The sequence below is a fragment of the Embiotoca jacksoni genome, unplaced genomic scaffold (assembly GCF_022577435.1).
Source record: "Embiotoca jacksoni isolate LCO1_2020_lvr unplaced genomic scaffold, fEmbJac1.0.p SCAF_10, whole genome shotgun sequence".
Classification (NCBI taxonomy): Eukaryota; Metazoa; Chordata; class Actinopteri; family Embiotocidae; genus Embiotoca; species Embiotoca jacksoni.
The window spans coordinates 6,509,221-6,790,957 of NW_027185230.1; the positions used below are offsets into that span (position 1 = coordinate 6,509,221).

Here is a 281,737-nt window from a genome sequence, read left to right on the forward strand (position 1 = left end):
CCACGTCCACACTGGCCAGTAGGTTTTTCTATAATTACATGATCTGACCAAGGATATTAGCTAAATGTCTCCAGGAAATAGTCAAAAGATGGTGAAACACTTCAGGGAAAATGTGCACAGCAGAGTGAGATGAGTAAATGGATGTTTTAAACTGGTGTTAATATAAAACTGAAAGACTGTAGCTTCTTTTTGCCAGCAGGCAAGCTGTGAGACACAATATTCAGACGCTACAATTATCATAATGATGTCACCTGACTGGTACTGGAACCAGCACTAACGTAGCAGAAGTTAAAACTGCAAAGCTAAAGCATATTTTTCATATATTTCTCCTCTGGACCAGTGACGAATGACTGCTGCAGTAGATCTGTGTGAGGAAAGCACAAAGAATTCAAAACACGCAGGTCAGATCTCTGTTCAAACGTATTCACATAGTTTAATTTATTCCAATTACATCAGCTGATTACTCAGCCTATTAAATGGCTAAACGTGCTACAGGGGCATGTAGCTCTTAGTGATTGCTAGTCATCACAGTATGTACCTTCATTACCTGGTGGATTTGAATGTTATCCGACACAAAAGAAATAAGTGCATTAGTCTTTTCTCTGAAGAAGAAAGGAGCCGCCTGATACCATTGTTTCACATAATAATTATCTCTGCAGCTCAGCAAATAGGTTTTGTGTTTCCTCTGATGTTTCCTCAAATGTGGTGAAAATAGAAGTGTAATGAGGGGTATACAATAAAACATCTTTGCATTTCAGAGGCATATGGAGTTTCTCTGCTTCAGTGACCCAGCTCCTGATGATATGTATATGTAATTCTGTGTAATTTAACTCTGTGCCCACATTTTAATTGAAAATCTGTATTATTATGGCATCATTAACAGTTGCACTTGTCTCCTCTTTCTGAAAAATGGATTTGACTCGCATCTTTTCAGGTTCTGGAAAAGGGCGTGTGATACTGACTAAGTTTAGATGCAGAATAATTGAATGACCTTTGTTCGTGATGTAGTTTGACATTTTTCACTGAAGATGCAGTAAAATAGCAACCACGGCAGTCAGTTGACTGGAGGCCACGCTCAGAGATTCAAGAGTAAAATATGATCTACTCTCTTCATTCTTTATCTTGCCATTGCCCTTTCTAAATCCCTTTTATCCTTTATTCATTAAACCCATCTCAGCCTGGACTGGGGCAAATATAACCCACTTAGACAATTATCAGACACACTTCAAATACACGCGGCACAGTTGTACTGAGCGGAGTTTGCATGTTCTCTCTGTGCCTGCATTGGTTCTCTCCGGGAACTGCGGCTTACTCCCATCATCCGCAAACATGCACCTCAAGTTAATTGGTGGTTCTACAAATTGCACTTAGGTGTGATTGAGCGTGAATGGTCTTTGTTTCCACCTGTCTATATGTGTTGGCCCTGTGATAGACTGGCGACCTGTCCAGGGCGTACCCTGCCTTCGCCCAAAGTAAGCTGGGATAGGCTCCAGCCCTCCCCCCGTGACTCTGTTCAGGATAAAGCGGGTATAGATAATGGATGGATGGATGGATGGATGGATGGATGGACACTTCAAAGAAGAATGCTCTCTCTTAGATTATGCTCTGATAGTTGTGTGATGATTTTACATGTTGTCTAGACTGATGTGCTTACTAGCACATTAGTACTGCATTTTACTGCTGGTTGAACAGGTTACAGCCAATAAAATTCAACATTGAGAATACCACAACAGTTCAATATATTTTTTTATATTTTCCACCAGCAGAAAAATCCCAGTATTCAGTGAGTAACAGGTACAAAATTGAGGCCACAATGAAGAATCTTGTGCTCAATGAGTAAGAGACACTTGGAGTGATTTTGAAGTATAATAAATGTACTTGTCTCAATCACCAGGCCAGAGACAGGAATGAAAAACTTCAGCAAAAACTGTCATTTTTACTTCAGCATAATCAAAACTATAAATTGGAGCGCAAATAACAGTCTTATAAAAATGAGTCAGTCAACACTGATGTTGTTGAACCTGTTAGAAAAATTTCCAACTGCCACTCTACCACATTTGATGCGACAGTACAACAAATGCTGCATCCATTTTGGTCTGAGTATCAATAGACCCCTTTCTCACTGAGTGTGCCACACTTGGCAATCTTTGAAAAAAGTTGCCAGATGTGTTTTTATAACAGATACTATCCAGTCCCGGCACAGGGACCTTCAGGGTGGAAGGGGTTGCCTATAAGTCACCGAGTTTATGTTTTGTAGCACGTTAATTAGAAATGTGTGATGACAAGATCTTTCAACAGAGATCCTACATCATTGTCTAATCTGTAGGTCCTGTCCTCTCAGTCTGCCCTGTGTCAACAAGACAAAGAGTTAAGACTAAGAGATACATTTAAATTTCGGCCTGAGGGAGAGGCCAGATGAAAAGTCACCAAGGAATTGTCATTCATCCTGAGTGGTATACAGATACCTGTACAGGCAATCCATCAAGCAGTAATACATTTTACACTCAAAATTACAAGCGTCTACTCAATGCCGGGGAAAATTCAGGGGATCACCAAAATCAGTGGGATTTGTCATCTGGGACAAATCCTGCTACATGCTGTCAGACAATTTGTCCTCTAGCAGCATGAACAAGAACTACTCTTATTATTGCATGTAGGATTCAAATCCCTGACGTTTTGTTTACTTGAATGCGCCAGACTGCATGCACAATGCACAGAAAATGCGGTGTTGGTGGTTTGTAGAGTATCGATTAAGGCTCACATTTGTTTTTGCCCCAGGGCTCCAAAAGACCGATGGTTCTAACTAAATCATACTTCATTATAATGCTCATCCACTGGTATAATGGGACTTTAAAAAGACATGGGACTAACCTGCCCCATGGCTTTACTATTAACAGTAAAACCATGTTAATTACAACAAATACCCTTTCAATCCCTTAATGGGAAACATTTCCACACTCTAGCGATTAGCTATATATTTCACCTTCTCACCTTGCTCACAGCCTATTTCATGTACTCAATCTAAATTTGCATTTATTCAAATAAATATTCCAAAACTGCATGATTTATTGAAGTCAAAAAAATTGCTACCATCTCTTACGCCATTGGTTGATTTATTCTCAAAGGTTATGAAGGAAGAAGGCATGCTGGGAAATGTAAGGAAAGGACCCAAAGAAAAAAATGCACCAGTGCCAATCACAATTAAGTTACACTTCAGCAAATACTCACCAAGGAAGATTGATTTACGTTATTTTGCACAAAAGTTACTGAAAAAACACCACCATAAAACTGATGTTGTTGCATAGTGTTAGAGTAGATGCAGCCAAAGAATAAGACAGGATCTGCTGTTGTCGCAATTATATTTTCAAAATTGGATGTTGAAAAATACAATTATGGCAAAACGTGTTTGCACAGTACTTATTTGAATACTGCTGCAGCACTCCTGCTGACGACTGCAATCTGCCAATGTCTAGTTGACTAGTTGTACCTTTGGAACCAACTGGCACCAGAGCCACCAAAACACCAGAAGTGGAGTTGCTGCTGCTGATTAGGCTTGGGTTAACTCTTAGATTAGGACACATATTGCCCAGGTAAAAAGCACACAACTTGCCAGCAGAAGTGCAAATGCAACAGTTATAAAAAAAAAAATAATAATAAAAAAAGCCCTCCTCCTGTTTTGGAAAAAGTAAAATAATTTGAATTCCTGTCTGTGTAACATTTTGGATCACATTAAATCCAAGCTACCAGTTTAAAACGGGATTCCATCCAAAGCACGTTATACTCAATTAATATCGACACATTTTTAATGTATTAATAATAGAGCAACACTGACAATTTTTTTTTTTTTTTTTTTTTTTTTTTTTTTTTTAAGTCTTATCCCTAAACGAAAACCGAAAACTCCTAAATTACGCACGACGCGCGTCATGCATTCTGTGTAGTCTAAGTGGGCAGAGAGGCGCTGAACTCCCCTCCTCCCTCCTCCCTTCTCCCTTTCCCCGAATGCTTTGGGCCAAATACTCATCCACTCTCACTGTGTGCGTCAACGAGCGGTCTCTTCTCCTGCTCGGGACAAAACCGCACGCAGCTGCTTGCATTTCCCAGCGCTCGAGACAGCACGCTCAGGAGCGGACCTTGCGCGTCTTGCTGCTCGGATATTTACCTCAGATGGACTTGATATAGGCCGAGAATACACAATTTGTTTCTCCCGATTTTGTGGAAAAAAAAAACACAAAAAAACTTGTAACTCCTTAACGTCCCTTCCGCCACCGGTTTTAATGTGTTTTATGTGTTTGCGCTCAACAGTGAGGTAGACTTACTCGGGCACATTTTTTTTCCACAGGGTCGGCGTGAGATTTATCCCGTGGATGCGGCTGTCGGGGTCGATGTCCGAGCCCTGCAGGATCAGCCTGTCATAGGGTATCATGATTTCTCTGCTCCTTCACAAGTGGATGAGGAATATTTCTCCTGAGATGCTGCTGCTGCTGCTGGTGCCGATATTGTGTGCTTTACCTCTGACCGGAGCGGCTCCTTCTCTGTCGACCGAGCAGCTGGACACGGGGGTGGTAAGTTTTCCATCTTATTTTTTTGTATTTATTTGTTTTACAAGGGGGTCGGAAGTTTTACTACATTAGCGGGTAAGGGGGTGCGTGTGAAGTTGTAATACCCCCCGTGGACATAGAATATGGCGCACTGTTTTTTTATCTAACAACTGAAAACGGGCACTTTACCCTACTTTTTGGATGTCGGAGGAAAATGCCATCCACTACATTTGATCTGCATGTTAACACCTCGCAGTCCACTGCCCCGGGGGAGCTTCGCGTTGCAAGCTGAGGGAGATGGGGGGGGGGGGGAAATGGTGGCGGTTCTCCAAAAGAGGGATCAAGGTCCCTGTAATGGTTTTCAATAAATAAATGTAAATATATTTGCCTTAGCGCAATATCGACCTCCTCCACAGCATGCTGACATAGTATCCTGCACTGATGAATGGCAAAAGAGGTGGGGGGGCTCACTTCCCAACAACCAAAGCCATAAGACATCATTTCTTTTCCTCAATCATACCTCTATAAAATACTATTCATATGTCATCTGATGCCAAGTTTGAGCAATTGCTGGGTTCAAATAAGGTTGTTTAAAATTAGATGTGATGGAGCAGCAGACCCTGTAGAACAAAATTAAGACAGGTAATTTTTGACAACTAAAACCACAAAATATGAACCTTTAACGGCTGTGAGCTATGGATTTTAGTACTTTTTAGTAGTCTCAAGTTGTGTTTAATGATCGCTCGGATGAAATTAAGCTAATTAACGATTGTATGAATATTATTCCCAGTTTGTTTTGTGTATGGATGCTTTATGATGTTAAAAACACCCTATTCCTTCCAATGAATTGTATCTGAGCAAATTAAAGCTGTTACATAACATCATCAGTATACTTCCACTTTATGTTTGCTGGTTAATGAGCAGAGAACCTGCAGATAAAACAAGGATCTGTTAATTAGTAACTCTAGAGACAACACCCTAATTGATAGTTTGCATTCAAATCAACATAACCGTCTCATTAGGTTGCAGTATTTATTGTTATCTCCACATAACTAATATAATATCATAGTAATCAGTCTTTAGTTTCCCTCCTCAAGGCACTGATGGATTCATGTTCCACTGCTATCCATCCAGCTGGTGCCTCCTTGCTTCTGTCTCTGTCATTGGCTGCCTTGTTTGTCTTGTTATTCTGGGAGGTACAGAAGATTGAGGATGAAGCCTTTTATCAAAGATATTGCAGAGGTATTTCTAGAGCTCGACCTGCTTCACATACTCCCAGTGGATGTGTGCTGGTTCGAGACAAGCATTCGTCTCCTCGGTCATAGAGACACAGACCCCCAGACATGAATGGTGCCTCACTTCCACAGAGTTGAGGGATACTTTGTGTTGGACTTTACTGCACAGAGGGTAGAATTTAGGCCTATAAAGCTGTCACATAATAGTTGGCACGTGTAGATTATAAATATATAATGCAGTTTGTCACCAAGAAAAGTGCTTTAATGTGTTTTGTAGAAATTTAACCTGTTGGTCTGTTGGATGTGGATGATCTATTGTTTGGTAGGTAGTCCTAAAAGCTGTCTTGATACTGTATCACATCCCTTGTCAAGTTACTGTATGTTTGAGTTTGTGAGCGAACATTTGGCCTCAGAGTAATGTGAGCATCAGTGGACTTATATTTCTCATCACACATGCTCAGAATTCACAGAGAAACTATCTGGCCTCAGTATTTACTACACGTCGAAGTCCTCTCATCACGCATGTGTTTACATTGGCTCTCCACCACTTCATGCCGTACGACTGGTTTGCATGAGCGCCTGTACTGGGAGCAGCTGCCCACGTCTTTTTTTGGGGGGGAAGCTACAAACCAAAACATGGGGGCTGAAAGCTGCACAGAGCTGAATGCTTTTTTGACAGTGAGCTTGGCAGCTCAAGGAAGCCTTTCTTATTATTAGAAATCAATTGATTTACTGGTAATATACAAAATATTCTATGTCACAGGGTTGAATCTAGCGGAAGTTTGAAAAATTACAGAATTTTAAATAGAATCTGGGTTTATTCAAAAATAATGTCACTTTTAAACTGAATTTAATCGGGTTTAATTTTGATGGTGAGATACCTTTTGGTCTTAAACTCAAGCTTGGGGATGTCGAAGCATCTTTGAAGTGAGGCTGCATTTATTAATTTCATTATTCATTTATCCACTAATTATTTCTTCTTCTCAGAAAGGTTTTTTTGTCCATAAAGTCTCAGGTGACATCTTCAAATATCTTACTTTTTTCCAACCAACATCCCAAATATTCCATTTACATCATATCAAACAGAGATAAAAAAAAAAAAAAAAGGAAAATACACACACAAGAGAAGAGTTTTGCTTGAAAAGATGACTGATGATTTACTCTCAATTGGAACATTGATTAATGGACCTATCCTTTCAGCTCTGGATGTTCGACTCAGCAGTCACAGCATATGATATAAGGCTGATAACTGGTCCTCTGAACAAAGGCAGAGACAGATTTTTCCGCGGTCGTTAGTTTGCTGCGAGAGGGGTTTAGTTTGATCACTGGCAGGCAGACGGACAGTTGAGCGGCCCATCTCCCCTGTGACTGTCTGATTGACTTTTAAATAAGATTTCTCCTGCACTGATGACATTGCTCTCAGCTGCTTAGAACAGGTGGATAATTGGTTGTCGCTGGGTTTCAATGGCTTCTCCCATCTCAGCCCAGTTGTGTTCATAACTGCAATACGTTCGGGACTCGCTCCACGAAAACAACCATCTGCCCACAGAGCCGCGTCCTCATCTCCAGCTCGGCTGCTCCACAGTCCTATTACACTTCAGAGCCACCCCTCGACTTTCAGTCGAGCAAGAGCGCTGAACGTAGCCGTCTCTCTGTGTAACTACTGTACACAGTGACCGTAATTATCTGCACCACAAACTTAAGCGCAGCTCTGAGGCATCCGATTTCCAGCTTTGCTGTTATCTAGCACAGTACATCACTGCAGAGCTCAAGTTTGCTATTTCAGCATTTAAGGAAACGACTACACAAGAGCTATGATATAATATGCACCATGTTTTTCCATCATAGTGTCATTTTACTCCTGATGGCTGTTTTCTGTTTCAGTACAGAAATGACTGAGTTCCTTAGGGAACCATTCACCTTCAGAAAGACTACTGTACTTGCTGTAGCAGCTGCCTTAAGATAGAGTGAGGTAACCAGACAAACTGCCAATAAAAGTACCTTAATTACTGTTTGATCTTGAAGAAACACACTCAGTCTCTTTCAATGCTAAGGATTTAATTCATGTCATTTCTCCTGTACGCATGTTGTAAGAAATAATTAAGTGTGTACCGAGTGCCTGATGGGACCGCCACTCCCTGCCAGCCTGCTTCTAACTCTCATTTTGCTACATAATTTTCTTCAATGAGAATACCATCTGGTCTCGTGTCCACTGAGTAGGAAAAAAAGAAAAAAAATAGGAAAGAACCTCCTGCACCCCACCCTCCTCCACCTGCTTCTACTACGCCTCCCTCTGCTTCCCCCTCACTGCTGTTGGACCTCTTAATACTGAATTCTCATCGCCTGCCCGGCTCCACCGCCGACGCCACCACTCCTCATTAGCTCTTTCTTTGCCTTTCATGAGTGCCTATTTCACAAGTATCATATTCGGTACTGTCATTCTTTTAGGCTCCTTCCTGCAATTTTCTTCCTCTATCCCATAGAGGAGGCTTTTTTTTACTAGCAGCACATTGTGGTTCTTCTGATTACACGTAGAGGCCCAGAGATAGAAGGGACTCGGAGAAAAAACTGGATGCAAATCACAGTCAAGGGAAAGGACGATGGAAGGATTTCTGCACTGAAATGAGTGATCAAGCACACATAATGGTCAAGAAAGGAAAGCACAGATGAACTGAAAAGGAAGAAGATATTTCTCAACTATATCAGTGAGATGATTCAAGGAGAAAATTCACTTCTGTACTATATTTTTAGGTGACTGTCTTAAACAGTTCAGTGTTTCTCACGCGCAGACTTACTTGGCCGGGCCGCTCAAGTATATTTGGCGACCCATTTCAACATTTCTTACTGATTTATTTCTAACCTGTTTGAGAGAACGATGCTATTGACATGATCGATTAACAAGGGGACAACCTCCCCTCGCTCTCCTTTACCTGTGTCTTCTCCGCACCATGTCAGTGCAGAAGAGTTTAAGCGCCGCCCTTCATGAAACACAGAGATCAGAGGACAGAAACACAGCAGAGACTCTCACACTGAGCTGAAAAGAAACGGGTGCTCCTAGATTAGGTAAATAACACAAATACAATATTTTTAGCTGGACTGAAAAAGCAGGGCCAAAGCTATAAAGTTAGTGTCTGTCAGTGAGTGAGAAATCAAAGTTACACCACTGGATGGATGAATGCTGCGACTTCTGTTTCAAATTAAAAGCCCTCCAGTTTCACACAGTGTAGCTATGTACCTAGACGTGTTTTCTTCAGGAGAGGCAGGGGGTTCAAAAGGCAAACACAACTTTTCCTTTTCAAAATGATTCCTTATATCACGCTTTATTTGACACTTTTCTAACTATTTTGGCCACACAGAAGTTGCGTGCACTGCAGCAGGCATTTAGGGAATATCTGTGTTCTAAACTAAGCTGCATGAGTCCCTGTAAATACATTAGTCATCCACCACCACAAGTAAATTCTTAACCTATGGGAAACACTGCAGTTGTAACAGCGTAATGCTGGACAATCTAATACTTCTAAAGACTATTGTTCAGCATAATATTCCCTTATTTGCAGGTGACAGTGGGGATAGACAGGAAATCTGGGAATGATTTGCAGCTACGATCCAGCCAGCTATCGAACCTGGGACTCACTGCTCAGGGGATTTGCAGCCATGTGGCACGCACCCTAACCACTTGGCTATCGGGACGCCCTTATTGGATACTTTTAGCACCACTGTTCCACCTCATGCTGTGTGACCTTTGTGTCTGTAGCACTGTATCACAGGGCTTATATCCAGGACAAGGGCACTTTTTTTCCCCACTGACATGAAGTGGAAGATTACCACTCAGTAGGATAGAATATATCATCGTGTGATGACTGACAGAAAGCACTTGAGACAGTTCAGATGGAATATATAGCATTTTCTCAGCTTGTGGGGAGGAGGGCGACACCGTGGCGGAGGGTTACACTATGGAAATCAACCCAGTCCTTCAGTTTTCTCCCATCCGTCATCGCTGCCTTGCTTAGTGTAAAAAGATCTCCTGGGACTTTCAAGTGTCTGAGGAGACCGTCAGAGTTTATAACATCCTTAGAGCCCTGATTCAGCAAGGATCTTAAGGGCCCTGACACTTTATTGGCTGCCACTCTGGCATGGTGGTGTGGGAGTAAAAGCGTGGCAGCTGCAACACTTCTGCATGATGCTTCCAGTCAGTGACAACGTTGAAAAAGTCAGATTAATTCATGGTTGAAGTTTCAGATTAATAACAGGTGAGCTTGTTGATTATGGCGGTGATAGATTGCTGGTCTTGTATTGTCAGGATGGTAAATCTCTGTCTATTCCTGAGGTCCTAAATCTGAATGACCTGCATGGGGCTGCTTCCACAAAAATACCCTTTGACCATGGCGCTGATTTAACAAATCTGATTTTACATAGATGTCTAAATTAATATTTTACTCACAGCTGTCTTGACTCTATGGTGAACTAATTTGCCACATACTCTGAGATTTTCTTTCCAGGCTAAAGACCATGGCTGACCATGCAACCACATGAAAACATTTGGCTCCTTTCACTCTGGCAGAAAACGGAAGAATTCAACAGTTACAAAGACATTTTACTGGGAAAATTCAGCTAAGAGTGCAGCAATACAATAAAAAATAAAAAAAATTAAAAAAAAACAACAACACTGTGCAGGCTTATAAAAAAGCGGATATACCTTAAAATAAGTAAGTTTGTATTTTTGTGAAACTGTCTAACTTAAATTAAGACTGCTAGCACTACTGACCACTCTAAAAATGTCTTTTTAACACTAGGCTTTAGTGCTGTGGGGAAGTGTTTTCATGTGTTGCAGTTGCATTTCAGAGTTACGGGCAAAGAAAATAGCTCATTCTTTCTCTGCTGTGTGACTTCATGTAATAGTACAATGATTGCACTGGTTTGTGGCACAATACCACTGTGACTCAGGAATTCTACGCTGCCTGTTGTCAGTTTATTTCCTCTATATTTCAAAGTAAAAGTGTGGAAATCTAAAATGTCCATCTGTAGTCTCACCACAGTATCCCCTCTATTTTTTTTTTTTTTGACTTTACAGTAGTGATGGATTTAATATTGTGGGTAAGTGAGTGCTGTTTTGTACAACAGAGCTGCACGCGATAGTCTTTTTCCATTGGCGAGAACTGACTTCATTACTTGTGCAGGCCCACTCCAGGGCTCCCCATATAGAAAACCTCAAATCAACTCCATGTGGACAGTTCTATTTTAACTCGAGCAGATCCCCGCTCTCCCTCCTTGTCTTTGACCAGATCAAGGTTTTTGGTTGCCGTTGTTATTCAAAGGGCCGACTAGATCTTGTAATTACAGTGGTTTCTGGTGTTGTGCCATCTCGAATACCGAAGCCTAAAATAATCTATAGCCTCGCCAGCTGAACTGCCAATAGACGGCTTTAATAGCACGATCAAGAAAACCCTGAAAGCAACAACAAAGCTCCTCAGAAATCGCCTGCAGAAATTGGCAGAATTATAATAAATGTGGTTTTGTGTGTGTGAGCAGTTTCTTCTTGTTTGTGAGTTGCTATAAAATGTGGGTATGCATGATTGCTTGTGTGTGTTGGTCACTGCCACACGAGTGATCTCAGTTTGTCTCTACAAAGCAGTTGTCATTTCTTAACAAGTGGAGCAGATGATTGAAAAAGAAAAAGAAAAACTAAAGGGAGTGGATGATTGCCTTTCATCTTTGGAGTCAACTTCACAATCCCATATCTCTAAAGGTCCAAGTGAAATGAGGAGAATTACAGGAGCGGGAGGGGGACCAAGGAAGATTGAGTGGGTGGCAGAGATGAGCTGTGTCTCCATCCAACTATCACTAGCAATTAGACCTACTTTCTCTAGTCCGGTGTTGATACTCAACTTCCTATCAAGTGACTTTAATGAGCTTTTTAACAGTCTGTGTAATATCAAGTGGCACTCGTGACTGTGTGAAGAGCAGTTTATTTGACTGAATTTGGACTGGCCTTAATTTTGCATTTAGGTTACTGTTAAGAGTAGCGCCCGGCTCTTCAAGGCTCTCGTTTAAAAATAGAGTCAAACATGTATTGAGCACACACATGCAGGCATGTACACGTTCTCTCTGTGTGTATTTTCACTACTGTAGACATGCCAGTTGCCCACATTCCTCAGCTAAAGCTAGAGAGCCATCTCTGCAAGGATCACTATAGTAACGTGTAGCTGCTATTTCATGGCTTTATGAAGCGTGTACAAGGGCAGTCCATAAATACATCCTCATGTATGTGCTCCCTCTTACAGCTTTGAACCTCACAAGGCAGTAAGAAAGATGCATTCAATCTCATACAGTTACACTAAGTAAACACATTGGTAGATTCAACGCTGCTTTATTATGTATGCTATGCCTGCTTTCTAAGTGGCTTTGATTGACATTTTCCATATCCGTAAAGGTCACGGAGATTAAAAACGAATTACATGTGACATTGATTAGCTGAGGATTGACAGAAAAACTGCTATGCTATGGTGAATGACCTTTTGTTGTTTGAGATTTCTCAAAAAGGATGCAATAAAAAAAAAAAAGAGCAGCAACACAAGTTGCATCCACAGTTTTTAACCGACACGTCTCCAACTCTGCCTGTACCGTGACTGACGCTAATATAATTTCCATCGGATAATACATGACGGACACATTTGTTTGAGCACAAATTTCCCAAAGAAAAATGGATTTTTAAATACTTACAAGAGCTGGCATTTACAATCAGAAATCTACACAAATGGACAGGGACAGACACATAGGCAGACATACTGCAGGTTAACATGCAGAAACAAACAACTTGAACATTGACTGTGATAGTTAAGAATCATACAGTATGTTCGATGATGTATTTGTGTGTAACTTTAAGTCCTTCTCTTTTATCCGAGCGACCGAGCGACACTGAACGAGCTTTATTCAGTCCTTGTGTCTGTTGGGCTTTGGCTCGGGGCTGGGCTACATTACCGCCCACAGAGAGAAGAACTTCAAAGACGGCTTGGGGGCTTTTTTCCCCCCTCAATACAGCCAATGAAACTTTTGCCTATTAAATTAAGCTCAAGTTACAAGGGCTTGCTCTAATTGGCTGCATCCGTTTGTTAATCTTTAATCTCTTGCTGACATCTTTAAGCCCTCTTTCTTCTTTGCGAGCCTTTCAGTTTTATTATCTCTCAACTACCCCATTCAGTCACCAAAATCACAATCAATCTGTCCAAGATGTATGTCCTGCCACGACATAAAAGGTCTGATAACTAAACTTATAAAATTATAACTTGTAACAGAGGAATTGTTGAATGTTGAAAGACAAATATTTGCGTGACGTTGTACTTTCTTTTCTGTGTCTCGGTTGGATTTGATATTGGCCTCATCAGCGAGGACATCTCCTCTGTTTCCTGCCATGATGCGCAGGCTAATTTGTGCATTGCACAGCCTTGTACCATAATAATTTAGGTCTGCCATTGAAACAATTTCTTACTGATATGCACTCATGATGAAAAAATACAGAGTTTGTAGGACTTGAATCTGCACGGAGATGTACTGTTGCATCTTTCTGGCACAGATTCAACACATTGTTGCCCTCGGCTAACAAGATCTTCTGACAAGCGAGCGATTATTCGTTTCAGCCAACATGTTGACACACTCCCTGAAAAAATATGTTTCAAATCATCAAGTAAGCCATTGTTTGCATCATTTCTAAACAAAGCTATGCCTTTTTTTTTTATAATTTTACATATGAGACTAAAGGGTCATTAGCAGCAGCAATACTTTTTCTGTGTATGCATTACCAGGAGGGCTTCTAACAGACATAAGAAAAACTGATAAATCAGGTTTGGTGGGGAAATGTGAGCATGAACAGTTTGCTTATAAAACTGTGCTTGATAAATGAGTACCGACTAATGCAGACGATCAAATGGCACCCAATTATCAGCTCTCGTGACATCGCTACTATCTACGAGGTAGTCGATTCCTTATCGTTCCATGACAAATCTGAATTCCTTTGCTACATTAACACAAATGCTTTTTGTTTTAAAACTGATTACTTTCGCTACATTTACGGAGCAGTAAATCTCATCAGTGTCAGTGAACCACAGCATTCACTCTACGTAGCGCCTACTTGGGCAGCCCGCAGATAAAATCACTCGGTTTCAACTTGGGTGAATCTTGAAGGCCTAATTAAAATTTCTGGCCACACACCTGTCTGAGTTGTGTGCGCTGCAGTATAGGGACGCTTCTCTGTGTGCAGCCGGCTGGCTAGCATCTACTGATAGCATGTGAGGCATTTAGGGACCATCTGTTGGTTATAGCTATAGAAAACAGCCTGGGTTACACGATCCCCCTCTAAAGCGCATGAAAACAAAATGTGTAATGTCATTTTCTTTTTCTTAAAAGTAATTTTATGAAATTGCCATCAACAAAAACTGTTGTTCAGGAGTAGATATTAAAGTCAATGTATTGTACTGATACTGAACATTTTTGAATGATTTCATTGGTCCATGAACATTTCTTGGTCCAACTTCTTTCCTCTCTTCTTTCTTTTCCGACTTTCTGTTTTACTTTGTCCTCTGAGCAACTGTTTTTCTTCTTCCTCTCTTTGGTCTCCCGCTTTTTGTTTGCTTCTTTTTCCTAGCTCTCGCTCGCTCGCTCTCGCTCGCTCTCTCGCTGTCTCTCATTTCCTCTTTGTATTCCCTCCTTGTGTTTCTCTGTATTCTCTCCTCATGTTTGTACCCCTTTCTCCCGACATCTCTGTCTCTTCACCTTCCATGTTTCTCCCTCCAAGAACAGACAGTTGAGTCTCAGCTTTCTGTACAACCAGCTGTTCCTAAACCGGGGATTAAATGATTCACTTACAGTCACATTTTAATCCTCGTTGTCACGCTCTCACACATACAAACATGCAAATTAGGACAGATTTTCCTCCCCAAGTGTCTGGGAAATGACATTCACACCTCCAGCTGAATGGAATCTGAGTGTCAAAATTAGCACATCCATCAGAAATGGACTGCATTCTTTCAACAGGTCAGACTTGTGTCCCATTATGAGCACATTGTGTCTGCGGCAGAGCAAAATACTTCGAGGTGAAGTGATTGATTGTTTCAGCAGCGTGGCGCCTGTGCCATCTGCTTGCAAAATAGTGTGTTGGAGACTGACAGACTCTCATTGTTTGTCACCTTTTCCACCATTTTCTAACGTTTCTGTGCACTGCATCCGAAAAGTATTCACAGCGCTTCACTTTTTCCACATTTTGTTATGTTACAACCTTATTCCAAAATGGATTAAATTCATTTTTTTCCTCAAAATTCTACACACAATACCCCATAATGACAAAGTGAAAAAAGTTTGTTTAAAATTTTTGCAAATCTATTAAAAATAAAGAACGAAAATATAACACGTACATAAGTATTCACAGCCTTCTCTCAATACTTTGTTGAAGCACCTGCTGTTGGCAGCAATTGCAGCCTCAAGTCTTTTTGAGTATGATGCTACAAGCTTGGCACACCTATTTTTGGGCAGTTTCTCCCATTCATGTTTTATGACTGAAGAGCTAAAGACGTAGAGGCATAAACCTAAGAACCCAACAATGAGACATTTGGTGGAAGAAACCCTGCAAAGGAACTCTAACTTACCCACACCACAACTCTACTCATTTTAATTTAATGATCCTTTGGTTGCTAAACTCGTGCTATTTTAGCGATAAACAAAAAGAAAACCAGACTGTTTTGGTCACTAAAAAACACAGGATGTGTTAATTCCTACTAATCTGTTGATTATTTTTTTCTTTGGTGTCCTCAAAGGGATGTAAGAGCTTATAATATACAGCATTCTTTTTGTACACCTACTTATAGAGGCTTTGTCACAGCTTTTTAGCAGAGGTGGTGCTGCTTGCCATATCCATTGAGGATCCCCTGGAAATATTATATAATACAGGCACAAATAGTGCTATATATATCAAGTGGGACAGAATAATTTGAGGTAAACAAAGAAAGTCATGGATGTAGGTGCATTCAACAACATAAGGCTTATTTTTTTAACTTTTTTTTTTTTACTTTCACTGATTAATTCCCCGATTTTTAAAAGGAGCGAGTGATTAAAGCCGGACTCTGGTGGATTTAATGTTCCCACACATCCAAAAGTTTATTTTCTTCCTCCTGCAGGAAGACATTGATCACTTCTGATTACAGCTAAAATCGCCCTATTGTGAAAAAGAACTCGAAATGTGTGTCTGGTAAAAGAAAGTGAAGAGAAAAATGGGGAGATAATACAAATGAGCTACACATATGTGACAGTTTAGCCTGATTGCCAGCAGACTATTCATACACAAAAGTAATTAACTGACACCTTTTAATGTGACTACTATTATACAAACTACACTCACCTGCCCACTTCACTAAGTACACCTGTTCAACTGCTCTAATATCTAATCCGCCAATCATTTTGCAGAAACTAGATGGATTTAGGCATGTAGACATGGTCAAGAAGATATGCTGAAGTTCAAACTAAGCATTACAATGAGGTTTCTCTGTGTACATAAGTCTCAGGACGAGTCTCAGGACGAGTCTCAAATTCTGCTGCAACAATCAGATACTCAGGTCAGAATTTGGCATAAACAACATGAAAGCGTGGATCCATCCTTCCTTGTATTACCAAGTCAGGCTGCTGTTGGTAGTGTAATATTGTGCGGGATGTTTTCTTGGCACCGTGTGGTCCCCTTCGTACCAACTAAGCAACGGCCACTACTTTCAGCAGGATAGCGAACCATGTCACAAAGCTCATATCATATCAGCCGGGTTCCTTGAACATGTACTCAAATGGCCTCCACAGTCACCATATCTCAAACCCGTAGAGCACTTTCAGGATGTGGTGGAGCAGGAGATTCACATCATGAAGGTGAGGCCTATATATCTATAGTAACAGCGTGATGCTATCGTGTCAGTATGGACTAAAATCTCTGACCATCATGTTGTTGAATCCGTGCCGTGAAGAATCAAAGTAGTTCTGAAAGCAAAAGGAGGTCTAAAGACTACTAGCAAGGTGTGCCTAATAAAGTGGCCAGTGAGTAGCTCCATTAGTCATTTTGACAGAAAGAAAGATACAATTTTCTATTGGCAAAATGATTACACAACAATTACAAAACATAATTTCAGTAAATGACTGAAACTCAAGGCAAAAGTGCTTCAGCAAAAACTATCCAGCTGTCTAACAAATGGTGGGAGTTGTAACATTTTATGAAAATGGGTCACTCCGTTTGTGGGGCAAGCGTGCTGAGAAGTAAATGTAAGTTCAGACACTGAAACTTTTTTTTGAGGCAGCATTAAGAGTTCAGCACTCTGGTCTGCCGTTTTTAAAATGAGATTTTGGTCACCAAAACACTACTCACAACTACTCGACTCATGATTGCCTCTGATTAAATTTCAGTGTTGCTGCCTGTTGAGCCGAGTGCAGCTATTAATACAAAATGCTCTCTCAAAATAAAATTGGCAATTCTCCATCTGCTTTCTTTCGTGCAGCAAAACAAAGCACAAATTCAGCATTCCTTTTGTTACACTAATGAAATAAACTCATTATACTCTTATCCAAATTGATAAATACCTACCTTAATCCAAACATTGAATAATAAAACTATTGAAGTCATTACAGGCCAGGTTTAGATTCTATTTGTTTAAGTGTCCAGGTAAATCAGAGGAAAATTTAGTCCTTGTGAGTTGCTTATGTATAAGCCCCACCTGGAGCATTTTAAACACGCTGTTAACCCTGAACATACATATTCATGGAAACATATAGAGGAGGAGAGCGAGGTCATACTCGGTTCAAAGCAGTGTGAGGACAGGTAAGTGAGGAAAATGCATTAAAGCAGGGGGATGATTCCTTGCTCTGGATTAATGCGCACTCTTTTTTTTTTTACCGCCTGGCAATCCAGCCTCAATTTTCTGTTTGATTAAACGTGTCATTCAGGCTGCATGTCACCCCCAATTTCCCTCTCTTTCTATCCCCTCTATATTTTCCCTCTTTGATCTTATCTGTTCACACAAATAAGACTAAATCCTGTATTTCTTAAGTCAATTGTGTTTACACTCAGGGTATGCCTTTGGAATGGTTTCAGGAGCTTCTCAGTCACACACACTTACGCAAGCTTTCATTCCTCCATCCTACATCATCCCAGTGTAATACTTTAGGTAAACCGTATAAGCTGGTGATATCAAATGGGAAGCGGTTACAACTGCTTTGAATAATGATAGCATCTTTGTGCATGCTGCGAACGCCCATGGATGTTCTGATGAAATTCAGTTGAAAGACACGTCCTCATCGGAGAGCAACGGAGGCAGCAAAGGACAGCTTGATGTGAGACATTTTGATCTGTGTAAGATGTGTTTATTGGCTTATGTCTTTTAGATTTGATTTTCTTGAGCAGAATTGAAAAATATTAAGATCTCTGTGTAGTCAAAGCTATTTCTTAATTAAAAATAATTTTGGGGTCTTTTTGTTTGGTTTTTGTCTCATCGTTATCTGCACCTCGAGCTCTTTCCTCCTAGATGTCGATTCAAACTAGACTCTATTGGTCAGTAGAGAAGTTTGAAGTGGATATAAGAATATTTTTATTATTATGTGGTCTTAGACTTTTAGAAAATAATTTATAGCACCAGTTACGGTTAAAGTTTAAAAAAATGTTAATACAAATATTTAGCACCTATAATTATCAAAATGTATTTCTCTCCATGTGAAGTTACTGACCATGTCTGTTAGTAATGTTGCAAAATGAGCAAGTAATGTAACTTCTTAGTTTTAACATTCTGATTGCAGGGATCAGATATTACAATAGTGGATCAAAAAGTTCTAAGACGAGCAGCACTGTGACGTGCATGGATCATAACATTTATGAGTGAGTACTCAAGTTTCCTCGCTTGATTAACAACAGCACCTGAGTTACACATTTTTGTGACCACATCGGCCATTTCTTAATGGAGTTGTGCAGAGGGTGCATGCGTGTCAAATTGTGTCAAACTCTGGAAATTGGCAATGAAGGCCCATGAAATGCTTTCGAAAGCCTATTCTGAGGCTTTTTGAGCTGCCATTTTCGATTGAAGATGGGCAGGAAGTCACTGTCCAAGACTGAAGAAGGCACATCAGGTCAGGAGGGCAACCAGCTTGGTTTTCTTTGACATTATCTGGGTTGTGCGCCATGCAGGGTAAGACTGTCAACACCAAGTTCAATTCTGACATTGAGGCATCTGAAGGAAAACAATTATCGCAAACCACCTGAACTGTAGTGTGAATAACAATGTGCCTGCTTACACATTGAAAAATTTAATTTCTTCCTGAAAAAACACAATTATGTTTCCCCACCCTCCCTAATCACTGGATTTGGCTCTCTGTGACTTCCTTCTGTTCTCTAAAATTCTTGACAGAAAATCTGATGTATGCTCTCTGCTCAAGTTTTAGATCCATGCTACCATTGAACATGTGACTGGACTCGTCACAAAAACGTGTGTAATTCAGGTGCTGATGTTGATCAAGCAACATAACTTGGAGGACCTACTCACAAAGGTTAAAGGTTGTCGCTTCACTTTCCAGGAGCCGTCTCTAAAAACCCTCATACGACAGATATTTGCTGAATACTAGCATATCAATTAAAATAATGGTCCATAATATCTGAATCATGCAGCTGTCGGCTAGTTTCTGAGGTGAATCAAGCCATTTTGGAGGAATTTCTATTCCGTTTTGTACAACTTGTCTGTGTGTGGTTGTGTTCCGTTTTTGCAGTACATCTCTTTTTGCCATTATTCTTTGAGTAGTTTTAAACTCCAATGGTTACACACAGCAGAATCTGTCAGTCAAGCTCTCTGCCTCGAATTCAGTTGGTTGTGACTTGAGGCTGCAATCACCTCCCAAACCGACTCTTTACTGTTCCTAAAGAGGTGAAACTATGTAGATAGTTAAACTCACAATTTGAAGTCCTCTAAGATGTATAATGTGTAAAATGGTAACATTTTCACATCATAGTGCTCAAAATTAAACTTTTTATACTGCCTGAGGAAGACTGGCACATTTGCTACATCAGTGGCTCCAGGCTCTTTACAGCCCATTTTACACAGCCTGTTTACAGCCGGATTGTTGTGCCGATATTCCACCCCGGTGTTCTGTTTATGTGGTACAAACACAGAATGGCTTGGGGCATTGTTGTTTCGGCATTAAGCTGGCAGCGGAGGACCACACAACGCACCATGCTATCCCTTTGTAAAAGGTAGAGCCAGCATGGTGGGTGCAGACATTTGATGCTGTTGTTTTACACGTCATATTGGTCAGCAACTGCAATCACACATTGGTGCAGCATTATGCCGGTGTTGTAAAATAGAAAAGCTGGAGTAGTGAGGGGTCTTCTTTACAGCAGTATTAGGAGATCTCTGGTAGTTTTGCTCGAAAATACAAGTCATAAGCCCATTTTACACAGTCTTCACATTTTGTCAGCAGCGGTCAGAGCACCCAAGAGGCGAGAGGAAGCTTCATCCTTATTTGGCATTAATCAATTGACTTACATCATGGTATATCAAAACTTTTAATGCTACAGTGTTCACTTTTCAAATAAATTCACAATACTCTCCCATCCTCATAGAACCGAACCTTTTAAAAAGTTCAAGAGGTTGGCCACAGATCTGACCTTGTCTTCAAGGTAATAAGGAACAATGTAAACACTATAATGGACTGTGCTACTTTGTGCCCCTCAGACAGTCAGCGAGGTTGTAGGGTTAAACGTCTCCCGGTGACTCATTTCCTGTTAGAGAGGCTGAAGATGAAGGAACTCAGCAGCTGTTCATCAGGGCTACACAGAGAGGTATTGTTGGATGGAGGAGGTCACATGCACTGATGCTAAACTGATTCTGCTCTGAGAGATGTTGCTGTGGTGACACCACAGTCACAGAGCTCATTATGTGTGTCTGTGCCGGCCTTACAATACAGGATCAAATTAGGATGTGATGTCACAGGTCCAACATGGGAAATAATTACATTATGAGCAGAGTTATAAGCAGAGCGTGAGACAAGATACTGCAGTAGTCTGGTGGTGGAATATTGTAGAAACGTTTATGACGGTACAGTTAATTTTTAGACTAAGCAGTGATCCTTTTTGAAACCTGCAGTATTTCTTTGTGTAGGTCAAAGTTCAACAACAGTGACCTTTGACCGGTTAGTCTGCCAGAGAAAGTTGGAAGTCACACTAAAACAGACAACTTGTTTTTCAGTTCAGCAGCCATAAGGGTTTTAAATTAAAGTGAATGAAAGATGCGGCATGTTTGCTGAGGCTGGCACAGGTGTGAAAACGCCTTTGAGCTAGAGCTGGGTTTAAAATTTCGCAGTACTGGCAGTGATACCTTGACTTTGATACCGCTTCCTGAACAATACTAATTTTATAAAATATATTTTATAAAATTCAAGGTTGCTAATCAATCAAGGTTGATTTCTGTCGCTACGGTTAACAGATGTTCCCTAAACCCCTCACATGCAAGTTATCATCTTTCCAATGTTCCCTAAATGCGTCACATAGAATCTATGGCTCGACGCTACACTTTACTATTGTTGCCTAAGCACTGAGTCTACAGATCTAGACTCAGCAGACCATGTATGTAGCAGAGGAGCATGCTATCAGTAGATCCTGAATATCTGGCTGCACACATCGAATAATCCAGCTATACGCAAGTCCAACAAGTGTGTGGCCAAAAATGTGTTTAAAAAGAGTGAAATAAGGCATTTTTATGCAATATTTAACCAAGCTGAAACAGAGTGATTTTATATATGTGGGCGGGTTGCCCAAGAGAAGGCTGCGTATGGCGAACGCTGTACTGGCTTATTGACGCTGGCGAGAGTTGCTCTTGTGTAAATGGAGCAAAAGTTATTTGTTTTAAAATGAAAACATGTTACTGTGGATTTGGCCAGGGTATCGAAATTTGGTTCCAAATGCCAAAGCATTTTTTAATAGTAAATAGTACTGAAGAAATTCAGTCGGTCCCATAAAAGTATTGAACTTTGGTACCCAGCTCTACTGAGAGCTACCCAACTAAGCAGGGACATTTTAAAACACTGAAGAACTATAATGTGCATCAACCCATGTGTTTCCAGGTCATTGTCATAAAGATCTCCATACACACAGATATGCCTGAACAGTCACAATTTACAAGGCTAAATCACTTCTGCTTCCTCTCTTGGATTAGCACACCAACTGCACACCACAGGCAAAATCTGGTAAGGAGTGAGACAAGACAGCTTGTTTACTTTGCAGAGGCTCAGCTTGTTAAACCTCCTGTTCAGTCCCCTCCTGCTTTTCACGATCACCTACACGACTGAACTCACAATTTAGATGTTCCTGTGTATATACTTCCATTTTAACATCTATCAACAACAGAGATAGTTATGAATGGAAATGGAAATGCTCAGTTTTGATGTGAGGAAGAAAGGCGGCTTAATGTTGGAAAAGCCTGAAAGAGAGACAACAACAAAAAGATGCCTTTTTCTACTGAGCCAGCTTTTGTGGAGACCTGGGTCTCATAACAGGAAGTTGTTGTAGCCCTCCATTCCTTCCAGCTGGGAGGAGGGAGTGAGACACTTTTCATCCACAAAACACATGAAAGCAAAGTCACATGTGACCTAACAGATAAATATCTTTCCCGTAAAAAATCACTCACTTGTCCTCTCCCATCTTTCTTCAAACTCACTCACCCTCACACACTGCCTTCTTGTCTCGACCCCCTACTGTTTCAAACGCTACCCCAATAACTGATGCATCAGCAATGCTTCAATTCTGCGTCAACATTAATCAAGGTCTCCTACACAAGAAGCGTAATTTTCTATTTCAACAGTATCTTTTCCTTTGCTTGAACAAGCAGCTCGATTGCAGGAGGACAATGAGCAGTTGTCTCATTTTGTTTTCTCCGTTCACACCCAGTTAATTAGGCAACGGCTGTGTCATTTGGTGTCAGACAGCGCAGACTCTCATGTCCAACAAGCTCTCTGAGTAAATACTATAAATATGCCATGATAACCTATCGATACCACACTATAAATGACATAATGATGTGCAGAAAGACGTTGGCTTTGAGTTTGATAATTAGTGCTCTGCAAGTACTGTTTGTGGACCCAACTCTCTTCATGTCTGTGATTTTTTTTTTTTTACTATTTCATGAATCTGTTGCTTCGTTTCTCTAGACTTCACTTTATTGAAAGATTACAGGGACCAGGTTCAGAAATACTGAGATAAATTACCTTTCACACCCAGATACAGTAGCATAGACTGGGTGGATGTCAGACCTTCTAATACTGCAGGGCTCAATTATGTGTGCCATTGTGAGAGAGTAGAAAGGCAGAATGAGTGTGTGCAGTGAGAGTCATGTCCAGGAAGAACTATTGTTTCAATGTAGATTTAAATAAAAAGCTTGAATGTGTGTTTGTGCAACGTGCCCGCATGCACTCTTTGGGTTAATACCCACGTGTGTGCTTGCATACTTGTGTTAATGAGCTTTATCTTGCAGAGAACTGTGATCTAGTGGAGTAAAACTATGTCATCAACTATTGTAAATATACTTCTCGTCTGAATGTATGTGTGCGAGCTTGTGTTTGTAGAAGTGTTTGTGGAAATATCATTTTCATTCTGTTGGAGACAGTTTTTCCTCCCCACTGTTGCTAAATTATGCTGACATGGGGATTTTTAGGTGTCTCTCTATATACTGCAAGATATTAATGACATAATTTAGCATTACATAAATAAAACTAAATTGAAATTGAACTGAATATACTGCACAATTTCTGTCCATACATTATAGCAAGGGTCCAGCATGGGTTTCAAACTACCTGCTCGACATGGTTCTCCAAAGTTAAAAATGTATATTTACATCAATCCAGATTACAAGTTTAATTTGTTTTTAATCATTTTACTTTGGACTTAAAGTTTGGTCCTAAGTGGCAGAAATAGGTGAAGTTCTATTTTGTTAAGAATATAAGGGGGGTAGGCTCCAGTTCCCATGTAAACCTGTTCAGGATAAAGAGAGTATAGAGCATGGATGGATGGATATATAACAGGTATCAATACTCTTTGTATGTGTGTGCACATATATATACATATATAAACATTGAAACAATCCTTCTTAAAAGAATTGACCAACTAGTTGCCTCGGTTTTAGGATTCCCTCACCAAATGTGGTGTTCAGGTGATTTGAGTCTGACACCAGTAATATTGTGATACAGCACATTTCCTAGAAAGACAGTCAAGAAACAGTTAAATATTTATAAGAAATTAAGTTTTGTCAAATCTAGAGAAAGACACACGCAAGATGGTAGTACTTCATCAGATTAATACAAAAATCCCGGGAATGAAATCCAAAAAGACCCGGGGCATGTCTCAAAAGCAAGTTGCAGGCATTGATCAAGTGGTGGTCGTGCCACTTTTCACAAATAATTGTTGCTGGCAAGCTGCAGATAAATGTATGATGAGTAGTGTGCTTGTTTTAATTAGTGGAACTTTTCTAAATTAAAGTTATGTACAAATGTTTTGAAGCAGTCTGTTGATGTCCAACATGACTATTTATAACCAGAGATATCAAAAACAGAATAGCTACCTTGGTGTAAACAGTAAAATGTCTGACAGCTGACAGATTTCTATTGTCCCACAGTGTATATGATCTTATTATCCAACCAGCGGACCGAAGGTATAACTTAAAGAACACACAGTCAAGAGATTTGTTAAAAAAGGATACCACGCAGAGGAACAATGACAGCTCTTGCAGTAGGTGGTGCATCAGACAAATTTGGTTTAGGAAGCTGGCTAATTGTCCCACTGTGAAGTGCATGAGTGCAGGGTGTCTTCCATGAAGTATACAGGGATAAAAGTCATCTCATTGACAGTGATGAAGTGTTGTTTGGATTGATTACATACTGTGCTGCTGCTGGTATTGAAATGATACAGCTAAAGTGGAAAGTCATTTTTCACAGCACTGGAGGAACAAAAGTGGCATATTTCACACATCAAAGAGTTGATGAAAGTAATCCAGAATAAAGATTTAGTAATTCTCTCTAACGCTAGATGTTAAAACTAAAACAACTAAACAAGGAACAAGTTAAAGGACCATTTAGATCACAGTGAGAAGCTGATTGAGAAAATGCTTTCAGGGCCTTGAGGGTGGAAATGTGTGATTTTGTGTGTTGTATTGCTGTGCTGAGATTTAGTTGTTACCAAGTTACCAACATGCTAATTGGTGAGCTTTAGCTATGTTTTGTTACCTGTGGATAAAGCTCAGGTATTTCTCCTGTTTCCAGCCTATGTGCTAAAAGCAAGGGACTCTTAACCCTTTTTCATGTGAGCTACTTTGTCAAAATGAAAGTGTCTGACAGCTACTCATGTTTAGTAACATTTATTCACACAGCTGAGCTCCACCCAAACCACCTTAATAAGCTTATTTGATGTGTGTGGGCGGCCTGCACAAGTAAATCTTGAGAACCCTGTCTAAAGTAAGCTTCATAATTACCATACAGACATGAGAGTATTATCAGTATTCTCATGCAACTCAAGAAAACAAATGTACCTTCCACCACACATTTTGAATTGTCATAAAAGAACCATAAAAACTTTAAAAAGTGTTTGTTTAGTTAGCAGCAGTGTTCCAGATATTGAAGGGAAAATATAGGTGAAGAAGCCTTTGAAGCGCCAAAAAGTTGATATGACATTATTATTACACTTTAGCAAAAACAAAGTCAATATATGAATATTTGAATTACTGCACATACAGGACAGCACTGAAAGCAAAGTGACGTCCTCAAATTTTGTCCGGAACATTTTTCATTGTTTTTATTTGGGAAGGTTTGAACACACCAATCAAAGTGAATGATAACATAGTAGGACTGGGCAGGTCGTTTGAGCAGCAAATGATCTAAGTGATATGGACCCCCTGGGCCTGAGCTGGGACACGGGGTCAAGCCCCCACGTCAGCAAGAATTTGCCTTGCTGAAGTCACTGAATACCAGCTTCAGTGCCGCAGCTAAGTTTGGTTTGTTTTTGAATGTGGGACTTGGTGCAGTTGTTTTAATTAAGTGCTGCCACTATTATCACAAATCTGATAAGAAATTAACAGTACAACTAATAATAATTGTATTTTATTTGTTTTTGTGTATATAGTTTGTGTGTGTGTGTGTGTATTTATTAATTGCTCTTGATTTTTTTCTAAAATAATTATTTGTATCTATCTTATTTTATTGTATACATATTTGTATTTATTATTATTATTATTATTATTATTATTATTATTATTATTATTATTATTATTATTGTGTGCACCTTTTTGTGTTTCTATGCTGCTGTGATGACTAAATTTCCCCACTGGGAATAATAAAGTCTAACTCTAGTCTAAGTCTAATCATTATGGAATTTCAGACAGGAAGAGGATACAAAGTCGTGACTGTGTGTTTGTTAAACCTGGACTTGATTGTGATGTTTACTGATCTTTATAGAAGTCCATCTCTTTTTTCATTTTGTTAAATTAACACTATTCAACACATCTTTTTATGAATCCATATAATTAGTTTAATAAAGAACATGCCAGATAACTTTCCCTAAGTGGTGCAGCTCTGTGCTTTTGTGTAAATGTTTACTTGAAGATCAGTATGTTTTGACTCATTTTGATTTCTTATCAGAGACCGTCCTGTTGTTGCTGATTATGTAAGAAGATGGTGCTTTATTCAATGAGACACTAATTACCAATTGGAGTTAATATGGAGTCCAATTTATTCATTGCTCTTATTTTTTTCTAAAATAATTCATTTTATTTATCTTATTTTATTGTATACGTATTTGTAAAAAAAAAAAAATGTCTTGTTGGTGTGCACCTTTTTGTGTTTCTATGCTGCTGTGATGACTAAATTTCCTCACTGTGGGATTAATAAAGTCAAAGTCGAAGTCTAATTACAATCTAGGCACATGGCAACCAGACAGGGAGGTAGACTTTAAATTATACATTTATTTAAAAAGAACTTAATCTCTGGTAGTTTTCTTAAAATGATCATAAAGTCTCAAATTACTTATATTTGTCCACCATCTTTCTTGCAAATGCTCTTATTTTCCTGAGTATAAAACTATAACGACAGTGAAATAAAAACAATTCTGTTGCTTGAAGCAGCTGGTTGACCTCCACAGGATGTTCTCAACTTCTCCTTTTCAGAACTGGCATTAATAAAAAAAAAAATTAAAAAAAAGGAAGCGCCCACATTCTTATTTTATGCACAACACAACAGACCATCGCTGCAAATGTTCAGGTGAATGAATAAATTACAACGGTATCATCAAAGGCTTTGAAAAAGGTTTTTCATTTGGGATACAGTACAGCAGTACAAGACTGTAACACACCTTTTTTTGTGTTTGTGTCTATGCTTAACTACAGTATGTAACTAAATGATGTATTAAAGAAGAGACAGTTGTCTGTCTGTCCTCTTGTGTTAATCAGAGACTTGGAAAGGATGGATGTTTTCAACATGCCAAATTCTCTGTTTTTCTGCCACACTGCACTCATTTGTTTCTCATCTTTATTTCAAGGGGTGAAGAAGCATCATTATTTGAGATAAATTCAAAATATGTAAACTGCGATATGTCTCCCTACTTTATTTGCACTGCTGTATTTTTAGAGCTGTTGTCTTGTCTGTTGTCGTGAGAGTAAACTAAGTTCATCGTCCTACTCGATTTTTTGTTTATCTATTTAAAGTTGGGGGACTTCAGTGCAGCCTTAATTTACACCATGCGTTACCTACTCATGGTAACATTCCTGTATATAATTTAGCAATTTTCAGCATGTTACTGAACTGGTTTGAAGATTTTACTGTTGCAGATTGCAGATAACAAGAAACGTGTTTTTCTTGACACTTCAAAGGCTAAAGAAAACACAGTCAGTAATAAAAGAAAATTAGTGTGCCAAATAGGCTTGAAGAGATTTTTGGACTGCTTTCTGCTCTTAGTTTTGTTTTTCAAGATTTTTGTTGAGGTGTCTCAACGCCTGCAGCAATATTTTTTTATTTTTCCCAGCTGTGTCTCGCGCCCTCATTTTCTTTTCACATTTACTATGCAGTCTGTCTACAGTATGCTTAATTTTATTGTTTTTTTTTAATGTGAATACACTAAATACTGAAACCATGCTTGGAATCAGATCGTAATATGGATTTGGGACAAACTAACCATTTACAACAGACATGTTATTTGTCTAAAAGCCATTATCATCAACTTTCAACTTTCTCCTCAGGATACAGTAAGTTTAGCTAACCTGGAAAGTGATTTAAAATATGTTCAGTTGTTTGAACTCACGTTTTTTGCCCTTTCTGACACCTTTTTTGGATTAATAATGAGTACAATTTGACTGACTAACTGGAAAATGAACAGTGGTATCACCAACAAGACAATGTACATAGGGTGTTAATGGATGTACCACAGAAAAACTGTTAAAAATCACTGTTAAAAAATAAATGAGTAACTCTTTTACAAGGTGAATGGTAAAAATACTAAAAGTGTGGTTAGGTTTACATTACAAAAATTACAGGACCTTTGTAGTCACGGTTACATTAACTCGTCTGAACCCCACAACCCCACAAGGCATGTTTTCTTTAAAAAAAAAAAAAGTCAAACTGTTTTGCCAACCCATCCATCCGACCTCCTCCCTACATGGCCCTGACTGCCTCTTAGCTAAAGGTTTTTGTCACTTAAATGTAAACATGTTATTTTGGGGGGTTTACAATGTAGTGACTCGTGCCGCCTCACATGACGGCTAGAGATCATGTAATAATACAAAGTAACTACAGCTCGTAATAAGCTGCTAGACCTACAAGATTACTTTTGAAATTTCATCTTGAAATTCTCCAAGGAAATTGTTGTTGTTTGTCATCCTCTGTGATGCTGCAGAGGGGCAGTTGAATTCCCCTGTAAATTTTTCCCAATTCCTCTGTGCAGAGGTCGAAGCCAAGGATGAGGAGGTAAATGATCAGGTAGCAGAGTGCTTCACTAAACCCAAGTCATTCCGTTAATGGGATTTTCCCAGTGTTGTCAGTACAGAAGGGATGCATCGCTATCGATCTGTGTCACTCACCTCTGATGAGTGCTGATCAAAAACCTATTTAAAACCTGACATCTCTTATTGGCCGTGTGATCATGAGGATGAGGAGGAGGCTGTAGTGGGGTGACGGAGACAAATGAAGGGACAAGGGACCAAAAGAGAAGATAAAGAAACTCCTTAGTGGTGAAAAAGAAAGAGAGAAGCAGCATTTGAGTTGCAGCTCAGATATTTCCATCAGATGGATGTTTGAAAACCAATCAATGCAGTCTGCTGGGCTGCTTTGATTGGCAGCAACTTCCCTGATCTCAAATGTAAAAGGCGTTGCAGTGTTGTCAGTTACTGTATATACACATGGATTCTAATTTTCAGCCTATAGGCATGGCAGTACGTATACTACATGTGTCAATCAAAGTGTGGGGATATAAAATATTTAAATAGATCATCACAACCATCACAATCCAATGTCCAATGTATAGTTTCAGCTACAGTAGAGAGAAGAAAATGGCAAGAATGGTGATGGTGGCTGACAAAGAGGATCAGCTTGCTTCTAATCAGACTACTTCAACTGCTCCAACTGTCTACCTCTATATTCAAGAATTATTCTCACAGACGTGTACATGCACACAGAGGAACATATACACCGGCACATACTGTGACGTAACACCTTAGGTATGCTACTTTAACACACAACTTGAACATACATACAGTATGTGCTCAGAGACGCAGTATCCACAGACAGTAAACATGAACAGGTGCCCAACCTTCTCGGAAGCTCTGGAGTCATTAAAATGTCTGGAATGAACTCCGTTGAACTCTGCGTCTACTGTTTCCCCTCCAGGACTGGCTGAGCAAGTTTGGCTACCTCCCTCCCCCTGACCCGGTGACTGGCCAGCTTCAGACCAAGGAGGCCCTGACCAAGGCCATCAAAGCCATGCAGAAGTTTGGAGGGCTGGAGGAGACTGGAGTCTTCGGTATATGGCTGAATTTGTCATAGAGTGGAGGCAAAATACACTGAAAAGCCAACGATATAATGCAATCCAATCACGCAAAGCACCAACTACAAGTGTTTTCCTTCTCCTTCTCCTTCTCCTTCTCCTTCTCCTTCTCCCTCTCCCTCTTCCTCTTCCTCTCCTTCTCCAGACCAAGCCACCCTGAGCCTCATGAAAACACCCAGATGTTCTCTGCCAGATGTGTCTGAGGCTGAAGGGACATCGGGGCGCAGGAAACGAAGCCCGACTCCTCAGAACAAATGGAATAAGAGACATCTGTCTTGGAGGTGGGGAACAAAATATGATGTCTACTATGCTGATACCAATTTAATAATATAGTACACATATTAATACAGGGTCTGAATAATAATTGCAGTAGGTGACATGATTTACTACTACTATATATAACGGGAGAATTGTGTGAAAATACTCATCCACAGAAAAAAGATCATGGTCATATAATTTTGGTACAACAGCTTGTCCAGTTTTCAATTTGTGTATAACCAAAATGTGTAATGAGTGTCATTTTTAGCATTAAACTTGGATATTCAGCGCCTGCCATGGAGTCACTCTTAAGGCTGAGGGTGTTACAAATAGGGTCAAGTTAGCATTATGCTAAAGTCAGGATTAATGGTTATATACTGTCAGCTGATTACTGACTATGTAAATGACAATCATCTGTTTGACTTAAAAGTTTGTATTTCAGCTAAATGTATTTTTTTTTCTCAAATGGAGATCAGTGCTGCAGTTCTGTACCGATTCAGTCCAGTATATCACATCAGTACAGTTCGTCAGCATTCCCACCATTTCCCAACCCATCTGTGCATCCTTTGATAGATTAGATCACAGCACTCTTCCTCCAGCCGGATATCATCTGCTCTCTAGATCAATTCAAGCTCAAAGAGAGGGCATTTCATAAAAGTAGCATTCTGATTAGAGAAACCTTTAAAATAAACCATCAGCAAACAAGTTTGTCCTCTCAGAAGATGTGCGGAGCTTCCTCAGGATTCCTCATTAATTTTTTTAAATGAAGCGTTTCCTCAGTGTTGCAGCAAGGTACAGAAAGTTCATGAAAAGATTTGATGTACATTCATTAAAACCCACCAACAGAACATTAAGAAGTCTAACCATGCAGCTAGAATATAATTAAAGGAATATGCCACTAAAATTCGATGTTACATCAATCAAAACTCTCCTCCATCTTAAAAGTCTTTCTTAATTAGAGTGGATTCAAATGATGACCCAGAGACACAGCAAATATAAACTGTAAAAACCAACAAACTCGTGTAAATTTAACTTCTGAAAAGCTAAATTAACTCATACCCATCTCGCCTCGACATGCGGAAGTTTATGCCGCAGTAGTGCTTTGCAAAGTTTCTGGAGTTGTCTTAAATTGTGATGCTCTTTTTGCAGTAAATGATTACTGCATGATTTTGTAGTAAATCATGAAAAGCATTGACTCCAACATGTCTAAACATACCTTTCTCTGCAAGAAGCCACATCCGACCTTTTCAGAGTAACCTTTGAAGTGATGAGTGTGTGATTCGGCACGGGTAGTGTTGGAGAAATGATTTGTTGTTATATTGTAAATAACATTAAACCTTATGACGGTACCAGCTACAAGCCAAACCACAGCCACAGTGGTCGCCCAGTTGTCTACTGCAGTGTCACCACATACGAGCTACTGGTGGGAACAGGAACTAGAAATGTTGTTTCACTACACTGAGGACAACAGAAACACTTCAAAGAGCTCAAATTGACCTCCCGTCATGGTCTTAATAAATGAGCTCCGTGCTATCCTTCCTGCTCATCCTACACATTACTTCCTGCTACCTGCCCCCTGACCAGTTTGTATTAGACCTGCCATCTTCATGTTTGACGACCAATCATTAGTAGATATACTACATTAAAACCTATGCGTATTCATTAGGGACGGCTATTAGGGGTGTTCCATATCACATCATTCACAATAATACGGGTATCATTTTTAATAAGATAACAAAAAAACAAAAAAAAATCATATGACAATGGCCATATTCTGACCTGCTGATGCAACGACGCCATACTCTTGTGCAACGTAACCGTAGGAGACATGTTCGCAGCTTCTCCAGCAACAAGCCTGGCTGGAAACTTCTGTACACTACAGGTTTTCAGCTCAGTGTGAAAGTTGAATCGATGATCGCGCCATTTCTCCTCTCCCCTCTTTGTGCGCTTCACAAAGGGCGGCTCCGCTCGCGCTCGACACACACAGAGCAAATTAGAAGCTTAGGTGAACGATTCACATCGTTCCGTTACTCCGAGTGAAATACAAGTGCAACAGAAGCCCCATTAATGGACAACCGTTGACCTCAAGTTCCAGAAAATCAGGCCAAAAACTTCTTCTAATCTGACAACAGTGGCGAGGAGGTAATTAGAAGCTCTGCTGCTGATCATGGTAGTCGCCCTGGCAGAGCAGCAGCTCTCCTGCCGATACATCTACGACCTCCCAGTGCTCTATACAGAGTCTGAGTCTTACCAACTTACAGTTGTTGTTTACAAACTAAAGAACGAAGAGATAATTATTTTTTTTTCTAAGATTTGAACACAAACTGCTGCTGTATGTTGACATATAAAACTCTGATGTTGTTGAAATTGCATAATAAATCATAATAACAAAAAAAGACTAATATGAATTCAAATATGTTTCAGCATTTTGTCAGATCATCAGGAATATCGTTATCGCAAAAATACCCAGACATATCGTGATATTATTCATATCGCCCAACCCTAATGGGCATTATAAGCAAAAATACTCAATAATATTTGCTGGGAACTAAACGGCTATTATTCAAAAACACACACAACCGTTCGCCGCCGCCGCCCACACACACACACACACACACAGAGAGAGAGAGAGAGAGAGAGAGAGAGAGAGAGAGAGAGAGAGAGAGAGAGAGAGAGAGAGAGCGAAAGAGACTCAACAAACACCATCATACTAAAAAAAAAAAAAAAAAAAAAAAAAAAAAGCTATCATCTGTGAGAGGCTCAACACATCAAACATCAAACTTACTTCATCTGGTGACAAAGTTAGCAACTGATTGTTGATCTGTGGATGGACAGTCTGCTCAGTGCTTTGCCATAGCTTTGGTAGACTTAAGATTTGCTAGATTTAGTTGAATAAACTATTTGAACTTTTATTTTTTAATAACTATTCAAAAATTATGATTCATCCTTAGTGTTTATAAAGAGCAAAAACAGTGATATATATATATATATATATTTATTTTTTGCCCTTTCATTAAATAATTTTGTCAGGTGAGAAACCATAGCAAAGTGTCAGACCGCGGAGGAGGCAGCGAAGCATATGGTTTAGACTGTGCTGATTTCTACACGCCATCAGGGCTGATTCAAAATCGAGCCGCTATAAGCTGTTGTGTGGGCCACTGTGTGTGTGCAGAATATAAAACACGCACATGAACTGAGAAATAAGGAAAGTCAACACACACACACACACACACACACACACACACACACACACACACACACACACACACACACACACACAAGTTATTTATTCAAATACTCACAGGTATGTATTCATTGCCTCCCTCCTGGTGGGCTTCAACTTTCTTTTTCTTCTTTGTACTGCTGCCAATCATCCACCGTGCTCCTGTCAGCTCACAGCTCTCTGAAATAAGACAGCCTTGTCTTCAGTCCAGTGAAACACCTTGGTATTCACAGCACTCACATTTGTAGAACAGTGCGCGGGAAAAGTTGTGGATTATGTGCTGGCTTCAGATCCAGGGAGATTTTCATATGGAACAGATTTTCAGTAAAGCACCATAACAAAGCATTGATATTCTGCATAGACTGGCCTTCGCTGTCATTCTCTGGGTGTGCTTTTCTCCTTCTGTTTTCGGAGGATGTTGTGCCACTTGTACTGCTCGGTTCACAAACGTAATGTTTCATGGTATCTTTGCTTCATTAGATGAAATGGGAGAACAACAGGGTGGACAGAATGGATAATGTGCAAAACAGCTAATGAGTCAGAAGTAATCCGACAACCATATTAAATGTTCGTATGACAATCCATCATCCATCAGTAAGATGAAAGGAAAATATAACTATTTACATCTCTGCAATGTACATATCGTGTCAATATATCAATGTTCATCATTTCATTGTGCAGCCAGAAAGTCACTGCACACAAACAAGATTGTTTTAGCTATGATGTATTTATTAAATGTACGGAGCAGAACACGCATCGTGCTCCCCACACAGAGGACAAAATAATAGTCCATTTGGATTCATGTTTTTATACTTTTGACACTTTATTTATCAGTCGAACAAGAAATCTAATACGGAATGCACAAGTCTCATTTATGGCAATTAGGAGGAGTTTCCTACATATTCTGTTTCAAGAGGGCAGGATGAAAAGTGACGTTATTTACATTGAAAACCTTCAAAGAATAATTGTCATTATTTGTAAATATATAGAAGTGAGATCTGTGGGGCTTCAAACAACAAGGAAGTGAAACCAATTTAAAAAAATAAAAAACAGGAGTTAAATAAATTGATAATGGTGTCATGTTGAAATGCTTATAAAGCTATAAAGGTTCTTCTGTCGGCTGCTCATTATCAGCAGCACATGGTATTTCCCACCATTAAAACACTTGGGTGCAGCATCCACAGGGTTTTTTCACAGCCACTATCATTTCATTATAAGCTTTGTTTTATTTTTGGTTATTATTATTTCTATGATAGATGGCGCATTTTCCAATAAACATTGTAATGATAAGAATTATGTAAAAATGATCCGTTTTTAGTCAAATAACTGTCCACCACCCTCATCGCTACCACAGCAGCTACTTTAAGCCCTCTAGAAACTGATGGAAAACCCAGAAGGACCCGACTCAGTATGATCATTATTAATAGAAAGTACAGAACGCTGACATTAATTAGATTTATAATGAGCCAACTCTCGTGAAAAGCACATAATTAGATTATTGTACTCATGTGAAGACTGCAATGCAACAGTTCACAGAGCTCAGTAACTTGCCAGTGTTGTGTGTTATAGGAACAGTACGGCAGACTTTTTGTTGGTATCAACAACAAATGTTAAGTAATTGCACTTGTGTTATTATCATAGCTTCACAGTAGATCTTTTACTGTTGTTGGTGATACACTTGGAGTAAAAAATATGGATTTACATTGTATATAATATGGTAACTGTAACTCTGTAAGAAGTACCGCAGTGCAAATATGTGCAAGTGTTAGCTGCTTCATAAAGTTATCATTGAGGTAAACAACAAGCACAAAGTCTCTTTGTTTCCCACTGTTAGTCCAACATAAAGTATAACACATCCTTCTGGGTGTTCAAACCGCTCAAGGTAACTGCAAAGAAATGAAATGCTTGAACAGAACTACACAGACAGAGACTCCCAGCAGCGTTTAAAATGTGACCGACATCAGTCTCTAATTTGGCGAAGGTCTGTACCATACAGTACTTAATTAAAATTTGACATTCACTTACAGCAAGAAGTAAAGGCTCACCCACTCATTCCTGATTTAGCTCACCTTGGCACAGTTGAAGACATCTGACTGATTGGCACTTCACACTCTCCTCTGCTTGTTCGCATGGACGACAGTCACATCATTATGTTCTGAAAATACAAAGAGTACATGGTGAGTGTAAGAGATTTCACAGAAAGGGGGGGAAAAAAAAGGCACAATGGGCTAGGCTGAGCAGCTATTAATTTTATAGACTCAAGTAAGGTATTTTTCCACAACAGAAATAAGTAAATGATTTTTATGATGTTGTCCAAGAGTCTCTTGCTGAAGCTGAACCCTTCATACCAATTTAACTCCTGCGTACCTTTTTTTCTCTCGCACACACGCCGATACACCACGCTGCACTGCAAGCATGTTACAGACATTAACAGCCGAGTTGTGCAATAGCTCTCTGTTAGCCCATTATCTCATATTGTTAGCCCATTATCGCAGCAGAAAGCCTGGCAGTCATTTGCAGCCGACTGATAACTCAAACAGATAGGTGTAGCGAGCTGAGCAGGGAGGAGGATGAGAATAGCGCAGAAGAAAGGAAGAAGAGATTGCATCTTTTCTCCCTACATCTATTAAATCTAAAACAGTGGTGTGGTTTTATTGACTAACTGCTAGAGTGCAAAATCACCAGTTCTCATCTTTCTCTAGACTTGCATCTTTCTAATCAAGTAAATGAACTGAGTGCAAGAACGAGCAGTGCAGGAGCCTTTATACGCACTTAATGACTATGAAAAACAGATGAAGGTCCACAGTGGCATCATCCTCTTTACATACTGCAGTGTATCATCACTGTATTTACACCTCCTGAATGTGAAAGCCATTGTTTTGTGGGACCTGCGCTTCGAACCCAGTGGGGCCTATTTACAAAAGTCGAGCAGTGTTTAAAGTTGAAGGTGGTTGGTAATGAGATTATTTAGGGTAGCCATTGCCATAACTCAGCAGCAGGGGTCCATCAAAGTACTAACAACAGCCATAGTTCACAGTGAGTGGTGAGGAATGCCACAGCTGTAAGTAAAGGCTCCAGTAGGTTACAGTCCTAGAAGTAGCCGTGGGAGTGTAAAATGTAATAACACAAAGCTGTTAGCAGTAATGGCCAGGCATACCACAGCACGACAAATAGTTTTTCATTCTCTTTCTCCCTTGGCAACATATTTAGATACATATTGTAGAGTACCAGGTGGTGAACTTGCACCAGTTCAATCAGTATTTGCACAGTCAAAATTTGATATTGTGACCTGCATGTGGAGCTCTTGAACGCTTCTATGGAAAATTAAAAATGGCCCGGTCGAGTGTTTCACTGAGAAGTTCATCACCTGGTACTCTCCAATCTCATATATAAATAAGTGCTACAGTAACCTCTCAGTGAAAAGCTCGACCGGGTCATTTAGAATTTTCCGTAAAAGCGTTCAAGACCTCCACCCCTCGTGTGTGTGTGTGTGTGTGTGTGTGTGTGTGTGTGTGTGTGTGTGTGTGTGTGTGTGTGTGTGTGTGTGTGTGTATACATATATATACACGCACACACACACACACACACACAAACATGAGGGGTGCCTCTATTGTTGGTCAATCACAAATCCATCGAGTCTGTATCACAAAGCAATCCTGCCACAAAGAAGTGTTTATTGACATAATAGTAATTCCAGGGTATTGAAGTGCTCAGCATTCATCTCCCTGTTGCCACTTGAGGCCCCGAACCTGTGAAATTGCCTGGTAGAACCTTAAGAATACCTATAATGTTGTTATCTTATTAGAGACCCGATATGTTTTTCTCCAGATTTCACATCGCTGTCGCAGGAGTTGGTTACTGTAAGAGACTGGGTAGACAGAGGAGCGGGAGATGCAGACTGAAAAGGAGAGAGAACGATTTTTGGAGAGAGGGGAAACTCATGCAGAGCCTTTTAATTTAGCTTCTTTCATCTTCAGCCTGAATGACATGACACGTGTGTGTGTGTGCCTATATGTGTGCGCATGCGTGCGTGTGTGCGCGCGTAGCGCGAGCAGTTTCTGGATAATACCCAGCATGAGTCTGTGTCTCTGTCTGTGAAATACTTCCATGTATGAGAGTTGTGTTTCAGCACGTGTTGCTTCATGTGTGCATCTACGAACGCATGGGAGCCTATGAATCACAGTTAGCAATATGAGCTTTCAATTTGCAGGGTAGTCAGCTTATGTCTACGGAGGGTGGTGGAGCGCAAGAGGTGAATATTAGGTGTGTGTGTGTGTGTGTGTGTGTGTGTGTGTGTGTGTGTGTGTGTGTGTGTGTGTGTGTGTGTGTACCCGTGTGTTTGCGTGCATGTGTACCTTTTCGCGTCAACTTTTGATATCAGCTCACGTCTCCATGGAGCAGCAAAGCCACAGGAGGCAAGAGCCTGCTGAGAGGCTGTAGGCGGGGGGGGGGGGGGAAGCAAAAGAGTCTTAGAGGTTTCTTCATCTGTTTCTCTCCCTCCCTCTGCATCTTGCCATCCCTCTCTTCTTATCCCTCTGCCTCTTCATCTGAATCATCACCCTGCGTCCACGTGTGGAAAGGTCGATAAGAAGTTACGCGGAAATTAAGTCAAACAGGTGAAATGTAATAGGAACGCGTGTGTTTGCACGCAAACGCGTCTTTCTGCATCAGCTTTAATTGGCGAACGTGCAGCGTGCAGGCGGACACACACACACACACACACACATACCTGCACATAAACTTAGTTTGCTATGACTCATTCCTCAAATGAAGGTAGAACTTGTGCCATGGATTTAAGTAGGTCAAGAAAATGAAGTCGACCTTAATCAGCCTTCTGTCCGTCCAACTAATTTCAAAGTCTCTTTAATCAGTTTTCCCGAATATTTGTTGCAGTAAGCAAGACGAGTTTCTTCTGGTCCTCTCACCCCATCATTAGCCGCTTTTCCTCTGCAGGGACTTAATGACCCGTAACCTGGAGCTTCTCATAACCAGAGCCTTGTGAGAACCTGTAAGACAAAGTGCTCGGTTCTGCTTTGCTTTTCCACCATACTTTATAAACTGGCCAGGATTGGATGTACATCACTGAAAAGGCAACACGCTTTAAATGGACGGTACATCACAAATTGTTCACTGCCCTGGGTTTCATTTCTCAGTGTATGTGCAGGCTGCCCTTACCATCTGGCAGAAGTAGTTTGGGCTCCCTGCAGCCTGATAATGTGTCCTCCTCTGGAAGGATTTTGGGAACACACTTTTCAGCGTCTATTTTCAGGAAATGTAAATGTCATTATTTGGGCCAAAGTTACTGATAATACAGAGATTAAGGGAGCAATAAAAAATAAATTCTAATGACTACCATTTATCATTAAAAGCATTATGACAACTTCATCATAATGTGCTAAGTTTTTACAACAACCAACTGCAGCCATAACCAACTTCTCAAACATTTTGAATTTTAGGCCTCTGTGCCGCCCCCATTGTTTGCGGGTGGTCCGTCCGTCCGTCCCATTCATGCGAAATAAATATCTCAAGAACACCATGTAGGAATTTGTTTCAAATTTGGCACAAACATTCATTTGGACTTAAAGATGAATTGATCAGATGTTGGTGGCCAAACATCAGAGGTCACGGCTACTGTGACTTCAAAAAACTAAATTGTGGCTATAATTCAGAAATTATTGTGCAAATTATGAAAAAAAATTTCACACAAATGTCTAAAAGAATAAAATAATGAAGGGATGGCATTTTATATTCAAAACATCTACTTAACTGACATCATGACATGCACCATTGTGATTGTGACCATATTTCACATTCGTTCAGATGCCGAATTGGTGACACTCATCTTTGGTATCTACCTTGTAATTGCGGGGATTGTATTGATCCTCCGTGTGTGAAGCATCCACGTTTATAATATTTAGTTTCTTTGCAGCAACAACTATATTTAAATAAAGCTTGTGTTTTATTAGAATCAGCTTCACGGGCCAAATTCCCTCCAAGTATTTACTACAAAAATGATGAGTTCGGACAGATATGGATGTAAACTGCAACTTGTTAAGTTGGTGGAGTCATACAACCATGAAGTAGTAATTCTAGTTTTCAACCTCAAATTTTCAACTCCATTACTGCCCATGTCTCACTGACATTAAGAGGGCAGTCTCTCACTCCCTCACTTTTATACTGCCTTCTAAGTCTGTAACAGAAGCTACCATTTAAAAAGCTTTTGTAATGAGGAGCATTTTTGGTTGGTGAGGAAAAGGAGACATCAGATGCTCTGTCAGAGATAGAAATGTGTCTGTGATCACAGATCCCATCGAGTGTTGTAGCCCAGAGAAACGCTGAAACTTAAGGAACTCGTCCTTGTCACGGAGAACAGAGCGTCTGATTCTGACTAAAGTTAGAACTGTAGAAGATAAAGCCATGGGGAGAGTTGTCAGACATATTTCTTCAAGAGGAGAGTTGCTGTGTTTCTGCTTGTTACTCTATCATTTGCTCACTCTCCCTCATATAATGCCTCTGTTTTCTAACTAATTGAACCTGTATTTGTTACTCCTTCATTGTGTACTCCCTGTCTACATCATCCTGTTCATTATCTCCTTTTCTGGTCTGAAGATTGGCCATGCACGGTGTGTACTTTTCTACCTACTATAATTAAGAAAAAGAAGATTAGCAGTGTATTTTTAAGTTGTTTAATGCCGTCTGAAGTTTAGTCTTCGAGCACACAGAACAGATGTTGAAATCAGTAATAACGATGTTGTCATGTACGATGAGTAGCGCACTATCCCTAACTTTCGTTATATTGGATAAATATTTTTTTTGTGTGTGTTTTTTAGCAATGCTCGAGGTCTTACAACTAGTATAACAATGAATTAACGTTTGAAATCATCACTATGAACCCTTGATCTACCTCGGCCACAAGCAGAGCTCTCAGGCTGGTAAAAGGGCAGAAAAAACAATAACATTGTTATTCCTGATTTCAACATCTGTTCTGCGTGCTCGAAGACTAAACTTCAGATAGCATTAAACAACTTCTTCTTCTTTAAAAGAAGAAAAAACAATTAAGAACTGTAGAAGCTTCAGTGAGAGGAATGAGTCACCAGTGTTCAACAAGAAGACCTTCATCACAAAGCATTTGAGTATGAGCTGAAACAAATGTCAAACAGATGGTTTGTTTGACAGATACTTGGCTTTTAAAATGCCAAATTCAACAAAAGAAGAAATGGGAATGACAAGAAGACTTTTCATGAAAATTGTTTCAAGTGACAGAACCTCACTCTCTGAACCTTTTAGTGACCTAAATGTTTACCGTGATTGGCACAGTTGAAGTTTGACTGTTCTGTAACTTGATGGGCTTGTCTAAACCGATCATACATAATGAGGCTCCTGTTGTAGAGCTAGATTTGTGTGAGCACCTTAAAGGAGAGAGGTGGCCAAGTGTTACAACTATTACACTGTTTGAAAGGAAAATTACATTCATGAATATTTCAGTCCTGGTCGATTGGGTGACACCTTTGATAACTGTTAACAAAAAGTCCAGTCTAGAGAGATAACGTAGCTACTTTCTCCAAAACACATTCAAAGAGCAACTACCGACTTTCTGATATCAACAAATTTATGCCAGAGAAATGTATGTGGATTAGAAAACCCACCAAATACAAAAAAAAGTGTGGTATCCCTCGAGGGAGAATTAATTTATAAACCAGTTTATCCAGGATTTCATGTAAAATCACAGCTCAGCTAAACTTCAGCACTTCCTATAAGCTCACCTTTAACTTCCCCTACATAGTTTACACACCTTGTTGCATACTCACCCACAAATATATATATATTTTTTTTTTTTTTTTTACAGTTGTACATATGATTACCAAACCTTACCGATATCAGTTTTAGAGTTTTGCAAAGCCAGGAGTCTTTCTTCTGAAAATCAAAGCCCGTCTTACTGTGCTTGTCAGGGAGAGGAGCTCTGGGTTGCACTTCTAGCTTGATCAGGAGCAGACCTAATAGTCAGCATCCTTGCTGCATTTGGTAGATAGAGGTAGGGTGCATTCAAAAAATGCTGATATTTTGATCAGATTTTCATCAGTTTGGGGCTGAAGTCCATTGAAAGCTTAACTTTGGGCTATTATTTCCCTTTTTGTAGAGTCAGGTAACGAATGTAATTTGTCATCAACTCGAGTGACGTTCACCGGTTTCCGTCCCCTGCACTGCTCCGCTGCATGTCTGTGTGAATGGGACACAGATCCACCCTTCATGAAACACAGAGAGCACACAGGAGCAACAGCACAGAAAGTAGCGCGACCTTCAGTGACAGACAAATAATAAGGGACTCTCACACTGAGCTGAAATGAAATGCATTCACAGGAATTAAATAAATAAATAAATAGTAGTTACTGGATGTAACTCCAGTTCTATGAGTATATGCGTATTTGGTTTCTTTCAGTGGGGGTCAGAAGGGACAATGGTAGAAGAAACACTGAATTACATCTTCTTTTCTCTCTACTTTTACTGCACACAAAAAATAATCTCTCACAATACATCACTTTGGTCATTTTAACTGTTTCCCAGCAGGTTGAAAGCTCGTTGGAGTGGTAAGATGAGGCAGCTCTCACTGATACTCTGTCAGTATCACTCACTGATTAAATTTCCTTGAGCAGCCTGCAAAGGCCAAATTGCTTCTTGTATTTAGACAAAGTGGTCTTGTGGGGAGAACGAAGGGGAGTGCCTCAAGGCAAAGACTGATGGGTGGAAGGAAGAGAAAGGGGATGAGAGACAATGACAATGGAGAAGAGGAGATTTGAAAAGCGGGGCGGTAGATACATTTCGCCTGAGTTCTGAGTGGTTTTCTGTTTATTTGTGTCCTGTTTCTACTGTAGTAGTCACAAAAAAACAGCTTGAGAGATGTTAAGATGATGCAAAGAACAACTAAACTAAAGAAGGAAGAGCGGCAATAGAAAAGACAGTAAAAACTTGTTTTGGAAAGCTGATGCCGGAATATCTCTGAATGCGCGATATAACTTATTATCAGTACGAGTGAGCTACAGGAGCACCTGAGCATGAAATACAAAAAACGATGGAATCACAGAAAATATGCAGAGGAATTCTCTGCACATGGCTCTCCCAGTGGCAGACTCTGCGTAGTTGACCTTTATGCTTTTGTGCTTTTATGCAATTCAGAGCTACCTCAGTTATGCTCTTCTCCTGCCTGTGTCGACTGAATAACAACTCCCGTTTCCTTTTGATACTTCTTCAGCATGCCCTCTGACACCTTCTTATCCTTTCTCTGTCTGTGGTCCCTACGTTAATTTAGTTTTTATTGTACTTGTGCAATGACAGCAGAAATAATTAATAAAATCACCTCGCATCGGTCCAAGCTATTTCCGTTTTTCAGACAGCTGTAATGCTGCTTGAAGTGGCCGTTGGTCTGTCACAGAAAAATAGGACCCTTCATGTTATTCTCTGATGTGTCACTTACACACTTGATATACTCTTCTTCTCTGGTATCCCAGATTTTACTTCTCGTACTTCTCCGGCTTTCATTGTCATTTTCTTATCCTCTTGTTTCTTATCTATTATAATCTTTTCTTTCTCTTGTCTTCACTTTTACTTTGTTCTTCTGTTAAGTCTCCCATCCACTTTCCCCATCAATCAATTAATCTCTTTTCCATGCCCTCCTCCTCCTCCTCCTCCCCCTCCTCCTCCTCCTCCTCCTCCCTCCCTCCTTCCGTTCTTTCTACTTCTTGGTTTTAATATATTCCCTCCCTCCCTCTCAGAGTGAGGACCTTCCCTAAGGATTCGGCCTTACTGGGCAGGGACACTGTTCGAGCCCTGATGTACTACGCCTTGAAGGTCTGGAGCGACATCGCGCCGCTCAACTTCCACGAGGTGGCCGGCAATGACGCAGACATTCAGATCGACTTCACTAAAGCCGACCACAACGACGGGTACCCCTTTGACGGCCCGGGGGGAACGGTGGCTCACGCATTTTTCCCCGGAGAGCGGTTCACAGCTGGAGACACACACTTTGATGACGACGAGGCCTGGACCTTCAGATCTCCAGGTGAGGAAAGTTGTCATCTGTGACAGTAAACTGCAGTATTTATTTTACAACTATTGAAACCCATTTACATGCACAGAATAAAACACACAATTTCCCAAATCAAAATTATCTTGTTTTGCCATAACTGACTGCTTGAGATTGAACAGATTCATTCATTGCTTTTAGTTTTTTCAGAGGCTTTATTTATTAGTTTTAGCTCATTAGTTTTAGCTAATAATTGAAATTGCTATCTCTCAGATATACGTGTCAAAAATCAATTGCTTTTGTCGATTGATTTAATGGGTTTTAACATTTTATATATATATTTCAGCTTTTTTGCTTGCTGACCAACTCAATTTCATTCACTACCATCTGCAATACGTGGTGTCAACGAGGGGTCGGTCTTAATTTTCAAAGTCATTAAATCATAGAAGATCACATACTTTTTGCAACTATCGTCTTGATTCATTTTCCCTTGTTTTTGCTGGCATCTGGTAGTAATGAGTTACTCAAAATAGTTGCAAAATATAAAAAAAAACAGATTACAGAATATAAAAAAATAAATGAAAATAAGGCGTAGTGCAAACTCTGCCAGTTAAAACTACCATATCATCAGTCTACCACAGCAATGCGCAGTCATTTGAGACTAAAGCACCAAGCAAACAGCCACAGATCAACAACCAATGACTAACTTTGTCACCGGCCAAAGTAACTTTGATGTTCAACATGCAGAGCAAAAAACAGCCCTCATCTCAAAGATGAAGCTAAAAACATGCAGATGTTTTTATTAAAAGGCCCATCCCCAGTGTCAACGTGGTACAACTGACAGATTGATGGAAGTTTAATGTCATTGTAAATTTCCTAGAGATTCACATCACACCCTTTTGTTATTCTATTTGGCCCTCGTGTCCTCTGCCACTGTACTGAGGTGAATGCAAAAGTGTCACTTATCAGTTAACTATTGGCTACATGTCAGGTTTCAGTTGGATTTATTTATTTTGTAATCATGATTTAGATTACCTTCCTCTTAAGTCATGTATCATCAACCTGAGTTACATTCATCATCACCTGTTTTACTGTATCATTATTTGGTCTGGTGATACCGTCATCAGCATACAGACTGTGATTAGCTGGTGAAACACATTCGAGTTTGTCTGAGCTTTGAGCTGTGTGGACTAATAGACTGCTGTATGCAATGTTCTCATGAATGATCTGGCCAAATTTCTTTCATCAAACAGTTTTCAAAGAGCTTGATTACCCGCCGAGAGAGATCTACGAGTTTGAAATGAGGACGCGGTGACAGCGGCTCTAAATGGAATTCAATCAGCTTTGCCAATCAAAAATAGATGAGCTTATATTAGAGATATCCGTCATTCTTAGATGGCACTGGAAAACACAAGGCATGGTTTTGGTCTCAAAACTGCTTTAATCCACTGATTTATTACTTCACTCATTCACACGTTCACACTAAAATACACAGAATATCACTCCCTGCAGACATCATCATTCACCCGGCTCCTCATTGCACTTCTGCTGAACTGTGCGTGTCCTTGTTGTCTTATGAATAAGTCTAAATTCCTCTGGCACAAATTACATTTTTGTGGCACAACAGGACCATTTTTCAAAAAGTGGCCAATTGGTCAAGTTCTCGAAAGCTCGGCGGTCTTGTCACTTTGCATCATCCTCATTTTGCCATCCGCTGTACTTTGCATTTTCTTTAAAAAAAAAAAAAAAATATAGAGAAGGTGGTTGGCAAGTGGGAAAGGGCGGAGGAGCATTACAGGTCCACTCATCCGGATGTAATAAGCGGATGGAGTCCACTGAATGCATCATCAGGCAGGGACTGTCTCAGTACGGTCACATGAATGACAGCATAAATCATTAACTCTCCTTTTCTCTGACTTGCTTTCTTTATTCTTCTTTTCATCTGGATGACTGAGCTTAAAATGACCTTCCTTTCTCCTCTGCTCAGTGCCTCCATTTGTCCCTTCCTTTTGAAAGATGGACGGACAGTAGAGAGTGGTAATATAGATGATGTGATTTTACATTTTAAAATTGGTATTAGAAAATAAAGAAATTCCTTCTGATATTTCGAATTATATCTACTGCTTGCAGGTAATTGATGTTAGTGGTTCGCCTTTGTTTCTATAGAATTGGAAATAACACCTAAGCAGGGAAAGAGTAATTGTTACTGTCATGCTGTATATACCACCATCTGCTAAAAAGTCCCCAGGGCCAATAGATGAAGGAGTGCCAAAAGTTTGTGATGTGTAAGGATGCCATTACTCCTCTAATTCCAAGTGACACCTTTTCCCTTCCAGTAGCAACATAATTACACCACTTGGCAGCCAATACCTATTTCTAACTCTTTCTCACCTCAACAATCCCAAATAGAGTATTTCCTGGGTTAAAGATGAATTCATGACAAAATCTGACAGGGATACCTCTTCCAAAGCTGGAAGCAGAAAAGAGAGAAATCTGTAAGCAAGCAGCATTTCATGAAGCAGCTGCACTGACAATATGAGTGATTTTCCCGCACAGAGATAATGACAGTCGGCCTTAACACCGTGTTCTTTTCAGGGTTAAGTGTTTCTAGTGCAATGCACTGCATGGAAAAGCTTAGCTACACTACATGAACATGACGCACCAAGACCTGATTATGCTTCATTATGAAAAAGTGTCCCTTGGCTGGCTATGGTCTGGGTGAATTGAGGGAACAAACATCAAACAAGTGTTGAAGCAAACTATCAGTTATGTACTATGGCTTGTGTTTGAGGAATTTTGTCACATAAATATTAAGTATGGGAATATATAGCTGAAATAATCTTGTATTTCCTAAACAAGGTACTCAGAACATTTTATATTACTGTTTATAGATATATTCACAAGGAAGACCAGCTTCCAATGCCAACTCTAGCTTTTGATGGATAGCTATCCCGTTAAGGGTGTCATGGTCATTGACATTTTGTTCAGGTTTTTCATAAATATTAAAGACCTGCCTTTTGCCGCTGAATGATTTATGTGCTTATCACCTACAATAAATTGAGGAGAAATTCTAACGTTACAGCAGACAACTAATATTATGCCAGTTTAAAAGTTCTGTGTAATTTTGGACATCATTGAGGGTGAACTGTTTAACTGACTTCTCTCTAACTTTATGCCAACACACACGTCTTTTTTTTTTGGAAGATTAGTAGCAATGTTTTGAGGTGCTTCTGGCATATTCTGATACAATTTCACATTTCAAAAATAGCATATGTTTGTAAATGCCAGACAGCACTGTACTGTAGTTTGACATTTCTTTCAGTGTGGGAATGTTGTGGATCTCTAAAAGAGAGTTGTTTGGAAAAAAAACTGTTTTTTGACAGCTGTATCACATATTATGGAGAATCTGGGTCATATCTGGGTTTCCTCTATGTGGTAGTTAATCTTTTACCCCACAGATTAGACAATCACAATGTTTATGGAATAACAACCTTCATTAGTGAGAATGTGGCAAAAAACAAAGAGAACTATTTTGTTCATCTGAAAATCACAAACCTATCACAGCTCTGCGGTCAGAAATTGTTTTACTGTTTTCTTTAACACAGACACTTAATGCCTGGTTAACATACTTTCATTCTATGAACCGTTATTTACAATAAAAAGTTTATAGAAATACCCAGAGCCCTGTGGTGCATTTTGACCTGAGCCCCAAAGGGTGGAGGCGGTATCGGGTGTTTTTGTGCTGTCTAACCCAGCTGGTGAGTCTGTGATAGGGGCCAGGACCTGCGTGGATCTCCCTCCTTTGTTTTGTGCCATCAGGGCTGCGAACCATATGTTACAGGACAGCAGCTCAATCTGTCCCACTTAGACCGCCCACCAGGCTGCCGCAGAGGCAGAAGAAGCAGACGATGTGGCGGTGAAGCCTGAGCACGTGTTCGAATGAGTGTACGGAGTGACGGCAGGACCGACAACAGCTGGGTAAATGTAGCTCTGGTTAATGGGAGCAGGGCAGCGAAGGAGACAGAGGACAGGGCTGTGATCTCGTCTATGTGACTAATTTATTTCTCACAGTTTGAATACATCATAGTGCTTTTCAAAAAATAGTCATCCAGATTCTAACAACCACTAATTGTATTCACAGGAAAGTTATTGCCCTTAATATGTTTTAGGAGCTAATTTTGAGGATGATGTTGATTTTGCAGGCCATGAATAATTCAGTGAGACTTAAGAAGGATTGCAGCCACTGTGTTAGTACAGTCAAATGGCCTTCAGTGTGGGAGAGAGTAAAAATACGGTTGGATCCTGTGAACCATCGTAACTTGTTAGATGTTCAAGGATACTGCTTTCCTCCGCTGTGATGAATTCCCTCAAGGGTGAAATTCGCATCTAGTGCGTCAAACTTTTTCATCTGTAAAGCAAGCAGTCTGCTATTTTTAACTGGTAAATTTTCTAAACAGAAAACTCTCCTCAAATGTCTTTAATCAGCTCCCCGCAAAAAAGCCACAGACGTGGTAAAAATTCCCTCTTCTTCTGTGGTGTTGGAGTTGAACTCACCTCACCTTAAAGATTAATTCAGCTGTTGAGTTTGCCTGCTCTACCACACTGATTGAGGCTGCCTGGCTGACGCTCTGAGGGAGAGGGGAAAAAAGTTAATTAAACAGCTCTAAATTTCTTCACGTCACACTCTGCTAGTCTCCCCATGCTGCTATCTCACATTCTCCTCCTTCAACGTCATCAGCCTGTCTCTGAGGCATAGCTGATGTCTGTATCACTGCTTTTACATATCCATCTGCTTGTAAGACAACAGAAAGCTCTGCCTAACGCAAAGCTATCGGATTCATAAACTGTTGTTCTTAGCAGCTTTTTCAGAACGGGAATCCCAGGAGAAGGTCTAAACTTGTTAGGTCAGCCCAGAAGGTAAAAAGTGAGTGTTGGTGCTTCAGCAGATTGTAGAGCTATATAATTGTCTTTGGAAAAATGAACTTTATCAGACAAATCCATAGCTAAGTAATTGCCTTCGCTAATTCCCTCCTCCCATCTCCCGGTGCATTGTTCTCAGCGGGACCCTAAATCTGAGTCCGCCAAGGCCGCCTCCTAATGTGTGTGATGATGCTGAATAGTGGAAATTAAGCAGCACAATTCATAGACCAGTTCACCCCTGCTGTTTAGATTGATGGTTCTGGCTCCATTAGGAGTCGCAAGAGGTGGGATTGAATAAGTGTAGGTCTGGAAGTGCTGTTTTTACTTTGACAGGCAGCAGATTGTTTCTATTAATTACCACTCAACCAGCAATCTGCTTCTGCAAACTGATTACCCTGACTAAAACAAAAGCACCATTAAGCAGGTGAATGCTTGATGACATTCAATGTTTTCTTTGTGCGTGTGTGTGCGTGTGCGTGTGCGTGTGCGCGTGCGCGTGTGTGTGTGTGTGTGTGTGTGTGTTCCTGTGGTGGGAACATATGTGTGTGTACTGTTTAGGTCTTTGTGTGAATGTGTTCATCTGGGAGAAACAAAAAAAACATCTATAAAAATCAATGGCAGTTGCGCACTGACTATTGCGCACTTTAAAGTTACTACATCATCATACATATAAACTTATCAGTTAGACTTGTACAGTCCTGATTTTTTTTTTTACCGTTTTTAAGAGTTATCATATTGGGGCACTGTTTGCTCCAATGATTGCTAGACTAGTTTAGTTTAATTTATTTACTTGTATATTTTGATATGTTTTTGTTTTTTTTATGACATTATAGAGATATCAAGATACGAGAGTGGAGCAACAGAGATGCCCGTCTGTAAATGACCAGGGAGCATTGTGGTTATATACGATAGAAGCAATCCAACCATGAGCCTTGAGGACACCCATGTGTTTTGATTTTTCATATGCAAAGATTTATGCAACTGCAAAAAAATAATTGTAAACTTTGGTTATAGACCTTTGTTGAGGAATCTTGGCAAGGACCTAAATGTTGCTTTTTTTTTTTATCATGGACTTTAACACACTTTTACTGTCTTGTATGGCTTCTTTCTCCTACACACATTCTCACTGTTGTGCAACAGTTTCACTTTAAATCTTGAATCTTTCAGAATCAAGGTCTTCCAACTGAAAATTACAAAATAAAATAAGTGTGAGTGTGCAGGATTTTTGTATTCTTCTTAGGGAGTGTATGAAAATATTTACACTATATCTGTATGAAATCTGCCCCCAGAAATGCCACTTTTTGAGGCCTAAAACCTAATTATTGACAGGATTATTTTTTGATGGACCACCAGAAAACTAATAAGAGGAAGTGACTTTAGCAAGTTAGAGCCTTTTTGGAGCCAACCCTTAGTGGCCTTAAGGGGTATTGCAGTTTAAGGCACTTCCGCATCGGCCTCATTTTTCAGACCGGGAAGCTACGTTCACAAGCACAGGGTACTGCCCCTAGGCATGTTTCTTGAACGTTGGCTAATCAGAACAAAGTGAGCTTTTGGGAGGGGGAGGGTGGGGAGGGTGCTTAAGACAGAGGATTATATATAAATCCTATATAAAGGCCAGTATGACATAAATAAATAGTCTTCTAAACTGTGAATTATGCAAGACTACTTTAGTGGAGTCCCACAATAAATTTAATAAAACCTGTAAATTAAAATAATAAGTCTCCTTTAAGGTCATGGGACAGGATAGAAAAATAAATTCTCTGTCCCTCTGTTTTTTGTGAAGAAGGAGAAGGGAAAGATGTGTGAGAAAGTGCAGTGAACAGCCTCTAAAATAAGAGGGAACATGGCAGAGTTATAGATATATAGTGGTGAATGGTATTTTATAGTTACTGTACGTTACATCATGCGATCACAGGTTACTTCCATAGAATGCATTACTGAAAGGGAAATTTGTTTTTAAACCCACTGTTTACATCACATTTTGTCTCGTCTATGCCCCAGTTTTTCCACCACATTTCCAGACTGATGCTGTCTTTTACAGAGCAGAGAATAACCAATTATTCAGATACAATACAGAATGGAAAACAAAGAGAAAAAAAAAAAAAAGCAAACAAAACTGCACTACAAATCAAATAATAGCAACACGATCAGAATCCAAAAAGTTAGAACACGTACGTGAAGCAGATTGGCAAAGAGAAAGAGTTCTGCGAAAAACGTTATCCACTGAAGTAACACAATGCACTTATTTTTACTATTTACACTTTTTCTGAAAATCAAGTAAACATGACATGGACTGAAATTAAAGGGTTCCCCCAAAACTAAACACATCAAATCACAATGTAATAAAAATGTATCTATTTATGATTAAATAGACTTTTACTTTGTGAGAATGTAGTCTTTGTGGCAAATTGTAGCACACATTGTTTACAACAGGAAAACACAAGTGAGGATACGACTGACTGTCCATCATTGTCTACTGAGTTTAGATTAAATATGTGGCACAATACAGCCACTGGGTTACTTGTGGTCACTATATTTGAATAACTGGAACAGCGGACGGCTCTGTTAGGGCTCACTGAGCATGCAGGAGATCAGGAAGGGATTGTGCTCTTTTGGGATGCACATGGTTGCCATAGAAAGACAAATATTAAACATAATTTTAAGTGCCAGTATTCTTACTTAAAAGTCCATATTGGGAATTGGAACCATTTTTCTTGATAAAAAAAAAAAACGAAATGATTTTGATTTAAAAAAAAAAAAAAAGAGACTTTATAAATGCATATCCATGTTTGCGACCTAAATAAAATGAAAAAAACAACAACAACTGCAACACATAATAATGACGAGTGCAAAACACTAAGTAAACAACCAGAGATGGTGTAATAGTTGAACACAGCACTGCAAGGGTTCTCATCGGATGTAAAGACAACCTGCTTCCATCTCTGGCATTTCATCCAGGCACTGGAGAACAGAGTGGTTACATCACACTGGTGCACTTGTTTCCTTACTCAACTTTTCTTATCTGAAGCACCGGAGCGTCTATATAAACCAGCAGAATATCTTAACCGTGTAAGATCTGACACGATAGACAGTGGCTCCACGGCAGGTTCAGCTTTTCAACTGAAATGTTGTAAGTGCAACATGGAGGGGTATCTGTATTTATTCACCATATGTTCGTTTGTAAGTTGTGAACCTGAATAGAAAGCTATTGAGCCAATTATAAAGCGCTGTGTGTGTGATCAGGAATTGGTGGAAGGACTGAATGGAAGAAAAGAAAAAAGAAGAAAAGTTTCAAACAGTACTTAATAGAAGACTCTATAGTTATCATAACAACAATAATGCAGCTGCAATTATAGTCAACTACACAACAGAATAGGAATATGCATAAATATATTGCAGAGCAGTAAGAACAAGTTGTTGTTTTTTTCGTTTTGTGTAAAGAACTACAGAGGCAAAAATACATCTGATCATTGATAAACATAACTTTCAACAACATGACAAAAATAATCGCAAGACAGAGTAATATGTTCCCGGCAATAACTCCTTTGTGTGATGTTATCTCACAAATATGTGTTTGCTGAAAATGAAAAGGAAACCATCAGCAGACAAAAGTTAAATAGGGTTCCCAACTGGAAAGAAGTGCAACTTTAAAAGTGTGTGGGATTTAGTGGCATCGAGTGGTGAGGCTGCAGACTGCAACCACCAGAACACCCTCATCCTGCCCCTTCAAGTGTGGAAGAAAAATGCAAAAGTCCCTCTCTGAAGCTAGTGTTTGACCTTTCAGGGCGACTGTAGAAACATGGCATGCTCCGTGAAAGAGGACCTGCTCTATATGTAGATATGAAGGGCTCCTTCTGAGGTAACAAATAAACAACTCGTCTTATTTTCAGGTGATTACACACTAATGCAATTATAATTAAGAATATTTCATGATCATAATTAAAAATTATTCCATGATCATAATTAAGAATATTTAGGGGAAATTATTGGCAGAATTGCTGAACTATTTTGCTGTTGCTGAACACTTAACCTTGAAGTAACTGATTGAAGAAAATATCAGCAGTAGAGCATTTTACACAGGGACAAGAGCTGCTGTTTTAAATTGTTTGCAGGGAAGCGCATGCCTTGATGAGGGGGCGCTGGACAGGAGAGGAGCAGCTTCATGGATGGGAGGGTTTCAATGATGTGGATGAGAGAGATTGGTAATGAAGTTGGATGCAAGCTTCAGGGACCTGGACTATAGCAGATATTTTTTGAGAATAGGCGCTGATGTCTGGCTACTTAGATATTTGTTTCTTCTGTTTTGCTCTTGTGCGGCCCGAACCAGAGAGTAGCATGTTGTTGTCCTGGTGGACTGAATGTTGGCTGGGAGTCACAACAGCCACTGACAGGCTGAATTTCCTCAGCTGTTGCATGAAGCGCATCCCCTGCTTAGAGTTAAAAATGGAACCCCAAAGGAACGTTGCACTTCCTTGTAGACTTGAACCATTTGAATTTTTGAGTTTTGTCACGACATTGTGTTTTTCCCTGTTGTATTGATTCAGTCTGTTTAAAGTTGTAATGTTGGAAATGTTGGCAATCTCAGTATTGACACAGCATGAGACAGCCACACCGGCTCTATATTTTAACATGGTGATAAAATAAATGTTCAGTGGAGAAAAGTCATTAAATAAATTAAAAGAGGTTACACACAAAATAACTCTTTGGTGAAGATTGGTGGTAAATACATAATATTTTTATAAAATAATGTTGTAATAAAGGTGGCAAGTGGGAAGATTATAAAACTACATGTCACAAATTACACAACAATAGCAATATGGTTTTACTAAATTAACAAATCTTTTCTGCTCAGTTTGCCCTCAAAATGCCCTTCTCACACAAAATCAGTAAATATTATCATGTTGATCAGATAAACCTTCCTGTATGGATATATAAATGAAGCACGTTTAATATAAATTTATAAAAGGATTGGAAGTTAACATCAATATATTTACAAGTGACTTCCTATTTACATTAATTGCTTTTGAATGGACAGTGTTATGGATATTTCCCGACAATCCTTTACTAACCAAGACATTTCTTAAGTTTTAAGGTACAACCTGACTTAGGAAATCACAAGTTTGAAACTAGCAGAGTTACTAAATAGCAGGGATTAGATTTGAGTAGCAGGTGTAATTGAGAAAGTATTAACTGCAGATTCAAGGTCCACAAACTCTACATTTGTACCGGCTCTCTGTATCTGCCAAAATTACTCCAGATAAATGCTCACTGTGTCATTGAAAAATATGCCTGCCCTCTAGGCAAACTTCAGGGTGCCGAGGAAGAGGTGTGTTGTCATGAGATAGCCAGACAGAAGTCTTTCATAGGTTTTCTTGACCTAGTTCAAAGCAACCAAGTCCTGTGATCCTGTTTTTTGAGGACTGAAGAAATAGCAGTCAGGAGAGTTTTAGAGGTCTGGTGGATGAAGCTCTTAATCTCCATTCTCAGCACCGTGCAATGAAAGCGTTTGGGCTGATAAAAAGCTACTTAATGGGTCACTGGTGAATGTGGGAGAACAAAGATCGAACCCTGAAGAATTCAACAGTCTTTAGAGCAACACAAAAGTCTGCTCTGTCTCTGTATCTCTCTCTGCCTTCCTAAATGAATCTGGTTCATCCACACAATTCTCTCCGCTCCGACTTTGTCCGCAGGCATGACGTCTATTCTGTCAGCTTCACATGGACCATAAATATGAAGACATGGTACAGAGCCTGCTGAGTCCCTGTTCTCTCTCATTCTATCCTTCCTTTTGTTCACCTGCACCATGTGCTCCTGTAGATTAGAGTTGGTATTTGCCTCCTGGATACCCCAGGTGAATACTGTAAGCCCGAGTGCATGTCCCAAGCTGAGGCCAACCTAAGGTTAACCGAATGCAGACTCGAGCTTTGCCACCAAGGAACTCTGAGCTAGCGCGGCTTGATATGCTAGCTCTCCATATTTTTGCAAATCTAAATCTCCAAGCCCCAGGTTTTGTCTTGCATCACAGAGTCAGACAAGGAGTTTGTCGGAAGCTTTTTCTTTTCATGTTTCAGCAGAACATGGAGGGAAGGTGCTTTAATAGCCCGCGGGCTCTTAAGGTGTCTTTCCACACTCCGATTTTGATTGGCGGCTCAGGGACTCAGGCGGTATTACCATAGTTATCTCACTACACCACAGGCCTAACCGTACTCAAAGCTTCCTGAGCTGTCTGTCATGCCTCTTAATTTGCACCATAAGCAGATGTGAAGAAAAATACCGGAACAGGGTCAATTTAGGACAGACTTGTAGCAGAAAGGTCAGGTTGGTGACGGTCACAGGGGATATTTTCAAAGCCATTTACCAAAAAGTCGTTCACGCCACCTTAACACACAAACCTCGCGTATGACTGAAAGAGACCTCAACACGTTTGACCAATCAAACCAGACTATTGGTCACAGGGGGGAAAAAAAAAGTAATTTGACATAACTAATTTACAAATGCTCCATGCAGCCCGAGAACCAGTTCCATACATATAACTGCAAGCCATGAAATTACTCACGACCTTGTATCATTCTGCATGACAGATGTAGTGCAGCAACTATAGTTAATTTTTCATTTTACCAAAGCTGCCCATGATTTTCTTGATTAATTTATCAGCTGTTTTGACTACAAAATCTTAGAAAATGCCAAACAATGCCTGTTTCGTCATATGTCTTGTTTAATCCAACCAACAGTCCAAAACTCTAAACTATTCAACATAAATAAAAAAAATATTCCATTTACGGAGACACAAAACAACAACAATAAAGAGGCAAATCCTCATGCTGGAGAAGCTTGAACTAGCAAACGCTTGACCTTTTTACTTGAAAACTATTTAAATAGTTTATCATTATTTCAGTTATCTAATGAATTACTTGACTAATTGTTTCAGCTCCATAAAGGTGCTTGTCAGATAATAGACTAAAGATTAAATTGACAGTATGGAGAGTCCACTGCTAAGACTTATCATGAAATTAAAAAGTAAACACAAACATCCTACTCTGTACAACTGTCTGTCTTTGAGATCAATAGTAGCAGTAAACTGGGCTACAGCTCAATTGTTTTTATAACTACACACTAAATATACAGTAGTGACTAATAAACATAGTAACAATTTTGCGCAGTATTACTTGTCTTCTGTGAAATATCCTTTGGTCTTTGGATTGCATTTGTACAGTGTTGATTTTCCTTTTATATTATGTCTTTCTTTCTCTATAAGGTTTTCCACCATGATGTAGTTTGTTGAGTTTTATTTTGTTCATCTTTCTCTGTAATTTTTTTTCAGACTCTCACGGGATGGATCTGTTTGCGGTTGCCGTGCATGAGTTCGGTCATGCCATCGGCCTGGTCCACACCTCAGCCATGGAGTCCATCATGAGACCGTACTACCAGGGTCCCGTGGGAGACCCTCTGAAATATGATCTACCCTACGAGGACAAAGTCCGCGTCTGGCAGCTCTACGGTACGACGCGACATGTGTTCATCTTACCTTGTGTGTTTTGTAGGTGAAAGAGAGACAAGAGGGAAAAGTAATTTAGTTGCATTTATATATATATATATATATATATATATATATATATTTATATATATATATAAATAAAAAATTCTGTGTTTGATTACTACTGGGGAAGAGGCAGGTGTAAAATGACACAAGGCGGCCGTTTAAATAAGGGCACCTTAGCAACTGGTTAAATTTGGTGTTTACTTCATGCATCATAAAAAGCAAGGCAGACTCAAAGGTGTTTCTGCCCCTTCTTCATCTCTGATCAATGCTGTGAAGTCTCCTACCCACACGTGCCTGCAGAGAATCGTTCTCTACTGGTCATGACTCATGACCTGCCACCGCAATCAAGTATGGCATTATGGCAGTGGTGGCAACACCCGTTTGTCGGTGACAGCTCAGGAGACTGAAGATACAGCAGCCCCTTCATGCAGGAGGCAGCAATAGATGAGCTCTTTTGAGAAAGGTTATTGATCCAATGAAAACATGGATGGAGTTAATTGAACCTCGTTATTGCATGCGACTCCATCATACCATGGCCTGATATCGGAAGTGGCAGAGTGAGAAGAGAGAAAGAGAATAATGGACATGAATAAGCGAATGGAGTGCAGGAATAAATTATGAGGGACTGTGATTTGAATTCAAATGAACCCCACACAAGTGAAATGAAGTGAAATGAGTGAACACGGCAATAAAAACAGACAAAAACAAAACGTGGGAAAATGGGAAAATTGCAATAAAACAAATTATCGGAAATACAATAAATAACTATGAATCACCAGAACGTTATTATATGTGTTATATCTTCTGCATGTAGGGGTGAGAGACTCAGTGTCCCACACAAATCAACCAAGCAACCCCTCTCAGACAGCTGAGCCTCCTGTCCTGCTGGACCTTCCTGAAAACAGATCTACTGTTCTGTAAGTACAAGATTTCAAGATATTCATGATATTTCACATGCAAGAAAAATATATCTGCAGTTACCGTACTGCAGTTCATAAAAATTCACTACAGCTTTTTCTTTGATTCTTTAGTCACTATCTGGACGACACTTTTGCCTCTAACAAATACAGTGGCCTTGCATCACCATTGTTGGAATTTAGTCGAGTGAAAGCAAACGTTATCCAACCTTTATTCAGTCTGGAAATACTATTCAACATAGCCCTGTCTGCACAGTGAAGGCCAGAGGAGTGCCAATATGAGTCAGATGGTGAACATACAACTCGGGACATAATCTATTGAAACATGTGCTGCTCTTTGATTATTTTTTTTTTATGGTTTGAGTTGCAAAGGTGAGCAAGCATGTACTTAAACCTCTGCAAAAGGAAGTAAACCTTTTAAAGTAAACTATGTTTCTGCTTTTTAAAGCTAAAATCCATAACTACGCATGTTTACATCATTATTAAAATGTAGCTATATTTAAATTAGGGTGATAAATTAATCTACATATATGGGCTTCCTACAAGTGGTATTTATTGCATCTGTAGCTGTATTGGATCTCATTATACATATTTCTGTATTTCAGATTTTGTTTTTGTACATTATCATAATTACATTGTGACTGTTTTTTAAATGTTACTTTTCTCAACTTCCACTGAGACACCGCATAATTAATCCATGCAGGAATACTAAGCACTTATTGTAAAAAGAGGTTTTTTTTGGAGCTTGATAGGAAGTCATGAGGTACCAACAAAGCAAATTAGCCAAGAGACTGAGAGTGAGCTTGGGAGCCAGCCCATCTAATTAAGTAATTCCCTAAAGAAAGTTGGGCAGCCTATAGCTTTGTCAGGTTATCAAGCATAATTAGGCAAAACTTTGTCCGTTTATGTATTTTGAGTGTACATTCACACGCACATACACCCAAACCACCAAGCTCTAACCTTAAAATAGCCCCTGACAGATCCAAAGGCAAAAAAATATATAAAAATACTTCTACAATTCCAGCTGGTTTCAGAAAGCACACACATGTGTGCGCGCACACACACACAAATATAAACAGCAAGGGAGCATTGAAAAGGATGTCAAAGCTCAACAGGCACTGGTGGAATATTTAACCACCTTTGCTCCCCCCACTTCTACCCGGCTTCATTAATTATTTCCCACTCCCTTCTTCAGGTCATGATGTGTGAAAAAGCTAGATTAGCCCTGACAAGGGCACCAATACTGACCACTAGGCAGCAGTGTAGTGTTAATAGAGCTCTGAATAGAGACCTTTGTTGGTAATATAAGGCCTGGCGGGCTCCCACTCTCAGCCCCGAGGTGCTAATGGCTCCATCATTGGCAGGCCGGCCACATCACTGCTTTTAATCACTTAAAAACCTCGGGGATAAAATGCACCCAGGGATGTTTTCATGTCAGGCTATCCGATAGCCTCTACTCTTTAGTTTTTCCTGGTGTAACTGATTCATGCGCAGGTAAGATGACAGGAATAGTATGAGCAAAATATTAGCACGTAAAGAAGATTTTGAAAAGGATCAGCACATATGTAACTACAAACATTAGATAATTGAGGTAAAACTTTTCCAAATGTCCTTTTAGATAATAAATGAATGCCCAGAAATAACTGGTGGTTAAAGATTTAAAAGTGTTGTAAATGTCCAGTTTTACATAAGAGGCTCTTATTTTGCCTCCTCTAACAATGTTTTCTCCTCCCACTTTCTTCACATCTCTCTCAGGCTGGCACGAGATACCCCAGACAGATGCACCAGTCACTTTGATGCAGTGGCCCAGATACGAGGGGAGGCCTTCTTTTTCAAAGGTACAACGGCACAAAGGGAGAAAGACAGACGCGGAGCCACAGAGCTGTGTGGGAAAAATAACAAGAAATTAGCTAAATGAGCACAAGTGGAGAAAGAGCTAAATTAAAGAGAGACCGAGAAAAAAAAAAAAAAAAAAAAAGAGGATGGGAAGGAGAGCGAGGCTGCAGACACCCGACGCAGCCCGTGGAGCCCCGCTGAGAGACTGCAGTCCAAAAATTACATCAGGCTTTCATGTTTGCCCCTCTGGAGGAATGACCCCCACCCTCCCACTGACAATGGAAACAAGAAACAGACTCACATACTTTCAGTGGAGAAGTGTCAGTAAAGTGTGCTGAACTTTAACTGACATTTCCATGGACCTTTGTTAATCGCTTTCACTTGAATCAACTGACAGGACATTAAAAGTTTGAAGACCTTCTCAGCAGTAATTTGGTCTTTTGAAAGCCGTTATTGCCGACACTCGGAATTATCAAGATGCATCATTTGCTTCCTGTTCAATGATCCGTCATTTTTGGGCTTACACATTTTTCCAAACAATGTGAACCCTCATTTAAAGTTAACTTTGTAACCGTTTCTGGGATGTTACCACTGAGGCCATCACAATTGTGAATTTTAGTTCACAATTAATTGTCAGACAAAGAATTACGAGTAATAATTTAATTGTCTTTCTATGTTTCTTTTACCATTAGAGTATAAGCTTAAACACAGTGTATTGATACACATATATCTTAAGAAAGAGAAGGGCTATGTATTGTTTGTGCTTTTTGGCTAAAAAACTAAATCCATGATGTCAATATATACTCATAGAAATGCAGTCGGTCGAACAGTAGAACCGCAGTGCTTCAAGATAAACAGGTGGTGTAGAAGTCTCAAACCACTGCAGAAGAAATGCTATTGAGAGCTAATGAAATGCAAAATGATTGCGGTGAGCTCAAATAACCACAATCGGGCAATTATTTAATAATTGTAACAGGTCTAGCTACCACATTAGTAAACTCAGGTTCAGGAAGACCCACTGTTGAAGACAAGATTTGCGCTTTTTGAATAAGGCAGATAATTAGTCAATAACAGCAGTTAAACCTGATTTAGGCCTCTATGGAGAGACAACAGTCAAAGAGTCAAACATCCTAACTAACCTTGAAAACTAGCGCTACCATTAACAATCATACAAATCTCTACACAAACACTTTGATAGTAACAATCTTCACACTCATTTACAAATGTACATGACCGCGACCACGATGACATATAGGTCGACATCCAGAACGGCGCTGGTACTAACTCCAAACTGGTCTGTTCCTCAAAGGGAAGTACTTCTGGCGACTAACAAGAGAGAAGCACCTGGTGTCTCTGCGTCCAGCTCAGATCCATCGCTTCTGGAGGGGCCTCCCAACCAATCTGGACAGCGTGGATGCCGTGTACGAGAGACCCGGGGACCACAAAATAGTCTTCTTTAAAGGTACGGTATCAAAACAAAAGGCATTTTCAATACAGTAGTTGACTCATGAAATGAGTCTTGAGATCTACTAAAAAAAAATGTGTCTGGTTTAGTGGTGACACAATCACAATATAATTATATGTTTGATATGACATTTGATAACAAATCAAATCAAAATGTGTGACTCAACCACACTTTAAAGAAGCAAATGAAAACTTGATGCCACATGAATCACATTAGATAAAACAAAATATATAAAATAACATTCCTATGTTCTGCATTGGTAGCATTGGAAAACTAAGTATAAATATTTTCTTTTTATTTCAATTAAGTTTCCTTTACATACCCAATATACAATAGCCTGCTTTGTGTTATTCATAAAACTGTAGAACATAAAAGGTAGTTGTTATCTGTGTGTCCACCGTGTTTAGGTCAAAAATACTGGGTATTCAAGGACAACATCGTGGAGGAGGGTTACCCCCGTCCAATCAGTGACTTTGGCCTACCCTTGGAGGGTGTGGATGCAGCCTTTGTTTGGTTACACAACGACAAAACCTACTTCTTCAAGGACAACCACTACTGGCGCTACGACGACCACCTGAGACGTATGGACCTGGGCTACCCTAAAGACAGCACCCTTTGGAAAGGGCTGCTGCCGAACCTGGATGACGCCATGAGGTGGTCTGATGGTGAGTAACGTTGGCAAATGTAATGCTTCCTTTGTTTTTAGGCTCTGGCTGCTCCTCATAGGTTGAGCACCAGACAACTCAAAAGGAAAGTTCTTTGAAATACTGTGACTGGCATAGACTTTATATAAAAGTGGACGTAGCTTCCTGGTCTGAAAAATGAAAGCTCGTTATTCCCGTCATGTTTTCCTGAAAAACTGAAACATGTTCCTGGAATTTACTTTTCACATTCTGAGACAAATCGCCCTTCACCACTACACTTACTGTTAGTTGCCGAGGTCAAATCCTTCATGATTTTATTATGAGCCCAGAAAAACCAACTAAAGAAATTTTACAAAAGTCTCCAGCTTCATTACCACGTGATACTGTTTCTCAAAGGCTGGATTGTAGCTGTTCTTTTATTCTAATTATTGCTTATGAAGCATTCAGATGTAATTAAGCTTATCGCATATTAAAATTGGAACCCAAATTGAATTTATTAATAAGTTTAAATCAACTTCTGTCTTTCATAGATAAGACATTTCACATGAGAATATCTATTCAAACTTAAGATTGTTAAATGTTCACGCAATGCATTTTTTCCTGACCATTGACCTCCATTTCATTTGAGTTTGTCTAATTTTGGCAGTCTCTGATTACATCCATGATTTTTTTGGCATAGCTGCAGTATTTAGATTCGAGGAAAATTTGCATTTTTCATGTGTGAATAGAGGTTGTTGTTTTGGGGTTTTTTTTATGGTTATTTTGACATAGCACGCACAGGGTTTTCTGCCAAAATTCTGCTCCACATTTGCAGAGTCAAACATATTCAAACCTTGGAGCTGGGCCAGTGTAATCATACTGTGCAGCCCCACTGTACCAGCTGAGTGTCAAGGTCACAACGCCTGCTTCCATGAAAGCATCAGTCAACTGATCACATGCATGCTAATGAGAGTTGTGAAGTGGATTAACTGTATTTGTTTGAGGAAGCGGCAACACTTCTTCTCTTTTGGGTTTGTGTGTATCGGGCATGATGCTCAAGGTTGTTTTCGATTTTGAAAATATCCCCCAAAAACCAGCCACTTCCTTCTACATTTTGGGTCATTCTCAGTGGTAGCCAGGATGTACCAAACCCTCCCTGCAGCACATGTGAATACAAAGAAGTTATTTCCCCGTCAGGTGTTCAGGGGTCTGTGTTCTCCCTTCTGAGCTTGTCGACTCAGAGGTCTGCGAGCTCTTTGATGAGCGTACCCGTGTGTGTGTGTGTGTGTGTGTGTGAGAGAGAGAGAGAGAGAGAGAGAGAGAGAGAGAGAGAGAGAGAGAGAAGAGGCCAGTCATACTGTTTTCAGTCAGCTCCACCCCCGGCCATTATCACCAATGAGCCTGGAAGGGTAAACTCAGAAACCTACACGCACAAATGCACATTGACAGACCATGGGTCCTGGGAACTAGAGCCACATCAAAGCCTGTTCTCTGTTTGTCTCACCAGCTCTGGATGAATAGGGAAGAGAAAAGAGAGAGATGACAGCAAGTAGGAAAGAGGAGATGGGATGACATCTTGTCATGAAAATAGAATAGAAAGGACGGGTGTGTGAAAAGTGGGTGGGATCCAGAAAAGAGAAGATATGAGGACACCTGAGGACAAAGATATTAAAGACCATGGAAGAAAAGGAGATGACTTGACACAGAGGACAGATCAAAAATCATACAGAAACAGGGAAAGGCAGTAAAACCATAGAGAATGGTTGCTGTGGGGGGAAAAAAGTACATTAGTGCAGCTGTAATGATGATAATAATCGCAGCTGCTGACATCAGTATGGCACCCAGGAATAGTTTAGCCTTTTAGTCATGGTTTAAAAAGAAAATGGAAAAGGATTTGAAAAATGTATTTAGTAGGCATGAATATTATCTTAAACAGATACGGGATCCGTTCAGGTACCAGTTGGCATTTTAATTGTAGCAGTGTCACATCAATAGAGTAATAGGAATCAACAGGAAACAAATCAGACCATTGAGTGAAGAGGTTGAGACAGACGTCTGTGTTACTGCAGTTCATAGTCTACCTGTAAAGAATGAGGTTGGTGATATTTGACACGTATGTGTTTGTACACAAATCCCATTAAAAGGCAAAACAACAATGAAATGTGACAACTACAAAGTATTGTCCGTGTAGCCACAGTCTGACAATCCTTATTCCTTTTGGCCACAGGGCTCCAGTATTATTAACTATAAAAAAAACAATAAAAAAAAAAAAAAAAAAAAAAACATAACCAGCTGAGCTGAACCATTGTATGGTATGTTCCTTCATTTCTTCCCGCACTGCAGTTTAATTTGGCACAATTGTATGGTCTTGGTACCGAACAGCCAACTATTGTGTATTAATCTGCATCTAAAAATAGTCCTGAATAAATGCACTATTTACTCCTGTTTGAGAAATGTTAACTGAAAATTACAGTGTCCATTTGTTTTGAAGAAATTACTGAAGCTGTTGCATTAACGCGTTACGTTTCTGGCCCTGGAATTCATGTAATAATGAATATAACAATTAAAATTTGTACGAGACCTATACAAAACTCACAAGCTTCTAGAACTTATTATGCCAAGTGAAACACAAACAAAAAGAGCCCAATGTCACCATGAACTTCATTTGTTCATCGAGGCCAACCTGTCCTCATCCCAGGGCAACAAATGCAGATAAGCACAAGGTGCCTAAAGTTTAGGCAACAAAAGCACATGGTTTGGTTTAGGAAGATATCATGGTTTGTGCTCAAATAAATAAGCCTCTGACATTCTTAACATTACGTAATATAGGTCACCTAAGTTACGTTAGGTATGTTACATACATTACATAAGTTTACTTGACTACGACCTGACTTCCCTCTCTGAATCGGTTGGTCATAAAGCCATCACCAAAGGAGTGTTTCTCTGACGCCAGCAGCTTTGACAGAGCGCCAGTAGTTGATGCCTTGCTAATGAGAACGGAATGGGACGGCGCATGACTCATCTTCAGTCAAAGAATGTGAAGAAAAACTGGAGTTTATTAATCAGAACTGGGTGATCTGAAATGTATTCACCAACTTTTGACAGCTCTATGATTTTTCCCCTCAAAGGAAAAGAAAGAACAAGTTGAAGAAGACAAAGTGGCATTCAACCCTATACAGTGCGAGCCTGGTCTTCCTATAATGCTGACAGATGGCTAAAGAGAGTGACTTTGCGAGTGTGTTTTCTCTTGTATCTTTGTTAGGATTGAAATTAGTTTCAGACTTAAGAGAGGAAGGACATGTTTGGAAAAGACGACATTAAAGTCAGTCCTCCCACTGCAAATGGCTTCAGAGAGCTGCTAAAAGGCTGGAACTTGGTCTGACTGTTAGGGTGAGGCTGAGGGGAAATGCACTGTGTCCCTGATGGCAGTTCACTATAAAGCCTTCCTTTATTTGTATTCCACCATGCCACAGCACGGCTTGAATATATTCTGATTGTGCACAGGAAATGGGCGACTAGAGGCCGTGAGTCCTTTACGCACTTAATAAGAAAACTTACTTAACGTACATTTATAAGGCCCCCTAATTGTTCTTATTACTCAATATAAATACCAAAAACGCCAACAAAAACAGGGTTTTTAACGACAATTATACCAAATAGAAACTAGTCTACGGCCGAGGGACAGAGCGCGTGTGTGACGGTTATATTCGAGTGATATCCAAAGGAAACTGGATAACACGTGAAGACATTTCACCTCCGAAAAGGCTTTTTCAGTTCACTGATGAAGCCTTTCAGATAAGAGGTGAAACATCTTCAAAAACATGAAGCAAGCCCAGTTGCCTTTGGATAGTACTTGGATATACTCTGGCCTGGATGACCGAGAATCTTCACAGACACACAACAAAGAGGCATTTTCATCAGAAGCACACAGTGCCAATTTCCATTAGGTATGTTGGTCATTTTAATTAACTTAAGTGCCCTGTGGTGAAAGGACAGGCACAGTAACGGGTGTATCAGTAACAATCAAGTGACACAAGCCAATTATTGTGTCAAGAATGCCCATAAGGCATTGCTTTGTTCTGTGCTGGCAAGCAGACACAAACAGATCCAACCAAATTACCTAAATCTAGTTTAGATGCAACGCAGGTCAATTTTAGCTACAGCTTCTATTTAATTATTCTTCAAACAGTACTTAAATACAAAAGTATTAAAGTCAATGTAACAAAAGCAATATCACTGAGAAGAATATGTTCATGTAAATGTGCCTGCCTTGCACTATGGCCTCACACTGTGTAGCTGAGGAGTCCGGTTTAAGGATTGTTCGCTGATGCTTCTTCTGTTGCTCAATTATCCTCTTACTTCCAGTGTGGCGGCTCACTCTTGTAGCCATCGCAAGAAAAAAAATTGTGGCTACAACGCAACCATTACATACAAATATTCCACCTTAAATTGGTTGCAGATTAAGTTTGTGAAAATGACAATGTAGACAGTGAATTAAGATGGACGATTACAATGCCGGACTCCCACCGTGATGACTGTTAGCCATCGGCAATAGATGGCCAAACCCCATTTCGCATTATTTATCATGAGTTATCAGCCACTGCCAGCAAAATACTTGTGACAACACATGGTGACGTGTCACACTGGTGCATGACAAATTAGCTAATTCTCGTGTTCTGTCAGTAGACGGGTTCTCTTTACCGTGCGCAAAACCCTGTCTCAACAAAACGACATGAATCTATTACTAAATCATTTCCCCCCCGTTAATAGGTCACTGTGACTTATTGTAATTAAACATCTTTTCATACTTTTTGTATCAAAATATTTGAAAAAAAAATGTTAATTAGCAACATGTCCTTAATATGGTAATATCACATCATTAGCGTTTCCTTCCAAACGTATCTTCCGTTGCAAATTAGCCGTTTACAAATCTCATTTCTAGGAGACGAGGTTGCTGCCAGGGTTCATGCTATTTTCTGAACTGATCTCCTCTCCCAAAGTCACCAGTCTCAAATTGCAGCTGTTATACCAAATGAGAATATATGATTTTCTATGATGGATGTAAGGCCACACACACCTACCGAAAAGCATATTTTGTAATCCCACTCGGTTTCAAATTATTCCCACTGTGTCTCGAACAGGTGCTCCGTGGAGTAAGGTAATAACAATGTGAAACTGCTAAAACATAAACAATTTGCACCAGGGTTCACTGATTCATGAAATGAAGGCCTTCGATGCTTTATGCGTTATGTCCTTGTTGTGTATTCCAGATGAGAGCAAAGTCAATTCTAAGCCTTCTGTGCGTAATGAAGTCTCTACAGTAGTCTGCCCCTGTATTCTCTTGTGTGTTGTACACTCACACATGCAGACACTAATTCTGTCCCTCCGCCGTCTGTCTCCGAAGGCTCGTCCTACTTCTTCAAGGGGAAGGAGTACTGGCGGGTGCCGGGCAGTGACATGGAGGTGGAGGCAGATTACCCCCGCCTCATCGCTAAGGACTGGCTGCTTTGCACCGAGATGCAGTCGGACTCTCCGGACACGGAGACCAAAAACACGGAGACGAGAGTCAACGTGCACCGTCACCCCGACCACGCGGAGAACGGATACGAGGTGTGCTCCTGCACCTCGGACACCGCCTCGCCTTTAGGCGCCCGCCTCTCCCCGTCTCCCGTCTGGCTGCTGCCACCTCTGTGGACGCTCTTGCTGGCCCTCCGCTCTGAACTGCTATGATGCTGAACCGAGGGACAAAGCTTTATACTGCTGGAGGGCCAGGCAACAAACCAACAACTGGAAAATGTTGTTATTATTATATAATTTCACACATTTTTGATCAAATTTTGCCGTTATTTATTTTACATGTCATTTTGTGGGCACTGCCAACAACGATAGTCATTCTTATAGGCACAAACCCACTTACAATGCTTTACAAAGTTTTGTATTGAACGATCGAGTCGCCACATCTCTGCAAGTTAAGATGGTACTCAATAAAAGGGCTGGGTGTTGGTAAAAAAAAAAAAAAAAAGAAGAAAATTCAGACACCTCGATTTCAATGCTGGTTTCTTAACCATGCTTTTTTTCAATGCCAGTTTTATAAATTCCTAACCTGGCTCCGCCAGACTATTGCTCACAGCTTCCACTTTCTTTGCTGCGATTATAGCCCTTAACCCTGTTTGCATTCAGGTTTACTCAGCCATTCTGAAGAGTGGACCAATTAGTGACCAGAGTCGGTCGTTAAGTGCAAAAACGTTGAAGTCAGGCATTTTCCAAATGTAGTCACAGTGTTGTTAAGTTTTTTGCGCTTACGGTAAAGGATGCTCCAATAGTTTCAAAATTAACTCAAGAGCTACGACCACTGGATGCAACTACTGAATACAATTTACGATAGAGTCCACATAGCCATGCAGTTAATTTGGTCTGGTAACGTTCGGTTAAAAAAACAAAATCAATTTTAACAAAAAGGAAATTACATTACGCTACAAATCAATAACTTTCATGTAGTTCAGAGAGGGAGAACATAACTCTTGATTATTTTCTGAATCTACAATTTACAGATCTACCCCCGAACGCCTCGCATACAGGCTATTAGTAGATGCTGGCTCGTCGGCTCTGCACGGAGAGTACTCCAACTTCTGCACTCGGGCACATATGAGGAAACATTGTATTGACTCACTGACGCTGAAGAGATATACTCCTGCCTAAACGTAACAAAAAACATGCGATTTAAAAAACAAAACAAAAAAAAAACAGTTTTGGTGTGGCTGTAACTAAAGTATCCAAATAATCAGCCTAAGCAATTCGGTTGGTGCCATAAAAGTATCAAAAGGTTTGTTACCCAGCCTCACCAAACAGAAATGTATTATTTGTCTTGATGTACATCAGGTTTGAAGCAGCAAAGCTTCGCACACACGAGTAAAACTTATTCTGAGATGCAGGGAGGTGCGAAGGTGAATGAAATGCCAAGACACACTTTATAGAAACGACAGCAGCTGCTTTATTAAAAGGTGATTCCACCCAACTACTTTCCTCAATTGGTAGTCATGTAGATGGTTCCATTTTTATCACCCCAATACACTGAAGATGAATGGGATGTCACTTCTCCTTTGAAAAACTCAGCTGTCGTGTATCTTTGCAAAGATAATGTCAGCGTTACTCCGAATAACTGAATAACCCACACGGGGGTAATTTCCTCTTTTAAACATAGTGCTTTGAAAATAGTTTGCAACAAGGTCTGTAAATTATTCAAGACTGTTGAATTTTTAAATTAATGCAAAGTAATTTCCTACGCAGTGTGCAAAGCGTCCAGCACCACTTTCCATTCATCTCTGTTGTACCGAATGTCTCAGAAACTGGAGAAATAAAAGCTAAACTACCAACATGGCAGGACAGCACCAAAGTTAAATGAGGTATTTTTTTATTTTTTTATTTGGGGAACTAACCTTTTAATAAACTCCACAATCCACACAAATCCATGCGCTAAGTGCTCATGATGAGCACTCATCATGAGCACTTAGTCTGGAGGCTCCTACTCTCCCTGTGAGAGCATGGCAGAAGCATGGATGAGTAGGTGGGTGGAGCGCTTTCTTCGACTAAATCCGTTGACTCTGAAGTGAGGAGCTGCTGCTCATGCTCACCTCCGGGTTGTAAGCATTCCTCACACTTGGTTCAGTTGTGTCTGCATTCAGGTTCATATCCGTGTTTATTTTGCATTGCTTTGATCAGGTCACAGAGTCTTTTTGTGGCTGATGATTTCCTCGATCGCCCCCGAGCTCCAACATCGCAGCCCCCCCCCCCCCTGAATTATTTTCTTGCTGTAAAGATATATTTACCAATAGACAGATATATTTGAGTTGAAAGGTTCTGCAGTTATTGCATCACCAAGTGGACTGTGTATATTTTCAGCTGTTTTCTAATGTAAAATATTTTTGTAGAAAAATAAAAGGAATTCAATGGCTTCATAGGCTAATTACAGTCACGTGAATTTGTCTGTAACAGATTATTTTGAGTCCTCTGTCTTGTGGCTGTGTGGGTTGAGTGTGTAATTATTTAGTGTTATTGAAAGAGAGCCCAGGCTTGAAAACAGATGACAGCTTGGAGACACGAACTGGGAGCTGCTCTCCAGCTGATGTTCTTAAGCATGTTTTCTCTTGTAATGGTCACTGCTGTTCATCAGGAGTGTGCCTCACACATGTCAATCACACTCACTCTGGGTGGATTTATGAAGAGATCTGCTGGCAGAGGATTATACGGTGTACCCATGTTTCTACAGGAAAGAGTATCAGAGGAAAAAATGTCACCTATTCCAAAAATATTCACCGGCTCAGATACTTCTAACTCCGGGATCAAAGTCAACAGGATGTCAGGCCTGTCAAACCTTGACAGGAACACACGCGCACACACAAACAAACACAATGAGGACCAGACGTTGGTTGGCTACAACCTCAGTTATATCACATAGTACAGTAATATCCTGATCGCGCACAGGCACAAAAATGTGCATTTCTATGACGGCCTTTGTGTTTGTGTGGCCGTTTTCCTGCCCAAAAGCTACGAATGCAACCCCATCGAAAGAATGCAGACCCACAACTTCATTCTGTTTTGAGGTAAATTAAAGTTTAAGAGTTTAGAAAGTCACTCTCTTGCTATTTCTGCCAACCGCAGCATTTTCCCCTCCCTCTTCTTTACACACTCCAGTGGTATTAATTAACTGGTATGGCTCAGCAGCCGCCAGGAGAGCACCTGCAAACACAGGGCAAAATGCAGCAGTGATGGGTCACTTTCTGTGTGTCTGCTTGCCAAGATAACCATTAAAGGAACAATTGGATGTGTTTGATTTAGTTACATTGCAATGATGTTATTGAAAACAAAAACATTATATTTTTACATCATCCATGGAGCAACTATTACAATTGACACGTGGCACTTTATCTGCTGGAGTCTCCAGGCCAGGCAGAACCAATCAATAACATGCGTAACGAAAATATTCAAGACTGGAGGAGCTGCTTGCGAAGCTGAGAAGTGTCAGTGGATGCAAGCGCACAGTAAAAAGTGGAACAAATGGAGAGAGGGTGACACATTAGCCGATACGCAGGCTGGAAACAGGCACGCAGAAAAACTGGCAGCCAGAAACCAAAATCACCAACATGAACAGAAAAAGACCCAACAGGTGTAGAGATAGGCAAGCAAATGAAATCCAACTCCAGAGAGACAATGGCAGAGATGTGGAAGCTATTTAGCAGTAAGCATATAATCCACAGTTTCCACCCAGTAGCTGTTCATACAATCGGTTCAAAAACAGTTCTGTTTTGAACCATTTGGGCCTCATTTGAAGAGTTTTAGGCATCATTTCACAATCATTCAGGCCAGATTATGTAACCATTTGATTTAGAGGTGAAACCTGAAACATAACTATGGCAACTGTGTAGGTAAAAAAAATTTAAGCCAGAATTTTGTCTGATAATCGTTATTAATTTTACAATTTTCTTTCGTTTTCTCTTCCTAATTCAAATTTGAACATGATGCCGGAGGGGGGGGAGGGGTTCAGCTAGTTCATTTGGTTTAGAGATAATAATTTCACGTATGATATGTAATTTTCATACACTACGATACTGATGCAAAACTCATACTATAATTGTACATAGGGAAGCATAATTGATGTTTTCCCAGAACTTAATTCATGTCCAGGTAACCATCATTTTGCCATGCTAATTCCTGCATCACCGCTGATGGCCCGTATGAGGGTACTAACAATTATGACATCAAAATTCATAACCCACAACAACTTTATACAAAAGCTCAAAACACTATGGCACACAATAATTTGTGACAAATAAACAAATGTGTGGCACCACTACCAGCACATTTATAAAATTACACTGCTGAACAGCCATGCTGGGTCCACGAGAGGCTCCGTCGCTACAGTACATTAAAAAAAAACAGAAAAGAAAGAGGATAAAGAAAGAGAAACGAGAGATGCACGAGAATAACTTGTGATCAAGAGATGAGCTGTATCTACCGTTTAGAAGTTTTTAGCTTTTAAAAACCAATCTGCTCTCAACCACCAGAGTATATATTGTAAAATTGTTGGGCCACTGTTGTTACCAGTAGTGGTAACGTCAGTAAAGTCAAAGGGTGAAACATCGCTTAAAAAGGCTTTTTTTTTTCTTTTTTTCGAGGCATTACCATATGGCCAGTGGATTGAAAATACAAACGTAATAACAACACATGTATACACGGCAGTGGTCCCGCAGCAGACACTCGAGAAGGACGTGTTCAGAGCAATGATTAAAAACAGTGGATCCAAGGTACGTCTTGTGTAGTTAGGAAACAAAAGTTTCCTGCACTCGGGTACAGTACGTCACGATGACGTCGAGGGTTGTTACCTTATGATGCCACGAGAGGGAGTCAGATGTATGTAGCGCTGAAAGAAAGGCTGGACAGAAACATCTAACAGTGTCTGTGTATTTTTACAGAATATCAAGTCAAAAGAGGAAAAAAAACCTATAATTCACAACAAATCTATTCAAGTGCGCAGCTTATACATTATGTTGTTAAAATCTTATTAGGTTCTATGTAGTCCCGACAATAGAATAAGATGCAACAAACTATACAAAGGCGCAATCATGCATAAAAACATACCACTCGGCGCTGTTTGAACATCTGACCGCTCGTGTTTCCTGCTCCGCATGGCTTCTTTTCTAGCGATGCTGCCGCCTTCCCAGGTGTCCGTTGAGGAAAATATTACAGATAGTAACGACTGATAATAAGGCCCAAGTTGTAAGCGATGAGAATTGTGCTTTAAAAATGGTCATTTCTAAGAAAAAGCCCCGGTGGTGATCACTATGACAAAACCACACATCAAACAGATGCTAGCTGTCAGACAAGATGCGACTAGAGAACGGCATGGAGAGGTCAATCACCTTCCTACCACTTTGATTCGTCAGTCAGACAAGGGGGGGGACACGTGCGCTCTGCGCCGATGGGCGTTCTGCAACAAACTGTTGCTCAAGCTCCAGCGTGGCGATCCCCGCTCAGGAACATAACGTGTGCGTGTAGTTTTGTGGCTTTGAGGACGGTCCTCCATAAGACCGGGAGGTGGCGGTCATGAGCGAGAGGAGCAGCTGTTGTCGTGGCTGTCCGTTTTTGCCCGTTCGCCTCGTCCTCATGCACACATCAGAGAGACTGGAGCAGGAAAACCGAAGCTGGCACGGGAGGAGAGGGGGTGGGGGTGGGGGGCAGAATCCCCAACACGCACCTCTAAACACCTGACAAGGAACAACATTTGAGTCTTTAGCAAGGTTGCAAGGTAATGGGATGTCGGGGTAGCATCCCAAAAATTCCAAAGATATTACACAGAAAGTTGTGAAGGATAAAAAAAAAAAAAAAACCTTCATGAATTATTAATCCTAATATCTAAACTCCTTCACATCCTCTGCCAGCGTGACTAAATGATGTGCATTACAAATATGTAAATATATTTAAATATGCGAGACACTGCTGGCCGACCATGGAGCCTTTTCTTAAACCAGAAATGACACCCGAAAGGCCTTCGCACCTTTTATCAGCGGCGGAGTTCCCGTAGGCCGGGCAGAGCCAATCAGCCAGTCTGAAAGCAACCAAACTGAGGGTGAAATATTTGCTGCTAGAGCAATTTCCCGTAAAACCTCCAATGGGTAGTGTGATGGTTTGAGAGGATGTGGTGAGGTGTTAACCCATTATGACCTAAGGCGCTCTCTAAAGAACAAAAAAAAAAAAACATGGCAAAGACGAAAGTCACAGCTGAAAAACGACAGCAAACCTGAGCGTTTTCAGAAAACACATTTTCATTGGTCACTACAACCATTATGTCTCAGCTTCTGTAGCTGATAGGAGCATTTGAGACCTAAAACCTTTGCTCCAATAGTTTTTTTTTTTTTTTAAATCAATAAAAAAAAAAAGAATAACTGCCAAAGAGTAAGTAGCGGTGTAAAAGAACAGTGATCATCGTACTGGAACAGGTGTCAACAGATTGTTTGTCAAAGCATCTTTATTACCATCATGATTATCGTCATTATTATTATTAGTACTACTCTTTTAATAAGCTATTTCTCTTTGTTACTTCTTGTATTAAGCTCTTCTAACTCTGGCAGCTGAGGAATACCCGCAGCGTTCATGTCTTTCACCGTAACGGGTGTTCACTTCCTGCTGGTCAGAGTTATGCTCCTGCTTTGTTCCATATATAAATGTGTCTCTGTCAGAAGCTCGCAAACCACATCTCCTCCTGGATTTGCTTTTATGGCAATTATCAACCAAAACTGAAAAATAAAACTTGTTAATGTAGATTTTAAAATTATGACTCATGAAATTATGTTTAAAACCACCGAAAACACACATAACCTTGGTGACATAATTCCACTTGTTTCCAGGGAGTTTAAATCTCCCTGATTTTAAGAAGCTTCTGGATGTTTTGAAGCTGAATGTGCAACACGCATACTGAACAAGATGATTAACTTTTACCTCCCTGTACGTTTTAATGCTCTTGGTATTAATATGCAGAAAAGGTGTTGTCCTGGCATATCGCCACCTGTTGTTTGTGCTCTGCTGCCCTCTGCTGGTAGTATAACGTTCACGTTTAAATGAGTTGTCAGCCCAGGGGTAAAGTCAGTTGTTAATCCAAGTCACTTAAAATAAAGAAATGCAGAACAACATGATGCGTGGGGTTGATGTCAACAGCATATTCCACATGTAATGATTAAGTCTTGGCGTTCCCTCAGACTCCTCCTGAGACGACTGGAGCCGTGCTGGCAGCAGAAGTATCTGCAGGGGGTCTCGGCTGTGAATTCCTCAGGCGTCTCATTAAGTATTCCTGTGGGCTTCAGTTCAAAGGCTGTAACTAAGGTCTGTCCCCTCCCCCCCTCTCCCCCCGTGTCCTCCTTAAATCCTGTGTCTGTTTTCATAAAATCTGCAGATATTAAGAGTTTCTGACCAGACAAAAAGTTATATTATTATAAATCCAGGCGTCTCAGAACATTTGCCACTAAATCATCTTTGTTTACATGTCTAAAAAAAAAACCGTCGAGGGACATCTCTCTTGGTTATTGTCTTTGAACAACCTTTACCGTTTTATCTTCAGCTGCCCCTTCCAGCCAAAAGACTTTTCTTTTCTGGTGGGCGTCTTCCTCATCTTTCATGCCCTTCTCCTCTGGCCATCACTTTTACTCGCCCTTTTCCTTTCTTTTGCACGCTTTGATTTCTTCCTGCTCTAATTTTTCAGCTTAATAATTTCATTAATTTCTCTTTTTCCGCACCCTCCACCAATTCCTTTTCAATTTCCTTTAATTTGTGACGCTTTACACGCTAAAAGTTGACAGGAAAAATGTTCCCTGCCTCTTTAAAGTTGAAGGTGTCCTTGATCAGACCTTTACAGCATGCAGACAGCTTACAGTTCAACAGGAAATATCCTGGGAAACCTCCGCATACTGTGCAAACAAATGTTATTTATTTGCCTGAGGATTGGAGAGCACAGACTTAAAATTTAGCAGGAACTCAATACATTTAAACACGTCTTTAAGCTCAGCAATAATGGAGTATTTTGTCAGCCACTGCATTACAGTCCTTCTATATTATAGCTAATCTAGAAAAGAACATTATGTATGGTTAAAGCTGCTTCACAAAGAGTACTTTGCCTTATTAGATTAGATGCAGAAAAGCCCATTTTCCAAACTGCATGTGTCAGGAGGCTCAGCAGAGCAGGGAATTATTGTCTGCAAGAAACACCGTTTGTCCTAAACAGCTTTTTTAAAAAAAACCCACTATATTTGGTCTTTTTCAACAAAAAAAAATTGGATCCACTAAAATGTTAAAGCACGAAAAAAAAAATTACATTTCTGCGGCATCTCCCCGGAGGGTTTTTTTTTTGTTGCTCTATACCTTCTGCCGTTAGATTTACATCAGGAGACATACTTGTTCAGGTCACGTCTCACTTTCTACTTAAAGAAAATCTCGTGTTTGCTCCAACGTGTTATCATGCAGAAAACTTCATCTCCTGCCAAGTTTCTTCAGACTGGGAGTCGTCCGTTCAATCAATATTTAGCTTGTACAAAATTTGCATTCCATAAATGTCATCTCCACTCCACTTTTTTTTCTTTTTTTTTTTTTTTCACTCGTGCAGCCACACACGGGCACGTTCCCGTCGCCGTGCGTCATGGTCGGCAACTGTGCAGACGCCGTCGCCGTGTCCACAGCGAGAACACGCTGGACCCATTTCCCTTTTTGGTTTCATCTGACCCGAGACTGCCGCCAACACTCCTCAGGCTCCTGTTCATGTTATCTGGCAAAGTTTAACCCTGCGGTTTTGTGCCGAGGTCGCTCGCAACCGACTGCGCAGCCACTGAAACAAACAGCTTCCACGGGTAATCCCTCACCCGTCGCTTTTCCAAAGCGAGGCGACTCAAATAACGAATTATGTGCGCCGTCTTTTATGGAGGACGGCTGCTGCGTCTTCATGTCCAGGTAGTATCACTGCAGCTGCAAATGTGAAACGGCTTGATCCTTATGTGGCCTCTCCTATCTTAAAAAAAAAAAAAAAAAAAAAAAAAAAAAAAAAAAAGGTCTAACAATCTGTAAAATGCACATCGGCTGCGCAGGCTTTCTCGCATATATGATTATAGCCCTTAAAAAATAAGATGTATACTCTGATGAGCAGACAATATTTTTCTTTGAAAGGAACCAGAATCATGTAAGAAATTATTTAAAAAAAAAATATATATATATAGGCTACACACACACACACACACACACACACACACACAATACACAACAGCAGCTGGGCACTGGCTCATTGGGAAGTCAGATTTACACAATAAACAACGTAGATAAAACAGCAACCCTGTGATTTACTCGCAAAGCAGGCAGGGATCTGATAGCAAGCCAACACAAAGTAAACACACAAACATTGCACAATATGAACTCTGCACCGGCAGTCAAAGACGCTAAATTACAAAATATCTTAAAATGACAAAAGCATCAACCACTGACGTAGTTAAGAGAATCTACCAACTGGCCCCAGAGTCAAAACAACAGCATTTAGTTCAGATGTCACTCATCTCAAGAAGCAGTTGTTAATTAGTTTGTAAAACTCAACAAATTGACATTAAAAACACAATGAAAACACGTGTACGGCAGGACTAAAATTACTAAAATTGTTGGAGCAACTTTCCTGAGAATCCGGGAAGCTGTTAACCAACAACTCCTTTTAAACGCAGGCTGAAAACATGTTGGTCCTCTATGCAAAACAGTTTACTCTCTCCTTCTTGCATTCAGTTTATTTCTTGTATTTTTTATTTGCAACAGAAGTGCCATACAACACCTGTACTGTTCTCTCTGTGTGTTTTACTCCTGAAGTGTTAACATAGATAAACAGCAAGCCAAACTCCTTTTGGAGAGCCAGGATTGTGAGCGTTCTTGCTCCTTTTTAATGTCTTCATACGAATTAAATCATCTCGACATCGTCGAATCAGAGTGAGACTAGAAAAGAAAATGCAAAAAAAAAAAAGCATCTTCATTAACTGCAATATTGACAGCGGCTAAATATAAACAGCCTATGTTCACATTTACCTCAAAATCCCAAAACAGGTCACCACTCTTAATCGCTCCACACACGAAGAACATAAAACACTTACAGCCGTTGCTTTCTGAGGAACACAGACGAAGGATTAATGTGGATTAGACACGGGATGCCGCACGGCTCCGATCATGCCCTCTGCAGTTTGCAGCTCTCAACTTCCTACTTCCTGCTTCTCACTTCCTGCTTCATTACAGGCAAAAGCGCCACACCCATTTAAGCATGGAACAATAAAACACATCTCAAAAGTTAACTTAAACATTTCTTCAACATATAAAGATATTGAGGGCAGAGCAACACCCGAAAGCTGTAAACTGAAGAGCCATTGGATATGTGCAGCTCAGCGCTCGAGTTATTAAGCCCCTTTTCCGACGAGCTGGCATTACCTGGTTGGCACCAGCGGAGGCCTCTACTTTTATAAAACCACAAACTTTAAAACTGAGGCGCCACAATCTCTGGAAGCCTGTAAATAAACTTGACCGTACCTTGTTACCGATGTCTCCACGCTCCTCGTTCCTCCTCTCCAGCTTTACAAACGTTTGCTCGGTGCGCTCTTACTGTTCGCAGAAGTACTCGCGCACCACGTACAGGAAACACGCGCGTTCGTAGTCGATTCCGAGCCGCTGAGATTTGCTCTTTTTGGTCTCCTTATGAATGAACCCGACAGCATCCTTCTTCACTCATTCGTAAATTTTACAGGCAGACATCCCGACAGTTGCTCTGGCGTGGTCATTTTCTACCCCGTTCCGCCGGTTTGGGTCACGTTACTTTACCTTTGACCCAGAGCTTAACTTCATGTACGGCCGGACTGAACGTTGGCAAACTAACATCCAATATTAAGCATTGACTAAAATCAAAATGAATGGAACCCAAAAAAACTAACAAACTCAACTTCTTCTTTTTTTTATTATTTATTTATTTATTTATTTTTGTTGATATTGCAGCGTCGACATGCAGGTTCTCCGTCGTCCACCAGGAGGTGCTGCAGCATCCTGCGCATCCCTATATCCCATATTAGATCATGACAAAGCACGTTGCAATTAGCCTGTATTTGAAATGACCTGCTTAATCACATTTGTGTCAGTGATTGCCGGTGTGGTCACAATTAATAGTTGCTCTAAGGTTGTACTTTGGGGCCCATATGTAAGCCTATGTAGTCGGCTATATCTGAACTGGCTTTTTAATTATACATGAGATCAAATACCCTGAGTTTCTACTGAATATGATACAATTCTGAAATATTTGAAACATTAAAAATATATTTCTCTATATATAATTTCTCTCTACTTATCTGCATCACATTCCTTCTGTGTCTTCCTTATGTTCTTGCTACTGCAGTGATGCTAAATGTCCCTCCCAACTTTCATTGTATTTCAGCTTTTAAAAAAAACATTTGGGAAAACTTTGAATAGGCATTGTGGATATTATTGATTACCAGGACAAATTTTGTCAAATTTGTAGGAGGCAAGACCAAATAAAAATCAATATATCTTCACTAAAAGTATTCCAGCCTTACTGTCGGATGAACATTAATATTGTACAGCAATTTGACTTTTTACAGAGTGATCCAGTAGGTGGCAATATTAGCAAATAAGAGCTTTGGTTAAACTTCTAAGCGGTTTCTACCATTTTTTTTTTTTCTTATTTGTGAGTTAGTGGTGGCAGTGAGTGTAAAGCCGTAGGGAAGTTTAGTATATTTTAACATGTAGGCTACTGTTCACTGAATATATCTGAGGAATCATTTACCATCAGAATAACTTTGCTCTGATGTTGCACCGCAGCTTCATGATTCACTTCATGACTCTTTGTCCAATAAATAAATGATAACCCTCGATCATTTATCAGATGGGTTATCAGTTATCTGTGGCAGCTGCCGTGGTGCTTGCATTGTTTATGACCTCACCTTTTCCAGACAAACACAAACACGTCTTTCCCTGGAAATGAAGCCCTTTTCTCGGGAGTCCCCCCGTCCCCACACTTTGAAGGAGGACTGAGGACTATTTTCCCCCGACCCACTCACTCACATTTCCACCACATCCAAGTGGTGCAGCGAACAAACAGCCTTGTCTGTGAACTGCCACCACCAGGATCATGCATCTTCCAGCTGCAACTTAGACTAACTTGCAGAAACTGCTGAAACCACAAGATTTCCTGTGCCATAAGATTTTTTTTTTTTTTTTTTTTTTTTTACTGCAGCAGAAGTGATGCATTAGAAAAACAAATGTAATGCAGGAGAAGTGTCCCTGATTACAATCTACACTACAGCCATGTGGTTTTCACTTTTGCTTTCCTGGCCTGCAGTTCACACTGCTGTTGTTTTTCATTGCAAATCACTGGATATAACCGTTACTGCAGTTACTTACATTTCCAATGTAAAATCCTTGATAACAGTTCATTTACATTCCAAATACAACACTGTTAATCCTGATGAATTATCATTAGCGGAGCACGTGTTTATTTTCTATAAAAACCTGACTCTGTAGCATAGTTGCAGAGGTGACACATGCCGCAGGCAGGAACACACCGAATTCCATCTTCAAGCCTGAAGTTGATTTAAGCAGAGGAGAAATGTTTCAACATGCCTTGAGTTGGAGCAGAGAGGTGTTGTGGAACCGCTCTGTCAAATCTGGAGAGAAGACAGTCATTCTGTTCGTGTAAATAATATCCCAGCACTGTGCAGTGTGTATTATCCTCCGACTCAGTTTGCGAGTCAGTTAGTGAATCTGTGCCCTCTAAAGCTCTTGAAACACAGGTTCAATATCCTGTCAAGCTCTGCTTCTCAAATTGAGCTCGGACGGCAGACCTCACGTCCTTTAATGTGACATGAACATTTAAGGAAAGTTTCATACGTCGTTTGGCTCGTGAGACGATACAAACAAATGTACAACACTGTAATTTTTCTTATCTCTTTGACTTTTCTGCTAATTATGGTGCTTGGTTGGTTGAATTGCTCTCAACATGAGAGAGTATCACAGGGGTTAAAGAGAGTGGCAAACATTTTAGCAAGTGTGATTAAAAAAACGCCCCAGTCTGGTCCTTGTGTGTTTACGGCTCCATCCTTTACACCAAATTAAAACATTCATGGTGTCTTGTGCATCACACTGACACATCTCCATGAAAAAAAAGTCACTTTTTTCTTCTTTTTTTTTTAATCTTTGTTTGGTATCTGTATTATCTGTATTACCATTTAAAACTGCTGGCTCCTTTGGAGAGCCTGCACTCCTCCTTTGAGACTTCAAGTATCGTGAGGCCATTTGGCTGGATTAGCAGCCATTGTCCAGGCGAGAACTGCAATTACCTCTTATCTCTCGATTTGTCCTCAATATACATTCAGAAGCTGCAGGGAAGGAGGCCTGCTTTCCCCCCCCACACCTGCCACCCCGAACACTTTGAAATTTGTCCCTCATCTTGGACAGCAGGAGAAAAGCGGGGGATGAACATTTCATGCTTTTCATGTCTACAGAGTGCTGGTATATGTATAGTAGGTGACAAACTACTTGTTTCATCAAGGTAGGTAGGTAGGTAGGTAGGTAGGTAGGTAGTTACTTTATTAATCCCCAAGGGGAAATCTTTTCGCTACAGCAGGCATTTATAGATACAGGAAAGCAATAAAATAACAGTACAAAAATATTAAATATGAAAATGCACAGTATATACAGTACAGTATATATGTATATAATATTTAAACAAACAAGAAACACAGACAACAGTGTTATTGTTGTGAGATTGATTTGGCCAGAGGTGAGTTACTGTACAGTCTTATTGCAGTGGGCAGGAATGATCTCCTGTATCAGGAATGATCTCCTGTATCAGGAATGATCTCCTGTATCTGTCCTTGTGACAGCGGAGATCAAATCTCTGATAAATTATCTACAGAACAGCAGCCATTGGTTTGACTGTTTGAGTCCCCAAAACTGCGTAATGTGTGTGTGAGGTTACAAGAAAAAAAACCTACACCAAATACATTTACATTTATATTCTCACCTTCCCCCTCAGTCCTCTCTGACTGCAACCCCTTGTCTGTTTAGACCACACCTCCTCTTGGATCACCAACTAAGTTCAACACCTGGACCTTTCAAGGACTGAAGTACCTAATTTTCCATTTAAAAAGCACCATTGTCTCCAAAGTTGTCAGTACCCACAAGACCACAGGGACATGCACCACATCTCTGGTCAACTCAATCTAACTGGATCGAACTGCAGTAGGAGCCATCACAAGCAGCGGAGCTGTTCATGCTAAGAGAGGTAATGTGTTGTTTAATTGTCCTGATTTTTGACTACTTTCTAACATAAATTTCCTCAATTGCACGATTAAATTGTCATCACTATTTTACTGCCTTGAAGAGGACTAACAAAATAAGGATGCGCAAAGACATCCAGAGTGTATATCTCTCGAACGAAACGTTCGAAGTGGAACAACTGTTCAGAGATGTGAGGTTTTGTGAGATTACATTTTCCCTATTTTTCACACAGACAATATCCCGGTTATATGTTCAATAACTACAGCTGCGCAACTGTTTTCACGTGTATTTGTCTCCACAGATCATAAGCTGAATCTCGGCATGTACCATCCTGCCATACCAGCATCCTCCCAGCAGGCCTTCATCGGGATGACCCTGGAGAAGGACGACCTCTGGAAGTCCTTCTACAGCATCGGAACAGAGATGATTGTAACAAAACACGGGAGGTAACGAAGCCGGCACGGTTAGACAGCAACTGAATTAAATCTTCCACTTTTCAGGGTATTCTCCGTAAACACCAGAAGTGCTTTGTATCAGTTACAAGAAATTGTCTAAAGTTGCAGAGACATCAAACCTGTTGCACCTAATTGTGTTACAACAGGGGTGGGCAATTATTTTTTTCCACGGGGCCACATGAGAAACAGAAAATATTGTGGAGGGCCAGGCCAAAAGGCTGAACTCAATTCTGCATAATAAGCACTGCGGCTTTAGTCCATGCAAGAGGTAAAATTAGAAAATATGTTTATTTTGTAATTTCCAATCAACCTCACACGGGCCAGTCAGAATCAACCAAAGGGCCACATGTGGCCCGCGGGGCCACACAATGCCCAGGTCTGTGTTACAAGAATCCCAGACGTTTGATTCCTCCGTTTGACTTCAGACTTTTTTATTTTGTTTTAGGAGAATGTTTCCACAATGCAGTATCGTTCTATCAGGACTCCAACCTTTTGCCAACTACATCATCATGGTGGACATGGTTTCTGTGGACGACTTCAAGTACAAGGTACAGTCACGTATACAGTATGCTCTGCTGTACATTTATTGTTTCATTGTTTTTTTCACATTCTGTTTTGTTCAGACACAAAAAGAGGAAGAAGAAGTAGGGATTAGCAGCAGCACCATGCAGTATGAAAAAGGCAGCCGTCTGTAGCCAGACACCGGTCTGCCGATCAGCCGTTCACTGCTGCATATCAAAGCCTTTCATTGCTTTCTGTTTCTGCACTCTGGAGGCCCAATCAATTAGCATCGTGAACGAGGAGCAGTCAGACATCCCATATTCAACCGCCCTTTATTCAACCGCCCTGTACTCAACTGCTCTGTCTTCAACCGCCCTGTATTCAACCAGTCCTATATTCAACAGCCCCCCACCCCCGCATCATTTGCACTGCCCCATTTGGTCACAGACATTGCTTTTAGCACACACACTTGAAAACATTGTAGGACATAACAAAGTAATGTAGGAGAGCTTTGAGAGATGTGGCAGTGAATTTGTAGAAACTGATTTTTTTTATTTTTATTTTTTAAATGATTTTTCCTTCAGTGAAGGTGTCCAGAAAAATGTACATTGTAACACGTCGAGAAGAATAGTCAATAAACCCACCACACACACACGCACACGCACACACACACACACACACACACACACACACACACACACACACACACACACACACACAGCAAAGAGACAATGCTTAATCAAGAAGAGCTCCGGTTAAACAAACAGATCCTGAGATCTCACACCTGGTAATCTCTTACCTCCGCTTCCCTCTTCCTCTCCCCTTTCCTCTCCCCTCCCCCTCGTTTCTCTGTAGTGGAAAAACAAGCAGTGGGAGATCGGAGGAAAGGCAGAGCCCCAGCCCCAGTATCGGGCACACACGCACCCCGACTCCCCGGCGACAGGAAGTCACTGGATGAAGCAGGCGTGCTCTTTCCCCAAGCTGAAGCTCACCAACAACGCTTTGGATCAGCAAAGCCATGTGAAATACCACTTCTCAAAAAGAAGGAAAACAAACAAAAAAAAGAACATGAAATTATGTCACATTCACTTTATTTGACTTTTGATGACCTGGCTCTTTTTACCTGACAGCTGATCCTGCACTCCATGCATCGCTACTCCCCGAGGTTTTACGTGATCCAGACAGACAATCTATGTATGGTCTATTGGAGCTCCGTTCAGACCTTCTCCTTCCCCGAGACGGTCTTCACTGCAGTCACTGCTTACCAGAATCCAAAGGTTTGCATTTTCACAAAAGTCAAAACATCCAACTCCAATCATTTTTGAATATAGCGCTGTCTAACAAAACATTAAAGCAACAAAGATGCTTGTTTTTTTTTTAAACATAACATTGCACTAATCTGTCTTTTCCTGCCTTTTTTTTTTTTTTTTAAGGTTACCCAATTGAAAATTGACTCCAACCCCTTTGCTAAAGGATTCAGGGAGGGAGGCAGCCATGCTCACAGTAAAAGGTGAGGATTTATACCTTCTTGCTAAGGATTGAATTTGTTGCACGGTGGTCAGCACATCAGAAAGTACTTTGCCAATATCTGTGTTGTTTTTTTCTATTGTTTTAGGTCCATATAAATATACTGTGAAAAAGAAAATCTGAATAACATGGAATATGCCAAAAACAATTTATTTAAATGTTATATTTTTTTTTTAGGTATGGTTTAAAGAAAAGCACTCCTGGAAAGAGGCCTAGAAAGAAAAAGAATAATGTCTCCGACAGTTCTCCAGGTAATTTCACTTACACAGCTTGTATGAAGTCACAGTAAGCCAGCAGAAGAAAAAAAAAAAACTTGCAGTATAACAAAAGTGTATCTCCTCATGTCTTGACCCTCCTATGAGAGCCTATTCAACATTGTATTTCCCTCTCAGGCCTGCAGAGGATGCCCTTCGCCTCTCAGTCGGTGCAGGCAGAGAATAATCAGCCCTCCACGCAGCAGCAGCAGCCATTAAAGTGGGGTCAGCCTTCAGCCTGGGGTGAGGAGGGGCAGTCATTTGAAAATACCTATGCTGAGGCCGTGGAGCCGTCCCAGTACGACTACAACTACAACGGCGAGGAGCAGATGGTGCCTGCGTCTGCGACATATCAACCTTTCAGGTCTGATGAGCAATATCCAGGACGGGTTTAAATCGAATGGGACGATGGGAAAATAATAACATTAATGTGACCTTTAAAAAAAAAAGAAAAAAAAAAATATTCTTGTTTTGATGAGGAAGGCAATGATGTTCCATAAACCTTGTTTTTCTTTTCCGGATCTGTGGATTATGCTAGATTCCCGTTTCCTTCCAGTGACATAGATAGAGCACAGACCCTCCATTAACCTCTACCTCATGTCTTTTCCACAGACCAACAACATCGCTACTACCACAACAACCAGCACCAACACCACCACTACCACCACTACTACCACTACCACCACTACCAGCACTACCACCACCACTACCACCACTGCCACCACTACCACCACTACCACCACCACCAGAGCAACATGGGAGACTGGGCCGAGTACTCAAGCTTTCCACTCTCCTGCTGGTGAACTTCGACCCCTTTCAAATGGACATCGCTGACGAGCTGCCTGTCAGTCAAATAAGATAAGTTGCATTGCGTCATAATTAATATTTGTATGAAATGTGTAAATTGGTGCTGAGACGTTGAAAAAAATACATCACAATAGATAAAGATGTAAACCTGGGTGACATTCAGCTATATTTCTTGACATGAATGCTGATCTGATTCATGTTGGGATGGGCTGTTGCTTTATAAATGTGTAAAAAAAATTCATTTGAATCTATAACCGGTTTACTAGTGTCTGCAGCTTTATTCAGGACAATGGGCTTCGTGCTAAATGAGAATGCTATCATATTGATGTTTAGTAAATATATGTTCACCATCTTAGTTTGCCAACATTTGCCAATTAGCGCTAAAACACAAAGGTATTTGATCATTAAAATAATTAGAAAATTTAAGCAATTTGGTCGGATGGTGGCAACAGATGGAAGAGTTCAGGGGAAGTTGAATGTGTATCAAATTCCATAGCAATTTCTCCAATAGTTGTTGAGATCTTTCACTCAGAGCCATTAATGGTAACCTCATGTTGCTGCTGGTGGAGCTACTGTATGTGAAGGACGACCTGAACAAAGTCAACAGGATTCATCTTCTGGGGACCACGAATGTCCGTATGAAGTTTCAGGATAATCCATTTTACAGTTGTTGAGCTATTTCAATGTGGGCAAAAGTGGCGGACCCAACAAACGACCCACATCCCCACCCATAAAGACATTTTTGCTCACATGACTAGAAAAGTGATGGACAATCAATACATACTGACCTGGGCGTAACCATAGTTACCGCCATCAACACGTATGACCCTCTGTCCTCCTGCACATTTCTAAATGAGTCAAAACAAGACAATGTCACCAAAAAAACAACGTTCCACCGTGACAGCACAGTAATGCGTTGCTGTTGTTTTTTTTGGTTGTTTTTTTTTTTTTTTACAACCGACTGACAATTCAGCTATTAAATGTCATAAGATCAATAAATACGTCTTCATCAGCTGAAGTCATGTGCAGCATTACACAACGACAGTGTACTTAGAAAGGGTAAGAAGGAGCGAGAACAATGGAGCAGTGAGACTCTTGTCCTGGAGTGGTGCGCCTGACCTGGTAAAGCGATGACAGACAGCTCGTGTGGAATTACCATCGTTGTCTGGCATGTTTCCCCCCAGCAGAAGGCAGGAACGTCTGCGCTGTAAATGTTTTACAAGAGACAGAGGGAGAGAGGTAGAGAGAGAGAGAGAGGGAAGCCATATCTGGGACATTTAAAAAAGCTTCAGGGAGCGGACAGTGCAGAGGAATTTTCTAGAGCACACAAACTGACGTGTTTTGTGCAATACATTTTTTTTTTTTTTTTTTTTTTTTTTTAAATGACATCACAGTCGGAAACGTACACAGAGGCATAAAATGGTATCAAACCTGGAGCAGATACGGGTTCGGTCGCCTATTCATTGACATCCGACGTTGTTCGCTGTGAACTGTGACATCGTGCTCACAGGATACGGATGTTTGAACCTCCCGGATCATCCACGAGGATCATTCTGGCTTGCTTACCCCCCCCCCCCCCCCCCCCCCCCCCCCCCCCTCCAGGTACAAGTAATCTTAAATCCTGGAGGTGACCTGACCGTGCCAGTAACAGTGCTTATTCATCTGTTGGTTAAAAACGGTTAACTTTTTAAAGTTGGCAGCATCCAAACGAATGGGAAGTGATAACGTCAGACTCCCATCTTCATTTTCATAACTCCAGTGAGTATTATGATGAACCCGATAAGTCTAATTTGAATTTTTGTTTGCGTTTATTAAAACGCGTCGCTTTTGGTGGTTGAGATACAGTCAGCGTCCAATCAAAACACAGGAAACTTGGCACGCCGACGTGTCCGTATTTTAATGTATAATGGTCAACCATTTTTTTTTTGATTCATTTTGAGGAAATTCCATTCACCCCTGAGAGATTAAAAACGATTTTTTTTGTGTGTGTGTGTGTACCTTGATTATTAATTATTATATTAATGGGCATAGGGGGGACCTTTATCGACCTTTACCTTTTCTTATAATCCGCTACGTCATTGCGGTGAGGTGAATCTTTGGTTTTGACTTGTTTGTCTTGACCGCAGCAGCAGCAGCAGCAGCAGCAGCTCATGTTCGATGTGGAAATAATTGTTTGTTTTTCTTCACCATTTGAACCTTCGGCTGTTTTCTGTGTAATTTCACTGACGTCAGTTTTTAAGCTCACGTATCAGTTATTGTTGTACCGTTCATGCTGTATCTTGTGGGGTGTTTTTTTTTTCAGGACAGTCCAGGCTGTCCAGATTTTTCATTATTTCATTTGATAATACTTAGATTTTTTTTTTTTTTTTATGTTAAGAAAAACTACTTCTGTTTATAATTGCGTCGAGGAAATTGTCTGTCAGTAAAAGAAGGAAACGTGTGTGGGACCGCAGCAGCAGCTCGTGTTCGATGTGGAAATAATTGTTTGTTTTTTCTTCACCATTTGAACCTTCGGCTGTTTTGTGTGTAATTTCACTGACTTCAGTTTTTCAGCTCATGTATCAGTTATTGTTGTACCGTTCATGCTGTATCTTGTGGGGGTGGGTTTTTTTTCCAGGATAGTCCAGACTATCCAAAATTTTTCATCATTTAATTTGATAATACTTAGATTTTTTTTTTTTTTTTATTATTATGTTAAGAAAAACTACTTGTTTATAATTACGTCGAGGAAATTGTCTACAATCTGGCAATATCTAAACCGTATTTTGTGGTTCAGATCTTGCGATGAATACTAATATTCATCCGAGAAGAACGGGTGGGAATTTGGACACAATTTGGGTTTGTTTTTTTAAAGCGTAATAAACAAGCAAAAATGAACACAACAGCAAATTCCTTTCATTGTACGTTCAGCCCAGTTTCTCTATAAGTGACTTGTTTCTCTGCTGTCTCACAGAACTGTAAGAACAGCGTCGTTTTAATAAGATCAACGGGTCCGCCTCTAAAGCAGGGGGTGGGCAACCTTTTTGGCTCAAGGGTCGCACTGACTTTCAAAATGTGACGGCACCAGATGCGTACGTATCAAACATAAACATTAAAAAAAAAAGGCATTACAGTGTTAATACTTACATTCACTTTCAGTGGGAACGGTGTTGTTGATCACCCTTCTTTGCCGGCGCGTCGAAGCCTGGCATTGTTGGTTTTTTTTTTTTGTCGTGGCGATTCTTCAGAACAGAAAGCGGGATCCGTCGGGGTGCTTTGTTGGTGTTCGTCACACTAAAAGTCTGTTCGCACGCGTACGTAGCCGCCAAACAACGCCAGCGTCCCTCCTCTGCGCGCCGTCTTCGGGACGTTTGGAAATTTTGGCCGCGCTTCATGAAGCACAAAACTCATCCAGTTTAAGAGAGTTGAACTTCTCCTTTAAGACGGCGTCACGCTGGAGATCAATCGGTTCCAACTGCAACTCCCGTGGCGCCGTTTCAGGACGCCGGCTGAAGGGACACGACGCCGGCTGAAGGGACACGACGCCGGCTGAAGGGACACGACGCCGGCTGAAGGGACACGACGCCGGCTGAAGGGACACGACGCCGGCTGAAGGGACAAGACGCCGGCTGAAGGGACTTGTCAATTTTTCCAAAATCGGAGAACCGATGGCAGAACTCTCCGTGCAGGTCGTCCAGTGATTTCCTGTATTTTTTTCCCCCACATGTCGAGGGGCGTCTTTCAGCGTCGCCGGCGTGGGGGAAACAAGCGAATGATTTGTTTGACATTTGCTTCTGAGGATAAAGCCGGCTCGGTTTTGAAGGCTCTTGACGTTCGTGTACATTTTCACGCACCGACCGGTCTTTCCCCCCCGTCGACTTCCCGTTCGGCTCGTCCCCCGCGCGTCGGCACGTCCACGGCAAAAGACGAATCACAAAGCCGATCCGTGTCACTCGGCTCGGGAACATCGTCGGCTTTCTCAAGTGGCTCCGAAAACGAGATCATCTCCCGTTTTGAGCTCCCCGACGCTCGTCGACGTACTTTCCCCAAACTTAACCCGGCGGACGTCGGGAGCGGCGAAGCAAGTCCCGGTGATCGGCGTCCGTTTCTTCGAGAAACTCAACAAACCCCCGACGACGTCGGGCGAGCGTCCTCCGAGGCAGCCGGAGCCTCTCGGCGAGGGATTCCACGGCCAAAAACTCCTCCCGTTATCTCCAAAAAATTGTCATGAATCCCTCTGATAAAAATGAAAAGCCGAGCGGTGTCCTTTATGTCGCCGCTTTCGTCCGGTGCCGAGGAACATAACGGAAATGACTCCGCTTTTTTTTTTTGTTTGTTTAGCTCGCCGGCTGAGTCTTCGTCACCGTCCCGCGTGATAAGCTCATTTTTTTTTCCAACTTTGTTGTATAATTATGATATGATTTGATTTGGGCAATTCTGTACCGATCTTCGGCGGGCCGGATTAAAAAAGACCAAACGGGCCGGGTGTGGCCCGCGGGCCGTAGTTTGCCCACCCCCCCGCTCTAAAGGCAATGACGCGGTAGGAGAATAAGGCCGTGCTGTTCCGCGCCAACGGTTTCCGTTGACCGCCGACGGGTACCGAGGAGTCGCGGCTCGCTCGTACGCGATCGGTTGCCACTCGCGTATTCATATTTCGGGGGGGGGGGGGGGGGGGGGGGGGGGGGGCGCTACAGAATGTCATCCCTGCCGCCCGCTTTGAAAAGTGCTGAACAAACCCGGGACGTGTCCCTCTGAAACGTTGCCCTTGAAAAGTTTTCCATTCCCCATCTGCCGGGTCAGCTGACTTTCTTTTATTAGCATGTCATTAAAATTCATTAATTGGCTTCCTTTCTCCTGGGCGCAGGCAGAATCAAAACTGGAACTGTCAAAAAAAAAAAAAAAAAAAAAAAAAATGAGAGCGAGAGCCAACCGTCCCGTGCTCCAGATACACGAGCCGGCGAATGCCGAGCCGCCGCAAAACACCCGCCCCGCCCGCCCGCCGACACGACACCACAAAGAGCGAGTTAAAGAAGTAGACGTAAATTTTATTTACTCGTTCTGTACATAAAGGGTCAATACCAGCACAGGTGTTAACCATGGGAAATATTAACACATGTAAATGGTATAAGAAAATAAAAAGGCACAATTTTCAATTCTTAAGTAAAAGACAGGCTTTCCTAGAATATGAGAAGAGAGCACAGTAATACTGTTAATGCCATTACAAAATAACTCTGAAGCATGAGAGAGAAACAAAAACAAAAACAAAAAAAAAAGCAAGTTCACCTCAAGAAAGGGAAATAATCAGGGTGTATTGCTTAATTAGTAGATTTCATTAAGCTCGACATGGAAAAAAAAAAAAAAGCCCATCGTGGTTTGTTCGCGCAGACCACCGGGGCGGGAATCGGAAATGAGAGAAACCTTTTTATCTAAATGAGGAAATAAATGACGTGAAAGCAGCATTGGGCCAGGTTCAACCATCTCCCTGGCCAAGAGGTCATGCACAGAGGCAACCAGCAGGCATTTTCCCTTTTGTAAAATGTCACCTTGGGTACTTTTTTTGTTTCATACCGTCGCTCATTTTTAAACAAAAACAAAAACAAAAACAAACAAACAAAAAAAAGGCTCGATTTCAAGAAGCGGACTACAAACTGACCGGGAAAAAAAAAAAAGGGAAAATATAAGGGGGAGGGACTGGGGGGGGGAGGACTAAAAAGCTGCTGAGCAATGATTTAAACAGAACGTCTAAAAGGAGAGACCGGGGGGGGGGGGGGGGGGTTCGTTTAGGTTTACAGCGGGAATTTCGGCTTCTGCGCCGTTTGCGCGACGGCTTCGTCCTACTGATCCAACACAGCTGGCTGCAGCACGACGTGAACAAGTATCGCTTCCACGGCTTTAATGGGAGTCTCTTCGCACGAGGACTCGTTGTGCTCGGACAGAATATTTCAATGACTAAAGCTGGTTAAAAAAAAAAAAAAATAAAAAAATAAAAATCCTACACGGATCACGTTGAAAACACAAGGTTGGAGATGGGGATCGCACGCGCTGACAGTAAGATGTATCCTCACTCTGAAAAGGCATTAATGGGATCTCATTGGCTTGCCGAGACGCCCCCCCCCCCCCCCGACCCGACACCACTAACGGGCGGGAAGGCTTCGGTCCTCGCGCCTCCGTTGCCGCGGGACACCCGAGTTAAGTCTTGGGGAGTCAGGACGCTTGTGGGGAAGTGCTGGCCGGAGCTACCGCCGTTGCTATTTTGACTGTTACAGGAGACCCGTTGGGGAAGCGTGGCGCTCCTCGGCAGAAAAGTTGAAATATCTCTTTTAGTATTCGGTGCTGTTTGCACTAAAAAAAAAAAAAAAAAAAAAAACTAAAAAAAAAACCTGCTAATCTCTACGCAAGTTCAGAATAATGAGAGTAAAGAGGTACACGCAGAGGTACGCCTCGAACGTGCGCGTCCCAAAGGGAAAAAAAATAAAAATAAATCAAAATAAATTGTTGATCATCTGGCACAAATAAGAAAACGAAGAAATCACATATGGCCGTGTCATGTCTTATCAACACAAGATAAATAAGTCTCATCGGCCAAGCCGGGTTGGAGAATGGATGGGATAACGGGATAATGGGATGTACTGCGTCAGGTTACATCTTCAATCCTCTACAGACCCATTTCTTCCGTTTACTCCTGACCACATAAAAAAAAAAAAAAAAAAAATCAACCCTAAGCACTCATGGCCACTAAGTATGCGCACGTGTGTGTGCTTGTGTAATGGTTAAGGTATAACAGTGACTTGATTGTTTGGGTGAAATAACATTAGACTGGCTGGTTAGCTCCTCATTGCTTCAGTGCTCTCCCGAGTCCGTAGGGATATTGCTTTTCCCTATTTCACACAAGTATCCGCACGTCGACGACACAAACACGCACCAACATTTTCAAAAGTCCCCAAGACTTCGAACATAACAAACATTCGGAGAAATCAAATCGAAAAGAAACAAACAAACAAACAAAAAAAAACAAACAAAAAAAAAACAAGACACGTGATGTAATATGGGAAATATCCAATGTGAACACACATACAGACACATGCACTGATACACACACACACACACACACACACACAAACACGCTTCGACACGCTCACACCGATGCCCAGCGATCTGGAAATGAACAGGACACTTAATGCGAGGAGAGGAAAAAAACCACTGCCCAGCCTGGGACCAAGATGTGGTAAAGGGACGTGGGAGAAGTGGGGTCAGGTTGTTTTTTTTTTAGTTTGGAACTGATGTCCAGAAGCTGTAAACAGTCAGAAAGCCTTGCAAAACGGTTGGCAACATCAGGAGGGGTTGCTATCGTGGTACAGCCCCAAGCAAGCAAAGCACATCACCGTGACGCTGGCGGAGGAAGGTGGAGGCGGCCAGCGAGATTCAGGTACACGTCGAGATTTGGCGAGAGGCTCCGGTCAGCCTCTTTAGGGTCAGTCACTCTCGTCCGGATTCTGGGGGTCTATGATTTTGACGTGGGTGAATGGGAAGAGCCCCCTTCGTCCGTTCACCTCCCCCTCCCACTGACCGCTGATGTTCATCCGCGTAACCTTGACGATGTCTCCAACCTGAGGAAAGGAGGACAGGAGGCGGCGTTACAGGGAGGACGTGCGCAGCACCGCAAACTGAAAGCATTTCAAAAACCGAACACAAGAATCGCGCACGGCGGGGCTTTCGGCGCGACGGGGACCACGACGAGGACTCGCTTTTGCACGCGTTACACAAACCTGCGGTGCAAATAACGATCCGAGCTGGGAACGTGTTTTCAACTTCAGTCGCGGGTTCAGTTCCCCCCCCCCCCTAAACGCGTGCGGGTTATCTGGCTTTTCTAAAAGAGACGAGAGGGGCCGCGTCATCTCGAAGGTGCTTAAACGTTCGGGTCAATTCACGCACACCTCCGAACACGACGTGCAAATGAAACTTTGTGCTGAACCGACAAGGAGAGCGCAGCAATTGTGCCAACGAGCTGCAGTCTCATTTGAATCACGAGTCGTACTCGGAGCTGTTGTAAAGGTTATACTTTAATACGGTTCGATGGAAGTTGCTTTCTTAAATGTGGAAGCACTATAAATGTGAGCAGGACACACACACTTCTGTATGCACTATACAGGATGCACTCAGGCTACAAGAGCTCTTCTGTCGCAGGCAGATAAATAGAAACTTCCACGTCGTCAGGGCACCAAATCTCTTTTCACATGTAGCTTTTATTTTTGTATTTTTTTTTTTTTTTTTGCACGCACGCACGCACGCATGACTTCAACCGAGCCGAAACACTGCACGGTTGAGTGTTATTCAAAAAGTACCGCCGCCGGCAATACTGGTTCCTGCGCAACACTTTTACGGATCCAACTTTACAAAAATCCATTTTAACAAAAAGAAAATGACGTTACAAATTCGGGTACAAATCTTTTGAGCTCATGTCTAGAAGGGGAGAGTGTAACATTGGTTGTTTTCCGTAGCAGCAATTACAGTTGACACCTTAAATACAAGCTTACCGCCAGATACTGCAATTTATCAATGTTTCTCACATGCCTGACGTGTAGATTATCAGTGGAAGATTTACCAAAGTGGACACAGTGATTATTATTATTATTATTATTATCATCGAGAGAGAGGCTGCGTACTGTAAACGTTGTTCCTCTCTGATATTCATGAGCTTTGAAGAAAGACACTTTTCATTGCCTGAGGAAAAAGCAAAATGCCTACGACACAGTGCTGATGTTTATTTTAAAACCGGTTCCAAAAATCGCGCTAACAATACACCTGCGAGGTTACACAACATGCAGACTGAGTTATTAATACACATTTTAAAAAAAAAATAAAAAAATTTAAAAAAAAAAAACGACTGTCAGGTCTCCCACACGTTTTACACTGTGGTTCAGACAGATGACGGCGGCGCACGGGGCTGTCGCTCAGATGGTTTGTGACACTGAACGTGACCCCAATCCGTTGCAGCCGTATGTTCTTTATCGGGATTAGAAGGGAAAACGTCTCCCGTCATCGCAACCGTGATTGAAAATTCAGCGCGAGGGCAAATAATTTGTAGCGTTGACGTGAAAGAGGCTTCAAGGGCATCCAGCCCGAGACATTATCTGTAACAATAATCCCCGATGGCACTCTGGAAAAGCTTCGGTGAAATCCGTCTGTCAAAAGAATTAATACATTTTTTTTTTTTTTTTTTTTTAAAACGTGCATGGAGTCGGCCTGTTTGAAAGAATCATGATGAAGTGAAGGTAGATTACGATCATTCAAATTCGTCCCGACAAGTTTTTACCTTATCAATTTTCATAAAGCCTAAATGTTAAATTGTATCTTGCTATATTTCAGGGATTAAAAGGCGTAAATCTTTGTTCAGAAGAACCTTTTTAAAATCCTTCAGTGTTCAGTAGTTGAAAGCCTACTTTTTAAACTTTGCCCTTTCGCACACTTTATAGGTGGACAGACAACTTTTAGTATATGAAATTTACTGTTACCATTAAAAAAACAAACCTGTTTGATCACTTAAAAGAGAGAATGAATGAACAATGTGATTATCACAATCCAGCAAAAATAGAAAAAAAAAAAAAAATAGCCTAACTATGAAACCCTGCCTGTCCTGAAGTGAATAAATAACGACTGAAAGCTTCTGCTTCTTGAACCTTAAGAGCCACGGCGCAAAACTGAAGGGTTTTTACTGGAAGCCATGACTTCTTCTGAGCCAAAGGCCGACAGATAGACGACAAACGATGACACAAGATCAGGTATGCGCTTTCGGTCCAAAGCAGGTTTTAGATCAGTAAATCAAAAACACCAAAAGTAGCAGCTGTTCAGTAGCTAAAACGTTGTGAATTTGGCTCCAATAAAACACACAGTATGAAGAGCAAAGCGTTGACAAAACAACATGGAGCTGCAGGGTTATGGCACTCGTCAGGATTGGCAAGTGGAGAAGGCCTTGCCAACAGGTTACTGATTATCATCATCATCATCATCACATGCAGAAATACAACTCGTCAGTAAAAATATCATGGAAATGCAGATTATTTTTAGAAACTACGTTCAATAACAATTCTATACCTGTAGGGAAAAACAAGAATCAATCTAATCGCCACTAAGGACAAGCCGAAAGGCTTGAAGATAAATGTTTTATGAAAAAAAAAAAAAAAAAAAAAGTAGAATTGTTACCGATAGAAAATAGAGGCAGGAATAATGAACAGATTAAGACCGGTTCCTCGGGAAGGGATTTCCTCAATACTCCTGTTTCAGGCTTATTGAGAAGAAGTGCAAAATAAAAGGCAGCCCTGAAGAGCAGCAATTATACCTGCGCCGCTATCCAGTGCATGTGCATTACAGGTGTTTCCATTCGCCATTCGGAAAAAAAAATTGGCATTTAAAAAGACAATTACGTCTTCATTTCTTAACTTGCAGCCAATAGAAAATGAATATACTCTCAAAAGAACAAGTTTAATAAATCGAAATCAAACACGTGCAGCACCGATTTATCCAAACTCCTTGACCTCTTGAAGTTCTGCCCGTCTCTCGGGCGGAACAGATCCGGCCTCGCTTTTACCAGCGAGGACCGAAGAACAGACAAGCTCGTGTTGACGGCGAGTCCTCGAATCCAGCACGCCAGAAACATCCGACGGCGGAAATTGATGTGAAACACGGCAGCAGGAAGCGAGTCTAAAGTTTGAAATGCGTAAAATCAAGACGTGCCGGACACGCACACACCGTCCGCCCTGACAGCTGAGTGTGCTGGGTCGGCACGGTCGACAAACGGGACGACACGTCCGGTGAGTCCTACAGTACATTCGCACAGAGCATGCAAATATAAATCATAAAAAGAGTGAAATTCTAAATGGACAACAATTAAAAAAAAACAATCCCTTTAAATCTGCTTCATATTTGACTTGTTGGTGAAAAATGTTGCTGAAAATGACCTGATCTCTCACACACTTGATTACATGAACACATGTTCATTTACACTTTGCATAATGCTCAGGAGAACAAAGGGTATTTTTTTTTTTGTGTGCTATTTTTCACTAAAGATAAATGGCGATTCTATAATAACTGGGTTTGATAAAAGTCAACACCGATTCGGCGCAAATTCTATTTAAAACGGTTCCGCTGTAGATCTCAGACCAGCTTGGAGCGTCGCTGGTAAACAGGGGAACAAAAAAAAAAGAAGCTTTTATTAACCCGCAACTAATAACTTGCGCCAACACTAGATTAAGCTGTTTAAAACAAGTTCACATGGCAGCAACCGCATGGAGCAGTTCATGTGAAATATTAAGAGTGAAAATTGTTTTGGGAATCAAAGCTGTAATGAAATGATTAAGATTCTTATGGCTCTTTTTTTTATTTTATTTTTTTTTTTAACAGGGAGACAATGCGTGTCTACACAACATATATTTAACTTGCACTGGAGACGCCAGTCGAGGGTTAATCTCTTTAATCTCTGGTCACCGAGTGTCTCCCGTCTGTAAACTGGAGCTCCGTACACTTCAGTGAAACACCGTCAAATTACACGGCGTAGCATGAAGTACCGAATAAAGTCGCGCTTCGATTGGCCGTTCGCACGCACTCCCTCTTTCCCCGCTTTGCCTTCCCCTCCGTCTCGTCTCGTCCCGTCCCGTCCCGTCTCGTCCTCTCTTGCATCTTGTCGAACGGCTTGAATGAACGCTCGCTTCTTATTTGTGTCGAGTGAAAGCTCCCTCGGCTAAAACTGTGGACAGAGGAGGGGTGATGGCGGGCAGCGAAGGGTGCAAACACCGGCCGGCCGATGTGTCTTTGTTGACCCGATTCACTGCCGCTTGGAATGACGTACTGGGCTTTTGGTTTTTTTTTTTTTTTTTTTCTGGAGGTGACTCTTGCTAGCTGTCAATTGTTTAAAAACAACAAAAAAAAAAAAGGAGACAAGAGAGAAGAGAGCAGAGAAAGCTGCCTGACCTTTGGCGCGAGTACGATTCACAGGGGTTTGCTCATGTTCCAGATTTACACTCGTTTCTATGCGCGAGTCACAGCGACCGAGTGCATCTCTGTATCCGTCTATAGCGGCCTAGTTTACTTCCTACATACGCTGACGAACGCTGGTGTCAGCGAATGGCGGCAGAGCCGAGACGCTTTCCATCCCCCCCCCCCCCCCCCCCCTCTCTCGCCCTCGGGGGGGAGGAGGGGGGGGATAACTACAGCTCAATCTGCAGACTCTTTTGGAGCACCGCTATATATATTTCTGCAGCGCACGCTGAGCATTACGTCGCATGTTTCGACATGTCGCCACAGCCAGAGCGGATCTGTATGAGGAACAGTGCCCCGCGGGCCAAATGCTGCGCAGCCGCGGAGAGCAGCGGGGGCCGCCGTCAGAGCTGCTGCCGTGAGCGGGAGGGCGTCGGGCAGAACGTCGGGTAGAACTGGGGCACACCGATCGCTCATCGGTGGGAAAGTGAGTCAGCGCACCGTGGACAGTCTCACCGGAGTCCCCCCACCCCCCACCACCCACCCCCACCCTCAATTTCCCACCAGCCAAGGTGTAATTTTGCATCATCATTCCAAGAAAAAAAAAAAAAAAAAAACTCAAACAGACGTACTACACAGATCTGTCACGCCTCCTCCCTCGCTTTAACGGGACGTCTCGTCCAATCGAAAGCCGGACAATTAGGGTCTCAGCTGCCGGACGCGCCGGCAACAGACGTGTTCGTTTTCGGTCGATACGGACAACGATCATCGCGCGGCCGGACGCCAGTGACGAGAGACACAAGTTGACCGCAGGTGAAACGCTTACAGATAATGTCGGATTTCTTCTGACAGAAAAATAGATTAAATTTTTTTTTTTTTTTTTTTTTTTAAATACACTTCTGTCTTCTGGTTATGCATCTTTTTATGTGACCACACAAACAGCAGCAGCAGCAGCAGCAGCGTGGTATTGTTGGGAGGACTGTGAAGAAACTTTCACACATTGAACCAGTAAAACTGCTGATGTAACTGTGGTCAGCGCTGGAGATTTCCCCTGTACTCCTGACAAGATACTTAGTAATGCAATTTCGACTTTAACATGCGGCGGAGCAATTACAGGAAATGGTGCAGTGACATAAATATTCTGCGTCTGGTGTGAAACTTACCATTTCGTTTGCTCTTTCAACTACATGATGTGCGTTTTTAAAAAGGGGTTGTCTGAGGTTGAGACATTTTCAAAAGTAAATGTTTGCCACACTATTTAATTCATGTGATTGATTAGCTTAGTCCCTGCAAAAGCCTAATGAACAAATTCCTTGTTCATTCAAATATATATATATATATATATAAATTGACATTGGAAATTATAAAAACATAAGCTGGACTCAAGCATCTTCTGTAAAAGAACACAGCTGAACATCTTATTTGAACCACACTGGGAGAAACGTTGAGTCAAAAGATGAGGCATTGCAGCTTTAAGCCGAGTAGCCTACGCCTTGTTGTTTCACGTACTTGGCATGGAGATTTACTGCATGATGTTGCATTGCAAATCAAAAGAAGGGCTGCAGCGAGGCATTGGTTATGTGACAAACTAAGTTGGGATTCTTTCATGACCTGAAGTTTGAAAATGTTCATGAAGACCAAAGTGTTTAACTGCAATATTTGATCTCTTAACAAGATCAGCAGCAGATTAAAGCATCATTTTAAGTCAGCAGATGAAGGCTGAAAGGAGCAAGGAAGAGAGAAGGGGGAAAAAAAAAAAAAAGGACACGGATAAAACAGGGGAGAGAAAATGGAAATTGATTTTTACAATACCTCTAGAGCCAGTGCTGTTTTGTCGTAGGCGCAGGGCACTCGTTTCTGGATGGCCTTCGCCATGACTGGGCCGTTCTGCATGGACGGTAGAGGAGGGATAACCGCGCCCGGTGTGCCGGGGGGCAACGGAGAGGGTGTCTGGGGCTGGGCGTAGGCGTGGACGAGGGCGTGGGAGGGCTCGGGGATCCCGTAGCTGTTGGAGTTGCGCGATCCGTGAGAAGGCTGGCCGGGGTGGGGGGAAGGTCGTACCAATTTCTCCACGTAGGGCACGGGGATCATCCCGATGCGTCCTTCTTTACTCTTGGCGCTCCACCACTGCTCCTCTGGCTTCTCCAGGATGATGAGGATCTCCCCCCTCTTGAAAGGAAGGTCCTCGGCGTCGCTGCCAGTGAAGTCATATAGAGTCCGCACATACTCCAGGTTCTCCTCTTGGACAATCGTCGGCTGGATGGGAGTGCCGACTGTGCTCGGATATCTTGGCAGAGGAAGTAGACAATTTGGTTACTGTCAGGTGGATAATATTGGAGCTGCAAAGATGAATCAATTCCTTTATAGGCAGAAAATGTATCAACTATTATGAGAGTTCATTTATTGTTTGGGTCATTTTTTGAAGGGAAAGTGCTCAACTTCGGTGTAAACAGCTTTTTTAAAATGTGAATATTTTCTGATTCCTAACGGAAACGGGATATCTTTTGGTTGTGGCGTGTTGGTCGGGACGAAACAAGAAATGTTATAGACTTCACCATCGGCTTAAAGTAACACTTGGGCGTCATTTTCAACATTTTCTGAAACTTTAAAGACCAAACTTCTTACTGGTTAGTTGAGAAATGGTCTTCAATTCAATCATTACTTGCAGCCTAGATTCTATATAAAAAAAAAAAGACCTCAGAAATTGCGCCACTAATAAAATCAGAGAGAAATGTCCCTCAAGCATTTTGATGTGCCTTGCCAAGGAATGTTGCATGTTCATTTTTACAACTATGCTGCACACAAGTAGGTGGAAATAAAACATAATATTAAAAAACAAAAAAACAAATCAGGGATTGAGGTACTACTTATGGTTATTTTTTATATTAATAAAGGTGTCTGTCATTTTCTCGATTAATCAATTGGCTGTTGGGTCTTTGTAATATCAGAAAAAGGTGAAACGTGTCAACCAGTGTTTCCCAAAGCTTAATATGCAGCCTAATATGTCGTATTTCATCCAGACCAACAGTCCTCAACTAAATATATTCAGTTTATGGTCGTGGAGAACTAAAAGAAGCAGAAAATATTCACATTTAAGAAGATGGTATCAGACAATCTTTGCATTTTTACATAAAAAAAAAAAAATTTGACTCGAGGAATAATTGATCATCAAAACAGCTGACGATTCATTCAAAAATCAGTGCCGAAGTCACACAATGAACGATCAGGTGAGGCTGTTAAACTAAAAAAACAACAACAACAACAGTGTTGGCTGCTGTTTATTTATCCAACCCCGGTGGCTTGGTACACAACAGACCTCCATTCACAACAGTAAACCGACTGTCGGACGACAATACCAGAGGCGCTCCGATGAAAACAAGTGACCTGAAAGTGGGTTAAGTTGCGTTTAAAAATAGCCCCCCCCGTCCCAACAGGAGGTGGACCTACCTGGGGGCTGGCTCTATCAGCGTGGTCGTGTCCAGGTAGTGGATTTTGTAGAACTCCAGGAGAGCCGGGAGGTGCTCGAACTCCTGGTCGCCGATCTTAAACCTCTTGCTGGGCAAAGAGTTGATGATATAATGGGACACTTTGGAGTTTTCCGACACCGACAGCACGTAGTCGCCGGGACAGGTCGACGAGTCTCGAACAAGAAACATGCCGTGTCTCTGTCCCTGTAACCTATTCTGCGCCTCTTGTCGCGACACGGGTCCAAAATACCAGGCGGACCGATCGGACGAGTCAAACCGAGCAGTTGACATCTCTGTTCACAACAACAACAACAACAAATAAGTTAATAGAAGTCTACAAGCACGAAATGGAGACGAGATAATAAGTTAAAAAAAAAATAAAATAAAAATAAAACGTGTGAGAGAGGTCGGTCAATCACAGCAACTGGTAGGACTCGGGGTGATATGCGGGGCACTCGTCGCCCTGTGAGGGGGGGGGGGGGGGTTTCTGCACACACAAAAAAAGCTGCAGGCTCCCGAGGACGTGATTTAAAAACAACAACAACAACCTGACGGGTTCAGAGACAAGCAGCTACCGACTTGATCCGACTTTGGAGCATAATGTGGTTCCGGTGTTCAGCAGTCAAGTCAAAAAGGGGGGGCTGAGCAGGCGGTCAAAACCTCTCCAGAGAAAATAAAACCTACGACAGGCAAACATCGACGGAAGTCGAAGCAGCGAGTGATCAATGAAGCTTCCCCTTTCCGAGAAAACACCCAGCTTCTCTCGTAATAATTGATCTCCTCCCGAGTCAAGTGTTCAAGTTACGAGAACGGAAAAGGTGGCCTCACTTTTTTTTTTTTTTTTTTTTTTTTTTACACCTGATAAATCCTCATGCCTGCGAAAGGTCGCCGGTAGCCTCGGGTGGAGAGCGCGCGTTAAACGCCCCGGTGTACCTCTCCTTTATTCTTACGCACGTCACGGAAATGCGTTTTTGAATCTCCCGTCTCGACTCGCGGAGTCGACTCTTGAGGCAACACGGCGGAAAAAATGGCGGCGGCCCCGCAACACGTCTTCACACAAAAAAAGGATTTCACAGCCGCGGCTCGTCTCCTGCGCGTGCATTTCAGGAACTGAAAGCGTGTGCTGGAGCTCTCGCGTGCATATTTCCTCTCCCCCCGACCGCTCACGAGGGATCCCCCGGCTTAACCAACTCTATATTTTATACTTTTCCCCTTTTATTTCTGCTCGTCCCCCCCTTCACCCGAAGCCGCCAGAAGTGCGAGTCCGAGACCGAAAAAAATGGCGACGGGAGGGCAGGTCCCGCTTTCTGTGTGCACGTCACTGACGCCCGGAGGTGGTGGTGGTGGTGGGGGGGGGGAGGAGGGAGGAGGGAAGAGGGTGGGCGGGTGACGATGACACGGACAGCCCCCCCCACCCCCATCCTCCTCCTCCTCCTCCTCCTCCTCCTCCTCCTCCCACCACCTCCGTGTCACTCATGTTTCCGTGATACAGCTGGAGAGCATCATGACAAACGACAAAAAAAAAAGAAAAAGTGTGGATGCCATTATCACAGGGCAACATACAGCGAGACCAAACGCAGTGCAGGCCTATTCGTAACAGCGGCACTGCTCAAGTTTGTCTCCGCTTCTCTATTATTCGCAGCTGTCCAATTTCATTTCTTCTTTAAAGCAACTGGGGGACGTTTTTTTTTTTGTTTTTTTTTAAACACATCTTCATATTGCATAACTCAAGAATATTACAAAATCAGCTCTCGCACATCTAATCAGCTCTCGTACATCTCGTATGTATATGGAGGCAAGTTGCTGCCACAGCAGAAACATAGAAAAGCGAGACCAGTATCATGTTATGATGTCAAAAGTTTATTGTTATAACAATGTTTTTTGTTTTTTTTTACATTAGAACAAGACGTTTTCACTTACACGATATATAACTTATCACTTTATAACAATAAACTTTTGTTGTTATAACAGCTTACTATTTACAAGTTATAACAACAACAACAAAAAATGTCCTGTTATAATGTGATGAGTTGGTCTTAGGAAAAAGGGGAAATGTCCCTCCAGCTGACCAGTGAGAAATGATGCGATGTCACTTTCCTCCTCATGATATTTTAGACATAACGTTCGTTGTAATGCGTACAGGCTTGACGTGGTAAACTATTGTCTGTAATAACAAGAAATGAAACGACAGCGAGTGCAGTTGTTTGGCCTTTCAGCAACGCTCACGTACACCACCAGGTGGAGCCGACCGCGAATCACTGGTCGAAAACAACGCATCGTATTTTACAAGGTAGCTAAAATAGCTCTTAAGTAAACACGGTTGGGGTAAAAAAGTCCAACATTTGCATTTGAGATGAAGTTACGTAGAAATATTAAGTGGCATAACATTAAATAAGTATAGTCTAAGTACGACAAAACCCTTTTTACGTACAGCTCGATGTTTAGATATATGATTCTGAACATGCAGTCATGTCTGACAACCCTGATGTGTTTCCTGAGAACAACGCCTGTCCTGTTTAACAGGAACACTTTTCAATGAGCATCTACTGTATTTAAGACAGGATTGTCTTTGTAGCTTACTTCATCTCACGGGTTTAGAATAGTAATTTGTAGTAGCCTGATACCGTTCACAGTATATTTGTTCAGTCAACAGCTATTTGAAGGTGCCAGTAAAAAACTTGTACATATTTCCCTATTTTCATTTCCTGTTGTTCTTCAACTTCCCCTCCATTCAATCTCACAATAAGTAGTATCTGGCACAGAGATGTGATACACTGATTTTTGCCAATGACACCAAATGCTGAAAGGGAGACAGTGAATTTGAAATGCAGGAGGCATGGCCTCCAAAGAATCCCTATAATAAAACGTAACACAAACAAAACAACGCGTTCACAAAAACAAGCCGAGTGCGACGAGCCACCCGGTGGAGTCGCACAACTTCTGCTCAGTGATTAAAGTCAAATATATAAAGAGGTAGCTGTGTTCCTGTGGTGACTGAGGTTTCAGTGACCGTGTCTCATGAGGCTACAGCTGGCACAGAGCAGCTCTCATCGCTGCGACACTGCCTGAATGTTAATAGATTTGCACCCACTGGGTCTTAACGGCTAAAGCCTGCCAATTCCCACATCGCCACAAAGATGCAGTGATGCAACAAGTTGGAGGGGGTGGGGGGGGGGAAACAACACACATTTAACCTCCTCAGAAATATACGAAAATATGCTGATGTCCTGTGCAGGACTTTGACTTGAACCTGGTGTCTACCTGTGTTATAACCATCTATTTTAATTTAGTTACTACAAAGTGACACCGGCCATTCATGAAGATGGACGTTTTGTAGGAGCTCATGATTTTAACATCTAGATAATTGCGGTTTTGTCGCCGTCATGAGTCGGAGTCGTGACATACCCACAGTATGTGTGACCTGCCGTCAAACTACACCCGACTGAATAGATGCTCACTGGAAACTTCTTTCAAAACACCACCACCTAGTGGGTGCATGAAAGTGACCATTTTTGCTTTTCATCCAAGCACAGGTTTTACACTCTCTTTCCATTGCAGACTGGTAGCGCTGTTGCAGGGAGATGAGATGTTAAACACCTTGACAGATACGTGAGGTGTAAAGAACAACTGCAGCCTCGAGCCTGAGCACAAATGCAGAGGGTACGTTGACAACTCCTGCCAGGGAATAAAAGGGTATCTTGCTGACTCCGACAGACACATTTAGGAGGAAAAACAAATGCCTGCCTGAGCTCACGCTCAGGATTAGTTTTCGTATCATTACCTCCCGGCTGTCACTTCTGTATTAATAATTTGCCTTATGGGCTGCAGCCACACGAGGCTCAAATTACCAACACAAAATACTGATAAAACCATTATCTTTGTCAGGAACATTACATCAGTGGTGAAGATTTTTCCATTTGCACAGTTATCAACTATTTTTTTTACAACAGTTCTTATTGTACCTTATTGAGAAACCTCCTTTACATGTTATTCAGTATTTTTTTTTCAAAGGGAACACTGAATTCATTGAAAATGAAAGGAGAGCTTTTTTTTTTTTTTTAACGTATTACCATTACAGGTTGTTTCCGACCACACCTTGGCATCAGAGTGCTCTGTGCATCTAGTGGAGGCTCGGTGATATGGATTTGTAGGATGTGTGGGAGCTGAGCATTGAACTGAGGTGCTGAGTGCTCATTTTAAGGCTGCTGGTTCAGCCATCCCCTTAATCTATTGTTGTGGAGACTGATGGTAACGTCTTTGTGATATGGCTGGAAAAGTGTAAATGTGTTTTCAGAGCAGTGCGAGTACCGTGTAGATGACTATGGTCGGCATTGAGCGGTGCTCTTTTTGGTTACTCTGATGTACTGCAGAGGTTTCATAAGCAGTGAAAGATCATTACCTTCCATCTCTCAATCTGCTTGACTCCAATATCAACACGTCTTTGAAAAGTTGCTCGACAAAAACAGCTCTACACTGTTTCTAGTGAATGAGTATTAGTTTACCAGATTACAACATAACTATTTGATTACGAATTGATATGTCTAAGCCTCGCTAACTCGGGTTCATGCTGGGAACTGTCTACCTTGCCTGGCTGCGTGCAGTTCTTAACTTGCCCCGCGTTGTTGCACAATTACAAACTGGGTTTGGATTCGTGTTATGAAACTAGACCAAGTGCTTTTAAATTTGTTGACCTTTGCACAACTGCGTACTGTCCCATTTCAAAGTGTTTTAATGAAGAAGCTGTAGAGCACAGTTTCATTTCTGAGGGAAGTTCCCCACTGTATGTTAATATGATAGCTGGTGATATATTTATTTCAGGACACCGTTCAATCTTAATCCTGTTTTAGACATAATGGTTTTGTTTATGACGCAAACATGCTCTGTCAAACTTTGTGTACGTGTTGCAATGAGATTATTTTTATTTAATTCACTTTTATTTCTGGCTTTTTGCAGAATAATAACAACAACAACAAGTTGTGTGCGAAGTAGGCTTCTCCTATGCAAATATATTGTAATTATGTTATTTATAACATTTATCTCAACAGAAATTTCAAAAGAACATTCATCTACTTCACAGTTCAGTTTGTTGTGTCTTCCTGTTCACTGGTTATAAAACAACCACTTCCTCTTAGTTATAGCTAAATTTAAATATTTTATTTGTTACACGTGTCATTGTAGCATGCTCTGAAGGATGTGTGGGTTCAGAGGTGTCAAACCAGGCTATCAACACGCCGCACTCAATTTTGTTTTGGCCACCAAGTGTCTTCACACATCTTTAGTGGCGAGTTAGCAGGAGTTTTCATTTTTGTGCAGTATTTGTAGAAGCCGACAAAGCCTCTTCAAAAAAAGAAAGAATACAGAGGACGTAACATGAGTCAGAAAACAATGAATCTTAAATATGAAAGTTCTGGGCACTCCAGGTACGTTTCAATTCTGGAACATGACAGAACTGGAGGATAACGGCTTCCTGGTAGCTTCACGTTTGAGTCTTCTCAAATCTCTGGCAGTTAATTCGGGCCTTTTTTTCTCAACACGTGTCTTGCGACGCTGTTGACTATTTGCAACAAAACGTTAGATGGTTCTGTGATCACGCCCCGATATCTTAGCACTTTCAAGAGCGCCGCGTCCCTCTGAAAGACTTCTTAAAATTTCTGACTTCTCAGAGTGTTAAATTTCTTTTTTGGCCCATTTTGCCTGAGGAAAAGAAGCTGCCTAATAATTATGCACACCTTGATATAGGGTGTTGATCTCCTTAGGCCACACCCTCCCTCATTACACAAATACACATCACCTGATGTGCTTAAATCCAATAGGCATTCAACTTTATACAGCTTGAAGTTGTATAAATATGCATAGAAATGATGATATGGTCAAAATATTCACTTGCCTAATAATTGTGCACACAGTGTATGACATAAGTGTGAAATATGGACACAATCTCCTCCTCTGTTCCTGAGTGATAGTGCTGAATAATGGCCTAAAAAGTAAAAGGAAAAAAAAAAAACACAAAACATTCTTATGTCACGGTGATATAAAATGTAATTCCGTTCTATTAGATATTTATGTGAAACTTTAGTTTATGACTTCCTAAGTTATGGCCACATCCATTTGTGATGTCAGTGACCTTTGACCCCCAAATTAAAATCAGCTCATCCTTGAGTCCTCAGTGGTATGGCACTTAAACTGTAATAAACAAACTCATATTTTGCATTGGTATATGTACGCGGAAAATGGCACGAACACAATTATTGAAGGCAGGGAAACCCGTTACTTATTTTGTGTCATATTCTGGTTTATAAATACACAGCTTGGCATGCATTAAATGATAAAGTGTGCACACCTTTTGCTTGCAAAAAAAATAAATGCACTCTGTGATGAGGCGCCCTTTCAGCCTGGGAAGACAAAAACACGAGAACAGAGCTATTTTGCTTCAGGGCTATTTATTCGTTTTGTGTTAATCTTGTATTTACACTGCAGATACAGTTAACACTTGGCCAGTTGAAGCTCGACACGGCTCCATACCGCATTGACCGATACAAAAAGTGCCTGAGAAAAGCTCTCCTGTTTTGGTTTTTGAAAGTGATTTTTAAATTTGCTTTGTTTTGTTTTTGCACTGAAAAACACATGGAGTTTTTCTGCTGGTGTACTATTTAATACAAACATTCTACCATTGCAAACGTGCAGCGAAAACTAGATACTACCTTATAAAAGTTTAAATGTCCTAAAATGCAATGTTTGATAAAAAATATAAATGAACAAATGTACCACTTCCAGAACAATGGTAGAATTGTGTTCTTCTTATTGTGAGCACATTTTTAAAGCTCGTATGTCTATAGCCCTTTATTTGTTTCATTTTTCCAATATTACCTGTGCTTCATGAGTAAATTGCTTTACTTACGGACCTTTTTATTATTTTGACATGTCATAGTAGCAAATGTAGATTAATGACGGCTGTATTCCAATTCAGGGAGGTCCTGCTGCTGTGCATGCTGCTTCACTGTCACACTTAATGGAAGTGAGCCATCGTTAATGTTATTAACTCCACCTGTGCTTTTCCTGCGGTGAAAAGTCAAAATGTCGTTTGGAGTCATCTTTCAAACATCAAATTATGGATCATGAATACTTCAAATTGATATCCCTCAATGAGAACCCGACTACATTCAGTCATTTTTCGTAGGAACCATTAAAAGCCTCACGCCGTGGCGGTTTTGATCCTGTCACTGCGCTGTCCTTTTGAAGCGGTCTCTCTGCACAGCGCGGGTCCTCCTCTGTCTCTCTGCGATGGTGGAGCTGAGGCTCTGCTTGAGGGCTGGGAGGACGAACCCACACTGAGAGGGTCCAGACCTGGGAAAGGATATCAGGATTTAGCCAGTCTGGCTCTTTGACAGAAAAAGAAAAAAAAAAAAATATATACTCCGTCTTGGGTTACAAAAGGCAGTTTGGGGTAGTACGCAACCACCTTTTGTGAAAAGTAGTATTATAGAGGTTTGATCAGTCTGTTGCCCACATCAATGAAAGGTACAGGCAAAGGAACAGAGCACCTGTTTCACACAGAAAAGGGAGACAGATTTACATACGTGTTTTCTCGAAATGACTGAAGACCCAGTTTTGGAAATGTCTTTTCTTCTAAAGATTTCCTGAAACGTACAAAAAGATACAACTCATTATAACATTGTAGTTTAAAAAAAAAAAGAAGAAAAAAAAAAAAAAAAAGACGCGTCTGTTGTTGATGATGAAAGATAATGTCACTTTACCGAGGTCCGTCAACAAGGTAGGCCTTGGTCAGAATGTAGTTTTCTGGGGTGATTTTCTTGCTCAAAACAATATCTTTCAGCAGTGCCTTGACATGAATGATCTGGATGACACAGAGTTCACGTAAATATTGTTAATATTCACATTCCACCGCACTGGACTGTAAATGTATTTAGACTGACACTGTTCAACGACGGGTACGTACTTCCTGAGACTGTAAACTGTTGGCATTGTAGAGCTGCCGGATGATGACCTCACACTCCTGCAGGGTGGGAGGGCGCGGTGGACGGGAGGGATTGCTGTGAATTCGTAGAGGCTGCAACGAAGTAATGAGGCGCCCCTTCGTCTCCGCGCCGGCGTCCTGCCCGGCTGGGCCCGGGGTTTCACCGAGCTCTCCGAGGCTTGTCCACGGCAGTCGATGAGATAATGTCGATTAAAGGCAACATACAACCTGTTCAAGGCAGTTTTGCTTGTACACACCTGGCTGCTACATCGACGGGTCGGAAACACGAGCCAGTTCAATTTGCTGGCTTTGTTTGTAAGGCCAGACCACATTTATAATGTCTTGTATTGACAGAATCCGGCGAGTACGTGCTGATCAACCTGAACCATAAACAGCTGTATAAAAAAGGTTATGAGCAAAAAAGATTTGAATAATATAATTTTGGATGTTCTTTGCATCTCTGTGTGATTCATTGTTTCACAAGCTGGCTGCAGGCAACTGCACAGCAGGAAAATAAAGTACGGCCTTTGCATAAACAAACAGTAGTTAACAGCCCGGACATGAAGAGGCAGTGGCTCATTATTAAACAAATTTAACTTGGTACTTGAAAGCTTAGAAATCCTTTGGAATTCCTGCATATATATGACTTAAAACATCATACATTCTTTTATACAAGCCGTAAAAGTAGATAAAAAAAAAAAAAAAAAAAAAAATTAAACAAAAAAGACAAAAATATAACATGAGCCGTGGAGGAAAATGACCCCAGTATTACTTGCATATCTATGAGTGGCAAAAATATGTGAACCTCAAAAATTAGCAGTAAATTTGAAGGTGAATTTATAATCGGGGTTTTTTTCAGTTCAGGGGATGATGATGAGCTACAAGTAGGCGCCTTGTTTTTTTGTTTTAAATAATAAACAGAAATCTATCAAAGTACGAGTTTCGTAGCACACATTTGCGCGTGTCATGGCATGGAAAAAAAAGGAGATTTCTGATGACGTCTGAAAAAGAGTTGTTGGTTCTTATCAGGCTGGAAGAGGTTATAAAACCATCTCTAAAGCATTTTGACTCCACCAGTCCACAGTCAGATAAGACTGTGTACAAATAGAGCAAATGAAAGAGCATCACCCTCATCCCAAGTGGGTGGAACGACCGAGATCGCTCCAAGAGCGAGGAGTGTGAGAGTATGTGAGGGGCCTCTCTCATATCGGCTGATGTTAATGTTCACGTGTCCGCCATCGGGACGAGACTGAAAAACAACAGTGCGTATCGCAGGGTTTACAAGGAGGAAAATACTGCTCTCCAAAAAACATCGCTGCCCCATCTGCAGTTTTCCAAAGATCACATGGAAGAGCCAGAGGATTATTGGAAAAATGTTTTGTGGACAGATGAGAAAAATTGTAAAATTTTTAAAGAAGTTTTTAAAGTTTTAGTGTCTTAAATGAGAAGCATCACGTTTAGAGAAAGAAACACACTGCATGATAACCTTATCCAATCTTTGAAACACGGTGATAGTAGTATCATGGTTTGGACCTGTTTTGCTGAATGTGGGACAGGGCGGCTCGCTATCATGGATGGAAAGAATGAATTTTGAATTATACCAATAGATTCGAAAGGAAAATGTCAACATTGAATCTCAAGAGAAAGTGGGTCATGCATCAAGGAGTCATTCTACCAAAGAATGGGTCAGGAAAGAATAAAGTTATTGTTTTGGAACGACCAAGTCACATCCTGACCTCAATCTAAAAGAAATGCAGAGGGTTTCCAAGCGGGCAGTTCATGTTGAGTTGAAGCTGTTCTGTCCGGAGGAATGCGCTAAAATTCCTCCGAGCGGATGTCCAGGACTGATTAACAGTTACTGTAAATGTTTAGTTGTAGTTCAGAGGTATTTTGTATGTTTTTGTCTCATTTGTTTATTTGGGTTCTCATTATTTACTTTCAAGTCTTGTGTAAAAATCTGATGATGTTTGAAGTCCTATTTATACAAAGATATAGAAAATTCAAAAGAGTTCACAAACTTTCAACCACCACTGTCCGCAAAGTATAACGTGAGAAGAAACACAAACCATGAATCCCAGTAGCTACAACACGGGACTGAAGACTGGAACCTTCAAACAACTGACACACACCATTTACTGCCTTTTGCCTCTTGATGAAATGGTGTAACTGTGGTATACGACTGTCTCTGCCTCTTTTGTCATCATATTCATGCTGGTACTAGTACTTAAAAAAATAAATAAATAAATAAATAATAATAATAATAATTCTAGTGTGTGCATATCTCCTGAAAAAAAAACCCACAAAAGCCATTCTGAAAATAAAGTCACTCTCCATCAGCATTGAAGTAGACATTGCAGGTAGGTCAAATACTGATGTAAAAAAAAAATAGAAATTCACCTAAGAGCCTGGTCCTGGAGGGGTCGAGTGTCCTGCAGCGGCTCCTCCAGGTAGAGTCCAACATGGGCTTCCCTGCCCTGAGTGGGTGGTCTGACGTCTCGTCGACTGTGTGTTAGTGCTAAAACAAAGACGATAGAATTCGTCAGCTGCTGTGCTCTAAATGTTATCTGGCACAACGAGATTCACGCAAATTAAAACCTCATCAGTCTAGCATGAGATATTAAGAACAATAACCTCCATACAATTAAGAACGAGGTCTGGGAGACATCGTAATTACACACAGTTGGATAACACTACAACGGACGGCAATTTTGCCTTCCATTTATACTCGGGTTTGATTGTATTGGGCCGTTGCTGGTAATCTTGCGAGTCAATCAACAGGACTCGTTTTTGGTACCGCGGTTAAAGGATTTTAGATCTCAGTACATTTAATATCTCAACAGAAACATGAGAGATTTGATCTATATCGGTCACGTCCACTTTAATCATCCCAATCCTGCGAGAACACTGGCTGTGCACAGCAGAGCACACTGACAACAATAATAAATCAGGATTACATCTTACCTTTTCTGCTCGACTTGGGACGCTCCATGATCAGTTTATACTGCAAATCTGCAACATCAATGACAAAGAGAGGTTGAGACTACGATACGCCGCGGGGATGCACGGCCCCGGCAAACAGCACCTGCGCGGGTGAGGGGGCTCTGCTGGTGCAAAGACAGATGACTGGGGCCTCCAGGAGGTGGGTGGTGAATGAGATGCCGTTATATGGATCAGCACAAGGCCGGTTCTCCAAAAGTGACACCGGATCTCTGTCAACCTCCCGCTGAGAAACCCATCAAAACCCCGGAGTTGCTATGCGACCACCATACCCAGATTGAATGTCTCTCTTGTGAGCACCTGATCGGGAGACGGGCGGGTCCTGGTCATTGAACATGGATTCATTACACAAAGAGTTAAAGAGTCGTCCACACCTCGAAGAATGATATCAATTCTTTGGTTGGACTGTTTTCCCTGCCGGCCCATGAAGATATGTTACTACTGTGGAGTTTCCCACTGGGAATATTTATCTATTTATCAGTCGACAATGAAACAATCTCAGAGTGGCCAGATCAGAGCATTATTGAAAAGTATGTTAAAACGAGCCCTCTTTTGATCTTTTAATTAAAAAAATCCGTGTTCCTGTTTAATTTGATCAGCCTCAATTTTTTTTTTCATTTCTATCTACCTCCATCCCGTAAAGCACTTGAAATAGCACTTTTCACAGAAGTAAATATAAAGTTTACCCACTTTTTAAAGATCAGCACGAGTTAGCACCATTTTTTAAAAATATTTGTTCCTTTTCATGTCATTTATTATGAGGTAAGACATTCAAGTGAACCCCTTCAAACAATGGTGACAGTAATCACTAGTGATTATGAATACTTTCTGTTGCCTTATTGTCTAATATTAATGTTCCACCTCACGCTGGTGCCTTCACCTTTATTCTTCCGTCTCAGATACTCTATCTCTGCGTGGAGCTTCTCCAGAGTCTGCTTGTGCTGCTGCTGCAGGAACTGGATGTTCCTCTCCATCGAGGCGACGCGGTGGTCCGTGCCGCCGGGACAGGGCGCCCCCCCCGCCGCCGCCCGTGCTCCTCTCTCGGCTGACGGGACAGCCGGCAGCGGCTGCCGTTGGCTCGTCACCAAACGTCGCGGTGCGCAAGGCTTCCCGAGGACCCCAACTCTGGTCCAGTGAGGCAAATGGCGCACCGGTGGGAGGTTGTTACTCGACATCGCTTCGGTTCACTCGACCGACGCACCTTCTTTGATCGCCCCGCTGCGTCTCCTTTTCCCCATTATATTCTAGCGTGAACAAGTCAACCTCATGCCAGCCCATGGTCGCCCTACATTGTTGAACTCGTCAGCTCAACCGTGTTGCTTGTAAACAGCTCTCGTGAGGCCCACCTTGTTATTTTTGAACTCATTTGTCATGCGCTCCGCTCGTACACAACGTTACCCTGACAACCGCCAGCGAGCGTTTAAACCCTCGTTACTTTCAAGCGAGCTGCGCGTAAAGCACCGCCTCCTCGGTTTGCATTGGCGGACCCAAACGCCAACCAAAAGCAGTATTTGAATATCAGCGTTTTGATTGGTGGATGTCGCTGGGGGCGGTACCCCGGCTTCAAAACACTGTCTGACGTTCCGATTTAAAGGCAACGTTATTTGTTATTAATCAGAGGGCTGCTTTAAACTACTTTAAATACTCTCATTATTGGATAGAATATAACGTGTTTTTTATACGTGTTTGATACTCACAATTAAAGGGGGCACTGAAATGAATGACAACCATTGCCTTTATGGAATATGAGTGAATACTAAAGAGAAATAAAACAAAACGGTGTATTTATGAAAACTACCCGGTGTTATGTGAAGTCAGTGTGACTTGTGTCGAAATCACGCCCAAACACTGATATTTTTTTCAATAGACTTAATGTGAAGTCACTAATATTCATTTTAATTGGTCTTTGCAGTTGGTTTAAGAAGTCAAATGCAGAAGAGCTCTACTGGCTTTGCCAGCCTCCTTTGTACAAGATCTAATAGCTACGGGCACTAACAAGAATAGTAGTTGTTAAACTGTGGTCTGGGGCAAGTTGAGCATCGCAAGGTTGAAGACTAAATAGATTCAACTCCTGAATACGATGACACAATTTGTCAGTTCAAAGGAGCACGTAAAGCTCCAGCTCAAGTACAACTAGAATTAACTTCTCACGTTTGTATGCCTCCAACTACCAGACAGGTCTGCTCAGATTCATATAATATATATGTAGTGAACACTGCAGGAATTTGGCCAATAAAGCTGTAGCCGTGACAGCAGACAATGCTTCGAATATTGATGATGTTGCAAAGAAGCTACGAATTCTAAAACGTGAAGGCTTCACACGCAAGATCTATGAAATCAGTTCAGTTTCAGTATCTGACCAAATGTAAAATATAGTCACAATCTCCCCTTCAGTTCCTTAAATTGTGGCCAGAAAAGGGCATTTTGCACAACATTATGATGTCACAGAGAACGTCTCCGGCCTTTGACCTTTTGGATATAAAATATCACAGTGACCTTTGACCTTTAAATTCTAACGAGTCCAAGTGAGTGTTCAGAGTAAAGTCGTTCACACAAGGCCTCTCGCCACAGCTTTAGGCAATGCGGAGGCACGACGGAACTTGAACTTCCATAACTGAGGTGACACAGCAGCTTGAAACAAAACCACCTTTCCTTTCTCTTTATTCATGATGCAGCTCCCAAAACAGTAACGGTTACATCACACGGGGGGGGACACTGAGATGGCGTGTCTGTTATGGATATGACAACATTAAAATGCTTTTGCAACAGTAAAAGACAATATGGAAGGTCAAGCAGAAGGCCTAGTCTTTGGAAATGTATAGAAGGTATGGTACTGTTCTCTCCATGCCTGCAGTGTCATATATACAATAACGACAATAACTTAATTTACAATATTTACAGGTAATACAGAATTAAGTCAAATGAAAACATCCTGCTGTGTTCTTGGCAATCATACAAACAGAAGAATGTAATTCAGAGACAGATTACCTATAGTTGGATTGCATTTAGCCGAATCTTCATGAAGGTTCCACTTAATTTCATTTTTGTGTGATACTTCGAAGAGCAGCTCGTCGCCGGGCTCTACTTCCTACATCAATCTTCCATTTAGTACCCGCGTGCTCCTTAATCATTGTAACTTCGGCACAAATTGTCTTCGAGGTGCTTTGGACTTTAATCATCACCAGGATGGCCGATAACAATGATTGTAAGGAACAATAAAAAAGTGACACATGCATCTGTTTTAGAAAAGTGAGAGGTCATAACTTACTGCTACCCGTTACTTTTGAGACATCACTATCATACGGTGACTGAACAGAGCAGCATGTGTAGAGACAGAGCGCCTTGTGGATGAAGTCATGTTAGGAATGTACACGCAAACACGCTCGCAGAATGCTCTCGGTAAAGTCATAAAGAACATTTCGGAGAAACTTGTCTGACAAAAGACAAAAGGCAACAAAGCAAATACACACATTGTATATTTCGGTAAATCTTTCCTCTGTTCTGTTGACGGTGCTACTGTACTGGCTTTATCGTAAACTATCTTCCGCTGTGACCACACATCAGTTCCTTATTATAAAGTGTGCACTTATTCACCATCATATTTAAAAAGCTGAGGAGATGACACCTTCTGGAATCTAAAGTAGTACTGGGCCTGGAAGTGGGTTACACCAGAGAGGAGCCCTTCATTTTTTTGTTGTGGATGTTTCAGTCTCGTACGTAAAACCTTGAGTCAACCACATCCAGATAAGTCAACCGGAGTCAAAACCAGACAATTTACGTCAGAGTTGCATCACTGCATCTGTACCAGGTAAATCCCACTGCCCACTCACAGCTCAAGCAGCACCACTTCACACATGCATTTGCATGCACACCCACAAACTCCTGTTTGACAGCAAGGTTCAAGAGATTTTTCTTGGGTGACGTATGGCCAAGATCAATATCAACAATACACACACATTTCAGGTAAAATACACAACAAGCACTCCAAATCAACACAATCGTCACCCACGGACTACTCTGAAATGAAGCACAAAACAATCATCGCAAAACTGTTTTCCTTTTCTACGGTTTCATAGCTTATAGCGTCTCTTTGTCAACATTCTCACATCTAACATACACCACCTTTTGACAGTAACTGTAACACAACTAAAACGCCACTAAAAGTATGTAAGGAGAACTCACTAAATAAGCACATCTGTTTCTCTATCTACAAAAGCTGCATGCGTTTAAGCATGTTCGACTCACCATCTTTCTATACAGTACTTCAACAGTGCAAAATAAACATTCAGACCTCAGCCCAGAGTTCAGCCTAAATGTTAGTCAGCCAACATTCAGTCTAATATTAATTCTCTTTCTGTCCTGACAGCCCTACATTCAAATTGGATCATACCTGCTGAACACCGACATGATTGATAAGATCGAATATAAAACAACAGACGGTGGAATCTTGTGAGGGAATTACCAGCAACAGCAGCACCGAAGCTTCTGTCTACCTGAAGAAAACCTCCCAGGTTATTGCAGCATTTTTAACATGATTGTGGTCAAAAGATGCAAACAGACACTTTCAGTCCATCTTGGATTAAAAGCTATTCAGTACGAGTGTTTTCTGCACCCATTTCCCTGCCTGTTGCTTCAATACCGGTCACCATTAAGAAAACTCATCAAATGAACTCACCCCCCCCCCCCCCCCGACTCATTACAAGGAAATGATTTTTGATATTAAGCAGAATCAGTAAAGTGTCAAATGTTGTTTCTTTCCTAAATCAGTATCGTTACATACAGTGAATCTAAAATAAAGCAAAACACAAAAGCAAAAAAAACCCAAAAATGTTTAGGTCATTTTGGCAAGAATTTTGTCATAATGTTTGTGTGCACTTTTGGTCACCAACTGTAGCAATGCTATACGCTGTATACTTCCTGTCAGCAAACAAGTAACAATTAGATAAAAACCCAGGAAAAAACAACAACAACCCAGGAAAAGCAAATAAAGGTTGTAGGACAGACATATAATGAGAAGGATACTTGACCATTCCCTGTCTTTATCAGCACATGTCCTTACGTAGGCGTGCAGCAGATTCAGCACTTTCCCTCCAGGAGGTGATCTTGGTACAAGATCAAGTTTTGTCTCTAGAGTTTTCTATGGCAAAGTTGTAGCGTGAATATTTGTCGATTCTAAAAAGCTGAGATGTGTTCATATTTAGATGAGCTCTATGTGGGTATGTGACTACTTGGCAATATTCGCTCCTGCATGTGTGAATGCCACCTGAGGGGATCCTTCCTCTTTCTTAGCATTTTCAGGGCCAGGAGCAAAATCCTTGTCCTGTCCAACACTGGTCCAGGTCTAGAGTTGGGGGGAAGTCCCCATCCAGAACTGATGAATCGAAGAGTTTCAGAGAAAACAGAAGCCTTGTGGTTTTCTTGAGAAAACTAAAGCGTTACTGAAAACCACGAGACGGTGCTGGTTTGGGTTCGTTAGCAATGTGTAGGTTGCGAATGACTGACATCGTGTCCCCACTCCAAGAAATGGTCCAGGACTGTCAAACACAGAGCCCTGACTGCAAAGCTGTGAGGCGGCGCTCGATGCACTCCTTACCTGCAGACACAGAGTGGAAGGGGGAAAAAAAAAAAAGGCAGTGGGTGCTTCAGCGTAACAACTCACTGAGTTTTCTGGTCCAGTCTGAAGACGTGCAGCCTACTCATGTTGTGTGTGTTGTGTGGCTTCCTGGACAACCTTTTATATCAAATTCAACATCACAGAATAGATGGAACAATTAAAATTCAGTTTGACACCTATGCTCAACGCCAATTGCTTTCTAAAATACAATCATACGAATGAGATCTTGGGCTCCACGGACATTCCCAGACCAGGCGTTGCTACGTGGTGGTGCCGAGTTGACTTTCTGGAAGAACAGAGCTGACAGAGATACTTACATTTGCTAACACTGAGGAGGTCATCCTGTTCAGTGAGCAGCAGAGACAGGCCCTCCATCAGCAGGAGAGCTTTGTGGTAGCGCAGGACCGATGCTTCCCCCTGGTGGAACATCTCATCCAGTGCAGCAGTCTGAACCTGAGGAGGCATCAGGATGCTCAAGTTAATGTAGGTTTGATTTTGGCCCTGATTAATAGATCAATAATAATGCATAATAAAGACCAACAGGTGGATCAGTTGGATCACATGGGAAGAGCTGGAAAACTTTGTTGTTTGGGCTAACTTGCTCAATCTGTTGCCACTGCGGATCAAACCCGGATAAACAGTAGGAAATGGATGGACGGATGATGAATAATAGTGCTCCAGTAAACTGTCATGCTGTTATCCAAAGCCTTTTCTGTGCTTTCTATGTTTGTTACTCTATCCTCAGTGTGCAGTTATACATAACATACTTATTACCTAACAGTTGAAAGCGTTTAAAAATCACTTTATTCATCATCAAGTGTTCTCGGCAGCTTCACAATACTCCTGTTTTTACAATAATCAGAGGAAAAAGTGCTCGGCAAATTTCTTGAAAAAGACAAAAAGCATTGAAGTTCGTATCAAATAGTAAATTACATTTGTTTTAAAATGTACAAGATGACACTGTGTCATCCTGCTGATCCGTAACACTCCTCTCCTTCTCCGTCTCGCTTGTCTTTTGACTTACCATCTGCACAGTGTGGCTGAACAGCAGCCGCTCAGCTGTGATGGAGGTGATTCGGTCCATCAGACGGTGTTTCCTGCTGAAGAAATGTTCCAGACGAGTGTTGAGAGCACGGCAGGAGGCCACGCTGGACTTATACAGCTCATTCAGCCTTCTCACCACTGTATATGAACAAAAAAAAAATAAAAATAACAAAAGAATTATTAATATTTTCTGAGAAAGCCACTCCACACCCTGTTTCAATGAAAAATGTTTCCATGATATACACATTTTAACACCTTAAAACGACTCCCCTGCTTACAGGATGAAAAGGATCATACCTTGTTTGACAGTAGCGGACGGGTAGAGTTTGCCCTGTTTGACTCGCTCCATGGCTGTGTGCAAGGCAGTGGACAGGAGTTCTGCAGTCTTCAGGTAGAGAACCAGCTGTTCTGCATGACTGACAGGACAATAGACACATGGAAAAATGAAACATGACACAAACACAAATGAAAATGTGCAAGACAGACACCGTGTGCATCAGAGCAGTCACCAACAAGAAAACACTGGATGCAACTACTTGCTGGTAGTCAGGACTGTGCAAGGTGGAGTGCAGACTCTCTCTTTGTCACTCAAACCACACTTTTCACTTTCAAAAAAAATGTTGACCATCATCAAACCTATCTGCAGTTTGTGTTCCCAAACACTGCAGTTAAAAAGGCCCGACATCTCATCCTCTACAGCGGATTCTGCCCGAGGCTGTTTTCCAACAGTGTCTTTAGTTGAGACACTTCAACTACACACTGTTCTTTTCCTCTCACAGTCAACACCCTCTTGAGACGTGCTAAATATTTTTCATTTCAAGATTATGTTCCAATGAACTCCTGGCTGATGCACACAACAGAAGGACTCTCTGCTGCATACAAACACAGAGACTGTCAGAGTGTTCTTGTTCGTTCTGCAGCTGAGATGCCCTAAAGCTAACAATTACTCTGCCATATGAAGCTGCATACATTTCCATTAAAACATTTCAGCCATAACTTGTGAGCAGGTTCTCCAGATCGGCTAAGTACAATGTGAACGTCTGACTGGACAAACCTGTTTTCTAATTTTCTTAATTCAAAAAACAAACTTGGGAAACTGTTAAGCTATCGATTGCTTTTCCTTTTTAACCCTCTGGAGTCATGCTTACCTGCGACTTTAGGATATAGCCTAAAATAAACACCTATATAGGTTTTTAAGGTTAAAAAAATGTATTCCAAATTACGTTATTATTATTATTATTATTATTATTATTATATGTATCATGTGGCATTACAACAGCACACAATTAAATAGTCCGTGGCTATTTGTGGCCCCAGTAAAAAGAAGAAAGTGGCCAAGACCCAGATGGTTAATCACCCAACAAGATGCGATGGCTGAAATAATCTTCTGTCCAAACTGGATTAACAGTTACATTGACATCAACAGAGACACGCGTCAGTGATACGGTCTTACCTCCACTCTCGGCTCAGCGAGCTTATCTGATCTGCCACCAGGCTCTGCTTCTGAGGGAAGGAGGGATGAGAAATGTCCCCCTGCTCCGCTGCCACCATGGCACCGCGGGAACCGGCCACCTCCATCAGGCAGCGGGCGAAATCCAACGTGAAACGCAGGCTCTGCACCGTGTCCGTGTGTTCCTGCTGAACTCCGACACAGGCAGGGAGGAAGACGGACGGAGAAAGAGGGGGAGGGTTTAGTGACAGAGCTTTAAACACTGACGGCAGACTTCGCATTTCGTCTGCGTCGGTGAAAGGAACACAAGCAATAAAAGGAGAAAGGTCAGTCAATGCATTTTATTATTCCATTTTCGGATTCTGCCTACAGTGACTTGAGTTCAAGAAATTTCCGAGTCCCACTTTCTATTTTTCTCCACATATATTCTCTATAAAACTCCTGACTGAAGTCCGTAACAGAAGAAGTCACTGCTGCATTCAAACAAACAAGGACTCCTTCCTTGCTGCTTTCCAAGCCTCGTGGGAAATCAACTTCTCACCTCCATCAGCGTTTCCTCAGGCAGCTCCGGAGCCTCAAAGGTTACAAGACCGCCCATATTGGCTGTGATAGGATCCGTGAAACTGTAGCGGGGACTGGAAGGGGCCTCGAAGCCATCCATATACGTGCCTGGCTGGGGGTAGCGGTTGGTGAAGGAGCCTGCAGGACTCACTGAGGTGAAAGAGCCTGCGAGAAAGAGACAGAACATATGAGAAATGCCAGAAAGTAAAAAATGTTGTCCAATAAACAGAAAAATCAACCTGAAAAACTGCGGATAAATAGACTGACCAAACAATGTGGACTGAAAGTGTACGGCTTCTCGCTGTTATTTGTGCTTCTTGATTGCTCATAAATACTAAATAAATAAATTGCCAATTACCAACTGGAAAACTGTACTATTACTTCCAATATTTAATGATATACCTCCACAAAAAGGTTTAATTTAAACCTTGGCCGGTAGAAAATAACACATAACAAAGTGTTATTTTCTACTGGCCAAGGTTTAAATTACCTCCCTAATATTTCATTTAATTTCCACATCATGGAAAAATAAAAACTTCTGTTCTGTTGTATGATGTGCGAATAACGCTGCTGTCTACTACCTGCAGAAGGGATGTGGACACTAATTACTTAGTGTCAGGATCTTCATGTGCTACCTGAATATTTCCTTTGTCTGGAGGTATGAGGTGGGGTGCTGCCACTGGGAGGAGAGCCCACAGTGAAGACCACCTGTGCAGGGCTGCTGCAGCCGGGTGCAAAGACTCCCCCACCACAGGGGGGCCCTGAAAGACAGAAAAGGGGGAAAAAAAAAATTTGAAATCCAATAAAATACATAAACTGTTTGACATTACAGCCTCTAACTGACAGCAATAGACCACAAGCAAGAGATCTCTTCTTTTCCTGTAATTTCTAGGCATTAGATCAAAATTAACTGCTGACTAGTTGTCTAATGCAGCAATTCATTACAATTCCAACTCAGCACAAATCTTTGCTTTGTATCAAATCCTGAAGTAAACCTGCCACATGTTAGAATAAGCCACACAAACAAAGAGAAATCCCAAACTATAAATATGCCCTGTGTTAATCCGACAGAGCATACCTTTTATGTCTATGGCTTTTTCAGAGGTCAGGTTCTCTGTGCTGCCTCTGTCACCAGCAGGTCCACATGGTCCAAACGCAGCCATCAGCAGCATGTCAGACAGACGACCGGCACTCTGAGACCTGCAAGGGAACAAAAGTCCTTGGTTAATATACATTTTTACTGGTTTTCCATTTCCCTTATTTGTTGACTTACTTATTCCCTTCTAACTACAATTAATAGTCCTTCTATGCACTCCTCTAAATGCATAATCCCCAGCATGACATTTCCTCTACATACATTACAAGAATAATTAAAGGAGCTATCCAGTTGATACAATGTAATGCAATTTATTTATTGCAAAAAAAAACAACCTTCATATCGAAACAATAAAAGGTGCAAGGCATTAAAAAAACAAAACAATAATCTAACCTTCCAAAGGCCTTTGTATCATCATTCAGTCTGTGGCTACAGTGTGAAGGATGGGTGACAGGTGTGGGTGCTTGTTGTCCCAAATCTCTGAGCTCCGCTGGGGCAGTCCTGCTGCAAGGGGAGCCGATGACTAAACCCTGCTGTGTCAGCAAGGCCACAAGGTTCGGAGAGCTGGGGGGGTTAGGGAATTCAAACGGAGGGATGGCCTGGAGAGAGAGAGACCAGAAAGGTACACAAGGTTAGTTTAAACTGCCTGGTAGTTCTTTGTCCTGTGTATTAATCGCACATATTCCTCTCTCTCTGACACACACACAAACACACACACACACATATATACACACAGCGACTCACCCTGGAAGGCGAGCCAAGGATTGTAGGAAGGGGGCTACGCTGCATCAGCTCACTCAGTCTGGGGGAAGAGTGTAGGGGGCGGACAGTCATCAGCCCAGCTGACGGAGCAACCACGGGGTCAGAGTGCTGCTTCCTTATCTTCTGCCGGCCGCCACCACTGGCGCACTCCAGCAGACAGGGGGCACTGTGGAGCCGTGTGCCGAGTCCCGTGGTCAGCGGGTGTTGCTGAGAAATCAGCCTGGTTTCAATGTGCTGCAGAGCTGCACAGTAAAGTGGGACAGCAGGAGGTCAGAATAATTCTGCTTTTAGACAGCAGGAGGTAGAGAAAAAAGAAGTGTCACGGACCAGAAAACAACAAAGTTACCAAAAGAGAGCAAAGATTGAAAAGTCCGGCCTAACTACCCTGCTGGGACAGGAGGACTGTGCAAACAGGAGGCACAGACCTGATGAAAGCAGCTGAGGGTGACAGGACAGTATGTGGGCAATTCATTTTCTCAACCCGTAACTTTTAAAAACTACTGACCAAGTAGACTCAAGACAAACCTTCTTTTTACTCTGTCTGCAGTTCAGTTTTCAGGGAACAACCAATCAAGAGCCACTGTTTAATTACTGGATAATAAATTGCTCAGTTTGATACATTTTTGATTAATTTACCATTTGGCCTACAATAATATGACTACTCTTCATCACATGTACCCAGAGCCCCAAAGTGTTAAAATGCTTGATTTTTCCAAACAACAGCCCAAAACCCAAAGATGTTCAATTTACAATTATTTAGAAACACCGAAAATCAGTGAGCCACCACAGACAGTATGAGTGCTTGGTATGTCTGCTTCATAATAATGATTAATCAGTGGAATCAGTCAATCTTTTAATCAGTGGGGTCACTACATAATCTAAAACTTCAGAAAGTCAGTCAAGTTTTGTATTTTTTTCTTGACTTTGCTCAAATTCTTTCTTCTCAATACTGAATAATCCCCCCTCTTTGTTCTGCTAAAAATCAATTCGATAAAAAAAACCTGAAATAGAAAAACACCTGTTAGGTTGACCTGCTCACAACTCGTGGTCATAATTTGTAATCGGGTGTTACAAATAGACTTTGCTTAATTTTAATGGGTCACAAGCTGAAAGGTTGGGAACACCCGTACTGGTCCATTACTTTCAACCCTTCACTGTAGCTGCACTACAATAAAGTCAACAACCAGGCCATTCGTCATTGTTCTTGCAACAGTGAAAGCAATGATGTGCATCTGTCAAAAGTAGTTTACAAAGAGCAGACTGGCCTCTAAACTACCTTGAGGGGAGATCTGGAAAGGTCTGGCACCTCCCAGGGAGAGTCTGCGGGTGGTGGTGACAGCTCCCTGCCCGTAGGGTGGCGAGGGCCCGGTCCGAGCAAAGCCCAGCGGGCTTCCACTGCTGCAGCGGCGCACCGGCGTCGACAGCCTGTTAATGTGAAGTGCATGAGTCACTGCAGTTTAATCAAGAAGTTTGAATGTGAAAATTCACTTTTGCAGCACAGGGACTTGTGTGTATGCATGTCTTTGTGGATGCACACCGTGGTGAGCCATCCGGTTTGGTCGAGTGGAGGTTCTGCTCAATGCGCTGGTAATTCTGGACCTGAGTGGGGACTGGGATAGGCAATGACTGACCGTGGTTTCCATAGTTACTTCCCGAGAAATCACTGGGCCTGACAATGACAGTGAGAAGAACAGAGAGAGCCAAGGGAGCTGTTAGATGAGAGACATGCAAGTTTAATACTCTCCAGAGGATCGAGTTCACCAATCACTTTGAAGATGAGATAATCTCTGACAAAACAACGCAATACAAACTATACATTGTGCTTAAAGATTAACATGAAATAACTAAAGACTATGCTGAATTTTTAATGCACCTTGAATCAAAAAATTTCAGAACTTGTTTCAAATATATATCTTTAAACTTCTGAGATATACTCAAACTTGAACATTGGGACTATTGAGCTCCCTACATACAATGTATTCAAAGCCCTTTAATATAGTGATTATGATAATGAGACCGTGTATGAGTAAGGTAATTTGTGCCTGAACTCGCTCTGCTGTGTTTGACTCTAAAGTACAACATTAAATAATATACCAGAGGGAGAGTGTCTGCTTCCTTTTTTTTTCCAAATAACCCTTTCCATATGTCATATCTGAGCCGAAGAGCACCACATATATAAACTAAACGTTCAGCTGTCTGCCGTTACCTGACAGGACTTGGAGATCCACTGTAGGAAGGTGAGTGTGGTGGTGTTTTGGCTTGGCTACACAGACCAGCAGAAGCCAAAAGAGAGCTAATAAAAGCAGAGAGAAGAAACAGGGGGACGCACCATTACAACTTTATTAATGCGTTATCTTACAGAAGGAATACACTGTATAATCTCACTTTTAATGCAAATGTAATTACTGACATAATGTGTCTGTCTTTATCAGCAGCACTCTGTAAACACTGTCACACTGCATTTGATTAACATAACAGAATAGCTGCCAGTCAATGATTAACTGGTCCTTGCTTCTTACCCGCTGTTCATCAGGCTGTCCTGCAGCACTTTACTCTCAGATGTCAGCTCTGCCGCTGGAAAAACAGAAATGTCACAATTACAGCAAAATCAAAGATAATTAAGAAGGACACTTCCCAATTAGTATCTATTATGACATGAATAATAAACATTCAGAACAAAGACTCAAAAGAATTGATCTCCAGATGGAGCAGGGTTACAGCTTATTAAATGCTGTAGAAGCAACATAAGAGCCAGTCTATGAAATTACAGTGTAAAAAATGACTTCAAATACACCAAAAGGATTATTCTATAGAACTGGCGCTGAGGCTTGGACAATGTACAGCTCCATCTAATGTTCAGGGACTCCATAAAAAAAAAACAGTTTTCCTACTGGTGAAATGAGCCGGCACCATGACAAAGTCATCTGTGTCACAGGAGGAGGAGTTCTTGCTGCTGCCGCCACCTCCAGATGAGTCCTTGAGGAGAAAACCAGCGGCCTCCTGGGTAGGGGAGGCCAGAGCTTTGGCACGCAAATGCTGCACCTCAGCCAGAGACTGCTGCAGAGATGGGAGACAGACATATGTAAACAGATGAAGTAGGCACGGAAAAAAAAAAAAAAAAAAGAAGCAGAAAACAGAAAGCAGTGAGGGAAAGGTCAAACAAAAACACAGAAATAACAGAGAAAGAATAAACACAAACCGGCGGTGAGGCAAGGTGAGATGTGGAGGAGCTGCTACAGGAGCTGGCTGATGCAGAGCTGGGCAAACAGGTCATGGTCACAGTCGGAGTTGCTGTAAAAAAAAAAAAATGCAACACAGTTGTTGGACAACTCGGGAATAAAAAAAAAACTAAACAAAGGTGCATTAAGGTGTCATAAGTCTGTATTAATTTACTTTTCATCATATTCACTCGCACAAGGTGGCTGATTGTACCACAACACCTGGTCCCATAATGAGTCACCTTGCATTACTTAGAGGGTTACATTTTAATTGTTTATAGAAATGTCAAATACTAAACAAAAGCGCTGCTAAGAAGTGCATTATTTGTTCCGACTTACTCTTTTTTATGGATGAGCTGGCCTCCAGGAAAGGATGACAGAAGAACTCATCTACCAACAACACAGGAGGACAAAGAATTAACAGAAGGTATTGGAACAGAGAGCATTCGTACAGTTCATAATCCTTTTCTCTGTGGGTCTTATTTCTTTATGCAACACTTCTTTATTTAACTGAAACACTACAGTCACAGAAATATCTATTGTGTGGGTGAAGTGATAATTAACAAAATGCTGTCACAAATATATCTGAATTATCAGTTCAAGCCTGTATCAATGCCACAAAGTCAGAGGTTTCATGAGATTTGCTGTCAGAAGCTCACTGACCAAAGTCCATGCGGTCCTTGTGGCTGCGCTGCAGCAGACCGAGCAGCAGGTGCCTCAGATGGCTTGAAGTCTCTCTGGGGATGCTGTAAACAAATAATAAAAAAAATTAAATACTAAATTAAAAGGCCGAATAATGGAACAGTTACAACAGATACAGCAACACTTTTAGCTTCACCTCATGCATTTACTTGAACTAAACTTTTTTGTGGTGATTTATTTGTATTCGCAACAGAAAAATCGAATTAATGACTGTACTGAACTATATATCTGCAGAACTAATGTATTTTCAAACATGATGGGGTCTTTAAGCGGAATCTGTGAAAGAGGTTTACTTTCATTTTGAAATTCTAATGTAAAAATGGATCCAATCAGAGATTCTCATTCCTATAACTAACATCTAAAAAACAATTGCAGGAAATAAGGGCAAACTTTGCAATGTTTTTACTCTCATTTGTTAATCATATCAAACAATGTAACCTCTTACTTGGGGCTGAGATTCTTATTTTTTTCATAGAACAGCCGGAGGTCCTGGGGACTGCTGGCCTAAAGATGGAGGTCACAGAAATAATGATTAAAAATGTCTGTATATGGACGCATGTGTTTGTCCACACACAACCATTACAAGATCTCAATCAATTGTTACATACATTTTTTATGGTAGTCTGTGTTGCCATTTAACTGTTAACGGCACACGGAAGCAAATGATTAGGCTACTGAGGTCATTTTAAAAATGCTGGGAGACCAGTTTAGATACGAGTGCTTGGAAAAACATTTCATGACTATTTTAAGTGTAAATACTGCACGTGTTTTCAGTGATTTTAATCACATTCAAATATGTGCGTCAGTTTTAGTATCTGGTGCAATCAAGTGAATGTAAACCACATACGGCATCTTCATATCGGAGTAGTTTGGTTTAAGAGCAGTTAGAACAGTGAAGAGGAACCTAACAGAGAGAAAGTAGTGCAGTACTGTAGCTGCCAGAGACAGAGAATGAAATGTATTTGCCAAGTTAAAGTTCTTGTGGTTTTGACCTTGCTGCTACAAAACATTCATGAAGGTCAAGGAAGTTCACAGTTTCATAGCAAATAACAAAAAGACATTTCTCATCAACTTGCTCATTCTTGTATAAGAACTTCAGAAAAAAAAAAACCTCTGATGTGAAGGAGTGTTCACATACAGTACTGTCCAAATGTTTTAGGCACTTTAAATGTCAGAAACATCTGCTTGGACCCAGATCCATTCTGCAGCATCACAACGATACAGCCAGAGTCCTAAAAAACTATGTTTGGCAAAAAGAAGAACAAGAAGTCCTGATACAGATGGTTTTGACCCCCTGTGACAATTTCTCCAAGATGCTTGGAACAACTCACCTCATAACTAGCTTGAAATACTGTGAGCAAGTGTACCTAGATAGCTGGTGCTCTTTTAAAAGAAATACTGATTTGATTTATATATTTTGTTCAGTTTACTGCACCTTGTAGGAAGATAACAAAAACTATTAAAGCCTCACTTCAACTGTACTGCCTGAAAACCCCTGCATGCTCTACAATAAATCATTCCTGTTATTTTAATGTGGTGTATTTACCTGAAAAGGAGCTTTCCCAGTCAGGCACTGAAACACAATGGTTCCTATGCTCCACAAGTCAGCCTTGGCATCATAGTTTTGGGACATGATTACTTCAGGAGCCTAGTGAGGAAAAACATTGAGATCCTTTTCAGTGCAACAACTCTTTAAAAGATAATTATAATGAACTATTTTCAGATTATCTCTTTTAGAGATTGTGGGAAAAAAAAAAACTAGAGCTCTGTTGTTTTATATAAATAAAGACAAGAGATTAAATTGAGGCCTCATTGACTCGTGTAGTCCAATGCCAATGGTCAAAAAAGTTTTTTTTTTTTTTTTTTAAATGACACTCTCTCAGGAATGAATACACATTCCTAGTTTTCAACTGAGAATAAAAAAAACAACAACCTGTATTTGCCCCTAATGGACTGTAATAACCTTTGGCGCGAGTAAAAACACAGAAGTCACACAATCTGCATTAGCTTGGGTTTATCTATTAGCTGAGACATTTAAGAATGCTGGCATCTATTTTCCCTTTATCCATAAAATCTTATGAAATGCCTTTACCATGTACATAGGGGACCCGCAGAGGGTTGCCGCCATCATGTTGTTCTGAAGGTACCTGGCAAAGCCAAAGTCCGCTGTGGCGAGAGAAAGTGAGGGAGGATGAGGAAGAGAAAAAAAAAAGACAGATGAGTGAATATTTGCTGCAGTTTTATCTTCATACACATAATGTGCACATTGCGAGGACAGCAAACAACTGATTAAATAAGAGAATGAACAAAAAATAAAACTTCCCAAAGAGAAACTGCAGATGGTGGCAAAAAGAAAAAAATCTATAGTGCTCTGAAAAATAAATTTTTGTCTGCAGCATGTTCCCGGCTGAACGGTCTGTTTAATTTCAAAACCAATAAAAACCTGTGCATTATAATACTCCAGCAATAACGGCTGTGAGAGATCGTCCTGTGCTTACAGGTGGGATGACAATTCAGCATTATCACACTGGAGTTCAGTCACTGTGGAGTTATAACTTCATAAAGAAAAAAACACCTCAACCAATAAGGATTGTAAAGTCAGAACATGTATTAGTCATAATACTCAGCTGATTCTCCTCATTACAATACTCATTATATTAAACCTAAAAACATAAACTCTAAATGTTATGCAATATCCTGGAGCACACGGCCTGTTCAACAAGTAAACAAATAGTTTTCAATAATCCCTGCATCTACGTAATGTGTGTACAGGCGCTTGGTGTGGGTGACTGAATTGGTTTTTCATAGAGCCGCGAGGATTATAACATTCTGCTGGGACTGTCACAAGCCTCAGACTTCACTCCCACTGCACAACCAGGCTCCCGAGAGGAAAAAAAAATTAATAGGCTTAAGGATTAGCTGAGTTTCCAAACAGCTGAACAACAACCCACACTCATAACTTCATTATGGTGATTACTTATTGTGGCCCGACATCATCTTTTGGGTCAATCTCAAAACGGATGAGACACATTCTGCATATCGTTTCTCTTTCGTGCTATTTTTTTTTTTTTGTAAAGTGAGGCACACTAGCAACACTGCTCAGGGGAAACCAGAAACTCTACTTCTAATCAAATTAATTTCCTCTAACAAATTTAGTCTTATAATCTCAGGATAATCAATTACCTCGGGGAAATCATTACAAGGTCCTGTTGCAATAAAAGGCTCTGTAAAAAGGTTTATTACGTTGTAGGATTTTCCACACGAGGCTTAATGAGATTCAATTAGTTTTTGCTGGTTAAAGAGATTCTAGTGCTTTCCTATAACATCCCAGTGTGCATCCACAAGCTCTGGAGCTTTTGCTCTTATTCTTATTATCTATTTATACTTGGTTATGCATATCAAATCATTTCATCCCACAGGGTTAGACCAAGCAAATCTGTATCTGACTCTTCCACCATTAGACCTACCAATCTTGATGCAGGTGTTGTTGGAGTGTGACTTGCGTCCCGGTGGGTTGGAGAGCAGAATGTTCTGGGGTTTGAGGTCCCTGTGGATTATTCCTTTGGTCTGTAGGACCCTCATGGCCCCTGCAATCTGCTGCAGGAAAACCCGAATGGTGTCCTCGCTCAGTGTGCCTTTGGCTGCACAGAAACAAAAGGTACACATATTCAAAGGTTGATAAACTACAAGTTACCTTTGGTGTACTGGATATAATGATTCTTAAATGATACAGTGCATGTGAAGTTAAGTACTTATTCAGAACACAACATCGTGGGGTAGTAGACTGAATGACCCTCTTTTCTTGATTCTGAAATCTATGCAAATAAGAGCAGTTGTACGAACAAATCTTTGCATCAGAATATGTTTAAATGTTGTTTGTTTTTTTTTTGTTTTTTTTTTAAGAGTCTGACTATCCGGTAGATACAAGTTTGAATCTACGGCCATAATTAATCAGTAAATGGCCAGTAGCTGATGTGAAACCGTGCCAACACTGAATGCCTATTTGGAGCCCTGCAATGTATGAGATGAGGCAAAGCTCGATCAAATTGTCAACACTATGATTTTCCAAGTCTGCTAACAAAAGCATATGTGCTCCAGGGGTGCCTCACGGTGTGCATATATGGTAAGTTTCACGTTTTATATGCACGATGAGTAAAGACAGAAGTAGAGGTTCTTCTGTGGTTCTATTCTTCTTCAGGTCAAAGTCCATTTTAAGCCTCTAGAAAGTTTCTCCAAAGTTTCTGAAAGAGTTACTAAAGGACCAAATCGGTTTTCTGCCTTCAGGGTTCCAGATAAAAAGCTCCTTCCTGTGGTTATACGAGAAGCCTAAAAAAAAAACTGAGTTGTGACCTGAATGGCTGTTTTGAGGTGCAACAGACCTGAAAAACAACTGGCGGTTCAGAAACATCATTCTAGGGTTGTTGTTGTTTTTGTGTTTTATTGGTTGCTTTTAGTATTTTCAATCACTAATTAGAGCTCATTACTATGTTGGATATGAGTTCATTGTAAATGTATGTACACCAGCGAAGCACCACATGGTTTGATTCTGGATAGCATCACTTAGCATTCTTTGAGCTGCAAACTCCTGCAGCATATAACATAAATAAAATAAATAAAAGGAGCTCTGAATCATAAAGGTTTGAAAAGACTGTACGTTTTTCAAACAATGGTCAGAACAAGGTTTTATTTTATTCATCGCGAGCCAAATGCTCTTCCGGCTGACTGCCAAGACTACTTCTTCCCTTTGTAAAGCTCTTATTTTCATTGAAAACAAATGAAGGTATCTTTTAGAAGTGGTGTACTTTAAAAGGCATCGATCCAAACTGAAGTACATGGTTGCTCTGCTGTTCACGTTTCTTTCTAAAAACGTGAAATCTGATTTTAACTTTGAAAATTAATAAGCAAACGGCTCCAACTGGCCCTCCTTCCTACGACACACTCTTCTCTGGTCAGTTCATCACAGTGAATAAAACAATAATTAAAACATTTGGATACTGCCGATTAAATGGGATTCCTTCTTCTTCTGCAAACAGACATCTAAAATATTTCAAATGTCTTGTGTTCGCCTCCTTTATAATCGTGGCTTTTTAGAAAACAGGGAGGCATTCATGACTGTTTTAAACTGGGCATTGTTGTCATCAAGCAGCAAAGATGGCATTTCACCATCAACTCTATGGATTTTTCTACTAAGAAGCACCTGGAGTAGCAGGAAATGAATTGTTGCACTTACAGTGTAGGTAGTCAGCCAGATCGCCACCATTGCAGTACTGAGATTAAAAAGAGAGACAGGACAAGAGAGAGGGAGAGATGAAAAGGAATAACATTAGGAAACATGGAGGGCTGGTGTGCAACACTGACATCAGTCCGTCTCTGTAGCAGCTAGAAAGCAGAGAAGATCAGACGAGTGGTTTGCTGAAGAGTGATGCGTTTACAGATGTATAGCCTTGTTCCCTTTCCCAGCATTAATATGAATGAACCCAGGGAGGGGCGGGCTGTGACAGGTGAGGCTCTGAAGAGCAGTCTCACAAGTCATTTCCTTTTCCTACACACGGAGATACGCATTAAAAAAAAAAGATCATGGGATCTGCTTGTTAACCATCAACTATCATTTTGACTGGCATATTATATTGTCAACGTGTGGGAGATATAGGCCTAAAATAATATCAGAACCTTTTATTGTTTCTGCGATAAAGATAAATTCTTGAGAATACATGGCAAAAAAAAAAAAAGGAAAAATATTTTATTATAAAATTCGAGAACATTCAGTTGCAACGAAAGATCATTTATGATTCCTTGTTTTGATATAACTCCTCTACTTGCTTTGCGTAGGTTACACACATTTAACATATGTCATACTGTTACATCATAATGTCAACAAGGCAGAATATTTCCAGAATTATTTTTTTTTAATCAATTCTCTGAGCACACTTCTTTTTTTAAATTTTTTTTTTTATTGATGGCCCATATTTTTTGTTGGGGATTTTACATTATTTCTGCCTGGTTTTATTTGCCTCAGTCCTGTACTTGTTTAAAATCCTGGAAATAATAATGTAAAGTAATTTAACCTTTGAAAAGTGGTGTATAAATAATGTTTACTATTATTATCACAATATAACTTAATAATATATATATTTTAAAAAAATGCCAATATTATTGTGAACAACACAAAATTACACACTCCTGCTTCAGAGCACTTTGAAACTCTCGATAGATAATACTAAGAGATTTCCTTGCAGTTCTCAGACCATGATCTGTGGATGTCAACACTATATTTGTGATCTGAAGACTCTGGTCATTTCTGCATGTTGCCGAGCTCACCTCTACGTCTGCTTGCCACAAACCACGGTACAACAGCCATTTTAGCGTGCTAACTTTTGTGTTGGAGATGAGTCGGAGCAAGATTTTTCTGCTTTGCTGGCGAATGTGTTGCTTTATGATACACATGACCAGACCACATAGCTGGGACAAAAAAAAAAAAACAATATATGATACATTTCAAAAGTACTGTCATGGGAAATTATGTTGTCAGAAAAAGAAGAGCGAGCATGACACCTTGCATAATATGCACAGAACACAATTTTGAGCACTTGAACTGGTCAGAGAAATGAACTAACCCATACTTTCACTCATGTTGAACATTACCCGGAGACAAAAACAAACAACAACCCCCCCCCCCCCAAAAAAAAAAAAACGCAACTAATTTAAACCAAAAAGTAGAGAAAAGATTTGCCAACAGGATTTTCTCTGTGACTCTTCCTTCGGTAAAAAGTACCAAGCCACAGTTAAAAAAAAAAAAAGCAGCTGGTGGTTGACTGCCTGCTGTTTACCCCCTTGATGCCTTAGGACACAGCTAATTATAGCAGGAACCCTGTCAGAGTGGAAACAATACAGCGTTGAACAAATAAAGCCAAATATCACAGCGAGCTTACCTCCATTACCAGGTACACTGAGCTGGCAGTTTCCTAAAGGAGAGCAGAGATAAGAGTGGGAGTAAACAAACACAAGTCAGTGACAGACAAAGGAAGGAACAGGTGGTCCTCGCACACACTGGTCATGTTCAAGCAAAGTAAACTAGTGATTTGGATTGCAGAAATATCCAAGAGCTTTAAGGGATGCAGGAAAAAAATTTGAAACTTAGAACACTGGGCTTGAAACAGTCGGAGTCTATTGAGAGAAAGACGCAGAGATGTGGGTGCAAAAAGAGAGGAAGGGCACTATGCAACACAAGATAGCACAGCTTTGCACAGTTAAAAATATTAGAATGAACTCAAGACTCCTGCAACACTTTTTTTTGTGTGTGTTAAATTAGATGAAAGCGAATGAAACAGTATAACTGCTGTCAGTAAGAAACCAAGACAATAATTAGGGAAACCGAGGGTTGGCTCTGCTGTCAGCAGCTTCATCAACACAATGAGTGAATCATTGAGAGAACAAGTGAGAGAAAGTGAGAAGCACTCAACAGCCTAAAAGTTTCACTCGAGCTCTCACAATAACACCAACAAACAAATACAAAATGTATTTATTTACAAAAAAACTAAGATAAATGTGATATATTGTGCATTTGAAGACTTTAGAGCTGCAGAAACTCCTCTAACATCTAATGAGTGCTTTCATTCACTAGACACGGTCCCAAAAGTTTGGGAAAAACAACACAGCCGACTTGTGAAAGTGCTCTTATCACATGACAACAGATGACTGCTGTCTCTCACTCTCTCTCTCTCTCTCCGACCTCAGCTCAGTATCTCGGTGAATCCACCAGTCAGAGGCCAGACTGTTTTCAATAGTTCAGCTGAGTCAGCCTGTCTGACGCCGGTTGTGTTTGGCTTCACTGAAGATCAACTGCAGCCAGTTAGTTTCAGGCAGAGTGCCGAAACACTCTGGTCTCCACAGGCTGGCTCATAGTGCAGCACCACACTGCTGTTAAATGAAAGGGTTGGTGTTGTGTTGAAGCTTTTTGTAAAATTAAGAAATTCACTTTGCTGCGACAGGCTATTTCCTGGTTTATACGGCAAAGTTTCCTCAGTGAAGGTTGTTTCGTCTATACTTGCGAAATTTTAAACATCACGATTTAAAAACCGCTCGCAGCCAAATCACAGCAGAGCAAACAAATCCTGAGTTGTAAATAAACCTAAACCGGCAATCAGATAAAATGTGAAGAGAAGTAAAGACTTGTTGCTGGGGTCTAGTGTTTGGTTTGGTGTCACTATCTTTCTGGCCTAATTAGAAAGGTGGATGGTAAGAGCATCTGCGCTGTGTGCTGCCGTGCCACAACAAACCTGTAACCTTAGAGCCTTGCTTGAATTACCATCAGTGCCCAGAGAGAAGGCTGCTAAGCATGTTTTCTGTTGCACAATGACTAAGTTGTCTGACAAAAAAAACAGATAAGTAGAGAGGAAGAAAGGTCAACTCAAATCAATGATGAAACCTATAATGTCTAAATTCATCCAGACTTGATAAGCAGTTTTAATTTGTATCGAGATGACAGGAAAATGTGATCCCATCACAATTCTCAATCATGAGTTTTGATATAATATTTTTTTTAAAACACGTTGTTTTTCCCACTTTTATGTCACAAACAAATCTTTTTAAGAAAAAAAATAAACACTTCCTCCAGACAGGGTTCTCCAAAAGCAAAACTTCCCTTTTCAGCCACATTGCAGTCTCGTCACATTGGCATAAATTGTTCATTATGTGTGTGTGTGTTTGTTTTTTTTAACCAGATGGCAGAGTGTTAATCATGGACCAAACAGACAAAAGAAACACCTGGTGAGTGGAGATAAGAGTTTGTGTGGGGACGTGATGTCTCAGCTCTTCAGCAGGTGTTGCCACGGTTCGCTTCAGACTGGTAACTAGGCTACAAGCGAGACCACTGCTGTGACTGTAGGTTCATGTTTGTCACCTTGCAATGCGACACCTGACAGCGAGGGCTGACTTTTACATCTGCACATGCACAGGTTGAGGAGAAGCATAACATCTAGTCTGGGCACCTGGTTAGTGCCTGGAAAGGGTGGATAGTTCAGACACTACATCTCCCAGAAGGCCTTAATCACAGAGGCCGGTGACTGCAGACAGAATGTAAACAGGAAATGATGACTGAGCTCAACGGGACACAAAGAGAGCAGGCACTCAAACTTTACATGGATTTGCTGCTCATGTAAGAAAGAAAAAAAATATGCCTGAACAGAATGAAAGCAAAACTGTTTTTTTATTTTTTATTTTTTTTTGGGGGGGGGGGGGGGGGGGGGAACAAACAGATGTAGAAAAGCCTCATTTAACAAGTGGCGAAAACAAAACTGTTCAAACTGCATGGGATGAGACAGAAGTGGGTCATGTGGATCAGACACGCTCCATAACCTAGTTTACAAGCACAGACTAACGTGAAAACCGGGACGATCAGAGGGACGACAATAATGTATGCACACAGAAGCTTCAACACCTAATACATATGCCATTTATGATTCTGGTATTACATACCTGAAAGTCCAGTAATGCAACAATGTTCTCATGTTTGAGTTCCTGCGGAGATGGCAGAGAAAATTGCAATTAGGATGTTACAAACTTTATTTTCCAGCTATAAAGTGATGTTGAAATGGACATGTGCAGGCTGTCGTCTGCAGGAAACTTTAGAACGTTTACTTTCACTTTGACAACTTCATGCTCAGCGAGATCATCATTGCTCATATTTCACTGCAGAATCTCACTCTCTAGGTTCCAGATACTGAATATTCACAAGAGCACCACCAGTGAAGTAATCCGAGAGGTTGAGAGGTTAAGATGACAAATTCAATTTGAGAAAATACAGCCATTGTCATATGTACGACTGGCTGGAAAGATGAGTTTTTGTCCCAGTTATCTTCCTCAATACCTCGAATGTTGCTGCATACTCTGTGTGCTCCTTATAGCAACCTTACCTTCAGTATTTTGATCTCTTTCCCCAACAATGTCTGAGACTTGGCCAGATTCTTCTTGTTTATGCATTTTACTGCCACCTCCCAGTCATGTTTCTGGAAAGACGAGAAGGACATGTTTAAAAAAAACAACTTGGTAAATAAAGATCTACTCTAGCCCAAATGACAGTGGCATGACATGCGGCAATTTTTTTCAACATGTCACATATATTTGTCAAAATTACGGCTTCCATTATATTTACAAGAGAGCATTTAAGGTGGCAGACTAAAGCTGATATTTCATTGGGGGGGGGGGGGGGGGGGGGTTTGTTTGAATGCTAATGAAGTTTGGTAGTGATTAACCAACAGCTTGCTGACACCGTAAACAGCCGGGAGGGTCTGGGTGTTGAGGTACTTTTTTTTAATAGCAGCCACAGGCTCTTATAAAAGCACTCGAGGCAGTGTCCTTGTCAGTGAGTGTAATGTTTTAACTGTGTATTGCGATATGGATTCAGATACAATTACCCTCCAATGTGGATGAAATACAAATCCGTGTGCCATTTTACTAATGAAGCACCAAAAAGATACTGGAGGGCTACATTTTTTTTTCCCCCCCGCTGGTGGCCCGACAGTCTCTACCGATGTCAAAAGAACACACTACTACGTGCCATCAAATTTGCAACGTGCCTTTTTATTTGATATGCTTCCGTCCCGAGTACAGTACAAGGTCTATGAACGGCCTCAGTAGATTTCCAAATGGAAACAATACGTGTCAACCGGCCTCTATTTAAAATTTGCAATCTGCACTTTATAGCTGCCGAAAAAAAAAAAAAAGAGAAAGACAGTTATATAGTGACTGTCTGTGCGTTTAGGAAAGGTGTCGCCAGTATTTAAGAAGTATTTCAGCGTTTTCTGCAGAAGCTGCCTGCTATTTTAAGCAACATCCTGTATGGGATCCCCAGGCCTCTTAAGGCCGTACAATGACAACAAACGCACCGTATGGCAGATACAAAAACCACCCACGTCTAACAATACAAACAACTCATTAAAATAGACTTTTCTTGCTCTATAATTGCGACAGCATGTGTACAAGCGAGTTGAAATAGGAAGGATAACGGGGTAATACCCACCTCTCGGTGTCTGCCTTTGAAAACGACGGCAAATGCGCCATGTCCGATCAGGTCCTTCCGACTGAACTCAAATTTGCCCACCGTCTCCATGCTGGGGCCAAACTCGGATTTTTTTTTTTTTTTTTTTTTTACTCCACTAAGACCTGGACGAACGACCAGGAGGCCTCAGGTCGCCCTTTTTCCTTCTCAGCAAGTCCTTTCTCCTCCGTGAAGTGGGGGCAGCTGCAGGAATGTCCACCCCGTCTCTCGCTCGCCGCGGGCCGCCTTCCGAACAGCACGCCGTCCTCCTCTCTCATGTTCGCGCGGAGACGTGCGCCCGGGGAGTTAAAACTCCAAACGAAGCCGTGCGACACTTTCCATCTCCGACGGCGCGGCCGGAGCCGAGTTGGACCGGCGTTGTTTGTTCGCGGCTTTACGCGCTACCTTAAGAAGCAGCTCGCTGCGTTTTGTTTATATACAGGAGACCCTGGCTTCCGTCGTCCGACGCGTCCTCACGGGCGAAAAGAGCGCAAGCTGGTCACTTAAAAGAAGTCAACGGAGTCTAATTACCGCCGACGGGCAGCGAATATCCTCCGTAATATGTTGCAGTTTGCAGCTGACTCGCCGAAAGTCACAGCATCGACGGTTCCAACGAAGCGGACGGCGTCCATAGCCTCTACAGCAAAGCGCATGCGCAGCACAATTACAGCTGTAGGGTGACGTCACGGGTCCTTTTTTTTTTTTTTTTCGTCAGCAGTCACAAAATTATAGTTTGTTTTGGCTTCTTCAGACTTAAAGCTGAAAAGCTGGGCCCTCGTGTGTTGGGCTTTCAGGAAAAGGCGTCTCCATGTCTATTTCTTTTTTTCTTTTTTTTTTTTCTTAAAACACCCAGAAAACCAAAATTATGGCTAAAATGCCGCAAAAACTAAATGAATCGGCGCTTTTCATGTCCTATTTTCTAATAGCTACTGGAAATGAGGTCTGCGAAGCAACACGATTTTTTTGAAAACTCCCCCTCCCCCACCAATAATCAAATAAATGATTCTCTTTTGAATGGGAGGGAATTACATTATTACACAGCCTCTGAGTAATTTATCTAACAGAACTTTAACTGACAATTTTTTTTTATGTAGGACGTTTAAGTTTTTTACATTGCAGATCTGAGTACTTCTTACACCACTCTATATTACCTTGATTAAAACCAATACAGCAATATAAAAACACTCCGTTACAAGTACAGAGGTTTTAGCAGCAAAATGTAGTTATTAAAGTACCGGTTTGGTCCCTGACTGATATCACACATGACATAATTAGATTATTAATACTAAGGCATCAGCGTGTAAGCGGCATGTTACTGTTGTAGCTGCTGCAGGTGGAGCTAGTTTAAACTACTTTACATCCAGTTTTATATCCAGGTACAGCAGATAAACATGAGGAGTGTTTTAACTTTTTCCCTAATCTTTGATTTCTGCTGAGATATTAGATCATTTGAACATTTAGTGAAATGAAACCATGTGAGAAGTTTAGAGGGAAAAATAACAGTTTGGTCGAGCTGTTAACAAATCATAGACATCTGAAATGTGACCCCGACTACACATGTTTGTAAGACTTCAGAAGCCGAAAAGGCTGGGAACCACAGGTTCAATCTTCGTGTGTTGTACTTTAAAAGCTTGTTATATTATCCATTGTGTCAAATCGTCATCCTATAAATCTGCCAAATAAATGTAGAGGAGTAGAAAATATCTTCCTCTGAACTACGGTGGAGTGGAAGCATAAAGTACATTCAAATGGAAAATATTCAAGTAAAGTACCATAAAATAGTACTTACTGTGAGTACAGTTTTTGAGTAAATGTACTCCTGTACTCCTGATGTAATCCTCCACTGCTTAAAACTGAAACTGGCAGCCTCACACAATTTGGCTTTTATAACTCACCACTAGGTGGAGAAAAGAACTACTGTCATCATCATCATCAACATAATGATGATGATCATTATCTTTGTCACCCTCTGGGATGTGGAGGGGAAGTTTCCGACACCATTTAGACATTCGTGTTGTGTGCTGAAGGTGTCGAATACAGAATGGAAGAGAGTGAAAAGAGAAACGTAAATAGGACAGCAGAGTGCCTGCAGACTTGTGGTATTTTAGGGAAAGAAGTGACAGGGAATAGAGGGAAAACTGCTGAAAGTATAAATGCATATAAATAACAAGCATGAGGATGAGACAGATGCCAGCAGACATTGAGATGATGAAGAAAGAGGGACAAAAGATATATCTATATATATATATATAGATATATATAGATATATATATAAAAATACAGGATAAGACAATCTGAGCTGTCATAAAAGGACAGTGACAAACATATAGGAAAAATATGTTCAGGTTTGTCCAGTAACTTTCAAATTTGAATGTTTCTGGGTAGGAAACTCACTTAAAGGTTTGTTTAGGTTCTGGGTGAAGAGTGAATGATGACAAATAAAAAGAGGCCCTGTAAAAGAGACGTCCAGGCTCACATGGAGGATGGTGACTCTCTGAAGAAACAATGTGACGGGATCACTATCTGTTGAAAACCAACCGAAGGCAAATAATGTAAACCTCACAGTAGACACATTTAACTGGCACGCATACACATTACCTTCATATCACCTTCAACCTACTTTGGATTTCTCTTCCCATTTGGCTGAGTGCCATCATCTTTTCATCATTTATGACAATAGTGGTGATGTAACTCTATTCTGAACTGGATCACATGCAATTTCTATAACTATTTTAATTTCATTATTTTCATCTGATCGAGTGACATACCTCACTGTGCCTCGGTCCACTCATAGATGCATGAACACTCACAACTGAGGGTCTTAAGAATTAAATGTTCAACATTTTAATAACAATTATAATGTAAGAAATCTGATTTCTATTTAGAACAGAGCAGCCAAATGTAGGGCCTGCAGCCCAAGTTGGCCTGCTCCTTCTTTGTTTTGGCCCACCATTGCATTTGACAAACTCAATCTTATTCTCCTCATTCTTTACCTGCTGTAAAAACACAATGACTATGCAGCTAAAAAGTGCATTATCACCTATGAGTTTTACAGCAATGTACAGCTTCCCTATTAAATGACATTGGCCCAAATTTTATCCACAAAGAATGATGGTATTCTCTCCTGCATGTGATGTTAGCGTCCTATGTGACTGACTTTGTGCTGTCAGTCAAGGAGAGATTGAGGAAGTCATAACTAGAAAAAAGAAAAGTTGGAAAAACTTAGCAAGAAGACTATTTTTGACAATACCTTCTGTAAATTAAAAAAAAAAATACTGTTATACAGATTAAATGTTTTAATTATTGTGAATTTTTTTTCATATTGAGAGTGTTACATTTCTAAGAAAATATGTAAAATATTAATGATATACGATTTCACGTAACATAAACATTTATTTTTGGCTCACGGCAACTTCATCCATACTTATTTTTGGCCCTACATAGGAAAGACTTTGGTCACCTCTGATTTAGATGAATAAGCTATTGAATTTCTGACAATTACAGCGTGCTTTGTTATCACATTAGATGGCTTATTGTCCTTGAGAGTAAAGTCTTTCCACAGGTGCAGATGATAAGTACAGTTAAAACCAGAAGTTTACATACACTGTGCAAAAAGACACATAACACTTTTTTTCTCACTGTCTGAAGTTAAATCAGACTAAACCTCTCCTGTTTCAGGTCCGTTAGGATTACCAAAATTATTTAACTTTTGCTAAATGTCACAATAATGAGAAAGAGAATATTTTAGAGAATTTTTCATTACTTTCTTCAAGGTCAAAAGTTTACATACAGTTCCTTAGTATTCAGTAGCATTGCCTTTGAACTGCATGACTTGGGTCAAATGTTTTGGGTATCCTTCCACAAGCTTCTTACAGTACTCTGCTAGAATTCTGGCCCATTCCTCCTGACAGAACTGGTGGAACTGAGTCAGGTTTGTTGGCCGCCTCGCTCGCACACGCCTTTTCAGATCTGCCCACAAATTTTCGATGGGATTCAGGTCAGGGCTTTGTGATGGCCACTCCAAGACATTGACTTTGTTGTCCTCAAGCCACTTTTTAACTATTTTGGCAGTATGCTTAGGGTCATTGTCCATTTGGAAGACCCATTTGCGCCCAAGTTGTAGCTTCCTGGCTGATGTCCTGAGATGTTGCCTTAATATTTCCAGGTAATGTTCTTTCTTCATGATGCCGTCTATTTTATGAAGAGCTCCAGTTCCTGCTGCAGCAAAACAGCCCCACAACATGATGCTGCCACCTCCATGCTTCACAGTTGGGATGGTGTTTTCAGGTCTACAAGCTTCCCCCTTTTTCCTCCAAATGTAACGGTGGTCATTATGGCCAAACAGCTCCACTTTAGTTTCATTAGACCACAGGAAATGTCTCCAGAAGTTAAGGTCTTTGTCTTGGTGTCTTTTTGCAAACTGTAATCTGGCTTTTTTATGTTTCTTTAGGAGTAATGGCTTCCTTCTTGCTGAGTAGCCTTTCAGCCCATGTCGGTGCAGGACTCGTTTTACTGTGGATAATGACACTTTCTTACCAGCTTCAGCCATCATCTTCACAAGGTCTTTAGCTTTTGTTCTGGGGTTGATTTGCACATGTCGGACCAAAACACGTTCATCTCTGGGACACAGAGCCCATCTCCTTCCTGAGCGGTGTGATGGCTGGACATTCCCATGTTTATACTTTCGTATAATTGTTTGCACAGATGAACGTGGCACCTTCAAGCATCTGGAAATTGCACCCAAGGATGAACCAGACTTGTGGAGCTCCACGATTCTCTCCCTGATTTCTTGGCTGATTTCTTTTGACTTTCCCATGATTTCAAACAAGGAAGCAGAGTGTTTGAGGTGTGGCCTTAAAATACATCCCCAGGTGTGCCGTCAATTAACTCACATGTTGTCAGTTAACCTATCAGGAGCTTCAAAAGCCATGACATCATAATCTGGGCTTGCCCACGTTGTTTAAAGACATAGTACTTTTGGTGTATGTAAACTTTTGACCTCAAAGAAAGTAATATAAAATTCTCTAAGAAATTCTCTTTCTCATAATTGTGACATTTAGCAAAAGTTAAATAATTTTGGTAATCCTAACGGACCTGAAACAGGAGAGGTTTAGTCTGATTTAACTTCAGACAGTGAGAAAAAAAGTGTTATGTGTCTTTTTGCACAGTGTATGTAAACTTCTGGTTTCAACTGTACATAATACACTTTGACATTACAACCAAAAAAAAAAAGCCATCGGATACATTTATATCAAATAAATTGTCAGTGATTCAGTGTATACATGGCAGCAGGAACAAAGCTTTCATTTACCTCCTTGCATTATAAGAAATGTGGATGTTTACAGTGGACTAATGCCTCCAAACACACTTGGATGAGTTCCTGGATGAATATTTGACCTGTTTGTGTAACTACCAGAGGAGGGCAGTAGAAGACTGCAAAACTGAACAGAAAAACATATATCTCATCTCACAGTCTGGATATGAATTTTTCCTAAAATGTGGAATAATCTATGGAAACAATCACTCAGGAAATGCATTCGGTGACATTATTATGAAATGAAATACACCTGGAAACAAACCCAAAGAGAAGCTGAGATGTAGAAGCACGGTCACATTAGTCAGAGGGAGACTTTTTTGTTTTGTGTTTTTTTTCCAGTTGTTTTGGCTCCCACTGGAAAGACCAGAAACGTTACCCTGAAAAACCCGAAGCTCTGTCCGCTTCCTGTCCCACTGTCAGCCTGAAACCAGAGCTCCTCTTCCTCAGCTAATGGGAATACCAGCCTGATATACCGCTGCAGCTCTCTCCAACAATACTGCTGCATGCTGTCCATTAATTAGTCATGGTAGTTTCCCTGTGCTAAAAAAAATAAATAAATAAAAGTCAGGCATTCGCAGTGTCGTGCAGTTCTGCTTTTACTCTCCCCAATCGTCGTGACTTGTGAAAGACAGCCGGTGTATTTTGCTGTGAGCGACCCTGCAAGCCACCATTGCAGGCGTCCACTCTGCAGGGGTGTGCTGCGCTTTTCATTATTTTAGCCGCTCGGTGGCTCCTCCAGAGTGATTGATTGATTCTTCCCGGCCCACGTTAAGTTTGAACTCGTGATGGGCGCAAAGGTCTTCAGGTGTTCACTCCGGTTAGAGAGGAGACCTCGTAGCAGGGCAGTGGAACATGATACGACCACTGCACATAAACTCAGAAAGTGGTAGACACCATCTGTTTGACACCATCAGTGACTGCGTGTTTCGGGGAAGCTGCAAAAGCAAAAAAAAAAAAAAAATTCCTTTTGAATGATGAAATACATAATTTTGGTTACAATTTATCAATATTATGTGGCTGGAGGGAAAAGGGATCTGACCAGATATGTTCACTTCCTGCGGCGTCTTCCTCCGGCACCCTTTTTTTTTAAACAGATAGAACTGTCAGATGGTGCATATACACATATTCGTTAAAAACAACCTGATAGTGATATATTTTGATAATTACACATTTGCACAAAAGAGGTGTACACTTGTTAACTTTGTACAATTGTGACTGATTTTAAAATCTAAAATGTTACTTATTTAATCAATGTCAAATGAAAATAGGCATTACGTTTGTGTCAGGGAGATGTAAGAATGAAAATGCATGTAGGGGAGACCGGGGCTTTTACCGATTTCATGTGCCAAGCTAACCAGAGATTTAACAAGTGTTAGCAAACATGGCGGTGTGGGCCATGTTGTCTTGGGGACATTTTGGGACATATTGTCACATGTGTCACTCGTTGGAAATTGTACCAAATGTGGCATTGCCTATAATATCAGAGAAAATTCAATAAATAGGGATAGCTACTTTGAGTAATGTCTACTTTGAGCAGTCAAAGGATTGTTTAATGATATTTAACATATAATTGGGTTCATGCATGTTTAGAAGGAAGGAAGAAAGAAAATAGGACAAAAGGAGGTTCAGGAATTATTAAAGAGTGTGTGTGTCGTCGTCCCCCAGCGAGACAACTTATGTGTGCTAGAACTTCATTTCTGACCTTCGGTCCGAGTCAGATATGGTTCTGTTTAAAGGGTGTTTGAGATGATTCCCTAGCTGTTTTAGTTCAGACTTTCTGTTATTAAAAAAAAAAAAAAATCTTGAATTTGTATTTGTCGTAGGTTTATTTCTTACAATATCCAGTGTGACAACTTACCCACTGATGGGGCAAATTGACACAAGTGCACATCAGCTATTTGACTCCTTATAACTCAGTTCTGAAGTACGATCTTAAAATGTGTTGAACACAGATAATACACCAGAGACTTTCCTCTTCCATTTGGTATATCATGCATACCTATATGATTTATGCATTCCCAAGATATATGAGAGAGTGAAAAGTGTGACAACTAGCCCCGGTCTCTCCTACTCCAATTGCGAGGGGAAACATGTGGTGCTCGACAGTGCTCAACCATTATGATAATAACTCGTGAAAATTATGCACAAAAAAAAAAAAAAGCTCATAAACATACAATTATATAGTATTGTCTGTAGTTTTGATAAAATTTTTGGTTATATCCTTTTACCCACCATTCCTACTGGACTCCTTAGTTTACTCATAATTATTCATCTTAAACATGCATCATAATAAAATGGGCCCATTGTGTTGGCATGCCTATGGAGATATATTTCCTGTTGCCACATGCGTCCTCTGGGGATTAAATGCGGAGCCCACAAGGTTAAACATTTAGAGGGGCGAGGTTGGGGGGGGGGCTTTCAATGAGGCGTATTGTTATTATGGCGGGGTAAATTCTTCACAGTTTAAATAACACGGGTGCGACTGTACGTGAGCGTGTGTTCATCTTGTCAATTCAAGTGACTGTTGTTCACTTGAAACCAGGCAAACCAATACAAGAAGCCACACATTTTTTAAGGCGTTAATTATTTGCACATCTCTTATAACGACATTTTCTTGTTTATTCTTCGTTGTAAAACGCTATGAGCTCCACGCATTGTTCATTAAAAAACCACTGTCCATGTGTTATGACAAACTTTACACCCTTTTGGTTGAGGGCCAGAGGACAGCCAGCTCCTCCAAGGCCTCTCATCACTTAGCTAACATCCGGTGGGGTGGCACGGTGCCTTGCTCGTCTCCTCAGCCCTCTCATGCACACGGATACCTACTAATCTTCCTGTGAAGGTCACTGCTTTTTCAAACACATCTCAGCACTAAAATGCACGCACAAGACTTGATCAGCATAACAGTTTTGTCTGCATACTGCATCGCTGCACTCAAGCTTGTGATCCCCGCCAATAGGTCATGCCAGATAATTAAACCGAGAATCCGAGGGAAATTCAATACACTCTATTACAACTGGGGGAGCGTGAGGCTCAGGGGAGACTTTGGTATTCATAGACTGGATATAAAGCTTTTTCTAAAGCATCAAGTGGCTCCGAGTTCCGCTGTAAACACAAGGCATTGACTGTATCAGTGTTGACTTCAGCGGTGTCATACTACCCATCTGTGAATTGCTGGTAGCAGAGAAAGCCACGACGGGCACTTATAAATGCTTTCAAAACTGCTCATCGTGGACTTTTTTGTTTTGTTTTTAACTATACACACTTTGGCTAATCTTCACAGTCAACGGACAGGCATTACTAATGACATTCACGGCTGCATTCTCTTTAGATGAGCTGGTTGTAGGGTCTCGGCACTGTCAGGGACACTTAATGGAACCCAGCCATGACAAAATCACATTTCATTTATCTAATTTTCAAGAAGGAGTCAGAGATGTGGTCAGATCAAATTACCAGTAACACTGTCTGAAATTCATTTTTAAAAGCTCATCACCTTTAAATTGCCATGTATCAGTTTCCACAGTAGGTTTAATAGAAAACTAGAGACACAACAAATTATAATGAAAACAAGTTGTTATTATTATTATTATCTTGAATATAACTGGTGTCCACATACCGGCACACTTTAAATTGCCTGTTATGCAAAGCAGTAGACTGAGGTAATTTTGAGTGTATTAAATGAGTCACCTTTGACTTTGCTCCTGTTTTATCTAGATTAAAGCTGTCAGAGGTTGTCACCTGAAGAAACGTGTCGGTGTGGTCACCAGAGAAAGTCCAGACTGACGGTGCAGCAAAATCAGGAGGGTCTCTTCCATCATTCACTGTCCTGTGCCTCACTTTTGAAAAAATTCTGTCTCTCGCTCTACCTGCGTGTCATAACATCGACATGACATACTCTCCGAGGCAGAATAACAAAATTACTGTCATTACTGAGTTGTAAGCCAAAACCAAAACCTTATAAAAATGATGTACGGTGTATTCTGAGAGGGTTACTTACAGATGTGAGGCGTGTGTGCTTTGAGTAGCAACGTGAGAGCGTGGCTTCATACACTCTGTGTCTATTTTTGCATCACTGGTCCAACACACAAGGTGAAGTCTCCCATGTCCGGGGCTGTCACTTTGTCACAGCAGACATCGACAGTGGAGGCGGTGGTTCTGCCGGCGACTTTGGGGGAAAATGAACGGGCGCACCCTTCCTCCCTGCCAGGTTTCCCCCGGCCTGTGCGGGCAAGAGTTGAATCCAATATGACCTGTTGTGGAATGTGACAGCAGAGACCTGCCAGAGCCTCGTCTGACAAGCCTGCCCAAATGATTGTCTCACCATGCAAGCTTGAACCAGCTCCACTTGCAGATCCTTTTCTGAGAGGTGCTGCTCAGCATCAGCGAGGAGCCAAGGCTCTTGACAGCCTCACTTCTCCATAGTGCAGCTACTGTGGGAACTGCTGTACCTCGGTGTGTGGACACATAATCACATGCACACACTGTTAAACAGAGGACTTCTCCCACACAGGCTATTGGCTTTGCATTTCAACTTACTACGGTACTCAAGGTTTGTGAGTCTGACGTCTGTCTTGCCAAGGGGTCACAGGCATTCGACAAAAACAAATGACAAGCCTCCATTGTTTGAACACTTAGGATTCTTTTGTAATTAATCCAACACAGTTATAGACTTTCTCCGGATGTTAAAACAACAGTTTAAGAATCTTTCCACCTGTCAGTGTGTTTTTTTCTGCCTTCCCTCTTGTAAAACTCAAAATTCATCATGTAAACTGTTTTGTTTATGGTTCCATCCACACATTCGTCACATGATGTGATCGTTGTGGTTAATTTTCTTAATGAAGTTCTAATGAGAAGCATCCGATAAAAGCAAAACATCCTGCCTGATATATGATTTTGTGTTATTATTTTAGATACAGTTAGTTGGGATCATTTCCATTCAAGTTTAGTTGTATAGCACCAGTCATCACATCGTATAAGTCATCTCTGGATGCAGTAAGATCGAGACTTTAGAACATTTCAGAGGAACACAACACTTTAGCGGTTCCCACAGTAGCAACAGAAGGGAGTGAAAACTCCCTTTTAATAGGAAGAAACTTCCAACAGAACCAGGCTCAGAGGACGGCGGTCATCTGCCTCGACCAGTTAGGTTGAGTGGAGAGCAGAAAGAGAAAAGAACAGCATAGACATACAACAAAACAATAAGCCCTGGGCAGGTTGGTCGGTTCAGAAACATGCAGCTCCGGAATCAGAGAGACCTGCAGAAAAAGCACAAAACTATGGGAAGAGAGAAAGTTAATGACATGCATATAAACACATACATCAAACCTGAAACAAACATGTCCTCAAACATGAAGCAGTCGCAGCGGAGGGGCTTCTGGAGACAGAGAAGTGTTAATGTTTCACTGTGCTGCTTATAAAGACCTAGTCAGGTTGTGATGAATTAATTAAATAAAGTAAACGTGGAAGTGCTGATAAAAATAAAAGGATTTTGGAAAAAGTAATAACTTCAAAATTAACAGTTCAGTTATTAAAAAAAATAAATAAATTAAAATATTACTTATCACAATTGCCTGATCAAATACCTTCAGTATTGGCAAACCCCTCAAACACTTAGGTCCCAGCTCAGTTAGAATCAGCTGGACAAACTTCTGAAAAGTGGCCCGTCCTGCTGCTGCATTTGCTCCTGAGAGCAGATGCTCTCCTGGTGGCCGCCGAGCCACACCAGTTAATTAACACCACTGGAGTGTGTCAAGAGGAGGGAAGAAAAATTTCTGCTCCTAGTGGTGTCACACCCCGGCCGGCAAGGCGTGACAAAAGGGGGGATGCAGAGGGAATAGCAATGCATTCATTTTGAACAGACATTATAATAAATGACGAGAATTCATAATATATATATTGAGAAGCAGAACAGAATTAAAACAACAAAACATAATGGCAATTGTTTGCGTGTGCAGTGGTGGGACACAGAACAGAAAACACACTTGTAAACAGAATAATAAACAAATAATAGATATAGGATAAAATAACGGTTAATGCTTTTCTGAAAGTATTTTCCCAGCTTGATTGTGCATATATTGTTTAACTTGTTATCACCCCAAAGTGTGTAATACACTCATCTGTGCACTAGATGGCACCGTTTCAGCATCGTGGTTTGCCTCGCAGAGGAGTGAATATTGAGACAGCAAAAGTTTCGGCAACAAAAACGACTTGTTTAGAATGAGGAGAAGGTCGTGGTTTTGGGTAAGCGTAAGTAATTTTACGGCGGTAACGTTACATACGTTACCTAGCTCACGCAAGTTAAATATACGGTGTGAATAATTTACTTGCGTTACTTAAAAGAAGCCCGTGTTGACTTAAACACCGGTCCGTCTTCTCCTCCCTGCGCCGAATCTATCAGCCGTACTTGTGCGAACCTTTTTTATGCCTCGCCGAGGCAAAACCTGACACTGACGCGATACCCTCTAGTGGATTGAAATGTGTACTACGTGCTTTGTTGTGAAACTGGTCTGTATCGGTGGAGGTCATCCGTAACCCGAGCGGATTTGATTATTGTAATTAGTAATTAGTGCAGCATCATCATCGTTGGTTTTCTGATCGTACGCGACGTGCCAGGTCTCGTCTTATTAGCTTTCCACCATTTTTTTTTTTAACTTTGATTTCCAACTTACCAGTATCTGAACATTTCTGCATTAGGCGGCGTCACTCATCTGACGCACTTCCCTGACGATATATATATTCCCCTGCCAGCAAATCTGTTCAAACAGCGGAGAGTTAGTGTGCGTGATGTGATTGACACGACGTAGTTAACATTCCTGGTGAACAGCATTGACCACTACAAGAGAAAACATGCTTAAGAACGTCAGAGGGATGGAGAGCAGCTCCCAGTCGGCGTCCGCAAGCTGTCGTGTCTTCATCTGCCTTCAAGCCCGGACTCCTGTTCAAGTGACGCTAAATCGTCACCGGCCCACACAGCCACAAGACAGAGTACTCAAAAATAATCTGTCTCAGTTCAAATTCATGTTCCCACAGGGCAGTCAGGGGAGTCGTTCAGTTTCTTTTTTTTAATTTTTATACAAAAATATTTTACATTAGAAAACACAGCTTGAAATATACACAGTCCACTTGGGTTTGCAGTGGAACATTTCAACTCAAATATATCTGTCTATACTGAAACTGTAGGTAAATATATCAGCAACGATAAATCTGGTTGCTATCTTGTGAGGTCTGCGAAGGACGTCACCGGCAGGAGCATGGATTGATGCCGTGAGCCTTAATCTGATCGAAGCAATGTGGACTCACAATCTATCCATATTTATAAAAAAAAATAAAAAAAAAAATACAACAAACCAATACTGCCTCTGATGACGGCGAGGGAATGCCTCTGATGAAAATGACGAGTTTGTGTCGACACGCGAGCGTCATTTCCTCAAAGAGCGTGGGAGTTCCACGTAAAGGATTTAAGCGAGGACAATGGCGTTAAGCGAACAGTGACGGAGGCTTAGATTTGAACTTTCTGTCTAACATTCATTTGTCGTATTTCCCAACGTCCCAGAGTGCCCTTTTCTTCGAGTAGCTGTCATGTGTTGGTGTTCGCCTTCCTGTCTGTTTACGACGCTGAGTGCCGTTCATCTACCCGTCGGCATCCATCACGCCATTCGTGAGTCTTCATGGGGCCATTCGTCTGGAAGTCTAACTATCTCTTTAGGCTATATCCCAGGGTGCTTCCCCCCCTCCCCCCCTGTCTCACTGGATAGAGTGTCAGTCAACTGTCAAACCACGGTATCTTTATTTCAGCACGTCATTATTTGCCCTGGTTTGAGTCTTCCAGACACGTATTCCTATCAGGCTCTGAAAAAATTGGTTTTCTTTCTCTGGGACCGGTGGACCCAAATCCCAACCACGGCCATAACTGTGACCTTGTGACTGTGGCCTAAACCGAAACAGCAGACTGGTGAAGAATACTGAGGCGCAGTTAGTCAGCAGCCAGGCAGGAAGTTGTGCTCGCCAGCCACTATTAAAAGCAACAGTTTTACACACTTTTTTTTTTTTTTTCTCCTTTTTGCTGACAGTCAGAAGAGACGATTGATGCTCGTATACGACTCTCTGAAGGTAACAAAACCTGAACAACAGCACACACTGGCTCACTGTTTCGCTCCTTTTCTGGTCTTTACGCTAAGCAAAGCTAACTGATTGCTGGCTGAGGGCCTATGTTGACTGGACAGATATAAGAATGGTATTAATGCTCTCATCTAAGTCTCGGCAAGAGAGCTTATTGTATTTCTCTGAATGTCAATTATTACCGTTCCTTTCAGGTGTCATGTGTCAATCTTTTATCTCCTTACATTCAACGAGACAATTCATCACCGCTTTACGAGCAACAATCAAAATGTTCCGAAGGAGCGCAACACAACGACGTGGACGGAGTAGGAGGGAGGATTAACAACGATCAGCAACCTAGTTACATGTTCTTTTGTGGGCGATGGCAATGTGCAAACTCGGGGAGAACAGAAAGAGTCCAGCAGAGCGCTACGATCGTGTTTTTGCAGGTGAGAAACCGGTGCGTTTCCAACGCAGCGAGCCGGCACGTTGTCATGTTGGAGAACCCAAGCGACATCACACCACAACCCGGGGTCCGTTTGCGCTGAATGTTTTCCCTCAGATGCCTCTGAACGTCTTTGCAGAACTCGGCGTTGACAGTTTGATTCTGGGGGATGAATTCACAGCGCACCACCCCACGAATGTCAAAAGAAACAAAAAAAAACCCACCCGGCTGGGCTCCCGACCTGACGTGCCGTTTTCAGGCTCGGGCAGCGACTTCTTGCAACTGAACACACTTTGCTTAGCTCATTGCTTCACTACCGAAGGCTTTCTGAAGCATTTCAAGGGTCCACACTGCCAATTGTCAAGAGTTTGACGCAACATTTGAGCTCCGTGTTCAAATGAGTGAAGACTGCAAACGCATAGGTACCAATGCTCACAAAAAGTTGTGCAACTCAGATACTGACGTTGATCAAGCGACTCAACATGGAATACGTTCCTCTCAACGGCTATAGCCTCCCCAGGCCACGGTGCTCGTAACGGTGCCGCACTCCTGGAAGAGTTTCTGAACTTTTTGATTGCCCCCCCCCCCACCTCCCGTAAACTTGTTGTACAAAGAAGTACTTCCTATCGGCTCTGTTTGAATACTGTTGGGTTTCACTTGAACAGTCTCACTCAAGTAGCCCTCCGAGCAAAGACGAGGCGGTTTAGCCATTCAAAAAAAGGACGAGATAAAACTTGTGGCTCTGCGTGTGAGCACGTCATTGTCGGTGGATCGACGCCTACCAGGTGTACCTTAGTTTGAGATATGATAATGGTACGCAAGGCGCTTTAGATGATCATCACATGGCATGTGAAATAAATAACAGCAAAATTATAGCAAAAAAACATACCAATCGATATTTATATGAACGAAATGTTCCAGTTTTTGTTTTGGCTGAGTGTCCGCTGGCCCTCCACCAATGAGTCTCTCTTCTTCACCCGGCTTCAGAGCTTCGTCCCTCGGTTCAGCATCATAGCAGTTCAGAGCGGAGGGCCAGCAAGAGCGTCCACAGAGGTGGCAGCAGCCAGACGGGAGACGGGGAGAGGCGGGCGCCTAAAGGCGAGGCGGTGTCCGAGGTGCAGGAGCACACCTCGTATCCGTTCTCCGCGTGGTCGGGGTGACGGTGCACGTTGACTCTCGTCTCCGTGTTTTTGGTCTCCGTGTCCGGAGAGTCCGACTGCATCTCGGTGCAAAGCAGCCAGTCCTTAGCGATGAGGCGGGGGTAATCTGCCTCCACCTCCATGTCACTGCCCGGCACCCGCCAGTACTCCTTCCCCTTGAAGAAGTAGGACGAGCCTTCGGAGAGAGGGAGGAGAGTGGACACAGGGTTTGTACAGTTGCAACAGAGGTAAAACACAACGCCGGACCTCACGTTAAGTTCCCGGAGTTTTTGTCCTCGAGGCTAACGAGCAACAGAGACACACTTTTTCTATTAAAAATACAGCAAACTGAAATTTATTAGCAAGATTATGAATACGTCTCCAAGTGATATCATTAGTAAGATTTGCACGCAGGTGAGGGGAGGAAAATAACCCAAATTGACAGAGTTTATGAGTAGACCAACCTGAAAAGTGTTTTTTTTTTTTTTTTCTGCCTAAAACTGCACGTATCATACAAGTAATGAGTGGAAAATGTTCATTATCCCGAAACGAAAATGTGCCTCTCAGCTCAGAGCACATAATGGGCTATTAGCTCCAGCGATCTGCTTGGAGATCTGGATTTTATGGACGCTGGGAGGTTCTGTGCTGAAAACTGCGAGAGTAAAAACGTGTTTTTAAGGTAAGACAGCTCACTCCGTCGCTGTGTGTTTAAGGCTGTTTAATGAATGATGCTAATGAAGCAAGGCTGTGTGTTTGACATCTGTTTCCAGTTCCAGGGTGGGAATCAGTGACAGCTGATGAAGGAGCAGACTGAAATGCTTTGAATGAAAAATATATGCTTGAGTTTACCTTCATGATTACCACGTGTGGTTGATTAATAACAATGATTAAATCTTATATTGACACAGTTTGTCAGGGGTGAAGCTCTGCCTGTTTACGCTGAAGTCAGCTCTAATACGATGTTTTAATTAAATGTAGTCAATCTAGCATATACCCAGTGTGTGGAATATTTTGAGCTAATGTTATATATATATAAACCAGAATGAGAGCAGCATGCCAACATCATTTAACTTTAGCTGTGTAAGGGGGCTTTCAACAGCACCTTTCTTTTGCATATATCCCTGGTCCTGGAGCTGCATGTCTCTGGTCTGGGATTATTGGCCCCACCAACAGTTCATTGTCTTGGATGGTTATGCTGTTCTTTTCTCTCTCTGCTCTCCCCTCACCCCAACCGGGCGAGGCAGACGGCCGCCCACTTCTGAGCCTGGTTTTGTTGGTGGTTTTCTTCCTGTCAAAAAGGAGTTTTTTTTCCCCCTACCAGTCGCTCATGTTGGAATTTTTGGGTTCTTTTTTTATAATGTTGTAAAGTTCTGTTGTAAGGACTTTACTAAGAGCCCTGAAATAACATAGAGTTGTGATTTGTCGCTATATAAGGCAAGGCAAGGTAAGTTTATTTGTAAAGCACATTTCAACAACAAGGCAATTCAAAGTGCTTCACATAAAACCATTAAACGCATAAAAAACATCAGGCAAAAGAAAAGGACATTTAAAAACATTAAAAACGGTCATTAAAACATTAAACAAGTTACAGTGCAGTTTGAGAAATAAAATACAGTAGTAAAATGCTGAGAAATGAAAGAAATGAATCAACATCCTTGAATCTGGTTCAGTGGAAGGCAGCAGCAAACAGAAAAGTCTTCGCCCTTGATTTGAAGCAGCTGAGAGCCTCAGCAGACCTGCAGCTTTCTGGGACTTTGTTCCAGATAACGTGGAGCAGAAAAACTGAACGCTGCTTCTCCAAGCTTAGTCCTGACTCCGGGAACAGAAAGGAGACCCGTCCCAGACGACCTGAGGGGTCGGGATGGTTCATCAGACATGTATTTTGGTCCTAAACCATTCAGTGCTTTATAAACCAACAGCAGGATTTTAAAGTCAATTCTTTGTTCGACGGGAAGCCAGTGTAGAAATGATTTTATAATATAAATTAAAATGAATTTCTCTCTACCTGTGGAACAAACTTGCCTGTGCCTTGTTTAGTATCATCATTGCACCTTGCTGCTTCTCACTAGAATATGTGTCACACCAGCTAAACAGAACGAACAGATGTTTATCAATGTCCATATCAGCTTTTCTGACATCATGGAAACTTGTGGACCAGGCATGCTTTCTAAATTCTTTTTATGAACAGAAGACCTTTCTATTTAGAAAGACATATACAGAACTACAAACACGGATGTTCGTCTGCTGCTTCCTCCCTTTGTGCTTCCCAGCCAGCATTGTTTATACCACTCCATTTTTTTCTCCTCCTCTAATCTTCTTTCTTATCCATCTCTTAAAACCTGTTTCTCTTCACACTTTTCTCACTGCTGATCACCATGAGTTATCACTACATCTTCATTTCTCTCCCATCTCCCTACCGTCTCTCTTCATCTTAGACTTGTAAAAGCGGCCCCGAAGGCAGAGGAAGGCTTTGATGCAGCTCCAGCTCCGTTGCCTAAAGGTATGCACGCAGAAAATGTGAGTATCTGTTTTCTTGTTTATCGAAATGCATGCATTTCTATGTGTCGTTCCGTAAATTGGGGATTTGGATGGAACTTTTGTTTTGTGTGTGGCCTGTTTCTACACACATCACAGAGCTTGAAAACGGGACCTCTGAAGCTGGCAAGAACTCAGACACAACACGGACCTATTGACACCAGACAGGGAAAAGAGCTTCCACACATTCAGCCGGGAGTCGCTGCAGGTGAGAGAGGAGACGACGCTTACTCCCGCTAAGAGTGGACTGAAATGAGAACGGAGTATCTCCTGCTAATTAGCAGCTTTTGTGCCAGTTTGAAAAAGACTGACAGTGCTTTTTCAAAGCTTAATCTGGACAGCCAACTGTTAAAAGCATTCTTCAAAAGAGCTTTGCCATGTAAAGGCTTCCATCATGATGCAAGTTGAATTAAATTCTTATTATCCCAGTGGAAAAGTACCACATTCTGCGCTCAGCTTTTGACCTGCCATGATTGCAAAAGAACAGCAGGTGACCTTTCTCCTGGATCTGGGGACCGACTCCAGATTTGAAGCTGCTGCGGTCTAGTGCTGACAAAGACAAAATAAAAGGAACATCTCTAGTTTAAAGTCAACGCACTTTTAAGATCCTTCTCATGTTTTTTTTAAATCATTGCACGGCCTGGCATCCTCTCTTTATCTTTTCAACATAGATTTATATAAAAAAACATATCTCTTTATCATCACTTCAAGCATATCTACATTTTGGCCATAATTCCATTTATGTGCATCTCAAAGTCTCTGACTTCAAATATCGCTGCATTGCGAATTTTTTCCACAATAACTATTTGCAAATGGGGAAATAACTGCATTCAAGATTTATAATGTCTTCCGTATAAATTAGCAAATGTTTTTTTGTCATTCGGACTTCTGTAAGTTTGTGATGCCACAAACTCACTCTCATGTCATATGTCCGCCCTCAGCACAGTTCACTGTCCAACGTTTTATTTGGAAGAAAACACTGTCAGCCAGTCAGTTAGCAAGCTACAAGACCGAAGAAAGCCCGTGGTTGGCCTGAGTGTTCGTCACTCAGGAAAGAGTCAGCTGATCAGAGGAGGGGGTCACTGATATCAGTGTAATTTAAAGACACAGACAAAAAACAGCCCGTTTTTGGTAGAGGTCCAGAAAGAAACTATAGAGAGGAGATAGGAGGAGCTATCGTGAGATTGTTTTTGGTCCTTAAAACCACAAAAATATATTTTTATGGATATCAAGGCTGCAAATAAAACAGGAAAACTTTCAAATATGGGACCTTTAAAACAAATAAGCTGCAGATAAAAAGTGGACGTTATATGCAATCTAAACCCATCTCAACGACTTCTACAGTACATACAGTTGTGATTCATTTTTCAGTTCAAATGAATAATACGTCATCCTCATGGGTAATGTCATGCTAATCCCACACATAATAACACAAGGCCAGCTGTGAGCTCACACATACATTTTCTCGCTCAAGTACATGTGTGGGTTTTATAGAAGGTCCTTGACATTTTATAGGAAGTGAAAAAAAAAACAAAAAAAACAGAAGGTTGTACAGTCACAGATGCACAAAGTCGGTAAACATTACTGACACGGGAAATTCAGGCGTGACATGCTCCAGTAATGATCATTCACCTCCTCCTATAAAGCTCAGAGAACAGGGGAGGGAAGGAGAGAGTTTATAGCGAGGTGAAGGAGAGCGATAAGAAGGGAGGAACATCTGCACACCAACACACATTCAGCACGCACAGTAATTGAATAGAACTATGAATTTAAACTCATTTCATTGTTGTTCATTTAATTTGTTGTGTTTTTATATATGCGGGTTTTCTGTTATGAGAGGACCAATTCATAATGACAACTAAAAACTGACTTGGACACGGTGTTAAATGCCTGAAAGCAATAACTTCATTTTTGAAATGAGGGTAGATTCAATACTTCAGATCTGTGGTCTTGTGAATGCTCCTATTATTGTGATTCTCATATTGACATTCGGGAATAATCCATGAATGTGTCTTGTACTATTTTAATCATCTTCCCAAAAACATCACCCCATTAATTAGAAAGATGTAACAAAAGCAGGTAAAGCATGCACTGTGGAGACATCTGAATTTTTTAATTCATATCTGCTCTGCTTCGTATGGATTGCCTCTTTCACACAGCGTCTGACAAACGCCATTTGTCACGGAGGCTTCCGCTTCTTCTGCATCAACAAAAAAAACACTTCTGACTCACTTCGCGATGAAGTAGAACGGTACCGCTTGATGAAAGATCCTACCAAGCTGATCTATGTTGTAAAAAGGTCATCAGTCCCTTGTAATGACTTTTTCAAGTAACTGTCAAGTAAGAGGTCAGTGGTTGACCATATGCCATGAAAACTATGAGCCAATTTGCGGCAGTTAGCAGAAAACAATATTTCTGTTTGCCATCTGGCTCTGAAACGGCCTCCCTAATGTGTTTTCAGAAATGTCACAGGCGATAATCATATTGTGGAACCAGATTAATTAGACACAAACAGAAGGCCGTACCCATGCTGCCACAGAGTAACATTTTTCCTGCTCAACAGCACGGTGACAACAGATGAGCAGGACACTCAGAACGAGCAGAGTCTTGGCTGTGGACACTGAGAACCGCCATCAACTGAGAGGATGCAGGAGGGTACTCACACACACACACACACACACACACACACACACACACACACACACACACACACACACACACACACACACACACACACACACACACACACGCACACACACACGCACACACACTCACTCACTGAGGTTTAACAGCTCTCGTTCAGAGAGTAAATGAGAACAGCTTTGGAGATTGGTAAAATAGTCCTAGTAAAGGTGCTACAGAATGAATGACTAAGCTGAATGGAGCATGATGAAATTGCACCTACTAAAAGAGGGATTTGAAGTAAAACCACATGCCAATGCTTATGAATATTCAAATAATGTTTTTTTACATTCATGTCACCTGCTTGAAATAGAGAATCAAATGACGCTTAACTTGACAATTGTATCTGTTTTTTAAATGAACTCCTCCGGTGTTATGCGGAGCTTTAATGGTTGTGAATCATAAAAACAATTTAATGACCATCTCAGCTTCATATTTTCTGTATCCCACTCACAAACCAAGACAGGTAAATCATTCGGATCAAACCACAATACAGACTTTCTATGAATTGCAAGATTGAAGCACTTCAATAAAGAAAATAAATCTTTAATCTAAAATGTGTTCCTTTTCACAAATTATGAAACAAGCTGTAAAAAAGAACACTTACATTTCACCTTATAAAACTGATGTTGGCAAACAGCTTCCCGCCGACACAGACAAACACAAGTCAAGTATTTCTTACCAGTCCAGCTCTGTTTGGCTCTCAGTCAACTCCACTGCATTGAAAATACTAACTTTGTCTGTCTGCCGTCTCCAACAACGTTGACGAGACCTATGAGAGTTAATCAAGCTGTGAAGTTGTCGGCCGTAAAACAAAAACAATGAGCAGAAAGATTTTAAAAAATCTTAGAAGAGTTGAGGAGAACTGCAGAGTTGGCTAATAAATGTCTTAGCTTGTCATTAAAACCTTTCTTATTAAAAGTAGTCATTTGGTCCATTGACCAACCATCCATTTTTCTACCAGTCACCCACGGTCGAGTCGCTGCAGCAGTCAGCATATGGAGGAAACTTTGGCTGCTTGTGTCAGCGATTTTGTTCTTTCGGTCACCACCCAGAACTCATGATCATAGGTGAAAGTCGTATCGTGGATCAACTGCTAAATTGAAAGCTTCGCCTTCCAGCTCAGCTCCCTCTTCAGTTAAAAGATCTGATACAACAGCTACTTCTGAAGCTGCACCGAGCTCCATCCCACACTGGCTCGGGAAGAAGTCCAAAACATATTTAAACTCCTCCACATAAGGCAGGAGCTTTGTCCCAACCCAGAGGGAACAATACATGGTTTTCTGGCAGAGAATCATGGCCCTCAGACTTGGAGGATCTGACCCTCATCCCAGCTGCTTCCCACTTGGCTGCGAACTGCCCCACGGCATGCTGAAGGTCATGGTCCAATGAAGCCAACAGAAACACATCATCTGCAAACAGCAGAGAGGTAATCCCGAGATTCCCAAACCGGATATCCTCCTTCCCCCCCAGCTGCACCTTGAAATCTTGTACATGCAAACCACGAACAGGATTGGTGACAAGGGAAAACCCCGGCGGAGGCCAACACTCACTGGAAACGTGTTTGACTTTCTGCCAAGAGACACAACTCTCATTATGGTTGTATAGGGACCGAATGGCTCTTAGCAATGACCTGAGGGTTGATCTATTGTAAACATAAAAATATTGATTTATGCTGCTTTAAGTATGGCAAGTACATTTCCAACCTGAGCAAATGATAATTCATGCTACACCAATTAAAATGACATGTGTTAGACATGTGATAGTTAACACAGTATAAGACTTGACATAAAAGTTCAAGCTCTAAAACAGGATGTTTAAAGCACAACTAAACTAATACTAAACGTGACCCGGCACATGGAAATATATTTCTAGTCCTAGTAGCTTGCATTAGTAAACATTTGAATATTTGCATGATTCAGTTAGTACAGTGTGGTGTATATGGTGTTTATAGTGGTGTTAGTTTGTGTGTGAGAGTGAGAGACGCACTGAGAAAGTGCTGGCTGAGGAGGCTGGTGGTTGCTGGAAAGGAACTGATACCGTCTCTAAAATGCATGGCTATTCAAGAAAGGTCAAATCAACAGTTCCTTTCATCGCCTTTTTTCCTGCCTTGATACCATTTAAGTCTTTTAGGGAAGACAAACAGACCATAGGCTCAAAAGGCAAACTTGACTTTTATTGCGGGCCAGCAACAGGCAGAGCCACATCGGGAGATGGATCTGCAGAAACAGATCTGGTTCGACTGTTAAGACACTGATATTGCCATGGGTAAAAACATTCACTGTTTAACCTCCTTGATTAGATTGGAAATCTTGTCAACCGATCTTTGTGTTTTTCAAAGGGGATGCTACCCGTGTATCCGACCCGAGTCCGCTGAGCTCACAGCAGCAGCGTGGGATTAATTGAGGAGACCAAGCTTGTGGATTCATAAGACCCAACACAAGGCTCTCCGCTGTGCTTGCAGTGTAAAAGGTCAAGGCTGTTGTTGGCACGCTGAGATGCCAGCCTCTCAAACTCTTTCTGGTGGACTGACTCAAACTCAAAAAGTTTGTTGAGCAGTGAGCATCCAGAAGGTCCCGAGGCAAAGCAAACATACAGCTGTACATTTAATTTTCCATGACCAGAGCTAACTGTTCATGGGTCACTGTTTTTTTTTTTGTTATGGAGTATGTGCTCACCATACTTTACAAGAGCTACACAGTAACTATGTGTCTGTGAGTTCTTGTGAGTATTTTACTCATAGTGTGCAGTGAGTCCACTTGCAAGTTAAAATAGTTCACTGTTACTGTTGTTTGTTCAGAATGGCTTCAAAAGTGTGCTATTGTATCAGTATGGATTGGATTTATGTCCAGGAAGCAGATCTGTCGGCCAGTGCTGACAACCTTAATGTCCTCTAAATTGCCCTACGGCAGTGTTTCGTGTAAAATGTGTTGTGTCCAACAGCAGTCAAGTTTACTGGAGTGACGTAATTCCCTTAAGGTTTTCATAGTTTATTCAGGTGCCAAATAAAGCCTGATATAGCTGTCTGCACAGTTTTAGGAGTTTTCCATCTTTAGTTACGAAGCCAGTGTTTCCCCTACCATTGTCTCGTTCATTTTTCTGTCACTGAAGGCCTCGCTAATTTCATTCCAACAGGAATTAGTCTTTGGAGCTACTTGTCAGTTAGCTGAAGTAAAATGAAAACTAAAGAAGAATGACTTTTCACAGCAACTCACCATCAGACCACCTCATGGCGTCATCCAGGTTCGGCGGCAGCCCTTTCCAAAGGGTGCTGTCTTTAGGGTAGCCCAGGTCCATACGTCTCAGGTGGTCGTCGTAGCGCCAGTAGTGGTTGTCCTTGAAGAAGTAGGTTTTGTCGTTGTGTAACCAAACAAAGGCTGCATCCACTACTTCCATTGGTAGGCCAAAGTCACTGATTGGACGGGGGTAACCCTCTTCTACATTATTATCTTTAAATACCCAGTATTTTAGACCTGAGGGGTGAACACAGAGGTGACACACATTTATAGTTTGAAATGTATCCTCCTAATTATAACAGAACAACCTTTTAAGCACACAGAGTCAATCCACATGGTCAAATACAGAATGGATGATGAGAGGATCTCGCAGAGATATTCACCTTTGAAAAAGACGATTTTGTGGTCCCCGGGTCTCTCGTACACGGCGTCCACGCTGTCCAGATTGGGAGGAAGGCCCCTCCAGAAACGATGAATCTGAGCTGGACGAAGAGACACCAAGTGCTTCTCTCGAGTCAGTCGCCAAAAGTACTTCCCTACAACAGTCAGGAACAACGATAGTTGGTTAGAGCTTCTCCACAAATATTTGTCGCAGTTTGTTATGAGGATCTACTTGTGAAAAAACAACAAAAAAAGAGTTGTTGGGAATGCGGAAGTTGGTTTCTGCTTGGGAAAAATGGTAACTAATTAGCAAGAAGAGAACCTTAGAAGATACATATGATGCAGTCTTGCACAGTAAAAAGTCCTATTTTTCAACATTCCTATATTTCTGAAAGCCAAAGATCAACTTCAAACTTGGCAGAAAATATTTACACAGCATGACAGCCTGGCCAGTATAAGACCATTTTGTTTGTACTGCAGAATATGTAGCCACGTGATTTGGCTTTCTATTGATTGTTAGAGCCACTGCTGCGTCCTGTGCCCCACTCCTGCCCCTTTTTCTTTCACCATTTTCTCTTTTCTCTCTTACCGTCAGCATCTATCTTGTCTGCCTCTTTTAACATAAGAGTTAAACATTCTTCAAACATCTGCAATCCAATATCAACCAAAATGCAACCAGGCAAAAAAAAAAAAAAAATACAAGCACTTCCATTTTCCCATACAACACACCGCTCTTCACTTTTTCCTTATAGGTTTGAATACCTTTGAAAAAGAAGGCCTCCCCTCGAATTTGGGCCACGGCATCAAAGTGACTGGTGCATCTGTCCGGGGCATCTCGCGCCAGCCTGAGAGAGAGGGATGATCCGGAAGGAGGGATGGAGTAAGGATGAAAGAAAAGTTAAGAAGAGAACAGAGAAATAAAAATTAAGACGGAAGTGTCAAAAACATATTCTGAGCACTGAGTGTCTAAGGTCATGTATATACATACCAAACTTCTTTTGCATAAAACAACCTAATTTATAGTATGCAGTCCATGGAAAATTATCTAAACTGGGTAAATTTATTAGCATAAAAAAAAAAACATGTTATAATTGAAGTCACCTACTTAGAGATCTGAATATGCATGCATGTGCATGCGTTTCCTTCAATTAAATAGGCTAACCATTAGGTGAAATGGAGTCACGCTGGCATGTTGAACTCTTCCAGTGCATTTATCCTCAGGGCTAATAAGTCATTTAAAGCACTGACGTGGTCAGCCTGCCAATGATGAAGCCATTAGCACCACAGGCCTGCCACTGTGAGTGAGGCCGAGAGCCCTCGTATTATCAACAAAGACCTCTTTTCAGAGCGCTATTCACCAGACACTGCTGCCTAGTGGTCGACATTTGTGACCCTTTTGTCGAGCAGAATCAAGCTTTTCCATCTTTACCAGATGAAAGTGGCAACAGATGAGTGACGGGGACAGCGAAGGGCCGATGCAAGTGCTGGAAAGTGAGATTTATTTGCCAGTTTGCTTTTAAATCGCTGCATAGTCTCTGTTTTAAAGCATGTGTATGCATGGAGGTCAGGAAGCATTGGGTATTGTTGTCAATGTAGTTTGGAGCATAGCTTGATCACGCCTTCAGCAACCTGCCCCGTCTTTCTCCCATTATCTCAAGAGGCGATTGGGGAACAATTAACTCATTTGCAAATAAAACAGTCTGTACTCATGTTCAATAGCATGTCTTCATATCACAAAATCTATAAAGACAGTACTGTGGCAAGTAAACGCTAACATGTTGATATTTAATTCCATAATGATTGAAAAGTACTGTGCTGGATAGAATGAATTCGGCATATTTACCCTGATCATACCGTAAACATGCAGACAAGGCCAAACTTATTTATCGATACCCTGATACCATGAAAAAGCAACTGTCATGTACTGTTCTCATTCCTACATTTAACAGAACAGGCACTATGTTTTCCATATTCAATGCAACATATGATTTTAAGTAATACAGCAAATGAAAACGGTATGGACAAATGAATTTGTAGTGCACATTTTTAAGCAATCACTGCACTTGAGTATTTTTTGTAGCTCTCACTGAGATTTTTCAACCAGTAGTTTGGCCCCGTCTTCTCGAGCAAACGCTTCCAGTTCTCTCAATTTCAAAAAAGTGTCTCCTCCCTGCTGCATGTTTTCGCTCTTTCCATTGATGCTCAACTGGATTAGGATCAGGAGTAGGAAGGGCAGTTCAGTGTCTTCTCCTCATTCATCCTTGGTGCTTTGGTGGTATGTTTTGAGTGCTTGTTTTGCCCACTTTCATTCAAAAAGCAACATTTAATGCAACGAGTTCCTGTTAAACCTTGTTCTTAGCGGTCAGTGTCTTCATTGAAGTTTTCCTTGCTTCTTTTACTACAATTGTAACAATCCCTCTGTTTAATCTGGAGTCCTTTTTAATCAGTTTTTTCTCCTGTGGCCACATCCAGTCAGGTTTTTGATGCTCCGAAGGATCCTAAACTTCATAATAGTATTAGTAGCTGTGCTCACAGGAAAATGAAGCTGCTTGGAGATGGTCTTTTAGCTTTTACTTTAACCACGCCTGGCAATTACTTTCTTGCTTACCTTCTTGCATAACTTTTCTTTTTCTTGTCCATGTTCAGTGTGATTCAAACAATGACAGCACAATGAGAACTTTTCTCCATTTAAACGGTGTGAATGACTGCTTATAAGTGGATATACTAATTAAAGACTATATCTGTTCAAAACATCACTACAATCCAGGTATCAATCAGCATTTCTAAGCCATTTCTAAAGGGTATTCATATTTTTTGTATAATAAACAGGATTTTAGCTACTCTTGGTATTTATTTTATAGAAAACCAAATGCATACAGGTGGGCATGCCTTTTAATTTAAACATTTTCGAAGCAGAGTGGAAAGTTGCTTCAATGAGATGTTTGGACACTTTTGACCATGTGCGTATATGAGCCACAGTCCTAGTATAACGTAAAATACTGCAAATACACCAGCTGGTGAGAGATTGTATCGCAACTTGAATCATGGGAGTCCAGGTCATCACTCAAAACTCGCTTGTGGGTCACGTTCTGTGCTATCTGGTTAACACACAGCACAACGGATCACTGGGTCTGTCCGTTTGTTGAGCACTACCGCTGACATTTATGATCCTCACAGGATAATTCCAAATGATTTGGATGTACCTCATCCTTCCTACAGTGCCACCATCACGTCACATTGTCAACCGGACTTTTTTAAAACCTCCACGATTTCCTTCACAGCAAATTGTCGTAGTATCAATGTAATCCAAACTAAAATGACCTCAATTTTGATATTTTATACCAGTTTCTCAGCTGTGTGAAAAAACAAATATTGAAGGATTCATCACTATATGCATTTCTACAGTGCATCCGGAAAGTATTCACAGTGCTTCACTTTTTCCACATTTTGTTATGTTACAGCCTTATTCCAAAATGGATTAAATTATTTTTTCCCTCAAAATTCTACACACAATACCCCATAATGACAAAGTGAAATAAGTTTGTTTAAAATGTTTGCCAATCTATTAAAAATAAAGAACGAAAAATATAACATAAGTATTCACAGCCTCTGCTCAATGCTTTGTTGAAGCACCTTTGGCAGCAATTACAGCCTCAAGTCTTTTTGAGTTTGGCACACCTATTTATGGGCAGTTTCTCCCATTCTTCTTTGCAGGACCTCACAAGCTCCATCAGGTTGGATGGGGAGCGTCGGTGCACAGCCATTTTCAGATCTCTCCAGAGATGTTCAATCAGGTTCAAGTCTGAGCTCTGGCTGAGCCACTCAAAGACATTCACTGAGTTGTCCCGAAGCCATTCCTTTGTTATCTTGGCTGTGTGCTTCGGGTCGTTGTCCTGTTGGAAGATGAACCTTCTCCTCAGTCTGAGGTCCAGAGCTCTCTGGAGCAGGTTTTCATGAAGGATGTCTCTGTACATTACTGCATTCATCTTTCCCTCGATCCTGACTAGTCTTCCAGTTCCTGCTGCTGAAAAACATCCCAACAGCATGATGCTGCCACCACCATGCTTCACCGTAGAGATGGTATTGGCCAGGTGATGAGCGGTGCCTAGTTTCCTCCAGACATGACGCTTGGCATTCAGGCCAAAGAGTTCAATCTTTGTTCGATCAGACCAGAGAATTTTGTTTCTCATGGTCTGACAGTCCTTCAGGTGCCTTTTGGTAAACTCCAGGTGGGCTGTCATGTGCCTTTTACTGAGGAGTGGCTTCCGTCTGGCCACTCTACCATACAGGCTGTTTGGTGGAGTGCTGCAGAGATGGTTGTCCTTCTGGAAGGTTCTCCTCTCTTCACAGAGCAACGCTGGAGCTCTGTCAGAGTGACCATCGGGTTCTTGGTCACCTCCCTGACTAAGGCCCTTCTCCCCCGATCGCTCAGTTTGGCCGGGCGGCCAACTCTAGGAAGAGTCCTGGTGGTTCCAAACGTCTTCCATTTATGGATGATGGAGGCCACTGTGCTCATTGAGACCTTCAATGTAGCAGAAGTTTTTCTGTACCCTTCCCCAGATCTGTGCCTCGATACAATCCTGTCTCAGAGGTATATATACAGACAATTCCTTGGACTTCATGGCTTGGTTTGTGCTCTGACATGCACTGTCAACTGTGGGACCTTATATAGACGGTGTGTGTCTTTCCAAATCATGTCCAATCAACTGAATTTACCACAAGTGGACTCCAATCAAGTTGTAGAAAGATCTCAAGGATGATCAGTGGAAACAGGATGCACCTGTGCTCAATTTTGAATGTCATGTCAAAGGCTGTGAATACTTATGTACATGTGATGTTTTCATTTTTTTTTTTTTTTTTTTTAATCGAGTGTGTAACATTTTGAGGAAAAAGGCTGTAACATAACAAAATGTGGAAAAAGTGAAACGCTGTGAATACTTTCCAGATGCACTGTATATAATACTTATGTTAGTTAAACAACATGCAATGTAAAATCTATTCAAACAGACACATTGTGGGTCTACTGAAACCTTAGGGCCCACAGGAGTCTTTTAACTTTTAGCTTTTCCTTTCTGTGTTCATCTCCAGGGGATGTTTATTACACATTCTGCTCCAACATCTTTAACAGTGCAGTCCTGCAGTCCTTTAACAGTCCTGAAGGAGCTGAGAAAAAGAATAAAACCAGAGTGTGTTTGTGTTTCAGAAGGCCAAAAAAGGAGAAAAGACAGAACATGAATTATTATTGATTGAAGTGGATTGAAGTTAGAGGTTGAAGTGGTGGATTTTATGTGTTTGATGGCCAGAATTATTGAGATATCTGCATTAGACTAAAAGCACACCAGGTCTCCTACTTACAGGAGCGTGGATCTGTTTTCAGGAAGGTCCAGCAGGATGGGAGGTTCGGCGGTCTGTGAAGGGATGCCGGGTCGATTTGTGTGGGACACGGAGTCTCGGACACCTGTGGAGGATAAAAGACATTTCAAATTAAAAATACAAAAGAAAGGACAGCTAATTTTACAATTCCTTTATGTGGGGAAAAAAATAGCATCTCACTCAATTCTAATGTGCATATTTGCCTCATTTTTGGTGAAATATAATAACCAATTATGCACTATTGAGTTTTAAATTGTTTGTCAGACTAAAACTATCCATGTATAAAACCCACACATTTGTTCCCTAATATATTTTTTTCATTCCAATTGAACAATGAATCAAAGAGACAAAAATCAACAAATAGACATTCTGCTGATTTTTGATTTGTGAGCTGAGTCCTTCTCCTTTTGCGTTATTTAATGCATTTATCTTACTGTAAGATAGTAGGGCCGTCTCATCTTTGTGTCTGTGTTTATATCTAATTCAGCTTAATTCATCTTCCTCCTTTGCAGTCATGTCCTTCAGAGTTCTTCCCTGCACTACATTCTCGCCTTCATGATCATTAGTCTCTCCCCTGCACACCGCTGCTCTCTATTATCAGGGAACGGTGTGATAAGGTCATATACCATAAAGAGGTCCAATTAACTCCATCCATGTTTTCATTAATCAATACCCTTTCTCTACAGAACCTTCCTCTCTGTCTGTCCCCCACACACACACAGGTGTCCCCGTACCGTAGAGCTGCCAGACGCGGACTTTGTCCTCGTAGGGTAGATCATATTTCAGAGGGTCTCCCACGGGACCCTGGTAGTACGGTCTCATGATGGACTCCATGGCTGAGGTGTGGACCAGGCCGATGGCATGACCGAACTCATGCACGGCAACCGCAAACAGATCCATCCCGTGAGAGTCTGAGGGAGACACAGAGAGAGACTGATTATTCTTCTTTATATCTATATGCTGTACATTTGTTACATCTTGTATCCATACCCACTAAAACCGAATCACGAATGGGACTATTTAAAACTTGCATTTGTAATGATGCATCTTTAAAAGTGAGTAAAACAGCTCTCCTACTCATTTTGGAGAGAAATCACTTCAATCAGAGCAGCTACTAAAGGATTCTGCACACGACTTATTTATCTTCCCAACAGCCGCTGCTGTCCACCGTGGTAGTAAATTACTTATCAACAAAAACTGCACACTCAAAATTTTAGACATAGCTCCTCTTTCTTTTCTCTCAGCGTTTAAAATTAACCTCAACCCTTTTGAGGGCAGTAAGAGGAAACAGGGTTTTCATTTTGAAAGTTACCACCTTTTATACTATAGTTTAACCTTTGCTTTACCACCTTCAGCTCAGATGGAGATCACCTCGCTGCTTAAGGTGTGGGATTTTTGTAGAACCAGCACAGCCCCTGTTTGCATGTTTATCCCATTTATAAGTGAACTCTATTGGTTGAAAATGAAGAGGCATGACAGACAGCTGTGGTGGCTGAGTGCCGTTGGTGTAGTGAGATAACTATGGTAATAACTGCCTCAGCCTCTGGGCTGCCAATCAAAACCAACGTGTGGAAAGACACTTAAAGAGGATGCAGACTATTAAAGCACATTTCCCTGGCTAAACAGAGGCGGCAGAGCTTTCACAAAATTCCTCGTCTGGCTCTGCTAAGCAATACAAAAGCTGAGGTTTTGAGATTTAGATTTGCAGAAGTGAGAGTGCTAGCATGTCGAGCCAAGCTAGCTTAGAGTTCCTTGGTGGCTGGGATCAAGTCTGCCTTATAGTAACCTTGTGTTAGCCTCGGCTTGGGAACATCTCAGCGCCATGCTCTGTCAAAAGACAAAGGGCGATTGGAGACGTGCACTTGTGCTCACAACACCTGGGACACTCAGAGGCCAAATGCCAACTCTAATCTACAGGAGCACGAGGTGGAGAGAGAAAAGGGGGATAAAAGGAGGTATCGAGGGAGTGAACAGGGATTCAGAACAAAGTAGGTACCATGTCATCGTATTTATAGTCCATCTGAGGTTGACAGACAAAAATACCAGTGCCTGCTGACAAAGCCAGAGCTGAGAGATTTAGGTGGATGAACAAGGTTCATTGACTTCGACACCCACAGCAGAAAGAGAGATGGAGAGAAAGAAAGTAAACAGACAGAAGAAAAACACATCACTGACATGATCTGTAATATTTCCAACTAATTGAAGTAATTCCAGGGCATCATAAGAGAGAATATTAAATACATCTCATTACTTTGATGCATAGTAAATTTATAATACATTAAGGGGCCCTTCCACCTTGGATGCAGCATGATGTACCAGAGGGCTACAAACATAGCCCGCAGCATTTGGTTAAAAGTTTAATAAGGATGGTGCAGCATAGGTAGATGGGAAGACGCAGGAACACAACAAGCCAGTGGCTGTGCTTTGGATTGGATGTGAATCCACATAGTAGGGAGAGCTCATAGTACTTTCTGTCAATACGACACAATCAATAGATCAGAATGACACAGTTGTTTTTTTAAAGCAGGTTAAAGTGCCAGGATGAAATGGCACATTCACTTCATTCATTAATGTGGGTGAGGTGTGGGAGGATGATGATGCTGCAACTCCAGCAGCGTTCTCTATAGTCTGTGTCACAGTTACGTAAACATGACGGATTACTTATTTTAAAATATCTAAAAACATTTTTTTTTTAAAAAGTAATGATTTGAGCTTTGTGACATGGCACGTTACCCTGCTGGAAGTAGCCATCAGAAGATGGTACACTGTGGTCATAAAGCGATGGACATGGTCAGGCTGTGGCGTTTAAACGATGCTCAATTGATACTAGGGGGCCCAAAGTGTGCCAAGAAAGTACCCCATTACACCACCACCACCACCAGCCTGAACCGTTGATACAAGGCAGGATGGATCCATGCTTTTATGTTGTTTACGCCAAATTCTGACCCGACCATCTGAATGTCGCAGCAGAAATCGAGACTCATCAGACCAGGCAACGTTTTTCCAATCTTCTATTTTCCAATTTTGGTGAGCCAGTGTGAATTGTAGCCTTAGTTTCCTGTTCTTAGCTGACAGGAGTGACACCCGGTGTGGTCCTCTGCTGCTCGAGCCCATCTGCTTCAGCCCGTCTGGCACCAGCAAACATGCCACATTCAAAGTCACTTAAATCACCTTTCTTCCCCATTCTGATGCTCAGTTTGAACTTCAGCAGGTCGTCTTGATCATGTCTACATGCCTAAATGCATTGAGTTTCTGCCATGTGATTGGCTGATTAGATATTTGAGTTAGCGAGCAGTTGAACAGGTGTACCTAATAAAGTGGCCGGCAAATGTATGTCAAACATAGATTTTTAGTTTGAGGTTAACATTGTGCAAATTGTAAAGGATAAACACCATCCAATAAATTAAGAAAAACAACAACAACAACAACAACAACAACAACAAAGGCATAGGCCGTCCGCACAAGCAACTCATTATGTCCCACATAGTTCTGTTTCATTATGACACAAAGTTCACATTCCCAGAATGGTGATTATGAGTTCAGGATGAAGGACATTAAAAGGTCTAAGTCTTTTATGTTAAAATTGCCTGGCTCTGGTCGCTTATTGTTCAAAGGTTCAGTGTTCACTGTGATTATGGTCTAGAAATCAGCGACCAATGTGACTTGCTAAGTGCAATGGCATTGAAGTCAAATGTTTGTTTCTGAATATACAAACAGTTGTCCAATGCTAGAAAATGTCTTGGAATTCAACCTGGAGAGCAAGAGCATTGCTCCTTGTATCTGTAGATTCACAAAGTCTGACATGGTGCTGCACAATCCTCACATTGGGGCAAGGTCTCCGCTGTTAAAAGCTTTGGTGAGTTTCAGTACACAACATGCATCATATGGTGGTCACTGCCATTTGTTTCAAGGCTGCTCCAATAGTTTCAAAATTAACCCGAGGTCTACGCCGAGTGGGATGCAACGACTGGAAACAATCTCTGATGGAGCGTTGGGGATCGTTGTTTGAGTCTGGACATGCGAGGAGTGAAAGCGCTGATTATTGCTTGAGATTTTTTATTTCAATAGCAGCCTAGAAATCTACTCTGGGGATATCTGCAGCCACAGATGACCTACATATTTTGTTGCTGCATTTCTAACCCACAGAGTGAGGATGCCATTACCCAAATGTAGATTGGAAAGCACCGTAAAGCCTTAATTTCATTCTGTGCCCCAGTACAACTCAGAGCTTTAATTACTAAAATGGAAAGCTGACCATGATATTCTTGAAGAGGAATGGACTTGAAACCTTAGACCCATATGGAATTTTTTTTTTCCAGAGAAACAAAAATTTTAGTTTGAAATATTAATCAAACTCCATCGAGCCTCCATTAAATGAAACCTAAATAGAAGTCAGGTTCCTGAGGCTGTCAACCTCTCCCGAAGTTATGGAGTACCTTAAATTTGGAAGTCAAGAGTTGTGACCAAACAACTCACTGTACCATAATTTCTTGTTACTCAAATCAAGAGATGGGCATATACACTGTGCGCACAATTATTAGGCAAGTTGTATTTTTGAGGATACATTTTTATTATTGAACAACTACAGTGCTCTCGGTCAATCCAAAATGTTAATAAACCTCAAACCTGAATATTTAAGAAAGTAAAAGTGAGGTTTTGGCTTTCTTAGGAGAATATCTGTGTGTACAATTATTGGGCAACTATTAGTGTACAGAATTATTATGCAACTATTAGTGTACAGAATTATTATGCAACTAAATGAAAAACTTTCTGACATTAAAAAAAAAAAAAATCTGAACAATATAGCACCCTTCTTTTCAATAACAGTAATAAGCCTTACATTTACAATTTTTGACTTTTCAGAGTCAGTGAAATCTCTTTTTTGGCCCATTTTGCCTGAGCAAAAGAAGCTGCCTAATAATTATGCACACCTTGATGTTGATCTCCTTATGCCACACCCTCCCTCATTATACAAATACACATCACCTGATATGCTTAAATCCACTAGGCATTCAAGTTTATACAGCTTGGAGTTGGAAAATATGCATACAAATGATGATATGGTCGAAAAAACTCACTTGCCTAATAATTGTGCGCACAGTATAATCAGCCATCCTAAATTATTGGACTACGCTCTGTTTGTAGGTGTGATTTTCCCTATCCAGCTCGTCTATATGCATTTGGAGCTGACTCCTCTCTATGATTTTGGGCTGCAAAGGCAAAGTGTTTACAAAGAGCTATTATGTCATGAGAGGAATTGGAAGTCTGCATCAGCTCCTTTTGTGAATATTTAGTGCGGTAAATCACGCAACTTGGCAGCGCCAGAAAAAATTATCCTTTAAGCTATTGAGCAGGCTGGATGGCTGCTATACAAAACAGGAGACGTGGGACTGTCACATCAATGGAGGAGATTTGATTAATACATTTTCAGTTTGTAACAATGAGCAACAATCAACATGCAGATGCATCTGGCTCAGAACTGTCGATGGGTAAACACTGAGCAAGAAGCAAGGATGCACCCTTTAAGTTTTCTCTGGACACATTATTGTAAGGTACAGTATGTCCTGATAAAAAGCATGAATTGAAAACAAAATTATGTTTTTAATTCTCAGGATCAATTAACTGGTCTTTATGATCCAGTATTAAAGAAGTAACCAGAATTCCCCAAAATGATCCGTATGTGAAATTACAATTGCAACGTGTTAAATCGTCACTTTAAAACTGCTAGAATAAATATTTTGACATTAACAATGGATCATATGACTTGGTGGATGTGAGAAGGTTGTCTTGTAGTGACAAACTCACAAACTCTAAGGAGCGTTTTGGGGTTTTTCAGCTTTTTGTTTTGGCTTACAATTTTACAAATTTGGCCTCACTCTCACCACTTTCATCAGCTTTATTTACTGTGGCTTTCTCAGCCATGTCTAACACTACATATCTCTGTATATATCTGCACAGCACCAAACAGCAAACAGACACAATGGGCGACTGGCTGATGAACATAGCGCCGCATTTAGCCGTTAATGAGACTGACATTTCCCTCAGGAGTTGGCGGAGACAGCTAGAAAGAAGATTGAATATTGGACTTAATTTTGCCAGGTGGCCAGAAGTGTGTCTTCGTATGAATGCTAATGCTGCTACTTATATTATGGATGTTTGAATAGGCCAACTGTTTGCTAACATGTTTACATTATCAAAGTTATCACAATATGCCAATGCTGTTTTTTTTGGGTGTTTTTTTTTTTACCAGGGAAGGCAGATTGAAGAAACAGAAAAAGGCAAAGTAAGAGTACACTGCGACAGTTATAGGCAGCACGTCGTTGGTGTACGCAGTAGGTCAGTTATTTCCTTGAACAAAGCTAAATGTCAGGCTGCAACATTTAAATACCACGTTGTTTTAGAGTTACATAGTTATTTGGGAAACTATTATTCTTTCCAGTGCATTACAAAGAAAAGGATGATGTGAAATTCCATAACTAGTGAGCACCTCGGCCTTGTTGTGAGTCCCAAATTGCTAAAAGCATTTAGTAGACAGTCTCAAAGTACAAGTGTGTGAGAGATTGCAAGGAGACAGACGAAACCTTGAAGGATTAGTATCCTGTTTATATAGCGTACAAATAATTTTGTCTTTAGTACACCATCTCCATCTGAAATCACAAAAACTCAAATTCTGTGCTAAACTAATTATAACATCATTGACAGCAGCAAACATGGTTGTTTTTATTGGTGTTGACTGGATAAGAAATATTTTGTATTCCCCTTACGGACTTGATGTTTGATGTATAAATGAAAAAAAGTCTGATGTGTTTTATTCAATGTACAATTCACCCTTCATGACAGACAGTAAAAAAGAAGCAGCCTTGAAAGCCGGAACATCCAACAAGCTAAGATGATTCACAGTCAGCATCTTCTCACGCTTGTTCTCGGTAAGAGGCTGTGTTTTTTTTTTTTAACACCAAAGCTGTCTGCCATCACTGTCACTATCGTTTGTAGCTGGAAACATAATTCTTGGCAGAGATAATTTTATTTGTTTTAATTCTCCCCAATAGGGACATAAAGATAGGAACACACTTCTGACCCTTCCTTCCTTTACCACCCTGCTCTCATTAATCAAACACCAATAGATGCAGTTGATGCTGTAAACTACGGCAGCACCGTGCCCACCTGCGATGACATCGCTGCAGCCTGCTGGAGGGTCTAATTGGAGCAAATTGAGCTGCAGTAACATCTGGTCCCCACCTTCAACAGGGCGAAGGCAAAGAATGTGAATGAACACCGGTCCTGTCTGATTCTCACCAGCTGATCAGCATCATCTACAAGGGGCAGAGCCTTTGAGCCTGGAGGGGCCTGTCTTTCAGGTTTTAATCATACACATGAAGAGAGTTTACCAGAAAGAAATTTATCCAAGTGATCATCATGGTATTTGCACACATGAACAATTTTTTTTTCTAAACATGGAATCCGTAAAAAAATGTTGAGTGTGTCTCATCAGTGGTGGAGTAATAAGATCCTTTATTTAAAGGTAGGTTTGACTTCTTTTTTTTTTTTTTTTTAAAGAAATATGCTTATCAGCTGTCTTTCCGAAAGACTCTCACGCCTGTTTGCTAAGTCTGAAATTACAGGCAACAGCCACCTAATTTAGCTGAGCATATTGACTGAAACTGAGGCAAACAGCTGACATAGCTCTGACCATATAACTCTTGGTAAGAAAGTGAATCAGTGTTTTTCCCAAAATGTCAAACTTCTTCATGAAGAACCAAATAAAAATAAAAAGCATATTTATAAGTAAAATCCCTGCATTTAGAAATGGACTTCAGGAAACTAAGACCAAAATAATCACTTGCTAAATCAGCAGTTAAAAGTACATATGCAGAATTTATAATACAACATTATTATTTAAACTGAGTCTAAATTACATTTAAATTTGAACCATTTTGTACTTCAATCTGAAGAATGACTTGTGTTTTACAAGTTATGTGTCAATCTTTATCTTTCAACTAACGAGTAACTATGTAGCATGGATAAAAACGTACTGAAGAAAAATGTATGGTATTTTTTACTGATATGTAGTACTTGAAAATTGTTCTTGAGTACAATTTTTAACCCTTCCACCGTTGTCCCTCACTAAAAAGATTGACTGATGCCTCGGCCCAAAAGTGTGTCCACAACCCTGAAAATCTCATCAATGTGTCATTGTGTCTAAATCCCTCCTTTACTGATTCTCATTGGCGCCGCTGCTAGTTGACATCAAAAACTAGTGCTGCTTTGAGTTCTGGTAGAGACGTATTCCCTTCACGTTGTGATCGGCACTCAGGTAATACACTTTAATCACCTGAAAAACTGCGCTTCTTCTCCCTGATCTGTCAATTTCAAAATATTTAATTTGTGCAGCGACCCTATGGCATCATTAAGTAGGATCAATAAAAGTCATCAGTAAACTTCAATTTCTTTTGGTAATTTCTAAAACCACAGATTTCATGTGTATCAGTGTCGTATGAGAGTGGATTGTTTGTTTGTGGCTGTTCGAGGAGATGAAATGATGTCTTTTATGCTTCCTAATAAGCATGTGATAACAATCAACACTTCGCTGAAACCATTGTATGTTATATCATTAGTTCTAACGGATGAAATATTAATCATATAGTCTGGAACATGAACAAAAGGCTTTGCTCCGTCAGCGTTCTAGTTATAGAAGCTCTGACGAGCGTGGAAGTTCAAAACATTTTTCAAGCACCGTTTCATTTTCTCCAGGTTTTCTAGGCACCGAAAGTTTCTGTCAGTTCTCTGGGAGTCTCTCACAAATGTTTTGATGATATGTTTCCGAGAATATCACACATCCCTCCGTCTTTCACCCTTCTTTTGATTCAGACACACACTTTCTATCGCGTGTATTCGGGCAAACGTGTATAACACAGAAACTTGGAGACGATGTTCCTCACCTGGAGATCTGAAGGTCCAGGCCTCGTCGTCATCAAAGTGTGTGTCTCCAGCTGTGAACCGCTCTCCGGGGAAAAATGCGTGAGCCACCGTTCCCCCCGGGCCGTCGAAGGGGTACCCGTCGTTGTGGTCGGCTTTAGTGAAGTCGATCTGAATGTCTGCGTCATTGCCGGCCACCTCGTGGAAGTTGAGCGGCGCGATGTCGCTCCAGACCTTCAAGGCGTAGTACATCAGGGCTCGAACAGTGTCCCTGCCCAGTAAGGCCGAATCCTTAGGGAAGGTCCTCACTCTGAGAGGGAGGAGGGCAGATCACATGTTGAATAAAAGAAGAGTGGAAGATCATTAGGAGGGAGTAGGGATTATTACGAGGTCGATTTCATGCTTAATTTTCTACCTTTCATGAACAAAACTCACAACAATGTCCTTTATACCTGCCAAACATCTAGTAGTAATATCAATAATCTTTCATGATCAAATAATCATTACACTTGATCTTCAAATTTCAAAACATTCTCCTTTTACAGCATATCTTTCATGATTTAGGATTCTGATTATTCATTGTGACTTTGGTGCCCTTTGTGGTGCTGTATAAAAAGAACCAGAGTTTAAAATAGCCATTTCTTTTTCTACCAATAAAGGGGACGCTCTCCATCTGATTTTAAGTGCAACATTGACGTTGTTGATTACATCACATTGCCTTTTGACTTCCTTTAAAGATGAACACTCGCTCAGGAAAAGTCTAATATTTGAGCTAAGTGAGTGTTAAATGAGGCTATCTATTTTACCATCTAAAGGAGGATTCAAATCTACTTTTACTTTATTCATTTTTTCATGGATGACAGCACACATTAATTTACATCAATAATTAATACATTTAGCCAAAAGGCTACTATTCTTCTGCAGTTCCTGTACTTCCAAACTTTATAGACTGTTTTTTTTAGATATGGAGCAGTGGTCTAATGTCATGTCAGCACATTTACTCCAGTACTGTACTACCTGAGTATTTCTATTTGATGGTTACTACTACTACAGTTAAGAAGGAAATATTGGACGTTTTAATTCTCTACACTTATTTTGACAGTCAAACTGTTGTCACTTGGCAGATCTATATTTTACATAACAAACATATGACCAACTTACAACATATTATACATTGTAATAGAATTAACTCATCAGTGGTATAAAACGTAGGGATGTGCTGATTCAAAATACTTTAACTTGTGTCAGCAGCTTGCTATGACTGAATGAATGTAACTTATTAGAAATGGAATCAGATAATATAATTGCAACTTCATGGTCAAACAATGAAAAAATATGTAAATGTTATTGACATGTAATTTTTTTGAATGTCTGTATTCTGTTTCTCAGTGCCAGTAACTTTTCCATTTTCCGTTCAGGTTTTGTTTTCAATGGCACATTTTATTTGTCCGGGCTCCATAAACGTTAGAGTAGATACTTTTCTGTGCCATTAGATCACAGCATTTCTGATAGAAAGTAATCAAAATCATCCCCACAACATCAAGATGCTGCTTAAACATTATTCAGGACTTGAGAACATTATGAATGCAGGACTTCAAGCGGAATATTTTATTTTCTTATTGCTACTTTTACTTAAATAAACTATTTGAGAATACATTACAGTGTGCTGGTGTGAAGTTCATTGAATCTCACTTAAACATATAACAATGCTCTGTAACCCACCAAGCTCCACTGTCAAAATAAATCATCTTAAGAAACATGTCCAACAAGGTTGTGAACTGTGTTAAAAACTAATGAGAGGTTTGATAACCCATCTTAAAGCCGTCATCCTGATGACCTGCTGTTTTATTTTATTTTTTTTAACAGCAAACGATGTCAGAGTTGATTTTCCTGGAAACCCTCGAGTCACAATAACTTTCGTTACAAGTTACATTTCAGTTCTTTCATCCCCACATGAGTTGGAGAAGCAGCTGCTCCAGCAACTCAGCTTGAGGCTCAGGGTCACTGGACCTTTACAGACAAAGTCAAACTTCTGAACACCTGCCTGACAAGCTCACACCAGCAAGACCGCTTTAATCCTTTAAATCACTCCTCAAGACACACGTAAAAGTAAGTTCTGTCTGGTTTTATCTGTTTCAGGTTTGGTTTCTTTCATCACTCCTTACTTTTTTTTAATCTACTTCAGTGTTTTCACTTTCATTTTGTTTGTTTTTTATTTGCTGGAATAATACAGTTTTAACTTAATATAACCACATTTTATTCCTTACGACTTCACTGTTTGGTTCACTCGCTCCACTCTCATGGTATTGTTTTTGGCCACAGCGAGCAGCTAGACATATACTACCCAGCACCAAATAATAACTGACATCATGAATTGTGAGTAAAGTTGCATTTAGTAGCCAGATATTTTTCTTAGCAGCTGGTGGAGAGCAAAACAGAGCTAAAGGGTGAGGGAGTATTGTACTTAGGTTCAGTAGGTGGATTAAACATGTCTCCAAATAAATAATAATTTCACTCTGTAAATGCTGGATGTACAAATGAGCAATGATTCGGAAACAAATTCAAACACCACGGCCAGATTCTTCCTCTTATAGTAAAAAATGTTGCTGTAAAGCACCAAATACATGAGGACTGAGGAAGACTCCTATGAATGATTCATTATATCAATATATAAAAAACAGTAACAGAGATGAGCAGGTTTACTCCCCATTATAAAAAAAAAGAAACTGTCCCTTTTCACATCTCATCTTTCCAATAAAATCCTGTCAAGGTCACGACATCCACAGTACAGCCTACATCCACACATATTTATTCTTGCTCCTCACTGCGGTGAACATTTGAGCTGCCTGATGTTTGGCTGCTATCACAGCAGCTTTAACACATCCAGTGAGGCGAGGGAGTCCGTTAGTGCAGCTAATAAATGTGTTAATTAGCAAATATGTCTCTATCAACATGTTGTCACAAAACACATGGACGGTGTTGGCAATGTTAGCTCAAAGGAAAAAGGAAGTGGCTGGAAAATGGGGTTGAAATGTAAAGATATGCAGCTAGTTGCTTTCAAATCTACTCAGATTATCTGATTCTGTGGGGAAACTTGTTGTACAGTAAGACTGGAATCCGTGTAGGGCATTAAGAAGGGCCATTAAAAATGCCCTAAAAAAAAAAAAAAAAAAAAAAAAAAGAATGCTATTAAAAGTGACATAAAAGTGTCAAATAATTAGAATTGTTCCCTGCTTTGTCTCACACATAGCTGGTGCTCCATGGTTCAGGATAATTGCTCAGTTTTCTATGAAACAGCAGTGGTATGCTTTTTATTTATTTATTCCTGTTGGTAAAAATTGGTGATTACTTTATGCATTATAATCTGGGTTCATTCTTGCATAAAAAAAAAAAAAAAAGTTAATGCACTAATTAGGCTGCTGCAGTCCCCAAAATGTAGTAATATTTGGAGAGCAAAGGTTACTCACTTTTTACATTTCCTGCACTGACTGGAAACAGTGCATTGATTTATTTGCCAGAAGGAGGCCACACAGTGCACTTATTCATATTGCCCGAGCATCTGACCTTCGCTGCTAACCAGTTGTCAGCCAAGGTCACTGCAAGTGGCTTAACGTCCACAGACAAATTCAATTGCTTATTTGTGCTAATTCAGACAGACGAGGGTGGGCGACTGTGTATGTCTGTGTTCAGAGGAATGTTTATGAGCGAGAAAGATGGAGAGGCAGCGTGCATTGTTTTGTCAGCATGTAAGCATGTATGTGCGTCCGAATGGTATGCGCATCGACCTGTGAGTGAGTGCATGTGTGCGCGTGTGCGCGCGCGCGCGCGCGTGTGTGTGTGTGTGTGTGTGTGTGTGTGTGCATGTGTGTGTGCGTGCGTGTGTGTATGTAATTGTGGGTAGGTCCACCAAGGTCAGAGAATTCTTCCCCTGCATCTCAGATGAAGCGAGGAGTCTCTGTGAACAGCTTGTGTTTACCTAAGGAGGCTGGAGGTGCATGAAAAATGAAGCAGGTGTCACATCCCCACGGTGCTGCCTTTAAATTTGATTGTCTTTACAGATCACGACATGGATCTTGTCAGTATGTCAATCTTACACCTTGATTTTAACAACCTTATTGATTATATTTTAATCAGGTGACCAACTGCTGCCAGATCTGATGTTTATTTAACAGCTTGTTCTCATTAAGTCCAGAGCAGTACTGTTTTTTTTTTTTTTTTTTTTTTATGATTTTAATGTGTCCCTGTCAGCTTTTTCTCCTAAATAGATTCTGAGGAAAAAAAAATCTGAAATTATTTTAGTCCTTTACAAAAATAATTTAAAACAAAACAATGCTGTTTATATATATTTTTGGTTATCAAACCAAAACATAATGGATAAATATTTCCTTCAATAATAATTTCTAGCCAACCACTTCTGTTATTTTTGTTGTTATTTATTATTGAGGCTTCACCTTGAATGAAACATTTTTCCTTTTTATGGTATAATGGAACAATACAATGTCTGAAATAAAAAAAAAAAGTTATCACAAGAGTTTGGACATTTCTTTGTATTCCTCACGTAAACTGGACAAATACTGTATATTTACCTCATTCAAACTTTAACCTCTTATTTTACTTGATTCGATCATTTTGTCAGTAATTCCCCAAATTGATTGACTATATTATGACTAAAATATGACAACACTTTTTGCCAAGGCAAGTCAAGGCAAGTCCAGATGAAAAATGCTCTAATAAATTAACACCTGGCTATTGTTTATAGTTTCAGTCTTTGCTGTGATTATAGTCTGGAAACCCTGTTCAAGTTAAGGTTTGCTCTGAACGGTGGACTAATCAGCGACCAGTGGGTGTGGCTTAAAGTGATGCTACAATGGTGGCGGTGGTAGAGTTTGATGCACAACATACATTCATTCATTTTTTCCAGGCGTGGACATGAGGCATGGTCAAATAGACTTGTATATTTGTTACAAACTGTCTTGAAAACAGTGTAATTACTTCTCATACCAGTAAATGCATTTCAATTTTACATAGTCACTTGTTTTTACTGTCTAATAAAGTGAAACCAATGAGTTTAATGCAGGCAATAAAGTCAAGCCTGCTGCTATATTCACACATTTGTCTCACTGCCACATCTAGTCAGGCAATTAATCGTAAGATATTTTGGGAAATATGCATATTCGCCTTCTTGCTGACTAAGTTTTCATGGATAGTATGACAACCTGGAGAAAATGACAACCTGGAGAAAATGACAACTCTCCAAGATGTCAGTGTGTCCAGCCAAAAAAATGGTCCCAGCACATAGTTCCCTGCAAAATCACAATTTGTATTTTTTACCCCACTTCAAGATACAACCAGATAGTAAGAGAAAGTGGAAGGCTCGGTTTCATGACGGTCAGTGTTTCTCCTCCCAGTCTTCATGCCAAACTGGGCTAACTGGCTCTGGCTTTATAATCACCCACAGTGGTATCGATCGTTCTCTTCCTATTCTGTTAGAAAAACTGAATGGCCATAACTCCCAACATGTCAAACAATTATTATAAGCTGCTAAGTGGTCTTCTTATGTTTTTGTTGCATGCTAAAAAACACAACTTGAAAGCTATGCTAACACTTACTACCGCTGCTCATGAAACTCCACTTCAATTCTCCCATCCACCTGCACACCTGAGTTATTATCATCACTCGCCACCTCCTGATGTGCAGAGCTCAATGTTACCATGTGACCAGAGAGGCCTTGATGACAAACATTGTGTGCACTGCTGTATATTCAAGTAATAAAACCTTTCACATGAGTGTCTGACTAATATGTAAAATGTTAAAATATGATTTTACATGAATAACTGTTTTAGATTCAAGTAAAACAACAGAAGGAAACAAATATCAGAAAACCTGACTGCTGATGATGGTCAAAAGTTCATCTCGCATCCTAATTTTTTTTCTCAGATCAGCACTGAGAGAATAAACTGTGGGCTGATCAAGCGGATGGCTGTGATGACGGCGTAAATGTCTATTTTCTTGAAATTTTATGACCGTGACTCACGAGCAGTTAGAGAGTGATAAGCGCATGAGCCAGCAGAGTTTGGAGAACAAAAAAGTGCAGATGTGAGAGAATTTTGGCTGCTGCACAAAGCGGGAGTCATCAGCGGCTCAGGAGCTGAAGGGCTGTTTAGCAGCGACGCAGCCCCTGACTGTGCATCATTGACTCACAAATAAAATATCTGAGAACAGAGTGTACTGTCAGACGTTTCCACATCAATCAAATATAATACCTACATAAAGAACTGCTTACATCAAAGAACTCCCTGACACTACAGAGCAGGCAGTCCTGGACAGGCTGTGGATCTTTTTGCTGTGGTGCATAACCGGCAAACAGAGGATGAACGAGGGAGAGTAAGCAAGTGAAGAGAGGAAATATGCAAGTTTATGCCACAGTGCTGTTAATTATTGTACAGTTATTCATGCTTCGATTCAAACATATTCAGTTTTGACAATTAACAATGTTCTTGACTGTCAAAAACTGAAAGCCTTCTTTGTAATCCCTGCTGTCATCATCATCATATCCAAGGAGCATGTAGAATGATTGTATAGCCTTTGTATTTCAGTCAAGTATTTTTATTGGTCTTAATAAAAGGTTCAGTGCGTAGGATTTAAGATTGTAGATTTGAGATCTGTTGGAAGAAAAGAAATATAATGTTCATAATTCTGTTTTCATTACTATATATTGACCTGAAACTAAGAAGAATGTTTTTTTTTGTACCTACAAAATGAACCCTTCATATCCACAAAGGAATGTCATCACCATGAGGAGGGAGCTATGATCTTCGTCAGCACGTATTTTAAGTTTAAGCGCTTGATAGACAACAGTACTTGAGTTACAAAGGTTTCTGTGACCACTCTTGCGGGTGTATCTGCAATTTCACCATGAACATGAGCAGAGAGCGGACATCAAATGTTGTGTCAAACCCGGTAAATCAGCAACAAATGTTTCAGAAAATCCACAGTAATGACGGAATAAGTCGGTAGAGGTGTTTGAGGTGACGTGTGTATTTAAAGACGGGCAGAATGTCAACTGACCTGAACTGTGACACGATGGCACTTTGTTTCTCCAACATGACAACGGGCCTGAGTTTCTCACCTACAAAAACAAACATCGCTCTCTACCAACTGTACTCACCGGATTTGGCTCCAGGCTACTTTTTTCTGTTCCCCAAAAATCAGACACAAACTTTTGACGCGCGCTCTCTGCTCACTTCAAGTGCATAATGAAATCGCAAACACACCCGGACCAGTCATCACAGAAATGTTTTTTTCAACTCAGGTTCCTATTTTTGATCAAGAGATGTAACTTGGAATACTTACAAAGAATCTAGCTTCATCCTGGTTCATGCAAGTCACAGTGCTTTGCTCTATTTGTGTGCAACAGGAACGGTCTCTGAACGTTTTGATCACCCTTATACACAGGAAGCAGGTCCTCCTCCATGTGTCAAAGTAGCCCAGTATGGTCAAAAATGAGAGGGATGTTTCGTTGGTCGCAATTTGCAGCCTCACCCCAGATTACATTAAATCCAACACACTGCTCCTTTAAGAAGACAATCAAAGTTGACATTGTCATGGAAACGAGACGAATATCATGTTCAGTTTTATTCTGTGTTTAAAGGTCAAACAAATTAATAAATGTTGATCGATACGAAAAATACTTTTGGTAGACATTGAAAACCTTTTGTTGCATACGACGCCAACAATTGTTTACAAACTATTTATTTCAAAGCAGTGTATGCTCCTGAGAAATTGGATTTGTAAATGATTAGTTCTTAATTTCCTCTGGAAATCTTCAATTTAACAAGTTGTGAGAACAGGAAAGCTATTAAATAGCTATAAACACATGTTTTGGAGACAACTCAGATCTGTTTGCCTTTAAATTAATAAGAGGATGGCAACGCTTTAAGTGCAATGCATTATTTGGGGACATGAATGTCTGTCCATCATAAAACAAACGACTCTTACTCCCACACAAAATTGATGCTGCTAAATCAACAGATGAAGAAGGGGCAAGAAGAATAGCAAACAGCCACACTGGCCTTTATTTAATAACACACACTATATTCTTTCACTCACTATCACAGGAAGAATAATTTATCAGCTGTTGAGATAATGGATATAATGATGGGAAATGAGCAAGAATAACTAAATTAATGCAATTTAATGCAATAAAGATTCCAGTTACCGTGTAAATAAAATGTCTGTTGGGAGTTAGGATGCTTCCACAGTTGTAATGTGTATGTGTGGTCATAGTTTTAAATCTCATCTAAAGAATTGAAAACTTGATTATGAAATCATGTGCTTTCAAGGTCTTTAACGAAACAAAGCCATCCATATATAAAGAGGAGGGAGATCAGTTTTGCCATCACAGACTGTATTATGCAATTCACTTTTAGTTTTTCTGATCTGAGAAAATCTGAGGAAAAACAACAGTCCAATTGTAATATATTGCTTCTTTATATTTTTGTTGTTTAAGACCATGTCTCAGTGGGTGTTTACGTAACTTTCAACTGACATACTAAAAGGGTGTTCGAGCACAATTCATTTACTGTCGATGAAAATACAGTAAATTTGTACCGTGTACACTGACTATTGGAGTGTTTGTATGCGTACGTGATAATCTTTCATCTTAGATATCAGTTGAGCACTGATAATACTACAGTGAATATATAATAAAGAAAGAAGCTCACAAGTCAACAGAAAGGCAAGCAATGAGCCATTAAAAAAAATACCTGGATAAAAAAAAAATGCTTGCAGCAAATATCACACACTTCACTGTGTTGCTTTACTGATAAACCACATAACATGGAAACCCCTCAACATGCGAATACATCTGAAATCAACAAATAATCCACAGGCGTTTGTAATAAAAGCTGCATAAATTCACCATCTGTTTCTTGGCAGAAGCTGCGGGCTGACACCAAAAAAGAAAAATCGACAAAAGACACGAAGTCCGTATGTCACAACTTTCAGTAAATCTTGGCTCCATTTCGCTCGTATACAAACCTGAGAGCCGCGAGTAGAAAGGTGGCTTCGCTAGAGTGAAAAGAGAGGCTGTTTTATTTCAGAGAGCCGAGTGGGGCCAAGCTGACGGCAGTGTAAGGAGTGTGATAGGCAGCAGTAGGTTGGCAGCCGTAAGATGGAGAGAAGCCGAGAGAAAGAGTGTGTGATGAGAAAAGGCAAAATGTTCCAGTCATAAAACAGCAGGTCCTCACAGCAGTGCACTGCTGGTCCCCTGAAGCAGATGTTGGCTGAGTACTTTCAGTGCAGTGGGATGCTGGATTGCTGCCACCTGTTTTTTTTTGTTTTTTCAGGTCAGCTGAGACCTGATGTGAGAGCCCCCCCACCCTCCCGCCCCCATCCTGAACCCCCGAAAGAAATTCTATATCGCTGACTGAAAGCCTCCAGTGATGTAGGGGATTATTTCAACAAGGCAATACCACAGGGACAAAGTCACCAGGTAATTTGTTATCAAAAAGCCATAACCATCCTGCCCCCGGTGACAAGTGATTCATCCTCCTGAACTCATCCCTCTTTCTGTCTGAGCAGTTGCTTTTGCTGCTGCAAACCACTGAGCTGGAGGAGCTTAGTCTGCTCAGCTGGATGAGACAGACCTGGATCCCCGGCAATCAGGTGAGGATGATTTTCAACAATTTATGTCCAATTCCAACGCTCAGTAGTAATCTGCTATTAATGTAGCTCAGGGGAAAACTAGAATGTGGAAGCCAAGGTGAATTACATGATCTGTAAAAAAAATAATGTCTTTGTCACCAAAGTTATTACAATCACAGACAGCCTTAAGCATATTGTGTCCCATCTGATGGGCTAGCATAGGGCCCTACTCTCAACTCTGTGCTCAACATGTACTGAAAATAACTGAACAGAATCCTGCACGCTTTTCCCGGACTCTGCTCCAAAGAGAAGCAATTATTTTATTCATTAACTTTTAGTGATAACTATCCTATAAACAAGAGATGGAGTTTAGATTCATGGTCAAATGACTTCACTCATGGTGCAAAGTGCTTTGTTTCACGACAACAAACTGTGCAACTCTAGACACTCAGTCAAATTGGTCTGAGACAGTAATGCAAAACTGTTTGCCACATAACCATGTGGTGGTTTAGAGCAGGGTACTTCAACAAAAGCGCACTCTCAAGGCATGCTGGGAAATACTAGTCCCTACAACACACTACAATATACATATGCAATTTTATGGGGGTGTTGACTACAAAAAAATATAAATTTGTCTCTCCTGCTCTTACTCAATCTCTTTTCGACATAACTGCTGAAAAGTAAAATTAAATATATTTTTCTTAGACTCCCCTTTCATTTCCCAGCATGCCCTCACCCGTTGTAACCTATAAGAATAAAGCAACCAAGTTAAATAGATGTTGGTGATTGGTAGAAATGACATTTATTTTTGATAAAACATGCCGTGTTGGGATATTTCAACAAAGACAAATTCAGATAGCCTATATAAAATAAGCTGTGACTCTAAACCATAAGTTTGACTATATCAGCCAAACTGTTGCGTCATGAGTTGCTCACATTAAGTCCAGCATATCACTCTAATGCTTTCATTCTATATATATATTTCCTTGGACATTAGTGTTTGCAGTCTGCAGGTCAACATTACATAATCATGCTCATCATTCCTTGTTCCAGTCCAAGCTCTACTTAATTTTCTGTTTTGCTTGTAACTACCACAGCAACCTCGTTCCATCTGCTCGCACAGCCTTCCCATTAGCTGAAAGTTCCTGCTTATCGACCTGTTTCTTCAATCCTCCAGTGCCCCGATGTTCTGCTTTCCCGCTGCATCTCGCTTCATTTTGCTTTCGCTGCTGTCGTACCTGAGATCTATTAGCCTCCTCGTTTCAACATTCATCTGCAGGCTGCTTTGACCCATCTGGCCTGTGTGTCCCACTCTACTTAACTGCTGGTCAGTCTGGCCGAAATAAAACTCACAACTTTACTCAGGTGCATAAATACTCGTTTGACCCAAGTTTTTCCACCTCACAGATTACTGCAATCTTTGTGTTCACGTGAATTCTGCTAATTAGCACTTTAAAAACTTACATATATGCATTTTGTAATTAATCTAATTTAATAATTAGGTTCTGATAGCTAATACGATAAGAGCAGGAAATTCTGTATTTCAACTAGCTGTTCCTCGGACAGCTGCTTAAAAAGATTAAAGCTACTTCTTTTCAACACCTAAATCTTGCATTACTGAATCACATCGCATCATCACAAATGTGGAGAAAGCAGGTATGAGGCATGTAGGCTACTGTGGCCAACTCTTCAGCTACAAAGAGGCAAAGCTGCCTCGGCCTGTATAGGTAGGTTTACCTCAGACTGTATATAAAAATGAACGTCATCTCTGGTTCTGAAAGTGAAACCAATGCTGAAGTGCACTAAAGTGTAACACCTGGTGCGTACAGTGTCCTCACCTCCACCCTCTTGTCCAAATATGGTCACTTCTGGCTCTAAAAAAACAACATCATAATGGCTAAAAACCAGGGAGTGATGTCATGGTGGGTTGCCACTTGACCTCAACTGCTTTTGAGCCCACCTTAAATCTTTATGACATGTAGTAGGTTCTGTCTGGAAATGGTCATTGGTCATTTATCTTCTATGAAAGAAAAAAACAACAAAAAAAAACACCCCACTTCTATAAAACCAGCATTATTTTTACTCCAGCTGAAGTGCTGTGAACACGCTTGGAAACTAAACCCACTTTCTTTACAAACAATATTTCAGCATATTATATTCTGAAGGCTTTGCAAAGATCTTCACAGACTGCCTGTCTGCTGCAGTGTTCCAGCTGTCAGGTACACACTGCAGCCCCTGAGCTAAGCAACACCCCACTATACAGAGATGACGTGTTGACCTGTCAGCTGTAAACACCCGGCACCTTGTTTGAACAAAAGCGATTTAACCACTTATACTTGTGAAAAAATGGCTCAAGTGTTAAATGAGAGAATTAAATAAAACTAAATTAAAACAAACAAGACCGTACAGTTCTACTGTGTTTCACAGAGCAGCATCTAATGTTTGCTGTGGTTACTATGCATACGAGGTGACCCAGACCAAGTTCACAGTACTTTTTTTATGTGTGCCAAAAATGTGTCATTAGCATATCTAACTAAAATATTCAGTAGGTATTAGCTGTATTACACTATAATTATAATAATTAGCTGCTCTTCTTTCATGAATAATCATAAAGAATGAAAACATTTAATTCTGACTTGATGTTAGTCCTTGATGAAAATTGAAGGGCTCACCAAAGTTAGTCTATGTTACCTTGAGAGTTAAATGTCATGACATGAACCAAATTTAATTGGGAGTACATTCAATAGTTTTGATTGGCTAGCTGTGTCGCACCAATTATGTTGTGAGGCAGCTGGATTTGTGAGATTGACTGGCAGCTACGCATGTTGTTTAGGTGTGACGTGCAAACTAACTATCCACAGACTGCGGCTTGTTGTTGTGTTTCCTCTTCAGTATGCTCCTACCACATCATATGGAAAAATGATCTGATTGGCAGATGTGAACCTGTGATGGACAGTGATAGACAGATGGCTCGACCAATCACCTGCCAAATATATTTTTTTAAGTGTCTGCAGTTTTCCAAACTGTTTTCAAGGATGACTTCTTACATGATCCTTTATCAAACATGGCTTTTAAGTGACAGTGATTATTACTCATAAAAAGTTACGAAACTTACAGTTTCTGCCTATTTTTGGCCTCACGAACCTCCCCCTTTGGTGTTAAGCAATAGTCTGTTAACATGGAAAGGCACTTCTGATTCTGAAAACATGGATTTAGTATGCAAAAATAACAAACGTGGACAAAAACTTTGTTAACCAGTGTCATTGGCCAGTAAGTTAAGTTAACTAAAGACGGACTCCTCTCGTCAGAAGAAACTCTGCTGGCTGAAATCTGAGAGAGATCGATGCCGATGAACAGGGGAAGAGTGCAACAGGGAGATTTTATCAAAAGACACTTTACAAAGACCTCTCACCAGCATGGAGAGAGAAAACAGAGAGAAATCCAGCCAGATGTGGGAGTGGAAAGAGTGTGGGTGTATTTGTATTTTCAGTATTCCTCTGCATTAATGTGTGGGTTGTTGTTTTTTGCTGCATGGGTTCACACACACACACACACACACACACACACACACACACACACACACACACACACACACACACACTACACAAACTGGCTGGCACATCACCCCCTGATCAGTTGAAACACCCCTGATAGTGTGTGTGAATCACTGCCTCCTCCTCTGCTGTCTAACCCTAATCTGTATCCCTGACAGATCGTCCAGCTGCTTTTAACATGCCCATGTTATTTTATCATGCACTGTGTAAACTTCAGGAGGACTTTGTGAAGAAGCCTTTGCTCTTGAGGAATCACACACATTACTTTGGTCTCTAAGTAGGACTGCAGAGACCTGGAGATAGAAATACTGTGTATGTGGAACAATCTGTTTTATTTATGCTGGGCCAAATTACAACACAAGTCATCTCAGGGCCCTGAACATAGTGAAGTCCCCCACAACAGAACCTTAAAACATGATAGAGAGAAGGCCAACAATTCAACAATTCCTACATGACTACAGCTGAAAGGAAAAACTGTCTTTTAACAGAAAGAAAACCTCAGACAGAACCAGACTCGGAGGTCAGCGGAAATCTGTCTGGTTGGAATGAGGGGAGAGCAGAGAGAGAAAAGAACAGCATAGCGATACAAGAAACATGCACTACGTTTACTGAGTTTTCACCAGGATTTTAAATATTTCCAAAAAAAATTGTATTTATGTTCATTCTAACCATTTAGAAAAATAGTATTTATTTCAGTCAATATTAATCCAAAAAGAGAAAGAGAATCTTCTCTAATCTATCAAGAGATACACAGATGGAGAAAATAGTGACAATGTGATGGTTCTTTTGGATGCCAGTGTTGGTCTCATCTGGACGGAGCTGAAATATTTTGCTTATTTTTATCTGAATTGTACTGAAATACAAATATAAACAAAATTAGCATTGGATTTAACAGAAAAAATAAATATAGGTTAGGTTAGGTAGTTACTTTATTAATCCCCGAGGGGACATTTTTTTTTTCGGTTCCAGTATCCTAAATTGTTTTGTTCCCTCCAGCCTGGTACTACTTTAAGCAGCAGAAGACTTCTGTTGCTGGCTTTAAATGGTTTTGAAAAGTTGTGCGCAAGGCTGATACACCCTGGGTGACAACAAAAATGCATCTTATATGTTTTGGACGAGTGCTCTGAGCATTAAAAGTTGATACATGTTCCAATCTGATTTAAAGCCCAGTGAAAATGTACACGAGCAGTTCACACAATCCCAAAACTCAAAACAATATAGTTGTCCTTACATACAAATGTAAAGAAAAATAAAGGAAAAGTAAATATAAACAACATCAAGTCTGAAGAAATTGGCAGTTTAGTTCGATGACTTGGATAATTCATATAGGTTTCAGGCTTGCGTGTCTGAGATGACAATGAACATAGCTGCTTTGATTGTCATGGCAAACATACTGTACCGGATGCAACTTGGGGCATATTACTGTATGTGGTTGCCAGGCAACAGACAAAATCACACATGGAGGATGGAGATAAAAGCTCACTCAGTGGTCTTTTCTCGGTGAAGCATTCTTTAGCATTCAGCATTGTTCCACATGTTGGATAATCTCGGCTCAAAGTGACATCTCGATCGTTGAGTGTGTCTTGAGTTTCCTTACCTCCAGGAAAGATGCCTCTTATTCCATTTGTTCTGAGGGTTCAAGCCTCGTTTCCTGCGCCCCATTGTCACCTCGGCTTCTGACACATCGGGCAGAGAACATCTGGGCGTTTTCATGAGACCTAGTGTGGCTTGGTCTAAAGGACAGGAGAGGTAATTTTTGTTTACGAAAACAAAATTAGGTAACACATGAATTGATTTTGTGTTAAATGTATAAAGAGGGAAATGCCCAATGCACCACCTTGGTTCAACATCTGTTTGAAAATGGCTGCCTCAGTAGATGTAACTCATATTAAATGTCCTCATATGCATTCAAATGTACAGCAGGTTACGAGAAGCCATTCGGGCCATAAATCATACATGCTCTGTAAGATACCCTCTTGCTCACACACACACGCACGCGCACGCGCACACACACGCGTGCGCGCACACACACACTCACACACACACACACACACACACACACACACACACACACACACACACACACACACACACACACACACACACACAAACTGTTCGGGCCATACATTACACTTGCTCACAAACTTCCACCACAGTCCATTCTTAAAATCATTCACACACCACACACGGCATCCTGCTTTCTACCTTGAAGTGTGACAGCAAGTATGATTTATGTTCAAAAGGTGAATCGTGGTGTGTCGAAAGCTGTGCAATTTAATGCAGTCCAATACATAAGGAGTGAAATTAGTATTACCTTAATAATGTTCAGGTATTGTTGGGTCATAGTCGTGTTGATTCAGCTCCATCCAATACCATACTTTGTGTTTTTGTTGGTAGGATAGCATTGTGTTTTCTTCCCTAGGTACTTACTCTCACACAACAAACACCGAAAAACACTGAAATAGTGCTGGATCAATCCAAAGTCTTTCATACACGACCCTCCGTGCAGCCACGTACCTAAGACTCCAGTCTCCTTCAGCCCACCAAACTTCTGCATGGCTTTGATGGCCTTGGTCAGGGCCTCCTTGGTCTGAAGCTGGCCAGTCACCGGGTCAGGGGGAGGGAGGTAGCCAAACTTGCTCAGCCAGTCCTGGAAGGGAAACAGGAGACACAGTGGTCAATTGTCATTCCAGACATTTCCAAGACTCCAAGTATCCCAAAGCTGCTGAGAAGGTCGGACACCTGTTCATGTTTACTGAATCTCGATACTGTGTCTCTGAACACATAAGTACATTCAGGATCTATGAGGGTTTGGCGTGTATATGCAACAAAACCTTTTGACTTCTCAACACAAAATTTAAATCACCATTTTCATAGCAGACATTTTCACATGGTATGGGCCTGAAATGGAACAGAGCATATATTATGTTATTAGTAACAGCTGGGTTTTTCCTGCTCTGACGAAGTGAAGGCAGACGACTGCTGTGAAAATGTTTTCTAATATTATACCTAAATTAAAAAACGTTTTCCAGTGACACAGCTGGGTATCACTCAAAACGTTTTGATCTCAGTAAAAAAAAACTTTGACTTCGATACCGGTTCCTGAATTATACTTTTTTTTTTTAAAACATAAACTTTTCCAAACTTTTCCGGTACACGATTAATTTTAACAAAAAGCAAATTACACATTATGATTAGTTTCTATGCAGTTTAGAAGGGGAGAATGTAACAAGGTTATTTTCTCGAGCAACAATTTTCAGATGTACCCTAATTGTATGCAGTTAGTGCAGTGCAGACAGGTATGTAACAAAAAATGTGTTTGAAAAGAGTAAAATAAGGTATTCTAATGTAAGAGTTACAAAAGTTGAAACAGAAATGAAAACTTGTGAGTGTTGATGTAGCCGAAGTGTTGAAATTTAGTGCTGAATGACGAGGTCTTTTTTGTTACTAGATGGTACCATAAAAGCATTGAAGTTCAGTACCCAGCCATAAACAGATATATTTTAGACATAAAGTACAGACATGAGTCATCACATACAGGTGAAACAAATAAAAACACTGGCTTAGAATGGAAGTATATGCTTTTACAGTGAAATCTATACACAATCTACAACAGCATGCTTTTGTAAGCATAAACTGATCATGGAAAAGTGAAGGTAAAACAATATCCATCCAATATCTGTACCTGCTTTATCATGTATGGTCTAGATTTGTTTTCTAAATGAATTTCCTGAATTTGTTTTAAACCTAATTTTAATACTTGATGCTAGGTAAAAGTTGGGGAAGAGATTGAAGAAGAAACTTGATGTTTCTGTATCTGTAGGGACCTCTTTCACAGCAGATGTTTTGACCCGTCACAACAGGAAAAGCACAGGTGAAAAAAAAAAAAGATTCATTAACGATGGCTCAGTTCCATCAGTTCTCCCAGTAAACCACGACAGCGAGCCAGCCTCCCCGGGACCACGATCCTGGACCCCGATTACCTACAGTAAATGGGGTGCAGTTGTATTTAATGTTAGCGTTTAAGATGTACAGGCCAAAACATTTGCTGTAAAAGAGGCCGCTACCAGGATCATGAAAGGTAAATGGAATTCAGCCATTATTCACATTATATGCTGTGAAATATCCAGATCACTTTTCATCTGTTCCATCCCAGGAAATCACATTTTGTCAATTTGCATTGAGAGGAACTTACCATTTTGAATGACTTTTACATGTATGAACACATACAGCAGGTTTGTTATAAAAGGTGTGTGTGTGTGTGTGTGTGTGTGTAAGGGGTTCAAATTGTATGAACGGTATAAAAGCCTGCTAATTAGAAGAGATATTTTTTCACATGACTGTGAAAACTATTAATTTCCTGAGGTCATTTTTACCCCGTGTCAATTATCATCAGCCCAGATTACAACTAAATCCACCCTCTTTCTAGTTATAATTGATTCTGTTTATCTTTCTCTCTCCTTTGTCTTGTACAGATAGATGTCCATCACATGACAGTCAGTCTGAGTCTGTTTTATTTAAATGGGGTTTTGATCAGCACTCGTCAGAGATGGAATCGATAGCAAGGCAACAATTCTTTCTTGACAACACTGGGAAAATCACATAACAAAATCATTTACTTTAGTTCTTACAAAACTGTCCCGTATTTCTGAAATCATCATTGGCTCTGTTTAAGAGACAACCAAATCCAAACGTGTGAAACATTTTATTGTAGACAATGAGAGTTGAAATTTGAGCGTAAATAACAACTGGGATAATACTGAAAGTTATTTATTTTCTAAATGTATCTTTCAATGGAGAAAATACACAAAGCTATCTGGATTAATTTAGTCTCCAATAAAATGATGATAAGAAAACTCACAAAAATCTTCTCTAATATAGAAACCCCTAAATACTGATGAATAATGCTTTCTTTCAAAAGGAAATAAGATGTAATGGAACATAAAATTAGGGTAAAATTTTGTTCAAACTCAAGATGTGTGCACATCTTTATGGGTATATGGTGCAAACACTATGCCTGATGTCAACAAATAACTCCCTGTGTATATACACTACCTCATCAGGACATTAAAATATAAGGCAGTGTAAAAACACTACCTTATATTTAAGTGTCCCGTTAATGTCACGGAGACAGGTCTCTGTTCATTTACTAGAAAACATAAAGGAACTGTCTATGAGGTGATAATGCTTTTAGTATCTGCGCTCATGCCAGGTTGTTGAAACCTGGCAAACTGTTGACGTAAAAATGTGGGTGGGGACAGATTTATTATTGAGACACAGTATTCACATAGACAATCCTGGGGCTAAAAAGCTTAAAAACAAAAAGTAAATTAAGTAAACCAGTAAAAGAAAACGTGGTAGCTGGAGCAGTAAAAAGAAAACGGCTGATTCAGAAGTCTGAACAGCATCAAAAGGCTTCGCCTGATTCAGTTGACATGTGGCATATGTGTGGTCTGGGTCAAAGCGATTGAGATTCTGGGGCAGATACTGCTGAGCAAGAGGTTCGAGCCAAGCACTTTAAAGTTCAAAAGGAAAGCAGCTAACGTTTCAGTGACTGAATGATATGTCAGCATCCTAAGCATCCCGTCAGGATGTAAAGAAAAAAAATAATTGTGATATAATGCAATATTGATCCCTTGTTTTTAAATTTCCAAGTCAGTTTCTCCCCGTCTCGCCGGGAAACCGGAGCACAGGGTCATAATAACAACCCCTAAAGCTAATATAGATTGAGCATCTTGCTCAAGGTCCACCTTGCAATACTTAAACCTAGTCTGTTTAATAAAAGGGTGACTTCATTTCACCAGCCTTCTACTGCTAAACACAAACACATGTATGTTATAATCCATCTTGGATGCATTATTGGACCTTCTGATGACAAAAGTATTCATTTCTGCTCATCAGTTGGTGTTGAATTTGAAGAAAATCAATGAAAAGTGCTATCTTTGTTTTACAGCGGCAAAAGGCAAGCTACGGTGTGGCACAATTCACACTTAGGCAATTCAGCGTGCTTTGAGTAATCACAGACACACAGTAGAGCATTTATGGACCTAATGAAGAGGAAAATAATAAGTGAATTAAATGGGGAAAAAAAATAGCAAGAAAAATAATGGGTAACTTTGGTTAATATATTTAGGTCTTGTATAATCTTTATCACAGACTGCCAAAAGGTTGTTTTTTTGCCTTTTTCTGTACATATTTATTTATACGCACTCAAGATAATGGCAGCCAATGTTAATCAGCGGAGGAGCATGTACAGTATACAGTGTTTAACAATAGACCACCGCTCGTTCCTTAAATCAGATTAAGTGAGGCACTGTAGGATACCGCTGATGCAAAGGAACAAATGCTCACTGGTTAAATAAATGACACTAAAGGCCACATCTGATTACACTGGATTCCAACAGAAAAGGAAAAAAAAAAGGAAAAAGACAGCTTGAAGAGAGGACCAACCTATTGCTGTCATGCAGAGAGAGCGAACGCTGTGCATATGATAAAAGAACTGAAGCTTCCCGGACAAGTTTATTCTCTCTAAATCTGTGATTAACTGCAGCGAGACGGGGCTGATGCAGATGGCGGAGGCTCTGGTTGTCTTTAATCATGCATTATTAAGAAACACAGACACAGAAAACGACGGCAAAAAAAACCGATGTCTAGATTCCTGTGTTCTTGTATCTCGCATGAGAAACACATACTCGTAAAAAGCATTCTGCTAAGCCTGTTGCAATTTTACTCTGAGAGATTTGTTTTTGTCGTAGTCTTTCAGCTGCTGCGGTTGGTATAAAAATGGAGAGTCTTCACATTCCATGTCCGAGTTGTGGAGCAGAATCAAAAAGTCAATAGGCATGTAAAGAAGTGGCTCGCCAGGTTCTTGAGTACAATTTACTCAAAAGGGTCTTTGAGAACGATGTCAGCTGGAAATGCAGAAGCACCCCTTTCTGCCTCTACACTTCTTGTGTGACATATTCAGAATAAAAATGCCAACTGTGACAGTTAACCACTTCTTTCATTTTAATAAATCAGAAAATATCAGAGCAGAACTTTCAAGAACCAGTTTCACGAAAACACTTTTCTCATTTGTTTGATGCAGCTCTCAAACTCACAGCTGCTAAGAAGACAAGCAGGTGCACATTTCCGTACGTACACAAATGACCTTATGCATCATTGTTGGTGCCCTGCCAGCTCTCCCCAAACCTCCTTATGTTTCATAGCGTTTCCCTCCTCCTCGTGTTCCCTGTCTGTCTATGTTTTTTCTGTCTGTCTGTTCCTCGTCTGCGCACCACGGTGGATGTGGTTGATCGGCTCACAGTCCCTGACAGCTGAGTAACCGGCTGATGACGCACACCTGCCTCTCATCTGAGCTCACCGACTCTGACATTTATGCTCCGGATCAAACTCCACACATCCCCGGGTCATCAGTTCAGCCGCTCCAGTGAACCGTGCAGGGACGCTTAGTTATTTTAAGTGTATATCTCGAGTTAGCTCAAAACTAACTTTGTTTTTTGCATCCGTGATCTCAAACCAGCCTCAGTCTGCTTCTACTTAGCTGCCAGCGCTCCAGACATTCCAGACTAGAAAATATCACTCCGCCATTTGTAAAATTCGGATTGAAGCAGAATATTTTGTTCGATATAAACATGTTGTGACTTTTGGAAATGATCACGTCTCTCTTTTTTTTCAATGAATTTTGACTTTTGTATTTTACAATGGTCTGGAGAACTGTTAGCATATTGGCTGAAAGACACGGCGCTACTGTCTTAAAAATACATGTGTCCATGCAATTTTTTTTTTCAGCAGATATCTTAGCTACAGTTTTGTGTTTCTATATGGGGTTTTTATTCAGTTTGAGAAATTGATAAACTGGTCACGATTTGTTAACGATTGATACAAAATACCAGCTCCAACTCAAAGTATATTCCATCTGCAGTCAAGTAGAAATGATCTTTGTATGCAACATTTCTGCAGCTCACAAACGTCCTATGCCAGTCCTAAGTGCCATATACGAACCAGAGTGGTCTCTACTTGACTACAGATGGAAATATACAACATGAGTGCGGAGGAAGTGAATAAAGAGGATGAAAAAAAAAAACTTTGGCTGACTGAATATACTTCAGAGTTTTGCAGAATTGTCTAGTACTGGCAATAGGGCCATTCAGTAGAAAGCCATACTTCATTTTGCTGTGTTCGTGGACACAGATCAAGGTCGTTATTCTGTAATGTCGAGAATTCCAAACCCTGTCATCAATCTAACTGTCAGGGCTGCCTAATGTTCAAAGAGGTGACTGTACAGTGACTGTGAGCATCAGCATGTACGTGAGAGCGAAAAGTGTGTATGAAGGCAAAATCAAGTCAGAGCTTAACCCCGCAAAGCGCTTCACTCAGTGCCGAGACACAACAGAGAAGAAAAGGTGAGAAAGGATGGGCAAAAAAGTAGAAGAAGATGGAGAGAGACAGCGGGGAAATCAAAGGGAGACCTCTCATGAGAGGGGCTTCTTAAGTCTTAAGATCTACTCATGCTCAAGGGAGCTCTCTGTTGTACAGCCTTGTAAACATCAAACCAAACCGCTGACTGTGATTTCACACACCACGCGAGCAAGACAGGGAGTGTGTAAATGTAAGTCATGCATGAGCTGCATGAATAACATTGACCACAATGAAAAGAAGAAGAAACATAGAAATCCAAATTCTCTCACACACACACACACACACACACACACACACACACACACACACACACTGTAAAGGGCATCCCATATTTCCCATTGACCTCATCTGACCTTCCTAAAAATGGATGTATGATCTTTCAGAATGAGGAAGAACAGCGGGTCCATTTGTATCAAGTAGTTGCATCTCCTGGTGTGTGTTTTAATACCAACGGTGGCAGTAAAATACATAAAAAGGAGAATTTTGGGAGTAGAGTCCTTTCCCCGACTGGTTTTGTAAGTCCTGTGGATATTTTCCTGCTTTTTCCATTGTTACAACATATTTCCTATTCAACCACATTCATCTAAAATCAATACAACTGTTTTTTCCTCTATAAAACTGGACAAAACAACCAACTGTTTGGCAGGGTATTGACACTAAAACGTTTTACAGTTTTAAACTAGATTTACCACATGTTAAATATAAAAAGCCCAATAAGGAGAAGTAAGTACAGAGTGTTCAATTTTGTAAGAAGTTTCACAGTACATTCATACATTGATCCACAAAGAGTCACTTGTTTATATTTTAGAGTTTAACAATTAAATTACTGGCAGAAAAATAGCCATTGATAATAATTTTTAGAGATATACTTTTCAATTCAATTCAAAAGGGGCTAATTGGCATCTCAACAGGACTTTTTTTTAATCAAAAGATGGATTGATTCCTCGACAGGAGCAGATATAAGGACTCCAAGAAGAGTGTGCTTACTTTTCCGAAACACTTATTGACTGTAGCACACATTAAACACAGGTTCATGCAACTAAAGTCATTATTGTATCATTGGTTTGTTTGTTTGATTTCACACACTGATCAGATCATTTTCTTTGTTGTGTTTTTTTCTTATTTTTCAATTCTGTTATTATTGGTGCTGTGCTGGGCTGAATAACACAATGTACCTTAACGCTCAAATATGATAAGAGGTTCAATTACACGGATAAAGATAATCCCTCTTTCTGTTTCTACCTCAGCCTCCTTCCCTCAGCCCATCTCTTACTACCACCTCTCACACTGACCCCGTCCTGCTGCTGCAGCACATCTTGACATGAGGTCAGCCTGCGAACATGATTTGAATCAGTTTCCCTACAAAACAGTGGCACAGTCGAAGGAAAGGAATCAAGAGTGGGGGGAAAAAAATAAAAAAGGTGGGCGGCCTGATGAGAACACAGCAGCAAGTTAGCGAGAGTATAAAAAGACAATGACATAAAGCAGATCTTGACAGCTGGTCCTTCTTATCACTCAAGACGGGTCAAGACAAACAGAAGGACGAGTAGATCTTAAACCAGTGTAGTAAAGGGACGTCAGACAGACAGACACGGTACGGATGGATGCGACGTGACACGATGTAAACATACATCTTCAGTTGTATAGGAAGCGTTACCTGCACAGAAAACTTTTTAAAAACTTGCAGCGCATATTAAACCTTTTGGAAACTCATTCTACAGTTGTTGTGTGATGTGTTGGTGTCTTACATACAGCACAGAACTCCTTTTTGTGGGATTTGTATCTGCCTCTTAATGAGACACTTTGATCTCCCACAGTTGTTTTAATTTAAAGATGAAACAGTATGGAGAAACTTGTGCAACAGCAGGGTCAAGATGAAAGAATAAATACATAACTGCAATCAGATTTAATATATCACACAGAAATGTGTTAAAATTGTATTTGTCCAGAAAGAAACAAAGTGGGAAATACACTGGATTTATTTTTCTTTTCTTGTGTTATTGTATATCCGTTTCTTCATAAAATGTACTATCTTGTATGATAAATATAAATTTCCCATTTGCATGACATGAAAAAGTTATATTTTGGTCATTTAAGTGCACAGAATTCAAAGTGAGTCGCTTCAGTGAGTGTAAAAATAAAACTCGAATGGAAAAAGAATTTCAGCAAAGTGTTTGCTGATAATGATAGTGATTATGTAACATAATTATATTTCCCATCTGTAAGCACACTGCTCGCTGCCTCACTAAGATGGTACACTTTTAATTATATACTGTTTTTCAGAGGGTAGCTGTAAAACACCGTGCTACAATATTGCAGGCTGTTCCACAGCAGAGAGCTACATTTTGTACATAATACTGCAGAACTGCCGACAGCATAAAAGGCTGCCTGAGCACGCAGTCACACACTGTATAGATGCACAAAGCAGGACTGCTAATGCCATGGACGTTCAGCATGCAATTTCTATCCTGTAAATATGTCTATTTATGTCTGTCTGTTTTGTTTGTTTTGGACGCTGAGAGCGAACCTGAAACCGGAGTCAAATTTCTTGTATGTGTCAACATACGTGGCCAATAAAGGGATTCTGAATAGTATTTATCAGGCTCTGTTTTTGAGATGTTGGTTGACTAAAGTTTTAGAAGTATTGCTGCTGTTTTTTGGATGTGATATCATCTTCCATAAAAACAAACAAACAAACAACAGCTACTCGCACAACGTGAACCCCCGTCAACACATACTATTAGGGGACGAAAATATAAACAAACCATGATCTGTGTATGATCTGTCAAAACATTAAATTGTTCAGAAAATGTATAAGACAATAGAAAAGGACATTGTGAATATGTGCAGGGAGGGAGATTTTAGCACTGGGATGTGATATCATGTATTTATTGCTTATGTAAGTGTTCACATGTTCATGAGTTAAAGCAGTGTTCCCAACCTGAGTATCAGAGTCACCGAAAGGTTACAATACACACAGTATATGTTATATATATATTTGTATTTCAGTTGAACAATCTGTGTTGGTTGACTTTAAGCCAGAATGTGTCAGCTTGGGTTGTCTTGTTCAAAAACTTTCAATATCGGTATCGGTATCCATACCTTGACTTGAATACTGGTTCATGAAACATTTATTCAATACTAATGTTATAAAACACATTAAGAAAAAGAAAATGACATTGCACATGCCGATACAAATATTTCTATTTTTCATGCTGTTTAGAGGGGGTAACGCTGGATATTTTCTGGAGATACAATTTTATTGATGTTCCTGAAACACTTCACATGCAGGGTATCGCTCGATGCTATATTTTACCTATATTCCCTAAACGCCTCACAGGCAAACTAAACGTAGACACTAGGCTGTGCACAGAAAAGCCTCCAGTTAACGTAGTGCATCCAACTCAGAAGTTTGTGTCCAAACATTAGTTTGAAAAAAGTGAATTTAGGGAGTTTCTAATATAAGATTTACCTCCATTGAAGCAGAGTGCTGTTATCTACATGGACGGGTCACCCAAACAGAGAGCAAGGTGTCAGAATTTAGTACAGAATGGCAAAGCATTTGTCGATACTGGATAGTATTGAAGCAATTCAGTCTCAAAAGTATCCCAGGCCTAGTGTCTGATTGTTTGATTATGTGCAGTACTTTGGTCAACCTTTGCTGTGTTTAAATGTGCCATTTAAATAATTCTGACTTGACTCGACTACTGTCAGCCATGTAATAATAAAGATAAAATTATTGTTATTAAACTCTGGACTATTTGGGTTGCAAGATAAAATGAAAGGTCACAAGATGATTATCAGGATACAAGAAATAAGAAACATAATTCTGTGTATATTCTGAAAGACTGGATGGTTTGACCTCTTTTAACCTCAAAAACTATTCAAATAAAACAACCTGATATGGGAACATCACCAGAGATTCTATACCCTGCGGCAGAGTGTTTTAATAAAACATTGTTATGGTTCATAGAGAAAAGCCATGAAGGTTGATAACTACTGCACTACGACGGATATTGCCACTTACGTTATCGACTTACTGAAACAAATGTAGTCGGTGCAGGTTTCAGGCATTTAAACGTCCCAGAAAAAGTAAAGCACCAAATAAGTCAACAGAGTGTTAAAAACTATTCAAAGTATTCGACACATCTTCGAAGCAGATGTTCCAGTAAACGGCAAATCCAGTTTGTATTTCTTCCACACCTCTTTATAATAGAGGTTGAAAATCAATCCATTCGGCATTCTCACTTTTGTCCTGCTGTAATTTAATAGTTCACACATACACATGCACTCATTCTCTATGCTTCTCAGGCTCTCTTACTCATACGAGCTGTCAGTGTGTATTAAAGTGTGTATTAAATCATCTGAGTTTTTGTTTGTTCTTCTTGCTACATTATCTGTGAAATAAAATTTGTTTGCTCCGGGACGCTGCGCCCCGGTCACTGGAATCCAATTACACAGTAAGGAGTACAGCAGGTAAACGGCTGCATAGGGTACTTCTTGTTTTCAGTTTCATCTCGCCATCTCTTCCTTAGCTCCATTTTTTTTGTTTCTCTCTCTATTTTCTGATTTCCTCTTCTGTTCTCTGCCTGTTAAGGCAATATACTTCATGTACAGTGGCAAACTTCTGATGAGACTAAGAATGATCCTCCCCGCAGAGACAGAAAGTGAAATGAAAAGACATCCTGTGTTCATCTCAACCGTGTTCCTTCATCCTCCTCTAACAGACTGAAATCATTCCAACATCATAGCACGCTTCCGGTCAGATGGGTCGAGTTCTCTTCCTGATTCTCCTGAAGGTCAGTGTTCACCCTGCACATCCTCTCAGCCTTTAGATAAAGCTCAGTCTGTCTCATCCTGCTGTTTGTGAGCTCCTCCATCTGACAAGACCTCCCTCTGTTTTCTCCCTGATGAACAGCTGCTAAGTCCCTTCGACCTCAGCCTTATTGACAATAAATTAGTCTTTTAACCCCACGACCTCACTGTCTCTCAGAGTTCAATGAAGTTGCAATGGCCACTTTAGTGTCTATACATTGTTATTTGATGCCTCAGGGAACCAGGTGAGACTTTTGCTCTCCTGTCTGCTTAAAGGTTGTGAAACAGTAAAGTTTATATTGAGAAGCACTTGACAGACAACTGCTGTCTTTATCCACATAATGATTACGTGACTATTCTGCTAATATATTAAGATATCTTAGAAAATTCTCTGAAGATCCAGTTTAGAATAATATCAGAGTAAAAACGCTCTCCTAATTTATCAAACAACTCGCTGCTGCTTACAACAAAGTGGAGGAATAACCTTAAAGAGCAGCTCTCAAGTGGCGCATGTATGCACAGAGAGGATGAACCAATCAGACACGAGATTTTTCATCTACTTCTCCCCCATTTTCCCATTTTCCTTCGTTTGAAAACACATTCTTCTTATCAGTGGTTCAAAGGCATTTAAGATGTTTTGTAAATGTTGTGAAATTTCTAATATCTTCTATAGCAATTAAACTCTGAATAATATGTACTGATTTAGATGATGTGTGGCACATAATTTTGAATGCTATAATACCAAACCATGTCTCATAATGTGTGTGCTCAGCTTTTTACATAAAGAATCAAACAATCCCACACTGGCATGCTCTCTGGGCAGAGGATACACACCAGAGACTTAAACTGTGTTCCAAAACACTCCCTATTTTAAAAGCACAAGTGTGTTCACACTGACAAGTATGGAAACATGCAGTGCACTACAAGTACACAGATGATGCACTCAAAACGGTCCAAACATTGAGTGTGACACGCTGGACACTTTCCACACTTGAGGGTCGCCATCTTGGCCACATAGCAGAAAATGAGGATCCACTGATGATAAGTATTTTCAAATTTAGGCGTCTGAGGAAGCTGCAGCTGTTGCAGAAGTCTTCACAAAATACAACCATACTGCTGTTGGACAGAAACCATCAGTATGTTTAACTGTGTGTGTTAAACAGAGGGCACGAATAAACATTAACTTCTGGGTAAAATAATAAAGGTCGGCAGATATGTTGGCATGTGATGCCTTTCAAATGTTAAGGTTATTTCCTGTAAGTGCAGAAGGGCAGTGTGTGATTTCAGACAACACTACTCTGTCGAAATTCAAGTATTGCACACGTAAGATTTCTGACAAGTAAGAGTACATTGTAGTGTACTCAGGGAAGTATGCAATTTGGAACACTTCCTTACTCTGACTGAACCAGCAAAAAGCATGAAATCATGCGCCTCTTCCTGACTTTCCAAATGTTATCAGACCGAATGGATTTATTTTTCTGATAGGGAAACCAGCCAGGCTACAGTGGAGCAAATGATGATCCGATATGTGATCTTGGAAAATGGCACACAAGAGATATGTGTATCACCAAACAAATTCACACAGTGTCACACATAAAAAGATTGACTGATGTTTTCAAAACACAGCTCCTCGTCCACCAAAAGTCGAAAAGAAAATCCTGCCCCTTCCGTGTCACATCAATCGACAGCTTTCAGCCAAGCAGATTTCTCTAAACTGTTTCTCTCAAGAGCACCCCGGGAGTGTATGCAATAGCAGCAGTGATGCTATCATTCTCCAAAGCGGTTGGAGCAGCTTTCCATTTTACATCACCAGCTTATTCTGAGAAATCGTTTACTTAAAGCATTACATTGGGATGATATAACAGGCAAGCAATGACAGCTTGTGTGTTTGACTAAGGAGCTCATAAAAACTAAAACCTAAGGCAGACTTCTAAAGCAAACATCATTTCCTGAAGAAATGAAGGATTTAGTTTCACTTGTGCAAACAGAAGAGGTGAAAAAACAGAATGTAAGAAAAAGCAGAGACGGAGATACTGCAGGTGACATACAGGGATGGTTGTACAGCCTTAGAAACGTGTTTGATCAAACAAAAACACTGTTTTCAGAATGCCAGGCAGCAAAAAGTGAGAATTAACCTGAACCAAGACATTGTCAGTTTTCTGTGACGCATTTCTCTCATCTGTTGTTCCCACAAACACACAGGACTTCCTCCTTTTCGGCAAGAGAGTCCGATTTTCCAGTCGAAGAAAGATGAACTCGACTCTCTGCCAACGAGATAGCGAGACCACATGTGTGATTTAACGTGCCGAGGGTGGCTGGTCTGACCTGTGACAGGGATGTTTACAGGCCAGAGTCAATTACTTTTCTATGCCGTGTAAAGATAATCTCTTTCTCGCTGTGGACAAACCTGAAGAGATCATCAATGACTGCAAATAGAAAGTCACCACTGCTCCCATCAACCATCATGTGCAGTGAAAATTACCACGGTCACATTCACCACAATAATATCTGTACAAGGTTTAACATGATAGATACAATTCTTGTGATAATGGTAATATTTTGATTTGTTGACATGATGACATCATACCATATACTGTATTTTATGTGCGTGACGTTTGCAAAGCAACAACAAGCATGGCTCCGCGGTGGAGGAGTTCGTTCCAAATAAGGGAGCAATTTGAGTTGTGTGGAAGTGGTTTGTTTACAAAACATTAGATGTACAACAAACCACAATATGTTACTTCTTACAGAATATTTTAAAGTAAACTGTTAAGTTTATGCCGACATGTAAATCCGTAAGACCCTTTTTGTTGCAATTGTATGGTGTCAAAATGAATATTAAACATTTTTCAGTATTTTGTCATATCACCAAGGATATTGTTCGTCCAGATACCCTGAAATATTTTGTTACGAAGACTTGACTATGTCAAATGATTTTCCAATTTGATCATAGTCTCAATAAACAATTAAGTTTCTAAAAAATATTTTTTTATGTTTTCCAAAGTGCATCAGTGGCTTCATAATGAGCAGAAAATGTATGTATTTATAGGATTTGTCATCTAAAGAGTGAAAAAGCAGTTGGGGGTTTTGTGGCTTGACGTGTTTCCAAGTGAAAGGCAACGTGCAAATGCTGTGTTTTGAAAGGGCTTTTATTGTTGATTGATTGTTCGGGGATTTGATCTATTCACAGAGGATGTGAATTAGTGAATCTCATAAAATAAATAAATTAAGTTGTAAAAGACTTTTTGCCCATTATTGTTAGATCAGTATAAAGGAGAAATGATTAATAAAGTCAAGTTAACTGCTCCTCCAAAATCATTTTTAATTAAATATATTTATAAACATGTCATCTAGTTGAGTTAAGTTAAATATATAGAATTGTTTTAGCAAATATTTCATTGCTACCAAGAGATAAAAAAATACAAGCAAACGAGGAACACAATTTGTATTTCCTCCCGCTGTGGTGCAACATGATCTCCATCTTGTAAACATAGTTTGAGGCCAAACACAATTCACGTTTACCTTCTTGCTTATCCACAGACAGATGAAAATGAGCCAACATGAGTCACAGACATGAGTCATCACAAGTTCACATGGAGTAGACTGCAGGACTATCTTTATCCTCCAAATGTTGTGTATTTTTAAACACTACTTAATGTATAATGTTACTCCCATCAGTGAGGAGTGTAAATAGATTGACTGTGATTCATGGCTGTTTGTGTACACTATATACAGCATGTAGGGACACTTGTTTTGTGCAGTCTTCATATTGTTGTGCGTACTATTCGTATGTATTTTGGTCACTAGATGTCACTGTGTTGAAAACCACTGCTGCAACTTCAATGCAGATGATGGTAAATCACCTGAACTTGAACTAAAGCTCCCTCTTCTCCATTTTTCTCTTGCAGCCAATTGCCTGCTCAGAATGGTCACTTTACTTTATAGGCAACTCTGGAAAAAAAAAAAGAAATAAAGTAAAGGTCAACAATTCACAAACGGCCCCTAACTCTTCAAATCTACAGCACAGACACTAACAGATTTATATTTATTAAAGTATTATATCCTTCAAACTTTCTCCTCCATAATGTTTTGACTACCATTTATTCCCTCTATAACACAAAGATTTTTTAATCTTTCTGTTATCATGTTCTGCGCGTGCAAGTTGAAAGTAAAAATTTCTTCCAACATAAATACCAAAGAAAAACAATACAACGTCTAAAATGTAGATGAACGCATTAGACCCTGAAAGCTCCTGCGTGTAGCTGATTTGAGTGTGTGCCACAGCGTGTTGAGTTAGAAACTGAAACAGTAGTGCCGTGTGTGCACTTCACGAACAGCTTATGTTGACCCCGAAGTCACGCTTAATCCGAGATGTTCCTACAGTATGTGCCTTTGAGTGTACGTGTGTGTGTGTGTGTGTCATTCACAGTCGCAAGCATGATGTCAGCGAGGGTAAGGACAGACTGAATGGAAACTTGAAAAGAGTTTGTGTCTAATGTGTTCTTTAGAGGACGGAGATGCAGAGAAACACACAACTCTACATGAATGCTAATGCAGCTCTTTATCTGCTGGATGGTTCGACCCAAGTCGAGCTCTCGACTCAAGTCAGGTCAGGGTCTTGTTTCCATTGAACTGAGACAAGCCCTTGCAGACAAATGTGATACCACTGTCTACATCTCTTCAGATTTTCTAAACTGCTGCTGATCAGTCAAAGCCTGAGTGGATTGAGTTTTGGCCACTTTTAGCTCACGAAAAACAGGCTGTCACTATTATCAGGAGTCATTATTTGACTTCCATTCATCTTGTGGCCAGAAAAAACACACACGGTGCCGCGTGAATGTTAATATAGCTCCATGTCTGCTGGATGTGTAAATGGGTGATGGTTTGAAACTTTCAGTACCGGGTTTAAAGTGATGATATTCGGATATGTGCTCAGCTGACTCCAATGCCATTTCATTTTCAGTTCTCTCGAAGTTTCCAATCATGTGGCCGTCATTCACTCATGAGCCGACAGTCCTGACCCAGCGTCCTCCCACAAGACACACTGAAACTGACTGAGGTACAAAATGGAACAGAAAAAGGGTGAAGGCAAAGGAGAGCAACAGAAGATTGAAACCTTCCCTCCATTATTTCGAAGAATATACATAAGCTAAAGGAAGATATTGAGAAAGATGGAGCAGCTCTCTGCCTTATTCAGGACACAATGGCTACATCGGCAATGCAGCTTCATCTGCCTCAAAGAAAAGGCTCGAGGAGAGCACAACAGACTGCAACTGAACGGGCAGTTTTTCAACAGGTGTGGGGAGGCAGGATATCAATACAAGACCTCAGTTTTATCAGTCTTATCACTCTGTTTCTATATGTTTTTTGTCTCCTAACTAGTTGCTGCAAGAGCACAGACAAAACCTCCTTTTCGATACCCTCAATTATGCTCCTTCTTCTTCACTCCGGATAACACCAAATGAGATTCATTTAAAAGAACACAAAAGGGCATAATTTAATGTTTCAAAATGTGCCTAATCTGTGTGTGGAACATGTCTGTGCAAATCTGTTTAGTCAGATATAAACTGAGGGTTTAGGAGTTGATGAGTAGGCGTCCACTTTTCCAGAGTTTGTAGAAACAAAACAATCACAGTTCAACTATTGTACCTGACAGTTAACGTGGCCCTGTAATGTGTAGGTACACCTCGGATCTAGATAGGCTGGAGCTGGGTACCAAACATTGTTCCTTATTATGGCACTGACCTGAGTTGCTGCAATACTATCGAGTATTTAAATATGCCTCGTCATTTGTTAATACAGTTTGATACCTAAGCGTCATCCACGCTCACACGTTTTCATTTTGAAATATATTGCATATTTTGCTATGTTTTCACAGGAGTAAATCTCATCAGCATCAGTGATTTACCATACGTGGCCTCTACTCGGACCAATGTAGATAAAAACACTCAGTTTCTACTTAAGTAAGTAAATCTTACATTAGAACACCTTATTTCACTCTTTTCTTCTCTATGCACAGCTGGCTAGCATGTACTAATATCATGTGAGGTGTTTATCTGTACAGCAAAATGTACAGACAATAATCTGAGTTACACTCTCCCCCTTTTAGATGCATAGAAAAAATAATAATCTAGATTTGTGATGTAATTTGGTTTCGTTTTGAAAAAAGTATCATTCAGGAATTGGTATCGAAGTCACGGTATCGGTGCCGGTACTGGCATCAAACGTTTTTAACATTATCCAGCACTGGCTGACACGTTCCGGTTTAAAGTCTTCAACCGGTTGTAAAATATTACATATCAAACAAGTATAATGTCAGCAGCTGTACTGTAATGGCTGTTTAACCTTGAACATTTGTTATCCATAACATTCACAGAAAAAAGAAGTAACCATTTAAATTGTGTTGGCGGGCAGCTGTCTGTTCTGTTAACTAGCAAAATTCACCTGAAGTCTGTTAAACTTTTTTTTTAAATTTTATTTTACACTCTTTTTCAAAGAATGGGTCACATTATTTTTGTACACTGCAATCTGTCGACCCTTGACAACCATTAACACATAAATCTGCCTGAAATACACAGAAAGAAAATATCAGTTTCTTACATCTGAAATGGTGATAGGAGTGCTGCCTGGGAGACACACATTAAACTCCACATAAAACTGGAGCAGCCAACAAAGAGTATTCATTTATTGTGTGTCTTTCTGCACTTTTCCATCATTTCTCTGCTCAGAAATAGTCAGTCTCTCTCTTGATGTCTTGCAGGTCCATTTTGGGAAGGTGTATATGACTGATGTACTGGATTAAAATAGAATAAGAAACACTTTTGAAGGAACACTTTGGTGGCTGATGACAGTGGAGTGGTGCGGCATGTATCCATCAATCTCACTTGGGCTATAGTGGGCTATAGTATAGGGCCAATACATCTAGTTTCAATATGTCTAGTTTCATTGATAATTTAAGAGACTTGAAATGCAGTATACAAAAAAAATATTTGAAGATGTTTGTAAAGCAGCACTAGCGCATTCAACATTTTCTTAAATTTGTTTCTCAACAATGGGATTTTAAAAATATTTAACAAACAGTTACAAAATTGATGGGAATTTAGGTTAAAACCCCGAATAATGCTTAAGTGCATGCATCTCATGAAGGGGCATGCTGACTTCCACATCTTAAATAGTACTTTGAATAACTGAAGTTAGTTCCCCAAAAGCCTTTTTCAAAAGTGTTCCCAAAAATAAAAGATAGCCTGGTGAGGAACTTGATATACAAGAGCGTGGTATCTGCAAAGCTCCATACAGTAGATCAAATAAAATAAGAAACAGATTGATGTGGAATAGAGGGGGAACAGAATACAAAGAAGTGACACCGCCTGTGGGCCACAGATTGAGGGCAAAGCAGTTCTGGCACTGAAAAGTACAAACACAATGGAGGAATTATGGGTTATGGATTGCAATGTCAGGCATTCATGCAGGAACGGATTTGAAATCTGGCCTGATTTGAACATCATCTTCATTTCACATGAAGATTTAGTCGTGCATGATAACAATCACAGGGCCCGAAGCACTTGCAAGTTTAATAGACATTTTTGTCTGTTTTGTTTCCGCTAAAATGAAATTGGGCTGAGGTCTGATAAGATTTATGCTTTGTGAAGTTGGCTGGAAGATCCATGCAATGCACAGACATTTTCAAATTATGATTCACCAAGACTGAGACATTTGATTCAGTTTGAATTATCTTCCTAAATTAGGAGTTGAACAGCGTTTACCAACACTTATCATCATGGCTAAAAAAAACCCTCAATACTACACCAGTTTCAGTTCATATAAATCATGTTACATCTGTGTGTATATAAGTATGCTATAGTAAGCTATTTTAAATTGTGAAAGAACAAGACATTTGACCCTGTTTCTTTACTGAACTTACAATGGTGGAGAAATAACCTCACTCTAAAAGGGTGTGTAAAATGTAAAACAAGTCTGCATGCCTGGGGCTCTCTAGTTTGGATTTCTTCCTGAAATAACTTCAAGTTCCTCATACTTTTCTTTTTTTTATCATGTAGTCAAGCTGTGCAGATATGTTAAATGTGAGGGGCAACTGGAGTTCACGCCCATCAATATAGCATCTCCAAATACACATCATCCATCTCATCCATTTCTAATATGTTGACCTTCTACTCTCCGCTCTCGGCTGCGAGAAATATACAGGAAATGTTCAATCAAAACACTTCTTTATTCATCATTTCATCTCCATATGTTGTTTCCAGCTGATGCAGCATTAATGGTATGAGGAGTCCTTTCCACGGTTGGTGCTTATCTGAAGCTTTAATGCCTCTCCTTAATTTTGTTTTTCTCTTGGATCCAAACCTTAGATGATGTGATCGCTATCTCTGTTGAAGCAAAGCTTTTGCAGGGACAGAGTTTCTAGTTTTTGTCTCTTTCTGACAGTTTTACTGGCCAGGTTTGTCGCTGTCTACACCTGCTACTATTAGCTGGGGTGTTTTTATTGAAGATAGTTTCAAATAGTTCAGGCACACTCTTAGAATTTCAGATGAAATGTGGAGGGTCGGCACAAGTTACAGCCTTTGATTTGTTTTACTTCTTTTATTCTGCAGTATGTAAATGCAAAATCTTTTTTTCATCTAGTGTGCTACTGTCCTACTTAGTACAAATGTGCATGTAGACCAAAATTTATAAAATAAAAAAATATTGCCTGTAGACGAGCTGCAAGACCATCAAGGCATTGCTTCGCCAATTTACATAAAAATACTGATTATATGTTTCCTGGAAGAAAAAACTGAGTCGGTTGCGTCGGAGTGCACTTAGCGACATGAACAAAGCCGGTTGTAAGCAGTGGGCAAACATACAGTGCTTCCAGTAGCTGTGGTGCTCTCATACTCTCACAGTCTGATTGTGATATATTGCAGTCATTATCTAATAAACTGCGGACATCAGAAATGATACATATGAGCTCTTACATCCCTTTAAAAGTGGTCACCGGAGAGCAAATAAGCACTAACAGTGCTGCTGGAATAAGCACTGTCTCTGCCTTTTAGGAAGTATAATGGAAAGCAGAGGTGTGACGCAATTATCTGTGTGTGTCGAGCTAGACACATTATGTTTACAATGGCTACTACCCTATTACTTACTTTACCTGGTCAATGTGATGTGTCTACTATGAGTGATGTGAGACTACACATCACCTTTTGGTAATCACTGTTTTTTGACATATCTTAAAGCCATTTGTACCAGTTGGTTTAGGACAAATATAGCCTTTGCTGTAGATCCAAATATGCAACTCTTCAAGGATTAAACTAATTAAAATAATCACATTTGCAGGTCAGTATTTGCTGTACTGTAGGAATTGTAATTACCATAAATCCAACAGCATTTCAATTTACTTGATTTAATCTCAGATGTCTTGCTGAGCTAAGAGGCCACATTGGATAAGGAGCTGTTGATGTGGTTGATGTTGCTGGCTGAGATATAACGATATCGTTTTCCTGAGGGGGGCTTCAGAACCCGACGGCTTCCTGGGTAGAAAGGGTCAGCCCAGCACTTTGTTGCCAGCTTCTTGGCTCTGCCCTCATGTTGATTCTCAGCTGAAAGCAGTTAGAGGCTGGTTAGCCTCTCTGCCTTGTGTACAAGAGTACGTATTGTAGTTTTTCTGCTGGTGCAAGCGCAGGTTATGAGAAACCACCACTTACACAAACTATATGATGAGTTGTCTTCCTCTGTGAGGAGAGGGATAGAAATGTTGGAATACAAAGGGAGGACGCCACATTCACAGCTGTGCTGCTGATTTACAGGGAGTGATGAGGTGAGAGGTTTTCACACAAGTCAATCCTCAGCTCAAGTGATTTAAATCTGTTGAGCTAGATGTTTTTTTTCTTTTTCGAAGCACATCATCGCCTCGTAACTGTAAGGCCGGGTGAGTTTGTGTCATCTGCAAACTTTACCAGTCATACAGTACAATCTGTCGAGTACAGGAGGCAGCAAGAGTAAACAACCCTGTGATGCGGCAGAGCTGGCTGCTGCTGCTGCTGCTTTGTGTGGCATCGGAACACAATGCCATATAGACCACATATGAAATCGTGCTTTTTCTCCAGCAGAGAACAGCACCGGCTTTCCCTTCCTTTTTGTTATGGCGTCTTGTATTCCTCCTCACCAAATGATAGGTTTAGTAATAAGGTAAAATATCCTCGAGACATCACAGAGAGTCAAGAGTCATGCAAGTTGGCACGTTTAAAAGCTCAGTGAATGAGTAAAAAGCACATGGCGCGGAGTTAACACAAACAGAGAGAAACGATGAATAAGCAGAAGCACCAAAAAAAACGCTGCGGTAGCCAAGGTTGGCAGAGAATCGCTGTGAGTCAGTGTTTATCTTCCACTTTACCAAGACAATATTTAGTCCAAAGACCACAGGGAAGAGTCTTGATGCTGTTATAACCATATACATAATATTATAATGAAACATAATATAATTTTACGATTTTCTTCACGTTGATTTGGGGCCAAGATTAAGCATATTAAATTACTGATCTGTTTCAAAAGGGATATAAAATACAGAATAAATGTTTTGTATTTGTCTCGAATAAATAACCGAAACAATTAATTGATGATCAAAAATGTTTTGGCAAGTACACAACTGCACATGCAGTAGACTAAAACGGCAAAGACAGCCAAGGAGTGACAAATACTAATAGTCATCTGCTGGATTCAAAGCAACTATGCTGCAAGCAGATGGCACACACCCCAGCCTGCTGAAGCACTCAATCACCTCATTAGACAAGTACTTCCATCTAATGTGCTTATAATGGAACACATGGCTGACTTGGTGTAAGGATACAGTCTGCTGGAAGTGCTCGCTTTAACACCCGGTTTCTATTCACGGCCGAATGTCAATGTTTAATTACATATATCGAACTCTCAGATATAATTCAAATATAATTCAATTTAGTGGACCCACGTGAAGCAACAAAGTGTGTTCGAGAGCGAGAGTGTGACAGCAAGGATTAAAATGCGGCCGGTAAGTGAATCATTTAATCCGAGGCTTAGAGACAGCTGGTTTTACCGAGAGCTGAGACACAACTCCTGTCTGCTGACTGAGGCAGCGGGGGAGAGGAAGAGAGTGACAGAGAGGGAGAGGGAAGAAGGGAGAGATTTGAAAATGGTACCCCCCCCCCCCCCCTCGTTCCTAGATCTTCAACACTAAGTGACCCAGACATGTCTGGTTAATGGAGGCTGCCATTTGTTCAATCCTGTTAAATATGGAGCAGTGAAAAAGGAAAGGATGGGGAGATTGAAGGAGAGTTGGTAATAGAGGGAATTGATCTGGAAGGCAGCAGTGCTCGAGGTAAGTGACAGAGACACCGATATAATGTAATGCATTTAATGACTCTCAAGCTGTACACACAGGGGCACGGTGACCTACTACTTCCAGAGACCATTCGGTGACTAAAAGAGACAGATATTACTTCTACTGTACCATCAACCACTTTTGAACTCTCCTTCCATGTAACTATCCAGAAAACACAAAAGGCTGGTCTCTGCATTCAGTTGAACAGAGCTGAACCTGAGGTTTTGCTTCTGTTCCCACTTTCCTGTGGCCACTGTTGTTCTGCTTTCAACACATGACATGCACTGATGCATGAAGAGTTTTCTGAACTCTACTTCCATGCTTAGTCACAGACACTATACTATCTATCACCGGTAAATCGACTGGACTTATACAAGGATCTTCAAGCTGAGCAGAAAAAAAGCTCTTCACCATGCTTGATTTACCAAGTTACACACTGATGACACCAAAGCCTGATGTTCACCGACACTTCGACCCAGCAGTTACAGCCACCACTGATCAGGTGTACGTATTTATATCCACACGGTGGTGGGTTACAATAGGTATGCATCCAACCAGCGTAAACTCCTTATGTCGAATATTTTAACTCAGTCACATCCTTCTTTGACAACCTAGTCTCAAAAAGGCATCTCAGCCATTTTCGTGGGACGAATATGTTTTGTGCAGCGGACCAATGTAACAAATACACATTTTGATGTAAGACTGGGCTATCTCTGCAGATTAAGTCATAATATGGGTCCACGATGCAGTGATTTCATTTCTAGCATTATCTTAGGTCAGGACTTTATCTTCTTCTACAATTTCATTGAATGAACAAACATTTGGCTACAGAAGTGTATATGTAAATGTCGATTCCTAAAATAACTTTCCATGAATCCTTTGCTTCTAAAAAGAAAGTGTTCATATCCCTGTGTGCCTTATTTAATATTATTACATCTGCATTTGTTTTGAAGACCAGGAAGGACAGAGATTAAAAAGAGATTATCGCTTTCATTAAAAGTAAAAAGTGCAGTTAAAGTAGAAAAAAAATAATAAGCATTCAGTTTTATTTGTCTGAGCTTCTATTTATGGCTTTAGGAGTTGTTCTTGTGGTCCCATCAAAGTGTAGAGAACAGCACTACAACACAGGTGTCAGTCTTGCCACAGCTGTCAGAGTCGTGTGGACAAAATTATCCACCAAATGGCATATTTTATGTGTGCCCCAGAGGGGATTCATCCAGAGTGCGTGCAGTAAAAATAAGTCAGCTTGGGTTTTAAGATAAACAAACTGATGGCTTTTGGAGCCAATTAGGACATAGCCCTGCAACGGGAGTTTTATTTAAACAGGCAGAAGATTCAGTGGCTTCACTCAGGGAAAAAGCCCCCAAACCTTCTTTGAAGTTCCTCTCTCAGTGGGTGGTAATGTGGAATGGCACCCAGCCAAAGCCCACACACACAAGGATTGAATGACGCCTGCCCAGTGGCCCCGCTCTGCCATTTATCCCATAGGCCACAATAAGAAATATGCAAACTCACACACATCGGCATATAAACACAAGTACACACACACACACACGATTGCTTGACAGATCTACGCAACTGTCAACACATGCAGCTCTCTGCCAGGAATAAATGTCTCAAACTTTCAAGTGTGGATCTGAGAGGGTGAGTTTGAGAGTGGATTTCAGTCCGCACAAAGTTTTATGAGTGACAGTGGAAATAAATTCTTTGAATGGAGACAGGTGTGTTTCTTTCCTGTTTAGTTCTGTTTGTAGGTTTGTTGGATCATACGGCATTCTTGTGAAGTTATGAGTTGACATCTCCGTCCGCTCCAAGTTCAAAAAAGATGTAAGGAATATATGTGAGTGTATTTATGGATCTTGTATGTCATTTATAGGCCTGAGGGTTTAGCTTTGGGGGTCAGTACATGACAACGCTCACTGAGAGCTGGCGGCAACTGGTAATAATCACATTGACACACGCATTATACAGATCTGTCACAACGAGATTCTTCTTCCACTTAAAAAAAATATTCAAACCAAAAATGCCATGTGTCAAATGACGTGTAAGTCCCTCACAAGTTTATCACTTGCCACTACATGGAGCAGCGGTTTACACCGGTTCCACTCCAAATGTGCAACATAGAGTTTGTGTAAGGTTACCATTATCTTGCTGAAGATCTAGTCCGATCAAATGGTAGAGTAAGTCCTAGAATTGGAAATGCACAATTTGTTTGTCTGTACAGTGGAACTGACACGAGACCAATCGATGCCAGAAAGCCATGTCACACAGGTCAGACCACTTTAAAGTTTCAGTACTACTTCTGTTCCATGACATTTTGTTCACTTTAGTTCAACTTTGGCCACAAAGCCAGGAGGAAAATCAGGGCAGAGCAGTGATATTCCACTGATATCACTGACCTCATTCTGCATTATGCCTTTAGTGCAACACAAGTCTTCTACTCCCTTAAAGCAGTGTTTTTAGTCTTCTTAAGTCTGGAAAGCTACAAAGGCAGCAATAATTTGTATATAAAACAGTATAACTAGCACAACTCTCCATGGTACATGTCAAACCAAAACATTCTCATTCTCAGGGCATCACATATTGATGGTTTGTGAAAAGCCATTGGTGTCATAGAAAGGTCATGTGTCGGAGTTGAAAGAGTGACAAAGTTTGCATGAGAAGGAAATGCGGGTAGTTGGATGGATGAAAAACAGGCCTTCCAACCAAGAGAATCGTGATTTAGTCTGAGAAAGCAAAAGTCTACATGGAAACTAACGTAACTTGTATATAACTTGCATAAAGTATGTGAAATAACTTACAGGATGTACGTAATGGTGCTTAAAGACAAATTAATTACTTTATTCCGTACCATGATCTTTTCCTAAACCTCACCACATGGTTTTTGTTGCATAAACAATGTAATGTGGGACGAAGAATGTACACTTGCTTGAATTATCCCACTGAATTTTCCCACTGTGATTTTTGTTGCTGGTTTTCAAGCTGCAGTCAGAGATATTGTCACCTTGAATGCAGCAAACATTGTGTATGTGTGTGTACACATACAGATGTGTGTCTGTCTGACACCTCCTGCATGTGTCTGACAACAAAAGCAGAACACCTCCTTATCTGTCCAACTTATCATCCCTGCAAGGTCTCATACTCTAGTTTGTTCATTTTCAGACACAAAACTGTTTCGCCCTCCAACATACAAAAACCTCATCACCTGTAACAGTGTGGCAATCAGCAAAAAAAGGTCATCAAATAAAGAACATTATATTTGAAAACCCTCACAACTCCCAGTCATGAAAAAGTACAACCGACGCCACTGATGATGAGCAGCTAATGTGACACCACTGAAAGGCTATCTGAGAAAAGTAGTCGTACCAGATGGGAAGAAGAGGTGGGATGATGGTGTGTGTGTGTGATTGTGTACTGCACCTGCAGAAAGACATGAACTGTCTGGATATGTGCAGTTTCATTAGGGAAGTGAAGATGAGATGAGGTGCACGGTACCTAAAGCTTTAGCACCACTGCAAATAAATGACAGCCCTGCGGTATGAATCAGCTGATCCTTACACAGCCTCAAGTCTCCAGTAGCGAGTTCATAAAAAAGTTCACCTTCAAGGTTGAAGAATGGAGAGTTAAATTGGACAAAATGAGGAGCAGAGGGAGTTTTCTTGCTTTGCAATTTGACACAGCAGTAGCCTGGGAAATGGGGTCAAAGTTCAGACTGTGGCCTGGGAATAAGACAAGGGTCTGTGAAATAGCCACACCTCCAGACTGAGAAATGCAGTCCCTGTATGTAGGAGTATGAGCTATTATATTTTATGGTCTAACTTGTACTCTTCTATGTCTTTCCGAATGCATCTCTTTCTCCATGCTGGGATGGCAGTGAGTGAGTGAGTGAGTGAGTGAGTGAGTGTGTGTGTGTGTGTGTGTGTGTGTGTGTGTGTGTGTGTGTGTGTGTGTGTGTGTGTGTGTGTGTGTGTGTGTGTGTGGGTGGGTGTTTAACTCTCCTCCTCTGGATAAAGCTGTGATACTAATAAGATGCATGCGTGTCTGGCAGAGCAAAGCCCAGCTGCATACCTACATATAAAATTGTGTGGGCAACAAATCCAAGAGGAGCTTGTGTTACAGTCATGACAGGCTGGTGATAAAGGGGGGGGGGGAAAGTCCATAGGAGGTAAACCAGCACTTAAAATAATAAACAGCTGACATATCTGTGGTATTTTTATGTACACAAGGCAGCAAAAGAAAAAAAAAGAAAAAAACATGGAGGTTATAAAACAACAGAGATTTAACTTTAAAAAGTTCCTGTTTGGGATGTCGCAGTACCAGAAATGTAGTAAGTTCATTTGTAAAACACATTTCAACAACAAGGTAATTCAAAGTGCTTCACATAAAACTATTAAAAGCATCAAAACACAAGGCAAAAGAAAAGGACATTTAAAAACAATTAAGAACATTGATTAAATCATTAAAAACAGTCATTAAAACATTAAACAAGCTAAAAAAAAAAATAGGATAAAAGTTTAAGAAATAAAATACAGTAGTAAAATGCAGAAATGCAAGAAATGAATCAACATCCTTGAATCTGGTTCAATGGAAGGCAGCAGCAAACAGAAAAGTCTTCGCTCTTGAGTTGAAGGAGCTGAGGGTCTCAGCAGACCTGCAGCTTTCTGGGAATGTGTTCCAGATATGTAGTATAGTACCAACACCATCCAATATCCACAATTCTCAATACATAATTTGATACCGCTGCAAAAGATAAATAAATCTCTTGAATGTATCTGAACATAAACTCTCTCATTTAAAACATTAATGGCAACACCCACCTCATGTTATGAGCTGTCGCTACATTGGCCTAAACGAGGTATGCCTGTATGGACGTTGTGAGTGGAGCATTACTTCTGTTGCAACTCACAAGCAATAAATGTAACATTTCAGGGTGTGAACATTGTGCCGACATGTTGTTAATCTGGCCTGGCTCTGACTGCCTGTTGGTCACAGCTTCACTGTGAATATGCACTGTGTGCACAATTATTAGGCAAGTTGTATTTTTGAGGATTCATTTTATTATTGAAAATTAAAATTTACATTAAAAAAAAAAAAAAAAAAATCAGTGACCAATATAGCCACCCTTCTTTTCAATAATGGTAAAAAGCCTTCCATTCATGGATTCTGTCAGTTTCTTGATCTGTTGACGATCAACTTGTGCAGCAGCAACCACAGCCTCCCAGACACTGTTCAGAGAGGTGGGCTGTTTTCCTTCATCATAAATCTCCCATTTAAGAAGGGCCCACAAGTTCTCAATAGGGTTTAGGTCAGAGGAGGAAGGGGGCCATGTCATTATTCTTTCGATGCATTTGATGGAGCGTCGTCCTGCATAAAAATCATGGTCTTCTTGAAAGATGCAGACTTTTTCCTGAACCACTGCTTGAAGAAAGTGTCTTCTAAAAACTGGCAGTAGGTTTGGGAGTTGATTTTGAGTCCATCTTCAACCTGAAAAATAATACCAGCCCAAACCAGTACCCCACCTGCACCTTGCTGGCGTTTGAGTGGAAGTGGAGCTCTGTGCCCGTTACTGATCCGGCCACGGGCCCGTCCATCTGGTCCGTCAAGAGTCACTCTCATCTCATCGGTCCATAAAACCTTTGAAAAATCTGTCTTCAGATATTTCTTGGCCCAGTCTTGATGTTTCAACTTGTGTGTCTTGTTCAGTGGTGGTCGGGTTTTCAGCCTTCCTTACCTTGGCCGTGTCTCTGAGCACTGAACACCTTGTACTTCTGGGCACTCCAGGTACGTTTCAATTCTGGAACATGACAGAACTGGAGGATGACGGCTTCCTGGTAGCTTCACGTTTGATTCCTCTCAAATCTTTGGCAGTTAATTTGGGTCTTTTTTTTCTCAACACGTGTCTTGCAACGCTGTTGACTATTTGCAACAAAACGTTAGATGGTTCTGTGATTTTTATTTTATCAAGTCAATAAAATCTGATAGCCTGAATAAGATAAGTATCACTGAGTTGCTAGAGCTACAGAGTTTCTGTTTCCCTCAGCAGTACTTCAAACAATAGAGCAGCTTTAGTACAGTTATAAAGACTTTCTGGTTCTGCAGTCATGTAAAGCTGCACCTACATTCTAATTAAAAATGCAATGCCCTATAGAGCAATCCCTCTTTAATATTGATACGAGCATACATGAGAACACAGAGCAATAAAGTTCTCTATGAAATGATTGGTCAATGAAACAATTATCAGTCTGCAGAAAAATGAATCCACAAAAGTCACTTTTTTTTTGTCATTTAAATGTTTGTAGACATTGAACATACATCATTAAAAACACATGTTGCTTTTTTAATGCTGGACAGACAAAATAAGTGAAACAGCACAGCTTGTGGAACATGCAATGACCAGTATTGCATATTTTTTTCATTTATCATAATGAATAATAATAACAACTAATTATTCACCAAATAATATAAGAAACTAATTTAAACCAGTAAGAAATACTTAACAATTACTGCAGCACAAATTGTCATTAAATTTGACTTATAGTCAGTTTGATCAAATACATACACTAACTTTATGACCCTACATTCACTGAGCTGCCATCTGATTTGCCAAGTATGAAAATGAATAAATAAAAAAAAAACAGCTTCAGTGGAAGTTTAATTAAAAAAAAATGTGGGGGAAAAAAGGGGCTTAAAAGGGGCTTACATGTAAATATGCTAACGTGTGCTTATATCTGTAGTCCTGTCACTTCGTTGCAGACACTTTGCTCAGTGGCTCTACAGACGACTGTACTGTATACTATTTATTCACTGATTCTAGCTCCCCAGCTCCTCCCATATTAATGACTGAGAGGGTCAAGTCAACACGGATTTTCAGCAGGCTGTCAGATCTGAAGATTTGGGTAGTGGGCATGGAGCAGAGGGAAGCAATACCTTTCATGTAAGTATTGTAAGTTAGGTCGCTTGATCAGCATCAGCACCTGAGCTACACAACTTTTTACTACCACTGGTATAAGCGCAATTACGACTTCACCATGGACGGAGACCCTTGAGATGCTTCACGTTTTCCAATGTGACAAACGTGCCCGCTCAGCGCTTTGAAAATGTGCAAGTTTCTCCTCATTAAAACCACAATAGTTACGTTGAAACTTTATTTTGGGGAACAGAAAGAAGTTCCAGCTGAATGGAGATCCAGTGCGAATCGCAGATGGTTCTCGACGCACCTACAGAGGAAGACTTCCAGGAAGCGTGACGGGGAGCGCTGGGAACGGTGCGTCGCTGCAGAAGGGGAATACTTTGAAGGGGATCACAGCCTGTTTTAAATCAGGAACGGTTTTGGGTTGTTACGGATGCAGTATCTGAACTTTTTGATCGCAGTACAAATCTTCAACATCAGACGTTTGTATTTCCACGTTTGTTTTCTGTTACCACATTCATAACGATGATATCCCAAAACATTAACCTCCGTTATCATTTGAAAATGCCGGCGAAGGCAACTTGGAGTCTGTTTTAAAAGTTGCCTGTGGGATAAAGTCAGCATACTCTACTCTCCAACGGTATGAATATTCCACGAGACAAAGATGCTGTGCTGCTCTGACACTTGCTCGAGGGTTCTCAGTTCGGGATTAACAGATCTTCCACTTTCAGGTGAAAATGTGTGATGTGAACGTGAGTTGTATTGCTGAAATATTTGATATTTCCATGATCTGGTTTGCGTGCTGCACGGCTCTTATCCAGCTCCTTTTTCCCCTTCAATTTGTAAAACCCAAAACACATCGATTGTGGTCACTGGAAAATCCAAAGAGACAGCTGAGACTCAGGTAGGAGGAAATGGCTGAACTGTTCTGGAGTTGGCTTCAACCTAAATTCAGTAAAAAAAAAAAAAAAAATAAAAAAAACATCAGTGTGAGAAATAGGCGGTGTTTGTGTTCACTGATGGTGTAAAAGGAATAATAAAGAATAAGTTCTCTGGAAGAGATTTTTGAATTCAGTTTGAAGAGTTTCTCGACCAATGAACCGATCAATCATGATGGAATCAAGATGAAGAATTTACTATTTTTACCCCCTCCTAAGAGAACAACAACAACAAAAATACCCCCCAAAACATCCCGTAGGATTTTCATGGTGCTCCCCGTTTCCAAGACCAGTCCAAAACCTGGCTGCCATTTCATGATCTGGAACGGGTCTCTGGTTTTCAGTAGGTCTCAGGTGTGTGTCTAATACCTGGAAGCCTCCTAGCTGGCCCGCTATCATCAACAAAGATTAGTTTTATTTTGGTCACGAGATGGAGAGTGTAGACTGTAAACTGTGCCGCTCCTTTTGCCTCTGTTCAGCTCGACCACAGTGAATTAGGCCTAATTGTCTTTGATACTGGGTATTATAAACTGGGGATACTTGGGTATTACTTTTATCAAGGCCTTTTCAGATTTGGTGAGCACACAGCACTCTGAGATCATTTCCAGTGTTGCTGTCTTATTTATCAGAAATATTCAAATTGATGGAAACGTGTTGAAGGTCAAAGAGTCATATTTTTTTACTTGAAAGCGTACCTCCTACCGGCCACTTCTGCTCTTCAGTCATGATCCTGAACTCTAATGAGTTTACAGGATGTAAAAAAAAAAACAGTCTCATCACCAGATTGCTACTTCTTTTGATGAGGATATGTAATTAGTTTAATTGTCAATTAGGGGGAGACACACTGAGAAATAACTCTTTTTGTTTATCTCCCATGGGCTGCAGAAACAGAAAAAAAAACATGCAAATATCTAATTAACCAATGAATAATTGCTGAACTAATAGGCACCTCAAGATACAATCTTGAATTTAACAGTCACTCAAAATTAATGTGGCTGTGCAGTGTGCTGTAGGACAATGTGATTCCACTCTCAATCAGATTTTTATGCCTTAGTGCTTATTGCATCCATGTTTTTATTTTAATTCTAATAAACACATTACTCACAGACACTGGCCGCAGTGTTCCTCCCTCTTTCGTCTTCTCACTTAGATGCACCGACAAAGTGTGGCCTCATTTTGAGAGCATATAGTAGTGACAGTTAATTCCAAAGCACACATCAAACGCTTCCTCAGAAAACGTTTTTCCCTACTTTTCATCCATCTTTTTGCTTAAACTGCCCTTCACTTTGATATGAAATAAGCCAAACCAGCCAGCAGTGCCAATCACTCCCAGATCAAAATCAGCATGCGTTGTTTTTTTTAAATCCACACATGCACACAAACAATTCTGCCAGTTTAAGACGGTGAACTTTAGAGGAGCTCTGTTGTTGCTTTGGGGTTTCCTCCAGCTCTATTGGTTGGCCTTAAGATTATTTCAACTTTAACATGCAAACAGCACAACTAAAAAAAACACTATAATTACAAGACCCTTTGAATGGCATTGAAACTTTGATCTGGTCTGTGACTGAAAGTGGGCGGGATGCTCCAGCTAAAACAGAACGACCACGTGGAGTTGATTTGTGGTTTCTACTTGGAAAACCTCAGTGCGAGCCAGCTGGCCTGTAACCCACCGTTACAGTAAGCCATGAAACCAGTGAGAGCCAACAGGGAGACGCAGGATCCCATTCCGCTGCGGAAAACAGTAAAAATTGCTTGCACAGGTCGGTCCATTACTTATGTAAACTCAAATATTTGGTTGTGCCCAAACCATCTGAAACTGATTGGATGATGTTGAGTAAACTAAATACTTTCGGATTACACAGAAGCAAGAGAATAAGGCCTGAATTGTAAATCAACAATTTTCAACAAGTAGCATTTCAATCCAAAATGATTAATGTGGTTAAAACAGCAACGTTGGTAAATTAGTCTGCATTTATCGATAATTTAGTGCGTGACTCTACTATACTTTGTCTATTGTCCACATTTACTTTATGTGTATGAAATTAGTTCATTAAATCATTAAATGGCTGCAGCCATCTGAGGCCAGCAGGACAGATATGTTGATAAATCTACAGCCTACAATTTGATCAGGGCTGCGACTGAGCACAGTGTCATTATGTACAACCATTTACTTTGATTAAATCACATGCACTACGCCAACACACATTTCTTCCAGCTCTCTTTTCTGTCCATTTATGTGACAAAAGCTCACCAGTTTTCTGCATCATTGCCCATTTCCTCCCAAAACTGGCTTTTCAGTTTCTTTTTTTTTACTGCAAGTACCGCTGTATCACATCGAGTATGATGTGAGGATTTACAGCAGATAAAATTGCACACTACCTTACCTGTATTATTTATTTATATCATTTATGCTTCTAACACTTTGTGCTGCTGCACATACATGAAGCAGAATATCAGGTGTGTGGAGACACTGAGAAACACTGATACCAAAGATCTGATGTCATAAACCCATCACACATGCATCAGGAAAATATAATTTGCTGCAATATTGTTTCTTAATCCAGGTATCCTTCATTATTTTCATCTTCAATGGAGAATAAAAAATTATGAATCCAAATATAAAGGAAACGTGCCACTCTGAATTTTATTTTGACAACAAATCCATGGGGGCGATGGCACTACCTGATTTAATGTAAAGAACATAAACTTGAACATATTAGTGTTGTTTGTTTTTTGTCAACAAAGTATTTTGGAAAATGTCACGTCAAAGGCTTCACTTGTTTGAACATATATAGCGTTTTACATGAAACAGATGGTATAATGTTGCCATGACTACAGAGAGTAGACTGCAGGCAGAAACATGAGCACCATTTTATATCTCTTTAAAGTATGGAAAATTAAGTTAGCCAAATTAACTACTAACTGGTGAATATCATTGGATGTGCTGACATTGGATTACTCTGATTCTGACAAAATCTTAAAAACTGGAGAATTCTTTTTACAAATCTCTTTCTGACTAATACGTATATATAAAAAAAAAAAAAAAAAAAAAAAAATCATCCAGTTATTTTTTTTTTGTGTTGGAGTCATGAAAGAATTGCAAAATAACGAATCATTTATCCATGTTCAGAATTGTGATTCTCAATTGAATATGAAAACAACAAATGAAACACAAATTTAGCTCAAATGCCTTCAGTGTCAGAAAGGTGATGATTTAAGTCAGGATCGATTCGTTGGTGTTTCAAATTTCACATAACAGCGATGAAACAATTAAAAGAACAAAAACAAAAGAAAAATATAACTGATTGCACAACAGCTCTAAAAATGAATTGTGTTTGAACTTAATGAGCAAAGTTAAAATTTCTAGGCGTGAACCCAGACCCCCAACAAACAGTGTAAAAGCTCAATTTTGCATATTCAATATCATTATCATTCCTCTTGACTTGACAATATCACTTCTGCCTTGTTCGGTAAAAAAGACATGCACATGTAAGGCCTGAAGTTCCACCTTGTCTACTTGGAAGGCGTCGCATGAGCAGCACGTTAGCAGAGCAGCAGCTCTGGTGCTCCTCTGTGTCGACACAGGAGGCATTCACACACAGTACTGAGATGAAGGTCCCTGCTGTTACGAAGCACTCCGAGCTCAATACACAATCACTGTAGTGCGCTACCAGCCACTTTCTCAAGTAAAACACAAAGTCCCTGGCTATGACCCCCTTGTGCCGACAGCTGGACTGATCAGAACATATCTGTTCTGTTAGATGCTTCAGACACCAGCGACACGGTCTGTGCTGACAAAGTTTAAGTGTTAGATGTGTAAAAAAAAAAAAGTCAAGCTTTGCACAGTGAATACTAACTCCACTATTTCAAATGAGGTGGGAGAATGGAGTATGTGGGCAAAAAAAAAAAAAAAAGATTTCACAAATATTATCGTGCGTCAACATGACAAACTCTACATGCATCTGCTGCCAAACCTTATCGGTAAATCAATGTCATCAGCGTCTGACAGCGTGTCATTCACACAAATGTGGTAGCCGCCACACATCAGTCCACCACCACGCAACGCTGGCAGCCCGCGAGGTGTCAGAGCTCCCGGGATCCATTTTGAATTGTTTTCTGATGAAATCATGAACTCCTCAATAATTCTGACAGTCCTCTTAGAAACTTGCATGTCTCCGGAGAACGTTTACGCTTAACACGGCTGAGGTGACAGGGAGTGGATGGAGGGCCTGGTTTCCCTCCTGCTGACAAGCTGACAATCTGATACACATTAACATGCTGAACGTTTGCTCTCTGTCACTCTTTACAGAGAAGTATGGTCTCTCTAACGTTCAAATCTTCTCCCACACGACATTGTTCCTGAAATAATCTACTTGCCCTCAATATGAGTCCCATGATGCATTTCTACAGAAGCGAGGTCACACTGGTTGTTGGAAGTGGGCCAGCGCTGCTAAAAGTATCCTAATGATCTGAGTGTAATAACAGATTTTTTTTTAGCAGGTGGGCATTTTAGGCAAAAACACTGTATGGTATTGGATTATTCATCGAAAGCGACTCATGCTGTAAACTCGGCCTCAGCGCACATCAAATTTTGAAAAACTGCACGTCTTCAGTTTAATCTTTTAGATAAGGGCCGGTGTTTGTTAGCAGACAAAAAGATAGCTATTGATTGTTGATCTGTGGATTGATCTTGGTGCTCCGCTCTTAAATAACTGTCTGTAGCTGTTGTAGTCGTCTATGCATGTTTCTGCTATTTCTACCAAAGTATCTTAACTCAAAGTGACAGATGCCCTTCACGGGCTCCTGCTGGTAACGTGTTCTTGGCAAACAGCTTTTAGGTGCATTACCGCCACCTCTTGGCAGTCGTAATGTGCCAATAAAAAAGAAAAGAAAAAGGGGGACGTTTATTTTCAGTCAAACTTTTCAATTTTTTTTTTTTTTAATAATTTAATGCCTATTCAAAAATCCCGGCCCATCCCTAATCCACTTTTTTTGGGTCTTCTTTTCTTGAGCCTTATTTCGTTCAGTGCAGCACTCCTTGACTGTCTCTGCATCCATTTTTCTCTTTGAGCCGCTTCCATCCCGGAGCTTCTGGGTTTAATCAGAAGAACCGTGGTCTGCTGGTAGAAAGCACAGAAGAGAGTCTCCGATGTGCATGAGTACAAAAAAGAGAAAGAGACTGAGAGAGTGAAAGGACTAAAATTATGATGGGCAAAATCTACACAAATTTCAGAGAAGTTAGATGGTAATGAGGGTAGTGGTACTCACGGTGGCCACACTGGTCATATAATAAACCCTATTATACCCTTCTGAACAAAAACGAATTTATGAAAATTAACATTTTCCAAACTAAAAGCTCCTGAAGCACTGTTGGTTGGATGATTAATGGTGCTTGAAGAAAATGAGTTGGAATCGAAACAGAAAAGAGCGACTGGGTATTATTGTATGAGTATATCTGAAGATATACGACTATATTTTAGTGCCGGATGCTCTCTGAGTCACTGTTATGGTTCTTTTAAGAACACAAGCTGTAAATTATTGACCCAATTACAAAGCATATTATGGGTATAATTAGAGCCCTTTTCTTTGCAACAACCTTGTAACTCTTCAGAATGCAAAATATCCCCAAAAAGGACTGTACATTGCATCCAAATTTATCAAGAAAGCCACAAGTAATCACAAATAGGATTAATATGAAATTAACAGTTTGTTCCCGAGAACCTGGCATCACTTTTTAAAGCCAGTCTTCCCTCACTCCGGAAAATAATACGTCTGTTTTTGATTTGTTGTTTTGTTGTCCTTGCTCGGAGATGCAATTTCAAGACTTGATAACATTACTTTGATTTTTTTTTTTTTTAGCAGGGAGGGCGCGTGAGTGGTGGAGGTACGGGAGCGGGAGCAGGAAGGGGGTGGGGGGGGGGGGGCGCACCTACCTCTCCAGAGGAATTGATGCCAGATGGTGTTCTCATTTAAGAAATTAAACAGGGAAATGAAAGTGAGAAATGGACTTGGCGGGGTGTGGTTGGCCTTCCGGGCTCACGCGCACGCACAAACTCGTACAGCCTTAAGGTTTTACGATCATTACTCAATTGTGTAATGGTCGGGTTTCCTTAATGAATAAAATTCCTCAGGTAGCTGAATATACTGTAATTTAGGTGATATATCAGCTGCTAATCTGGCCAGCTCGCACTCACTTATCAAAAAGGAGAGCCCTGTGTGTTCAGGTGAATGGTTCCTCTGGGAAGCCTGCGGTTACATTTCAGTGGAGAAAATCCTCCTCACGAGGAACATAATATGACGAGCAGAAAAATACAGAGCATATTACATTTTAGTTGTTATGACTCAGTTCCCTCAAGTGCTGAAATTGCAAATCGCAGCTAGGCAGCGATATATCAAGCCGCGTAGTAGCATGGCTATAAAATGAACACTTCTTATCTGTGCTTAAGCGTGTGGGTGAGTCTTTTAGGGACTCCGTGTGTGGTTGTTATGAAGACACACCTCATACATAAAACTCACAATCTCAACTCGGTGACAAGAGCAATGGCAGCGATCGGAGGATTGTTTTATGGTGAGACGGCTGTTTTTGTGTTTCTGACTCCTGAGTGAACAACAGCTAAAATCAGACTCACACTGACGAACACCCACACATGTATCCACACCAGCATAATAAACCCACTGTGGAAAGAGAATAATGTGTACAATCATCTGATAATATCTATACTTTACAGGCCTTCCAGAGTGATGCTCTCTGTGTCCTCTGGCTCTCCAGTGACAACGAATCTGTCACTGGCCAACTAATAATCATCCGAGCTGTCCACACTGATACTCTCTCGGTGTCTGTCATGATGAACTAGGCGCTGCAGTCAGATTATATTGTTTAGGCTGGTTTTGCGGTCAGTGATCGGCAGAATCTTTTTCTTTCCACAGGGACTAAACCAGGGAAACTTTATCTCTCAGGTAAATTGAGAACACACTAAATCACATTCTTCTACTTTATTAAGCAGACCTACACTGAGCTCCACTTCACACATGCTTTCTGCTTGAACAGGGCTTTGCAGGATTAACAATCATCTTGTGGTTAACAGCCTCGGTTTGCAACTCTTGGATATGCAAATACTCCCACTGGGATCATCACTTAATTTATTGGACAAGCTACAACTATGAACGTCTGCTATCCCCTCCCCCTGATCTCCACAGTGAAGGAGTCACATGCGGCCTCTGCTTCCCGGAGCTCCACAAAGGTCTACAAAGACACTCCATTTCTGTGGCATCTCTTGAGGACAGAACAAACAGTCTGGACTCCAACTATTTCTTAGCACCCGGAAAACTAGAAATATGAGACCCGTCCTGGATTTGAAGGTAAAGATCCTTTCACGTAGCTACTCATAAGAAATGGTCAAGCTGAGTTCGAAACTATAAACTTGAAAGGCACTTTCATGTCTTTGTGGTTTCTGGGCTCAAGACATTCTTATATTTTCCTTTTTCGGGTGGACCAAAAGAGTAGAGAAAGTTACTTCTCAGGTGCTTCCGTTTATCAAAGTGAGAAATATGCTGTGGTGTTAGGGAATACTTGTTTTCACCAACCAAGACAATCTCTGTCTCAACACAGCTAATAGTGCATGCTGAACGCTGGGAGGCTCTGACGGAGGCGGTGTTTGCATATTTTGGTGAACGAGGCTTGTGTTGAACGTATCGGACAACAGTGAAGGTGAATATGCTGCAACTAGATAGGCCAGATAAAATTCAATAGATGTTTTTATAACTTTTACGATGAAAACTTGTCTCCATATGTGCTATTCTTATTGAACAGAGAAACTACAAACACGTTACGGCCATCACTGTTAACTGTGTCACTGATAAAGCTTGAAAAAAAAAAAGAAGAAAAATCAAACACAGCCAACATGAAAAGACCAAGGAAATAAGTTCCATCAATTTCAGCAAGTCAGAATATGATGACATCAGACTTGATTAACTGAGTAAAATGACATTAAAAAGGGAACTAGTATAAAAATTGAGTCGTAGAGAGGAAGTACTTTTTTCAGCTTTTGAAGACTGCGGGATTGGAACTACTTTTAGATCAAAACTATAACTGCTTTTAGCAGATTTTATAGGTAGCATCTATCAAAAAGTAAGGCAAAAAATAGTTCTGGTTATATCTGTCATATTGACAATTAAATCACTGTTTGAAAGGGTTTTCTGAACAGCAGGGAATTGGTGGGAATGCACAACAGTATTGGCATGTCATCAGTCAAGAAAAAAAAAACCTGCATTAGCATGAAATTAATATTAGTAGATATGAAACGTCAACATAACTTAAATTGCCATCACTTCCTCAATTTGCCCGGTGAATGTATACATTTTAAAAATCATTTTACACTCAACGTAGATACAATCGCAATACTTTTGTTTTTGCTCCCATTTTTCATTAGTTTAAGGAAAACATCGAAGACTTCAGTCAGGCACATCAAAGTTTTGAGAGAGCGTGCGATCGGCACGCCGACTGCAGGAATGTCCACCAGAGCTGAATGTTCGTCTTAAATGTGCCACGGCTGTCAGGTGGATGGATTATCTTGGCAAAGGTTAAGTGCCTACCAACATGAATTTCAACAAATTTGGGAAAACATTTTTAGAAAAATAAACCTTTTGTGCACATACAAGAAGTCAAGAGATTTTTTTTTTTTTTACTTCAACTCATGAAACGAATTCATTTATATATTTTTTGAGTGTATTTTATGTCCAGATCCGCCAGAAGGCCATCATGATAAGAGTAGACACATTAATATGTTAATTCCTCTACAAGAGAAAAAAAAAAAAATATATGTGCATATATTGGTATCAAAAATTGGACGAAAGAGTCCAATGTCAACCCCCCCTCCCCCCCCCCTCCGCAGGAAGTGGTCATTTTTATTGCTTGAACTGTCTCATCTTCAACAAGAGGCATGTTTGCTTCAGTGTTGTTTTGCCCTTCACACGACAGTCTGCACAGAGACTGAGTGTATCGCACAGCTCTATCTGGAAATGCACAGGGTGGCCTCCGCCTCGAGTTTTGTTTTGTCTACCTGATCGATGGAGGAAAACCGCTGCCGTTACTACACCTTTTCATCTAACGATCCCGCTGGGTTTGTACTGTCACAGTTTGCTCAAATTCTCCCGAAAAGTTTGTGCAAGAGTCACTGTCCAAAACTTCTGCTGTTTCGGTATTCACCAGTCAACAGCAATTCAAAAATAAATTTATCAGTGGCAAATAATTATCTTTGGCGGCGGTTCAGGGACAACCAGTCGTTGACAGAGATGTGTGACTGTAACCGAAAGAAAATGAGAGCTAACTGGAAATATGCGGGAAAACATATATTTTCACAGACAGAAAACGACGAGTTCATTTCTGTAATATTATTTTGCCCTGCTGCCTCCCAAACGGTTTAAATGTTGAAATATATTTGATTAAGGCTCACAGGTAGCAGCACGTAGTAGCTTTACGTTGCAGGCCAGAAAATAAAACGAGGCGGGAAGTGAGAGTCCAAGGGTAGGGGAGCTGTTCCATTAATGTAATAGGCTGTTTCAAGGCTCCAGTTGTCTGTGGCCAATGCTGCTCAGCGAGGAGGAAGTGTGTACAGGTCCTGGTGAAAACCTCATCAGATTTGGCCAAATTGACCTTTTGGAAAAACAGATAAAAATTGATCCCGAACTGAGGAGCAACAGACCATGTCTTTATATCAGGGTTGTTGTCTTCTGACTCAGCAGTCAAGTCTGTGTTACACACCGATAGAAAATGTGGATAATGTAAGCTTGCTGGCTGCTGTTTACAACTATTTCTTGTTACATAACATTATTTATGGGCAGCCCACATACCGCTGCATTTGATTAAGTTCAAACTGTCTTTTGTCTTGTATACACGTAGTATAAATTATGGCCACAATTAAAGTGTCCGTGTCTGATGTGTCAGAAGACACAGCAAATAAAAAAAATAAAAAATAAAAAAGGAAAAGACACAATGCTTCAAAGTGTAAGAAAAACGTAAAGACAATATCAAGAAGAAGACATAGAAACTGATCCGCTTTAGTGTTCTTGTTGTAGTCTTAAAGAAAAACGTAATCCCCACGTGAAGGTCTCAGAAAAAAAAAAAAAAAAGAAGAGTTTTAAGGGCTTAAAGAAAGCGAGGCAAGAGAGACGGAAGTTGGAATGAGCGGCAACGAAAACCGATGTCGCCCCGAGCAGTGACATTGAAGAAACGTGCAGCTTCGGTGGGGGTGAAAATGAGAAGATAATGAACGGCTTTTGAAAGGCAGGAGCTCAAGCTTTTACAATGAAAATGTCGTGTAGTCCTGCATTCATATCCAGCATTGTATATAACCCATCAAAAGGCTGCAAACTCAGACACCGTACGAGCTTACACACATCAGGTCTTTCCAACTCTTGGTCTTTTGCAGGTGCACCTGCTGCGTGCCACGCACATGCTGTTGGTCTGTGATGTATGAGGTGCGGCCAGTTCCCACTTTGCAGTCTGTGTGGATCTCAAAATGCATCACCGGACACACGCATGGAAATATAATGCATTAAAATCCCCTACTAATGAGTTTTTTTTTTTTAGAAGCGATGAGTAAGGGCTTCGATTTCTTTTCATAGGCAGTCACAGCTCAAATCGAATTCCTCCACGAATGATACCGCCTGTTCTAGTGAGTTCATTTCTACTGATCCACCGCAGACTCCAGTGCTGGATCCTCTATTTAAAACACAGCGGTTCTCCAAGAAAAGCTTCTAACATATGCCTCAAGGATTTAGTCAGCAAACGGTGTAATAGGTCGTTGAAGCAAATCCCTTCACATACATGTAATTATTTATTGCAGAGAATTTGACTGCTTTTCCATCTTAATGAAAGGATTCAGTAGATTAAAGGTCCCATGCACATATTTTATTTATTTATTTATTTTTATTTTGTAAATTTCTCATCAGGCAGTGTGCAGGCTACAGCCACTCTGCCTCCTGAATTGGACTGCAGAGCGTTGTTAAAATTCAGAGCAAGTATCTGGAGAAGACAGCACTCGCTCTTTCCTGGACGTTCAAGAGTAGCCCCAAGTAAATCACACAGGAAAAAAAAAAAAAAAAAAAAAAACCCTGCCGGCGCACCGACACAACACGCCACCTACTGCAGGTAGAAAAAAAAACCCAAAAAACTTCGGAGCACCGTTCTCCGTAAGTAGGTAGAAAAGGTGCTTAAAAACTTACCACCCCCGTGTCCAGCTGCTCGGTAGACAGAGAAGGAGCCGCTCCGGTCAGAGGTAAAGCACACAATATCGGCACCAGCAGCAGCAGCAGCATCTCAGGAGAAATATTCCTCATCCACTTGTGAAGGAGCAGAGAAATCATGATACCCTATGACAGGCTGATCCTGCAGGGCTCGGACATCGACCCCGACAGCCGCATCCGCGGGATGAATCTCACGCCGACCCTGTGGAAAAAAAATGTGCCCGAGTAAGTCTGCCTCACTGTTGAGCGCAAAACACGTAAAACACATTAAAAAAAAAAATTTTATTTAAAAACCCGGCGCCGGTAAAACACTTCGGACCATGAGCACAGTTTATTCCCTGCAAAAAAAAAAACTTTGCTGGTAACCCGACACCCGGGGAGCCAGGGTGAAAGATAAACTGCGTATTCTTGTCTTATCACAAGTCCATCAGAGGTTATACATCCCTGAAGCGTAGAAAGCGCGAGCACACCCGCTCTGTCGCTGCGTCTCGAGCTCTGGAAAATGAAAGCAGCTGCCAGCTGCGTGCGGTTTGTGTCGCGAGCAGCTTCAAAGCCGGGCACGATCACCCGCTCAACTTCCGGGGAAAAAAAATAATCCTAAAATAAAATCCTTACGGCGATCGTATATAAATCATAAAGTAGGTTAAATGAAAAAAAAACATGGGATGCCAGATGATCAAATTTTGGACTTTAAGGATGATTGTTAAAGTTGACAGAATTTAATTCATTTGTTATTTTTTAATAATAACATGGCAAGTTTGAGCCGTTGAATTTGTGTAGTCATGAGCTTACCGATTACAGAAGTGAAAAGATGAGGATTCGCTACTTTACTGTTTTATATTCATGAACTTACAGGTTCTATTCTGTTACTAATAAACATCACTTCAGACTGTGATTACTTTTCCACGGGCATGAAGCTACATTTTACATTTCATCAATTCAATAACTACATTATCTATATTAATTATAATGAGTAAAAAAAATATTACTTTAATTGTTTAAAAGAACAATTAAACAAAATATTAATTCATTAATTACCTCAGTGAGAATAATAATTTGTTGGAGTTAGTCTAACTTTTGCTCAGGACTAATAGACAATGCCTACTGTTTTAAATACGACTTACGCATACATTTGTTAAGACTACGTTTTGGATGAGAGAATATGTATTTGTTAACAAACTCTTTTTCTGCCTGTAATGTTAAATAAACAAAAGTTTATGTTTTCACGCAACACATACCAATCACCCACAGTCCCTCAACTTCTGCCACCTCGAAGTTTTACTTTGTGCTTTTATTTTGAATTGGGATGTTCACACTTCCTTTGGGCTACTTGTGAGTTTTCCTCTGACTTCATTTAAACAGCTGTGAGAGAAGTTGAATTCGGTTTAAGGCGCCTTTTATTTAATCTCTTTGCACTTTAATCATGATTCATCAAAAAGATAAAAGTCACTGTCTTAAAGACGGTAATTAAAAGATGACTGCTGTTACAGCTCTAATGTGATGTAATGAATGCAAGAAAATGGATGATGCATCACTGATGGATCACTACTGCTGCTGACTAATAAAATTACTATTTACTCAAACTCTTTTGCGCATAAGTTTTAGTGGAGTTTTGAATATGACTCACTGACAAGGATGACTGCAGTACTCAAGGTTAAATAAAGTTAAAGAATGTCTGACGTCTAAAAGTCAAGCACTGAAAATATGAACAGCAGAATTTCTTTTTCTTTTTCTCAGCTGGAAACTTTGGACATCATGGTAGCTAAATGACAAGCAAGATCCTTCAACTGGGGGAATCAAATTCAAATCTCCAATATGGCAATTATCCGCCCTCATGAAATGTCCTCGAGCCAAACTCTCAAGCCTTATTATTTCTACCAGTGCCGACCCAAAGGTGACCCTGCAGCACAGCACACGGACCTCCCTGTATATGTTAAAAGAACATTCCCCTGGAGGTTATAACAGTAAAACTGTAATCATAATGCAGACGCATGCACGCACCTCTCTGCCCACACATATGCCAGCGTCTTAACTATTCTCTGCGTACTTTGATAGACAGTCTCCTTAACCTAATCACACTGTCACTAATGATTCACAGCTCTTCTTTATTGTACCACAACCTCATGACTTCACTGCAAAGAAATGCACAGTGAGTGCCTGGGCACGCGCACCCACATACACAAATTAAGCTTATCCAGTTGATCTACTGCTGTAACCATTACATCTCCATTTCAAACCATTAATATTTAATAGATATATCATTATTTTCCGGCAGCAGGGTCTAGACAACTGGTGCCATTAAAGTCCAGGAGAAACAGAATGTGCTGGGAAATACAGAGGAATGAATTGCCAGCCAATTAAACACACATGCTTGTTCATCGGAGTGATAAAAGTGCACATCTGCAAAATGTGGAGATTTGTTACCATCATTACACTAATATTTTTACCATATTTTTGAAAGCTGAAAAGGAAAGCATACAATTTGCTGAAGAGACAATTTACTTGAAAACATTACAATGAAGAAAACACTAACATAATACAACTCAGTGTGTCTGATAAATGTGCTAATTTATACATTCATACAATTATAAACATTCACCAGCCAATACAGAAACATTTTACTGTCAATAAACTGATCAATCAGTCTAAAAATGCCACACATACATACCTCCTTAGCTGGTTTCATTTTGCACATCCATCCATCATTCATCTCTGGTATGGAAAAGAAAGACATGAAAAATATCTGTCTTTTTTTATAATAGCAGCATCAAACATTCTGCTGTCTTAAGACTCACCTTTACTACCTCCAGTCCCAGTCACACACGTCTCATAGTCGCAACGTTATGATAATGGTACCATCTGAATATCGTGTCTCACAGCATGTCTGCTGGCAAACAGAAGCTTCATATTTAATTCACAGCAGGTTAAAACATCCATTTACTCATCTCATACTGCTGTTTTGCCTGAAGGGTTTCACCACCTTAGGACTAATTCCAAGAGATATTTACTCCATTGTATTGGTCAGATCACAGGAAAAACCCACTTGGCCAGTATGGGCTCAAGGAGAATTAAGTTTTGTTTGTTTCCATTGTAAAGTATGCTTTTTAAGTCCTTGTTGAAGCACGCTGGGGGCGGCACAATGGTGCAGTGGTTAGCATTGTCACCTCAGAGAAAAGGTTCTGGTTTCAAACCTCGGCTGAAGGCGTTTCTGTGTGGAGTCTGCATGTTCTCCCTTTGCTTGCGTGGGCTCTCTCTGGGTAATCCGGCTTCCTCCCGGCATCCAAAGACATGCGTGTCAGGTTAACTAGTGATTCTGCACCTACAGCCTTAGTGTGAATGAGAGCGTGAATGGTCTTTGATTCTGTCTCTATGTGTTGGCCCTGTGACGTCCCCTGCCTTCGCCCAACGTGAGCTGGGATAGGCTCCGCCCCCTCTGTGACGGGTGTAAATAATGGATGGATGAAACACACTCGGTTCCACAGAGTTAACATCCTGGAGATGAATGAATATTGTCAAATATCTTTCTATACCATCAAATCCTGTCATGTAGAACCAGTGAGGAGTGATGACCGTGGTTTTGTGGGAGTTATCGGGATAGTGTTTGACGATGGAGAAATGTTAATAACATAATTCACAGCTAATGTATTTTGTATTCACACTTTCAGTTGTTCTTAATGAGCTTTCTCAATAGTCAAGTTAACAATGTGGAGTTTAAAACCAACATAAACATTCATTAATCTCTGTCTTATCTACTTTGTGTGTGTTATACATTGTAATTTAGCTGTGATATGGTCTTATTTCAAAATATTTGAGTTCATTTTTGTAAATCTTTTACTGAGGGCACAATCTTAGAAGCTATTAGCATTATAAGTCTATAACATTTCTCACATTATGTGTGAGGGTCCATGATAATAGTTCATACTAAAGCAACACACTAAAATAAGTTTTGTGCAAACCTTTTTTTTTTTCATGATTTATGTCAGTTATTGCTGTTCGTGGTGCTTATAATAATATTAAACATAAAATTATTATCAGCAAGGACATTAAAGATATGCATTAGACAAATTGCAATATTACAATAAATCAGGCTAAAGCATGCTTATAAAGGAGGACCCTGCAGTGCCGTGACCAACCAGTGTGAGGAGTCACTGCAGCTGGAAGGAGTTGAAGCAACTGCAGCTCTCCATTCACAAATATAAATAATTGCGATTATTGGAACACAGTGGATGCTAAATGTACAATAACATGTACCATGGGTTTCTAATTGTAAGTAAGCTATCGTCCGTATGGGTAGTGAGAGGAATAATATTTGGCAGATGCTGAAAGTTAGGAGGACCCTTAAAATAATATATTTATATGGGGAAAAAAAGCATGTAAAGAGCACGGCTCGTGGGTTTTTATTGGCTGAAGGTTCTATACAGCAGCTATTTTTGGTTAACCAAAAGCACCGCTTGCCAATGTCTGTATCAACTTCACAGAAAATTATCTTTGATCCAATACGGCAGGTTTCCTGAAAGATATATCAGTTTTAAGAATATCTAGTCATTTGTTTCTTAACTTTTAAGACCCATAATATCTTGTGAATATATCAAGACCTGGTTTTTAACTGCGCGTTCGCATGATGGCTACATCGTGCATGCTGCGTCAGTTTGAAGCGCTGGTTGTGTGTGTCCTCGGAAACAAACGTGACACATCAATAAGATGCATGTGAACAGCATGGGGGAAGTGTAGGGGCGGTACGGGGACGGGACAAGGTCAGGGGTCAGTGGGCACGAAAGCAGCAATAACAATGGAAGTATTGAAGACAAGTAAACAGATCAGGTTTGAAATCACCCGCATTTGCATGATTTCATTGATGCTGCACAGTGACAAGTATGTTTGTCAGAATAGCTGATATGAGATCAGCACCATTTCAGAACTTGACAATGAAACGTGCAAAAATATATGAAAGCAAGTGCAGGACCTTTACTACCATGCACAGCAGAAAATAATAGAAAACTGGGACGGGTATATGGTGTCGATGGTGGGTTTTTTCATCATCGGATGCCTGAGCTGGCTAAGCCATTTTATCAACTGCTGGTCCAGTGAGATCAATTTTCCACTAAATAATTTCACCATGTTTACAGTTTACATCATGCAAAACCCTTAATTCTATTTACATCCTTTGTGCGCTGCTGTGCTTTCAAAAGGAATCCTCCAGGAACACGGCACTTAGTTATGGAAACATTTAAACAATTATATTGACAATGCAGCCGGTTGTTTGTGTGAATGCATGATTAAAAAAGCAAGTATATGTCAAGCTTCACGATAACATTCATGAGGTCTAAGGCAGCTCTTTATGGGTAGTTGTGCAGTAGTTCAAACAGACATTGTAATGAGTGAGGGGTTTATCTAAACTTTATGTAAAAAACATTTGTTCTTAAATCTATGATTTCTTCAAGCCCTTATTTAGTTACTGAAGATTTAACATGCTTGCATGATTTGGTAAACGAAGCTGCAACTGCCAAATCATTTTCTTATCAAACAATAAAATTGATTGGTTTCCCCTATGAAACAGAAAGTAAACATGCAAACTTGTCAGAATACAACACATGAATACACTTTGAGTTCCTCGACTGTTTTGAAAAATCGCTCCCTTCAATATTTGGCATCACCAAGTTTCCATGATGAGTCGTAATCGACTGGAAACTCCCCTCAGATCTCCCTGCATGAAATATCATGTCAGTCACATGTGACTGCCTGGAGAGTCAAAAACAACAACAACTTTTTTTTTTCTTCTTTTTTTTTATTCATTTATGCAAAAAGGAGACGGGTCTTATTTAAGGAGGATTCTCTCACTCGGAGAAAAAGTCATATTGTCTAAAACTTTTTGTTTTTCAAAAGACTGCGTATTTTTGTCACATTTATGAGCATGTCATATTGCTCTGTTACCATGCACTATGGCGCAGCAGCAAAGAGAAAAGAGCCTTTTGGAGTTGGTTAAAATGCAATTTTCTCCTGTCGTCTACTGAAGGGGCGGAGCTTTATTTATCCATGCGTCTACTGGGTAGAATGCAATGAAACACCCTGGAGAGGTCACTCGTATATTGTGGGTTGAGAGAAATTCACTTTTGACAAATGCAAATCCCACATCTATCACTCTGGGGAAGTTTGAATGCGGAAAGCCTTACTTAGTCTTCCATTTTTCAGACATGTATTAGAAAAAATGTTTGAAGATGAGTGATGAATGTTACATGCTGAAAGGCCAGACAGTAAATCAGTATCTGTTGGGCAAGGACTGATGTCTGTGCTGAGAATCCGTTATGTATTTGTAAGACTTACAGCAGTCAGCACTTGTTGTCCGCAGTTAGAAAAACTGCTCTATTCAGACAGAAAAGATGACATTATGCAGGGCTAGAGAGGTCCCACTTCAATATGTGGAGTACTGTTCTCCTCTTATCATAAGGGCCTCATTTAAAAAGCCCCTCTAGAGCTGCGTTCCAACATGAGATTGTTTTAGATGTGTACCGGTGATGAAAGTGTGTGTGGATATGTGTTTGTTTCAAGATCTGAGATGCAGTGAACTTCTGTAGTTGCCATGCACCCATTACCATAATGATAAAGTCTCTTATTTATTTTTAACAACAGCATAAAACCCATCAATTTGCGTATTTATTATATCCTTGTCCCCTGCAAATACCAAGGTATCCATTCAAGACCTTTCCCCATTGGAACAATAAAGTTTATGTGATATTTTATGGTGGCAAGGCTGTCAGATTTGCTCCCCACCCTACAGCAAAGACACTCTCACTGATTCCCACTCCTGCTTTGAAGTAAATTAAAGGAATAGTTCAACATTATGTGACTAAGCCTTTTCAGCTTTCTTGCTGAGTGTTAGATGAGAAAATCAGTACTACTGTCAAAACATTCAATAAAAAGCTGTCGGGACAGTTAGCTTAAGCATAAAGCCTTGGAACAAAGTGGAACAGCAAACCTGTCTACTTGGAACAAGTTTGTTTCTTCCATGAGGATGTGGAGACTCAAAGGAGTCTCTGCTCCCAACTTGTTTTTTTTGTACAGATTAAACAAATGCAAAATAGATAATAAATCATTTGCGAGCCTCATAAGCATTTAAACAATTATATTGACAATGCAGCCGGTTGTTTGTGCGAATGCACGATTAAAAAAAATCAAGTATATGTCAAGCTTCATGATAACGTTCATGAGGTCTGAGGCAGCTCTTTATGGGTAGTTGTGCAGTAGTTCAAACAGACATTGTAATGAGTGAGGGGTTTATCTAAACTTTATGTAAAAACATTTGTTCTTAAATCTATGATCTCTTCAAGCCCTTATTTAGTTACTGAAGATTTAACATGCTTGCATGATTTGGTAAACGAAGCTGCAACTGCCAAATCATTTTCTTATCAAACCATAAAATTGATTGGTTTCACCTAAGAAACAGAAAGTAAACATGCAAACTTGTCAGAATACAACACATGAATACACTTTGAGTTCCTCGAGTATGTTGTGAAAAATTTCTCTCAAACCTGGCTCGGTCTACATGGAACAAGTTTGTTTCTTCCATGAGGCTGTGGAGACTCAAGGGACTCTCTGCTCCCAACTTGTTTTTTTTTTTTTAACAGATTAAACAAATGCAAAATAGATAATGAATCATTTGCAAGGCCTCATAAGTGCTGGGATGTAGAGTTTGTGACCTATGGCCGGAGTAAGGCTAGCTGTCTCTATGCTAAGCCTTCAGCCCAAGCAAAAACCAACCGTGACATCACCCGTCGGCTTGTAACCTGCCGTTCTGAAGCCTCGAGTTCGGATTTTGGCCGTTGCCATTTTGTTATTTTGTTGCGCGAAGTGGCCAAATTTGTAGGAGCTGGGAAGGAGTGAACAGTGATTCAGTCTTGATCTGAATGGGAACCTGAGGACACTACGGCCCGATCATCTATGGTCGAAACCTGACTGCACAGGCCTGTCAATCAAACAGACACGCCTCCAAACATTCTGCTTTTTGAGCTCTAATATCAAATTAACGATGGGACTATTTTCAGATGGACCACCAGAGAACTAGTAAAACGGAGTGACTTTGGAAAATGACACCATTATGACTTGAAATGTTTTGACTGTATTTCATGAAAGAAATTTAATGGGAGTCTATGGAGCTCCAGTCTTTTTGGAGCCAACCCCTAGTGGCCCTCGGTATTATTGCAGTGTAAGCCACTTCCACACTGGCCTCACTTTTCATACCCGAAAGCAATGTCCACTTTTATATACAGTCTATACTTAAGCCTTATATTTTACAGATAGACAGCTGAGTAGTAATAATTGTCTTATCCAGCCCCTGGCAAAAAAGTGAACAGGTATACTTCCCAAATTGTTGAACGATTTATTTACAAAAAGTGCCTCTATAAAAACGGACTGATTCAGAAGCTAAACTACAAAAAGAATCAAAAGATTGTTTGTATTGTAGAAATAATAATATAAACAATCAATTCAGCGGGTAAGCATGATCTGCAGTCACAAAGAAGTAAATACAGTATGTGACGTGGGTTTGTGTTTGACATAATGCTTGGAACCACAGGATACGTTTCTTGCCTTGTCTGCGAAGGATGGCGTCTGTTGTCAGTGTTACAGCGGTCGAAGCAGGAAAAAGACACCCACACCTGCTCCACCTTGTTACAGTAGCTGCTCTAATAGAAAACGTGCTCTGTGTTAAGATCTCGCTGGTCTCATTGGTAGGACCTCAGCGTGAGCTATCAGTGAGAGCCATCAATGATTTAAATCAACAGCGCTCTCCACACTCCTTAACAGGATCCTGCAGGTGTGCTGGCACAAGCATTCATCACTGAAATATTATCAATTCTCATCCAGATTCCTACAGTGGCACTACAAGCTATTGCCCTTCAGTCTCTCTCTGCTTCCCTAACAAGTGTGTAACATATTTTTGTCAATCACACTCACCAGCTGGTGAAGTATTGTGCAGTGAGAATTGTAATTAACGCGCTGTAATTAAAAGGAATCCTTCTGATAAAAGACCTTTTGGTAAGATTCCCTTTCGTCAGACTCCACAAATGAAGCACATTTTCATCTTGACATATTTGCGTGAATTTCACCATTTCAGACTTCTTATATATCTCCCAAACAGACCATGTCCCACCTTAATTCCAGAGCATCTCCTCTCTTTTTGATATCAAAGTATTCTGTACATGGTCCCTACTATAAATACATTTAAACTTAGTTGGACTTTCTGAGCTATTTAGGGTCAAAATACAAAAACGTAAGTAGAAAATTACAGATCAATCCGGCCTTTATGTCTTTAAAACAAGTTTACCTAATTAATGTGTTTAATCTGGCTTCATAGATAAATAGAGCTGGGTGTCATCTGCATAGCAATGTAAATTTATGCAGCGTTTTCTAATAAAATTGTCTAAGAGAAGAATGTAGAGAGAGAAAAGTATTGTTCCAAGCACACAACCCTGTGGAACTCCATGATTAACATTTGTGTGAAGAGTCATTGTTGACATTAACTGATTGGAATCTATCTGATAAATATGATTTAAAGCAGCTGCATGCTGTTCCTGTAATATCATTGACATGTCCTTGTTTAGCTCCAGCAGAGGATAAAAGAGCTCCATCAGAAGGTTGTGTTAGTTTTGCAGTGCTACCTGAGCACAGGTTTTCCCCTCCAACCAGCTTCCCTGCTGTTGTGCTGATTGAGAGGAATTTATATTCGGTCAGAGGAGGTAATCCCGTCTGTGAGTGCGTACATGTAAATTTCCATTGTGCAGAGATTAAGTTTAATGTCCTTAAGAGACATGTAAGAGGGCAATCATCGAATTGTTAGTGTGCGCCTACATTATTTTTCTTTCATGACATGCACATTGATCACAGAATGCATTTCCATTTTTTGTTAGGGGCAATGGTATGATTACACGCTTGATTAAACCTGTGGCCACAGCGCAGTTGCAGCACAGGGCAATGAAAACTGACATCATGGCCGAAAGAGCGCTGCATGCAGACGCTGCTACTGTAAAACACATGAATGTCCGAAGTTTAAAATCCACCACCCCCTTCCTTTCAGTAGACTACAGGAATGGAATACTTAAACGAGATGGGTCAAGATCTATAAACTGTAGATCCGCACCTTTCATTTTTCCATGTAAACCAGACTCTAGTGTTATTCAATGGGTCATCACGAACCCTAGCTGTAGGCTAGAGATTTCCAACTCTACAAGATAAGAGAGCAGAATTAAACATACATGGGGCACTGTTTACTGTAAGTGACTACAGTAGGTAATTTAAGGATAATTTACTCAAAATAACTGAAATTTGGGGATTTTGATCTCAATACAGAGCATGCTGGGAAGTCTATTTGAATAAATTAACCATGTTTGAAAACCACTTCATCCAAACAACCCATTAGACTTTCACGCAACTACCCTCATGATTTAAGGTCAAAATTATGTTTAATTCAAACTTGAAGGAGACAAACGTATCTTATTACACTGAATTAATGTAGTTTATAAATTATTGAGATTTTACAGGGCAGAGGACAACATAAGGATAATGTGAAATTCGTTTTATTACATCACAGATTAACATTCAAAATGATCAGGACTCAATCGCTGTGGCTGAAACATGAAATGATCTGTTTATGCCAAAAAATGATGAGTTGTAGGTTATACAGTGCCTTACAAGAGGTTATAAAAACTTGTGAGCAGAAACTTTGTAGAACCTGAAAGGTTAAAAACTTTTGAGGATGTTTGGCAGCAATGTAAGTTCTTCTTTGTGTGTCAAATGTATTTTTCAAATGGGGAGTTGATCAATGGCCTGTCTCAAACGTTCTGTGTCATGGTGTCAGATTTATTAAAAAAAAATTGTACTCGATTTACTGAATGTGTCCCCTTAACCGATAGCCCAGGCACTGCGTGCCCAATTCTAATACATGCTAACAAATCCAAGGATACAACTTTACATTGTGTTGTATCAGCTTGACTGCTGCGTAGACCCCTACAAATATTAGAAGCACCTAAAAATTTAGTTTTAAGACGTTTAAGAAAACTAGAGAACATCCCACAACAATGGGTAGTTTAAAGGTATGTATATGAGCTTGTAGCAAGTCATATTGCTTGCTTTTCTGTGTGTTGGGTGGTCTAGTAAGCTTCATTCATTCAGTGTTAATAAGTGTCAACACAGAGAGGACTAGTTAGCATTGCTTGCCCTCCCTCAGTTCCACGGTGCTGTGACTCTGACAGATAACAAACAGCTGCACCACAGGGGATGTGGCAAACCGATGCATCATGGGAAGCAATAGTCTGCCTACCCTCTCCTCTTTCTTCTCCTCTATAGTCCCCTTTCATCTACTCTTTACTAATGCCACTATTCCATTGCCCATGTCATTCCCATAATTTGTATTTGACGGTGTTCGCTGCTTGCCTTTGAAGGCCTGCTGTGTCTTGCTAATAAAAAACATTGGCAACTAGTGTTCAGCAAGTTGAACAGTTCAAAGAGAGGCTCAATCCAACTTCATCTGCATCTTCTCTGTTTGTGAGTTACCGCCTCAGTGCTACAAGGTTACGTGCTTTTCTACAACTGAAGGACTTCTGCTGCCCACTTGTGGGTGACAATAGTACTCGAGTAATCACTTAAGAGAATCTTTACAACACAGAAAAAAAAAAAAAAAAGGAAAACAAAACCTTGTGATTTAATGAGTCTATTATGATTATAAGCAAATAACTAAATACATGGTCTCCTAAAAGGCTGGCTTATAATTTATAATGGTAGCTTGGTAAATGACTCTACCAAAGTGTTCTCTCACTTTCTATGGAACAGACAGAATTAGGCCATGAAAACACCCTAAGGAGTCCAATTAAAGGCTCTAATATTAGCACGTAACAGTAAAAACAGTGGGGTTAATAGCAATTAAGTTATCCAGTTTAATTACCAGCCTGCAGCTTTCTGAGCCCTACTAAGCCCATGTTTGCATGGTGGCATGTTGAAATACCCGAGGTCCTATCAGGTGCACTGTTTCCTCTAGTGCAGGAAGCACATATTTGGTCATATATTAAAATTTTAAACCTCCAAAAAGTCAATTAATTTCATTAAGAGTATTATTTTTCGAGGGACACTCATTGTGACACAATGAGAAAAGAGTGAAACACTAAAAGGAAAGAGGTACGGAAGGAGAACGAGATAGACATTGTAAAAGTTCCCATAAGGCTTTGCTCATTACGTATTTGGAGGAGTTTACAATGCCAAATGTCTTTGCTTTGACAGTTTTGCAAGCCACATTTAAGGTTTGACACTCTGGAAGTTTAACAAATGCTGATAAGGGAAAAGACAGCAGGAAGTCCTGACTGAACTACATTAGCTGCCAGTGCCTTGCCATATGTCCTTGTTCAAATCTGGCCACAGTCTCTTGGCTGAGCGTCACCCTTAAAGAACAACAGTACTGTAATTAAATGGAATAACAGACCTTTAAGAAAGAGTGATACAAAATGCCTTCTCTGTATTATAGTTGTGGAAGACATTACTTTAGCTGGCTCAATTTCAGAAAGAACACAAGGGTATAAAAACACCTGTGACGCAGAGTTCTGATTCATGAATTCAATAATTAACAGGCAGTACTCTTGAGTATTATTACAAAGGGAAACAATTAATCAGCCCATAATCCTGCAATTGCTATATGTATTTTTTGTTTGCTTTGCTTTTACTGATAAATGTGGAAAAGTAATGTTGTTTTATTATACTGACATTAAAGACCTTCAGTGGAAATACAAATGTGTCCATCTAAGTTCTTGGAAATGTGAACATTGTACAGTGAAACTTAATGAATATTAAATCTTCTGTAACCCGCTTCCACCAAAATATTAACTAATTAATACCTAATTGAACGACAGATCGAGACTCATAATGTGGTAATCACAAATTAAAATCTGCCTGAAAAGAACTCTTCAATAATAAAAGAAATGTCCAAACCATTCTCTGAAATTAAGCAATGCGGTATACATACTATGCATACACTATATCTGAACTGAGATTAAATGTAAATTATGTGCAAATGATATGCAAAGGATTAATACAGTGAGATATTACATATATTAGGGTTTAATACGTTGGGTGTACACATCAGGCTAAGAATACCTTCACCATCGTCAGGTCAGACATAGCAACGGAAAAGAAAGAATCTCCATATAGTGTATATCGACAACAAATAGTGTTACAACATCAACATTCAGAGAAATATCTGCACTGGAAATGCTACATCTCGGCCTTTCAAACTTCTACCCCCTAAAAGTATTTTCAGTTGTCATCAACAATGTGTACATTCAACCCCTTTTAGTCAGTATACTGGCTCCCTTGACACAGCCTTAACTGAAGGCTATAGTAAAATTATCAGTGCATATGCTGCGTGTTCACCCTCCTCTGGTTTTCTACCAACACAATGTTATTTTACTTTTTCCATGTTATAAAACAGGAACTAAAATGTCACAAGCCACAGTCCCAAAGTCCCAGAGGATCAGCCAGTAGAGTTTTAAGGTAGCTATTCCTCCCCACTGTTGTGCTTGCTCAAGTAGGAATCACTGGATTTCTCTCAGTAATTGTAAGGTAAAAATTAAATTAAATTCACAGTCTTTGTCATTACAGACAAACATACAATTCCACTTAAGACACTCAAAACATATGCCAACTCCTGAATATCCACAGCCTGCTCTCTCTACAGTAAATCTTTCTAAAGATTTTCTGATGGAGGTCTGTTCTAGCCAGTTATTCATTCAACATAACATTTTGAACACTTGGCATCATTCATTTTCATCATTTGAACAGTATATTGTTGCTTACCTGTTCATAAAAAAGTTAATTTTACAAACTTGTTTTTTTTACAGATCGGTCTGTCAGCAGAGGGATGCAGAAAGGTTGTCAAAATTGATAACAAATGCTCCCCAATTACCCATTTATAAGAAAACATTACACATGTATATAAAATGACATACTCATTGGTGATACATGACATGACATTACATTTCATTTAGCTGACTCTTTTATCCAAAGCGACTTACAATAGGTGCATTTCAACCACGAGGGTACAAAACCCAGAATAACAAGAATCAAGAAAATACAATTTCTTCAAGAATGCCAAACTACAAAGTGCTATCAGTAAGTGCCATTTTAAGCGCTACATACGCACATTTAAGCGCTTGATACAAGGCACTCTCCCAACTCTTATTGATACGATTGGTAGTTGAGCAATCTGTCATTTTCGTGTTAGTGATTCCTCCCATGCACACCACAATGACCTGTCTTAACCCCTTCTCTCATTACTTATTTATATGAACCCAGTTCAGATAAATGTGCCTTGCTCTGGGCTTTCTAAAATATTGAATTTTCTCTTTTGATTCACCCCCCTTATATTAACATTAATGGAATCATCAAAGTGCAAGTAAACAGAGTGCAGCATTTCTGTGCTGCTTGCGTGCACAAAGCTCTGTTCTCGGTCTTTTTTTGCTGTTTATCCATCATCTTAGTGTCCAGGGTGTTTTTAAGCTTTCAACAACTATTTGTATGGTTTTTTTTCCCTTGTATGCCTCCACGGTGCAACAGCTGTCGCATTACGTTTTCAGGTTGTTTGTCACTACACGATATCACAGGAACGCCTCAAGGGAATTTCTTCAAACGTGGTACAAATGTTCATTTGGAGTCAAGAATGAACTGATTACAATTTGAACGTCATAGGTTACAAAACACTTCTAAGGCCATCACTCAAGAATCCATACACTAATTATGGCAAAAGGATAACATGATGAAGTGATGACATTTTATAGCCAAAGGGTCAAAGCTCAGCTTGACTGTGACATGATGTTCTGCAAAAACATTTTTTCTGGCCAACATTTAAAGCCAAAGCTCAGGAACAGAAGAAAAGATTGTGACCATATTTCCCATTTGTTCAGACACTCAACTGGTGACACTAATCTTGGGAGTCCACCTTGAAACTGTGGAGATTGTATAGATCATCTGAGTGTGAAGCATCCGTGTTTTACAATTCGTAGCTTCTCTGTAGCCAATATTTGAAACAATGTCTACTGTAACGCTTAAAATTTGCGTTTTATCAGAATCAGCATCATTGACCAAGCATCCGGCTTCAGGGTTGTGTGGTTGACACGGGGAGCTCTGACTGGCCATCAACTCAGCTTCTCATTTTGAAATTCCATTTGGTCGAATAAATAAATAATGTTATTTTGTACCCCATCTTCGCACATCCCCAAATCCAGTTTATAAATTCTGCTTGCTTATGAGTCCAGTATGTGAGTGTTTGTTTCAGGCTGCTCAGGGGAATATATACAGGGAAATCTGGCTGTTTCAGTCAATTGTAGCAAGATAGAAATCCTGAGAAAAAAACACAGTGTGAATTCAGTGGTTCAACAGCATCGACCACATCCACAGCAGCTTTGGAAAGTGTTCTTATTTTTCTAGTTTTCTCCATAGGCTCCTGTGTTCACACAGTTACTTCTCTTTACCTTTGTCGGGGTGGTTAAGGAGGTTTAAAAAGCTTTAACAGTCTCACTCAAAGACATTCAGAGGTTTGTCTCTATGTCTTTCCAGCATTGTCATTTTAGTGCTGAAAGGAGTTCTACAAGCTGGTTTTACAGTCGGTCTGCTTTTCTGTATCGGGGTTCAAGGGTCTCTGGATTTGTCATACTTCCACCATAGATATTACACGGTTCACTGTTGCACAATCCTTGACTTTCCCTCGATGTACAGCTTGGCACTCAAGTCAGAAATCATTCCCTCTCGTGCTCCAAGTCCTAACATGCCTTACAAATCCCAGTTGTGCTATCATATGGTGGTGAGTGAGCAAACTCGTGCCACTCTGCTGCTATTTCTCATTCAGGGCAGTGCTTCAGAGACCACAGCAGCCCTGTTCGATTGGCCATTGGGGTCTTGGTTTTTTTCTCTCATCACCTCTCTCTCTTCTATGTCTTGTCTGAGTCAGACAGCCAGCTAGAGTTTTGGCTCTTCCACACAGTTTAGACAAGAAGAATCATTAAATTACATTACATTATTGAAGTCTACTGTGCCCCTGATCACCTTTTTATGCCTCAGATCAGAGGTCTACACAGAATTCAACTCAATATGCTCTTTTAGTGATGAATATTATGTGGAGATCGGTGGCAAATAAACATTTTTTTTTAATTAAATCTGAAACATCAAACAATGTGAAAAGTAAAGAGTCTGAAAAGTATTTCATTGCCAATTCTTTAAAAACATATTTTAAAAATTCCCTTTTCAAAGGGCTCCCTCTGTTACCTGCCTTGAGACAGTACAGTAGCCCCACAAAAGCATGTGATGCTTTTAGAAAGATAAATGTACCCTTCACGAGGGTCAGACCTTCAAAATGTCACTTCTTAGATTTAGTAAGGCATAACCCACTGGCAATCTTTAAGCAGCGTCTCAAAGAATTTGCTGTCCCTCATAAATCTAGAAAATGTCCTCTGTGCTTTCTTTGAGACGCAAATTGGTGGAGAGGGACGATGTTTAGGAAGGTAAAGGCTTTTGTTGCGATACAGCTCACTTTGTTGCAACACCTCTAAAGCGGAGCCGCCTTACTGTTACCCGTATCACCAGCTGAATGTGAGCGCTCAACCTCAAGTAGTATTTTCTTACTAAAGGGACAACTGCATGAGGAGAATATATGTTGCTTTTATACAACAGCATTCGTAGTATTTTTTCAAAACATATTTTGTCAACAAGTCCTGTGCTACTGTCACCATGAAAAAAGTCTGGACATTTAAACCGCCATGAACATGTCTGCTACAGTTATTCCTGAATTTGAATTCACATCGAATGTAGAGCTAGTTTTGCCTCAATTTATTGGTAAGATTTGTTAATACTATGGGTTTTTTTTCAGTTTATATGCCGGAGCCAATGGGATTTTGAGAATACATTAAAAAGTTAGGGCTAATGCATAATGACCCCTAGCAAACACAGAGTTTGCTGTGGGTCAAAGTAGCATCACATTCTTTTTTTTAATCACTATGTGCTACGCACTGTTTTCACCCCAATAGTCCAACAGACAAAAATCTTTCAAGCTTTTACTCTTTTTTTTTTTTTTTTTTTTTTTTGTAAAACTATAATTACCACTGCTTGAAATATGAATATTGCTGCAGAGGAGCTCCACATTCTAAAACATTGATGCTTTACACATATCTTCAATGCAACAACACAGAAGATTTATACAATATACAATGTAAAAAGCCTATTTTATAAAATGGCCACCACAAAACGTTATGTCACCAATTCCCCTTCTGTTCCTGAGTTATGGCATCGTATTCACGAGAATAGGAAGACTTGAGCTCATTGTGACCTTGCCGTTTAACCGCCAGAATCTCATCAGTTTCTCCTCAGCACAACGTGAACATTTGTGCCAAATTTGAAGAATTTCCTTCATGGCATTTCAGATATATTGCGTTCACAAGCTTGGAATGTATGGACAACACGAAAACAAAATGCCTTCGTCTACGGCTGTCACCAGCGTGGAGGCATGAAAGAGGGGCGAATGCCATTGTTCACAATGGCGCAAAAGAAAAATTGCATATTTTTCTTAAATTCATTCGAGGCATGTCAACTCAAAAATTTGCTTTACATTCTTCATGAATTCATATTTTCTGAACACATAAAAAGAGGCAAGCAAATTACAAAGATTTACCAGTGAAAGTTTTGTAAAAAAAACAAAAAATCCTTTCAAATGAAAAAAATAAATAAAAATCTCTAGCTCTTTGCTTGACAGTCATTCAGACAAAAATATGACACAGTAGGTCTTGTATCGGCACATGAAATAGCTCCAACAAAAGCTCCAAGTAAAAATACTGCTTAGATTATTCTGAGGCTGTGAGAGGAATAAGTCATCATGAGTACTTTTACTGTTTTTTAAATACAATTCACCACTAGTTCTCAATAAGTTTTACCTTGGCTACTTTTGCATTTGTCATAACCTTATTTTTAACCACAATGAAGACATATTTTTGTTTACTGAATGTTGACTTGAAAGGTAGAAAAAGCTAATTGGGGACACTGATTTTGGACCCAATTACACTTTCTCCAATCAGTTTCATCCAAAATTGTTCATTAAATTTGACTCACACACATAACCGCACGCACAAATACACACACACACACTCGCACACTCGCATACACTTTCACGGGGTGAAACCTTGGCAGCTCTCCTGCCTGTCCCGGTGACACTCCATTTAACTGTTCCATTAAACACTAGAGAACCTACAAAATGTAGTGATTTATTTATGGCCAAGCATCACCGAACCCCACTTAAAATCCTGCTATATGGCCTTTTCTGTTCAACGTAGAGCTTGAAATAAATGTTCACTTGTACATCACGGGGCAGCGAGCAGTACTTCAGGGGGGCGACGCTGAGGGAAGTATTATCCTCAGTCAATCCTAATCATATAAACTATCTGGATGCATGAATGTAAGAAAGGATTAATTACAGGATGAAGGAGGATCCATAGTCATTCCCATTTTTCAATTTAACTGGATTATCATCATCTTCTTTAGCTCCATGAAATTGCCTAAGCTGCCCCGAGTCTGATACATATTTGCCCACAGACACTTTTGCCCTTCAGTGAGCAATAGAGGAGAGAGTAGAAGAGGAGCCATTATCCTCCACAAGAAGATCCCACATCCATATCCCCTTCCTTCCCAGTGTGTCACTTTTTAATGTTCCTTTGCCGCCTACCTGTTTTTACTCTGTCTTTCTGCCTCTTTCCCCCAATCTTGGTATTTCTCTTTTTCTCTCTATATTTTTCTGTTTCTTCTTCACGCTCTTCCATTCAGGTCTCTTCTTTACTATCCCACACAGCTGCCTATCATTCTCTTTGCCCATCTCATCCACGCTCTCCCGTCTTTGCTGTCATGCTCTCCATCCCCTCTGCCTTCATCCATCCTTCCGCATTCATCCAATCTTTCAAATTAATCTGGTTAATGGGCTCAGCGTTTGTGCAGCCGAGCATATCAAGAGCCACATAAATGTGCATGTACTGACCTGCAAAGAAAAACATGAGAAATTGTGCATCTTTTCACTAACACCGCCCTGCAAACTGTAAACAGCTTTGCAAATAGAAAGGTTCCAGTGCACAAGCACACTCCCAGGAACATCCAGACACATGTAAGTGACCCAGTACACTCATTCAACAATATTTATTTTGATGCTGAATACTTTCTCTGATGACACCACCCGCATCCCATAGGAAAGGAAGTCTTTGATTTAAGTTTCCAGTGATTTAATTGGGTAACCCTTTCATTACACTTCATTAATTAGCGGCTGAATACAAGTAAATGGTAGGGCGGGGCATACCAGGAAAGACTAGTGGGGGGGGGGGGGGGAGGGGGGGGGTTGAGGCTTTTCCTTTAATTACCTCAGTAACTCCTGCATCTGAGGAGCTGTGAGGGGGATCAAAGAGCATCTGAAATAAAGTCCATAACCGACACAAGAGAGATTCAGAGATTCTCCATCATTTATGTAGTTTCTGCAGCTATCTCTCTGCAGAGGCTCCTCTGCCTTAATTCAGTTTGTAAGTTTGTCCTAGAACTACGTAGACAAGGTGAAAGAGAGACTTCCTGCTGCTTATCCAGGGCCATGTTACAGAAGGGTCAGGCTGGGTAAGGTAGTCCAGATGTCTCTCATCGAAAGCAACATTTTCCATCTAATAATTTGTAAGAATTTTCAAATGAAAATCTGCATTTTTGCTTCAATGACCACCAAAGCTACTGACCTGTCATCCTGGTACCTGTCTGCTGCTTCACAAGACCAGTGTGACAACCAAGCCTGAAGGGCTGCTTTTTTCAACATGATGAGTTTCACTACTGAAGTCTATCGACAGATTCTTAGATTTCCACCACGGCAGACACCGAAGACCTTCTGACCACGACTCCAAGCAACCGCTTCCTTAATGGGAGTTTGGAAAATGGCCCAAATGGGTTCCATGTCTCAAACTTCCATTTAGGAATGCATCCTCATTCCTCTGGAGATGGAAATTAAAGATTTTGTGGACAGAAGGCCCTTCTACATGTTCACAGTCCACCCTGAGTACAAACCACCTGACCGAACTCATCATCGTCAGCTCTGAAAGCTTTGCTTCTCCCTTCACCTGAGAGACAGTACAAGAGTATCACTCTTTCTTGAAGAGGGGCAGAATGTAACTGTACAAGCCCAAAAAAGGTTCAATCAGGTTAGGAGCACAACCGAGTGGGTTTTCCTTGACATTTGGGGATTGTGCACAGGGAATTCATCTCCAGGGTCAGATTGTCAGCATTGAGTTTGACTGTGATGTTGTAAGTCGTCTGAGGGAAAACGACCTAAACTGTAGCAGGTATTTTTGATAATCTAGTAAAGATAAATCCAGTCATCTCTTAACCCGGACAAAGCTCAGAAGATCCTTTTTGCCAAAGCTGACAGCTGTTGCATCACTGCACCCTGGTCGTCGATCCTAAACAAGACCCAACGGTACCAGCAGAAGAAGCCTGGACGGGACGCCAGCTGCGGGAGTGAACACCCACAGCATGACGCCAAACTCCAGGCCCTCCAGATCTGGACGCAAGATCCGCAAGATGGAGGCTTGTCTGGACGACTAGGACCATCCTGTAATAGGCATAATCTATCTGAGTACTTTGATCCATTGGGTTGATGTCTGATAGCTGATTTATCCAATTCTGAATTCATAGTCTTTCATTCACTAGCAGGAACTAGCTCTGTTATTAATAACCTAACTATTATTCGTTCCCACCATCACTCTGCTATAGTTTAGAAATTCTGTTCATGACATCCATGATCCATAACTACAATGTATATTCATATAGTTTATTATTGGTGTCAATATTGTTCAATAAATATCCTTAGAGACCAAGTACTTGTTTTTGTGTATTACTGGGAAGATATTGATTGGGAAGAAATCCCTGAATGCAGAAGTCACAGTTCAGACTATGTTGACTGATCACTTGTATATAGGCCTATAGAGCCTATTAAAATTAAATCTTGATTATTTTTGCTGGACAGAAAGTGGTGCCTTGAATATGAATCTAATCCGCTAAACAGGATAGCACTTTGGTTCTTCAATATGACAACCCACCTGCTCACAGCGCACTGAAAACACACATTTTCTAGCCCACAACAACACAACCGTTGCTCCGCAACACAGCTCACCGGATTTGACTCACTGACACTTCTTTCTGTTCCACAAACAGTTTCTAGTTTTAGATGAATGCGGTATTTGCAGATTTGCGTGCAACAGAAGACGTTTCTGAACTTTTGATCGCCCTTTGTACTTGCTTTGAAAATTACTCAAGCCAAAACACTTGATGTTCCTCTAACATCTGCTTAACTTTAAACAAAATCTCCACAGTCAGAATGTGGGAAATTAAATTTACAATTTCAATTGTTACACATTAATCATTTGTCTTTCATAAGATGCCTTCAAATTAAATTGTGTCTCAGTTGAACAAAGAGGAGTTTATCAAACAAGCCCGCAGATTTAGAGAAACAGTGTGCACTAATAAATGACTCTGGCATATGACAAAACAATACAATGTCATGCTCTCGTCATCTGTTTTTGGTGGTTTTGATGGACTCTCGTTGATTGGCATCAATAGCGCTTTACGTAAAGCACAAATCAGATCACAACTAAACTTGTATCATCTGTCCCAATATGATCTCTGTCCAATGAGCCTGGCAACAGCTGCAAACACACGGTTTATTGAATAATAGATGCGATGGGCTGGTGACTCCACCACTGCTCTAACATCAGTGGCCATGGATAGAATCAATATGTGATCCAATAGCAGCCTCAAGGTCTGCTGAGAACTAAAGCAGAGAAGATCTATCAATGGATCAACACAGCTCAAATACTCTGCCAGTATTGTGGTAATAAAATATTTAGGTGATGTTTGGTCTGAGGGGTGAGATGCTGCCACATACCATAAGGAGAACAGGCTTGCTTGCATGTACAAACTCGCAACCTTTGATCTCTTAAGCCCTTAATCCTGAGATGAGTTGTAGTTTGGTTCACTGGACATGCTTCTTGTAGCACTAGCCATTTCATGTTTGAGTGCATGCATACCCTATTACTGTGACTTTATCTGAAAATAAGTAAGCTCATGATTGCATCGGTGCTTTCCTCTTGGAAGGATCACTTGCCCACAAGCTCCATGAGGAATACCCTCAATTCCCTGGTGCCGGCTTTGCTGCCAGCACACACACAGCCACTTCATATTCCAGTGATCTCGTCCCCGTAATTAAGTGTTTTTGTACACTGTGTACACGAGCTCGTTTTCCAGCTGAGGGCAACAATGAAAATCCTTTACCAATGAGAAGCTGTTAAATGAAGCTGTGTCAATTATGTACCTGTGGAGCGAAAAACATTCCTTCGTAGTCTTTGACTTGTGTGGGGAGATTTGATGTTCCTGTACTGCACATATTCATGTTTACTAAGCAGAAGAAAGGGAACCAAACGGTTGTCGTGTAAATGTGTCATTTTTCAATGTATGTCTAATGGCATATTCTAAATGTTCTCCTGCTTACTATTATTACACTTAATTGGCTTTTTAAGAATTATATGTATTCCTTATGAGCATTAAACTTTTACTGACATTCACAACAGACAGTTTGGTACATAAGTTTGAACATTCACCATCGTTTTCTCCTTTGGACTACCAGCAGTTTAGACCAAACTGATGGCTTGCACCATTTTTGTGGTGATGCTAATCTGAGGATTTTATTGAGTACAATATTATCACAACTGACACAACCAAATGTCAAGGAGTACAAAAATAAAGCTTAATTTACATTAAAATGCAGGTGGATTAGCTTGAGACAACTATGACAAATCGCTTGAAAATAAAAAAAATAATATTTTGATCCTAATAAATGTATCAAATTACAAGGCATAATGTATGTTGAGAAACCCAAGGATTTGTTAGCTGCACAGGTCAGGTCGTTGTCAAAAGAAACCAATGTTGATTGATGTAGGCGAGATACATTTGGGGAAAGTGTCACAGAAGTAAAGTAACTTCTGAGAGAGTATATTTCATGACCACAAGTTGCGTGCACAGACAAAGTCCGGCCTCATTCCAAGAGCATCAAATATTGTCATTTTGTCAAAGCTGTAGACGACACAGAGCCTTTGGCGTCGTTGGCATGACCACCTCATTCGAGTAAAAAGAGTGACAAAGTGTGCATAGGGAGGAGGACGAGGGCGGTTGGTAGGAATGACCACGTGACTTTCATCGCGCAGACCACCATATATCACATGTTGTGAGCTGAAAGTCTGCCATCACTGCCACTGTTGGAACAACTTCAATGTTGCCGCACTCTACTAGTCGATGATTTGTCCGCCCTTTAGAGTGGCTGAGCAAACCTTAACGTGAAAATGGATTCCAGAACAACACTATACTCACAGCAAAGAGTAAAGTCATGAGCAAGAGGCGGGCAGAGCGGGATAGTATTTGATGCCTTAGGATGAAAACGGTCTGACAGGGACCATGAAAATAGGTCGGGTTGAGCATTCGAACAGACGCTCTTGTTTTTCTGGTGAGGATCGTTACACTGGCTCACAGGGTTGTTGAGTTTTGTCTTCCATATTCTAAACCGTGGCGTATAAAATTAACGGAAACACATTGTCACAGACACATGGTTACCTTTTTCTAGAGCCAATCCATGTATTTCGTTGGGAATCATCTAGTCCTCTCTCACAGGCTGTTAATGTGGAAAACAGCAGCTCTCTTTCTCTGTTCTGCCAGGTATCACTACATCATGAATCTTAAACCCACTAGCATCAATAAACCCCAAACAACCATGAAAACCCCCTCGAGCTCACACTCCACACACACTCCGCTGCTCTTTGTTGCAAACTAACCAAATTATCATGGATGTCAACAGGCAGCGGCTCAAAAATCAACAAATAGCAGGATCAACTCCCGCATCCCCACATGCGACAGCCATGCCTTTACACTAACGTGCCATAACTGCGCTCGCTCATCTGTAATGCCAGCCTCGGTGGGGATGGAGCTCAATAGAGTATATGTTTCACTTCGATTGAAGTAAACATAGAACGCGCATTCACCCATTTCATTTTCTGAAATATATTGATCCATTGATCCCCATGAGCCCCTGTGAGCAATCCATCAGAAGTCGTTGAGGTTATTCAGCCCAAATTGCAATTGATCTTTTAAAAGTTGACAGCAGGACACCGGAGAGTAAAGGACATCTTTTACAACTCAAGGAGAGCTTCTTAAGTGGATATTATAGGCGGGACTCATGCTCTGTCAAGTGAGTACCTCCTCAATTAGAGTTAAGCTTAGACATCAATGGAGTCAGGAGAGAGGATTTGACTGCTCCTCTTCCTTCCCTCTCGGTTCTTGTCGGAAGGTCTGGTGGCAGGCGGCTCTGCATATGCAGCCCTGTTTCACAGAGCTGATAAGAGCCATTGCAGCTGAGGCTATTCATTGCTCCTGTGCATCTGCAAGGACGTTCCAAGGGCTATCCATATAAAGATGTACTTATCTGTCTGCATTAAAAGCAAGGTATTCATCTTTTCCTTAGGCTTTGCACTTAACATTCTGAAACAACTGCTTGACACCAAACCAAATTGAGGTGCCGTCCTCAGATCAAACTGCCTCCTGTTGTCAGACAGCGGCTTCCTTCTGAGTTGAGATGACTTATGAAAGATAGCAGAAGATAGCTTCTCAGTGCACCGTTTCAGCAATGCACCATGGACACAGAACTGATGCAGATTGCAGACTGATTCACACAAATACTTGTAATACCTTCATTATCTTTTGATTACATTTCCATTTAGAATTAAAAATGATTATGTCCTCTTGCCTGCCAGCAATCATAACAGAAGTCAGATCCGGGGTAGTTCCCTCAAGCCAACATAATGCAGCCTGTTCCATGGATACTGATCTTTAATGACAAGATGTGCTCTTGGTTTGTGTATCAAATGTTTAGTTTTTGTGTTTAGAGGAGGACAGCAAGAAATAAATAAAGGGCAAGTTTAGCTTGATGTTTTCTCTGTTAAAAAAAACAAAACATTTTGGTCTGTCCACAACTGCTTTGGAATAAAATATCTCATATTTACTGGATGGATTGCTACGAATGTTTGGTCAAACAGGACTTTGTGGATCCCCTGAATTTTCCTCTTGCGCCACCACAGATTGCCATTTTTGGGTTTGAGTGAAATGTTTGAACAACTTAGATGGACTACCATGAAATTTGGTACGTTTATGTTCCCCTCGAGATGAATTGTGATGACTTTGGTGATATCTTCAAATTTCCTCGAGATGTTTTAATTTGACTTTACTTTGTTTGTGATCAAATACTGTGTCTGTAAAACTAATCACATTCACATCAGCTGTAATTTGTTTTCAGTAGTTATCAGCAATGTTAGAATATTGACACAGATGGTGAAGATGTCATACCTTCTAAAACTCGGCATGTAATCTGGCCCCGCTGTGCCAAAGTACAACCTCTCAGAACTGCGAGCATAGCTGACACTTAGTCTTGTTAACTAAGAAAGAGCACTCACCAGACTTTGGTTGGAATATTGAAACAAATCGGGGAGCACCAGATTTTGAATGTCAAGGCTCTATCAGGGTCCCCTGAGGTCCCTGTGGGGAGAACAAGACTGGGGAATATGGAGAGAGAAGAAAAGGGGGACGTTAGCAGAAAAGAGTTTAAAATGGACATATAATAAAGAGCTGAAAATAGAAGATTAAAAAGAATGTAAAATAAAAGCATACATCATTTTCAATAATGAAAAAAAAACATAAATCATTTACTGTGAAAATCTGTGAGGACCAGCAGCAAGATGATAATCTCCTTTATCCCGTCAGATGATGACAAAAAGTGACTTTGTATGATGTCTTGAATGTATTATGTATTAATTTCAGCATTTTCAATATCTCAACTTCCTTTCCAAACTTGCTGTTACAGTCACACCATATTAAGGAGGCAGCTCATCATCTCTGGTGTTCAGGGATTGTAGAGGAAGCTTTTCTTTATCCGTTTCACACATTTTCAGTTAGGTTAAGTGAAAAGGAAAACACAGTTGTATGGGAATAACAATATAAATCAGGCATCCTACATTGTGACATGAATGTTATGGATCACATCTTAGAACGTAATGAGTCCTGACCTCAGTTGACGTCATGAGGAATATTATTTTTTAGCAACACACCTCATGCAAGCTGCACACTCTCTCCTGCGCGTAGACCACAAATAAAGACAAATATTTCCCTGGCAGTGTTTTGATTCCAATAACAGCTCAAGAAATATAAATAATATCTCCAATTTTCCACTTCCTGGTCTTAACTGAGCCTCTACGCTTCATCTGAATTGATATATGTCATTACATCCCATAACTTTAATAACAGAGGCAAATATGAGGACCTCATAGCACGATTTGTGAAACCAAAAATCTGAAAGCCGAGGAACTTTCTCTGCAAAAACTGCACTTAGAAGGTTACAAAACGGGAGCAGGCTGAGGCACAGTCACAAAAACATACGCAAGGTTCAAAACCAAACACGGATGAGATAGGAAGTGAACACTGGAGAGGCACCAGGCACAAAGACAGATGGGTGGAGAGGTATAAATATACTGAGAGGTTGATTGGTTAAATGGTAACTGTAGAGGAGCGACCAATCAGGTGACACCCGTCAGGAGAGGGCAGGCAGGTGGGAGTGGCAATGTCCTAAATAACAGAGTCAAGGAAACATAAAAATAACAAGACTGAATGAATGACTGAATGAAAAATCTCTGAAGCGTGACATTTAATTACTGTTTCTATGCTGACAACATCCTACTCTCCTTTTTCATTTCCGTCCCCTCACTCTAACAGTGCCCATCTTTGAATTGCTTCAAGATGAGGCTGTTTACATTGTAGCTGTTAGCTGTTTCATAAATTACTTCATTTAAAAATCAAAGTCCTGTGCTAAGAGCCACACAGAGTCAAAAAGTTTGAAGAGATGGACAAATGTTTTGTTGGCCCATACAAGGGATTTGTTCATAATAGGAACTTGTTCCTGAGATAGCCTGTTCAACAGAATGGGACGGGTGGATGGGAGGGGAACGAGGTCCCAGTGACTTTGACATCTGACCCCCCCCCAAAATCTAATAAGTTCAAATTTGGAACCAAGTGAATGTTTGCGCCAAGTTTGATAAAGGCGTTCTTGAGATATTGCATTCAATAGATAGCGCAGACGTATGGATGTATGGACAGACAGGCGTACGGAAAACCCCAAAACATAATGCATTTGGCTACAGAATACTACCCAGTCTGTCTTTTGAAACTTTGAGTTGAATATCTAGTTTCCTTCCTGTTCAATCTCAAGAAATCTAAACAGTAATTCAGTCCCAGATGTCAGATATAATCTGATCCATTACTGCGTTTTTGCACTCTTTGCTACAGATGAAATGAGATTCTACTCTTCAGGGATGCTGCCCAGCTATTTCTTCGGTAAACACGGCATTATCTCCCATTTGTTTTTCACCTCCCTCCTTGCTTGACCTGCCAGATGTCAGCTTTAAACTTCTCTCCCCGGCTGCTTGTTTCAAAGTTAGACCTTTGGTGGTGGGATACATTTCCAAGCCTATGGTAGAGTCTTAAACATTATACTATTCTCCTCTGGTCAGCCACTTGTCATCCTCTTTTCTCTGCAACACACTGATCAGTCATCCCAGGCTGTTCCTCCTCCTGGCTATCCAGCAGAGCAGTGACCTTTTCGCTCAATTCACAGAAATGCTTTTTTTTTTTTTTTTTTTTTTAAGTTCCACACGTTCTTTTTCTACTAGATCAAATAAGCTTTTCTTCAAACTCAAATTGCCCTCTGTGTCTCTCTGGGGGTTATTTAACTTTTCCCAAATGTACATCTCTTACATAATCGTTGCAACGTATTCCACTGTTGATCTGTTTAAAAGGAAGAAATCCTGGGTAATGAGTGTGTAACGTGGAGTCTGCTGCACAACAACGACAGTCTGAAGTGCCTGCCTGTCTATCAGAGATCCAAAACTGAATTAAAAGAGGTAGAAGCAATTCATCAAACCATTTTGGAGGGTATTTGTGATACATCCAATGTGGAATGTCATTCGAATCATTAGTCAGCTGGGAGTTCAATAATTAAGGGATTTTTTTTTTTTAAATTTTTGGCAGACCACATGTCCTCTATGATTTTAACACAAATTAGGATCATCAGGTTTGATGGCAGAATAATGTTCCCAAATAATGAACAGATGAAAGGTCAGACGGAGAGATAGATATATAGATAAAATGGTGGATAGACAGATGGACATATCACTTGAAATACATCCTTTGAAACAGTATTTTACAAAAATACCAAGATGACAATCCATCCCAGATTAAAGTTTTATGACTCCTTGTCTGGGTTTGTCTGGTGGATCCGAGTGAGTGCACAGGCTCGATCAGGCTGGCAAAATAAAAGACCCCAGGGCTGGTGGAGAGGGATCAGTCAAGAGTAATAGGATGGCAGGTCATTACACACAACAATTGTCTTGTAGGTCGCAGAGCTGCAGTAGAGAAGCACTATTGGAGACATATATGTGTGGGAGTGTAGCAGGTTGGCTCTTTAAAAGAAAAGAAAAAATGTGTGGCGCCCATTTGCACGTATTTCTGTCACTTTGTCAAACTTAATGAACTCTCCATGAACTGTATTCTTAAATTGGGCCTGAAAAAATTTAATACAATTGTGTGTGTGTGTGTGTGTAGTAGCCACATATGCTTTTGCCAGCCCCATCCTTCTATAGAGTGTTTCTCCTGGATAATGGCCGTCAGTAACTGAATGTTTGAGGTCCGACAAGTGAAGAGTGGTAACCAAAAATCACTGGAAAGATACCGCCCTTCACTTGTTTAATTATTGACATATTATAATCAGAGCCTACGTCTGGTTTCTGCTACGACTAAACAGTTCCCTGTTTAATTTTAGTGGGACATAACATCGCGTGTCACGTGTGAAATAGGCACGAGACAGCAGCGAGTAAACATGAAAAACCAAGATGTTCTGACTCGCACACGGCATGCAGGTAGGTTGTCAGGGACTTTAAACTATTTTTACATTTAACATTTACTCATATCAAACTTTTTATTTAGTTTACCTATACATATGCTGTTTAACTTATGACAAACTAATTCTTAAATAAATCTTTGCATGTTTCCAGTTTTGCACTTTCACCAATCTAACTTGTACATTTTCAGTTATTACATTTTAGGCTCTCTTTTCATTAAAGTCTCCTCTTCTCCTAACTGTATGTTGAGCAACTGTAACAAAGCAATTTACCAACAAGGATCAATTATGTTTTCTGAGTATGAATCTATAAACACACAATCAACTTAATCCACTGGTTTTAAATAAACTACAAAACCTCAGCTATGCTTTAACAATGGTCACTGTAAGTGCTATATGCAGATGTTGTTGGAATATATTGGATGCTACAGATACACGCAACACAATTTAAAGTAAAAAAAAAAAAAAAAGGTTCTTTGGTATAAAGATTGAGATAATTTGCATTAAACGTGAAGGTACACAAACACTATACATGTACTGCTAGTAGTTAACCTCTAAGCGGTATCAGTTGTAATGCAGCAAGTTAGTTAGAGGCTACACAATCCTCAGATATATTTATGAAAATACATAAAATGTGTTAACTGTGTCCGGAGCTTGATTAAAAAAATAAATTTAAAAAAAATCTGAGTTATCTCTGACCCTCAGTGCTTTGTCTGCACTTTGCACACGGCTAACACTCTGGCTGAATATTGTAATTAGGAGGTGCACACAGCAGCAAAAAACAAAAGCCTACACAAGTCGCACAAAGCAGACTCAAAACAACAATTAATTACACCATCCAGCTGTCCATGTTAATTTGATTAAGGCAGAAAGGAGGTTGTGGGTGTTTAATTAATAGGTCGAGAAAACAATGACGTCAACAACAACAGATTCAGTATATTTAAGAAATACTTATTTCAACACATTATGTTGTATCAAAGTGTCTGGTGGGGCCCCTCAATTATATACAGTGGTGTGAAAAAGTGTTTGCCCCCTTCCTGATTTCCAATTTTTTTGCATGTCTGTCACACTTAAATGTTTCAGATCATCAAACAAATTTAAATATTAGTCAAAGATAACACACGTAAACACAAAATGCAGTTTTTAAATGAAGGTTTTTATTATTAAGGGAGAAAAAAAACATCTAAACCCAACTTAACTGTGGTTTATCACACCTGAGTTCAATTTCTCTTAACCACACCCAGGCCTGATTACTGCCACACCTGTTCTCAATCAAGAAATCACTTAAATAGGACCTGCCTGACAAAGTGAAGTAGACCAAAAGATCCTCAAAAGCTGGACATCATGCCGAGATCCAAAGAAATTCAGGAACAAATGAGAAAGAAAGTAATTGAGATCTATCGGTCTGGAAAAGGTTATAAAGCCATTTCTAAAGCTTTGGGACTCCAGCGAACCACAATGAGAGCCATTATCCACAAATGGAGAAAACATGGAACCGTGGTGAACCTTCCCAGGAGCGGCCGGCCGACCAAAATTACCCCAAGAGCGCAGCGACGACTCATCTGAGAGGTCACAAAAGACCCCACAACAACATCCAAAGAACTGCAGGCCTCATTTGCCTCAGTTAAAGTCAGTGTTCATGACTCCACCATAAGAAAGAGACTGGGCAAAAATGGCTGCATGGCAGAGTTCCAAGACAAAAACCACCGCTGAGCAAAAAGAACATTAAGGCTCGTCTCATTTTTGCCAGAAAACATCTTGATGATCCCCAAGACTTTTGGGAAAATACCCTGTGGACTGACGAGACAAAAGTTGAACTTTTGGAAGGTGTGTGTCCCATTACATCTGGCATAAAAGTAACATCGCATTTCAGAAAAAGAACATCATACCAACAGTAAAATACGGTGGTAGTAGTGTGATGGTCTGGGGCTGTTTTTCTGCTTCAGGACCTGGAAGACTTGCTGTGATAAATGGAACCATGAATTCTACCGTCTACCAAAACATCCTGAAGGAGAATGTCTGGTCATCTGTTCGTGACCTCAAGCTGAAGCCAACTTGGGTTCTGCAGCAGGACAATGATCCAAAACGCACCAGCAAGTCCACCTCTGAATGGCTGAAGAAAAACAAAATGAAGACTTTGGAGTGGCCTAGTCAAAGTCCTGACCTGAATCCTGTTGAGATGCTGCGGCATGACCTTAAAAAGGCGGTTCGTGCTAGAAAACCCTCCAATGTGGCTGAATTACAACAACTCTGCAAAGATGAGTCGGCCAACATTCCTCCACAGCGCTGTAAAAGACTCATTGCAAGTTATCGCAAACGCTTGATTGCAGTTGTTGCTGCTAAGGGTGGCCCAACCGGTTATTAGGTTTAGGGGGCAAACACTTTTTCACACAGGGCCATGTGGGTTTGGATTTTTTTTTTCTCCCTTAATAATAAAAACCTTCCTTTTTAAAAACTGCATTTTGTGTTATCTTTGACTAGTTTTTAAATTTGTTTGATGATCTGAAACATTTAAGTGTAACAAACATGCAAAAGAAATCAGGAAGGGGACAAACACTTTTTCACACCACTGTAGCTATGTCACATGTTGACTCCCACTCAGTTGATGCAGACACAGTCCCAGCCAGGGAATAATAACACAGGCTACTAAACAACGCTTACCTCATTCGAACTCGGGAATCATGTATGGGAAACTTCATTATCCACCGTCTGACCTGCTGACCCCCAGACAGTCTGTGCGGTGAGCTCACAGCCTTCAGCCTGTTTAACAAGGAACACGAGCTGTTTCCTTTGGTCTGGCTCTCTAATTAAGCTCTGACATGGCTGTTAAACTCTCAGCGGTCCAACCCCAGCTGCTTGCAGGAAGACTTCTGTTTTTCAGTTTCTAGCTCACCTCACTTTGTCACTCACTCTGTAGTGCTGAGGATTTGTCAGGAGGAATAATCAAAACCATAATATTCTAACTGGTGGAAAACAGGGTGCGTTTATACAATAACAATGTAAAGAGAGAGCATCGGGGGAACAGGTCAATAGAGCTGTCATCAGACTGGAAAGAAAGAAAAATAAATACAGAAAATCCTCACTCTGTGTAGAAATCCCAGCGGGGCTCAGTGTCACAGCTCTATTATTGCTGTGCTGCTATGTAGGTTGGAGAGGTTATGCTGTTGTACACACACACACACACACACACACACACGGCTGCGTGGTCAAAAGCCAGATCAAATGCACACCACTGCTATAAGGAGGGAAACCCATCATGCCTGCCAGTCAGAGTGAAGCTCAGACAGGCTGCAACCTCAGCTGTCTTTGTTGAATGTGGAGAGGCTGGCGTGTAATATCAGGGCAAGGGGGAGACCACCGCTGCTCTGCTGTTGGAGAGATGCTTGAACACAGAGAGGATGGGAATCGGTTATGAGGTTGATATCCAATTTTTTTTTTTTTTTTTACAGCCAAGATAAACTCTACAGGATGATACAATATTCAGGATCAGAGGTCAACATGAATATATGGCACTCATAGGCTCCCTAATGTTCCTCCTGGAGCAATAATGCCCCTAATTAAAACATGTCCTCACCCAATGCAACAAGTTAGAGCTGAATAGCTCTCCCTGCATAGAAGGAAGTAACCACTCTCCTTTTATTAGGAGATATGGGATGTGACTGGGCTGTTGTGCTGACTGGAAGCTCATTACCAAAAAAAAAACTGCATCACCCCGGCTGGCTGTTCTCGACCACGTCTATCCAACGAGGAGGAGAGAGAAATAAAAAGGGAATATAAAAAGTCTTTGATCAAATTTAAAAAAAAAGAAAAGAAACAAAAGAGGATTTGCATGTGGATTCCAAGAAAGGTAGTTAGGATGCACAGGGAGACAACGGAGCACATCAGTGAATAGGAGCATCGCCTTTAGAGCGAATGCAAATCAGGCAAGACCAAAGGATCGGATGTGCACTTTGGGAATGGACCGCTCACCCAAATGGATATTCTCACATGCAAGCAGACACTCACAGACAATGCCAAAGTAGTTCCATCCAAAGCCTTCAGAGGAGAGAGACAATGCAGGCTTCGGGCTTCAGCGTCACTCATTAGAGGTCTTTTTCCAATTACAGTGAGACGTCTGCAGAGCCAGCGTCATGGTCATTCAGGGGGCCATTGTTTAGAGAGCTCTGCCTGTGTTCCAGAGTGTGGAGCCTGGGAGCGTGGGTAGGAAAGAGTTTAGGCTTGAGGGAAACAATGGCTGCCTCGCACCGAGTGGGGTCCAGTAAAAACAGGGATGTCTGTCAGTGAGAGCAGACGGCCAAGAGACTGCAACAAACACCAGGAGAGAATAGACGTGGGCTAAAAACAGGAACAGTACGGCTGCTGTTGAAGCCCTCGTGCTCAGGCAAAAACCCAAATGTTCCTTCCCCCTGTGTCCTCCCACAGTTAATTGGCCGTCTTGCACGGGAGGAGAAAGACGCGGCAGAGAAAGACAATACAAAAACACTCCTTCCTCTACTCTGAAAATGTTTAGAAAAATTTAGAAAAACACTGCAGCCATCCAGATTCACATTTCGATGAATTGTGCTCCTCTGGAAGACAAAAGAATAAAGACGCAGGCAAACAGGGGAAGGGGCGAGAGAAACAGGGAAAAAAAAAACAACACACAAACAATTGGCGCGGAGAGATGAATAGTCAGAAAGATCAAAATTGAACACTAAAAACGATGAGAAAAGACAGAAAAGGCACCAAACACAATGAAATTCATTCATAATGAGCGCTAAAGGAACATGTCACTAATGGCTACCCAAGTTCTTCACTTGTTTGTACAGAGTGCAAAAGCTGGTAAGTGGTTTTAAAAGCACTGGGGAAGATGTCTCCCAGCTGTGTTGCTGCACTAAGAGGAGTGAAACAATTGAAGCATGCACTTGAAGGCACTCAGACATTTTCAGCTGACTGTAAAATAGATGCTGAAGAGAAAGAAGGTAAAGAGAAAAAGAAAAAAAAGATAAAGCTCAGCGTTGTCCACAGCTGTACTTAATAAGTGTATCAGGGTGTGCATGTGCAACAGAGTGTGTGTTTAGCACATTGTATGACAACGTCTCAGCGGTGCGAGTGTTTTCAGGGTATTGTGTTTTCCCCATAAGGATTTGATGCAGAGCGACTGACAGGCAGCAGCCCAAAGCCCGGCGGTGTGTGATATGCAGCTTCAGCATGAGCCCACATCAGGCAGAAGTAACAATTCGAAGCAGGATCACGCAGTTAAAAATAATCATATTAAGACAATCTGGAATAATATTTAGAGCAGTCGCATTATTTCCAACTGACTTAACATTGATTTTAACCCTCCGGTATATTTACACAGAACTCTGGTATTTCTGCAAGCAGCTGTGTCAACACCTTTTCTACATCAATGTGAGCTGGAATTTCTTAGCCGACATTTGGCAAAACATAGAAGAGTGGGAACAAAGCCAACAGATGTGTTTTGGACAGGAGCACGGTAAAAATGTCAAGCCCTTGGAAGAGAAGGGCAGTTGTGGCATAAATTCTGCCGGCTTTACACCTCACCGGGTATAAAGGAGATGTGGGAAGGATTTAGTGGCATCTAATGATGAGACTGTAGATTGCAACCATCTGAACACCACTCCTTTCTTTCACCTTTGTCTTTCAAGCATGTGGGAGAAACTACAGTGGTTGCAAAGCAAAACAAAAAACGATAAAGAGCCAGAGTTCGGTTTGTCCTTTTCTGGGCTACTGTAGAAACAAGGCGGTGCAACATGGTGGCCTCCATTGAAGACTCCCTTCAATGAAAATTGAAGGCTCCCTGTGTGGATATTAAATTGATCTAAACGGCACCTTTAAACACAAGCATATATCCGACAAGTTTGTTAAAATAAGTCATTTTTAATAATCCATCTAAATATTTGGTAATCTGGTTAAGGTGTGTTTGGCGATTAAAACCCCACCTCCAAATGTGTGCGGTTGAGAACATACGGGACGCAAACCACATCCTTTGGTCTTGAACACTTTGTACTCTCAACATTCCTTCAGAGCCTCTCGCTAAGTGTTTTCTCTTTTTTTTTGCAGTATAATATTTCACTACTTCCATTTTGTACAGCTGAGAGAGGACAGTCATATTTTCCACAGCTACATTTAGTATCTTGTCGGGAAATGTAAACCTAGGTGATCTTAAAGGAACAGGTCACATATTCACTTCCTTGGAAACAGTTTAAAAGCTCTCGTATCTGAATGCTGAAGGTGAAGCTACAGCTATCAGCTGGTTCGCTTAGTCTAACTGAAACATCTCTGTTCAAACTCCAAAAGTACACCTCTCAGCACCTCCACAAAGCTCACTCGTCAACATAATATATATCTTTTGTTATAGCCGTAACATATTTGAGCTGTGGTTTTACAGACAACTGGACTACTTCTTCTTGGCCGGGCAACTTTCAGAAGTCAAATGATGCTCACAAAATTTGTCTGAACGCACAACCAGTCAGTCTGTTCTCTGGGGTAACGACGCAATACGTACTATTTTGTGACGCTTGAATAAAATTCTTCTCTCGAGTCAGAGAAACGTTTACTTGGATTGTTTTGGTGATACTGTGGCTCAAGTTTCCCTAAAGTATTAGCTGATGGTGAAAGACACTGCAGCAGTGACATCAAGACAGATTACTGTACATTTGGTGACATTAAGTATATTCTGACTAATAAGGTGCAGTATGAGCCTGATGTAACACCAATGAGGGAAATATTTTCTCCATGTCTATTTTCTCATATTTTGAAAATGTCTCTGCTCCTCTTAAGTGTTTCTTTTTACTCTCTTGTACCTGTTTGTTTTATCTCTGTCTTTACTTGTGACTAAAGAGATGAAACGCAATGCCCAAAATACACTGCTATGCATTCTTATGTGAAAAATGAAATGCCGCTCTGCTTCGCAATCAGCAGTTTAAAAAAAAAAAAAAAAAAAAAAATCAGGGCTAAAATTGGTACAGCAACGTGGCTTGCTTATTCACCAAAACATTTCACAAATATTATGTATATTATGTACAACTTGTGAGCATCTGATGTGAACATATACTGTCTATATATTTTGCCATAATATGGAACATGTACACAACAATATGGACATGAAAATGACAAACTAGCTGGTTGATAACTGACCTGTCGAAACATCACAGCTTGGTTTAACCACACGATTAAGAAAGAACAACACTGACTGTCAGTAGGAAATGTTTGTTGACTATAATAATGTCAGACTTCTTTCTGGAATGAGTCTTGATGACAACTGCTGCTGGAGGATGTCAGTCGAACATAAACGTATATCTTAGTTTATGCGGGTATTGTCTTACATCCGTTTTTGTTTTTTTTGCCGGTGCCTGGAAGCAATGTATTACTACTGCCAGAAGGTGGCGGAAATGCACCTAAAAGCTGTTTGCCAAAAGGCATTAAGCATCAAAATGAAGAGAAAAATAATACATTACTATCAGGAGCTGGTAAAACGTGTGTGGCGTTGTGAGATTAAATTCTATAAACATCAGACATATGCAAAGACTATCAGAGCCATCAAGAAGTTCAGTGTGGAACTCCAAAATATAAACGAAGATGAGGTGCAGTGCAAACTCTGCCAGGTAAAGCTACAATATCCAAAGTTTACCGCATCTATGCGCCGAGAGCAAAGCACCAAGCAAATGGTCCATCCGCAGATCAACAATCATTTTGAATATCGAATATTATTTTTGCTTGAAATGCCCATCCGTAGTCATTTTGGCCACAGCTGACTGATGCTGTTGCGTTTCTTCTTCTCAAAGTTAAAACATGCTCATATTGTGCAAATCACAGCATATCTTAGAGCATCATTCATACAGATTTTTATAATGGGAGCTACTCACAATATGAAACGGATGCAGAGGAGACTAGAACTTGTAGTGTGTGTATACTTGCAACAGCAATGATGTGGAAAATCAACCTTTAAAACTACCGCCATACTCAGACTGAGCAGAGTACAGATACATATCAGCACTGTTTGCCAAAATGGGTCTGTCAATCCGACCTTGGTTTGGAAGGTTCAGTGTGAGCTCAGTGCTTTCACCCAATGATCAGAAATTGCTGGTGTTCACGGAAAACCTTTGATTCCAGTCTTTTAAACTTCTTCAATGTTATGGTGAGGACATGGCCCCAATCAGAACATGGGTAACAATAGGGTTTTCACTTGATGAAAAGTTTACTATCAATCAAATGACCACAAAAGAAAAAAAAAAATCCATAGGGTACTTTGTTAGTCACAGCAAGGAAATAAGAAGCTTTGACGAACGTCAAACCTTGTTTATTGTACTTTTGGAAGGCTTTTAAACAGCAGGCTACTATAAACTCACTGACAGCTCTCGACAGCAGCAGCTCTCAGCAGTAAAGAGTAGACTAGAATTTGCTTCATTTTCTTCTCCCAACAAGCATTATTACCAACACCAAATATTCACCAGGGAAAACACTCTTTCTGGCTTCTGTGTTGATGCCTTTCAGCAGCGAATAGGGACTTCAATTCTCTTCGATACCTCACCACTAGTTTAAATTTTCTGTGGCAGATGGGGACTGGGTATTGGTCAGTCGAGGGAAACCGTTTGCTTTGTATCTTAGAAATGTCGCACATATGGAAGCTTTAATGGTAAATCATGAGAGTGCGTCTGAAAAGGAAACATTTTTTGCAGACTTAAATTAAACCGCAAAAAGTCAGACACTGGCTGACCAACATTTTATCCTGAGCTTGGTTTCAGGCTTGTTTTCAATAAAATGTCTTCAAAGAACAGTAGAAGCCATATATATGACCTGTAAGATTTATATCAAAACTATTCACCTTTTGATCATGTCTGATAAACTCTCCACTTCCACTTGCATGCAGCAGCACCAGTACACCATAACTAGGAAGTAGCATAAACCTGCATGTAGCCAGTTTGCATTCAGCCGTCTGAGACAGACAATTGAGCTGTAATGATAAGAGTTGTCACTGCGGACAATAGCTGCTAACTGTACGGCACGAATGTAGCCAAGATAAGATCAGTGGATTCAGGATACGATTCAAGTTATGGTAATTCCCTCACACACAATGAACTATGTTGTTGATGACAGTCCTCCAAATCGCCTACTCAAAGATAAGAATAGTTTCGAACCCAGATTTATGGCACACGCTCTTCTTTTTCTACTTTGTGGTTTTCTGTCTTATTTCCTGATTGCTGAAAAGATTAAGTTGACTCTCGGCTTCCAGGGGCCATTATCCAGTTGTCATTGCAGGGACACAGGGATGTGATGTGACTAAATATATACTGAATGAAGACAGGTGTGATTGTCAGCATTGTATTTCATGTCACACTTAATCGTGAAATACGTCATCTGCACCAGTGTTGAGGCTCGAGACACGTTTGAGTGACTGATTTTAGTCCAGACAAGTACAATGCAAAGAGGGAGATGTGGCATTGCGCACATAAATATAACTGCACATTCAAATCCTGCATTTTATACTTTGCAGAAATAGGAATACACTTGCAACTCTTCAGATCTGTGGGTCAGACTGAAGACCAGGAGTGGGTAATGGTTTTTTTTTCTCTTTTGGGTCCCAAAGCAAAGCTAAACTCTGGCAGCAGCAGTGGGCCAGAAAATCTGGCCGGGGAAAGCAGGGAGTAATAGCTATCCATTATAACAATCCAACATTTACTGATGAGTACTTTTCGATAGCATTCAGAGGTGTCAAATCGGTGACATCTATTTGTTGATTTCAGGCAATTTATCTCAGGATCTTGGGTCGGATCTCTCAGTGGGAGTGCAGGGGGACGATTATCCTACTGTGCTTTTTGCAACATTTGCATTTACGATGCTACTGCGGGGGAGGTATTGCCATCATTGTGAATCCTACATATGGGAGCTTTTTTACTTATCAAAGTAATTTGCAAGAACATAACCCAAAGACAAAAATATACATGTTTTTTTTCCCTTCAATTCATCAGAACTAGGAGCACCACGCTTTGCAGTGGCTCAACTTCACGTTAACAAGCAAAAGGGGCTTGGATCCAAATATACACACGGATACATAGCAGGTGGACTTAAAGGCAATATACAGTTGGGAACAGACATTTATGTCAAAATCAGAGTATCAGCAGGTAGGCTGGACTTCAAAATCTAATCAGGGAAAAAAAAAAATCACCCTGACAACAGCAACAGGTAGCAGATGTGAATGACCAAAATCAAACACAAATAAAGACAACACGGACACTGAAGCGGGCCTCTGCTGGGAGCTTGATGAGGGAATGCTGACTGAATCCAAAAAAAACATTATAAAAGGTATTTTGTCTGAAGCCATGTATAAACAAAGAAGAGGCGCTAACAAGATGTAGTTTGTTTGCAGGTACACATTCTTGTTTCAGTTTAGGTATATGGTCTTTCAGTCTGTGTCCATCTCCTCACTCCACACATAAATAACTTATTTCCTCTTCATGGCTGTGTGCCCTCACCAACCAGTTTAGTCATCAATGTCTGCCCAGACTCGTATATAGAGTATTTTTTGGAAATTTGACCAATAAAGCAGATTCTCATGGAAAATAAAGCTGTTGCCAGGATGACGGACAATGCTTCAAACGTGGGTGTTGCTGCAAAAAAAGCTACAAATTCTAAAATATGGATGCTTCACACACATCTTCAACCTGAAAGCACAAAAGATCTGTACTATCATCACAGTTTCAATGTGGACACCCGAGATTAGTGTCAACAATATAGTGTTTACGTAAATCAGAAATATGGCCAAAATCTCTCCTGTCCCAGATATATAGTATTAAAAAATGCCCAAAAAAGTATTTTTGCAAAGAATTATGATATCATAGTGAAGGTGATCTTTGACCTTTTAGATATGAAATGCCATCACTTCATGATTTTGATCCCATTGGACATTATTGTGATATTTTGTCATAATTTGTGCATTAATTCTTGAGTTATGGCCACAAACATGTTTTGTGAGGTCACAGTGGCCTTTGACCTCCAAATTCAAATCTATTTATCGTTGAGTCTAAGTGAACATTTGTTCCACATGAAAATAAATTCCGTGAAGACGTTCTCGAGATATCGCATTCACGAAATGGGACAGATGGACGGACGGACAAGGGGTCAACACAAAAAAGTGATAGAAAAACAAAGGAAGAAAATTCGAGCCATGGAAAGAGACCAAGAAAGAAACCAAAACTAAAAGAAAGTGAAAGATAAAACAAAACAAAAAAAAAATTATGTTTTCTGTGTGCATAGGAATGATAAACGCGTTCATTATCTGGTGAAAAACATGCAGGAAATTTCATGCCAAACTGGCACTGCTCAGGCATCACCTGGACCACTCATCCCATCTTAAAACAAGTGCATCTTAAAACCTGAACAGGCACAGGAACTGAAGACTACAAATTACCTAGAGCCCCAAAGAGTTGGCAATCCACCAGTAACCAAATAAAACTGAGCATCACGAGGCTTCCAGACTTCACCGTGCAGATTTTGAACAAACCTGACACCTGATAGTGACACCATGCAGCAGGTCAGAGCATCAAATAACCGGGCACTTTTAGAGCAACCTACCGTGGAGGAACATCCAGGGTAGAGCAATAAGGACGGGAATCACATTAAGTGGATCAGACGGGGGGGGGGGCGTGAAGCAGATCGTCTGCTGCGTTCTGTGCGAGTTGGACTGACTTTAATGCGCCCGACTATAGCAGCCACACAAAGCAGAGACGGAGGGCACCTTTGTCTTACAAAGACATAGTGGTCTAATTAAGACCAGTGACAAGAAGGAAGAGGGGAGAAACCTAAAATAAGTCCCAGACTCTCAGTTTCACCAGTGGTGCACCGAGTGTGGGTCAGACAGATGGTTTATGAAATTCAGATCAATAGATACACAGACAGATTGACACGCAAACAAACACGGCGACAAGCAGACAGACAGACAGACAGACAGACAGAAAAAGGAAATCTCTACATCTGTTTTGTCCTCGACTCTATTTACCATCGGGACTTCTGCCTGTCTGCTCTCTTTCTTCTTGCCACATGTCTTAATTAGACCACTGTGTCTCTGTCTGTGTTTGGGTCTGTGGTCAAGGTGCCCCGAGTCCTCACTCCATGTGCAGGAGCTCCTCTAGTTGGCGGTCAGACCTCATCTGTCAAATCCATTTCAGGCCCCTCCTCCCACACCTCCCTCGAAATGTATTGGAGTGTGGTTCAGCATTTCTTAAAAATTAAACATCAAACAGCCATGCATTGAAAAAAAAAAAAAAAATCATATGGCACCTCAGCATCGTGTCAAATCCGATCATGGTTCGCCTGGGAGCTGAATCATCTCAATGTTTGGCCATAAAATTATGAATATAAACATGAATTGCGTCTGGGAATGGAAGCCTTCCTCCTTCACTACCAACTTCTTTTATTCCCCCCCTCCCACCTCCTCGCACGTCTCGCTGAATTACGACGCATTCAGGCACCGTAAAACAAACAAATCACTCTCCTGCCCTCATGTTTCTCTCTAACTGCTTGCCTGAGTCACTCTGGCCCGCACACTCTCCCGTTCTGCTTCAATGTCGTACACACACACAATCGCTCTCTGCCATTGTGAGTTAATGAAATTAGAAATGCCAGGCAGCAATTCAGTCTGGAATCAATCAGCGCAGATGTGATGAGCTTGATTTGATTACATATAAAAGTGTGATTTAATGTCTGGCTGGACCCTTGTGGTTATTACAGTCTCCACTGACAGGGGTATAAACACGCAGGACGGACTCGCAATTCACAGGACTTATTGACTTTTTTTTTTTTTTATTGATGGGCTATTGGCACTAATGTGTCAGGGTAACAAGTATAAACTATTTCCACTATTGTGAGTCGAGAGGCTTTTGAAAATCTGTCATTGTCTTCCAAATGTGTCAGATGTTACAAAATAAACATGACCTCAGTGTAGTTCATCATCAGCAACAACAGCTGCAACAATAGTTTCAGAAGAGCCTCAGTTTTTTTGCAACGATTGTACATCTGCTAAAAGTCTCAAAATGACTTCTCTGTTGTTTTCCTGAGGTTTTGCTGATGTATGGATCAACTAGACTGCAGTAAATCGGTTGACTTCCTTGTGATGTACTGTATCCGTATTTTGTCCCGACATAAAAAACAGTGAAAAGGGAGGCACAGCCGATATGTTCAATTATCATGAATGTGCTTAAATTATGGTCACCCACCACAAAAACAATAAAAACTAAACATGCTGTATTCAAACCGGCAGCAGATAAACAGGACAAAATCGATGTTTGATCACGTGACAACTAAAAGTCAGCTGGACGTGTTGGCAACCATTTGCTAACACACATCCAGCAGTGATGCTGCTGTTGACTCTTTGTTTTTCATATTGGACAGGCAGGAGCAATCAACAAGTTTCTGAGACTGCTCCTGTTTTGCGCCAATGAAGCGCAGCACAGCGATCGGCGTCGGCGCAGGAGAAAGCTACAAGCTTCACACAAGTACACGTCTCAAGTCGCGTCACTTGATCAAAACGAGCACCGGAATTACTCGTGTCTTTGTGAGCGGTGGCGCGCACGCGCTTTTGCGACACCACGGAGTTCAAAGCAAGAGCCGCGAAGCGCTGAATGAGCCGGGCGAGGCGTTTTAAGAGGCTTTTGTGTTTCGACAGCAGCGAGAACGTCACAGTCCGAGAACGCCGAGTTCCACTGTGACGTTTTGAGGTGTCTGAGGGAAATAATTCGATGGAAATAATCTGAACTGCAGCGAGATAGCACAAACGAAGCAAAATTCAAGGAGCAAGCGCCGCCAGGAACAGGTAAAAAAAAAAAAAAAAAACAAAGATTGGAACGAGGTCGATGGACACAGACAATCTGGCCAACTCAAAAGGTGGAGAGGAAGAACGACAGATGTCGTGCTGCTGGACTAATGAAACAAAAGCAAGCACATGAACTGGCAGTTATGAAAAAATTCAAAAGGACAGGAAGTAGAACAGGCATGAGGCGAGTCATTTCAAAATAAGGGAGAAACACAACGCTCTTCATCATTGCCACTTCTTATTCCCCCCCGTTTATGTCCTGTCATCTCTTAGCACAGCGCGCTATAATTGGAGGGAGCTATAAGGAGCTAAAATGAACAGTAAAGAGAAGAGTGGAGGTAAGGACGACCTTGTTCATCCATCGCTTTGATCTACTCTCCTTGGCTTTTACAGGCTTTAGCCAGCCTGGCAGTTAACTCTACAAGCATGTTTTTAACCTTGAGGGCCATTAGAGCTGATTTATAGTGACAGTCGCAACAGAATAACCGTCGCTGCTTCATTTGCAAAACATGATGTTAAACATTTAAAAAGAGCAATGGGGATGAGATATGATGAAGCATAACCTGGCGACAGTATTAGTGACTTTTTCCTCCTTTCCTTTTGACACCCGGAAAATGGGCCGAAAGAGCTAAATGTTACAAAAACTTCACACGTGCTTTGAAGCACTATGAGACGATCTGCTTTGGTAATAAAGGGATACAGGCTCATCCCTCACATAAATCTTCCTCACTAGACTCTGTTGGGTTCATACTTATCTATTCCTCAGTGGTAGCGCACAGTTACCCGTTGAAAAATGCTGTACAAGGCATCACTCGCCTTTCTTATCGAAGCCAGTGCAGCTGTACAGACAGATAAAGGCAAAAATAATCAAATAAGTGTCTTTTCACACACTCTGGATTGGCCAGATGAGCTGCTTGCTGAATTTTTTTTGACCTGAGTGTCGTACAGTATCAAGGCGAGACAGTTGCTGATAGCACTAAGGAATGTTAAAAAAAAAAAAAAAAAAAAAAAATTGCGTTTATTTTATTTATCAGCTCGTAAAGTTATTAAAGTTATGCTTTCATGTAAAAATAATGTTTAAATACATGCAAAACATGTTTGGCTCACTTATCCATGACGTACAACAATTGATGCGTTCCATCTGTATCTTGTTTGAGGAATTATAAAAAACTTTGTAGTACTTGTGGACTTATGGAGTGATCAGTCTCAGCAAGCACATCCTTTTAAATAAAGGAAGTAAATAATGAATGAATAGCTCCTACATAGTCATGCCATAGGGAAACGTGGGAATTAAAAAGTCTTTTAAGGTTCTGCTCCTGGAATTGATCAGACCCCTAAAAACTCATCTCTGTTCATCAAAATGTCAAGTTTTTTTTTTTTAAAGTGTCTGAGATTTAACTTCACATAATTTCAGAGAATAGTTTCAGCAACAGCTTTTTGTGTGACGTGATGGAGCTTGTGCCACATTTTTATCGCACCTGAAGATCTCGATCAGCGAAAATCAAGCTTTTAACCTTATTAACATGTCCTTGTGGAGTTTTTTTTTTTAATATGTTAGAAGATGTATCAGGAGCGGGAACGATCTCATTTATTCACCATTGAATATGCATGCAGACACCGCCTCTTTGTCCACCCATCCTTGTGCTGATCACCTGCAGCTCAATGATATGGATAGCAGCAGTCCAGCATGCTTCTCTGACTTCTACTGACCCACAATCCTTTGCACAGCCAGAGACAGGTAAGAGAGAGTAAATGGCACGAATGTTCCGCTGTTGCAATTTGCAAAAAAAGACGAAGAAGAGGCATTAAAAGGCACCACGTATCGCGGCGGAAATGACCAACACCGTCCAAGTTCAAGGGGCATTTTTATGACGAAGTACTATATCCCAATCAGTATGCGTACGACAGGCAGGGTACATACTTTCTAATGATAGCTGCAGCATCTACTAAAAGTAAAAAAGAAAAAAGGATGTGATTCGGAACGAAGTTTGTGTTTCTGAGAAGCCTTGGGGTTAATGGTTATTCCGCTCCCGATACATTTTCGAGCATATAAAAACCTCCACAAGGACATGTTAACAAGGTTAAAGCTTGATTTTCGCTGAAGGAGATTTTCAGGTGCGATAAAAATGTGGCACAAGCTCCACCACATCACACACAACAAAGCTGTTGCTGAAACTATTCTCTGAAAGTATATTACAAATGAAACGGCACCACAATCAGTGATGTGAAAGCTGGTGTTTTGTTCCAACACCTGAAATCACTTGAAGAATTTGGTATAAAGCTGTCTTTGACAAACCAGTGAGTAGGCTGATGGTTCTTTGTAGTAGTAGTTAAAAAAAACAGTCTCCTCCTCTGGAGTAACTCTGAGAGCCTCTTGTACAGAACGTAAACAACAGGCCAAGTGAGCCGCTGCTTAGAAACTCAGCCTGTGTATTTGTTTATTCGATCCGTTACAGAAGATTTTGGTCATAAATGAATAAACTACATAAAATGTGTCTCTAAATAGTTTTTGAGCCAGCAGGTTTTCTCAGTTCTGCTCTTATTTGTTTTTTTATATTCAATCTGGATCCCTTCATATCTGCATGGAAGACGTTAGACTTGACTTAAGGACTTGCACCTGACTTCACTAACATGCTTCAGCAGATGATTTGGACCTGTTCCAAGTGATTTTTTTTTTTAAATTTTTTTTACGAGTTTTCCTCTAAAATACAGCTCCGCAGTTACCTAACAGTCCAGGGCGAAATCAATAAAAGACCTTTCTGCTCGTCGCGAAGAACCATCGTACGGAAGAAAAGCACTGGTAAATATACGACTGTTAGTTGGCTTCCGCCAGTGCTGCTCGAACTCCTTTCGACCTTTTCGATGAGAAGTTCGAAAGAAAGGAAAAGTGAGGGCCTCTGAAGCTACCAGAAGCACTTTAAAGTGGTCAAGTTGGTTTCCAGCGTGGTGCAGAATGGCTGTCGGCACTACAGACACTCAGCCTGCTGTCGTTGCAGCTCATCGTTGCCTGGAGGCAACAAATCTGTCCTTCGCCCCTCAACGGTGTTTCTATCGTGGTTCAGACTGTGACTGTCAACTGTCGCGATCAAATGGATATACTGCAATGTCTTGTGGTGTGCGAGGTGCTTTTGCTTTTAAAGCTTCATCAGCCTCTGGATTTAATGAATATTTGTATTGTGAATGATGTCTTCTTCTTAGCTGTGCAAAACTTTTGTCCCTCAAAGCCAATGGTGATGAGTCTAGCTTTTATATTTTTATTATAAAAAAAAAAAAAATAAAATAAAAAAATCTTATGACAAAATGAGGTATTTGGTCTTGCTAGAGTACCAGTTTCCTCTCAATCTATTTCTCCTCATGAAAACCTAAGTTGCAAGTCTTTGTGTTCAATAAACACTTTATTTAGCTGATTATTGACTGACTCTTTGTATTTCTTAAAGTCTAATTCGCAGGGAAAGAGGTGAGAGCTTGTAAATTTCTTTCAATATCACTGCCTTAATTTTCTCCTATTTCATTGTGAATTGTTGTCGTGATTGTTGCTGCAGACCTTATGACATTCTGATGTGATTCAAATCTGCAGCTTCCATTAACCAGAGAAAAACTGCATTGATTAAAGCAAAGGTTTCGAGTTATAATGGAGTGAACGTTTGGGCAAAAATATTTGTCAGTAAAAACTGAATTCAAATAATTTACGTTTGAATTTTTTGAATTTGAATTGCTCAACTTGAATCTTTGCATTCAAAAAAAATGGAATGAATTTGTAACACTCCGATGGTCACCAAAATGTGTGTAACTCTGGTGCTGCGTAAAGCAACGTAAACTGGCTTACTCAGGAAGTAAATAATCAAAGATAGAAGTTGAGCAATTCATGTATAAATTCAGTTTCTACCGACAAATATTTCTGCCCATTTAAAAGTCACTTTTACTTGAATTATATGAACAACTGCTTTAAATGGACCTTATCTTAATGCTGAATGGAAAGCTTTGTGATATCAGTGTCTTGAGCCATCTACACCACGGCTCAAGGCTCTTGAGACAATTTGGGGCTTTAAGGGAGAAAACAATCCAAGCCAATTTTACACAGCGCCAGGTACTCTTTGGACAATGCAGCGCTAAAATCAAATTGAACAGACTGAAAATCAGCCCGAGTGCTCTAATGGGACCAAGAGAGCCAAGTTGTTGGAAACTTTTTTGATGGCGTCACCTTATTTGATCAAGGTGTTTGTGGAAGGTCGTTCACCACACACATTTGGGATGCAACGAGGCCGCCGGCTGACAAGTGAGATGTGGCTTGATCTACAGACTGCTACAGTCAATGGTGTTAAACAGCTCTGTGTTTTCTGCAATAGGTTTGTGGCGGTGTCGTGGTTTGAGATGAGAGTACCTACAGCTTCCCGATTACTAAAAGGTATTCACTCCAACACGGGGTTTCCCACAGGTTTATGAAGGTCTTAGGGTGAGTGGGGGATGGGGACATATTTCACCACATACTATGCAGTTTCACATCATTTTGGACTATAATCATGCCAATATCTATTTAAATCAATGGACTGTGTGCCATAAAAATATTAATCACCAAACATTGTTAAATACAAATGTAACGTTTTTTTTATTATTATTATTATTATTTTTTTTTATCTTATTATTACTCTTATTGGGTCTTTTTCATAACAAAATAATATTTTGTAATGATACAATATACAAGTATAAATTCAGAACAGGATTTATATTTTGAACACGACAAAACATTGTTTTCTACAGCAGCTGTGTGTCTATAAACGGATTAATATCCAACCAAAAATAACTCCAAACATGTCAGTGAAATAAATAACAGTCCTGACATCAAAATACTGACTGAAGTTCAGAGAGAATGACACAAACATCATTCCTCCTGTCCTCTGTCCTCCTCCCTCTGCTGCAGGTAGAGGGAGGAGTTAAGTTTACAAGAGATTTGACAAGTTTTAACAGACATTTACAAACTGAGATGAACCGAGCAGAAAGACATTTCTCCGTTTACCGTTTTGGAGAACTAAAACGATAATAACGGATCCCCTTTAAGTGCATCTGGTCAAGTTCGGCTAACGCAGTGTCACTAACGTAGGGGCAGACTTTCGGCAGGTAGTACGCAAATACCTTAAAACTCTACACACACTGCATTGCTGTATTTACACAGTTATACTGCCAACGACAGCATTATTTTTTTTATTTGGAAAAACAAAAGAAACTTGCAGGCTGATGCTCATGTAACAATGACAGAGAGAACCCCGTAACAGGAAGCAAACATGGGGTTGTTATAACTGGAAATTAATTCGGGTGTTTGTGTTCAAACTCTCACTGAGCAGGTAGGTGCGGTAACAACAGGTCAATAAGGTCTGGGGGGCGGGGGGGGGGGGGGGGGGGGGGGAAATAATAATGCAGTTATTGCAGTGTGCTCGCGTCAGATCTCTGTTGGTTAGGTTGGAGGAAACAGTCAGCTTTTCTTGTGGCCCAAGGCTTGAAGCAGCTCTTCCCTTTGCTAATTATCTTCCTGCAGAGTTTTTTTTTTTTCTAATGAAGGGCAGAACTGACTACGGCTGTCGTGAGAGGAGGTTTGAACGATACGTACTGTATAGAGTCTTTGAGTCAGTGGGAGCAGTTGGGATGTTTTTGATGGTGCATTAAAAGGTGTGGAGGAGAGGAGCCGTCGACTTTGAGTGACGGACCTGCGACACTGAAGATGGGGATCGTTGCGTATGTGCGATGAGGTCGGGTCGTCGGAGTTATTGCTGGTAATTTAGCCTACCGGGACCATGCTGTGAGCAAAACTGGCGACGGTCAGAGCGGTTTACCTCGGTGAGAAAGGTCTGCGTGTGCTACACGACGGCGTGTTCAGACCGCAGACTGGATGCGAAGACGGATGACGCGTCTCCATCAAAATATCCAAGATAAAGTTGCCGCTGTCTTGCATTGCTGACGTTTTGGGAACCGGAGGCTATGCAGTAGGTGACTTTAGGGTGAATTTGTGATATCGTGATCCTGTCCATACAGCCGAGGCTCTGCGTTCATTTTACTCAGAGCGACTGCGAATCGCTATGTCAGACTCCCGATTTTATCGCATCAAGTACCTACTTAAAAACCAAACTTATGGGAGGAAAATGACTACTTGAACAAACATCAGCGTGAACATTTGATGAGGTGTAGTTTGATCTGTTAGTTTGGCCCGTGTCCCATCCGCCGTCACGGAGCACGCGAGGTTTACAAACTTCACTGTAATCGGTCACCAGGGGGCTATCGAGATGTTTTGACTGCACTTTCTCCGAGCTTTTCTGTCATCCAGCTTCACATCCAGTTTATGGTTCATACTCATTTATTTTTCTCTAAATAATCCTCCTCTAGTTAGCCTGATTTAAAAACACCGCTAAACTAATGCAATGGATTAATATCATCTTGCCACAGTATCGCTCTGCTCTGAACATCCTGCTCCAGTTTGTGGTTACAGCAGAGCAGAGTACTGGAGCAAAACTTTTAAATGGAGAGGAGTAAGAAGCACATCTGCCCTGTTTTAGAGTTTCTTCCTCAGTCGCCTGTTTGTTTGGAAATTGACTTTGGCATTTTATTGATTGTTTTTAAGAAAGGGTTATTGTTTTGAACGTTTAATCTCTTATGGACCGGTACTCTGCCTGAGGTAATTAAGCTAGAGTTTACCAACAATTTCTGTGCCACGGTTAAACTGGGTCGTAGGTGCCATCTCGGCAGCAGCAGGCAGCTGCAGGGTATCAGCCAATCAGCTGTTAAGTTTTCAAGGTTTATCTGCGATGCTGCTGTGGCACTGGACTTCATGCAGTCAATAGAGGTGAAGGCTTGGGGGTCAGTATTCATCCTTTATTCCATCTCATCAGTGTACCCCAAAAAAACAGGAGGGAGGCGAGACGGACCGAGTCCGTGGCTGAGATTTAGGACACCCGTGTCTTATACTAAAAGACACCCAGAGCAAGAAAACCCTTTAAAAAATAAAGACCTGGTCTTCTGCAACAATTTGTCATAAAATATGTGATTTAATCCTACACAACGTACTTGTCACACAAAAATGATTAGACGTCATTAAACATTTCCAGTGTGGGTTGAAAAAAAGAAAACAAGTTACATGTTTTAACCTAAGGAGCAGTTTTTGGACCATTTTTCTTCAGAACAAAGTCTGTTCAGCCAGATATTCTAAGTGGAACTACGTGTTATAGGGAAATAGGTTAAAAGCCAGTTACATACTTTTTCACCAATACCTTAAGTCTAGGCCCATGAAGGAGGATGAGTAATACACAAATATTACTTGGTGAAAACAAGACAGAATAAATGTATTCCAAACAAAACGGCCCCCCATACAACAAAAACACCGTCTCAAAAATCCACCTTCGTTTAGAGCCGTTATTCAGATACCGAAGCAAAAAAATAAACAAACAAACCAATTGTCCACCATTACAATTCCCAGGTAGCATTACATCCCGAGTTCAATACATTCTTCTTTAGTCCTCATCAATTCCCTCTTTAGATGAAAGTTATATTTATTTTATTTGAAGTTTAGTTCAGCTCAGTGCGTTCAATATTTTTGTTTTTTTTTCCAGTCAACTAAGTTTCAGTTCAGTTAAAGGCTCCTATATTTCTGTTTAAACTCACCTTTAATCCACCTACGTCCAAATCCATAAAGCGGCTCCGCTGATCCTCCACATGCAGCAGCGGCGTTGGCCGTCATCTGCCTCAACATTCTCAGTAGTTCTCTCAGAAATAGACCATAACAAAACCTAAAACAACCTGCAAGTTGAACACTTTCGAATTGCAATTAATGTCAATAGTTTTTGGCAATATGCAGATAGCGCACAGTTATCTTATTGTCCTTCGTCACTCATTGATAATTTAGTCATTTACAAAATGTTATCAGTGATGAGTCAAATAAAATGACAAAGGCAAACGTCTCTCTAAAGATAAACCCTACATTTAGTT

The 281,737-nt window shown here is 40.6% G+C and overlaps 5 protein-coding genes across 6 annotated transcripts; 1 reads left to right on the plus strand and 4 right to left on the minus strand.

Annotated features, from left to right (window-relative positions):
* Positions 1-4,056: 4,056 nt before the first annotated feature.
* On the plus strand, positions 4,057-68,615 carry LOC138206322 (matrix metalloproteinase-17-like). The gene is made up of 10 exons (XM_069162939.1): positions 4,057-4,562; positions 29,681-29,813; positions 29,983-30,118; positions 43,086-43,372; positions 55,578-55,754; positions 56,611-56,713; positions 58,469-58,551; positions 59,859-60,011; positions 60,422-60,679; positions 66,042-68,615. Exons 1-10 carry the CDS (start codon positions 4,422-4,424, stop codon positions 66,365-66,367), a joined length of 1,797 nt encoding a protein of 598 aa, XP_069019040.1. The 5' UTR covers positions 4,057-4,421; the 3' UTR covers positions 66,368-68,615.
* Positions 68,616-89,023: 20,408 nt separating this feature from the next.
* crkl (v-crk avian sarcoma virus CT10 oncogene homolog-like) lies at positions 89,024-100,749 on the minus strand. The gene is made up of 3 exons (XM_069162978.1): positions 99,417-100,749; positions 97,782-98,256; positions 89,024-91,606 (listed from the first exon to the last, which is right to left on the minus strand). Exons 1-3 carry the CDS (start codon positions 99,725-99,727, stop codon positions 91,472-91,474), a joined length of 921 nt encoding a protein of 306 aa, XP_069019079.1. The 5' UTR covers positions 99,728-100,749; the 3' UTR covers positions 89,024-91,471.
* Positions 100,750-105,865: 5,116 nt separating this feature from the next.
* Positions 105,866-111,776, minus strand: ccdc74b (coiled-coil domain containing 74B). Its single transcript, XM_069159502.1, has 7 exons — positions 111,289-111,776; positions 110,373-110,420; positions 109,809-109,926; positions 107,394-107,589; positions 107,191-107,291; positions 107,014-107,073; positions 105,866-106,780 (listed from the first exon to the last, which is right to left on the minus strand). Exons 1-7 carry the CDS (start codon positions 111,581-111,583, stop codon positions 106,654-106,656), a joined length of 945 nt encoding a protein of 314 aa, XP_069015603.1. The 5' UTR covers positions 111,584-111,776; the 3' UTR covers positions 105,866-106,653.
* Positions 111,777-113,052: 1,276 nt separating this feature from the next.
* Positions 113,053-136,526, minus strand: ulk1b (unc-51 like autophagy activating kinase 1). 2 transcript variants are annotated; one of them, XM_069162988.1, is made up of 27 exons: positions 135,873-136,526; positions 134,767-134,859; positions 134,330-134,371; positions 131,785-131,817; positions 130,086-130,122; positions 128,323-128,496; positions 126,948-127,021; positions 126,402-126,503; positions 125,301-125,359; positions 124,817-124,899; positions 124,493-124,543; positions 124,135-124,226; positions 123,827-123,992; positions 123,455-123,509; positions 123,142-123,228; positions 122,473-122,604; positions 122,212-122,360; positions 120,918-121,177; positions 120,567-120,772; positions 120,156-120,277; positions 119,713-119,838; positions 119,058-119,242; positions 118,520-118,704; positions 117,364-117,482; positions 117,047-117,204; positions 116,340-116,475; positions 113,053-116,001 (listed from the first exon to the last, which is right to left on the minus strand). In XM_069162988.1, exons 1-27 carry the CDS (start codon positions 135,960-135,962, stop codon positions 115,946-115,948), a joined length of 3,072 nt encoding a protein of 1,023 aa, XP_069019089.1. In that variant the 5' UTR covers positions 135,963-136,526; the 3' UTR covers positions 113,053-115,945. The 2 variants fall into 2 exon arrangements, with proteins under 2 accessions (XP_069019089.1, XP_069019098.1); XM_069162997.1 differs by lacking the exons at positions 131,785-131,817; positions 134,330-134,371; positions 134,767-134,859; positions 135,873-136,526 and adding an exon at positions 131,174-131,334.
* Positions 136,527-150,335: 13,809 nt separating this feature from the next.
* On the minus strand, positions 150,336-231,376 carry mmp17a (matrix metallopeptidase 17a). The gene is made up of 10 exons (XM_069163009.1): positions 230,871-231,376; positions 189,728-189,860; positions 188,808-188,943; positions 174,035-174,321; positions 165,830-166,006; positions 165,078-165,180; positions 160,485-160,567; positions 159,725-159,877; positions 159,321-159,578; positions 150,336-151,084 (listed from the first exon to the last, which is right to left on the minus strand). The coding sequence occupies exons 1-10, from the start codon at positions 231,009-231,011 to the stop codon at positions 150,759-150,761; spliced, it is 1,797 nt and encodes a 598-aa protein (XP_069019110.1). The 5' UTR covers positions 231,012-231,376; the 3' UTR covers positions 150,336-150,758.
* Positions 231,377-281,737: the final 50,361 nt, after the last annotated feature.

Bases quoted from the DNA above. Each gene is read 5' to 3' on its own strand.
- LOC138206322 (XM_069162939.1), top strand. From the start codon at position 4,422: ATGATTTCTCTGCTCCTTCACAAGTGGATGAGGAATATTTCTCCTGAG. The intron at 58,552-59,858 runs GTACAACGGCAC...TGTTCCTCAAAG, and splicing joins GGAGGCCTTCTTTTTCAAAG to GGAAGTACTTCTGGCGACTA. The intron at 60,680-66,041 runs GTGAGTAACGTT...CTGTCTCCGAAG, and splicing joins CGCCATGAGGTGGTCTGATG to GCTCGTCCTACTTCTTCAAG.
- crkl (XM_069162978.1), bottom strand. From the start codon at position 99,727: ATGTCAACTGCTCGGTTTGACTCGTCCGATCGGTCCGCCTGGTATTTT. The intron at 98,257-99,416 runs GTAGGTCCACCT...TCCTCTGCCAAG, and splicing joins CTGATAGAGCCAGCCCCCAG to ATATCCGAGCACAGTCGGCA. The intron at 91,607-97,781 runs GTATTGTAAAAA...TCCTTTCCTCAG, and splicing joins AAACAGCACTGGCTCTAGAG to GTTGGAGACATCGTCAAGGT.
- ccdc74b (XM_069159502.1), bottom strand. From the start codon at position 111,583: ATGTCGAGTAACAACCTCCCACCGGTGCGCCATTTGCCTCACTGGACC. The intron at 110,421-111,288 runs GTGAAGGCACCA...TTGATGTTGCAG, and splicing joins TCTGAGACGGAAGAATAAAG to ATTTGCAGTATAAACTGATC. The intron at 106,781-107,013 runs GTATGTAAATCT...ATCCTTTCCCAG, and splicing joins CAGTCATTTCGAGAAAACAC to GTCTGGACCCTCTCAGTGTG.
- ulk1b (XM_069162988.1), bottom strand. From the start codon at position 135,962: ATGGAGACGGTGGGCAAATTTGAGTTCAGTCGGAAGGACCTGATCGGA. The intron at 122,605-123,141 runs GTAACGGCAGAC...TGTCATTGTCAG, and splicing joins GGATCTCCAAGTCCTGTCAG to GCCCAGTGATTTCTCGGGAA. The intron at 119,243-119,712 runs GTAGCACATGAA...TCTTTCTCGCAG, and splicing joins CAGACAAAGGAAATATTCAG to GCTCTTTCACCTCAGTGAGT.
- mmp17a (XM_069163009.1), bottom strand. From the start codon at position 231,011: ATGATTTCTCTGCTCCTTCACAAGTGGATGAGGAATATTTCTCCTGAG. The intron at 189,861-230,870 runs GTAAGTTTTTAA...TTTCCCTTCCAG, and splicing joins AGCAGCTGGACACGGGGGTG to GACTGGCTGAGCAAGTTTGG. The intron at 174,322-188,807 runs GTAAGGAAACTC...CCTCCCTCTCAG, and splicing joins AAGAGGCATCTTTCCTGGAG to AGTGAGGACCTTCCCTAAGG.